The sequence below is a fragment of the Bombina bombina genome, chromosome 6 (genome assembly GCF_027579735.1).
Source record: "Bombina bombina isolate aBomBom1 chromosome 6, aBomBom1.pri, whole genome shotgun sequence".
In the NCBI taxonomy this organism is placed as follows: domain Eukaryota; kingdom Metazoa; phylum Chordata; class Amphibia; order Anura; family Bombinatoridae; genus Bombina; species Bombina bombina.
Window position 1 is genome coordinate 597,676,376 of NC_069504.1, and position 288,358 is coordinate 597,964,733.

The 288,358-nt window shown below is 39.0% G+C and overlaps 1 protein-coding gene across 1 annotated transcript; it reads right to left on the bottom strand.

The window, feature by feature from the left end:
* Window positions 1-13,399: 13,399 nt before the first annotated feature.
* On the bottom strand, window positions 13,400-190,582 carry PLEKHO2 (pleckstrin homology domain containing O2). The gene is made up of 6 exons (XM_053717588.1): window positions 190,399-190,582; window positions 109,866-110,015; window positions 51,930-52,046; window positions 17,139-17,243; window positions 15,990-16,091; window positions 13,400-15,619 (listed from the first exon to the last, which is right to left on the bottom strand). The coding sequence occupies exons 1-6, from the start codon at window positions 190,405-190,407 to the stop codon at window positions 14,381-14,383; spliced, it is 1,722 nt and encodes a 573-aa protein (XP_053573563.1). The 5' UTR covers window positions 190,408-190,582; the 3' UTR covers window positions 13,400-14,380.
* Between the last annotated feature and the right edge of the window lie 97,776 nt (window positions 190,583-288,358).

The window sequence follows — 288,358 nt, forward strand, 5'->3', positions numbered from 1 at the left end:
TGACGCTTGTATCAGAATGTCGTCTAGGTACGGAGCCACCGAAATTCCTCGCGGCCTTAGCACCGCCAGAAGAGAGCCCAGAACCTTTGTGAAGATTCTTGGAGCCGTAGCCAACCCGAATGGAAGAGCTACAAACTGGTAATGCCTGTCTAGGAAGGCAAACCTTAGATACCGGTAATGATCTTTGTGAATCGGTATATGAAGGTAGGCATCCTTTAAATCCACTGTGGTCATGTACCGACCCTTTTGGATCATGGTTAAGATTGTCCGAATAGTTTCCATTTTGAACGATGGAACTCTTAGGAATTTGTTTAGGATCTTTAAATCCAAGATTGGTCTGAAGGTTCCTTCTTTCTTGGGAACCACAAACAGATTTGAGTAAAAACCTTGTCCGTGTTCCGACCGCGGAACCGGATGGATCACTCCCATTAGTAAAAGATCTTGTACACAGCGTAGAAACGCCTCTTTCTTTATCTGGTTTGTTGACAACCTTGAAAGATGAAATCTCCCTTTTGGGGGAGAGGCTTTGAAGTCCAGAAGATATCCCTGAGATATGATCTCTAACGCCCAGGGATCCTGGACATCTCTTGCCCAATCCTGGGTGAAGAGAGAGAGTCTGCCCCCCACTAGATCCGTTCCCGGATCGGGGGCCCTCACTTCATGCTGTCTTAGGGGCAGCAGCAGGCTTTCTGGCCTGTTTGCCCTTGTTCCAGGACTGGTTAGGTTTCCAGCCTTGTCTGTATCGAGCAACAGCTCCTTCCTGTTTTGGTGCAGAGGAAGTTGATGCTGCTCCTGCCTTGAAGTTACGAAAGGCACGAAAATTAGACTGTCTAGCCCTAGGTTTGGCTCTGTCTTGAGGCAGGGCATGGCCTTTACCTCCTGTAATGTCAGCGATAATTTCCTTCAAACCGGGCCCGAATAAGGTCTGCCCTTTGAAGGGTATGTTAAGTAGTTTAGATTTAGAAGTAACATCAGCTGACCAGGATTTTAGCCACAGCGCTCTGCGTGCCTGGATGGCGAATCCGGAATTCTTAGCCGTAAGTTTAGTTAAGTGTACTACGGCATCAGAAATAAACAAATTAGCTAGCTTAAGGGTTTTAAGCTTGTGTGTAATCTCATCTAATGGAGCTGATTCAAGGGTCTCTTCCAGAGACTCAAACCAAAATGCTGCTGCAGCTGTGACAGGCGCAATGCATGCAAGGGGTTGCAATATAAAACCTTGTTGAACAAACATTTTCTTAAGGTAACCCTCTAATTTTTTATCCATTGGATCTGAAAAGGCGCAGCTATCCTCCACCGGGATAGTGGTACGCTTAGCTAAAGTAGAAACTGCTCCCTCCACCTTAGGGACCGTTTGCCATAAGTCCCGTGTGGTGGCGTCTATTGGAAACATCTTTCTGAATATAGGAGGGGGTGAGAAAGGCACACCGGGTCTGTCCCACTCCTTAGTAACAATTTCAGTAAGTCTCTTAGGTATTGGAAAAACGTCAGTACTCGACGGTACCGCAAAATATTTATCCAACCTACACATTTTCTCTGGTATTGCAACTGTGTTACAATCATTCAGAGCCGCTAAGACCTCCCCTAGTAATACACGGAGGTTTTCCAGCTTAAATTTAAAATTTGAAATGTCTGAATCCAGTTTATTTGGATCAGATCCGTCACCCGCAGAATGAAGCTCTCCGTCCTCATGTTCTGCAAATTGTGACGCAGTATCTGACATGGCCCTAATATTATCAGCGCACTCTGTTCTCACCCCAGAGTGATCTCGCTTACCTCTAAGTTCTGGTAATTTAGACAAAACTTCAGTCATAACATTAGCCATGTCCTGTAGTGTGATTTGTAATGGCCGCCCTGAAGTACTCGGCGTTACAATATCACGCACCTCCCGAGCGGGAGATGCAGGTACTGACACGTGAGGCAAGTTAGTCGGCATAACTTCCCCCTCGTTGTTTGGTGAATGATGTTCAATTTGTACAGAATGACTCTTATTCAAAGTAGCATCAATGCAATTAGTACATAAATTTCTATTGGGCTCCACCTTGGCTTTTGCACATATAGCACAGAGATATTCCTCTGAGTCAGACATGTTTAACAAACTAGCAATTAAACTAGCAAGCTTGGAAATACTTTTCACTCAAATTATAAGTAATGTGAAAAACGCACTGTGCCTTTAAGAAGCACAGAAAAAAATTATGCCAGTTTAATAATAAGGAACTGGAAAAATTATAACAATCAGATTTTTCCCAGTAAAGGCATACATTTAGCAAAGGATTGCCCCCATTAGCAATGGATAACTAACCCTTAATGGCAGAAAAAAATGTACAAATATAAACGTTTTTTATCACAGTCAAAGCACAATCTCACAGGTCTGCTGTGAGTGATTACCTCCCTCAAAATAATTTTTGAAGACCCTTGAGCTCTGTAGAGACGATCCGGATCATGCAGGAAGAAAAACAGACTTTTGACTGAATTTTTGATGCGTAGCAAAAGCGCCAAAATAGGCCCCTCCCCCTCACTCACAGCAGTGAGGGAAGTTCAGTAAACTGTCTCAGATTAAAATAAACGATAGCCAAGTGGAAAAACAGTGCCCAAAAACAATTTTTCACCCAGTACCTCAGATATTTAAACAATTTAGCATGCCAGCAAAAACGTTTAAAATCAAATATCAAATATCATGAAATGCCATTAACAGCCTGTTGCTAGACGTTCCCACTGCAAGTAAGGCTAAAGATTATATGCATATAGTATTACCCAGAGAAGTGCCATTCCCCAGAATACAGAAGTGTACACATATATACATAAACAGCCTGATACCAGTTGCTACTACTGCATTTAAGGCTGAACTTACATTATATTGGTATTGGCAGTATTTTCTCAGTCAATTCCATTCCTCAGAAAATAATATACTGCAACATACCTCTTTGCAGGTGAACCTGCCCGCTGTCCCCTGATCTGAAGTTTACCTCACTCCTCAGAATGGCCGAGAACAGCAAAATGAATTTTAGCTACGCCGGCTAAAATCATCCAAAAACACAGGTAGATTCTTCTTCAAATCCTACCTGAGAAGGAACAACACACTCCGGTGCTGTTTTAAAATAACAAACTTTTGATTGAAGATATAAAAACTAAGTATAATCACCACAGTCCTCTCACACATCCTATCTATTAGTTGGGTGCAAGAGAATGACTGGGTGTGACGTAGAGGGGAGGAGCTATATAGCAGCTCTGCTTGGGTGATCCTCTTGCACTTCCTGTTGGGAGGAGTTAATATCCCAGAAGTAATGATGACCCGTGGACTGACCACACTTAACAGGAGAAATATACATAATGTAAACTTAGCTATGGTTATACTAATTATGTACAGTATGTGTGTGTGTGTATATATATATATATGTATTAGAATACAAAAGACCACAAAGGTGAACTCAACAGAATGAGTATCAACACTGTAAGCCAAGGCAGCGCACACTCTCAATGAGATGTTATATATAAGATGCTGTAATGCTAAGACCTATTACTATAAAAAAGAAAAAAACAAGATACAATCAGAAAAAAGAGTTAATAATAATTCACATACTTGTCACACTCTAAAATATCCCAAATGGAAAATAAATAAAAAAGTTGTATCCTTCTGATGATCAGATGTAATAGAGTTTCAAAGATGGTGTTCAATGCTGCTCGTCACAAAACAACTCAAGGTTCAATTTGAGTAAAATGGTACAGCTGCAGGAATCTAAAAAAACAAGCGCACAGATACACCTCTCATAGTGCAAAACAATTTAATACAATAAAACAATGGTATATAAAAATAATGGCAACTTAGAGTAATTCCTACTCACAAGTGTAACCCCAATCTAATGAGGTAAGTTTTGGCAGACGGATCTTAAAGTGTCCCCACTTATAATTGGTAACTGCTCCCAATGTAGTCGGAAGGTCTCCTCACTGATAATGTCTCCAGTGATATCCAAGATAAGTGTTAGTCCATTGGTTACAATTATGGATGTCACTAATATCAGGACAAACTCACTGCTCCAAAGCTGATGAGAAAACGCCGGGAGCAGCTGCAGCATGAACCTCCTATTCAGCGTGCAGTACAGATCTCCTAAACAGCGTGTAGTTCACGAGTGACGTAAGGTGGGCGTGGCCTTACACGTTTCACGAAAAACATCCGCTTCGTCAGAGGCTTGATGTACGCCCACCTTACCAGCTGTACTTTTGAGACAGCGTATAGGTACGCGCCCACCCTACGTCAAACTGATATCAATTCATGTCAATTTCGTATAAATAAATGCAAAGACCGGTCAAAATAATTATTTAAAATCTAATGTCAATATAGCATGATGTGAAATCCTATTTAACAACACACTGCAAAGATAATGCCAAATTTACAATACTAGCTATTGTTTAGTAAAGTTACTTAGTATTTGGGCAAAGTTATCCATATAACAGGATTTGGATTCCTATTTCACAACACTCCGCAATAAATGCTATTAAACACCTCTAATCTACTAGAGTTATGGCGATAAAAAATAAAACTAAAATATAAATAATAAGCAATAACTACAAATAAAATGAAACATTAAAGTTAATAATTGAACCATCCTCCTGGATAGTGAAGAGCCCCTATGAACACTCCCTGATCCGATTTACATATCTAAATTTCAATATATCCCCTAGGATCTTGTATTTAATATTTATTAGAACCTATCATGTTTGTACTCAAAGAGATACTATAATACAAGTTAAACACATATATAGAGACCAATAGTATCTTCTGTCCTAATAGTACCTCCCACTTGGTCGATAAATTAATATATAATGGCACAATAATATAATTAAAGGTGTTTATTTGTTCCCTATATATTTTCCTATTTGATCTTAAGCTCAAATTTCAACTAAACCTCAACTCATGTGCTTTGTGGTTACTTTACTAAACAATAGCTAGTATTGTAAATATGGCATTATCTTTGCAGTGTGTTGTTAAATAGGATTTCACATCATGCTATATTGACATTAGATTTTAAATAATTATTTTGACCAGTCTTTGCATTTATTTATACGAAATTGATATTTCCCCCTTGCAGTGGGTGTTCTAGCTACCTTTTTAACAGAGCTAAACTGAGAGCTTCTAAGTAAGTTTTTAAACAGTTTTATACTGGATTTTTACATCAGTATCTGTGCATATTATTCTTTATAGTAGTGTCTATTACATGCAGGTATATAAAAAGTGGTGTATACTGTCCCTTTAAAGTGATGATAAATTTCAGACTATAAGAATGTTGCAATAAAAAATATATAAGTTTGCAAGTAAAACCACATAATTATTTTTTTAAAGTGTATATATATATATATATATATATATATATATATATATATATATATATATTTTTTATTTTTTTTTATAATAAAAGATTTATAATCCTAATTGGTATTGTCTGTTTCTCCACCCCCCTTCATTTCCTCATTTGGCTGGGTTGTGATGTATGGAGCAGTCCAACCCACTCTCTACATGGGCTTTACAGCAACATGTGACACACATGTTGATTGGATGTTCACTGGAACTGTCATAAAAAAAAAAAAAGAGTTCATTCATGTGGGCCGGCAAATCATTGCAATAGAAGCATTATTATATGCACTAATATAACCCTTTCACAGATGGATTAAAAACAAAAAAGGTACACATATACTTTTTTAATGGAAAAGATTACATTTATGGCATTTGATTATTTAAAGTTTACCATCACTTTAAGAATGAATTGATTTAGAAAAAGAAATAAACATAAACTATAGCTTTATATAATAATGGTAACCTGCAGACTTGTCTATAATTTAAATAATTTGACTAAGTTTGTTATAAATTTATCAGTTAATTATTTATTAGTGCTTTATAATCTTTGTTTTATATTAAAATTTCCTGTCCTCTCATGCCAATAAATAATAATAGCCTAGAACAAAGGATCTATTTTTTTCTATGCATCACCACTGAAGTGCTATAAAAAGTGCCCAACCTGGGAATTAATAAAGATAGACACACACACAATGTAACAGGGTGGCAACATAGTTAAAACCCTCATGCTACAATGTGTAATTAGCAGGTGACCAACCTCAACCCCCACAAAAATGGCTTGTGTGTAATGACACTAGGGGGCCGATTCATGAAGCTCCGTATGGAGCTGGATGCAGCTTCAGGCTCGCCGGAAAACAGAATTTATGTTTACCTGATAAATTACTTTCTCCAACGGTGTGTCCGGTCCACGGCGTCATCCTTACTTGTGGGATATTCTCTTCCCCAACAGGAAATGGCAAAGAGCCCAGCAAAGCTGGTCACATGATCCCTCCTAGGCTCCGCCTACCCCAGTCATTCGACCGACGTTAAGGAGGAATATTTGCATAGGAGAAACCATATGGTACCGTGGTGACTGTAGTTAAAGAAAATAAATTATCAGACCTAATTAAAAAAACCAGGGCGGGCCGTGGACCGGACACACCGTTGGAGAAAGTAATTTATCAGGTAAACATAAATTCTGTTTTCTCCAACATAGGTGTGTCCGGTCCACGGCGTCATCCTTACTTGTGGGAACCAATACCAAAGCTTTAGGACACGGATGAAGGGAGGGAGCAAATCAGGTCACCTAAATGGAAGGCACCACGGCTTGCAAAACCTTTCTCCCAAAAATAGCCTCAGAAGAAGCAAAAGTATCAAACTTGTAAAATTTGGTAAAAGTGTGCAGTGAAGACCAAGTCGCTGCCCTACATATCTGATCAACAGAAGCCTCGTTCTTGAAGGCCCATGTGGAAGCCACAGCCCTAGTGGAATGAGCTGTGATTCTTTCGGGAGGCTGCCGTCCGGCAGTCTCGTAAGCCAATCTGATGATGCTTTTAATCCAAAAAGAGAGAGAGGTAGAAGTTGCTTTTTGACCTCTCCTTTTACCAGAATAAACAACAAACAAGGAAGATGTTTGTCTAAAATCCTTTGTAGCATCTAAATAGAATTTTAGAGCGCGAACAACATCCAAGTTGTGCAACAAACGTTCCTTCTTTGAAACTGGTTTCGGACACAGAGAAGGTACGATAATCTCCTGGTTAATGTTTTTGTTAGAAACAACTTTTGGAAGAAAACCAGGTTTAGTACGTAAAACCACCTTATCTGCATGGAACACCAGATAAGGAGGAGAACACTGCAGAGCAGATAATTCTGAAACTCTTCTAGCAGAAGAAATTGCAACTAAAAACAAAACTTTCCAAGATAATAACTTAATATCAACGGAATGCAAGGGTTCAAACGGAACCCCCTGAAGAACTGAAAGAACTAAATTGAGACTCCAAGGAGGAGTCAAAGGTTTGTAAACAGGCTTAATTCTAACCAGAGCCTGAACAAAGGCTTGAACATCTGGCACAGCAGCCAGTTTTTTGTGAAGTAACACCGACAAGGCAGAAATCTGTCCCTTCAGGGAACTTGCAGATAATCCTTTTTCCAATCCTTCTTGAAGGAAGGATAGAATCCTAGGAATCTTAACCTTGTCCCAAGAGAATCCTTTAGATTCACACCAACAGATATATTTTTTCCAAATTTTGTGGTAAATCTTTCTAGTTACAGGCTTTCTGGCCTGAACAAGAGTATCAATAACAGAATCTGAGAACCCTCGCTTCGATAAAATCAAGCGTTCAATCTCCAAGCAGTCAGCTGGAGTGAAACCAGATTCGGATGTTCGAACGGACCCTGAACAAGAAGGTCTCGTCTCAAAGGTAGCTTCCAAGGTGGAGCCGATGACATATTCACCAGATCTGCATACCAAGTCCTGCGTGGCCACGCAGGAGCTATCAAGATCACCGACGCCCTCTCCTGATTGATCCTGGCTACCAGCCTGGGGATGAGAGGAAACGGCGGGAACACATAAGCTAGTTTGAAGGTCCAAGGTGCTACTAGTGCATCCACTAGAGCCGCCTTGGGATCCCTGGATCTGGACCCGTAGCAAGGAACTCTGAAGTTCTGACGAGAGGCCATCAGATCCATGTCTGGAATGCCCCACAGCTGAGTGACTTGGGCAAAGATTTCCGGATGGAGTTCCCACTCCCCCGGATGCAATGTCTGACGACTCAGAAAATCCGCTTCCCAATTTTCCACTCCTGGGATGTGGATAGCAGACAGGTGGCAGGAGTGAGACTCCGCCCATAGAATGATTTTGGTCACTTCTTCCATCGCTAGGGAACTCCTTGTTCCCCCCTGATGGTTGATGTACGCAACAGTTGTCATGTTGTCTGATTGAAACCGTATGAACTTGGCCCTCGCTAGCTGAGGCCAAGCCTTGAGAGCATTGAATATCGCTCTCAGTTCCAGAATATTTATCGGTAGAAGAGATTCTTCCCGAGACCAAAGACCCTGAGCTTTCAGGGATCCCCAGACCGCGCCCCAGCCCATCAGACTGGCGTCGGTCGTGACAATGACCCACTCTGGTCTGCGGAATGTCATCCCTTGTGACAGGTTGTCCAGGGACAGCCACCAACGGAGTGAGTCTCTGGTCCTCTGATTTACTTGTATCTTCGGAGACAAGTCTGTATAGTCCCCATTCCACTGACTGAGCATGCACAGTTGTAATGGTCTTAGATGAATGCGCGCAAAAGGAACTATGTCCATTGCCGCTACCATCAACCCGATCACTTCCATGCACTGAGCTATGGAAGGAAGAGGAACGGAATGAAGTATCCGACAAGAGTCTAGAAGCTTTGTTTTTCTGGCCTCTGTCAGAAAAATCCTCATTTCTAAGGAGTCTATTATTGTTCCCAAGAAGGGAACCCTTGTTAACGGGGATAGAGAACTCTTTTCCACGTTCACTTTCCATCCGTGAGATCTGAGAAAGGCCAGGACAATGTCCGTGTGAGCCTTTGCTTGAGGAAGGGACGACGCTTGAATCAGAATGTCGTCCAAGTAAGGTACTACAGCAATGCCCCTTGGTCTTAGCACAGCTAGAAGGGACCCTAGTACCTTTGTGGAAATCCTTGGAGCAGTGGCTAATCCGAAAGGAAGCGCCACGAACTGGTAATGTTTGTCCAGGAATGCGAACCTTAGGAACCGATGATGTTCCTTGTGGATAGGAATATGTAGATACGCATCCTTTAAATCCACCGTGGTCATGAATTGACCTTCCTGGATGGAAGGAAGAATAGTTCGAATGGTTTCCATCTTGAACGATGGAACCTTGAGAAACTTGTTTAAGATCTTGAGATCTAAGATTGGTCTGAACGTTCCCTCTTTTTTGGGAACTATGAACAGATTGGAGTAGAACCCCATCCCTTGTTCTCTTAATGGAACAGGATGAATCACTCCCATTTTTAACAGGTCTTCTACACAATGTAAGAATGCCTGTCTTTTTATGTGGTCTGAAGACAACTGAGACCTGTGGAACCTCCCCCTTGGGGGAAGTCCCTTGAATTCCAGAAGATAACCTTGGGAGACTATTTCTAGCGCCCAAGGATCCAGAACATCTCTTGCCCAAGCCTGAGCGAAGAGAGAGAGTCTGCCCCCCACCAGATCCGGTCCCGGATCGGGGGCCAACATTTCATGCTGTCTTGGTAGCAGTGGCAGGTTTCTTGGCCTGCTTTCCCTTGTTCCAGCCTTGCATTGGTCTCCAAGCTGGCTTGGCTTGAGAAGTATTACCCTCTTGCTTAGAGGACGTAGCACCTTGGGCTGGTCCGTTTCTACGAAAGGGACGAAAATTAGGTTTATTTTTTGCTTTGAAAGGCCGATCCTGAGGAAGGGCGTGGCCCTTACCCCCAGTGATATCAGAGATAATCTCTTTCAAGTCAGGGCCAAACAGCGTTTTCCCCTTGAAAGGAATGTTAAGTAGCTTGTTCTTGGAAGACGCATCAGCCGACCAAGATTTCAACCAAAGCGCTCTGCACGCCACAATAGCAAACCCAGAATTCTTAGCCGCTAACCTAGCCAATTGCAAAGTGGCGTCTAGGGTGAAAGAATTAGCCAATTTGAGAGCATTGATTCTGTCCATAATCTCCTCCAAAGGAGGAGAATCACTATCGACCGCTCTTATCAGATCATCGAACCAGAAACATGCGGCTGTAGCGACAGGGACAATGCATGAAATTGGTTGTAGAAGGTAACCTTGCTGAACAAACATTTTTTTAAGCAAACCTTCTAATTTTTTATCCATAGGATCTTTGAAAGCACAACTATCCTCTATGGGTATAGTGGTGCGTTTGTTTAAAGTGGAAACCGCTCCCTCGACCTTGGGGACTGTCTGCCATAAGTCCTTTCTGGGGTCGACCATAGGAAACAATTTTTTAAATATGGGGGGAGGGACGAAAGGAATACCGGGCCTTTCCCATTCTTTATTAACAATGTCCGCCACCCGCTTGGGTATAGGAAAAGCTTCTGGGAGCCCCGGCACCTCTAGGAACTTGTCCATTTTACAAAGTTTCTCTGGGATGACCAACTTGTCACAATCATCCAGAGTGGATAATACCTCCTTAAGCAGAATGCGGAGATGTTCCAACTTAAATTTAAATGCAATCACATCAGGTTCAGCCTGTTGAGAAATGTTCCCTGAATCAGTAATTTCTCCCTCAGACAAAACCTCCCTGGCCCCATCAGACTGGGTTAGGGGCCCTTCAGAAATATTATTATCAGCGTCGTCATGCTCTTCAGTATCTAAAACAGAGCAGCCGCGCTTACGCTGATAAGTGTTCATTTTGGCTAAAATGTTTTTGACAGAATTATCCATTACAGCCGTTAATTGTTGCATAGTAAGGAGTATTGGCGCGCTAGATGTACTAGGGGCCTCCTGAGTGGGCAAGACTCGTGTAGACGAAGGAGGGAATGATGCAGTACCATGCTTACTCCCCTCACTTGAGGAATCATCTTGGGCATCATTGTCATTATCACATAAATCACATTTATTTAAATGAATAGGAATCCTGGCTTCCCCACATTCAGAACACAGTCTATCTGGTAGTTCAGACATGTTAAACAGGCATAAACTTGATAACAAAGTACAAAAAACGTTTTAAAATAAAACCGTTACTGTCACTTTAAATTTTAAACTGAACACACTTTATTACTGCAATTGCGAAAAACATGAAGGAATTGTTCAAAATTCACCAAATTTTCACCACAGTGTCTTAAAGCCTTAAAAGTATTGCACACCAAATTTGGAAGCTTTAACCCTTAAAATAACGGAACCGGAGCCGTTTTTAACTTTAACCCCTTTACAGTCCCTGGTATCTGCTTTGCTGAGACCCAACCAAGCCCAAAGGGGAATACGATACCAAATGACGCCTTCAGAAAGTCTTTTCTAAGTATCAGAGCTCCTCTCACATGCGACTGCATGCCATGCCTCTCAAAAACAAGTGCGCAACACCGGCGCGAAAATGAGGCTCTGCTTATGCTTTGGGAAAGCCCCTAAAGAATAAGGTGTCTAAACCAGTGCCTGCCGATATTATTATATCAAAATACCCAGATAAAATGATTCCTCAAGGCTAAATATGTGTTAATAATGAATCGATTTAGCCCAAAAAAAGTCTACAGTTTTAATAAGCCCTTGTGAAGCCCTTATTTACGATCGTAATAAACATGGCTTACCGGATCCCATAGGGAAAATGACAGCTTCCAGCATTACATCGTCTTGTTAGAATGTGTCATACCTCAAGCAGCAAGAGACTGCACACTGTTCCCCCAACTGAAGTTAATTGCTCTCAACAGTCCTGTGTGGAACAGCCATGGATTTTAGTGACGGTTGCTAAAATCATTTTCCTCATACAAACAGAAATCTTCATCTCTTTTCTGTTTCTGAGTAAATAGTACATACCAGCACTATTTCAAAATAACAAACTCTTGATTGAATAATAAAAACTACAGTTAAACACTAAAAAACTCTAAGCCATCTCCGTGGAGATGTTGCCTGTACAACGGCAAAGAGAATGACTGGGGTAGGCGGAGCCTAGGAGGGATCATGTGACCAGCTTTGCTGGGCTCTTTGCCATTTCCTGTTGGGGAAGAGAATATCCCACAAGTAAGGATGACGCCGTGGACCGGACACACCTATGTTGGAGAAACAGGAGTTAATCGAGCAGCGGTCTCTAGTGAAATGCTTATGCAATGATAAATGCCGACATTGCATGCTATCTGCATTTATTGATGTTCGGCGGACATGATCCGCTGTAGTCCACACATTGATAATTCGGCCCCTAGGGGTGCAACCTTTCTTGACAAAAAAAATTACGGACAATAATAATTAGCAAAAATTTCAATGAACAATTACACAGCATGAATCAGAAACCAAATATGCTAAGACTTTTTTTTAGTTTAACAACACACATCACTGGAGAGGGGGGAGGGGCGGGAACGGGTGAGACCACTACACTTGCGAAAAAATAAATACAGAGAGCGGGAGAGAGGGTAGGAGGGTCCTAGAGTAGATAGGGGGAAATACAGGGTAGGGGAAAAGACCGCTGAGGGGGAGGTGGGGTAATTGAGGGGGTGGGCAGCTACACTACATAAAAAAATGGTTTTTATTTGTTTTTTTTTATTATTCAACAAAAAAGAAAAATCATAGAAAACTGGGTACTGGCAGACTGCTGGAAAATAGTTAGCGGGGGAGGAATAGAGAGCTTTTTGGGAGGGATCACGGAGGTGGGAAGGTAAGGGGGTAATCATGCACTGAAGAAGAAAATAATAATAATGAAAAAAAAACTGACTGTCTGCCAGTACTTAAGATGGGGGTGACCAGTGGGGGTTGTGGGAGGGAAGAGAGCTGTTTGTGAGGGATCAAGTAGGGATCACGGGGTGGGAAGTGTCAGGTGGGAGGGTAATCTCTACACTAAAGCTAAAATTAACCTTACAAGCTACCTGATTAACCCTTTCACTGCTGGGAATAATAAAAGTATGGTGCACAGCTGCAATTATCAGCCTTTTAATTACCAAAAAGCAATAGCAAAGCCATATAAGTCTGCTATTTCTGAAAATAATTTCAGTGAGAAACCTAAAGTTTGTGAAAAAGTTAACATTTTTTTTATTTGATCGCATTTGACAGTGGAATGGTGGAATGAAATATACCAAAATGGGCCTAGATCAATACTTTGGGTTGTCTATTAAAAAAAAAAATATATATATAGTTTTGATAGGTAAATAAAAAAAAACCAAAAAAAACAAGGCTATATTTCTGTTTAAATGGAGTGATGGCAAAAATGCTCTGGTCTTTTGGGGAAGTTTTAGTCTGAAATGCCCGATCCTTAAGGGGTTAACTAAAACAACACTGTAATGTAAATTATCACTCCTTCCAGATCCAACTCTGTTTTTAATTTCAGGTATAATTCACCATGTCCCACTTGTACAGAGACTGTTATACCCCATCTTGCTTCAATACCCTGAATCACAAACACTGACTTTGTCAATTTAAGTCATTTTATTTATTTAAACAAGCTGTAGATTCTATAAAAAGTACAAAAAACAGGTTATACACTGGTCTGCTTGAGATGACTATTTAGAACTGTGCAGTTGTTCATGGTGTTGGTCCATTAGGAGGGAACCATCAGAAGTCATTATATTTATTTGTTCACTAAACAGGAAGAAAGTCTCAGACTTCTTAATCAATATTACATGTGGGAAGAAGCTTGATTTCAGTAGAATATGTTTGGTTAGTGGAAATGAATAGTCATACTCTACACTGATTTACAAGCTGAAGCAATTTAAATTCCAGGACGGTAGTTCTATTGCACAGAATCAAACAGCTGTTGGAGGCATTGTAGGAGGGAGAAGGCTGACAAGGAGTCTGGAAGCAAAGGCATTAAATAATATACATCTCAAAACTGGAGCATTTCAGGGCTCAGACCTATAAGATACTATCTATATTACCTCCCACTCACACCTTTGTTAGAAGAATATAAAAACATGTTTTATAGAATTCTCTGTTCTTGGTTAAAATATAAATATTTTTTTTCTCAAATAATCTTGCATGGGTTTAAAGTATAACATCAAATTACAATATATTATGTTATTAAAGTCTATGATATTTTGCAAAAAAAAAATAATAATATATAGATTTCATGTTTGTTCTTCAAATGCGGTGAATGCCCAACGAATGCAAAGACCTTTAAAAGTTTCTGTGCAAAGTTTGCTCGCTTTTCGTTTTCAACTGTTGCATAAGCAGGGATAACGTATCATCATATGGCTAATGCTATGAAGTGCTTAAGAGGATTGCCATTAACAGAAGCATCAGTTGTAATAACACTGATCCAAATGATGAATATTATCATCGTAGATATGTACAAAGAAAAATAAGGTGCAAAGCTAAAAGGGAAAAATATATCAGGTAAAGTGCTGAAGCAGTTTAATATCTCAGTTTAAGGAGTAAAAAAACAGAGGATGTTATGGCATACTTCTTCTGTACAAAGTCACTAGATCTTTATTATCCTTTCTCTCTGCATTAGAAATATCTGGTGATTTGCTGGACTCCTTTAGCACCTGCAGTGCCTCTGAAGCTTCTCTTAGCTGTTTTACGGCCTCATTCAGAAGGGTTTCTGCATTGACCTCTGGTCCATTCCCTTCAATACTGTCCCCCAATTCCCCCTGCTGAACCCGGTTCAAAAGAGTCTCTGTTTTCTCTCTTCCACGGGCCAGCCTTATCTCTACTTGGTGCAGAGGATCCTTAGTGAGATGTAAGAAGGTGCCTTCCTGTTCTGATCTGATATCACTGTCTTCTGATAGGAGATCTCCCATTGAAGAAGACCTTAGTTTTTTAGCAAGGCAGTTAATTTCTGTTGCTACAGATACAATGGGAGATGGTGTTAGCAGTAATTTTGGCTTTCCCATCTCTGATTCTTTAGGTATGTCTTTGGTGTCCTGTATGTCACCATCTTTTTCTTCTTTCATTATTTGATGCTCTATGAACTCTTCTTTTGAGCTTTCTTTTATATTTCCAGGTACCTTTTCTGCATTTGTTTCCTTGCAGAGCTCATTTGTCTTTTCTCCGTGTTCAAGAATTTTTTCATCTAGATTAGAAGTCTCTTCATGTCTCTCTGGGTCGAGGTTAGAAGTAAGGCTATTCAGGTCATGTGTTTTCATCTCAGTAGTTTTGATTTTTAAGTGAGGACTTGGTAACTTTCTGAGCTTCTCAGAATCAGATTCCATCAAATTATCTTTGCTTCCTTTCTCAGCTGGTTTGATTTCATCTTCTGGTAGATCAGAAGCAGATCCTACCCACTTAATCTTCATTTTGTCTGATAAAATCTTAGGTGGAGGTTTGGGAGGGGTATTTATAACCTCTTCATTATTTTCTCTGCTGCTACTTCCAGGGTTAACTTCATCTTTGTTCTCTTCTACCTCTTGTGATAGCAGCTTCTCCCTTGCATAGACACTTTCCTTGAGACCTTTTGGAGGAGGAGATGGTGGATGAGCATTTTCTGCACCAGTGTCTGTTGTGTCTGTATTTAGTTTATCTTTGGAAGTGGAAGGACATATTTTTGAAGGTGGCATAGGAATTTTTACAGGTTCCTTCTCTTGTTGAGGTTCTTTATCCTCCGGGATGGAAGCCACTGCTCTTGAAACACCACTATCCAAAGCATCTAAGTCTAACCTTGAAGACCCGTCTGAGGCTGCTTGGGCCACCTATAACAGAAGATACAGAATAATGAACTTGCAAGGATCAAGCATGGCATTTATATAATATATCAGTGCTGGAAGTAAATACTAAGGCATATTGCATAATATTTCAGCTGTTTTCATAACTATATTACTGTTAAATGTTCTTGGTAAAAGTAGAAAAAGACGCATCCATTGCCTCTTTAAGAACTATCTATCTATCTATCAAGTATAATTTTGCCCACAATTCAATGTCAAACACAGTTGTAACTTTAGAAAGTCAGTTTTATGGGCACACTCATTGTCTGGATATGCTGAAAATAACACTAAGAATAGTGAACAAGCACACGTGCTTATGGACACAAGCTGCCTCCACTGATGTATACTCATCACTTGCCTCTTTGAGGTGGACTCTGGTTGGTGGTCTTCTCTTCGCCGCTCCCTTGTTTGCTCTGTCTCTGGTCACATGCTCCAGTAAACAACTGTCGTCCACCTTCACCTGCAAGTTAACACCAGGTAAATTATTCCCCCTATATTTTATTTAGCAAAAATCAGTCCAAGATTAAAGAGACATTAAACTGCAGAAAGAAACATCTAAGAATACAAACTACTCAATCTTGTGAATAAATGCTCAAACCAATCTTATGTGGAAACAGGAATAATACATATTAAATAAATATTTTAAAGCAGCACTTTCTAATATGAAACTTTTTGTTTCTAGGGCTGGAAAGGATCTGTCACCCAGGGAGGGAGTAGTTTCACAATATGATGGAAATTTAAACATGCATTATTATTTAGCTCAACACAATGCCCCCATGGTGCCATATTCTCTTAAGAAGGAATATAAATTTATCTTCTCATGATAAGCATAAGCAAAACAATTGTTTACAATAACTATAAAGTTGAGATGTGGATGTTATTGCAGAACACAATAATTCATAGGTAATACGCATTTCAGCACCTATGGATTGTGAGCCTGTAAGGCTATGCATGTATCATATACATTTAATATGATGAATTTGTAAATATAAGTATTATATTTAGTTATAGAGGGTAGATTGGAAATTAATTTAGGAATGGTTATTTAACAGACATGTTTAATAAATCATAATTAATTATTGAATCAGCTAAACCATCTTATGAGTAGAAAAGATGCAAGACCTATTCCCTCGCTTTCTCCTACTGCACATGTTTGAACAACAATGCACATCCATAACATATCTATATATACAGCCGTTTGGTTGGTGGTCAATTATCCTTTTATTTGGGGTGTCAGGGAAATCATTGAAAATTTGACAAAAACAAAACTGTATCATTCATTGCAAAATATTTTCAGACGTGTAGACGCAGTTATATTCAGCTTCCATTTTGTATTTATTTGTGTTTTCTTTTTTTAATGGAAGTTAATTTTTCTATTTCTAAAAAAATGTAAATAAAAAAATTAAACAATACAAACTGCAGATTTTTATTAAATGTCAGTTTAGTATGCATTTTGCTTAGGAAAAAAATGTAAACTGTATAATTTGAAGTTGAATAAATGATTTACCTCATCTAAGATTTTATTTTTGCCTCGGTTGACTCCCTCATTCAATGCTTGGATCCATGCGTCCCTCTCTTCTGCATTTCTGGCTTGAAATTTTACATCTTGCCCCTAAGACATAAAGGTGGACTAAGCTGTCATATTACATATTGTTGGTAAATCAACACACACACACATATTATGAAAGCACTTAACAAAATTTCACATATAACTGACTAACATGGACTAATGCCCTCTAACTGTGGAAAACTGTCAAATGCATTTAGATAAGAGGTGGCCTTCAAGGGCTTCAAAAATAGCATATGAGCCTATCTAGGTTTAGCTTTCAGCTAAGAATACTAAGAGAACAAAGCAAATTTGATGATAAAAGTAAATTGGAAAGTTATTTAAATTTGCATGCCCTATCTGAATCATGAAAGTTGAATTCTGACTAGACTGTCCTTTTAAAGTCCCTTTCAATACTGACAAACTAGCTCATATCAAATCAAACAAAATAAACAGAAAATAATTATAGGCTCATCAATGGAGAATGCCAATGAGTTATATAACATTTCAGCTTTGGCTTAGTACCCTAGGAGGTTTTTATGTGGTAAAGATTATTATTAAAAAAAGCAAATAAAAAAGCAAAACAATCTGTCTATGTCCTTAAAAGGGAATTATCTACACTGTAACCATGACGTTCTACTTTCAGCCTAAGAACTAGTATTCATTATTTCACATAAATAGGCATTTGCACATCTCATCAGCTTTGATCCTGCCAATAAACAAAACAAAATCTATTAATATAGACTCATTTAATATAATGGCAGTCTAAATAATTGCAAATATTTACATTTTTAGTTTGTATAATTCAGCGGTCCACTGATTCATTTTGAGGCCTCTCGCCATTCAACAACACTGCCCTCCCTGCTTGCTTACCTTCGCTAATATTTCCCAGAATTCCTTCATGACACATACTGATAACTTGAGTGGGGCAATGATTTTTTTCTGACATTATCTAAATTTTTACTTTATGGGCTAGATTACGAGTGGAGCGCCCGTGTTCCAGCATTAAAACTGCTAGAAGTATTTTTTTGCGCCCGGAGATTCATGCTCGTATTACAAGTTCAAAGTTAAAAGTTTGCGCTCTCTCATTCATAACTTTGCGGTAACAAATAGACTTCACGTTCCCTTATTGAATGCAATGGAGCCGAAAAAGATGAAAAAAAAACCTACCCACATATCATGCAAATACAATCGCGGTTATTTAATAAGAAGATAATATTGCATATTTCATAATCCAATGTTCTGCACATAGCAGAATATGTTCTATTTATTCTTAAATAGATATTTAAATATAAATCTGATGGATTTTTGCACAAATATATATTTATACCTTTATATATATATATATATATATATATATACATGCAGTGTATATATATATATATATATATATATATATATATATATATAAAACTGTATTTATATAAAAGGTATAGATATATACAGATATATCTAGAAATATCTATTTAAAAAGACATAGAACATATTCTGCCATGTCCAGAAAGTGCGATTATTTTTACAGTAAGTACATAGTTTAACACTTCATTAAATGTGAATATTGCATAAATATGATTTTTCATGTTTTCATCTACTTGACAGCTAAGGGCTCCAATACACTTATATATTTGTCTATATGTGTGTACATATGTATGTATGTGTTTATATATGTATACATGTCTGTAAATGCATATAAACACATATAAATACATGAATACATATGTACACTCATATAAACATGCTTAGCATATTTAGACATATGTATGTATGTGTTTATATATGTATAAATGTCTGTAAATACATATAAACACATATAAATACATGAATACATATGTACACTCATATAAACATGCTTAGCATATTTAGACATATGTATGTATGTGTTTATATATGTATACATGTCTGTAAATGCATATAAACACATATAAATACATGAATACATATGTACACTCATATAAACATGCTTAGCATATTTAAACATATGTATGTATGTATCTCTGTTAAGCCTTTTACAGTTCATTTTTTTCTGTAACATCAGAGACCTCATATCTTTATAATCATTTTTATTAGACTGTGTTACGAGAGTAACTGTACTGTGCAGTGTATTTTTTATGTGTTTTGTGACACTTTTTTGTTGAGCGTTACAGTTAACCAGAGCTCTGAGGTTGCGGCAATCATTTTAGCGTAAATCGTGATTGTGCTCACACGTTCACATTTACTTTCAATTTGTAATACGAGCGAAATTTAACTTGCGCGCAAATGGCTGCAACAACCCTATGCAGTAGTGCATTGCAGCTGCTGAGCCAATAAAGGATACCAAGAGAACAAAGCAAATTTGATGAATTACGTAATTTGAAAAGTTGTTTAAAATTGCAGGCGATCTGAATCATGAAACTTTAGATTTAGCTTTACTGTCCCTTTAACAGTAATCAACAGCATACATCAAATACATGTCCATTCCTCTATATAGGCACCTATCACAATCCATTAGATACTGACATACAACAAGCTTGTTTTTCACTCAGGTGACTTTTGTTTTCCATTCTTTTAAGCTGTATATTCATCAGAAGCATGGCATTCAGGACCACTGAAGACATGAAAAGACTCTCCCAATACTCAGCTACAGTCTAAAACCAACCATATTCTGCAGCCTCAGTTCAGCAGATTGACATTTCTCCCAAGACTTGCTGACACCCAGCTCATAAACCCCATATTAGAGCCATTTTTTGAAAACAAACAGGCCTAGATTACAAGTAGAGCGATACATTTTTATCGCTCATGAGTGCTAACTGCACTCAAGATAAAAAAAAATGGTGCTCCCAGGTTAGGGCTGGTATAACAAGTTGAAAGTAAAAAGGTAGTGAGCAAAAAACGCAGGCACACTAACTTCAGGACTTTGGATATAGCAAACGCACTAACTCCCTCTCCCCATAGACTTCTATGAGACACACTAAAGAAAGCCTTTTCTATCGCTTGTGCCGTGCGCTAACCCAAAACTGAACTAGACCAACATTACTAACGCCGAAGGGGCGTTAGTAATAACCGATCAGTCACTATCGATAAAGCTACAGCGAAACGCGTCTAGTGACGCACTACAGGGGTCAGAGGTATTTATGACAGTACACAGTACTCTAACAAGAAATATGCAGGTCTGCACATTTTATTTCAAGCTTTTAAATAAAAGTTATGTTTTATTGTCTTAATCTGTGCTAATTTTTAAGGGTTAAGCACGGGCAGAGTGTATGACACAGCTGTTATAGAGATTACCTGGACATTGCATTTAACAACTATTATACTAAAATTAAAATAACTATCAATTAAATAAACTAAATTACACATTAAAAAAAAAATAACATTACTAAAAAAAATTATATTAAATTACAAAAAATAACAAACACTAAATTACAAAAAAATAACAAACACTAAATTACGAAAAATACCAAACAAAATTATCCAAAATAAAAACAATTACACCTAATCTAATAGCCCTATAAAAAAAAAACCCTAGCCTACAATAAACTATCAATAGCCCTTAAAAGAGCATTTTGTAGGGCATTGCCCTAAATAAATCAGCTCTTTTCCCTGTAAAAAAAATACAAAGACCCCCCAACAGTAAAATCCCACCACCCAACCAACCCCCCAAAATAAAAAAACCTAAATCTAAAAAAATCCTAAGCTACTCATTGCCCTGAAAAGGGCATTTGTATGGACATTGCCCTTAAAAGGGCATTTAGCTCTTTTAAGAAAGCCCAAACCCTAATCTAAAAAAAAACAAAAACACCCCAAAAAAAGTAAAAAACAAACAAACAACCTAACACTAACCCCCGACGATCCACTTACACTTTTTCCACTTTTTGAAGTGCGGACATCCAGGCGGCGAGAAGTCTTCATCCAGGCGGCGAGGTCTTCATCCATCCAGACGGCGTCTTCTATCCTCATCCAGGTGGCATCCTATTGGCTGTTCAAATCAGCCAAAAGAATTTCAGTAGCTCTCATCCTATTGGATTTCAGTAGCTATCATCCTATTGGCTGATTTGAATTTAAAAAATTAAATCAGCCAATAGGAATGCAAGGGACACCATTTTGAAAAGGATCCCTTGCATTGAAGATTCAGTATACGGTGGTGACCGTATGAAGAGGACGCTCCGTGCCGGATGTCTTGAAGGATGGACCCGCTCCGCGGTGCATGAAGATAGAAGACGCCACCAGGATGAAGATAGAAGATGCCGCCTGGATGAAGATAGAAGACTTAGCTGCCTGGATGTCCAGACTTCAAAAACTGTAAGTGGATAGTCGGGGGTTAGTGATAGTTTTTTTTTTTTAATTTTTTTGGGGTAGTTTTTTTTTAGATTAGGGGTTGGGCTTTCTTAAAAGAGCTAAATGCCCTTTTAAGGGCAATGCAAAAGAGCTAAATGGCCTTTTAAGGGCAATAGCCATACAAATGCCCCTTTCAGGGCAATGGGTATCTTAGGATTTTTTTAGAGTTAGGTTTTTTATTTTGGGGGGTTGGTTGGGTGGTGGGTTTTACTGTTGGGGGGGTCTTTGTATTTTTTTACAGGTAAAAGATCTGATTTCTTTAGGGCAATGCCCTACAAAAGGCCCCTTTAAGGGCTATTGGTAGTTTATTGTAGGCTAGGTTTTTTTATTTTGGGGGGGCTTTTTTATTTTTATAGGGTTATTAGATTAGGTGTAATTGTTTTTATTTTGGATAATTTCGTTTGTTATTTTTTGTAATTTAGTATTTTTTAATTTTTGTAATTTTAGATTTTTTTTTTTTTTAGTAGTGTTAGTTTTTTTAATGTGTAATTTAGTTTATTTAATTTGTAGTTATTTTAATTTTAGTCTAATAGTTATGTTAGGTTGTCAGTTTAAACTTAGGTTTTTTTAATTTCACAGGTAAGTTTTTATTTATTTTAAGATAGGGATATTGTAATTTTAAAGTTAGGGGATTGTGAGGTTTAGGGGTTAATAGTTTAATTTATTTTTTTGCGATGTGGGGGTTTAGGGGTTAATAGGTTTATTTAGTGGTGGTGATGTGGGAGGCTAGAGGTTTAGGGGTTAATAACTTTATTTAGTGGCGGCGATGTCGGGGAGCGGCGGAATAGGAGTTAATATCTTTATTATAGTGGCGGGATGTTGGGGTGCGGGGGAATAGGGGTTAATAACCTTATTATAGTAGTGGCGATGTCGGGGAGTGGCGGGAATAGGGGTTAATAACTTTATTTAGGTAGCAGCGATGTCGGGAGTGGCAGATTAGGGGTTAATAACTTTATTAAGGTGGCGGCGATGTTGGCGGCAGCAGATTAGGGATGTTTAGACGCGGGTTTATGTTAGGGTGTTAGGTATAAATGTAACTTTAGACATCAATAGATATCAATAAGGTTGCGTTATGGCGATTGCCATTCCGTGCTTCAGGTTTTTTTTCTAACACCTTCTCCCCATTTATGTCTATAGGGAAAGCGTGCACAAGCACGTATACTCAGCCCTTGGATTTTGTGCAGTATGGAGCTCATCGCCACCATATCGCACGCACAAGGTGGCTTTTTAAAAAAATGTAATGGCAGTGCTATGGAGGGTGAAATAACGCAACTTTTGTTGCATTCGTTTCGCACCCTCTATAGCGCAAAACTCGTAATCTAGGTGTAAGTGAGTAAACCCTCCCTACAGGTTTTTCATGTGGTAATGTATCCAGGAGGGCTCAGAGTAGAATGCAGTAGCATTTGTGTTGCAGGTATTGTTGCATCTTGCAAAAGCCTGGATTGCATTTCAAAATGGTGTACCTTGCATTCCTATTGGCTGATTTGATTCTTTAAATTCAAATCAGCCAATAGGATGAGAGCTTCTGAAATCCTATTTGCTGTTCAAAACAGCCAATAGGATGAGAGCTACTGAAATCCTATTGGCTGTTCAAACTCATCCTATTGGCTGTTTTGAACAGCCAATAGGATTTCAGAAGCTCTCATCCTATTGGCTGATTTGAATTTAAAGAATCAAATCAGCCAATAGGAATGCAAGGTACGCCATTTTGAAACAGATACCTTGCATTCATCTTCAGGGTACGGCGTTTACCGTATGACGAGGACGTTCCGTGCAGGATGGGATTCACTTACAGGATAGCTCCGCACCGAGATGGATGAATTTGTCGCTGCCTGGATGAAGACTTCTAGCCGCCTGGATGAAGATGGGTGTCCGGACTTCAGGAACCGTGAGTAGATATTCTGGGGTTAGTGTTAGTTTTTTTTAAAACTTTTTGGGGTGTTTTTTTTTTAGATTAGGGATGGGCACTTGGAAAAGAGCTGAATGCCCTTTTAAGGGCAATGCCCATACAAATGCCCCTTTAGGGGCAATGGGTAGTTTAGGATTTTTTAGAGTTAGGTTTTTTATTTTGGGGGGTTGGTTGGGTGGTGGGTTTTACTGTTGGGGGGACTTTGTATTTTTTTCCAGGTAAAAGAGCTGTTTAACTTAGGGCAATGCCCTAAAAAAGGCCCTTTAAAGGGCTATTGGTAGTTTATTGTAGTTTAGGGGGTGTTTTTTTATTTTTATAGGGCTATTAGATTAGGTGTAATTGTTTTTATTTTTGATAATTTCGTTTATTATTTTTTGTAAGCTTAGTGTTTTTTGTTTTTTGTAATGTAGTGTTTATTACTTTTTGTAATTTTAGATTTTTTATTTTTTTTCGTAGTGTTAGGTTTTTTTAAATTTGTAATTTAGGTTTTTAATTGGTAGTATTTTTTTATTTTATTAGAATACTTATATTAGGTTAATTTATAGTTTAATGTTAGGTTTATTTTTATTTCACAGGTAAGTTTTTATTTGCTTTAAGATAGTTATATTGTAATTTTAATTTAAAGTTAGGGGGTGTTAGGTTTAGGGGTTAATAGTTTAATTTAGTGTTTTGCGATGTGGGGGGCTGGCGGTTTAGGGGTTAATAGGTTTATTTAGTGCCGGCAATGTGGGGGGCCGGAGGTTTAGGGGTTAATAGGTTTATATAGTGTTGCCGATGTTGGAAGTGGCGGATTAGGGGTTATTAACTTTCCTTAGTGTTGGCGATGTCAGGGGCGGCGGATTAGGGGTTACTAACTTTATTTAGGTGTTGGCGATGTTGGGGGCGGCGGATTAGGGGTGTTTAGATTAGGGGTTTATGTAAGGGTGTTAGGTTTAAATGTAACTTTTTTTTCCCCATAGACATCAATGGGGTTGCGTTACAGAGATTTTTCATTCCGCACGCCAAATCAGCCCTTGGATTTTGTGCAGTATGGAGCTTAACGCCACCATATCGCATGCACAAGGAGGCTTTTCAATAACTTGTAATGGCAGGGCTATGGACAGTTAAATAACGCAACATTTTTGGTGTTAGTTTCGCACCCTGTTTAGCGCAAAACTCGTAATCTAGGTGATTATGCTTTGGGGTGTTTTTAAGGGGACAGGTCAACTTCACCGCATCAAAGGGACGATGGAAGGGGCCATGTACCATCAAATTTTGGGTGAGAACCTCCTTCCCTCAGCCAGGGCATTGAAAATGGTTCATGGATGGGTATTCCAGCATGACAATGACCCAAAACACATGGCCAAGGCAACAAAGGAGTGGCTCAAGAAGAAGCACATTAGGATCCTGGAGTGGCCTAGCCAGTCTCCAGAACTTAATCCCATAGAAAATCTGTGGAGGAAGCTGAAGGTTAGAGTTGCCAAACGTTAGCCTCGAAACCTTAATGACTTGGAGAGGATCTGCAAAGAGTGGGACGAAATCCCTCCTGAGATGTGTGCAAACCTGCTGGTCAACTACAAGAAATGTTTGACCTCTGTGATTGCTAACAAGGGTTTTGCCACCAAGTACTAAGTCATGTTTTGCAAAGGAGTCAAATACTTATTTCACTCATTGAAATGCAAATCAATTTATAACTTTTTTTAAATGTTTCTCACTGTTCAAATAAACGTACCGTTAAAATTATAGACTGATCATTTCTTTGTCAGTGGGCAAACGTATAACATCAGCAGGGGATCAAATACTTTTTTCCCTCACTGTATATATATATATATATATATATAAAATATATATATATATATATATATATATATATATATATATATATATATATATATATATATATATAAGAAAGCAGGAAATTGCACTCCCAATGACAAAAGTCCTTATGCCCTGGGTGCAGCAAACAAAATAGATAGAAATACAGGACAAGCGCACTCCAAGGGACTTATCAAAAATCACTTTGATCACTGTTTAATCACTGATTAAAGTGATTTTTGATAAGTCCCTTGGAGTGCGCTTGTCCTGTATTTATATATATATATATATATATATATATATATATATATATAAAACATCTGTGAGAATCATCTGTTCTAGCGAAGCTCAGGGCTTGATTGGCTGGGATAGTGTCTATATCTTGGCCTTTTTGAAGGAGGATTCATTTTTAGATATGCCTGGATGTGATTAAAAAAATCTCTTCCTATCTTTTCTCATTTTCTTGCTTTTGCGTATTTTGCTTTTTTTATGCTTTTTTCCTTATTTTTCCACCTTATGTTCGTCTAAGTTGGTAAGTATTTGTCTAGGAAGACCAAGACAATTAGAAATTTCTATATCTTAGCCTATATCCTAGACCAGTGCTTTCCAAACTGTGTGTTGTGACACATTAGTGTGTCGGCGGCAGTGTGTAGGTGTGTCCCTGCTTCAACACAAATGTTTTTGAATTTAAAATTATTTTTACTTTTTTTTTTTGGTTTCCGACTTTCCGCCTGCCTGCTACGCATATCACATGGTTGACACGTGATTGATACCTAGTGGGTCACAGATCATCTTAACCTATTGCCGCAGCTTGGTGCGAACTGAAACTATTCCCATTGGCGGAACATTGGCTCCTGACTGCATGTGTAGACTCCTCAATCAGCTCGTGACTGCACGTGTAGTCTCCTCAATCAGCTCGTGACTGCATGTGTAGTCAGTGAGTGGGACAGCAGTGTGTTTGCAGCACGGGCAGTAGTCAGTCAGACTCGTAGAGCTCTGAGGACAGCAGCTTAAACGCTGAGCTAAATTCAGAAGTCAAAGTGTTGTTTTTTTTGCAGCTAGCTCCTAGTAGTGCATTGCTGCTCCTGCTCTTGATATATGGATAGGAAGTGGAAGCTTAAAAATGCTTGATGATGAAATGCGAGAAGTGTCTTTATCTAATATTCCACTAAATATTCAGAAACTGTGTTCATCCCATCAACCTCATACATACCATTAAATAATAAGTAGCTATTGGTGTTATTAAACTTTTTTAATTCTTGCACATACATACTGTTACTTGTAAATACATTTTGTTATTATATAATTTATGTATTTGTCCGTATCTCTTAAAACAAGTTAGTTTAACCTCCTGTTTGCTAGTACAACTGAATTACTGTCGCAAAATGATGTAGGTCTAAAAAGTGTGTCACAAACATAAAAAGTTTGGAAAGCTCTGTCCTAGACAATACTTACCAAGGTCACATCCCTAATTCTTACATTATATGGTGGACAGACTAAGAATGGGGCAGTCATGTGATCATTTTATAGGTAAGGAGGTGTGGAAGTCTCTGTCCATGCCCCCTCTGGGGAGGGGTTACTCACTTGGTAAGTATTGTCTAGGACAGAGATTTTCAAAGTGGTGGCTCTCCTCTCTGATGAAATTTCCAAGACAGAGCTTCCCCCATGTTAGATGTTACTTTATCTTTTCTCTTTAAAGAAATTTGTAATATCTGTTTTTAGATTTAATTTGAAGGAATTTACATCTGATCCAGTGTTCACACACAGCTCTCAAGAGCTAATTCTAATCAACCAAAAGAGAACGTCACTCATGTTTTAATTTGCACTTTGTTATTACTTCTGTGTTAAATGCAAGTTACAGATGAAGACAACAAACACAAGTACTATATGGGCTTTCGGTCAAGCACAAGTTATAACTTTTAACTTGTAATATCAGCGATATTTAGCGCGGTTGTGATATTCATTGAAAGTATAGAGTGAGCTAGAGCAATGTCAGCTATGCTAAACCTTCTCTGGTAAATCTGATTTACCATGGACTTATAATATCAATTTGCATGCTAATTTTAGTGCTCTCCAGTGATAGTGCTATTGCGTCCCACGCTAGCAGTGTGCCACTTGTAATCTGGGCTACTGTTAGGTGGTCTCACCTGGTTCAATTAAATATAGAGCTGACCCTGGTGGAATTTACAACACTTTAAAAACTATAAGAAACAAACTTTTAGAGGACACACATGTTTTTTTCTGTAGAAAAACACGTAACTACAAGATATTTTTGCAGTATTGTGATACATTAACATACTTGCTGAGTGAGAACATTTTTTAATACATTATCATCTCCTTTGCTAATTTCCAATAGCCAAACTATAGATGCCACTAGCCTTATTTGGAGCAGCCAATCTAGGCTTGTTACTGGAGTAGACAAGGTTTGGCTTTGTTATGTTATTAGTAAATATTAGATTTTAGCAGTATCTTATCGTATTACCTCTGCAGAGGCCAATTAGTGAAAACCCACAATTGTAAACTAAAGGAAAATTGGACAAAATAAATAATGAAAGTAAATTTAAAAGTTGTTTTACTAAGCATAATTGAACATTTTAAATTACAGGTTTCATGTTTATTTAACAACAAGTAAACTGAGCATGTGCTAAAACTTTTTCTTATAAAACCGCCAAAATCAGATTTCATGTACAGTACTGAAATATGTTTATCATATAACAACTCATACAAATTAGAATACTTTTGGTGTAGGTTCTCAGTAGAAAGTTTCACAGTGCAAAAAAAAAAATCCATTAGAAGTCAATAAGAAAACAAGGCTTTTTACGGGTCGGAACCCATTAATTGGTCGCACCACCATATTTACTAGGTCGCGACTTGTGTGTGTTGTAGGAGAGTGAGTGTGGTGGGTTTTGTATTAGAGTGAGTCGTGTGTGTTATATGAGAGTGTGTGTTTGTTGTATGAGAGTCTGTGTGGTGTGTGTATTTGTTGTATAAGAGTATGTGTGTTATATGAGAGTGTATGGTGTGTGTGTGTTGTATGAGAGTGTGTGTGATGTGTGTGGTGTATGTGTGTGTGTGTTGTTATTACCTTTTACAACACTTTCAAGTTTAACTACAATCAGGAATAAAGTATGCACACATTTTAGTCACTTTGGTAAATTTTGCAACTATCTTGTTGTATATTGCTTAAGAAATGTTCAGGCCAAGCATAACAATAGGGTCACAAAAGTATGTGGTATCTTTGCACTGGGAAAAAAGTTTGAAGAACCCTTGATTAGTATAACTTCTAATGTAAAAACCCAGGAACAACCTGTGAAACGCTGTGGTAACTAAAAGAATTAGACATCATTGTGAACTGTGTATCTATTAATAAAAAAATAAATTTATGCTTACCAGATAAATTCCTTTCTTTCCTGACAAAGACATCCCAGCCAAAGGCTATAAATATCCCTGTGACTTCCCACATACTCCCAGCCATTTGGCCAAAGGAACAGGAAAAGCAGGAGAAACATTAAGGGATAAAGGTGCCAGAAGATAAGAAAAGGACTCCGCCAAAGTTTCAGGCAGGGTTGTAGACTCTCCTTGCCAGGAGAGAAAGGAATTTATCTGGTAAGCATACATTTTGTTTTCTTTCCAAAGGCAGGGAGAGTCCACGACCTCATTCATTACTGTTGGAAACCAATACCCAAGCTCTAGAGGACACGGAATGAAACATGGGAGGGCAAAAAGGATGGGCAGACCTCAATCTGAAGGCACCACCGCTTGCAAAACTTTTCTCTCAAAAGCAGCTTCAACTGAAGCAAAAGCATCAAACTTATAGAACTTTAAAAAAGTATGTAAGGAAGACTAGGTAGCTGCTTTACCAATCTGATCCACTGAAGCTTCGTTCTTAAAAGCCCATGTAGAAGATACTGCCCTAGTGGAATGAGTCGTAAGGCTTCAAGGGGGAGCAACAGGTTTAAACACAAGCCTGATTCTAACCAGGGCCTGAACAAAGGACTGCACATCAGGGAGATCCGCTAATCTCTTGTGCAGTAAAACAGACAAGGGAAGATATCTGACCCTTGAGAGAGCTGGCTTAAAAAACCCTTTTCCAACCCAGCCTGTAAAAAGCTAGGATCCTAGCCACCCTCACTTTGTGCTAAGGAAACTTATGTTCCTCACAGCAAAGTAGATAGGTATGCCACACCTTGTGGTAAATGCGGCGAGTGACAGGCTTGCAAGCTTGGATCAGGGTGTCTATGACACTATCTGAAAATGCTCTCTTGGACAGAATTAGGTTTTCAATCTCCACGGAGTTAGTTTTCAGAGAATCAAGGTTTTGATGCAGGAAATGGTCCTGAATTAGCAGGTCTGCCCGCGACGGTAACCTCCACGGAGGGGTGGAAGACATCCTCACCAGGTTCTGCGAGGCCATGAGGGAGCTATTAGAATAACAGAAGCTTGCTCCTGTTTGATGGGGGTGATTCGAGGTAGAAGAGCTAGTGGAGGAAAAAGATATATGAGTCTGAACCTCCATGGAACGCATCTTCCAGTCCTGTCTGAGGATCCCTCGATCACGACCCGTACCTGAGATGAGAAGCCATGAGGTCGATCTCTGGAACCCCCCACCTGAGAGTAATTTCGGAAAATACCTCAGGGTGGAGAGCCCACTCCCTCAGGAGAAAAGACTGTCTGCTGAGGAAGTACGCTTCCAAGTTGTCCACCCCCGGAATGTTAATTGCAGAAAGAAAACAGTTGTGGGATTCTGCCCACTGGAGAATCCAAGACATCTCCTTTATTGCTAGTGGACTCCTTGTTCCATCCTTATAATTGAAGTAAGCAACTGAGGTGATGTTGTCTGATTGAAATCTGATATACCGGTCGGAAGATAGTTGGAGCCACGCTAGGAGAGAATAGAAGATAGCTTGAAGCTCCAAGATATTGATAGGAAGAGCTGACTCCTTCCGAGACCAAGTTCCCGACGCCAGACTGCTCCCCAACCTGAAAGGCTGGCATCTGTGGTAACAATCTGCCAAGATGGTCTCAAGAAACATGTGCCTTGGGACAGGTGATCTTAATAGCGCCACCAAGAGAGAGAATCTCTTGTCAATCTGTCCAGGGCTATCTGTTGAGACAGGTTGGAGTGATTGCCATTCCATTGCTTAAGCATGCATAACTGTAGAGGTCAGAGATGGAAGCGAGCAAAAGGAATAATGTCCATACAGGACACCATGAGACCGATTACCTCCATGCACAGAGCCACAGGAGGACAGTCTAGTCCAAAATAAACTTTCATGATTCAGAAAGAGAATGTCATTTTAAACAATTTTCCAATTTACTTTTATCACTGATTTTGCTTTGTTCTCTTGGTATTCTTAGTTGAAAGCTAAACCTAGGAGGTTAATATGCTAATTTCTAAGCCCTCGAAGGCCGCCTCGTCTCTCAGGGCATTTTGACAGTTTTTCACCACTACAGGGTGTTAGTTTATGTGTGTCATATAGATAACACTGTGCTCACGCACGTGGAGTTCTAGTGAGGCAGCTCTGATTGGCTAAAATGGATGTCTGTCAAAAGAACTGAAATAAGGGACAGTTTGCAAAGGCTTAGATACAAGGTAATCACAGAGGTAAAACGTGTATTTATATAACTGTGTTGGATATGCAAAACTAGGGAATGGGTAATAAAGGGATTATGTATCTTTTTAAACAATAAACATTCTGGTGTAAACTGTGCCTTTAAGGTTGTCTGAAGAGAAAGACAGGCTGAAATTAGCTTTGATCGTCTCTGATCTGTCAGAAAAAAATTCATAGAGACAAAGTATATTTTCACAGAAAGACCACCCTGGTGTTGGGAACCAGAGATCTTCCAACCGTGAGTCTGAAGGAGATACTGAACACTCTCCAAGTCATATCTTGCCAAATAAAAAGATGGAGCTTGAACCAAGATATCGTCCAGGTAAGAAGCAACAGCGATACCCTGGGATCTGGCTACCACAAGAAGAGCTCTTAATACCTTTGTAAAAATTCTGGGAGCAGTAGCTAGGCCGAACGGCAGAGCTATAAAGTGGAAATACTGGTCCAGAAATGCAAACCGCAGGAACTGAACGTGATCCTTGTGGATTGGTACATGCAGGTATGCATCCTTTAGGTTGATTGTATTCATGAACTGACCCTCCTGGATCAGAGGAAGAATGGACCTGATAGTCTCTATCTTGAACGATAGGACTCTGAGAAACTTGTTGAGACACTTTAAGTCCAATATTGGCCGAAAGGTTCCCTCCTTTTTGGGGACCACAAACAGGTTTGAGGAAAAACCTAGTCCTCTCTCTGATGGGGGCACTGGAACAATCACACCCAAGGAGGAAAGTTCCTTTACGCACTCTAGGAAGGCTGTCCTCTTCTCTGGCCTGGAGGACAGTCTTGACAGAAGAAATCTGTCCCTTGGGGGGACGAGATTCGAAACCTATCTTGTATCCCTGAGAGATAACTTCTCACACCCAGGGATCCTGAATGTCCCGAACCCAAGCCTCTGAGAAAAAGGACAGTCTGCCTCCTACACGATCCGGTCCCAGCTCGGGGGCCACCTTTTAATGTAGATTTATTCTCATTAAGCTTTTTGGTCTGCTTGGACTTGTTCCAGGATTGACCGGGCTTTCAAGTACCCTTAGACTGTTCAAGTTTGGACAAGGACTAAGTCCGCTTGGTCTTGGTTGAATGAAAGGAGCGAAAATTAGAGTACTGAGCCCCTTAGCTCTCGCCTTCTTATCCTGTGGAAGGAAGGCTCCCTTCCCTCCTGTAACAGTGGAAATTATGGAGTGCAGACCTGGACCAAACAATATCTTCTCCTTAAAAGGTAACAAAAGAAGTCTAGTTTTTGAAACCATATCCGCAGACCAAAGGGCGAAACCTGAGGATTTAGGGTTCAAGCGGATAATCTGCATGTTAGCATCACAGGTGAATGAATTCGCTATCTTCATAGCCTTGATTCGGTCATGGATCTCCTCTAAAGGAGACTCCACATCAATCAACTTCAATAAGGAGTCACACCAGTACGTCGCAGCACCAGCAACCAAGGCCGTCACTGTGGCTGGTTGAAAAAGAACACCCATATGTTGAAACATTCTTCTCAAATAACCTTCCCATTTCCTGTCCATTGGATCCTTGAAAGAGGTACTATCCTCTAGGGGACTAGAAGTTCTCTTGGCAAGAGTAGAAATGGCACCATCCACCTTCGGGATGGAGCTCCAAAGTTCCAGATTAGAGTCTGGAACTGGAAACATATTTTTAAAAGTTGAAGAAGGAGAAAAGGGGGTACCTATTTTCTCCCATTCCCTTGAAATAATGTCCGACATTCTGGCAGGAACCGGAAAGGACTCAGGGGCCTTCTTGACATCATAGACCCTATCTAATTTAGGTATCTTAGGTACATCAGATGACTTAGAGTCAGGAACATCTAAGGTAGATAATACCTCCTTGAGAAGGAAACAAAGATTTAATCTCTGACTCTGAAAACTCAACCCCAGAGGCTATAGAAGTCAAATCCTCCTCAGAAAGGTGAGATAGTGTAGCCAAATCAGACTGAATAGAACGATTAACCCCTAAATAAGTCAAAGTATGGTTAACCTTTCTCTTGCATTTCTCAGAAATAGGCATAGCATTAAGCACAGCTGATACAGCAGATTGTAGTTGAGAGGTAAAATCTGCCTTTGGCTGGGATCTCTTTGCCTCCTCCTGGTGGCCAGGTGTTGATATTCCTAATAGTAATGAATGAGGTTGTGGACTCTCCCTGCCTTTGGAAAGAAATTGTACTTTCTTATCCTGTATATGAAATATGTTTGATTTGAAAATGATGTGCATCAGTAATGGGAAACTTTAAAAAACACTGGGGCCGCAGATCAAAATTTAAGAAGTCTTAAGGGCTGCATATAAATGTATAGCTATTAAACACACAAATACTAATTTAATTCCTAACAATGCCCAGTGTCACAAGGTCAGATTTAGGTCAGATTTAGGTAAGACTGTAGGCTATTCACTATCTGCTCTTTTCTACTCCACAGGGCTGTTTTGAGCTGTGGCTAACTTGTTTGCCCACCACACATTTTTGTTCTGCTTTTTCGGTCGAACATAACGTGCAGAGGGCTACATGTGGTCGATAGGCCACCATTTGGCAATCTCTCATGTGCATGAATAAGGGCATATTTTATATCCATCACTTGATCAAAATAAAAAAGTGACCAATTCTGAGCACTGAGTTTTCAAGGGCTCACTCACATCAATAAAGTTTCAAACTACAAAAAATATACCACTTCCTGTTACTATTTTCCTCCTGCCACCTTAATTACTTCTACATTCAAGCTATTAAACTGACAAGTTTATAATCACCTAGCATACTTCCTCTTAACAAAGGCTCCACTTAAAGAGAATGTCAAAATTAAACTTTCACGATTCCAATACAGCGTGCAATTTTAAACAACTTACTTCTATTATTTAAGATCTTTTGTTATTTTGGTATCATTTGTTGAAAACCATACCTAGGCTCAGGAGAAGCAATGCACCACCGGAAAAAGCTGCTGATTGGTGGTTGCACGTATATGCCTCATGTCATTGGCTAACCTGATATGTACAGCTAGCTCCCAGTATATCAATAGTGCATTGCTGCGCCTTCAATAAACGAAACAAGGAGAATGAAGCAAATTTGATAACAGAAGTAAACTGGAAAGTTCTTTAAAATTGTATGCTTTATCTGGATCATGAAAGAAGAAATTTTGAGTTTCATGTCCTTTTAACCCTCTCCAGTCCTGCTTCCGCTCTAAACCCTCTACAGATATGCACTCACTAAGGTAACCAACAGTCTGCTAAATGCTAAAGCAAAAGGCACTGCTCCTTTCTTAAAATAAAACAATAAGACTGAATTAAAGGGACATTATACACTAAGGCCTGGATTACAAGTCACGTGGTATAGTTTGTAGTTTTTTTATTGTATTTATTTATGTTAGTTTTTTTTTTTTTGTTTAAGTTTAGGTTTTAATTTTGTTTTTCATGTAAGTTTCTATTTTTTTTAAGGTAGTTAGTTTATTTTTACATTAATTTTGGTGTATTTTAATTGGAATTGAGTTAGGGGGTGTTAGGTTAGGGGGTTTAGATATTAGTTTAATACTTGCAATGTGGGGGAATGGCAGTTTAGGGGTTAATAGTTTTATGTAGTGGTTGCGATATGGGGGGTGGCGGTTTCGGGGTTTATAGTTTTATTTAGTGTTTGCGATGTGGAGGGATGGCGGTTTAGGGGTTAATAGTTTTATTTAGTGTTTGTAATGTGGGGGAGTGGCAGTTTAGGGGTTAAAAGGTTTAGTGTTTGCGATATGGGGGGATGGAGGTTTTACGGGTTATTAGACTAGGTTCTTTTTTCCACATACTTTAATTGAAATGCAAAAATGTGATGGCAAATTCGCAATCGCAGGTGTTATTTTTTTTTTTAACATTTTTTCTCCATTGATCCTTATGGGGAAATACGTGCACGCCAAGTAGGATGCGGTTTCACGCAGCATAACGCTTGTGAAAAGTAAGTTATTTTAAAACTTGGAATGGCAGCGCAATGGAAATTGTGAAAAAGTCACAATGCGGATTTTCCACGTGACTTAATAAGTAGTAATCCTGGCCTAAATAAATAATTACCTGAAATATTTTTTCAGAGCAGAGATTAGCCTGAGAATAATTTGTACATGTATTTTTAAAAATTATACTAGCTGATTAAATATTGAAAAAATAAGGGTAAAGTAAATGACCATAAAGCAATGGGTTCATATTGTAACTTAGGTTATCTTTTCTGCTGAGACCAGTTAGGAATGGTTATACACACTATAAATTAAAAATTCCAAACCTATAAATAGGATCCTGTTAAAATATAATACCTAAAAAAGTTTATGAAAAAAAAGATCTTTTATATTTTAATAAGATCCTGTTTATAGGTTTGAAAATTTTAATTTATTGTGTGTAATAATAAAAAATATTCTTTGTATATATATATATATATATATATATATATATATATATATATATATATATATATATATAATTTTATTATAAATTGGTCTTCTGAATATTCCCTAAAAAGACGGTGAACTTCTTTCATTGCTAGAGTGCTCTGGGTACCACCCTGATTACTGATATAGTCTACCCCCGTAATGTTGTCAGAATAAAAGTGAAAGGGAGGGACAGTCCTGAAAGGAGGCCACATCTGGAAAGTTCTGAAGATTGCACAGTCAGAAGATATTCACTGGTAACCTCACTTCGAGAGGAAACCAAACATCATGACGTTTGAGTTACCCAGACCGTATCCCAACACCAAAGTCTGGTGCCCATGGTAATTATTTTCAATGACAGACAAAGGAAGACTATTCCCTAAGGGACTGGAGTGGGATATGTCTACCAGGAAATAATTTTTTTCTGACTGAAAAATTCATATGGGTCAACTGGGATAGTTGGAGTGGATGCAAATGAAATTTTGCAAACTGAATGGTATCTGATGCTGCTACCATCAGACCCACTACCCCCATGTACTGAGCTACAGAAGCTTAGGATAGGGATAGCAAATTCCGACAAGCAGATTGAAGTTTGATCTAACAAAACAGTCCCATTGACACTGAGGGGCATATTTATCAAGCTCCATATGGAGTTTGATGCCCCGTGTTTCCGGTGAGCCTTAAGGCTCACCGGAAACAGAAGTTATGAGGCAGTGGTCTAAAGACCGCTGCTTCATAACCTGTCCGCCTGCTCTGAGGCGGCAGACAGAAATTAGCCCGATCGAATACGATCAGGTTGATTGACACCCCCTGCTAGCAGCCAATCTGAAGGGGGCAGCATTGCAAGAGGCGGCATTTGAATTTTTCACAAGAACTGCTGGTGCAATGATAAATGCTGACAGCGTATGCTTTTGGCATTTATCGATGTGCAGCGGACATGATCCGCTATATTGGATCATGTCCGCTCGCACCATAATAAATAGGCCCCTAAGTCTATGATCACTACCAGAAAAGAAACCCCTGTACTATGGGTCAGTGAGTTTGTTGCAACATTGACCTTCCAGCCCTGATTGGAAAGAAACTAGAGTAGTTTCTCTGTATGAGTCCTCGCTAGAGGTACAAAGGAGAGTTTAAACCAAAAATGTGTCCAAGTAGGTAGCCACAGCTATTCCCTGAGTGCTGATGATGGACAGTGGAATGCCCAAATCCTTGGAGCTGTAGCAAGACTAAAGGGAATAGCTAAAACTGATAATGTCTGTCCAGGAATGCAAAGCAAAGGAACTGGAGATGTTCCTTGTAGCTAAGACTGTGAAGACAAGCATCCTTCAAGTCTTTAGATGACAGGAACTGACCCTTGATAACTAAAGGAGGAAAGATGTGATGGTTCCCATCTTGAAATAAGCAACCCTCAAGAATTTATCTGAATGTTCCCTCCTTCTTTAAGGCAATAAAACGAGTGGAATAGAATCCCATCCTGCATTCTGACACATGAACAGGAATATTCACCCCCATGTCCTCCAGATCCTACACACACCGAAGGAATGCCACTTGTTTCTCAGGTCTCTTGAAGATATGAGAGACAAGAAACCTCCCTTGAGGAAGCCACACGCGAAAAAACTATTCTGTACCCCTGAGAAACTAATTCCATTACCCAGAGATCCTGAACAGACTGGACCAGGCCTACTGAAAAAGGCATAACCTACCACCTACAAGCAACAAGTCTAGGCCATTCCTTCGTGCAAACTTTAAATTGGAAGGTTACCGCTTGTTTTACCTTGTCTTATTCCAGACTTGGTTGGATTTCCATGTAGTAGTGTAGGAATCTGATTTCTATGAGTGTGAAGATTTCTGATTCTTGGATTGTCGAAAACAGCTAAACCAGTTACTAGATTTACCCTTAGTCCTGGACTTTTTAATCTCAGCAAAAAGAGGCTCCCAGCCGGGACTAAACAAGATCTTATGTTTAAAGGCTAACGTTAAAAGTCTCAACTATGACACAGTGTCAGTGGAACACGATTTTAATCAAAGGCCAGTCTAGCAATAACAGCTAAGGCTGTATATTTAGCATTAATGCAAATAATCTGAATGATCGCATCACAAATAAAGGATTGTGTTAACCTCAAACAGCGAAAGCATTCATGAATCCCCTCTAGGGATGATTCTTGAGAAACTAACTCAGATAAAGCATCACACCAAAGATACAACACAAGCAATACTTTTAGAATCATGGCAAGTGATTGATCCTGGTTCTCTTTCATCTGCTGTCTTGTGGCCTTAATCTCAGAGCCACTGAAGGGCTTTTTCCCACAGCTGGTCAAAACAACAGACCTCCTTGCAGGAAGGCCTTTCGTAGAAAACTCTCCAGCTTCCTATCCATAGACTCTCTGAAAGAAGTACTGTCTTCCAGAGAAAGCTTACGGCTAGATTACGAGTTTTGCGTTATGAGTAAAAAAGCCTCATAACGCTGCTTTTTCACATTCCCGCTGCTATTACGATTTTTGTAAGTATAGCTGTAACGCACACTTTTTTGGCCGTCACGCAACGTAACTACCACACTTTTTAAAAAGTTCACAGCGCCGGTATTACGAGTTTGCCTGTCGGGTCAAAAAGTGAGCGGTACAGCCCATAACTACAAGATCCGTACCGTAAACTGAAAGTCAGTAGTTATGGGTTTTACGTTACAAAGCTGTACCATAAAACTCATAACTAATGTGTTATAAAGTACACTAACACCCATAAACTACATATTAACCCCTAAACCGAGGCCCTCCCGAATAGCAAACACTAAAATAAACTTATTAACCCCTAATATGCCACTCCAGACATCGCCGCCACTATAATAAACATATTAACCCCTAAACCGCCGCACTCCCGCATCGCAAACACTAGTTAAATATTATTAACCCCTAATCTGCTGTCCATAACATTGCTGCAACTTACATTACTGTTATTAACCCCTAATCTGCTGCCCCCAAAATCGCAGCCACCTAACTACACTTATTAACCCCTAATCTGCTGCCCCCAATGTCCCCACCACTATACTAAAGTTATTAACCCCTAAACCTCTGGCCTCCCACATCACTAACACTAAATAAAAATATTAACCCCTAAACCTAACCCTAAGTCTAATGCTAACCCCTTTAACTTTAATTAAAATAAATCTAAATACAAATTACTATAATTACCTAAATAATACCTATTTAAGACTAAATACTTACCTGTAAAATAAACCCTAAGATTGCTATAATATAACTAATAGTTACATTGTAGCTATCTTAGGTTTTATTTTTATTTCAGGGGTAAGTTTGTATTTATTTTAACTAGGTAGACTAGTTAGTAAACAGTTATTAACTATTTACTAGCTACCTAGTTAAAATAAATACAAAGTTACCTGTAAAATAAAACCTAACCTGTCTTACACTAACACCTAACATTACACTTAAATTAAATAAATTACATTAATTAAATACAATTAACTAAATTACAAAAAAATAAACACTAAATTACACAAAATAAAAAATTAATTATCAAATATTTAAACTAATTACACCTAATCTAATAGCCCTATCAAAATACCCCCCCAAATAAAAAAAACCTTGCCTACACTAAACTGCCAATGGCCCTTAAAAGGGCCTTTTGAGGGGCATTGCCCCAAAGAAATCAGCTCTTTTACCTGTAAAATACAAATACAAACAACCCCCAACAGTAAAACCCACCACCCATCCAATCAGCCAATAGGATTGAGCTTGCATTCTATTGGCTGATTGGAAAAGCCAATAGAATGCAAGCTCAATCCTATTGGCTGATTGCATCAGCCAAAAGTATTTTTTCTACCTTAATTCCGATTGGCTGATAGAATTCTATCAGCCAAACGGAATCTAAGGGACGCCATCTTGGATGACGTCATTTAAAGGAACCGTTATTCAGTAAGAAGACTCCGGATGAAGCGGATGTCTTAAAGATGGAGCCGCTCCACGTCGGAAGGATGAAGATAGAAGATGCCGCCTGGGTGAAGACTTCTGCCCGTCTGGAGGAACACTTTGCCCGGCTTGGATGAAGACTTCTCCCAGTTTCGTTGAGGACTTCGGCCCGGTTGGATGAAGACTTCTGCCGCTTCCTTGAGGATGGATGTTGGGTCTTCAGAACAGTAAGTCGATCTTCAGGGGGTTAGTGTTAGGTTTTTTTAAGGGTTTATTGGGTGCGTTTTATTTTTAGATTAGGGTTTGGGTGCAATAGAGCTAACTGCCCTTTTAAGGGCAATGCCCATCCAAATTCCCTTTTCAGGGAAATGGGGAGCTTAGGTTTTTTTAGTTAGTGTTTTATTTGGGGGGTTGGTTGTGTGGGTGGTGGGTTTTACTGTTGGGGGTATTTGTATTTTTTATTTACAAGTAAAAGAGCTGATTTCTTTGGGGCAATGTCCAGCAAAAGGCCCTTTTAAGGGCTATTTGTAGTTGATTGTAGGTTAGGGTTTTTTTTTTATTTTGGGAGGGCTTTTTGATTTTCATAGGGCCCTTAGATTAGGTGTAATTAGTTTAAATCTTTGATAATTTCTTTTTTATTTTGTGTAACTTAGTGTTTATTTTTTTGTGTAACTTAGTTTTTGTTATTTTTTGTAACTAAGTTGTTAGTTTTTTGTAACTTAGTAATTTTTTAGTGTAGATTTAAAATATTTGAGTAGGGTTAGGTGTTTAAATATATAATATAGTTAATTTAATTTGTAGTTTAATGTAGTTTTAGTATAATAGTTATGGTAGATTAATTATTAGTTTAATATATTTGAATGTAATTTTAGTATAACAGTTAGGGTAGATTAATTATTAATTTAATATATTTTAATGTAATTTGAGTATAACAGTTAGGGTAGATTAATAAAAGTTTAATATAGTTTAATTTAATTCTAAAGTTAAGTTTAAATTTATTATAAGATAGGGATGCGTTAATATTTAATATAAAGTTAGTGGGTTGTTAGGTTTAGGGGTTAATAGGTTAATTTAGTATATGGCGAGATGGGGGTCTAGCGGTTTAGTGGTTAATAACTTTATTTAGTTGCGGTGGGTTCCGGGAGCGGCGGGATAGGGGTTAATAAGTATAATGTAGGTGGTGGCGGTGTAGGGGGGCATATTAGGGGTTAATAAGTATAATGTAGGTGGCGGCGGTGTAGGGGGCGGAAGATTAGGGGTTAATAACATAATGTAGGTGGAGGGGGGCTCCGGGAGCGGCAGGATAGGGGTTAATAAATTTATTAGAGTGGCGGTGGGCTCCGGGAGCGGCGGGATAGGGGTTAATAAGTTTATTTAGTTGCGGAAGGGTCCGGAAGCAGCGGGATAGGGGTAAAACAGTGTAGTATTATAGTGTCTGTGTTTAGTGACAGTATACCAATAAAGCTGGGAAAAAGCCAAAGAGCAGCGAGATCAATGACTGTCAGTTAACAACAGTCCGCTGCTCATCGCCCCTTATTTGGTGCGCAGCTTTTTGAAAGCTTTTTTTGGTAACTTTGGAGAACGTATTCAGGTCCGCGGCAGCGAAGTTAGGCGATGTCAGGCGAGCGTATTGGTGCCGTCGAATGCAAGTAAGTTGACGGCTTGATAAGTAGGCCTCCATGAGGGGTGTTGGTTCTTAAATGTAATAAGGAAATATGCTTTTATACCAAGACAATCAAAGATCTTCAAAACTTTCTCCTTAGACCCTGGCTATGTTTTTTTATGCAAGAGTACATCACTGTTCACAACATTTGGACATTCAAGTGTATTACAATTATTTGGGGAACAAACATATAGTCCGATTAACTAATCAAACTTTGTTAATATCAAACCATTATCAAATCAAGCATAGAAGGTTATGCATAAGAGGAGCAAGCATCAGCGGTGATCACAAAAGGATAGGGCAGCACTGTATGACCTTGAGGATTAATCCATGCGAATAGTGGGGGTCCACAGGCAGGGTTATGGCTTACGGGCCATATGCTGGAGAAATCTGACTTAGAATGTTAATTTAATAAAACACAGCTAACTAAATGATAAACAGCTAATTATTAACTAAGTTTTGTAACAACATTTGATTAATCTACCCCCTAGAGTTTGTGGTCAGCATTTTGCACCCCACATTTTATTGTCTAGAATCAATTCTAGTTACTAACATTTATGCAATCACAAGACTACAGTGTTATTTGTTTTTACTTTTTTTTTAAACCCAAAAGATTTCCTTGAATTATTTTACAGTTGAATGCACATTTAGTCAGAAATCTGATTTGTAATAAAAGTACAATAAATGTTTAATTCTGACATCTTACTTTTGATTGGAGACGAAGTGGTTAATTAGGTGACCTGCCTCTTACATGGAGAGCTGTGCTGACTGCTTCCTGACAAGCAGCCTTTTTGAGGAAGTTACCTCTTCACTATGAGTCATTGCTAATTTAACAGATTACTTGCCGGGAAAACAAAACAAAAATAAAAATTAAACTTTAGGAGGTGAATATGGCGGGGGGTCAAATTATGCACCCCCCCCCAATAACTATCGCAAAGTTCCATTCAGAATCTATGATCATCTTTGTATCAATAACTCTAAGCAAATAAAACAACAGCAAATCTATTTAGTGGGTCCTCGCTCAAATGTTAATAAACTTGCAGACTGCACAGGTGCAAATACTTGGGGAGAATGACAGCCACTAATAAGATCTGTATCTGTAGATTTTGTACACATATGAAGCTTTAGGTGTCTGGAGAATTAAAAATATATTAAACATGTTTTGCTTTTGCGTAAATGTTTTTGTTCCATGTTACTTAGAAAGAAGGGCAAGATTACAGGTTTGCGGGCGCGCTATAATTAATCAGACATTACAAGTGGCTGGTTATTGCTACCGTGAGCTCGCGGTAGCAATTAGCGCTTATAAAATTAACCAGAGATCAGATCTGTAGTTAATTTTATAAATGTGCCCCAAATACAGTCTAGTGTATTTTATTAAACAAATAAGATAGCTGCATCTTTATTTTTGTAATAAAATAACTACACTAGGCAGTATTTTGTGGCTTAAGTTGACAGGAGTGGGGTGTTAGAAAAAAAAAACAGCACTGAAAAGTGCCTTTACATTGTGTTGTGGTCTATGGGAACGGTGTGTGCCCAGTAAATATATATGCATATGCTTATATACATATATACATATATATTCATGTGTTAATATGTGTATATACACATATTAATACAAATATATATGTATATAATCATATACATATATATTTAAATTTGCTGCCATAGCTGTTCTACTTACCCCCTTCGCTGTGCTTAGGTTCTGATACCTATGGAAGCGCATTTTGTGAGCGCAATGCTTCCCAACAATGCAAACACAAAGTCATCTTCACACTGCTGACAGCTTGTAATATCAGCTGGCCCCAAAAAAGAAAATTCTGTTACATAGGTTTTCTTCAAAACACTATAAAATGCCTAAACTACCTCTTGGTTTGCAGCATTTTGAAGAAAACCTTGGTTACACAATTGTTTTTGGGTTTTGTGTGTATGGAATAATAATTTTTAACAATAGAAACAGATTTTGCTGGCAGATAAGAACCATAAGCCAAACAAGTCTGCCCATATTTCCTATAAAGTGTAATTTTCATTAGTTCATAGGATAGCAAATAGGTGTATGCTCTCAGGTATTCTTGACATCCCACACAGTGCTTGTCTTTACCACATAAAATGGACGTTTATTCCATGAAACAACCACAATTTCCACAAAGAATAACTTCAGCAAATTACTCCTGAACCTACTAGCTGTTAGATCATAACTCCTTGTTGTTGCTCATTTTTTGAAAAATACTTTCAGCCCCATCTTTGCTAAGCCCCTATATATATATATATATATATATATATATATATATATATATATACATATACATACAGTATATATATTAAAGTATTCTGTTCTTTTACTACGTTTCTAACCCCTGTAAGGGAGGTAAATATTTAAAAAGTCAAAGTTGTGCTCCTGTGCTACTTCAAATAAGCATATAGCTGTTGAACCAATCAGGAGTAGGCATACATGCATATTCTTCAGTCACTAGCAGTATCCTCATCTGGAGCAGAATGCAGGTGTTCTAGGAGTGCAATTGTAACACATGCTTAACCCGTCTGAAGTAGTTAAACATAAATGAAAAGGGAATTTGTTTAAAAATAAAATGCTGTGACAAAATAGAGAATTTTATCTTTACACATAAATATCCTTTAAAAGGCTTTCTTGAACAAGCACTAAAAAAATAAAAATGAACTATTGAAATGTCATATTTTCATTTCTCTCATCAGGAGAATGGTGCTTTTGTTGTTCATTGTAGAGGCCCGTGGTCAGGTTGTTAAATGCTGATATCTTTTTCACACTGTGCAGCATGCAGTGTCCCAGGAGAGAGGGTGGTGCAGAGTTTAAACTTTGAAATTCCATCATGCATGTGCTAAAACCAGGATTTCTCTGCTTTTTCATTTTTGATTCAGAGTAAAAAAAATGCAATTCAATTATTTGAGACCAAACAGGGTTCATTATATTAAGGTGACCAGGGGCGCGATCCGATATCGATCGCAGTTTGCGGCGCAAGCGAGGGAACCGGCGTCGCCCGCAGTTTCAGCTCGCAACTCGAGCCATCCCATATAGGTCGCCGTCAGATGCTAACGTGCCGTAAGTCTCACAAACCAGCGATGTCCAGAAATCTGCGTAAGTACAAATTTCTGGCGTCGCCAGTGACTTGCGCCACGTTAGAATCTGCCGGCGCCTATAAAACCTGACTAAAGTTTAAAACACCCGCACTGTCTAACACGCCTCCCTAACATAGCCCGCACTGTCTAACACGCCTCCCTAACATAGCCCGCACTGTCTAACCCTCTATCCGCTATCCCCCCTCACTATCCTAACAATAAAAAAGCTATTAACCCCTAAACCGCCGCTCCCGTACCCCGCCGCAACCTAATAAAGTTATTAACCCCTAAACCGTCGCTCCCGTACCCCGCCGCCATCTATATTATATCTATAACCCCCTAAATATATTAAAATTATTAACCCCTAATGTAAGCCCCTTACACCGCCGCCATCTCTATTAAAATGATTAACCCCTAATTTAATCTACCTACCCCGCCGCCAGCTATATTATCTATATTAACCCTAAGTATATTATAGTTAATATAGTTATTACATTATATATATTAACTATATTAACCCTAATTATATTAGGGTTAATATAGTTACTATAGTATTTATATTAACTATATCTAACACTAACACCCCTAACTATATTTATATTAAATTAATCTAATTAATTTATAAACTAAAATATTCCTATTTAAATCTAAATACTTACCTATAAAATAATCCCTAAGATAATCCCTAAGATAGCTACAATATAATTAATAATTACATTGTAGCTATGTTAGGGTTAATATTTATTTTACAGGTAAATTGTTAATTATTTTAACTAGGTATAATAGATATTAAATAGTTATTAACTATTTAATATCTACCTAGTTAAAATAATTACCCAATTACCTGTAAAATAAATCCTAACCTAAGTTATAAATACACCTACACTATCAATAAATTAAATAAAGTACAAACATCTATCTAAAAATACAATTAAATTAACTAAACTAAATTACAAAAAAAAACAAACACTAAATTACAAAAAATAAAAAAAAGATTACAAGATTTTTAAGCTAATTACACCTATTCTAAGCCCCCTAATAAAATAATAAACCCCCAAAATAAAAACAATTCCCTGCCCTATTCTAAATTAAACATATTTCAAAGCTCTTTACCTTACCAGCCCTTAAAAGGGCCTTTTGTGGGGCATGCCCCAAAGAATTCAGCTCTTTTGCATTCAACAAATACAATACCCCCCCCCCCCCCATTACAACCCACCACCCACATACCCCTATTCTAAACCCACCCAAACCCCCCTTAAAAAAGCCTAACACTACCCCCCTGAAGATCTCCCTACCTTGTCTTCACCACACCGGGCCGAACTCCTGATCCGATCCGGGCGATGTCGTCCTCCAAGCGGCAAAGAAGAATTCTTCCTCCGGCGATGTCATCCTCCAAGCGGCAAAGAAGAATTCTTCCTCCGGCGACGTCTTCCTCCAAGCGGCAGCAAAGTCTTCATTCTTCCGGCGGCATCTTCAATCTTCTTTCTTCGCTCCGCCGCCGCGGAGCATCCATCCCGGCCGACTGCTAAACTTGGAATGAGGTACCTTTAAATGACGTCATCCAAGATGGCGTCCGCCGAATTCCGATTGGCTGATAGGATTCTATCAGCCAATCGGAATTAAGTTAAAAAAATCTGATTGGCTGATTGAATCAGCCAATCAGATTCAAGTTCAATCCGATTGGCTGATCTAATCAGCCAATCAGATTGAGCTCGCATTCTATTGGCTGATCGGAACAGCCAATAGAATGCGAGCTCAATCTGATTGGCTGATTGGATCAACCAATCGGATTGAACTTGAATCTGATTGGCTGATTCAATCAGCCAATCAGATTTTTTTAACTTAATTCCGATTGGCTGATAGAATCCTATCAGCCAATCGGAATTCGGCGGACGCCATCTTGGATGACGTCATTTAAAGGTACCTCATTCCAAGTTTAGCAGTCGGCCGGGATGGATGCTCCGCGGCGGCGGAGCGAAGAAAGAAGATTGAAGATGCCGCCGGAAGAATGAAGACTTTGCTGCCGCTTGGAGGAAGACGTCGCCGGAGGAAGAATTCTTCTTTGCCGCTTGGAGGATGACATCGCCGGAGGAAGAATTCTTCTTTGCCGCTTGGAGGACGACATCGCCCGGATCGGATCAGGAGTTCGGCCCGGTGTGGTGAAGACAAGGTAGGGAGATCTTCAGGGGGGTAGTGTTAGGCTTTTTTAAGGGGGGTTTGGGTGGGTTTAGAATAGGGGTATGTGGGTGGTGGGTTGTAATGGGGGGGGGGGGGTATTGTATTTGTTGAATGCAAAAGAGCTGAATTCTTTGGGGCATGCCCCACAAAAGGCCCTTTTAAGGGCTGGTAAGGTAAAGAGCTTTGAAATATGTTTAATTTAGAATAGGGCAGGGAATTGTTTTTATTTTGGGGGTTTATTATTTTATTAGGGGGCTTAGAATAGGTGTAATTAGCTTAAAAATCTTTTTTTTATTTTTTGTAATTTAGTGTTTGTTTTTTTTTGTAATTTAGTTTAGTTAATTTAATTGTATTTTTAGATACTTTATTTAATTTATTGATAGTGTAGGTGTATTTATAACTTAGGTTAGGATTTATTTTACAGGTAATTGGGTAATTATTTTAACTAGGTAGATATTAAATAGTTAATAACTATTTAATATCTATTATACCTAGTTAAAATAATTAACAATTTACCTGTAAAATAAATATTAACCCTAACATAGCTACAATGTAATTATTAATTATATTGTAGCTATCTTAGGGATTATTTTATAGGTAAGTATTTAGATTTAAATAGGAATATTTTAGTTTATAAATTAATTAGATTAATTTAATATAAATATAGTTAGGGGTGTTAGTGTTAGATAGAGTTAATATAGTTAATATAAATACTATAGTAACTATATTAACCCTAATATAATTAGGGTTAATATAGTTAATATATATAATGTAATAACTATATTAACTATAATATACTTAGGGTTAATATAGATAATATAGCTGGCGGCGGGGTAGGTAGATTAAATTAGGGGTTAATCATTTTAATAGAGATGGCGGCGGTGTAAGGGGCTTACATTAGGGGTTAATAATATTAATATAGCTGGCGGCGGTATAGGGGGATTAGATTAGGGGTTAATAATTTTTATATAGGTGGCGGCGGTGTAAGGGGTCAGATTAGGGGATAGATAAGGTAGATGGCGGCGGTTTTAGAGGCTCACAGTAGGGGGTTAGTTTATGTAGATGGCGGCGGGGTCCGGGAGCGGCGGTTTAGGGGGTAATAACTTTATTAGGGATTTGGGGGGGGGGATCGCGGTTGACAGGGAGATAGACATTGCGCATGCGTTAGGTGTTAGGTTTATTTTAGAAGATCGCGGTTGACAGGGAGATAGACATTGCGCATGCGTTAGGTGTTAGGTTTATTTTAGCAGTTAGTTTAGGGAGTTACGGGGCTCCAATAGTCAGCGTAAGGCTTCTTACGGCTGCTTTTTGTGGCGAGGTGAAAATGGAGTAAGTTTTCTCCATTTTCGCCACGTAAGTCCTTACGCTGCATATTGGATACCAAACTGCGCGGGTTTGGTATACCTGCCTATGGCCCAAAAAACTGCCGGCGACGGCAGAAATATACGCGCGTAACTTCTAGCTTACGCCGTATATAGGATACCAAATCCGCGCAATTATTGGCGTCGCCGGCTTTTGCGGGCGACGCTTTATATCGGATCGACCCCCAGATATTTAAAATGAAATCCGGGGACATTTTTTTTTATACCCCTTACCATCAATTATATTTTTCCCCTACAATCATCACTTGCAAAACTAACCGGCCAGGTCAAATCCCGCTTATGTGTTTAATCCCTGCTTTGTTCGCCTCAAAAAAAAAAAAGGCCTAGTAAAATTTAGAAATCCAGGTGGTTTCCCACATTGCTTCCCTATCTTCTACCACTAGTCCAATCCATTAATCGAGGTTGAGGATTCCAGGCCTGTATAGGTCCAGCTCAAACACCTACATACAAATAAAGTTATTTCTTGATAACCTTATTTTTTGATAGAGAACTAGAATTCCTTTTTTAACATGCACATGTTACTCAAAGCCAAAGATACACATCTCTAATATACGCTTTAGGAATAATACCTCATGATAGGTCACTACTAAAATCAATCACCAAAAGATACCCCTACTTTTTAGTTGTTGACCAATCAAAATCTTAGAAAGATTACATACTTCTAAACATTCCAATTTAACATACTAGACCTACCTAACAAGGGCTCAGCCTCTCGATTCCTTTGAGCCTGCACATATATAACATGCTTCCGCTATTAACTAAACACTAACAACCAATGAGAGCTTACCTTGCACCTTTGAGCCCTTGAAAGCGGGGCTGGCAATCCCATGCAGCACCTCCCAATCTATACAGAGAGGGGTCCGAAGCGTTTAGCTTCAATTGCGCTGTGAGCACCAGAGGGGAAGTATTCAGGGGAAACACAACTAATCAGTGTCTAAACATGCACAGGGCTTTGACTGTCTTCCCGGGGACAATCCAGGGACTTTCCCTTAAAATCGGGGACATCTGGTCACCCTAATTATATGATTCACAAAAAGTTTTTGTTAGATTTCATTTTTTCTTTTGTTAAATTATCTTTAATCAGTACATTTTTTTTTTTTTAGAAACTCTTTATGTACTTTGAAAACTTAGGGCCAGATTATGAGTGGAGCGCAAAATTGCGCTTATGCAAGTGCAATATTAGTGCTTTGAAAACTTAGGGCTAGATTACTAATGGAGCACAAAATTGATCTTACGCAATCGCGATATTTGCGCTCCACTCACGTTCGCATTGCAGGGAGGCTTTGTCTACAAAGGGAGCCTCGTTCTCCTGCCGTGAGACACGGCAGAATACCTAGCGCAGCAAAGGGGGTAAGTTGCACAGCAATTGGCAGCAAATTTTAAATGTTTATGAATATATACATATATATTTATGTGTTAATATGTGTATATATATGTGTATAAGCATATACATACATATTTTGAGTGATTACACAGTCCCCATAGACCGCAATGTAAAGGCACTCTTTAGTGCGTATTCTTTTTCAACAAGGGATGCTAAGAGAAATAAGCACATTTGAAAACAGAAGTGAATTTAAAAGTGTCTTAAAATGACATGCTCTATATGAATCAGGCAAGTTTAATTTTGACTTTCCTATCCCTTTAAGTTTCGGGACAATTGGGGGACATTTTTAAAATTAACCCCTCCTACGCTAACCTCTTTATGGGGTGGTGGGAGCTGTCCCATGTCTTTGGAGATAGAAATCCATATATAGGGGCCGATTTATCACGGCCCGAATGGCTCGCCAGAAACAGGAGTTAAGACCGCTGCTCCTTAACTCGTCTGCTGCCTCTGAGGCTGCAGACATCAATCCGCCCGATCTCATACGATTGGGTTGATTGACACCCCCTGCTAGCGGCAGATTGGCCGCAAATCTGCAGGGGGCGGCATTGCACAAGCAGTTCACCAGAACTGTTTGTGCAATGTTAAATGCCGACAGCGTATGCTTTCGGCATTCAGCGATATCGTCCGACAAATGATAAATCAGCCCCAAGTCCAGTCTTTTATTGAATATCTCAATCAAAACGAATGTAACCTTAAATTTACATGCACTTGGGATAAGTCAGTTATACCCTACTTAGATCTCCAAATGAGAGGTGACCTCTAGCCTATATAGGAAACCAATATCATCAAATACATTATTACATACAAGGAGTTTGCACCCAAAACACTGTCAATTTGGTATTGCTAAGGGACAATTTGTCCGAATTAAAGCAATTGTTCTCATCCCTCCGACTTTGTTAAAGAAAGTGAAGATTTGAACCTACGCCTGTCTCAAAGAGGTTATCCCCACCATATACTAGAAAAATAATTTAATGCAGTAAAAAACATAAACAGACAGAACCTTTTAAATTCACACAGACAAAAAGAAAGTATGAGGAATAAATATCTACTGTTTGTAACCACTTTCTCTTCCCAGTATAATAAGATTTGTAAAATTATTAAAAAAACATCTGTCCCTATTCTTTTGGGGGTTGAAGTTATTGCACCAATAATTAGGGAAGGGTGTCACTTTGTGAGTAGAATGAACAAAACACTAGGGAACATTTTGGCACCTAGCATGACCTGGCAAAAAAGTGATCTGGAACACCAGACATCATGGTTAACTTGTAAAGGGCACTAAAAATGTGGTGGTAAAACATGTAAAGCATGCAGTCATACCTCGGTATGTAAAACTTTTCAGTCCACTGCCACTCAAAAAGTATATACCTTAGATACTTGTACTAATTGCAGAACAAAGTTTGCTATTTATCTTGGTTGGTGTGAGGTCTGCAAGCTACAGTATGTAGGCCGTACCATCAGGGAGACACGAGAATGCATACGTAAACATCTAAACGATATAGATAACTCTACACATTGTTCTGCCTTAGCATCACATTTATTAATGAGCATCAGAGCTTAACCAATCATTTAAAATGGTGTATAACAGAAATGGTTGAGACCCCCTAGTGGTGGAGATATCCATGCCCTTATAGCAAAAAGGGAAGCCTTTTGAAGTTTTAATCTAAGAATTAGAGTTCCACTAGGTTTTAATATTAAAGGGACAGTCTAGTCAAAATTAAACTTTCATTATTCAGATAGGACATGTAATTTTAATCAACTTTCCAATTTACTTTTATCATCAAATTTGCTTTTTTTCTCTTGGTATTCTTAGTTTAAACTAAACCTAGGTAGGCTCATATGCTAATTTCTAAGCCCTTGAGGGCTGCCTCTTATCACATGCTTTTTAAATTGTTTTTCACAGCAAAAGACTTGATAGTTCATGTGGGCCATATAGATAACACTGTGTTCCGGCACAGGGGGTTATTTAAGATTTAGCACAACACAATGCTAAATTTAAGACAATAGATAATAAACAGACACAGTCATGTGTTCAGGGGGCTGGAAGAAGGTTCCTAGATACAAGGTAATCACAGAGGTAAAAAGTATATTAATATAACTGTGTTGGTTATGCAAAACTGGGGAATGGGTAATAAAGGGATTATCTATCTTTTAAAACATTAACAATTCTATTGTAGAAAGTCCCTTTAAGGCAGACATAATTAACTTTTGGCAATAATGGGAATGGCTATCTAATACTACCGCATGTATATTAGGGCTATATGTGTCCTGTTTCCTTATATTCAGTAAATAAGATCGAAATAAGGGTCTCATATACAAATTGATTTACTTGGTGATGTGTCAATCCTATATTTTAACCCTCCGTGTTACACTGTGTACTTGTTTGCTTAATGCTGGGCATAAAATAGATACTGGCTAGGATGTAGCTATTAAAATTGTGGATTGTAACATAACTATGTACTAAATAAGTTTTCTAGGTAACATAATTATGAGCTTTATTTATGCATCTTGCTTACTATATGAATGCATTACCATGTGTGTATATATTCCATAAAGAGGCTTGTTATGTCACTGAGCCTATCCGGTTGCAGCAATGAGTTTAAATGTTTGCTTGTTGGAAAAGAGTAACACAAGTCTATGAATAAGGTGAGTGACAGCCGAAACGCGTAAGACTCTGTTACCATTCACACTTGTTTTTATCTTTCTCCTGATTCTGCAATAAATTGTTGGACTTTTATATCTTTGTGTCCACCTGTCGTGTTGTTCCTGCATCTCACCTTTGACTTATAATTGTTCCTCTGTAATTGATGTATTATTAATATGTATTTAGGTTTATGAATAAGCTTACAGCAATCAAAATGCACGAGATCAGGTCAGTTGCCGCTATTTTGTATGTATGTGTATGTCATTTTCCATGTCGTTTTTTAATCTTTTTCCATAAATGCATCGATTTTACCAGATTGAGTTCTGACGACCAGTAACTATCATTTTTAAAGTTTCTGGGGAAAAAAACCCTCAGGAAATGTTGACAAAAAGCTGATACTTTAAAACTTGCATAAAATGTGCATTTATGTGATTATAGTGTATAACAAACCCATGCACTAAATATTTACTAGATATTTACCTTGCTTCCCAGAGTTGGTATGAGAGAAAAGTGTCTCTTGCGTTTAAGGAAGGCATTCTGAACCTGACATCGGTCATAGCTGCCAAGCTCCACAGTCTCGATACATTTCTGTTCATCCTGTACAGTGAAACAACAAACTTTTAATGACAAGATCTCTCTTTGGATAATTTGCTGCTAGCAAAATAATGTTACAACTGCTATCCTCATTTACATGAGTAAATTACTCTGGTATGTTTTTTTCCCAAACCTAAAATAATAATGTGATAACCACTGAAATTACAAATAAATTGATTAATTTATTTTGCTATCTATATGGTTTGTTGATGATTATAAAAATGATTTAAGCCTTGATCACCGTTACCATAGTTGACGTTTAAAGGACCACTAAATACAGAAGAATTGAATAATTGACAACTACACAATACATAAACAATGCAATAACGCTTACTTTGAAATGGGCAGTATAATATTTTCTTGCAAAATGTCAAAGTTAATCTAATTTTGCCTCCGCCTGTATCATGTGACATCCATTATCCAATCACAAACTGCATATACGTATATACTGTATACTTTCGCACATGTTCATTAAGAGCTGGAGCCTCAGAAATGTTGCATATAAAAATAATGTGCAGGTTTTGATAATGGTATATTGAAAGTTTTTGTTTTTTTTAATTGCCGACTTTCTCTAAATTAATTTTGACTTAGTGTCCCTTTAAGTGATCATTTTATGTCAAACAATATTTTTTAAATGCTTCTGTCTGGTACTTTAGTTCCCACTGAGGCCCAATGATCTAACACTCTGACGAGATAATCTAAGAAGTCTTGTCAGTACTGCCAGGTCCCACAAAGAAGTTTAGAATTGTTTTAGCTTGAGAGCTATATAAATAGCTACACTGGGTTCTGGATGTGAAGGATAGACACCTATATTACAATATGTCAGAAAGTTTTTGATCCTTAAGCCTTTAGTCTTCCCACAAGTCCTAAAGAAATGAATGTAAATCCGTTCAGTTTTTTCTTTATTACGAAAGGTGTGGATATTTGTTAATTTTCACTAGGGATAAACTAGGATTTTTAGAAAACATTGCAAAAAAAACAAAAAAACAAACAGAAAAAACAACACGTAAATTAGAATTGGGAAGGAGATATAGCTCATGGATATTAGTTTCCAGGTCTTGAGACATACAGCTTTAAATACTTTAAATCTTTAAACTATGAATATTTTGATGTTCCATATAAATCATCAGGAAAGAAAACAGCAAAAATGGTTTTTTTTGGAGTATGTGCACATGTAGTTTTTAAAACCAAAAAATTAAATCAAATTTGTTGTCATTTTCAAATGATTTAATTTTATATTAGCTTAGGAAATGATACCCAGATTTTAAATTCAATTATAGTATAGCTGAAATGTATATCAATGGGTATTGGCCAGTCAGACAGACAAGTCACAAAAGTAAAAAAATAAATAAATAGCCTAGCTATATGGTCCCTCAGACTGGATTTATTTTCACTATATGGAGCCTAAGACATTTTAGCACTAATATAAAACTTTGAATAATGTTGCACAACTCTTAATGCTGTTTAAAATTCTGTTTTGAGACGTGTTTGGTCTATCAGACACTCACTATACAGTTAATTGTGATCTTATAACTTCTGTGGATTTATTTGGATTTCTTTTGTATTCTCTTGTGAGTTAATTTGGATTTCTTTTTTATTAGCATTGCATTTTAAGACTTACAATTGTTCTTATTAGTGGTCATTTGTTTCAGTGGTTAGCCCAGTATTGCTTCTAGCTTTCGGTGTGAGTTTCATATCTAAGTGTTTTGGAACAATGTCTACTCTAGCTCCAGATTCAATATTATTCTTATTGTTTCTGTTTTTCGTATGCATTGCAGAGTATTGGGGTGGGTTTTGTGGTAGATCACATGGTTTTTACAGAGTTAAACAGTTACGTAACTGACGCCCACTTTACTGGTACCCAGCATGTATCATTCTATTCTGACATCTTGGTGTGGGTTTTGGGGTAGATCACATGGTTTTTACAGAGTTAAACAGTTACGTAACTAACACCCACTTTACTGGTACCCAGCATGTGTCATTCTGACATCTCCATGTGTCACCTTCACATGTTTCTCTTTTATGATAATTCAGAATGCAGCTTACTATAGGTAGAGTGAGAAGTTTTAACTCTGTTCAGTGAAGTATATAAACATTACATAATAAACCAGTAACTTCTAACAAACCTGTGCCTGCATTCCTAATCACTCTGATCTTTACTTCTCTAAATGCAACTATTAAAGGGACAAGAAAGAGTTTTTAATCATGTAAATCTGCTGCAAAAGTTATGCACAAAATGTTCTACAAGTGTTAGAAACAGTTTTAAGTAAAATCTGCAGGGACACATGAAAAGTCACTTGAGTGTATATATAGTATTTCCTTTTCTATAGCCAGTTAGGACCATATAAAAATGCAGTGTTCAATGATATCCTATATAATGTAATAGGAATTTAAACTAAAACAATTATATTTTGCCAAATTTATGAAAGCACTCTTGTTTTAACATGTGTATCATTTTATCAGTACTATGATGGTTTAATGTCACTTTAAAGTACTATTAAATACAGTAGAATGGCATAACCAGCAGTGCATAATAAAAAGACAATGCAATATCACTGCATGTTAAATGATTTTTAAAATTCTTTTCTGAGAAATTTCATAATTGAGTTCAATTTGCCAGGCCCCTGAATCATGTGACAGTCATCAGCCAATCAAAGACTCATATGTATACACTGTGATCGCTAGCACATTCTCAGTGTGCATATAAACAGACTGAAAGTGTGCACAATTTGATAATGTAAATTGGAAAGTCTCTTAAAACTACTTGCTCTATCTGTATTATGAAAGTCTGACTTTAGTGTCCATTTCAATATATTAAATGTATGAACTATCTTAAATACTATTTACCTGCGCAGAGCAGATTATCTTAAACAAATATCATTAAAGTATATTTTTCTAAAATAGGGTATTTAAAACTTTATAATAATTGTATGCTTTTGAAACAAACATGTTACTATGTTGGGGGGAGGCATATTTGTTTGTGGGGCATATCCTTCACCTTTAGAGCTGTGGGAGACGTCCTTATCAATAATAATAATAAAAACTTATATAGTGCTTTATCCCTTGGTTGGACATTTTCATAAGAGGGTCTGAAATTACAATTATTCCTGAACGGCTTGAGTAAACAGGTAGGTCTTGAGTCTTTGTTTACAAATGTCCAGATAAGTAGCTTCTTTCACTGTGCTGGGGAGAGTGTTCCATAGATATGTGGTGGCGTGGCTAAAAGCTTGCAAACCACATTTTTGGGGAATTACTGCAACATTTAGCTTCTGGGCATGTGCTGACTGAAAAGTGCTCACCACCTTCCGAAAGAAATATGTAGAAATGAATCCTAGATGACATCTCTCAAGTGATATGCAGCAGATACACCAACTCGATGGCTCAGTCTCTGAAATAAACGGCCATCTTGGTCACCGCTGGAAGCACCCTTCCTTGTATGGGCTATTTTATTGGCAACCAGTGAAAGGAGTGAAGGATTGGTGTCACATACAAACATTTTAACTGTCCAGTTAGCAACCTTGCAGCAGCATTTTATACCAACTGAAAGCAATGGAGTTGTTTTTCTAGGAGACTATAATAATGTGCATTGCAGTAGTTTAATAAATGCAATGTCATCAAAGCATGGATGATGGTGGGAAGATCTTTTGTAAGAATCAGGTGCTTGATTCTGGCTATATTCTTTAAATGAAAGAATGAGGCTTGTACTCTTTTCGAATAAATGGTATTTCAGGGAAACTTTACTGTTAAGCATAACATCAAGATTTCTTGCTAGATTTTAAGTTTTTAGTTTTGATCCTCCACATTCTAACCAATTTGTTGATCTTGTTGCAGCTTAGTTATCATACTATTTCTACCCATCACAAGTACTTCTGTTTTGCCTAAGTTTAGTTTCAACCAATAAATAATCTGTTTCAAGGGACCAGGCATGCACAAATGGGAACTTTCTTTTAACTTCTATATAAATAAAATTAACCTTTTGAAAAAATACATATGAAGATGTTTAATTATTCCTTTCTTTCATGTAAGTGTCAAGAGTCCACAAACTAGTGACGTATGGGATATACATTCCTACCAGGAGGGGGCAAAGTTTCCCACACCTCAAAAAGCCTATAAATACACCTCACTCATACCTTAGTTTTTACAAACTTTGCCTTCGTTGGAGGATGGTGAAGCAAGTCGTGCTTGATTTCTTCTGTTAAAGGCGCTCCTAAGCATTTTGAAGCCCAATTCCTCTCAAAGTACAGTGTTTGTTTGAGGGATGTGAAGGGAGTATTGTCTGGTTATGCCATGTTTTCACCTATGGGAAATCTATTCTAAGGCTCTCTGTAAATTCGGTCGTGGGGATTCATCTGCCACCTCCCTTTACAGATCGACATTATACTCCTCTACCATTACCTCTGCTGATATGTTTGGCTGGTTTGGCTGTCTGCTATATGTGGATGGGTGTCTTCAGGTAAGTATATATCTTTTTTTAAGACACTCTCAGCTATGTTTGGCACTTTATATTGTAAAGTTTTAATATATATTGCATATATTTGCCATGAGTCAGGTCTATGTTTATTTCCCTTTGCTGTCTAACAGTTTCAGTATGGATATTATGTTTTTGGGAGAAATTTAGTAATTTTTTTTTTTACCTGGGGTTCCAGCTAGTTACTTCGGACTTGTTTTTTCAAATTTTTGCAGGCAAATTAGGCCCGCAATGATGCAAAATGCTTTTATTTATTGCGTCATTCTTGGTGCAAATATTTTTTGCGCGGAGGTTGGGTTTGTTGTGACGCGAGTCGCGTCATTTCTTGCGTCTTTGTTGATGCACATTTTTTGGGCGCGAAGGCGCGCCTGTTATGACACAAGTCGTGTCATTTCTTGTTAACTTTGGCACCAAATGTTTTTTCTCTGCATTTGCATTTTTTATATTTTGTCTCTCCCTCTTTTGCTCTCTGCTCTTATTTTTCTCTTACAGAGGGCTATGATGTTTGCTTTTGATTTTATTTTCATTTAAGTATTTTAGCATAAGCATTTTTTCCCATTCCTGAAACTGCTATTTTGAGGAAATTGGATATTTTGTTTAAATGTTATTTTTTCTTTTTTGTTACATTTTGCAAGATGTCTCAAACTGATCCTGCCTCTGATGTTACTGTAGGAACTAAACTGCCTGTACACAATTTCTACCAAAGCTAAGTGTGTATATTGTTAAATTAGTTGATTTTATTTCTTCAGCTCAAATATGTGGCACTTGTTATGTTATATTATTTCATACTGATAATGTTTCTATAGTACAAATACATCTTTTGTTAAACCTTCACAGTCTAATGTACATGATATTCCTGTAAAGGATTATATTGCTACAGACATAGAGAAGGCTATGAATGCAATTACGCCTTCAAATTAACGTAAAAGATTTCTCCTAACTTTTCATAAATCTAATGAAATTTGTATTGATTGACAGCATACTGAAGTATTTCTGCTGATGAGGTTTTCTCTGACTCAGAGGATCCTACTTCAGAGACTGATATTGATTAATCAACCTTTCTATTGAATTTATTCTTTTTTTTTTATTAAGGAAATATTGTTTACTTTGGGTATTGAGGAATCTAGTCCTCTTGATAACAAGAATAGAAAATGTTTGAATTTTGGCATATGTCAATCATCAAGGTGGGACTCGCAGTCGGACGGAGAGTTGGCCTTTAATCTCTGATATGGTGTCTAAATTTAGATTGCTATCTTATTATTTTAGGATAGTAATTTTTTAGGGTTTCTATTGGATTTTATTATCTCCTCTATTACTGGGGGAAAGGGAGTTTTTTTCCCCCAAGATAAGAAATCTAAGGGTAATTTTAAGCTCCCAATTGTTTTTTTTATTCCCCTAAGGCCTTTGGCTCAAATTTGAGATTTACTCAGAATTTGAATAAATCCAAGCATTTTAAATGAACTAATTTCAGCCCCTAAGACTGCATAAAGGTGCGGCCCTTAAACCAGTTCAACTGGTGGGGGGCAGATTGAATTTATTTCAACACATTTGGACAGTTTCTGTTCAAAATCAGTGGATTCAGAATATTGTTTTCTCAGGGTTATCGAATAGATTTTCAGAAATAAATCTCCCATGGGAAGATTCTTTCCAATGTTACAACAAACCCTGTGAAAGCTCAGGTTTTTCAGAAATGTGTTTCAGATTTAGAGTTTTCAGGGGTGATGGTTCCAGTTCCTCTGCAGGAACGAAGTTTGGGTTTCTATTAAAATCTATTCATTGTCCCAAAGAAAGAAGATTCGTTCAGACCATTTCTGGATCTGAAATTTTTAAATCATTTGTAAGAGTCCCAACTTTCAAGATGGTGACTATAGGGGCTATTTTGCCTTTCTATTAAGCAAGGTCACTTCATGTCCTCAATAGAATTACAGGACACTTATTTTCACATTCCAATTCATTCAGACCACTATTGTTTTCTGAGATTCTCTTTTCTGGATAAGCATTACTAATTTGTCACTCGTCCTTTTGGCCTAGCAACAGCTCAGAGATTCTTTTAAAAGATTCTTGGTGCCCTTCTATCTATAATCAGAGAGCAGGGTATTGCAGTGTTTCCTTATTTGGACGATATCTTGGTACTAGCTCTAATCTTTTCATTTAGCAGAATCTCACTTGAAACAACTAGTGTGGTTTCTTCAAGACATGGTTGGAGGATCAATTTACAATAGAGTTTCTTGATACCTTAGACAAGGGTCACCTTTTTAGGTTTCCAGATAAGAATTAGTGTCTATGATTCTTTCTCTGATAGACTAGAGACAAATTAAGTTAATTTTAGTCTAAAACTTCAGTCTCTATTATTTCCTTCAGTGGTTATGTGCAAGGAAGTTTTAGGTCTCATGACTGCAGCATCAGGTGTGATCCTCTTTGCTCGTTTTTGTTTGAGGCCTCTATAGCTTTGCATGTTGCACCAAAGGTGCAGGGATTATTTTCAGATATAACAACTGATATACTTAAATCCCAGCACTCTTTTCTCTCTGATTTGGTGGTTGGACTATCACCTTATTGTTCAGGAGGCCTTATTTGTTCGTCCTACCTCGACTGTATTCTCAACAGATGCAAGTTTTTCAGGTGGGGGAGCTGTCTGAGAGTCTCTGACAGCACTAGGGGTTTGGAAACCTCAATAGGCGAGGTTACCAATCAATATTTTAGAACTCCATGCTGTTTTCAGGGCTCTTCAGGCGTGGTCTCTATTGAAGAGAGAACTTTTACATTTGTTTTCAAACAGACAATATTACAACAGTGGCATATGTCAATCATCAAGGTGGGACTCGCAGTCGGACGGAGAGTTGGACGGAATCCAACTCTTGTCTAATTTCTGCGATTCATATCCAAGGTGTAGACAATTGGGAATGGAATTATCTCAGCCATCAGACTTTATATCCTGGGGAGTGGTCTCTCTATCCAGTTGTGTTTTTTTTTCATTTTGTACAGATGTGGGGTCTTCCAGAAATAGATTTGATGGTCTCTCATCTAAACAAGAAGCTTTCAAGATACCTTTCCAGGTCCAAGGATCCTTAGGATCAACTAAATACGTTATTATAAATTCCTCAGCATACATACGTATTGCTATTCAAACAAACATTTTATATTGATAAGTAGTAAATTAAACCAACTAAATCTGTTGTTTAACAAACAATACTTATATCACTTATTGCTCTAACAAGTAATAATTAAGAAAGTCTATATATAATAGACAATAGGAGATGGTAACTATAGAACTTAAGGATTACAGAAACACAATTTGACTTTCAACAAACGATCATTGAAAGCACTGCTATTTTTAAATAATCAAAAAACAAAATTGCACTTTAACACTGAATGAATGGTCATATACGTATATATACATACATAAGCATCTAAGATTTGAGATATATTTATAAGGTTATAATATTGATCTATTTTTTTGCTGCGATTTCAGATACATAATCTTAGTAGTAGATTACAATTAAATTTAAGTTGTGATCCAATATTTATACTCTCTGTAGAAGCCTGTAATCTAATAATTCAGACATCATGTCACCAAATTATTGCTTGTGTTTTTAAAAATAAGTTTCTTTTTCTGCATATTTTTAGTAGTGTTTTAATATTAAAAGTTAAGTTTTAAGGCAACAATTTGACTCTGATATTTCAGAGATCTGAGGATAATTTTGATAACTATCTAGTCTGATGAATCAGTAAAGTATAGTAACCGAACTCTATAAAGCTCTTGAGTGCTTGAGATGTACTCCTTTCAGTGGTTATTCTCGTAGCCACTAACAACCTGCCAAAGTCTGTAACTAGTACATAGCACCACTAACTCAGATTCTGAATAGATTGTGATCTAGTAATATTAATTGATCACTATATATTGAGTGACTTAGAGCTTTTTCAATCTATACCAGTAGTGCCATTGGTTTCTCTTTTTCTTTCCAATTTACATTTATATGTGTGAAACAGGTTTTCTTACCAATAGAGCACACAACCGAATTAAAAGACTGAAATTATTTTAATCAATATTATACGGAAGCAGATCTCACTGTACAATGTCATCCAGATGGGAAGCAGATAGACTATCGAGACAGCAGAAGAGAGAAGCTGATCTAAACGAGGTATTCAAAAATCCACAGACCTCAACAACAAATACACAAGATAAAATGAACCAAGCATTAAGAAATATCCATAAAGCTATGCACAAACAGGATAAACTCTGGTGGAACCATAATTTTTTTGAAAAGTACCATGAACACAAACTCATACCTAGAGGCTTATGAATACAGCTATTTCCTGCGTTTGAATTCCGAAATCCCAATTTGAGTACCGAATGGGAAGAAGCGCTTACTGAATGTTCGGTTAAACTAATGAAAATACTAATTAGACATGGAATTCAAGGGACGCCATCTTGGATGACGTCATTTAAAGGAACCTTCATTCTTCGTTAGGACATCGTTTGAAGAGGATGGCTCCGCGTCGGCTGGATAGAAGATGGCTCGGCTCCGGAAGGATGAAGATAGCAGATGCCACCTGGATGAAGATTTCTACCGTCTGGAAGACCTCTTCTGCCCCGATCGGATGAAGACTTCTGCCGTATGGAGGACCACTTGTGCCCAGCTGGGTGAAGACGGCTCAAGGTAGGGAGATCTTCAGGGGGTTAGAGTTAGGTTTTTTTAAGGGGGGATTGGGTGGGTTTTAGAGTAGGGGTGTGTGGGTGGTGGGTTTTAATGTTGGGGGGTATTGTATTTTTCTTTTACAGATAAAAGAGCTGATTACTTTGGGGCAATGCCCCGCAAAAGGCCCTTTTAAGAGCTATTTGTAATTTAGTATAGGGTAGGGAAATTTTATTATTTTGGGGGGCTTTTTTATTTTATTAGGGGGATTAGATTAGGTGTAATTAGTTTAAAATTCTTGTAATTCTTTTTTTATTTTCTGTAATTTAGTGTTTTTTTTTCTCGTAATTTAGTTTATTGTATTTAATTGTAATTAATTGTAGGTAGTTTAGGTAATTTATTTAATGATAGTGTAGTGTTAGGTGTAATTATAACTTAGGTTAGGATTTATTTTACAGGTAATTTTGTACTTATTTTAGATAGGTAGTTATTTAATAGTTAATAACTATTTAATAACTATTGTACCTAGTTAAAATAAATACAAAGTTGCCTGTAAAATAAATATAAATCCTAAGCTAGCTACAATGTAACTATTAGTTATATTGTAGCTAGCTTAGGGTTTATTTTATCAGTAAGTATTTAGTTTTATATAGGAATAATTTATTTAATTTTAGTAAATTTATTTAGATGTATTTAAATTATATTTAAGTTAGGGGGGGTTAGGGTTAGGTTTAGACTTAGGTTTAGGGGTTAATACCTTTAATATAGTAGCTGCGACATTGGGGGTGGCAGATTAGGGGTTAATAAATGTAATTAGGTGTCTGCGATATTAGGGACGGCAGATTAGTGGTTAATAAAATGTAACTAGTGTTTGCGAGGCAGGAGTGCGGCAGTTTAGGGGTTAATACATTTATTAAAGTGGCGGCAATGTCCGGTCGGCAGATTAGGGGTTAATAATTGTAGGCAGATGGCGGCGATGTTGGGGGCGGCAGATTAGGGGTTAATAAATATAATGTAGGTGTCGGCGATGTTAGGGGAAGCAGATTAGGGGTTAATAGGTATAATGTAGGTGGCAGCGATGTCCGGTCGGCAGATTAGGGGTTAAAAAAAATTATTATAGTGTTTGTGATGTGGGGGGGCTCTGTTTAGGGGTTAATAGGTAGTTTATGGGTGTTAGTGTACTTTGTAGCACTTTAGTTAAGAGCTTTATGTTCCGACGTTAGCCCATAAAACTCTTAACTACTGACTTTTATATGCGGTAGGAGTCTGGACAGGAGAGGGTCTACCGCTCACTTCTTCCAAGACTCGTAATACCAGCGTTAGGCAAATCCCATAGAAAAGATAGGATACGCAATTGACGTAAGGGGATTTACGGTAGCCTCGAGTCGCGGAAGAAAAGTGAGCGGTACACCTGTACCTGTCAGACTCGTAATACCAGCAGGCGTTAAAAAGCAGCGTTGGGACCTCTCAACGCTGCTTTTTAAGGCTAACGCCAAACTCGTGATCTAGCAGATTGTTTGTTATAATTGCGGCAAAAAGGGACACAATACAAATAAAGGTCAATCACTGTGGTGTAGCTATTGCAACAGCTCAACACACAAAGATGCAAATTGCAGGAGCAAAAAGAGAGACAATGTCAGACAAGCAACAGATGACGCAGACGACAGACACTCATTTGCTTTCAAAATTAAAGATAACCAGCTAGATGGGATAATACCAAAATGACTAATGGTTGATACAGGAGCAACATCCCTTATAATTACTGATATTGAAAAGTTTAAGAACTTTGACAAAATGTTTAAATCGGAGAAACATACAATGGAGCTCGCAGATGGGAAAAAGACAACAGGCGTGGCACTGAGAAGAGGCGATGTGGAGGTTTGTCTACTTGACAGTGAGGGGAACCGAATGATGATGACACTGAAGAATGCGCTGTACATACCTACATACCCTCAAGACATCTTCTCTGTAGAGACAGCAACAAACAGTGGAGCATCAGTTAACTTCCAGCAAGGCAGGAATACACTCTATACTTTACTATCTGAATACTTTTGTTGAAAATGATGACAGTTGTCATGGATGTTATGATATTCAAATGTGGCATGGAATTTTAGGTCACTGTAATTATGATGATATTGCAAAACTACAAAAAGTGGTAGAAGGAATGACAATTAAAGGTAAGATAGATAAGTCTAATCTAAACTGTGAAGTTTGCACTCAGGGAAAATTTGTTCAGAGTAGGAACAGAGAACCTGATACCCGCTACATTAGAACTAGTACATACTGATTTAGCAGGTCCTATAGAACAACAAGCTAGAGAAGGTTTCAGATACACAATATATTTCCCTGATGATTATTCTGGTGCAGTATTTGTATATTTTCTGAAAAACAAGAATGATTCAGTGTTAGCCACTGAAAGGTTTATTGCTGAAACATCCCCATATGGAGTCTTAAAATGTATAAGATCTGACAATGGTACTGAGTTTGTAGCAAATAGTTTTAAGTCACTGCTAAGTAAGTGAGGCATAAGACATGAGACCTCAGCACCTTACTCACCCCATCAGAATGGGACTGCTGAGAGAAATTGGAGAACACTATTTGAAATGGCAAGATGTCTGTTAGTTGAGAGTAAATTACCAAAAGAGTTATGGACATATGCAGTAATGACTGCCGCTCATATTCAAAACAGGTGCTTTAATAACCGGTTAGCACAAACCCCTTATTACTTTTTGACAGGCAAAAAACCTAACCTTTCTAAGATGAATATTTGGGTCAGAATGTTTTGCATACAAATATGACAGAAAGTAACTAGATTCAAAATGTGAGAGAGGGATTTTTATTGGATATGACAAGAACAGCCCCTCTTATCTAGTGTTTTATCCAGACACTGGAAAGGTCCTTAAACACAGGCCTGTGAGGTTTATCACAAAGAAAGTTGTTGAAAGACAGACTCAAACTGATCTGTTACATGATGATGAGGATTGCCATAGGGAGGGCTATGCACCCACTATACTAAAGACTAATCAGACTGAAATTGAGTGTCTAGAGATAGTCCAAATTTCTGAAATAGAAACTTTGAAGAGTGAGAACAATGTACAGGCAGGGAGTGACCATAATACACGTTACCCAAAAAGAGACAGAAAAACTCCTCAATACTTGGAAGACTATGTTTCAGATTTTGAATGTGATGATCCGATAATAACAAACATTGATTATTGTTACAGAGTGTTTGATGTACCACAAACCTTTAAAGATGCTATGAGCCCACCTCAGTCACAGAATTGGTTTAATGCTATGACAGAGGAAATGGATTCACTAAGAGAGAATGACACATTCACTTTGACCATTTTAGTGGGGGGTTGATGGGTATATTCATTAAAAAACAATGTTGATGGATCAGAAACATACAAAGCCAGATATCTTTCTAATGGTTATAGTCAAGTAAAGGGAATTGATTACAAGGACGTTTTTTTCTCCAACTGCAAATATTACATCAGTACATATTTTTATGCAACTGGCAGCACAGTATGATTTACTTCTTCACCAGATGGCATACAACTAGTGACACCAAACTGGAGGGGCGGTGACTATGAGAGACGCTTACTGACTGTAGAATCCAAATGGATCTTTAATACTGATTGTCTTTACCCCAGAGGTTTGAACAATAGAGAGGATCTCTCGCATTTATTAAGTACCAAGAACCACTAATACTTAGACATTAGGTGACCCTTAGCTAGTCTGCATGTATTTTCATACTAGCTTATTTTAGCCAAGCGTTACTATACCTACCATATACCTGTCTAATTGGGGTTTGTTTCTAATACCGTTTTAATTTAGTCATCTTATGAATTGGTACTGATAGGCCCCTCGAGTATAGCACATGTATCCAATTTTAAAGTCCAATTTTATTTCTTTTAAGATGTGTCAATTTTATTTCTTTTAGGTATGTCAACTCTGTTATTATTACTTTTTATCCCAGACATTTCAATATATTGGTATTTTTATGACATCTCAAAATGAGTTGTAAAATGTGTTTTAAGATCTCTTTTTTGCATTTATTGTGATTTTATGTAATCTTGTCATGAATCCTAATATCACACTAAAGGATTATTAATATACATATATATATATATATATATATATATATATATTTTATTTTTTTGGTCTTATTGGTGTATTTTATCAGTTTTAACTATTATTGCCCATCCCATTATCAATATGTTCCAATACAATTTTATGACCAAAGTATACATTTTATTTCTTTTAAAGTATGTCAATTTTGTTATTATTTTATATTTGTATTTTTATTTTTATTTTTATGACATCTCCAAATGAGTTGTAAAATGTGTTTTAAGATCTTTTTGTATTTATTGTGATTTTATGTAATCTTGTAATGAATCCTAAAATCCCACTAAAGGATTATTAATATATATATATTTTTTTATTTTTGGGTCTTATTGAACTATTATTGCTTATCCCATTATCAATATGTTCCAATACAGATTTTATGACCAAAGTATAATCACTGTATAAACCTTATATAAATCTTATACAATTTAGTTATACTCATTTGAATAGATACATTGGCTTATGTATCACCTCTGGATATTTTGTACCATACAATTGCCCTATTGAATTACATATATCGCTATTTACTATAACCGCAATGAAAATACCGAAACCAGAAGTAAACAAACATGACGTCACTTCCGGTCCGACGCTCACGTGTGTAGAAACGGAGCGATCGTTGATACACATTACTAACAGATTGCCCATCAGTGTGATAGAACTCCTTACCTGTTCTAACTAATCGATTAAAATCGGAAACATAGCCCAATTATCACCATAAAGGGCACCAGAAAAAAGTTAAACAATACTGTATGGGAAGATTACTATTTCCAAAACGGAAGTATAATATTAAGAGAACTTCAGGGTCAATTTTTGGCGCCAAAACCATTTTTTGGCGCCAAAATTACGATAATTCATTGGTTTATGATACATACAAATAGAGCCACCAACACTCACCCTTAGATAGTCTTGAGAAAGGCCTGTTAAAGAGGCCGAAACGCATTGACAATTTGGTGAGCAATATTTCATTATTTTTTACACTCTGAGACGTTATTGCACTATGTTACTCTTTTAATTTACAGGGATTACCAAAGTTAATACTGAAAGGAAAAGCAAAGTCATCCAGCCAAAAGAATTTATCATCATCACTCACATGGATACATTCATAAGGAGGAATATTCACTAACATTTAGTAACTGACACTTTTACTTGGATTATCTTTTAATTTACATATACTATTTTTGATTTTCAACTCCTTTTTTCACATTTTTGGTCATCACACTTATTTTTCATTTTTGATACTATTTACAATTTTACAATTTTATATTTTATTTTAACTTTTTTGGGGGCCCCCCGCTTTTATTTTTATTTTTATACACATATATATTTTTTCACATATATATATATCATTTTTCATATAAATTTTTTCACATAGATTTTTTCACTGATTCATCGGTTTATTTTCACTTTTTTTCATCTGATCTTTTCACTGGATTTCTTCACTGGACTTTTTCACTGGACTTTTAATACATTTTTATACCAAGGGAATTATATAACTTATTTATTAGACTCATTTATTATTCTTCTAGAGATCATTTCATGTGACTCATATTTGTTTATCTCCGTAATTGGTGACGTTATTTGTTTTTTAATATTTTTCATTTGCATGTTTTTATATTATCTACAATTGTATTTTTAGTATATATGTTACATGGATCTATGCTATTAATTATATGTTAAATAAATGTCTGATTTTCATTGATTTATTTGTTAGAATCTTCCTTTGCCTCTAGTTGGCGCTCTTGGATTATTTGTTGTTTTTTGGATGTGAAAACAACCTACTCACATGCCCCAATTGATTGTGAGATTTATGTGGAACAACCTGTAGGATTTGAGGTAAAGTGCAAACAAAATTAGAAACTAGTTTTAAAATTAAAGAAGTCATTGTATGGTCTAAAGCAATCAGGTAGAAATTGGAACAAGATGCTGCATGATTATTTCAATGAGAATGGGTTTGAAAAAAATCCAGCAGACCACTGTGCATATGTCAAACAATTTGGACATGATAGAGTAATACTGTTAATATGGGTTGATGATCTAATTATCGGTGCCAATGAAGAAACAGTACTTAATGACGTGAAAAAAATGCTTACAGCAAAATTTAAGATGAAAGATCTTGGAAGGATCAAACATTTCCTAGGTATTGATTTTGAACAAAGTGATGGTTTGGTAAAGATGAATCAAAAGAGATACATATTAAAGATTCTGGAGAAGTTTGGAATGATACATTGTAAACCCAGATCAACACCATGTGAGCAAAAACTAGACCAAAATGATCACAATGATCCAGTAGATGCAAGAAAATATCGAGATATAGTAGGTAGCTTGCTGTATGACCTGTACAAGGCCAGATTTAAGCTAGGTGATCAGTAAACTGTCACAATACTTATCAGAGCCACCAGAACAACATCTAACCACAGCTAAGCATGAGATGAGGTACTTAAAGCGTACTATTGACTATGGCCTCTATTTATCAAGCTGTCTACTTACTTGCATTCGACGGCCCCAATACGCTTGCCTAAGATCGCCTAACATCGCCGCTGCGGACCTGAATACATTTGCCAAATTTATCAAGAAAGCTGTCAAAAAGCCGCACACCAAGTACGGTGCGATGAGAAGCGGACTGTTGATAACTAACAGTCATCGATCTTGCTGCTCTTTGGCTTATTCGCAGCTTTCTTGCTATACTGTCACTAAGCACCCACACTATACTATACTGTTTACCCCCTAAACCGCCGCTCCCGGAGCCCCCCGCAATTAAATAAAGTTATTAACCCCTAAACCGCCGCTCCCGGACCCCGCCGCAACGCTAATAAATATATTAACCCCTAAACTGCCGCCACCTACATTATACCTATTAACTCCTAATCTGCTGCCCCCAATACCGCCGCCACCTACATAAAGTTATTAACCCCTATCCTGCCGATCCCTGACCCCGCCGCAACTAAATAAATTGTTTAACCCCTAAACCGCCGCCCAAGGAGCCCACCGCCACCTACATTATATTTATTAACCCCTAATCTGCCCCCCCTACACCGCCGCCACTATAATAAAGTTATTAACCCCTAAACCTAAGTCTAACCCTAACCCTAAAACCCACTAACTTAAATATAATTTAAATACATCTAAATAAAATAACTATAATTAAATAAATAATTCCTATTTAAAACTAAATACTTACCTATAAAATAAACCCTAAGATAGCTACAATACAACTAATAGTTACATTTGTATCTATCTTAGGGTTTATATTTATTTTACAGGCAACTTTGTATTTATTTTAATACAAATCGGAATTAAGGTAGGAAAAATCCTATTGGCTGATGCAATCAGCCAATCGGATTGAAGTTCAATCCTATTGACTGATCCAATCAGCCAATAGGATTGAGTTCGCATTCTATTGGCTGTTCCAATCAGCCAATAGAATGCGAGCTCAATCCTATTGGCTGATTGCATCAGCCAATAGGATTTTTCCTACCTTAATTCCGATTGGCTGATAGAATCCTATCAGCCAATCGGAATTCAAGGGACGCCATCTTGGATGACGTCATTTAAAGGAACCTTCATTCTTCGTTAGGACGACGATGGAAGAGGATGCTCCGCGTCGGATGGATTGAAGATGGACCCGCTCCGCTCCGGATGGATGAAGATAGAAGATGCCGCCTGGATGAAGTCTTCTGACCGTCTGGAGGTCCTCTTCTGCCCGGATCGGATGAAGACATATGCCCCTCTGGAGGTCCACTTGAGCCCGGCTGGGTGAAGACGGCTCAAGGCAGAGTGATCTTATGGGGGTTACTGTTAGGTTTTTTTAAGGGGGGTTTGGGTGGGTTTTAGAGTAGGGTTGGGTGTGTGGGTGGTGGGTTTTAATTTTGGGGGGGTTGTATTACTTTTTTTACAGGTAAAAGAGCTGATTACTTTGGGGCAATGCCCCGCAAAAAGCCCTTTTAAGGGCTATTTGTAATTTAGTATAGGGTAGGGAATTTTATTATTTTGGTGGGCTTTTTTATTTTATTAGTGGGCTTAGATTAGGTGTAATTAGTTTAAAATTCTTGTAATTTTTTTTATTTTCTGTAATTTAGTGGGGTTTTTTTTGTACTTTAGTTTATTTTATTTAATTGTATTTAATTGTAGGTAATTGTAGTTAATTAATTTTTTTAATTGTAGTGTTAGGTGTAATTGTAACTTAGGTTAGGATTTATTTTACAGGTACTTTTGTATTTATTTTAACTTGGTAGTTATTAAATAGTTAATAACTATTGTACCTAGTTAAAATAAATAAAAAGTTGCCTGTAAAATAAAAATAAATCCTAAAATAGCTACAATGTAATTATTAATTATATTGTAGCTATCTTACGGCTAGATTTGGAGTTTGGCGGTAAAAGGGCTGTTAACGCTCCGCGGGTTTTTTTCTGGCCGCACCATAAATTTAACTCTGGTATCGAGAGTTCAAACAAATGCTGCGTTAGGCTCCAAAAAAGGAGCGTAGAGCATTTTTACCGCAAATACAACTCTCGATACCAGAGTTGCTTACGGACGCGGCCGGCCTCAAAAACGTGCTCGTGCACGATTCTCCCATAGGAAACAATGGGGCTGTTTGAGCTGAAAAAAAACCTAACACCTGCAAAAAAGCAGCGTTCAGCTCCTAACGCAGCCCCATTGTTTCCTATGGGGAAACACTTCCTACGTCTGCACCTAACACTCTAACATGTACCCCGAGTCTAAACACCCCTAGCCTTACACTTATTAACCCCTAATCTGCCGCCCCCGCTATCGCTGACCCCTGCATTACACTTTTAACCCCTAATCTGCCGCTCCGTAAACCGCCGCCACCTACATTATCCCTATGTACCCCTAATCTGCTGCCCTAACATCGCCGACCCCTATGTTATATTTATTAACCCCTAATCTGCCCCCCACAACGTCGCCGACACCTACCTACACTTATTAACCCCTAATCTGCCGAGCGGACCTGAGCGCTACTATAATAAAGTTATTAACCCCTAATCCGCCTCACTAACCCTATCATAAATAGTATTAACCCCTAATCTGCCCTCCCTAACATCGCCGACACCTACCTTCAATTATTAACCCCTAATCTGCCGACCGGAGCTCACCGCTATTCTAATAAATGTATTAACCCCTAAAGCTAAGTCTAACCCTAACACTAACACCCCCCTAAGTTAAATATAATTTTTATCTAACGAAATAAATTAACTCTTATTAAATAAATGATTCCTATTTAAAGCTAAATACTTACCTGTAAAATAAATCCTAATATAGCTACAATATAAATTACATTTATATTATAGCTATTTTAGGATTAATATTTATTTTACAGGTAACTTTGTATTTATTTTAATCAGGTACAATAGCTATTAAATAGTTAAGAACTATTTAATAGTTACCTAGTTAAAATAATTACAAATTTACCTGTAAAATAAATCCTAACCTAAGATATAATTAAACCTAACACTACCCTATCAATAAAATAATTAAATAAACTACCTACAATTACCTACAATTAACCTAACACTACACTATCAATAAATTAATTAAACACAATTGCTACAAATAAATACAATTAAATAAACTATCTAAAGTACAAAAAATAAAAAAGAACTAAGTTACAAAAAATAAAAAAATATTTACAAACATAAGAAAAATATTACAACAATTTTAAACTAATTACACCTACTCTAAGCCCCCTAATAAAATAACAAAGACCCCCAAAATAAAAAATTCCCTACCCTATTCTAAAATACAAAAATTACAAGCTCTTTTACCTTACCAGCCCTGAACAGGGCCCTTTGCGGGGCATGCCCCAAGAATTTCAGCTCTTTTGCCTGTAAAAAAAAACATACAATACCCCCCCCCAACATTACAACCCACCACCCACATACCCCTAATCTAACCCAAACCCCCCTTAAATAAACCTAACACTAAGCCCCTGATGATCTTCCTACCTTGTCTTCACCATGCCAGGTTCACCGATCCGTCCTGGCTCCAAGATCTTCATCCAACCCAAGCGGGGGTTGGCGATCCATAATCCGGTGCTCCAAAGTCTTCCTCCTATCCGGCAAGAAGAGGACATCCGGACCGGCAAACATCTTCTCCAAGCGGCATCTTCTATGTTCTTCCATCCGATGACGACCGGCTCCATCTTGAAGACCTCCAGCGCGGATCCATCCTCTTCTTCCGACGACTAGACGACGAATGACGGTTCCTTTAAGGGACGTCATCCAAGATGGCGTCCCTCGAATTCCGATTGGCTGATAGGATTCTATCAGCCAATCGGAATTAAGGTAGGAATTTTCTGATTGGCTGATGGAATCAGCCAATCAGAATCAAGTTCAATCCGATTGGCTGATCCAATCAGCCAATCAGATTGAGCTCGCATTCTATTGGCTGATCGGAACAGCCAATAGCCAATAGAATTCTATTGGCTGATCGGAACAGCCAATAGAATGCGAGCTCAATCTGATTGGCTGATTGGATCAGCCAATCGGATTGAACTTGATTCTGATTGGCTGATTCCATCAGCCAATCAGAAAATTCCTACCTTAATTCCGATTGGCTGATAGAATCCTATCAGCCAATCGGAATTCGAGGGACGCCATCTTGGATGACGTCCCTTAAAGGAACCGTCATTCGTCGTCTAGTCGTCGGAAGAAGAGGATGGATCCGCGCTGGAGGTCTTCAAGATGGAGCCGGTCGTCATCGGATGGAAGAACATAGAAGATGCCGCTTGGAGAAGATGTTTGCCGGTCCGGATGTCCTCTTCTTGCCGGATAGGAGGAAGACTTTGGAGCACCGGATTATGGATCGCCAACCCCCGCTTGGGTTGGATGAAGATCTTGGAGCCAGGACGGATCGGTGAACCTGGCATGGTGAAGACAAGGTAGGAAGATCATCAGGGGCTTAGTGTTAGGTTTATTTAAGGGGGGTTTGGGTTAGATTAGGGGTATGTGGGTGGTGGGTTGTAATGTTGGGGGGGGGGGTATTGTATGTTTTTTTTACAGGCAAAAGAGCTGAAATTCTTGGGGCATGCCCCGCAAAGGGCCCTGTTCAGGGCTGGTAAGGTAAAAGAGCTTGTAATTTTTGTATTTTAGAATAGGGTAGGGAATTTTTTATTTTGGGGGTCTTTGTTATTTTATTAGGGGGCTTAGAGTAGGTGTAATTAGTTTAAAATTGTTGTAATATTTTTCTTATGTTTGTAAATATTTTTTTATTTTCTGTAACTTAGTTCTTTTTTATTTTTTGTACTTTAGATAGTTTATTTAATTGTATTTATTTGTAGCAATTGTGTTTAATTAATTTATTGATAGTGTAGTGTTAGGTTAATTGTAGGTAATTGTAGGTAGTTTATTTAATTATTTTATTGATAGGGTAGTGTTAGGTTTAATTATATCTTAGGTTAGGATTTATTTTACAGGTAAATTTGTAATTATTTTAACTAGGTAACTATTAAATAGTTCTTAACTATTTAATAGCTATTGTACCTGGTTAAAATAAATACAAAGTTACCTGTAAAATAAATATTAATCCTAAAATAGCTATAATATAAATGTAATTTATATTGTAGCTATATTAGGATTTATTTTACAGGTAAGTATTTAGCTTTAAATAGGAATCATTTATTTAATAAGAGTTAATTTATTTCGTTAGATAAAAATTATATTTAACTTAGGGGGGTGTTAGTGTTAGGGTTAGACTTAGCTTTAGGGGTTAATACATTTATTAGAATAGCGGTGAGCTCCGGTCGGCAGATTAGGGGTTAATAATTGAAGGTAGGTGTCGGCGATGTTAGGGAGGGCAGATTAGGGGTTAATACTATTTATGATAGGGTTAGTGAGGCGGATTAGGGGTTAATAACTTTATTATAGTAGCGCTCAGGTCCGCTCGGCAGATTAGGGGTTAATAAGTGTAGGTAGGTGTCGGCGACGTTGTGGGGGGCAGATTAGGGGTTAATAAATATAACATAGGGGTCGGCGATGTTAGGGGCAGAAGATTAGGGGTACATAGGGATAACGTAGGTGGCGGCGATTTGCGGTCGGAAGATTAGGGGTTAATTATTTTAAGTAGCTTGCGGCGACGTTGTGTGGGGCAAGTTAGGGGTTAATAAATATAATATAGGGGTCGGCGGGGTTAGGGGCAGCAGATTAGGGGTACATAAGTATAACGTAGGTGGCGGTCGGCAGATTAGGGGTTAAAAATTTTAATCGAGTGGCGGCGATGTGGGGGGACCTCGGTTTAGGGGTACATAGGTAGTTTATGGGTGTTAGTGTAGTTTAGGGTACAGTAGTTAAGAGCTTTATGAACCGGCGTTAGCCAGAAAGCTCTTAACTCCTGCTTTTTTCAGGCGGCTGGAATCTTGTCGTTAGAGCTCTAACGCTCACTGCAGAAACGACTCTAAATACCAGCGTTAGAAAGATCCCATTGAAAAGATAGGCTACGCAAATGGCGTAGGGGGATCTGCGGTATGGAAAAGTCGCGGCTGTAAAGTGAGCGTTAGACCCTTTAATCACTGACTCCAAATACCAGCGGGCGCCCAAAACCAGCGTTAGGAGTCTCTAACGCTGGTTTTGACGGCTACCGCCGAACTCTAAATCTAGGCCTTAGGGTTTATTTTATAGGTAAGTATTTAGTTTTAAATAGGAATAATTTAGTTAATAATAGTAAATTTATTTAGATTAATTTAAATAATATTTAAGTTAAGGGGGTGTTAGGGTTAGACTTAGGTTTAGGGGTTAATAAAATTAATATAGTGGCGTTGGTGTAGGGGGGCAGATTAGGAGTTAATAAATATAATGTAGGTGGCGGTGGTGTAGGGGGGCAGATTAGGGGTTTAAAAATATAATGTAGGTGGCGGCGGTGTAGGGGGCAGATTAGGGGTTAATAAGTATAATGTAGGTGGTGGTGGGGTTCGGGAGCGGCGGTTTAGGGGTTAATAACTTTAGTTCGTTGCGGCGGGTTCCGGGAGCGGCGGTTTAGGGGTTAATAAGTTTATTAGCGTGGCGGTGGGCTCCAGGAGGGGCGGTTTAGGGGTTAATAAGTTTATTAGAGTGGCGGTGGGCTCCGGGAGCGGCGGTTTAGGGGTTAATAAGTTTATTAGAGTGGCGGTGGGCTCCGGGAGTGGTGGTTTAGGGGTTAATAAGTATAAAGTAGGTGGCGGCAGTGTAGGGGGGGCAGATTAGGGGTGTTTAGACTCGGGTACATGTTAGGGTGTTAGGTGTAGACATTTCCCATAGGAATCAATGGGATATCGGGCAGCAGCAAACATAAGCTTTCGCTGCTGTCAGACTCCCATTAATTCCTATGGCATCCGCCGCCTCCAGGGAGGCGGATTGAAAACCAGGTACGCTGGGCCAGAAAAGTGGCGAGCGTACCTGGTAGGATCTTGATAACTTCCAAAAGTAGTCAGATTGTGCCAAACTTGCATTCGGAACATCTGGAGTGACGTAACTATCAATCTGTGTCGGACTGAGTTCGGAGGATCGTATGTTACGTCACTATATTCTACTTTTGCCAGTCTCTAGCCTTTGATAACTAAGGCGAATCAGGCTCGCCACAAATACGCTGCGGAATTCCAGTGTATTTGCGGTTGACAGCTTGATAAATAGAGGACTATGAGTTGTGCTACAGAAAATGTAGTGAAAACTTGAAACTCGAGGCGTATAGTGATGCCGATTGGGCCTCTGATGTGAATGATAGGAGGAGTATGACTGGATACTGCTTTAGCCTAACCAAGAATGGTCCACTGATTGCATGGAAATCAAAGAAACAGCCCACAGTAGCTTTATCTACACATGAAGTTGAATACATGGCATTGGCTGCGACTACACAGGAAAGTCTGTACCTTATGCAGTTACTCAAAGGAATGGATAAAGGGTGTCATTATGAACCAATACAAATCTTTGGAGACAATCAGGGTTCAATTGCTCTTTCAAGGAATCCTGTTTGTCGTCAGAGATGTAAACACATTGATATCAAGTACCACTTCATTCGATCAGTGATCAGTGAAGGTAACAAAGTTCTTGAGTATTGTCCAACTGACAAGATGGTAGCAGATGTTATGAAAAAGCCTGCAACAAAATTCAAGTTAGAAAAGTTTTTGAGTTATATGTTTGGAATGTAAGTCATGTAATGTATGAATATGTTTAAAAGGGGAAACATGCAAAATGAAATACTTGGGAGCAAGTGGGGGTGTTGAGATATAAACTGAAAGTGCTCTTACAGTGTTGTAGCCTATATACATTGTATGTTAACAGAAGTGTAAATAAAGTTTATTTTATGTTGTTACCTCCTCCTTCCTCCTGACACAGGAAGCAGAAGCAGTTTAGTAAAATAAAGACATAGAAGCAAGAAGTGCCTGTGTGATTTTTCCTCCATCTTTATATAAAATAATTTATATATTCGGTTATCCTACCCTAATAATAACATAATGGCAACAGGTTATGGGCCCAGGAGGGATGCAGGAAACCGATGGAGCAGACTTTGCTTTGATGGAGATGAAAAGAATGGCAACACTATATAAGCATTGCAGCTCTTAGCAAAACATTGAGTTTCAGGCAATCAAAACCATCAGACGGATGTATCAGCCAATCATTGTCTTTGTCCTGCTAAGGAGCTGCAATACTTGCTGTTTCTTATAGGCACTTTACCTATGTTTTTAAACCCCTTTGCAAGGTAATTTAAAAAAATCTGTATTCTAATGATTTAAAATTAGAACATATAATTTTTGCATTGAATGTTCTTCTAATTTAAAGCTGGTCAATAGGATAGAAGCTCATTGGCTGATAAGCAAAACAACCATAGATCTATTGGTGGACAGAGACATTCTTTTTAGAATAATAAAAATAAATAATTATGGTAATATAATTTGCAATGAGGAAACAGATGAGATAGAAATTACTTTAATATCCGTTTAAATCATGATTAGATTAACGGTTGTGACATTGCTGTATAATTCTTTATCTAGTGTTACCAAGCTGCATGTGCTCAACACAGTGCAAATAAACAATCCCCACGACTGTACAAATATATATAGAGAGATGCCTGCAGGGCCAGAATCTGAGCCAAACAGCTGCCCCACTGCTATAGAAATGACAGGTGTCGGGTCACATAATTTCACATTTCTTTGCGTTATGGTCTGGATTTCTTTCCAGGTTCCTCTGCCAAACTTTTCAGAAAAAAGTCTCACAGACATAGTCAAAGAAACAGGTGTCTGAAGTTTGTGTTAGAAAGAATCCTAACAGCAACACTGTAACACACCCTTTTTTAATGATGTTACTTATAGAAATATACAGGAACCATAGAATATATGATTTTTTATTCTTCTTTAGCTTTAGAAATCTGAAATATCTGTTATTACATTTACAGAAACATTCTAAAGACCACAAGTCTCTGCATTATATGCATAAATATTCTCACAAAAAAACGTTGTTCATAAGCTCATGAGTAGGGATGGGCGAATGTGTTTATATTCGAATTCGAATGTTAGAACAAATGTTATTGTAGAAATTCGATTTACACAATCGAATGTTGATAAGAACAAATATTCTTAAAAATTCTATTATCGAATGTTATTTACAGTTTTCGAATGTCACTTTCAAATTCGAATGTGACATTCTAATTAGAATATTACATTTATAAAACAGTTGTAGAGTAGAAATATATTTCGAATTTGAAAGCTACATTCAAATTTGAATATTACATTTATACAACACAGTTGTAGACTAGAAATACTATTTTGAATTTGAATGTCACATTCAAATTCGAATGTAGCATTCTAATTCAAATATAACATTTATAAAACACAGTTGTAAACTAGAAATACTATTTTGAATTACATTTTTTACATTAGAATTCGAATGTAGCATTCAAATTTGAATTTAGCATTCAAATTCAAATATTACATTTACAAAACACAGTATTAGACTAGAAATACTATTTCGAATTCGAATGTTACATTCAAATGTAGCATTCAAATTCGAATGTAGCATTTAAATTTGAATATTACATTTATAAAACACAGCTCTAGACTAGAAATACTATTTCGAATTTAAATGTCACATTCGAATTCGAATATTATATTTCGAAATTGAATGAATTTTTAGAAACATTCGCCCATACCTTCTCATGAGTTTTCTAAATGAACACAAGTTTCCAAATCTCCCTTTTCTCATTTTCACTTTGAGTTTTCAAAACTCACAGATCTCTTTTTGCATCAAAAGACTTTTAGAAACTGCACTTACATAAAAATAAAAAATAAAAAAAATCATAGTTGTGGAGAAACCCATAGGCCAGATGCAGTATTATTTGCACAATAATAAGTAAGCTTCTATATATGTACCCGATACGATACTAAAACAGGTGTGAAAAGATTCTACAAAGGCTTGTCAAGTTTGTCTGCAGCTTTTAGGAAGTCAATTTTCAATATATCAGCTTCTTTAAATCTCATCTATCTAAAGATTATTCCTTTTATATATATTTGGTCCTAGACAGGGTGGAATCAGCGAAAGTTTCGGAGTCACATCACCACTCTCCCCATCCACCCTGAACATAAGACTGCAATGTATTGTGATTCAGGACTTTTAAGTTCTGCAAATAGTCGTTGTGGGATAAGATAGAAGAGACAGAGGAGAGGCTGCATCTGCCATAGACTTAGTCTGAGTTATCATTATAAGTTAGCAACGGACACTTTTATTATTCACAAGAAGAAAGCCATGGCAAGCTCTCACATTTTCAGTCTGCAGTCCCTGTGTGCAGGTTCACTCACTGACTGCTCGCGCTGAGCTGGTGCTGCAGCCTCAGCAATCTCCACAGAAACACACAGCGCTCACTTGGATCCAGTGCCCAGGAAACAATGGAGACTCCACCAAGTTCCCAAAGAAACAACAAGAAAATCCATATCCTCGCACCCAGAAGCAGGTCTAGGTATAGGGGGATATTTATCAAAGCCTCAACTATGCTGCATTTGCCGGCACCAATACGCTTGCCTAACATCACGGCCACGGACCTAAATACGCTCTCCATATTTATAAAAAAAAGACGGTCAAAAAGACGCGCACCAAGTATGGGGCGATGAGCATCGGACTGTTGTTAACTAACAGTCATCAAACTCGCGTCTATTCGACTTTTTACCAACTTTATGATTACCCTGTCACTAAATGCCGGACCCCGCCGCAACTAAATAAACGTATTAACCCAGTAATAACTGAAAGTGGATCGTCAGGGGTTAGTGTTAGGCTTTTTAAGGTTTTTTTGGGTGGGTTTTATTTAAGGGCAATGCCCATACAAATGCCCTTTTCAGGGCAATGGGGAGCTTAGGTTATTTTAGATAGGGTTTTTATTTGGGGGGTTGGTTGGTTGGGTGGTGGGTTTTACTTTTGGGGGGTGTTTGTATTTTTTTTTTACAGGTAAAAGAGCTGATTTCTTTGGGGCAATGCCCCACAAATGGCTCTTTTAAGGGCCATTGGCAGTTTATTGTAGGCTAAGGTTTTTTTTTTATTTTGGGGGGCTTTTTTATTTTGATAGAGCTGTTAGATTAGGTGTACTTCTTTTTTATTTTTGATAATGTTTTTTTTTTTCTCGTAATTTAGTGTTTTTTATTTTTATAACTTAGCGTTTATTTTTTTGTAATTTAGTAAAAAAAAAAATTTCCAATTTTTTTTATTGAGTAATATAATTTAAGACATACAATGAAATGTAGTTACAATGATTAACAGATAACAATAAGACAACAAGGTTTTGTTATTTTTGTAGGTACAATTCTACTCAGGTTTCTGATTTTTATAAAATAGTTTATGTGACAGCACTTTATAAACTTTGTTAATAGTCCTTAGAGTATGCATATTCCTCCTATATAAATTTAATGGAATAATAATCCTCCATTTTCTTTAGTCTACAGTAGTGATACTTTTCCAATGACAGCATTAAATTAACACATTCGTACCATGCCCTTATTGAAGGGGTAGATTCCCTTTTCCAGAATTTGGGTATTAAGTAATTTAGTCATTTTTATTAAGGTTTAATAGTATATTTAAATAATTTGAGTAGGGTTAGGTTTTTTAATATGTAATTTAGTTAATTTAATTGGTATTTTAATTTAATTGTAGTATAATAGGGTAGGTTCATTAATAGTTTAAAAAAAGTTTATTTTAATTCTACAGCTAAGTTTAAATTTATTTTAAGATAGGGATGTTGTAATTTTAATTTAAAGTTAGGGGGTTGTTAGGTTTAGGGGTTAATAGCTTAATTTAGTTTATGGCGATGTGGGGGGCTGGCGGTTTAGGGGTTAATAGGTTTAGTTGGTGGTAGTGATGTGGGAGGCCAGAGGTTTAGGGGTTAATACTTTTAGTGGCGGTGGGGTCCGGGAGCGGCGGGATAGGGGTTAATACTTTTATTTAGGTTGCGGGGAGGCAGATTAGAGGTGTTTAGACTCAGGGTTTATGTTAGGTGTAAACGTTACATGTTTTCTACCATATAAATCAATGGGATATCTGGCAGCATCGAACATAAGCTTTCGCTGCTTTCAGACTCCCATTGATTCCTATGGCATCAACGGCCTCCAGGGTGGCGGATTGAAAAACAGGTACGCTGGGCTGGAATAGCCACAAGCGTACCTGTTAACTATTTGATAACTTTGAAAAAGTGTGAAAAAGAGCCGAATGTGTATTCGGAACATCTGTAATGATGTAAGCATCGATCTGCGTCAGATTGAGACAAGCGGATCGTATGTTACGTCACAGATTTCAACTTTTGACGGTCTGTAGGCTTTGATAACTAGGTTGGATCGCAACAATTACGCTGCGGAATTCCGGCGTATTTGCGGTTGACGGCTTGATAAATATCCCCCATAGACTGGACGCCAGGTAGTTGCCATCAAAAACAGGCTTTATTTGGTGCTCATAATAAAATTCAGTCAAGACAAACAGGTTTTATTATTTCTTTTGGTGTTCAGACAGTGGACATACAGTATGTTTTTGCTTACTTTAGGCCATTTGACTGCTACATGGAGTCTGTATGAGTAACTATAAGTATAAGTATTGTAGATAAGTATTGTAGTTTATGATATTGATTAATGCAATAGTACTATTACTAATGAGGATCTAGCGATTTGAGGTGAAAAATAGTACTGTTTGGATGAGGAATGTATTATTTAATTTACTGAGTTTTACTATAAAAATTGTAATCTATTCAACATAGAGTATTCCAGACCTATATCAATAGTGACTTTCTTTAAATATTTGGGACTTATAACCATTTGCTGGATCTAAGGGGGCATTTGTTTTGTTTTCATTTGGATGCGTTTTTTTTTTTAATACTCCCACGTATCCTAACTATTTATATATATTCCACTATTATGGTTCATCTTAGAGGTGATATTTCAATGATCACCGCACATGAGTTGCTCCATAGATGAGACTTGGGGGCCGATTTACCAACCCCCAAATGCAGTTGTTTCCGAGCGAGCCTTCAGGCTCGCCGGAAACAGGAATTAAGAAGCTGCGGAAACAGGAGTTAAGAATCAGCAGTCTTAAGACCGCTGCTCCTTAACTCATCCGCCACCTCTGAGGCGGCGGACAGCAATCAGCATGATCGTATATGATCGGGTTGATTGACACCCCCTGCTAGCGGCCGATTTGCCACGAATGTGCAGGGGGCGGCATTGCACAAGTATTTGACGAGAAATGCTTGTGCAATGATAAATGCAGACAGCGTATGCTACAGCGGCTCATGTCCACTCGCACATTGTTAAATCGGCCCCTTGATATGAATAGCTCTGACAATTTAAATGTTTAACAAGAGGTCCGTTTATTCAGAGCATATATTTTTACTGCAAGCCAGTGACTTATGCACCTAGTCGCATTCTATTATAGACTATAGTGTTTAGAATGTATACGAGCCTGGGTCCATGAGTGGCCCTATTTTTATTTTTTTCTACCCCTACTTTATTTTTTTGACATCTTGGTTGGTGGTCAAAGAGAGACCACTTTAGGGAAATTATCTTTTACTTATGATTGTTTCATATTGTTTCAGCTCTCAGGGAGCAGATGTAAAATGAAAAAAAAACTCTTACTCTACTCTTACATTTAATTACAGACAGGGCCGCCATCAGGGGGTGACAGGGGTGATTCCTGTAAGGGGCCCAATGGGCCAGGGGGGGCCCAATGGGCCATGGGGGGCCCATGAGGATGAACTAAAAAAAATTTATTTATTTTTTTAAATTTTGGCAGCCACCAGTGGGTACTACAGCAGAGTGCTAATTGAGCATGGGAAATGTTATTACACGGAGCAAAGTATTAGCATTTGAGAGGATTTCTGTGCACTAAACCACTATGCACAGTGTGAGACAGACTTGGCACTTTGTACAGTGTGTGTCAGACGGCAGATCACTTTCATTTGCAGAGGAGGCAGGACTTACTTAGCAAATGTTTTTTATTTCTTTGTGCAATTTCGGATTGTAACTTCAGTATGGTAGTAGTTGTATGGTGGGGCCAGGGGTCCATAAAAACACATTTTTTTAGCAGCAGTGTTTTTATGATTATTTGACAATGCTGTAGAAATTCTATATTTAAAAACATGCAGAAATGTTTCCTCCTCAATACACAAATGGTAGGTGCCTTAATTACATTCCAGTTTACTGCCCCTTTATGCAAGGACTTTCCAGATGCAAGGAGGCATTTTTACATCTTATTTTTAAGATTTTTACATCTGCATAAAATGTTATACTCTCAGACTAAGATTGCTCAGTGTTTGTAATGAGACAGGTTAATTTAAAACTGTTCAGTTTACACTACGGCTGACTTAATTTTGAAATACATACCAACAAGCCTAAATCCTGCATTTAACCAGATCTAATGGTATGAGTACCACAGCTTATGGTTCCTCCAAGACCATATAGAGTACAGCTGACAGATGGAAACATTTGTACACTATATTTGAAGTGGTGCTCTTGGTTGGGGAAAAAGCAAAAAAAAATATGTCAACCTTTTAAAAGTACTTTTCTTCATCTAGCCATCTACCCAGATCATTAATGTACAATTTTGAATTCACAGAATTATTTTTGTTTACACATTTACAAATATGATTCTTTAAAAAGTGATCTCTTAATTTCTGCAATTTTTTTTATCATGCATGTCACACACTGTTGATTTAAGGGATGCAAGGTGCATAAATGTTTCCTCCTGTGAGTGTTTCTGTGGGTGTCTGTGTTTTTGTCTTTGTGCTTTGGTTTGTGTCTCTATGAGTGTGTATGTATTTTTTTCTGTCGGCCTTTCTGTGAGGGTGGGTGTGTATGTCTTTGTGCATTTTCTGTGGATGTCTGTGAGGGTGTGTGCATATGTCTTTGAGCTTTTTCTATGGGTGTCTCTGCGAGGGTGTGTGTTTTCTGTGTATGTCTCAGTGAGGGTGTGTGTATGTATGTCTTTCTGTGTTTTATGTGGTTGTCTCTCTGTGTGTGTTTATGTCTTTTTGTGTTTTCTGTGGGTGTCTCTGTGTGTGTGTATGTATTTGTGTGTTTTCTGAGGCTGTCTCTTTCAGTGTTCCTTGGGTGTATGTGCGAGTTTGTGTGTGTGTGTGTGTTCATTGTCTGTTCCTTTTTAGGACATTTTGACCTTACTACTGATTATTCACATCTTTCTACAGACTTTGAGACTAATGAGACCTTCACGGAAGTCACCAATCCACCATTTAACCTTTAAATTATTGTTTAGGCAGTTCAGGGCCCTTCCTTTCAACCACTGCATGCTGTTGTCATCATTTAGTTAACATCTTTCTTTACAAAAAGATAATCAGAACTCCATATTTTGTTTTCTAAATCTCCTTTTTTTTACAAAACTGTAGTCTACCTCATTACTTGTCAGGTCAATGTAATCAAGTGCTGAGTGTCTGTTTGGGTGTCTGTGTCTGAGTGTGTTTGTGTGTTTCTTTGCGTGTCTGCTAGAGTGTCTATATGTGAATCCTTATGTGTGAGTGTGTGTGTGTGTTTCAGTGTATGAGTGTGTCTGTGTGTTTGTATGTTACTACCTTTACAACATTTCCAAGTTTAAATAGACACTTAAGAATAAAGTGCATATATGATTTAGTCACTTGGTCAAAAATTGCACATGTCAAAGGGGGGGGCTGATAAATGGTTAAGTCAGGTGCCCCAAAATTTCTAGTGGCGACCCTGATTACAGGTTCCTTGCTGTATGTTATATTAAATACACACAGAGAGAAGTGCACTCATAGGAAAGAACAACCAGCTCAATACCATTGTTAGCTTGTTCTTTGGCGATTTACTACCTGGGTGCAACTTCTTTTAGCCCAGTAATGCTTTTCACAGTGTAGAACTTTCCTGTAGTATATCAGTCTGATCCCGCCTATTACGGTCAGTCCAGTGCCAAAATACCAGGCAATTCCTCTCTGAACAAGGAACACAGCAACCCCAGATGATCGTTTTGGCCTTCATTGGTATCGTCAGTGAGGTGTAGCAGTATTCCTCTAAGCACACTGAGCAAGGAGTCCACGTCTGGTTCACCCCTTTTTTTCCATAAGGAGACTAAATGGACACAGAGAGAAGTGCACTCACAGGAACGAACAACCAGCTCAATACCATTGTTAGATTGTTAGCCTGTTCTATGGCGATTTACCACCTGGGTGCAACTTCTTTTAGCCCTGTAATGCTTTTCACAGAGTAGAACTTTCCTGTAGTATATCAGTCTGATCCCGCCTATTACAGTCAGTCCAGCGCTGAAATATCAGGCAATTCCTCTCTGAACAAGGAACACAGCAACCCCAGACGATCGTTTCGGCCTTCATTGGGCCTTGTCAGTGAGGTGTAGCAGTATTCCTCTAAGCACACTGAGCAAGGAGTCCACATCTGGTTGCACCTAGACCAAGTTTTTTACTGTTGCTTAGCTAAGCCATAATTGCATCTATACATTTGGAAAATATGTTGCATATGTTTTTTGCAGTGTTGATGCTTTTATCTATGAATAATTGTAAATCTCTGATTGTAACATACCTGCAATCATTCATCTTACCTCAATAAAAATAAATAGGCTGCAGGATAACTTTTATGAGGCCAAAGGACCTTGTCCATGAGTCTCTGAAAAGTGGCTGGGGCACCATGCAAGCTGAAATTGGTATAAACCCATGGGTGTGGCAAAGGCAGTTTTACATTTGGACTCCTCCTCTAGGTGTATTTGCTAGTAGCCTTACAATAGGTCCAAGGTAGAAATATACCTTGCCGTGCCGAGGGCGTCAAGCATTTTGCCCACCCTTGGCATTGGGTATGTATCAAACCTGGATACTGCATTCACTTTACGGAGGTCCACACCAAATCTAACATTACCATCTAGTTTAGGAACCAAACTACTGGACTATACCATTCACTGCAGGATTCCTCATTCACTTGTAGTTTTAACATCTCCTGCACCTCTTGTTCTGCCATGCTTTTTTGACATTCAGGCAGCCTATAGGGTCTTGTTGCCATGACCTACAGCTATTTTGCATAAGTGTTTTAACTTTTGATGCAGAATAAAGGAATCCTTCTTTTAACTAACTAGAGGCCTCCCTTTTCTTGTCAAGCCTATAGGGTCTGAAACATATTTTCCCTGGTTCTGTCTCTATGATATGAGAAATCAAACCAATACTTCCTGGTATCTAAGAAAAACATAATTTATGCTTACCTGATAAATTCCTATCTTCTGTAGTGTGATCAGTCCACGGGTCATCATTACTTGTGGGATATTAACTGCTCCCCTACAGGAAGTGCAAGAGGATTCACCCAGCAGAGTTGCTATATAGCTCCTCCCCTCTACGTCACCTCCAGTCATTCGACCAAGGACCAACGAGAAAGGAGAAGCCAAGGGTGTAGTGGTGACTGGAGTATAATTTAAAAAATATTTACCTGCCTTAAAAAACAGGGCGGGCCGTGGACTGATCACACTACAGAAGAAAGGAATTTATCAGGTAAGCATAAATTATGTTTTCTTCTGTTAAGTGTGATCAGTCCACGGGTCATCATTACTTGTGGGATACCAATACCAAAGCAAAAGTACACGGATGACGGGAGGGATAGGCAGGCTCTTTATACAGAAGGAACCACTGCCTGAAGAACCTTTCTCCCAAAAATAGCCTCCGAGGAAGCAAAAGTGTCAAATTTGTAAAATTTGGAAAAAGTATGAAGCGAAGACCAAGTTGCAGCCTTGCAAATCTGTTCAACAGAGGCCTCATTCTTAAAGGCCCAAGTGGAAGCCACAGCTCTAGTGGAATGAGCTGTAATTCTTTCAGGAGGCTGCTGTCCAGCAGTCTCATAAGCTAAACGAATTATGCTACGAAGCCAAAAAGAGAGAGAGGTAGCAGAAGCTTTTTGACCTCTCCTCTGACCAGAGTAAACGACAAACAGGGAAGACGTTTGTCGAAAATCTTTAGTTGCCTGTAAATAAAATTTAAGGGCACGAACTACATCCAGATTGTGCAAAAGACGTTCCTTCCTCGAAGAAGGATTTGGGCACAAGGATGGAACAACAATCTCCTGATTGATATTCCTGTTAGTGACTACCTTAGGTAAGAACCCAGGCTTAGTACGCAGAACTACCTTATCCGAGTGAAAAATCAAATAAGGAGAATCACAATGTAAGGCTGATAACTCAGAGACTCTTCGAGCCGAGGAAATAGCCATTAAAAATAGAACTTTCCAAGATAACAACTTTATATCAATGGAATGAAGGGGTTCAAACGGAACACCCTGTAAAACGTTAAGAACAAGGTTTAAACTCCATGGTGGAGCCACAGCTTTAAACACAGGTTTAATCCTGGCCAAAGCCTGACAAAAAGCCTGAACGTCTGGAACTTCTGACAGACGCTTGTGTAACAGAATGGACAGAGCTGAGATCTGTCCCTTTAAGGAACTAGCGGATAACCCCTTTTCTAAACCTCCTTGTAGAAAAGACAATATCCTAGGAATCCTAACCTTACTCCAAGAGTAACCTTTGGATTCGCACCAATATAGGTATTTACGCCATATTTTATGGTAAATCTTTCTGGTAACAGGCTTCCTAGCCTGTATTAAGGTATCAATAACTGACTCAGAAAAACCACGCTTTGATAAGATCAAGCGTTCAATTTCCAAGCAGTCAGCTTCAGAGAAGTTAGATTTTGATGTTTGAAAGGACCCTGAATCAGAAGGTCCTGTTTCAGAGGTAACGACCAAGGTGGACAGAATGACATGTCCACCAGATCTGTATACCAAGTCCTGCGTGGCCATGCAGGCGCTATTAGAATCACTGATGCTTTCTCCTGTTTGATTCTGGCAATCAATCGAGGAAGCATCGGGAAAGGTGGAAACACATGAGCCATCCTGAAGGTCCATGGTGCTGTCAAGGCATCTATCAGGACCGCTCCCGGATCCCTGGATCTGGACCCGTAGCGCGGAAGCTTGGCGTTCTGTCGAGACGCCATGAGATCTATCTCTGGTTTGCCCCAACGTCGAAGTATTTGGGCAAAGACCTCTGGATGAAGTTCCCACTCCCCCGGATGAAAAGTCTGACGACTTAAGAAATCCGCCTCCCAGTTCTCCACTCCCGGGATGTGGATTGCAGACAGGTGGCAAGAGTGAGACTCTGCCCAGCGAATTATCTTCGATACTTCCATCATTGCTAGGGAGCTTCTTGTCCCTCCCTGATGGTTGATATAAGCTACAGTCGTGATGTTGTCCGACTGGAACCTGATGAACCCCCGAGTTGCTAACTGGGGCCAAGCCAGAAGAGCATTGAGGACTGCTCTCAATTCCAGAATGTTTATTGGAAGAAGACTCTCCTCCTGATTCCATAGTCCCTGAGCCTTCAGAGAATTCCAGACAGCGCCCCAACCTAGTAGGCTGGCGTCTGTTGTTACAATTGACCAGTCTGGCCTGCTGAATGGCATTCCCCTGGACAGATGTGGCCGATAAAGCCACCATAGAAGAGAATTTCTGGTCTCTTGAATGGAATGAAGGACACGGCATGCACTTTGAAGTTTTGTTAACCTGTCCTCTGTCAGGTAAATCTTCATTTCTACAGAATCTATCAGAGTCCCCAGGAAGGGAACTCTTGTGAGTGGAAAGAGAGAACTTTTCTCTTCGTTCACTTTCCATCCATGCGACCTTAGAAATGCCAGTACTATCTCTGTATGAGATTTGGCAGTTTGAAAGCTTGAAGCTTGTATCAGTATGTCGTCTAAGTACGGAGCTACTGAAATTCCTCGCGGTCTTAGTACCGCCAGAAGAGTGCCCAGAACCTTTGTGAAGATTCTTGGAGCCGTAGCCAGTCCGAATGGAAGAGCTACAAACTGGTAATGCCTGTCTAAAAAGGCAAACCTTAGATACCGGTAATGACTTCTGTGAATCGGTATGTGAAGGTAAGCATCCTTTAAATCCACTGTGGTCAAGTACTGACCCTCTTGGATCATGGGCAAAATTGTTCGAATAGTTTCCATCTTGAACGATGGAACTCTTAGGAATTTGTTTAGGATCTTTAAATCCAAGATTGGCCTGAAGGTTCCCTCTTTTTTGGGAACTACAAACAGATTTGAGTAAAACCCTTGTCCTTGTTCCAACCGCGGAACTGGATGGATCACTCCCATTAATAAAAGATCTTGTACGCAGCGTAGAAATGCTTCCTTCTTTGTTAGGTTTGTTGACAACCTTGACAGATGAAATCTCCCTCTTGGGGGAGAGGATTTGAAGTCCAGAAGGTATCCCTGAGATATGATCTCTAACGCCCAGGGATCCTGAACATCTCTTGCCCAAGCCTGGGCGAAGAGGGAAAGTCTGCCCCCCACTAGATCCGGTCCCGGATCGGGGGCCCTCAATTCATGCTGTCTTAGGGGCAGCAGCAGGTTTTCTGGCCTGTTTGCCCCTGTTCCAGGACTGGTTAGGTTTCCAGCCTTGTCTGTAGCGAGCAACAGCTCCTTCCTGTTTTGGTGCAGAGGAAGTTGATGCTGCTCCTGCTTTGAAATTACGAAAGGAACGAAAATTGGACTGTCTAGCCTTGGCTTTGGCCTTGTCCTGAGGCAGGGCATGACCTTTACCTCCTGTAATGTCATCAATAATCTCTTTCAAGCCGGGCCCGAATAAGGTCTGCCCTTTGAAAGGAATATTAAGCAATTTAGATTTAGACGTAACATCAGCTGACCAGGATTTTAGCCACAGAGCTCTGCGTGCCTGAATGGCGAATCCTGAATTTTTAGCCGCAAGTTTAGTTAAATGTACTACGGCATCTGAAATAAATGAATTAGCTAACTTAAGGAATTTAAGTTTGTGTGTGATGTCATCTAGTGTGGATGATTGAAGTGTCTCTTCCAGAGACTCAAACCAAAATGCTGCTGCAGCCGTGACAGGCGCAATACATGCAAGAGGTTGCAATATAAACCCTTGTTGAACAAACATTTTCTTAAGGTAACCCTCTAATTTTTTATCCATTGGATCTGAAAAAGCACAGCTATCCTCCACTGGGATAGTGGTACGCTTAGCTAAAGTAGAAACTGCTCCCTCCACCTTAGGGACCATTTGCCATAAGTCCCGTGTGGCGGCGTCTATTGGAAACATTTTTCTGAATATAGGAGGGGGTGAGAAAGGCACACCGGGTCTATCCCACTCCTTAGTAACAATGTCAGTAAGTCTCTTAGGTATAGGAAAAACGTCAGTACTCGTCGGTACCGCAAAATATTTATCCAACCTACACATTTTTTCTGGGATTGCAACTGTGTTACAATCATTCAGAGCCGCTAATACCTCCCCTAGTAACACACGGAGGTTCTCAAGCTTAAATTTAAAATTTGAAATGTCTGAGTCCAGTTTATTTGGATCAGAACCGTCACCCACAGAATGAAGCTCTCCGTCTTCATGTTCTGCAAACTGTGACGCAGTATCAGACATGGCCCTTGCATTATCAGCGCACTCTGTTCTAATCCCAGAGTGATCACGTTTACCTCTTAGTTCTGGTAGTTTAGCCAAAACTTCAGTCATAACAGTAGCCATATCTTGTAATGTGATTTGTAATGGCCGCCCAGATGCACTCGGCGCTACAATATCACGCACCTCCTGAGCGGGAGATGCAGGTACTGACACGTGAGGCGAGTTAGTCGGCATAACTCTCCCCTCGTTGTTTGGTGAAATATGTTCAATTTGTACAGATTGACTATTTTTTAAAGTAGCATCAATACATTTAGTACATAAATTTCTATTGGGCTCCACTTTGGCATTAACACATATAGCACAGATATCTTCCTCTGAATCAGACATGTTTAACACACTAGCAAATAAACAGCAACTTGGAAATACTTTTCAAAGTAATTTACAAATAATATGAAAACGAACTGTGCCTTTAAGAAGCACAGAAAAATATTATAACAGATAAAATAATTAAGTTATAGCATCAATCTTTGTCAGAATATACAGTTTTAGCAAAGGATTGTTCCCCTCAGCAAATGATAACTAACCCAGGCAGCAGAAAAAAAATACACAAATAAACGTTTTTTTATATCACAGTCAATACAATCAGCACAGCTCTGCTGTATGATTACTTCCCTCAAAAAAGACTCTTGAGATCCCTGAACTCTGTAGAGATGAACCGGATCATGCAGGAAGAAAATGAACCTCTGACTGAGTTTTTCTGATGCATAGTGAAAGCACCAAAATGGCCCCTCCCCCACACACATAACAGTGAGAGGGATCAGTGAACTGCTCTAATTTAAATCAAAACTATTGCCAAGTGGAAAAAAAGTGCCCAAAACATTTTTTCACCCAGTACCTCAGAGAAAAAAACGTTTTTACATGCCAGCAAAAAAACATTTTACCTCAATAATTAATTGTCATTTAAAACCTATTGCAAGTCCCTGCAAAATAGGTTAAGTCTATGTATACAGTTTAAAAGCCAGAGAAGTACCATTTCCCAGAAAACTGAAGTGTAAAATATACATACATGACAGCCTGATATCAGCTACATCTACTGCATTCAAGGCTGAGTTTACATTATAACGGTATGGCAGGATTTTCTCATCAATTCCATGTCAGAAAATAATAAACTGCTACATACCTCTTTGCAGATTAATCTGCCTGCTGTCCCCTGATCTGAAGTTTACCTCACTCCTCAGATGGCCGAGAAACAGCAATATGATCTTAACTACTCCGGCTAAAATCATAGAAAAACTCAGGTAGATTCTTCTTCAAATTCTACCAGAGAAGGAATAACACACTCCGGTGCTATTATAAAATAACAAACTTTTGATTGAAGATATAAAAACTAAATATATCACCATAGTCCTCTCACACATCCTATCTAGTCGTTGGGTGCAAGAGAATGACTGGAGGTGACGTAGAGGGGAGGAGCTATATAGCAACTCTGCTGGGTGAATCCTCTTGCACTTCCTGTAGGGGAGCAGTTAATATCCCACAAGTAATGATGACCCGTGGACTGATCACACTTAACAGAAGAAATACATGATTAAACTGGTTCACTGTAACAATTCTTCTTTTTGTTCAGCGGTCAAATGGGTACCCATGTGAATCTGTGTACTCTCAGTTGTACTACCCTGTAGAATCTCAGGACCCAAATCAGATTCTTGCTCCAATAGGTGTATGAATAGTGAACTCTGTATCTTACAAGGTTTCAGGAGGTTTACATGATATTATTGGTTGCCCTTCCTGGAACCTGGTTGAGAAATCTCATAATTTACCTCCCCTGTGCAACAAAGTACCTCAGATGGTCCCTGACATTTTGCCATCAGCTTACTATGGCTACTAGGAAGAAGCCCATACCATAATGAAAAAGCGGACGGCTGAAATTCAGTGAAATAAAAGTCCTTTATTTGAAGAAATCTTTAAAAACAAGTGGTCAAAAAGCAGAAAGTGCATGTTCAGAGCGCACACATAAGCACCAAGGGATAGGCTTGCTTACGCGTTTCGGCTGTAAGCCGTAATCATAGCATAGGTGAGCCTACTCCAGGTGCAATTTATACACATATTAATTACAGTGACGTCAGTAAAACCAAAGGGAGTTTAAAACAAAGTCACTCCTCTTAAAGTGCTAACTAGATTTAGAAGTGCTTGTTACTGGCCACAGTCCTGTACAAGATATATACTACTACATGTCAATAATATAAATCAGGTTTAAAGAATAGTACAAGGGCAGACCATAGCAAATAGGGGTATATACATATACATAGTACATACATGATGATAAAGAATCGTGAGCCGCTAAGTAATACTACTACATGTGTTCCCATGGATACCTTAATCTCCTACATGTATTCCAATGGATCAAACATCATGATACCTTAATAACGAAAAGTGTATGCTCATATATAAAACACCAAATGTAGTTAGTAATGTAGTATTATAGTTAAATGGAATATCAATGTACATGTATGTATGCTCATACATACAACACCAAATGTTGTTAGTAATGTGGTATTATAGTTAAATGGAATATCAATGTACATGTATGTATGAGCATATTACAGTGTAAACACAGACATCATGGCACATGTTAATATTCGTGGTAGTATCAATCTTATGTTGTGATTTTAGGGTTTAAGGTGCTGTGGGTCCCCTCATCTTGGACAGTGTAAACCCTACTCCCAATAATTGATAAGATCAAATTCGGAGTTAAGTCCATAGGGGACTCTAGTCCCTAATTTGAAGATCCACAGCATCTCCCTTTTCCCCAACATCACATCCCTATCTCCTCCTCTCTTGGGGTATGGGATCATGTCAATGGGTTGCCAGGAGAAGCAGGTAAGGTCTTGATTGTGTACTACTGCAAAATGGTTCACCAAAGGGGTGGTAGCCTTGCCAACACGTATAGTGGAAAGATGTTCCCTCATTCGTGATCTAACATCCCTGGTTGTGAGTCCTACATATTGCTTACCGCATCGAGTGCAAGTGATGCAGTACACAATATATGTAGATGTACAATTGAGACAGAAATTGATGTCATATACCTTCCCTGTAACAGAGGACCTAAAGGTATCCGATATAGTCAAATAGTCACATGCACCACATCTGGAGCTGCCACATCTGTAGGAGCCTTTGCTTGTGAGCCATGAGCTAGCCTGGGATGGTGATTTCTTAAGGACTGTGGGTGACAATATATTGCCTAATGTGCGGTTCCTCCGATAGGAGCATCTCACACCTTCCTGTACACATCCTAATAATCTCTCATCTGCTATAAGCATTTTAAAATGATGTTTCACAATTTTACATACATCTGCATACTGTAAACTGTAATCAGTTACAAAAGTGACACCTTTGTGTGTCTCTACAGTTTTGGATCTATTTTGTAATAGGTCCGATCTATGTATTTTGGAAACATCATTAAAGGCCCTGTTCACAGTTTTACGTTGGTAACCTCTCTGCAAGAGGCGCTTGTGAACTTCCTTCATTTGAGCTCGGCCCTCCATATCATCAGTGCAGTTTCTTTTTGCCCTGATGAGCTGACCTTTGGCAATAGCGTATGGAACATGTTTGGGGTGGCAACTACTTGCATGTAACAAGGAGTTGCCGGAGATTGGTTTCCTATACAGGCTAGAATAGATTCTACCTTCCCTGCTACCCCTTAGGGTTATGTCCAGGAAATTAATCTTGATCTTTTGGATCTCATACGTGAATTTTAGGCCTATCGTGTTGGAGTTAATGTTTAGTATAAAATCTGTCATAGCAGTCTCACTTCCACTCCAGATAAAAATCAAATCGTCGATAAAGCGACGAAAGAATATAATCTGGGACTTGTGGACATTTCTATCTCCAAAGACGTGGGACAGCTCCCACCAACCCATAAACAGGTTGGCATAGGAGGGGGCAAACTTAGCCCCCATAGCTGTCCCACGCCTCTGGAGATAGAACGTGCCCTCAAATTCAAAGAAATTATGGGTCAAAAGGAAGCGGGTAACCCTCAACACAAAGGTCTGAAAATCTTGAGAGAGGTCAGACCATTCCTGTAGGAAAAATGCAATAGCCTCTACTCCTCTATCATGAGGGATAGAGGAGTATAGGGCTGTGACATCAATAGTCACCCAACTATACAAGTCACTGTCCCACTTTACATCATCAACCAAATTGATCAAGTGTTTAGTGTCTCTCAAGAAGCTAGGCAAAGCTTCAACAAAGGGATTGAGTACCATATCCAACCACTGGGAAAGGTGCTCAAAAAGAGACCCAATCCCGCTGACTATAGGGCGGCCCTGGATATTATCAAGGGACTTGTGGACCTTCGGGAGGTGGAGGAACACCGGAATCACCGGGCACTCCACAAAAATGTATGCTGCTGTTTCCTGATCCAAGAAACCTTGTTCCACCCCATCATCCAGAAGGTCCTTCAACTCCCTTTGAAAACGTTTAGTGGGATTACTAGAGAGTGTCATATAAGAATCAGCATCATTTAGTTGTCTTAGAGCTTCATTCATATAATCCATCTTATTTAATATCACCACTGAGCCACCCTTGTCAGCATTACGCACTACAATATCTCTATTGTTAGACAGTTGTTCGAGTGCTGTTTTTTCCACTATACTTAAATTTTGTTCATTTCTCTTCCTAGACCTGGCTAGAGCTGTTAGATCTCTTTCAACTCTTCCAAAGAAGCCCTCCAAGATACCACCCCTACTATGTATGGGGTAAAACTTAGAGGGCCTCTTTAACCCCTTTATATGGGTAACACCTTCTTGATCATTTGACCTAGTGCTTTCTTTCATTAGGCTGTTGAGAGAAATAAGATCACATGATTCCATAAATGGAAGATCAGTGTTAAGATCAGTGTTAACCCATTTCTTAGGGGTGGGGTTCTCTAGTGTGGTAGTGTTAGTGTCTGAAAAGTGACCTTTCAAAGTAATGTTTCGGATAAGCCGGTTTACATCTATGATAGTTTTGAATAAATTGAAATCAGTTGTAGGAACAAATCCCAATCCGAGTCCAAGTACCCGTAATTGGGCTTCAGACAACTCATAGTCTGAAAGATTAATGACACAACTCATTTGTATTTTGTTTGTCTGTTGTCCCTTAATTTGTACCCCTGCCTCCCCGGTCTTGTCTTCCCTCCTCTGTCCGGGTTGGTCTGGGGCAAGGAAAAAACCTGCTCCAACTGTGATTGTTCCCCTTCTAGTCTGGGAGGAAAGCCACTACCATTAGTGGCTATTGGTTCTACTATAGTGGTCGGTACATTGCTAGGACAATATTTACTTGCCACAATTATGTTAGATGTCTGTATGGGTGTAGTAATGGATCTAACAATTTCCCCATGGCTGATTACTTGGGCGACAGGGTGTGTTGTAGGGGTACTCTTAAGTATACTTTTTACCCCACTAGTGGAAGCTGCCTCATCTCCACTGGTACCTGACCCATCATCCCCTGATTCAGCCTCTGTGTCTGAGAATCTAACCTGTTGTTGTCTACCTGATCCCCTTCTATTTCTACGGCCCCTGTTTCCCCTATTTCTATTTTGTGCTCTCCTGTTAAGGGAACGTTTACTTTTATTCCATATGTATACTGAATTGGTGTTATAATCAGTTTGATCACGTATGTACTTAGCATGTTTAATATCAATTACCTGTTTCTTAATACTAATCATCACATCTCTTAGTACAACATCAAATTTGCCATAATCAACCTCATTTCGTCTAGAGTTCAACTCTAATTGTAACAAACCTATCTCTTCTCTAACCAAACTGAGGAGCTTGGTTTTAAAGTCACATAGTAAAGCCATAAGTCTTAAAGAGCAGTCCGATAAAATGTCGTTCCAGGCCTCCATAAAATCTTTATCTTCTGTGTCAAAAGTAGGGAACTTATTAACCCTCAGGCCACGCGGTATGATTTGTATTTCAATGTACTTGCTCAAAGACCAGATATCCCACTGCAATTTAATTTCCTTTATTTTGAGTCTTTCAATGTCATCAAATAGCTCACTCAAGGTAGAGAAGGACTTGTCTGTTGAAAAAATCCTAGATAGTTCAGGACCTGGATCAGTAACAGTCTCTGAAGGTAGTAACGAATAAAACTGTACTAATTGACCACCTTGGTTTCCCTGCATAATGGAATCTCCCCACAGGTGTAGCCTGTGCTTCCTCATTATGGTATGGTTTTCTATAGCCTGATATTAGCGGTACGGCTCCCTGCCAAGTCCCTTCTCCACTGTGATGAATAGGCTCCTGGATTGAGAGGAATGTTGGTAGTTCCCTACAAATCGCTATACGCTATATATGGCACTTGGATTTGCTTCACCTGTGACAATTGGATTATAAGTCCTTGACCATTATAACTTACAGCAATTCATCTGTTCGGGAAGGATACCTTGTGACATCACATTACAGCGAATCAAGCCGTCATCCTTACTGCATACAAGTGACACACCCCTTGCCACCTGGATTGGCCCTCTGATCGGAGCAGCATGAGAAATCGATCCGTGACGTACAGACGTTAGCGTGCAGACAACACGCCTCCCGACCTGGTTTAAGAGCCGATCGAAGTCACTGCTGCTACACAGCCTGGTCCTGTGGATTTCTATAAGACAGAGGTACGGAGTGTCCGGAACTTGTAGTAAGTTTATGCGGACTCTTGCTAGGTGGTGAGACACCTTTTCTGCTGTCAAGAGTTACTACTGTTTACCTTTCTGAGAAATGGGATATTACATATGTATGGTCGGTCCCTATTAATATCCTATCCATTGTAAGGGAAGCAACCCCTCTCTCCAGTGCGCACTATAGGGTATACATATACCCATAGTCCGAGAGCCAGGACTTTACTTACTCATTCATTCATTTTTAGTGTGGAATCCACCCACTCTCTCTTTGTTGGTTTTTTTTTTTTTACTAGGAAGAAGCATCATAGCTTTGTCTCTAGGTTGGAATACTCTTTCCTGGGCATCCTGAGCATGTTTCAAATTTTCCCTTGAAAAATGGCCCAGCAGATCTAGGCAACATCTAAGATCTGCCACATATTGAAGCATATTTTTGGAGGGGGAAGGCTGTTATTCCCTGTGGGGAAAGGCTGTTATCCCCATAACTCGTCAAAAATTCCCCTGAGTTGTCATAAAAGCTCAAATAGAAAAAATTGTGTAGAGGCCTGGGAACTTCACGTAATGCAAATAGCAGAAACAACTTCATCACAGGCTCTTTTCTCTGAGTCTACAGATGATTTAATAAAGATGTTAATGTTCGTTAGTTCTTCCACCAGTCCATCAGTTTGTGGACTGTTGGCATCATTTTTGCCAACACAGAAGCAAGTTTGTTTTGATTCACTTGCTGGGCGCTAGATATAGCCAGTCAGGAGCTGGGTCTGATAAAAAGTGCAATAACAGTTGCCGCATTTGTTGCTTCTGCTGTTGAGCTTGCTGAGCCTTTCTCACACCACTTATAGCAGGACATAAACAGAGGTTTTAATGTAAACAGTTACAGACTTTATTGCATGACAGAACTGGAGAATAAACACAGCTTGTGTTCATCCGAGAAAAACAATCCAAAGTGCTGTACCTTTAAAGCCTACAGACAAGCTTTTTACTTGAATACTCTTGAAGCTGCAATTGAAGAAAATACAATAAAATCCTTTTTCCAGAGTAGCTTTTCATAGATGCACAGAAAGGAAAAAAAACAGCATTCAGCTAGAAAACAAACATACATTTTCTCTTCCTCACTGTTAACCTGAATAGAAGTTCAGCGTTTATAATCACCAGTACAGGTGTGTCTCCTAGATTGCTAGAGAGTTAACTCCTTCAATGCTGACTACTTCATATATGTGTTCATAGAGTAATTATGAGTGACAGGATCACAATGTTACAGTATCCTTTGTTGAAGAGTTAAATTAAGCAGGCTCATAGGAGCTTAAGGCCTCTATTTATCAAGGTCTGTCGGACCTGATCCGACAGTGCGGATCAGGTCCGACAGACCTCGCTGAATACGGCGAGCAATACGCTTGCCGTATTCAGCATTGCCCCAGCAGCTCACAAGAGCTGCTGGTGCAACGCCGCCCCCTGCAGACTCGCGGCCAATAGGCCGCCAGCAGGGGGGTGTCAATCAACCCGATGGTACTCGATCGGGTTGATTTGCGGCGATGTCTGTCCGCCTGCTCAGAGCAGGTGGACAGGTTATGGAGCAGCGGTCTTTGTGGCCGCTGCTTCATAACTGCTGTTTCTGGCGAGCCTGCAGGCTCGCCAGAAACACGGGGCATCAAGCTCCTTTCGGAGCTTGATAAATATGCCCCCAAGAGTGCACACTCTACGGAAGCAGTGTTTGCAACAATGTATAACATGGCTAGAAACATTGTTGCAAATACTGCTAACATAGAGTGATAATGAGACTCTAATGAAGGACAGATGTTCTGCAGGAAATGCATTATATGGTGTTTGTTACATAGCTAGTTTTTCCTTGTCACTATATTGTATGTGTTGCTTTATCAAAGGGGACTTCTCGTATATTATTATTGGTTGTTTATATAAAATTGATGGAAAATTGCTAATTTTATTTCTTTTGGATTTAAACTTTCATAACAAAATGCTAGAGAGCCATCAAAAAATGAAAAATGTAATGATTAAGATGTCTCCATTGTAATAGTATTATTAAAGGGGAGCAAGTAAAAAATACTCTGGGGAAAAAAATGTTGACAGATTTTGTTATTCTTCTATTTATTTCATGGTAGTGAGAGCCCACGATCCATTATGCACGGTATTCACTTCCTAGCCACTTCAATGAGGCAAAGTTTCCCAAAACTCTCAAGAACACTTCATCCCTCCTACGTCACTGGTATGCCAGTTTTATGTATAGCCATGTAAGGAGAAGAAAAGAGAAACATGTAGCAAAGGACAAAGCAGGGAAAATAGAGATGCAAAATAGGAACCGTCACCAAAAAATTATACATAAAAATTGGGTGGGGCCTGTGGACTCTTACTACCATGAAAAAAAATATTTATCAGTTAAGCATACATTTAGTTTTCTTTCATACAGTGGGGAAAGTCCACAATCAATTACACATGGGAACTTATACAAAAGATGTGGAGTCCACAAGTAATGATGGGTGGGATAAAAATAGAAAGAAAAATAAAAAGGGCAGATATCTATTTTCCAGATAATACTGCCTGTAGAACTTTCCTACCAATGGCCACTTCTGAAGAAGATAAAACATCAAAATGGTAAAAATTAGTGAAATAATATAAGGATGTCCATCTTGATGCCTTGCAAATTTGCTCAACCGAAATCTAATTTTTAAAAAGCCCAAGAAGGTGAAACTGATCTGGTAGAATGAGCTGTAATACGTTATTGGAGGATATTTACCTGCCTCCAAGTAAGCCTTGTGAAACAAAAGCTTAAGCCAAGCAGCTAAAGAAACAGCTGAGGTGTTTCGGCCTCTCGTGGAACCGAGAAAAGAATAAACAGACTGGAAGATTGCCTAAAAACTTAGGTAGCTTGAACTTAAAACTTTAAAACCCTTACCCCATCCAAACTATGAAGAATTCTTTCCTTTGAATTTTGAGAACTAGGACAAAGAGAAGGAACTACAATCTCTAGATTTATGTTACCCCCAGAGATGATTTTAGGAAGAAATCAAACGTAGTCCTTAAAAACGCCTTATCCTGTTGAAAAAATAAGATAGGGAGGATCACAAGAAAAAAAACTGACAAGTCAGATACTCTTCTAGCAAATAAAATTGTAATAAAAACAAAACTTTACAAGAAAGATATCTGATATCCAAGGAATGTATTGGTTCAAAAGGAGGAAATCCGAAAAATTGTAAAAACCAAATTCAAAATCCATGGAGACGAAATTGGTTTGATTACAGGACGTACTCTAGCAAAAACCTGAAAAAAATTCTGAAAATCAGGTGGGTTCGCAATATTTTTGTGATACAATGCAGCCAAAGCTGAAATCTGACATTATAGAGAACTGGCAGATAAGCCCTTACCCAAGCCCTTTTATAAAGATTGAAAATCTTAAGATTCTAAATAAATGAATAAAAAGTTATTCTTTTTTATACTAAATTAGAAAACCTTTCCCAAACTTGTAATAATTTTTTCTAGTAACAGGTTTCTGGCTTGGAATAAGGTTTCTATCACCTCAGCAGCACCTTGTTGCTTCAGAATTACGCGTTCAATCTCCAAACCTTCAAGTTGAGAGACTTAAGTTCTTGATGATAGAAAGGACCTTGCGATAGAAGATAATGATTTAAGGAAGAGGCCATAGAGGGCAAATGGACAAGAAAATCAGATCCACATACCAAGTTCTTTGAGGCCAAGGAGGAGCAATCAAGATTACTGATGATCGCTCCTGTTTTATCTGAAATATCACTCTGAACTGAAGAACTATTGGCAGAAAAATGTAAGCCAGATGATAAGACCATGGAGCTGCTAGAGTGTCCACTGACTATGCTTGAGGATCTCTTGATTTTGCAAAATACTGTATGTAGGAAGTTTGTTGTTTAAAGGATAAGCCATTGGGTCTATCTCTGGAAGATCACATCAATCTACTATCTGATTGAACACTACCAGATGCAGAGACCATTCTTCTATGCCCAGCATAGAATACAAGAGACTTCTTTCAACGCTGGAAAACTGCTAGTTTCCCCTTGGACATTAGTATATACCTCTGCTGTGACTTTGGGGCCTATCTATCAAGCTCCGAAAGGAGGTTGACGGCCCGTGTTTCTGGCGAGTCTTCAGACTCGCCAGAAACAGCAGTTATGAAGCAGCGGTCACAAAGACCGCTGCTCCATAACCTGCCCGCCTGCTCTGAGCAGGCGGACAGACATCGCCGGAAATCAACCCGATCTGGTTGATTGACACCCCCCTACTGGTGGCCCATTGGCCGCGAGTCTGCAGGGGGCGGCGTTGCACCAGCAATACTGAATACGGAGAGCATATTGATCTCCGTATTCAGCGAGGTCTGGCGGACCTGATCCGCACTGTCGGATCAGGTCCGCCAGACCTTGTTAAATATAGGCCATTGTCTTATTGGAAAAGAAAAAAAATCTCTACTTTCAGGGGAGGCCAGCTCTGGAGAGCCCCGAAGATAGCACAAAGTTTGAAGATTGGTAACCTCGCCTCCTGAGGAGACTAAACTCTGTGTACTCCTGGACCCCCATACTGCACCCCCAACTTGAGAGACATGCATCTGTTATAATTATATTCCAAATTGGACTAAGGAATGTATTGGTTCTATTTCCACCAAAATAGAGAATTCTTGAAGCCAAATTCAAAAAGATCCCTTGAGAAAAGTACTTACAAGTTGACTGGAACTTTGTTTTTCTGTGATCTGTCAAAAAAAACACCCCTCGTTGTAATGAAATCTATAATGACTCCTAGTTTGTTGGAATGAGATACTGCTAAAGGTAAAGATGGAGCCTGTACCAGAATATTGCCTAGATAAGAAGCCACCAAAATAGATTGAGCTTAAAGTACAAAAATAACATCACAGCTAAAAGAATTTGTTAAAAAAATATGATTCATCTTCAAAATAATTATCTGACACCTGGTCAAATAGATTGTCTCAGTAAAAAGATGAGGCTGTTGCTACGCAAGCAAAACTAATAGTTGATTTAAAAACAGCTTGAGCAAGGGTAGAAATGGCACCATTTACTCTTGGAATTGTTTCCCCAAAGTTCCCTACTAGCCATAGGTAAAGGAAACATCCTTTGAATACAGAAGTTTGGACCACTCTTTGGTTGAGATTTCAGATATCAGAGATGTGCAATCTTAAACATAAATGAGGAGAAATCAATATCTTGATCAGTTACTGCTAATCTTCAGAATGAACTATCCCATCATAAGATATATCTGAAATATTAGAGTCTGAGACTTCAAGTAAGTGTTTAGCTGTTTAGCCTCTTTGATCTTGAAAGACTGGACCTGGAGCAAAATCAAAGGGAGGGCAGATTCATTTAAAGGCAAGCAAAGCATTTGGTATAAAATGAACAAGCTTGCAATACAAACAATTAAATACATGGTCAAAGGAAAACTCTCTAAAGGATCTGGAATTCATATAATGGGGATAGTTCCAGTATGCTCTATTTAAAGTATATGAGAATTTAACAGACAGCAAGTAACACAGATACAGTGCAGTAAATAACATAAATTCAGTACAGTATTGAGCAATGAGGATAAGGAGACTTAAAAATTAAATATTGTCATGGACATAGACAGTGACATAAAACAGGGAAAGCAATAAAGATTAACCCTTTGAGTGCTAAGCTGAATTCTATATTTTTCTGTTTTTTACTATTTTAAAAAAACTTTTTTTTAAACTTTTTTATTTTTCCCCCCAGATCCCCAAGACCTATACCATTGGAAAGGTTAGGCGATGGTAGGTCTTGGGGGTCTGTAGCTGCTTAGATCCCTGAGATACAGGTTTCTAAGCAGCATGCCCCCTTTCCCTATACTTTGTATGGACAATTTTAAATAAAGTTGTGCGGTGACGTCATCACGTCATTGCGCGTGACGTCACCGCATGTAACGGGAAGCCCCGGCGATGCCTGTCACTATGCAGGCCAGATCGCCAGGGTAGGAGCTGGTGGGGGCCCCCAGATTGGAGAAAAGTAATTGAGTGCTAATGACGGCTCTGAGCCGTCATTAGCACTCAAGGGGTTAAGTAAGGATAAGCCTCTTTAAGGCCTAGATTTGGAGTTTGGCGTTAGCCGTGAAAACCAGCGTTAGAGGCTCCTAACGCTGGTTTTAGGCTAACTCTGGTATTTGGAGTCAGTCAAAAAAGGGTCTAACGCTCACTTTTCAGCCGCGACTTTTCCATACCGCAGATCCCCTTACGTAAATTGCGTATCCTATCTTTTCAATGGAATTTTTCTAACTCCGGTATTTAGAGTCGTGGCTGAAGTGAGCATTAGAACTCTAACGACAAAACTCCAGCCGCAGGAAAAAAGTCAGTAGTTAAGAGCTTTCTGGGCTAACGCCGGTTCATAAAGCTCTTAACTACTGTACTCTAAAGTACACTAACACCCATAAACTACCTATGTACCCCTAAACCGAGGTCCCCCCACATCGCCGACACTCGATTAAATTTTTTTAACCCCTAATCTGCCGACCGCCAACTACGTTATCCTTATGTACCCCTAATCTGCTGCCCCTAACACCGCCGACCCCTATATTATATTTAGTAACCCCTAACCTTCCCCCCACAACGTCGCCGCCAGCTACCTACACTTATTAACCCCTAATCTGCCAACCGCAAAGCGCCGCCACCTACGTTATCCTTATGTACCCCTAATCTGCTGCCCCTAACACCGCCGACCCCTATATTATATTTATTAACCCCTAATCTGCCCCCCACAACGTTGCCTCCACCTGCCTACACTTATTAACCCCTAATCTGCCGACCGGACCGCACCACTATTATAATAAAGTTATTAACCCCTAATCCGCCTCACTAACCCTATAATAAATAGTATTAACCCCTAATCTGCCCTCCCTAACATCGCCGAAACCTAACTTCAATTATTAACCCCTAATCTGCCGACCGGAGCTCACCGCTATTCTAATAAATGTATTAACCCCTAAAGCTAAGTCTAACCCTAACCCTAACACCCCCCTAAGTTAAATATAATTTACATCTAACGAAATTAATTAACTCTTATTAAATAAAGGATTCCTATTTAAAGCTAAATACTTACCTGTAAAATAAATCCTAATATAGCTACAATATAAATTCTAATTACATTGTAGCTATTTTAGGATTAATATTTATTTTACAGGCAACTTTGTAATTATTTTAACCAGGTACAATAGCTATTAAATAGTTAAGAACTATTTAATAGTTACCTAGTTAAAATAATTACAAAATTATCTGTAAAATAAATCCTAACCTAAGTTACAATTAAACCTAACACTATACTATCATTAAATTAATTAAATAAAATACCTACAATTACCTACAATTAAACCTAACACTACACTATCAATAAATTAATTAAATACAATACCTACAATTACCTACAATTAAACCTAACACTACACTATCAATACATTAATTAAATACAAAACCTACAAATAACTACAATGAAATAAACTAACTAAAGTACAAAAAATAAAAAAGAACTAAGTTACAAAAAATAAAAAAATATCTACAAACATAAGAAAAATATTACAACAATTTTAAACTAATTACACCTACTCTAAGCCCCCTAATAAAACAACAAAGCCCCCCAAAATAAAAAATGCCCTACCCTATTCTAAATTACTAAAGTTAAAAGCTCTTTTACCTTACCAGCCCTGAACAGGGCCCTTTGCGGGGCATGCCCCAAGAAGTTCAGCTCTTTTGCCTGTAAAAAAAACATACAATACCCCCCCCCCCCCAACATTACAACCCACCACCCACACACCCCTAATCTAACCCAAACCCCCCTTAAATAAACCTAACACTAAGCCCCTGAAGATCTTCCTACCTTGTCTTCACCATACCAGGTTCTCCGATGTCCTGATCCAAGCCCAAGCGGGGGGCTGAAGATGTCCATGATCTGGTAGAAATCTTCATCCAAGCGGGGCAGAAGAGGTCTTCCATCCGATTGAAGTCTTCATCCAGGCGGCATCTTCTATCGACATCCATCTGGAACGGAGCGGCAGCATCCTGAAGACCTCCGACGCGGAACATCCATCCTGGCCGACGACTGAACGACGAATGACGGTTCCTTTAAATGATGTCATCCAAGATGGCGTCCCTCGAATTCCGATTGGCTGATAGGATTCTATCAGCCAATCGGAATTAAAGTAGGAATATTCTGATTGGCTGATGGAATCAGCCAATCAGATTTAGCTCGCATTCTATTGGCTGATCGGAACAGCCAATAGAATGCGAGCTCAATCTGATTGGCTGATTGGATCAGCCAATCGGATTGAACTTGATTCTGATTGGCTGATTCCATCAGCCAATCAGAATATTCCTACCTTAATTCCGATTGGCTGATAGAATCCTATCAGCCAATCGGAATTCGAGGGACGCCATCTTGGATGACGTCATTTAAAGGAACCGTCATTCGTCGTTCAGTCGTCGGCCAGGATGGATGTTCCGCGTCGGAGGTCTTCAGGATGCTGCCGCTCCGTTCCAGATGGATTTTAGAATATTTGGGTGGGGATTATTGGAGTTTTAACAATAACAGATGCTGTTCCCTTTATGTATTACATTCAGTATACCTTAAATTAAAGTATTACATTTATATTAGCTAGGACAGACACCTGATGTGGATTCTAAAGAAACAGAACACACAACTAGTTAAACTAATTGTATAAGGAATACAATAGAGTTTGTAGCATTGAATTCCACAAAAACAATATCAATATTACTCCAAGGAAAATTATTTAGGATGAATACTCTAATTTAAAAAGTTCCATACCATTCATACTTTAAATCTTTATTTATATAAACTAGGAACCCACATTCACACAGTAGCAGAGGATTTTTAAAAACACTTAAACCTAGTTTTCAGGTAAGAATTAGAGGTTCAAATAATTATTCACCATTAGTAAACATGGGCCCACTGATATTGCAATATAGAGTAAGCTAAGCCCTTACAATCCGAGGGCTGGATTACTTTTAATTTTTAACATCTAATACAGTGGGCACCAGGATTAGGTATCTCTTATTGTTGAACCATAGTATCAAGTTAACAACTTAGGTAAGCAATTAAAAAAAGGCAGACAGGAGAGACACGGCTGCTCCTGCTGGACCCCTGACGCGCGTTTCACAGAAACCCCCTCTGAGGAAGCGTTCTGTGAAATATGTTTGTAGATATTTTTTTATTTTTTGTACTTTAGTTAGTTTATTTCATTGTAGTTATTTGTAGATATTGTATTTAATTAATGTATTGATAGTGCAGTGTTAGGTTTAATTGTAGGTAATTGTAGGTATTTTATTTAATTAATTTAATGATAGTATAGTGTTAGGTTTAATTGTAACTTAGGTTAGGATTTATTTTACAGGTAATTTTGTAATTATTTTAACTAGGTAACTATTAAATAGTTCTTAACTATTTAATAGCTATTGTACCTGGTTAAAATAATTACAAAGTTGCCTGTAAAATAAATATTAATCCTAAAATAGCTACAATGTAATTATAATTTATATTGTAGCTATATTAGGATTTATTTTACAGGTAAGTATTTAGCTTTAAATAGGATTAATTTATTTAATAAGAGTTAATTAATTTCGTTAGATGTAAATTATATTTAATTTAGGGGGGTGTTAGTGTTAGGGTTAGACTTAGCTTTAGAGGTTAATACATTTATTAGAATAGCGGTGAGCTCCGGTCGGCAGATTAGGGGTTAATAATTGAAGTTAGGTGTCGGCGATGTTAGGGAGGGCAGATTAGGGGTTAATACTATTTATTATAGGGTTAGTGAGGCGGATTAGGGGTTAATAACTTTATTATAGTAGCGCTCAGGTCCGCTCGGCAGATTAGGGGTTAATAAGTGTAGGCAGGTGGAGGCGACGTTGTGGGGGGCAGATTAGGGGTTAATAAATATAATATAGGGGTCGGCGATATTAGGGCAGCAGATTAGGGGTACATAGGGATAATGTAAGTAGCGGCGGTTTACGGAGCGGCAGATTAGGGGTTAAAAATAATATGCAGGGGTCAGCGATAGCGGGGGCGGAAGAATAGGGGTTAATAAGTGTAAGATTAGGGGTTAATAAATATAATATAGGGGTCGGCGGTGTTAGGGGCAGCAGATTAGGGGTACATAAGGATAATGTAAGTAGCGACGGTGTCCGGAGCGTTAGATTAGGGGTTAATAATAATATGCAGGGGTCAGCGATAGCGGGGGTGGCAGAATAGGGGTTAATAAGTGTAAGGTTAGGGGTGTTTAGACTCGGGGTACATGTTAGGGTGTTAGGGGCAGACGTAGGAAGTGTTTACGCATAGCAAACAATGGGGCTGCGTTAGGAGCTGAACGCGGCTTTTTTGCAGGTGTTAAGTTTTTTTTCAGCTCAAACAGCCCCATTGTTTCCTCTGGGGGAATCGTGCACGAGCACGTTTTTGAGGCTGGCCGCTTGCGTAAGCAACTCTGGTATCGAGAGTTGAAGCTGCGTTAAAAATGCTCTACGCTCCTTTTTTGGAGCCTAACGCAGCCTTTATGTGGACTCTCAATACCAGAGTTATTTTTACGGTGCGGCCAGAAAAAAGCCGGCGTTAGCTACGCGGGTCCTTACCGACAAAACTCTAAATCTAGCCGTAAGAGAATACACACCAAATAAAAATGTATTAAGATCTTAGAAAAATAATATATATTGAATCTCTTGTTTCTTACCCCATTTTGACCAAGCACAACAACAGATTAGCGCAGCAGATTCACCTCAGAAGCGCCATCCGATCATTGCAGGCTTCCGCGTGATGGGAAAAAAGTTAACTAACCTGAGAAATTTTAGCCCCAAAAGAATACAGCATGTACTTAAGTGCGTTACAATAATACTTGTGCTAGGCTTGGCAGCGCGACTTAGCAAATAAAACTGCATAGAGGAACTGGAGTGCACTATGTAGCACATTTAAAAATTACAACCTGGTTTCATAATAGCAGACACAAAAGCGCGCATAAACTAAGTAAAATAAATTACAGAGTGCGTGCTAAGGAGTACTTAAATAATAAAATAAAAATGTAAAATACACCTGTCGAAGAAAGAAAAATTAGTGGGTATTCTAAAGAAAAAGCACCCTTACTGACTCTGAAAGGGACACTAAACCCAAAAGTTTTCTTTCATGATTCAGACAGAGCATACAATTTTAAACAACATTCCAATTTACTTCTATTATCTAATTTACTTAATTATTTAGATATCTTTTGTTGAAGAAATAGCAATGCACATCAGTGAGCCAATCACACGAGGCATCTATGTTCAGCCATCAGCTACTGAGCCTATCTAGATATGCTTTTGAACAAAGGATATCAAGTGATTGAAGCAAATTAGATAATAGAAGTAAATTAGAAAGTTGTTTAAAATTGCATGCTCTTTCTAAATCACGAAAAAAAAATGGGTTTCATGTCCCTTTAAGTCTCCCAACACATATCGACATTAAAACAATCATGTTCTAACGTGACTGTGGTAATGTCTGTAATAAATAAACTCCCCTCACTATGATGTAACATGTCATATGTACCTGCTAATAGCCTGTGGGATATGTGAGTGCTCTTGCTGGAACAATCTTACCAGACACCCAGTCCACAGAACAAACTGTTGTCTGTAGAGAGCTGAGAACATTACAGCAGGATTTAAGTGAGGAGTATACTGACTGCCAAGCAGGAGGAGGCAAGGGACATGTCCCTGCGACACCTGTGGCAGGCTTGTGACTAACTCCTTCACCAGTAGTAATGGTGTCACTGCTTCATACTCCAATCTTCCCTCTGTCTCTCAATAGCAACATTTGCTGTGCTTAAATCCAGGGCAATTTTTTGGATGAGAATATATATATATGAGAATCTTTCAAAATTTGAATTTTTTTCTGAAAGCATCCATGAGGAGTTGATTTGTAAGATTTCTATCTTTTCAAAATAGATCAATTCAGTATGTGGAAACAAATATTTTTTTCTATAACATTTTAACTTTGCTGCACTTTGGATGCAATTACATTTTTTTAACTGAATATGCTAAACCTCTACTATTAAATATTGTATTTTTTTTATTGAGGTAATTAAATCAGGCATATACACAGTATACAAATATAGAAAGAAAATTACAATACAGCAACAAAAATGTAATGTACTCCACAATCTAGTACAATAAAAATAAGGGTATTATACTTTTTGTGCGGCTCAGTAAAAGCATACTTAACAGATATAGTTGACAACATTAGTACAAAGTGCCTATTTATTGAGAAATCTTCCAAAAATAACTCTTGGACCTTAAAAATGTAAACATGAATTTATATAGTAGGTATAATGAAATGAGAAGACCTCTCTTGGGTCTCATTATTAAAATCTCAAGTTTTAAAGTTTTGAGGGGGGGGGGGGGGGAAATTACGTGGCTAAAATCTCTTAATAGTATATTCTATTTTAACATATTGGGGCAGCGCTCCATAACCGGTCCTCCTGCTCTGAGGCCGCAGACAGAAATCAACCTGATCGAATTCGATCGGATTGATTGCTGTCAGCATTTATCGATGTGCAGCGGACATGATACGCTACTTCAGGACAAGCTTAGAGCACTAGGACATGTTGATCCATTCAGTGGGAAAACATCCAGCGCTGTTGTAGTATAGTGCAATGTAATTAACTTAGAAATGGCTGGATGAGAGCAGTAGCTATATTAAGATTATCTACTAATATATTTATTTCACACCTTTCAGAATACTAGTTATATTATACATAACCAGAGTGGGGAACATATCTGCTACTGGATATTTTTTGGATTTAACAGGCTATAAATCTAGAATTTAGAATTATATCCTAGCTTGCTCTAGAAAAGATGTAAATGATTAAGGGCTCCTATTATATATGTTAAAGAGGGAGTCTACTACATGTCTCTGAACAAAATAGTGTGTTGAAGTCTTTTACCTTTGCGTGTTATTAAAATGATATACTAGTCTGACATTACCTCTTAGGTTAGACAGGGAGGCTAACTAACACATCAAAGAGATAGAGGCTTTATTGTAGAAGAGGTAAAAGCCCTATCACAAGTATTCTGCAATTTAACCTCCAATTAAAACAATATAAAAGACTAGCTGAATATGATAGTGAAATATGCTATCAGAACTTTAGAAATAAACAGTCCATTTAACAGCCAGTAGTGCAGTCTAAACTTTGTAGTGATAAACTTTCCTCTCATTAATTAAGGAGAAATAAGTGCCCCTAAGAAAGATTCAGCCAACACCCTGCTTGTGGCCATCTTAAAGGGACATGAAAGCCAATTTTTTTTCTTTCGTGATTTAGAAAGAGCATGTCATTTTAAACAACTTTCTAATTTACTTCTATTATCTAATTTGCTTCATTCTCTTGATATCACTTGATGAAAAGTATATCTAGATATGCTCAGTAGCTGTTGATTAGTTGCTGCACCTAGAGGCCTTGTGTAATTGGCTCACACATGTGCATTGCTATTTTTTCAACAAAGGATATCTAAAGAATTGAGCAAATTAGATAATAGAAGTAAATTGGAAAGTTGTTTAAAATTGCAAGCCCTATCTGAATCATGAAAGTTTAATTTTGACTAGACTGTCCCTTTAAATATTGAATATTTTGATACATTTGTAAATATCTAATGGTGTACAGTTTATAAGATGGAAAGAGCATAAAATAACCGTGTGTTAAGTAGATATGTAAGGGTTAACTTGTTGAAGTAGCATAGAAATGGATGTGGCTTACTTAATTAGTTAAAATGGATTGTTACAGTTTAATGTCTAGTACACTTAACAACGGGAGCTGTTGCCCCCAAAACATCTTGTCACTTGGAATATTGTCACAAAGTGACGAATATTGATTTTTTTAAAGTTATTTATTTATTTAATTATTTTGGTGAATTCCTGAGGTCTCAGTGCCTGTTTCAGTATATAGTTAATGCAGGATGATCTCACCTGGATATAACTTATTTAAGAATTCTGTATATCAAGAGAACAATACTAGTTCCTCAATAAATATATTTACAATATGAACTCCTTACCTCATTCTCACACACCAGCAGCTGGGTTTTATGCAAACAAATGTAGCGATCTTTCCAAGAACCTAGAATACCTCCACTGTTTTTCTTCAGCCAACCAGCCTTGAAAGTTACTTGAGATCCAGGAGGGGCTTCACTGCTCCCATTCACACCCTGCAAAACAACATGCACCATTAGCAAAAGAGAACAAGATATATTAAAATGTAACTATGCTGCTTTGTCTGCATGTTTTTTTGTTTGTTTTTTATAAAAAACAAGCTTTATTGAGAATACACATCTTCAAAACAATATCAACATTGCTTTCATATTAGACATTTTACATTTATATTCCTTTTTTCTGTCTTACAGAGAAATATATCTTAAAGCAAATGTGTATACATCTGGTGGCTCTTAGTCTTCGTGAAGATAGGAAGTTCATCGATCTTTGACCTTGTTATATCTCTTTTGTTTGAACAATGTGTGTCTAAAACATTAAAACATTATCGTTTGATATAGTTATTATGAATACAACAGGTTGTGTTAGTGGGCGATTTTAAGTTCGATTCCCTCACAGCTCGGAATCGAAACGATACTAGAGCCTGTTGCGTAGGCCCAATCGGGCAATGGGGAAGGGGTCAAGGGGAAGGTAACAGAGAGGGGTAAGTGAGGGGGGTAAAGAAAAAAAAATTGGGTGGGGGGGGGGGCGGGAGACAATACAAGGAGGAGGGATAGAGAGTATGATAAGAGAGAGATAGTATTCCTTCTCTCCTATCCCGGCGATCGTGCCTGCATCATTTTGTGAATGTCAATTGTGCCTATTTTTAGGTAGTGGTATCTTTCAAGCCATAGCAGATCTCCTACTCTGACCCTCCACACCTGTACACTTGGTGTTTGTTGTTTTATCCAATACTTTGGGATAAGCCCTTTTGTTCCATTAAGCATCAATAGGAATAGAAGATATCTGGCTTTGCCTATCATTTTGGGCAATTCATGAAAGATTAAAAAGTTTGGTTTGGGAGGGATAATGGTCTTTAGTATCTTCCCCATTTCTGAAAATGTCTCTTCCCAGAAGGTTTGTATATGTGGGCATGCCCACCAGACATAAAGGAGGGTACCTTCCTCTCCACAGCCCCTCCAGCACTCCCCATTTGTGTTTGGATATATTTTTCCAAGCATTTCGGGGGTCAGATACCACCTACTCAAGAGTTTGAAGTGCATCTCCTGCACTCTAGTTGATACTGATGTTTTTTCAGCTTTTTCAAAAAATATGTTAGCCAGTCCTTGGTATCTATGCTACATTCTAAGTCTGCCTGCCATGCTTTTACATAAGAAGGTAATGTAGATTCATCTTCGACTGATAGGAGCTTATATAGGAGTGAAATTAAGTGCGTAGGGTTTGAGGGCGCTGAACAGAGGTTTTCAAAGGGTGTTTTTTGTCTATTCATTGTGTTTTTTCCTTTATGTGTATTATAGAAGTGTGTGAGTTGTGCTACTCTGTACCAGGATGAGAATAATTGGCTGTCCCATTTGGCAAGTTCTGTCTGTTTTATAAATAGGAGTCAGCTATTGGATATGTGCTTCCCTGGACGTGTGATCTATACTCTATTCCAATGTCCGGATTTTCCCGTATCGGTATCAAGGGTGAGTGAGGTGCAGAGATGTTTCTATCTATTCTTAGCAGTTTGTCCCACTGTGTGAGCACCTCATCTATAAGTGGGTATTTTTTATCAACATTGGGCGGCGCGCAGGAGTAACCCAGGACAGGGATCCCACAAGTCTGAAGACTTATGGCTTTACTATATTCCTCTAGGTGCGGGACCCCAATACCCCCCCTGTCCCTGGGAGATAGACGGTTTTCCTATTATTCAAGGCTTTATTCCCTTCCAAATACATGACTCTATGGCTACTTGTATTTGATGCAGTAAATGTGATGCCGATAACATAGGGATTGTCTGTAGTATGTACAGGACTCTGGGCAAAATGTTCATTTTGACCACATTAATATGTCCCATTCAGGAAATACTCTTGTTTTTCCAGCTAGTGAGATCACGTATAACATCATCTCTTAAACGTTTGTAGTTGAGTTCCACTAGGTCCTTCACTACTGGGGTAATTGCAATACCCAAATATTTTATTGTATGAGATGCAATTTTAATAGAGCAGTTCTGTTTGAGGGTGTCCCAAGTTTTTTGGGGCTCCGTGATATTAAGGATTTCTATTTTTGTTGCTACTGCGTCGTACTCTGTGAACTCCCTCAATGCCGCCTGAAGCGAGGTAACAGTGTAGGATAATTTCAAAAGTATATCGTCCGCATATATTGCGAGTTTGTGCTCGGTGCCCCCTACTGTAATACCCCTAATCCTAGAGTTATTTCGTATCCTGCTTGCGAAAAGGAGCAGTGATAAGGGGCATCCCTGCCTCATTCCATTATTAATTTTAAATGTCTTAGATAGTGTTCCATTCACTCTTACCTTGGTGTTAGGCGCGGAATATAATGCAAAAATTCTATTAGTGAAGCTAGGTCCAATGCCCAACTTTGTTAACCCTGTGAGTGCTAACAACAGCTCTGAGCCATCGCAGAATTTCCCCCTCTGGTGCTAACGACGGCTCAGAGCCGTCGCTAGCACTCTCCCACCTTGAGGGTGATCTGGGGGCTCCCACCCGCTCCTACCCCGGCAGTCGTGCCTGTAAAGTGAAAGGCATCGCCGGGGCTTCACGTTTTGCGTGGTTACATCACACACAGTGACGTGATGACGTCACTGCGCAACTTTATTAAAAAATGAGTTAACTATAGGAAAAGGGGGCATGCTGCTTACAAGCCTGTATCTCAGGCATCTAAGTAGCTACAGACCCCCAAGACCCACCATTGGAAAGGTAATCGCTTAACTTTTGTAACAGTGTAAGTCTTGGGGATATGGAAAAAAAAAGAAGTTAAAAAATAAAAATATTTAAAAAAACAAACAAACAAACCTTAAAACAGCTTAGCACCCAGGTGGGAAAGTGCTTAGCACTCAAAGGGTTAAAGTGTGGCGCATAAATAACCAGTTAACCCGGTCAAACACCTTTTCCACGTCAGATGAGACAAGTGCTAGTGGAATTGAGTTGCTATGGGCATGGGTCACTTTCAGGGTGTTGTCTCGGTCCTCACATGCTGGAATACACCCTACTTGATCCAGTGAGATTAGCTGGGGGAGGAATCTATTTAATCGATTGGCCATAATCTTACCTAAGATTTTCACATCGGAATTCAGTAAATATATTGTGTGATAATTTTTGGGTTCACTACTGGGAGTTTGTGTGTGTTGATTACTGCAAGGTACCGCCAACTATTGACTGAACTGGTTCTATTTTTGTCTGAATAGTGTCGATACTGGATTGCTCTGTTATGTGCAAGGAATCAAAGTGCTAATTGTGATACACTAGACACAGCTAGGGAATATTTTCTTTGTCACTTTTTGTTTTCCTTGATCCCTGCTGGTCTTGGTTGTGTCTCTCATCTGGGGACTTATTGTTTCACCATTTATTACTGCAGCCTACTTTGTTTTGTGTGTGCTAATTGCAACACAAATATGGAAACACAGGACATTAATGGATACTATTCTCTTTTACCATTGAATGATTCTGATTTTGAGGGTTTGGAACTGGAAGATTTCTTTCAGACTGAATCACAAGATGTCAAATTGGGAGATATGTTTTATTCCCTGGAAATATTAAGACTCAAAGAAATACGTCTTAAATTAGATACCTGGATTATTGGGAAATACTTGGATCTGGGGATGATCCCGAGAGGACTAAGAGTTAAAAAATTTCCCAATATTGAAGTAACGAATAATGATGATTTTGTTAAAGAATGGAATGGTATACTGTCAGATTGTTCACTCAGGCTTATGGGTATTTTAGCAAGATACAAAGCAGAGCAGTTACAAATAGTCAGAAATGACATTGTTAAGTTACAGACAGAATTAAATAACTACAAGGGGATTAAGGAATATGGGGAATTTGACAAAATGTTGGCAGAAGTTGTGGAGTCCTCTAGGAAGGAATTAATACATACTAAACATACTAAATTCCTAAGGGACCAGAGGGACTACCAGGACAATAAAGTATTTATTTGGTATAGACCCAGAAGACGTAGGAATAGACATAACTTGAACAGGAACATTACAGGTGGGACAAGCTCTTCTAACACACTTGCTATTACTAACGGTGAAACAATTGGAAAATTGACTAATGACAAAATCCCATATAAACACAGGAGGAGACAACAGAAAAAGAAAAAGGTGACCTTTGTTGACATGGATGCCACAGATGATGACCAGTCATCATGGGCGGCATCCACGTCTGGTGAGGATTATTCACCCTCAGAGAGTGAAACAGCACACACAGACCAGGGTCTCAGGGAATTTTTACTTACACATACCCATATGACTACAGGGGTTCCTCCAACAGTACTTGACCAGGTGGTAAGACCCAAAGTAATCACTCATAGACGACCAGAGAGTGCTCCATCTAACAGGGAGAGTGACATTATAGATAACACCAAGCCAAAGGACCAAACGCAGGTTTTTCGGCCGGCCTTGAAGCCACCCACAGGGGGAGGAAAAGAATATCCAAACAAAAAACACAGGTACACACTGAGGGAAAACAAAACAGTAAATCGCCCCCAGTAAATAGTGTGATCAACCTTTCATCATACTCCTTAAGTGATACTGAAATCAAAGTTATAAACTATGGTCTGGGGTTTTGCCCAGACAACAGTTTTAACTTATTTAACACAATTATCGATGTCAACAGATTTTTTAGAAAACTTACCCTACGTAAACACTTTCTAACTAATATCACCACTAATTCAGAACCAGACCCTGTACAGGTGCCCCTGAGAAATACGGTTCCCTCATTCTCAGAAGTATGTGATATAACGGCACTAGAGGAACTTTATGTTGAATCAAATGATCCCAATGCAGCCACCACCTCACCATCATTGCCTAGATTCAAAGAGGCTACTCAATTTTACCCCATACAGAGTAGGGGTCAGACACTAGAATTATTCTATAAACGGGTTGTGGAAGATCTGACAATACTACATCAATCTCACAGAAATAAGTCACATAATTTATCCCTTAAAAAAAAGGAGGCATTAAGCAAGCTTAAGAACAACAAATCAATAGTAATTAAAAATTCTGATAAGGGGGGAAGTGTAGTGGTCTTCAATAAAGATACATACATTGCTAAAGCACTAAGGCAGCTTGAAGACCCTAATACATATACTACACTCACTTTTAACCCTGTTGACAGATTCCAAAGAGAATTATATGACTTGTTGGACGATGGTGTAGGTGGGGGATTTATAGATATAGAGACCTCGAACTATCTATATGTGAATAATCCTGTCACCCCCATCTTTCACCATCTACCAAAAGTCCACAAGGGACTTACAAACATAAAAGGTAGACCTATTGTATCTGGCATAGGTTCCCTCCTGGAGCCTCTGTCAGAGTGGCTAGATGCCATACTGCAGCCTATAGTAGGGACACTACACAGCTATATCAAAGACACCACCCACCTTTTGGGTTTAATAGAGCAAGTACATTGGCTACCTGAATCTAGCTGGCTAACCATAGATGTTGTGGCTCTGTACTCGAGCATCCCAAAAGAAATGGGAATAAAAGCTATTAAATATTTTATAGAACCAATCTATGGTATTGACAGTGACATTACACAATACATTCTCAGAGTCACTGTATATTTGTTGGAACACAATTATTTCTTGTTTGAGGGGGTTTGCTACCTGCAGAGACAGGGGACAGCCATGGGGGCAAAATTTGCCCCCTCATATGCTAACATCTTTATGGGGTGGCTGGAACGTACCTTTGTCTATGCAGATAGCAATCCCCTCAGAAGTCACATCTCTCTATATAAGCGCTTTATAGATGACCTCTTAATTGTATGGTCATCAGACAAGGCTGACGCTGAGAGTTTTGTACAATACTTGAATATTTGTGATAATGGAGTCCAATTTACTTGTGAATGGAACAAAACTGCCATTAACTTTTTGGATGTGACATTAGTGGGTGACCCACAGACTGGTTTGATTACTTCTAAATTGTATAGAAAACCAATATCGGGTAACACACTTTTGCACCACAGAAGTTCACACCCTAAACATGTCTTTAAGGGAATAGCAAGAGGACAGTTGCTACGAACTAGACGTTTATGTAGCCTTGACCAAGACTATACAAAAGAAAGTAATTGTATGGTTGACAAATTAATTGAGAGAGGATACCGACCGGAAATGGTGAGGAACGTGGCTAAGGAGGTGGCTGGTGTCAGTAGACGGGAAGCCCTAGAGCACAAAATTGAGGACAGAACTGATGACAGAACTATGTTCATCACTAAATATTCATCAGAATACTATGATATTTGTGCTATTCTGAGGAAATATTTTCCAATATTGTATGGGGACAAAGCCCTCAAGGAAGTTGTAACAAAGGGCTTTAAATGTATATACTCCAAAAATATGACATTAGGAAACATACTATCCCCGACTTTATTACCATCCACTAAGAAGCCATCTTCATGGTTAAGTGTTCAAGGAACATATAAATGTGGTGATGGGAGATGCAAAGCCTGTGATTATTTGGTAGAGGGCAAGGAATTTTATTCCTGCACCACTAACCAAATTTTTAAAACAAATGGATTGATAAAATGTTCAACACCTTATGTCATTTATTTGATAGAATGTACACAACATCACCACCAATATATAGGCAGAACAAGCCGAGCCGAACCAGAATACGAGAACACTTGGGTTACATTAAAAATGAAGTAACTTGTTCAGCACTTTCCAGGCACTTCATTGAAATACATACAGGCAATGTTAGTGCATTCAAATGGAGAGCTATTGAAGAGGGGGCGATAAGGATAAACTCTTAGCTAAACAAGAGACATATTGGATTTTTAAGCTTAGAACTCAGATACCTGAAGGGTTCAACTCAGAATTTGACTTGATTAATCATTGGCAGTAAGTCCCTGACACTGTGATATCAGTGTTTTCGGGGCCTTATGCTATTTATCTCCTTATATAATTGTGCTCTGGAGCCATTCGTTTTATCCGGCCCACCTGGTGCCCTTTACACGTTCATATCACGTAGTTTGCGCTCGGTATCCCCTTCCTCTCTAAATATCCATATGTTAAATTCGACCATTACCTTAAGTTAGTCCATTTATCCTAATTACAGATACTGACATGCTTTCTAGTTGTACCTTTATCCAGACCAGTCATATACCCAATAATATCTCAAACATTACCTCTCACTAGCACTTGGGCTCTCTTTGTACAAACAAACATCTTTCATACTTTGTGTTCCAAGTATCCTAGAAAATCATGATTTATTGAAATCCTATGCACAACCTCTAATAGGAGTCCTTTTATAGATGTATAAATTTCATATATATATATTTGGATTATTTTGGGGTTGGTTTAGGTGATAAAGTTAGGCTACAGGGACCATTGTTTGTCTAATGGTGCTCATAGAAGCACTTGCACTTTTATTAGGGAATGCAATATTTGGTTCCAGCAGGGGTTAACATGCCCTCTGTGTACCATTCACATGTTTAACTATATAGAAGTGCAATTGTATTTTATATATGTAAGTTCTAGACATGATTACCATAGACCACCCACACCTAAAAGATGAAACATATTAGGGAATTATGAAGCCTACTAGAATCGTTAGACTGACCATCATATGTCAATATCCACCAGCACTAGTAATTCTTTGCAATATGTTGGAAGTGTACAGGGAGTGCAGAATTATTAGGCAAATGAGTATTTTGACCACATCATCCTCTTTATGCATGTTGTCTTACTCCAAGCTGTATAGGCTTGAAAGCCTACTACCAATTAAGCATATTAGGTGATGTGCATCTCTGTAATGAGAAGGGGTGTGGTCTAATGACATCAACACCCTATATCAGGTGTGCATAATTATTTGGCAACTTCCTTTCCTTTGGCAAAATGGGTCAAAAGAAGGACTTGACAGGCTCAGAAAAGTCAAAAATAGTGAGATATCTTGCAGAGGGATGCAGCACTCTTAAAATTGCAAAGCTTCTGAAGCATGATCATCGAACAATCAAGCGTTTCATTCAAAATAGTCAACAGGGTCACAAGAAGCGTGTGGAAAAACCAAGGCGCAAAATAACTGCCCATGAACTGAGAAAAGTCAAGCGTGCAGCTGCCAAGATGCCACTTGCCACCAGTTTGGCCATATTTCAGAGCTGCAACATCACTGGAGTGCCCAAAAGCACAAGGTGTGCAATACTCAGAGACATGGCCAAGGTAAGAAAGGCTGAAAGACGGCCACCACTGAACAAGACACACAAGCTGAAACATCAAGACTGGGCCAAGAAATATCTCAAGACTGATTTTTCTAAGGTTTTATGGACTGATGAAATGAGAGTGAGTCTTGATGGGCCAGATGGATGGGCCCGTGGCTGGATTGGTAAAGGGCAGAGAGCTCCAGTCCGACTCAGACGCCAGCAAGGTGGAGGTGGAGTACTGGTTTGGGCTGGTATCATCAAAGATGAGCTTGTGGGGCCTTTTCGGGTTGAGGATGGAGTCAAGCTCAACTCCCAGTCCTACTGCCAGTTTCTGGAAGACACCTTCTTCAAGCAGTGGTACAGGAAGAAGTCTGCATCCTTCAAGAAAAACATGATTTTCATGCAGGACAATGCTCCATCACACGCGTCCAAGTACTCCACAGTGTGGCTGGCAAGAAAGGGTATAAAAGAAGAAAATCTAATGACATGGCCTCCTTGTTCACCTGATCTGAACCCCATTGAGAACCTGTGGTCCATCATCAAATGTGAGATTTACAAGGAGGGAAAACAGTACACCTCTCTGAACGGTGTCTGGGAGGCTGTGGTTGCTGCTGCACGCAATGTTGATGGTGAACAGATCAAAACACTGACAGAATCCATGGATGGCAGGCTGTTGAGTGTCCTTGCAAAGAAAGGTGGCTATATTGGTCACTGATTTGTTTTTGTTTTGTTTTTGAATGTCAGAAATGTATATTTGTGAATGTTGAGATGTTATATTGGTTTCACTGGTAAAAATAAATAATTGAAATGGGTATATATTTGATTTTTGTTAAGTTGCCTAATAATTATGCACAGTAATAGTCACCTGCACACACAGATATCCCCCTAAAATAGCTATAACTAAAAACAAACTAAAAACTACTTCCAAAACTATTCAGCTTTGATATTAATGAGTTTTTTGGGTTCATTGAGAACATGGTTGTTGTTCAATAATAAAATTAATCCTCAAAAATACAACTTGCCTAATAATTCTGCACTCCCTGTATTATATAGAAAATATGAATGTGCTAACGAGATACTAAATGTGATGTATGGTAGTTTTCTTAAGTATCTGTTCTGGATTTACCCCTGCACTGATTACAAACTATATATTTTAATAATACAGTTTATCTTGATAATGTTATCTTTGCATACTGTGCAGGACCTCTTGTTCACTTATCTGACACTTTTTAACAGCATAGTGCTTTGTAAATAAATATATTGTCAATGTAAATAGCTATCTGGCCCTAGTACTATTCCAGTACTCTATGAGTTAAACTTTACAGCCCCACACCCCATTTCTGTCAACCAATTGGAGAATAGTATACCCTTTTTAATTTACCTCATTTCAAAGGTGTAACAGGTTTACGATTACGGCGGATAGACGAAACTAGTCAGACCTTTCACTGCTGTTCTTGTTTCCTGCTGCTGGAATTTTAAAGTGTGTATAATAAAGATGAACTTTTAAACTGGAGGAGGCTTGCGCTTCTTTTCTAATTGCAATTTTCGGGTTTGTTTTGAGGTTTGTCTGGCTTAAGAATCACTGTTTTGTGGGCCTATAGCATGGTATCTGGCAAGAGACAAGCTTCACTCAGCTGATTAAAGATGTTTACAAGGCGCGGCGCAAGAATATCTGAGAAAGTTTTGCAATACTTTACTCCAAAGCTATCTGGGCCTGGGCTTTTACCTGATGGTAAGTCTTTGATTGCCGCAAGGATTTCCTCTACTGTGAAGGGGGTTTCTAGGTATTCTGAATCCTCTTTTGATAGTTGGGGCATGGAGATACTAGATAAGTATTCCAGTATCGCCAAATCAGTGGGCGGTTGGGAGACCCGCTCCTCTCTCCCCTAACTAGGAATATGTAAATTATATAATGTTTTATAAAAGTCTCCATATATGTTTGCTATCGTGATACCATCTTCCTTGGTCTCCCCATTTTTGTCTACAATCTCATACACATATGATTTTAACTTCCTACGTGCTATAGCCTGGGCTAAGAGCTTACCCACTATGTCGCCCTGCTCAAAAAATTGTTGTCTGAGTATAAGTGCTTTCTTTTGATGTTCTTCTTGTAGGTAATGCATAAGATTAGTTCTGGCTTGGGTCAGGGCAGACCTGAGCACATCGTCAGTCGGGAACTTTTTATGAGCATTCTCTATATGTGCTACCTGATCTAACAGTGTTTTGTATAGTATTTTCCTTTGCCTAGTGATTTTAGCCTTATGCTTTATTAGCACCCCTCTGACAACACTTTTATGAGCTTCCCATACAGTATTGCTATTTGTAGCTTCATCGTCATTAAATGTGAAATACTCTCTAAGTGTGTTTTGTAGCTATTCTCGCTGAATGGGATCATTCAAGAGTGTATCGTCAAGCCTCCAAACCGGTGGCTTTATAGGGGCATTGGGCCAGGTTATCGAACAACACACTGGCACATGGTCTGTCCAGGTGATTGCTTGAATACAACTGTTAGATGTCATTGAAAGGTCTGTTGGGTCCGTGAGTAGATAGTAAATACGGGAATATTTTCTATGCGGGTGGGTATAAAAAGTAAAGTCCTTGGTAGCCGGGTTCCTTACGCGCCAAATGTCGTGTAAGGCCAGCTCTTTCAGGGTGCTCGCCATGCATTTTAATATTTTATGGGGAGCGCTGGAGATACCGTTCGATATGTCAAGATCAGGATTAAGGGGCATGTTAAGGTCGCCTCCAAGTAACAATACACCAGTCCGATTTTCTAATACCTTGTGGGCTATTTCCTGTAGGAAGGGCAGTTGTGCTTGGTTGGGGAAGTAGATATTGACCAAAGTGATTGATTGTCCATGGAGTGAGCCAGTTAGGATCAAGTACCTCCCCCTGGGTCTCTTATCGTTTGTGCAAGCCTAAACGGCAAGTTAGCACTAAAAAGTATACCCACCCCATTTTTTTGGTGGGCCCAGATGCAAAGTATGCCACTGGATAATGGTGATTGTACCATTTAAGGCTCATGCGATGTAGCAAAATGTGTTGCTTGTAATAAAACTATATCCCCTCCCATTCTCTTTATGTTCCTTACGACTATAAAGCGCTTCCCCGGGCTGTTAAGTCCCTTAGCATTAATTGTGATCAACTCCACTGTTAAGTTGTTAATGCGACTGTGTTGAGGAGCCATTTAAACTGGCTTAGGGTAGCTAAGAGAGAGGGAAAAAAAAGGGGGTAAAAGAAGGGAGGGTTAGGAGGAGGGGTAAGAGGAAAAAGTGGTTTAGGGGAGAGGGGAAGATCTGGTTGGTGTTAAGTTAAGAGGGGGGTTTGGGGAAATACAAGTGGTTAGGAATTTAACCTGTGTATTATGCGAGTTATATCAGTGACTGTGGATAGGTCTTGGGTAGGGAAATGGGTCTGAAGGTAGGGAAACGATATATGTTACAAATTTTTGTGAACTACAATCAATCAACCACCAACCAACAATAGGGAACAAAAATAACAAATAAACAAATAACAATTTCGGGGGGAAGTTATCCCTGTGTCTTCACTTATTATTATATAAACATTTTTAAACATATATAAGAAATTCTATGCATCTTAGGTTGTGTAGTATTCCTGTGTAACTATCTAGGTTGAGTGTCTGAGGGCACTCTGTAGGTAGTGCAAAAAATGATGGTGCATATGTAGGACTACAATGTGTACAGATTATTATGATTACCTGGTTTCGCTTCCTTGCTTGTTTGCTTAGTTGGGTCCATTGGAACTGTGTACAGCTGAAGGGTCAGCTTAATAGAAAATAAACCCAATGTAAAGGTTCATAGTCCCACTTCAAGCCACCCATATGTTAATCAGTTAATATAATCACGCATTGCCGAAGTGTATTCCATAGCATTCCGCTTTTCTTAAATGGTGTTTGGCAGAATATATATCATGCAGTTTTCCATCTTGTAAAATGGTGGATTCTAGATATATTGCTACAACTACCATAAAACATTTATGTTCTAAAAGTAATCAGCAACTTGCAAAGGCAACCTTATGTTAAGCTGTCCCTTCTATTCCTTTTTTTGCTTGTTGAATTAGGTCTGGGTGAGTTAGCTGTAGCTAAGTAATCAGCCTGTGACCAAGTAAACCCATTATGGTGATTTTAGTGCACCCCACTAGCCACCCATATGTAATTTGAGTGTTGCCATCGCCTCTTGCCCAGGGTTATTCCACTGTGTTCTGTGTTACCTACACTGCAACTCTATGTTGTGAGGTAGCGGGTTTCTTATCTTATTAAAACAATTACTACTGAACACTTATCAGCTACAAATATTCTACAACTTGAGATAACCACATCATAACAAATAAACAGTTCTTAACAATATCAAGGGACTTATCTGTACCGGTATCTTGAGTTCATGGTGTCCATCTATTAAAATGCCTACAAAGGCCAAGGACCTTTTCAACCCCATTGGGTTAAAGTAATTTAACTAGGAGTGATGTCACATCTGGACTGTTGGTCAGCCCGGTAAGTTCTCGTGCAGGTGGGGTGCATCTCTCAACGATTCTGGTATTTGTGCTGGCATGTTCGATGGAGCTCTGATGTCTGTGCCCAAGGCTTGATTAAATGCTTGTAGATCAGGGATTCTCCTAAAGGTGACCGTTGTGTTGTAGGGAAACCCCGTCTATATGGTATCCCCTGTTCCTTAAAGGGACAGTCTAGGCCAAAATAAACTTTCATGATTCAGATAGGGCATGTCATTTTAAACAATTTTCCAATTTACTTTTATCACCAATTTTGCTTTGTTCTTTTGGTATTCTTAGTTGAAAGCTTAACCTAGGAGGTTCATATGCTAATTTCTTAGACCTTGAAGGCCTCCTCTTTTCAGAATGCATTTTAACAGTTTTTCACCACTAGAGGGTGTTAGTTCATGTGTTTCATATAGATAACACTGTGCTCGTGCACGTGAAGTTATCTGGGAGCAGTCACTGATTGGCTAAACTGCAAGTCTGTCAAAAGAACTGAAATAAAGGGGCAGTTTGTAGAGGCTTAGATACAAGATAATCACAGAGGTTAAAAGTATAATAATATAACTGTGTTAGTTATCCAAAACTGGGGAATGGGTAATAAAGGGATTATCTATCTTTTAAAACAATAAAAATTCTGATGTAGACTTTCCCTTTAAGGACAGTAGTGACGTATCTCAGATCCCTTCTTTTCTGAAGCTGGCTGGGGAAAGATTTGAGAAAAACATAATTTATGCTTACCTGATAAATTCCTTTCTTCTGTAGTGTGATCAGTCCACGGGTCATCATTACTTCTGGGATATTACTCCTCCCCAACAGGAAGTGCAAGAGGATTCACCCAGCAGAGTTGCATATAGCCCCTCCCCTCTACGTCACCCCCAGTCATTCGACCAAGGACCAACGAGAAAGGAGGAACCAAGGGTGTAGTGGTGACTGGAGTATAATTTAAAAATAATTACCTGCCTTAAAAAACAGGGCGGGCCGTGGACTGATCACACTACAGAAGAAAGGAATTTATCAGGTAAGCATAAATTATGTTTTCTTCTGTTAAGTGTGATCAGTCCACGGGTCATCATTACTTCTGGGATACCAATACCAAAGCAAAAGTACACGGATGACGGGAGGGATAGGCAGGCTCTTTTATACAGAAGGAACCACTGCCTGAAGAACCTTTGTCCCAAAAATAGCCTCCGAGGAAGCAAATGTGTCAAATTTGTAAAATTTGGAAAAAGTATGAAGCGAAGACCAAGTTGCAGCCTTGCAAATCTGTTCAACAGAGGCCTCATTCTTAAAGGCCCAAGTGGAAGCCACAGCTCTAGTGGAATGAGCTGTAATTCTTTCAGGAGGTTGCTGTCCAGCAGTCTCATAGGCTAAACGTATTATGCTACGAAGCCAAAAAGAGAGAGAGGTAGCAGAAGCTTTTTGACCTCTCCTCTGACCAGAGTAAACGACAAACAGGGAAGACGTCTGTCGAAATTCTTTAGTTGCCTGTAAGTAAAATTTTAGGGCACGAACTACATCCAGATTGTGCAGAAGACGTTCCTTCTTTGAAGAAGGATTTGGACACAAAGATGGAACAACAATCTCCTGATTGATATTCCTGTTAGTGACTACCTTGGGTAAGAACCCAGGTTTAGTACGCAGAACTACCTTATCCGAATGAAAAATCAAATAAGGAGAATCACAATGTAAGGCTGATAATTCAGAGACTCTTCGAGCCGATGAAATAGCCATTAAAAATAGAACTTTCCAAGATAACAACTTTATATCAATGGAATGGAGGGGTTCAAACGGAACGCCCTGTAAAACGTTAAGAACAAGATTTAAACTCCATGGTGGAGCAACAGTCTTAAACACAGGCTTAATCCTCGCTAAAGCCTGACAAAAAGCCTGAACGTCTGGCACTTCTGACAGACGTTTGTGTAACAGAATAGACAGAGCTGAGATCTGTCCCTTTAATGAACTAGCAGATAAACCCTTTTCTAAACCTTCTTGTAGAAAAGACAATATCCTAGGAATCCTAACCTTACTCCAAGAGTAACCTTTGGATTCACACCAATATAGGTATTTACGCCATATTTTATGGTAAATCTTTCTGGTAACAGGCTTCCTGGCCTGTATTAAGGTGTCAATAACTGACTCAGAAAACCCACGTTTTGATAAAATCAAACGTTCAATTTCCAAGCAGTCAGCTTCAGAGAAGTTAGATTTTGATGTTTGAAAGGACCCTGTATCAGGAGGTCCTGTTTCAGAGGTAGAGACCAAGGTGGACAGGATGACATGTCCACCAGGTCTGCATACCAAGTCCTGCGTGGCCATGCAGGTGCTATCAGAATCACTGATGCTCTCTCCTGTTTGATTCTGGCAATCAATCGAGGAAGCATCGGGAAGGGTGGAAACACATAAGCCATCCTGAAGTCCCAAGGTGCCGTCAGGGCATCTATTAGGACTGCTCCTGGATCCCTGGATCTGGACCCGTACCGAGGAAGCTTGGCGTTCTGTCGAGACGCCATGAGATCTATCTCTGGCTTGCCCCAACGTCGAAGTATTTGGGCAAAGACCTCCGGATGAAGTTCCCATTCCCCCGGATGAAAAGTCTGACGACTTAAGAAATCCGCCTCCCAATTCTCCACTCCCGGGATGTGGATTGCTGACAGGTGGCAAGAGTGAGACTCTGCCCAGCGAATTATCTTTGATACTTCCATCATTGCTAGGGAGCTCCTTGTCCCTCCCTGATGGTTGATGTAAGCTACAGTCGTGATGTTGTCCGACTGAAACCTGATGAACCCCCGAGTTGTCAACTGGGGCCAAGCCAGGAGGGCATTGAGAACTGCTCTCAATTCCAGAATGTTTATTGGCAGGAGACTCTCCTCCTGACTCCATTGTCCCTGAGCCTTCATAGAATTCCAGACGGCACCCCAACCTAGAAGGCTGGCGTCTGTTGTTACAATTGTCCAGTCTGGTCTGCTGAATGGCATCCCCCTGGACAGATGTGGCCGAGAAAGCCACCATAGAAGAGAATTTCTGGTCTCTTGATCCAGATTCAGAGAAGGGGACAAGTCTGAGTAATCCCCATTCCACTGACTTAGCATGCACAATTGCAGTGGTCTGAGGTGTAAGCGAGCAAATGGCACTATGTCCATTGCTGCTACCATTAGGCCGATTACCTCCATGCATTGAGCCACCGATGGGTGTTGAATGGAATGAAGGGTGCGGCAAGCACTTTGAAGTCTTGTTAACCTGTCTTCTGTCAGGTAAATCTTCATTTCTACAGAATCTATAAGAGTCCCCAGGAAGGGAACTCTTGTAAGTGGAACGAGTGAACTTTTCTTTTCGTTCACCTTCCATCCATGTGACCTTAGAAATGCCAGTACTAACTCTGTATGAGACTTGGCAGTTTGAAAGCTTGAAGCTTGTATCAGAATGTCGTCTAGGTAAGGAGCTACCGAAATTCCCCGCGGTCTTAGTACCGCCAGAAGAGCACCTAGAACCTTTGTGAAGATTCTTGGAGCTGTAGCCAATCCGAATGGAAGAGCCACAAACTGGTAATGCCTGTCTAGAAAGGCAAACCTTAGATACCGGTAATGATCTTTGTGAATCGGTATGTGAAGGTAAGCGTCCTTTAAGTCCACTGTGGTCATGTACTGACCTTCTTGGATCATGGGTAAAATTGTCCGGATAGTCTCCATTTTGAATGATGGAACTCTTAGGAATTTGTTTAGGATCTTTAAATCCAGGATTGGTCTGAAAGTTCCCTCTTTTTTGGGAACCACAAACAGATTTGAGTAAAACCCTTGTCCCTGTTCCGACCGTGGAACTGGATGGATTACTCCCATTAACAATAGGTCTTGTATGCAGCGTAGAAACGCTTCTTTCTTTGTTTGGTTTGTCGACAACCTTGACAGATGAAATCTCTCTCTTGGAGGAGAGTGTTTGAAGTCCAGAAGGTATCCCTGAGATATTATCTCTAGCGCCCAGGGATCCTGGACATCTCTTGCCCAAGCCTGGGCGAAGAGAGAAAGTCTGCCCCCCACTAGATCCGATCCCGGATCGGGGGCCCTCAATTCATGCTGTTTTAGTGGCAGCTGCAGGCTTCCTGGCCTGCTTGCCCTTGTTCCAGGACTGGTTAGGTCTCCAGCCTTGTCTGTAGCGAGCACCAGATCCTTCTTGTTTTGGAGTAGTGGAAGATGATGCTGCTCCTGCTTTGAAATTCCGAAAGGAACGAAAATTAGACTGTCTAGCCTTAGGTTTGGCTTTGTCTTGAGGTAGGGCGTGGCCCTTACCTCCTGTAATGTCAGCGATAATTTCTTTCAAACCAGGCCCAAATAAGGTCTGTCCCTTGAAAGGTATATTAAGTAATTTGGACTTAGAAGTTACATCAGCTGACCAGGATTTTAGCCACAGTGCTCTGCGCGCTTGAATGGCGAATCCGGAATTCTTAGCCGTAAGTTTAATTAAATGTACTACGGCTTCCGAAATGAATGAATTAGATAGCTTAAGTACTCTAAGCCTGTCTGAAATGTCGTCCAGCGTAGCTGAACTAAGATTCTCTTCTAGAGACTCAATCCAGAATGCCGCTGCAGCCGTGATCGGCGCAATGCATGCAAGGGGTTGCAATATAAAACCTTGTTGAACAAACATTTTCTTAAGGTAACCCTCTAATTTTTTATCCATTGGATCTGAAAAGGCACAGCTATCCTCTACCGGGATAGTGGTACGTTTAGCTAAAGTAGAAACTGCTCCCTCCACCTTAGGGACCGTTTGCCATAAATCCTGTGTGGTGGTGTCTATTGGAAACATCTTTCTAAATATTGGAGGGGGTGAGAACGGCACACCGGGTCTATCCCACTCCTTAGTAATAATTTCAGTTAGTCTTTTAGGTATAGGAAAAACGTCAGTACTTGTTGGTACAGCAAAATATTTATCCAACCTACACATTTTCTCGGGTATTGCAACTGTGTTACAATCATTCAGGGCCGCTAACACCTCCCCTAGTAAAACACGGAGGTTTTCCAGCTTAAATTTAAAATTTTAAATATCTGAATCCAATCTGTTTGGATCAGAACCGTCAGCCGCAGAATGAAGCTCTCCGTCCTCATGTTCTGCAAGTTGTGACGCAGTATCTGACATGGCCCTAACATTATCAGCGCACTCTGTTCTCACTCCAGAGTGATCACGCTTGCCCCTTAGTTCTGGTAATTTAGCCAAAACCTCAGTCATAACAGAAGCCATATCTTGTAATGTTATTTGTAATGGCCGCCCAGATGTACTTGGCGTCGCCATATCGCGCACGTCCCGAGCGGGAGATGCAGGTACTGTCACGTGAGGCGAGTTAGTCGGCATAACTCTCCCCTCGTTGTTTGGTGAAATTTGTTCAATTTGTACAGATTGACTTTTATTCAATGTAGCATCAATACAGTTAGTACATAAATTTCTATTGGGCTCCACCTTGGCTTTAGTACAAATAGTACAGGTCTCATCTTCTGAATCAGACATGTTTAACAAACTAGCAAATAAACTTGCAATTTGGAAATACTATACAAGTAAAATACAATGAAAAAAACGAACTGTGCTTGAAAAGCACTGAATATATATAACAGATGAAATCAATCAGCTTTATAAAACAAAATGCAACTTAGTAAAGGCTTGTACCCAGTAGCAAGAAATAACTAACCCTGAGGCATAAAAAAGTTAAAGAATAAACGTTTTTTTTTTTTTTTTTTATCACAGTCAACTACAACTCTTACAGCTCTGTTAGATTACTTCCCTCAAATTAGCTTTGAAGATCCCTGGGTTCTGTAGAGATAAACCGGAACATGCAGGAAAAAACAATGAGCTTTTGACTGAAATTTTTGATGCGTAGCAAAAGCGCCAAAAAAGGTCCCACCCCCTCACACACAACAGTGAGAGAGATTAAAAACTGTCATAATTAGATCCAGCAACTGCCAAGTGGAAAAATAGTGCCCAAACATTTTATTCACCCAGTACCTCAGAAAATGAAAACGATTTTACATTCCAGCAAAAACGTTTAACATAATTAAGAATTATTAAAAAGCCTGTTGTATTTCTATTAGGCTAAAATCTTATATACACAGTGTAATTCCAGTGAAGTACCATTCCCCAGAATACTAAAATGTAAATTATACATACATGATATAATGTCGGTATGGCAGGATTTTCTCAGCAATTCCATTGTTAGAAAATAAAAAACTGCTACATACCTTTTTGCAGAATAAACTGCCCGCTGTCCCCTGATCTGAAGTTTACCTCTCCTCAGATGGCCGAGAAACAGCAATATGATCTTAACAACTCCGGCTAAAATCATAGTAAAAACTCTGGTAGATTCTTCTTCAAACTCTACCAGAGAAGGAATAACACACTCCGGTGCTATTAAAAAAATAACAAACTTTTGATTGAAGAAATAAACTAAATAAAATCACCATAGTCCTCTCACACATCCTATCTAGTCGTTGGGTGCAAGAGAATGACTGGGGGTGACGTAGAGGGGAGGGGCTATATGCAACTCTGCTGGGTGAATCCTCTTGCACTTCCTGTTGGGGAGGAGTAATATCCCAGAAGTAATGATGACCCGTGGACTGATCACACTTAACAGAAGAAACCTGTATTTCCACTCCATTATATTCCAGAAAGTTCTTTGATCTGGCATTTTTGAGGATGTCTTCTTTGTTTTCTTCTTTTATTTTATTTTACTTTATCCCATTCCCTGTTTTCTCTCTTCCTTTATTATTTAATAGCCCCTGCAATGTGTGCCTATGATGGGATTAGGACTCACACCCTGCAGCCTCAGCACCTCACCGATGATGTTATTTAGGCCCTGAAAAAGGACCAAGCCATGTGGAGATCCCTGCAGTGGGTAAGAATGTAAAGGAACTTTGGCCCCTTAGATATAAGTCAGTGTTGGCACTCCCCTTGTCACCTGCACTATGGGTTTCTACTATGTGTGACTTCTGTTATAATTCAGAGTGAGACCAGGTACTACGGTCCCTCAGCTACGTGGCTGTGAAATTAAGGCCTCACGGCTTGGAGCTGCCGTTTCCTTCTGTTAGTGTTGCTAACGTACTAAGTGGGATCAGGCCTCATAAGGGTCTCCGCAGGGAGTGGGGGTGTGATGGGGCTTTAACCGCTCATATATGGGCTATGGTCAGTGCAGACTATTCTTTCCACTCCTGTGTGGTGGAATTCCACTGCGTGAAAACCCTGTTTTGGGCTAGGGTTGAGGCAGGATTACTACCACCGATCTTCTTCTCCACTTTAGGCACTGCTTAGAGCTCACAGCATGCGCTGGCATATTTATTTGCCCGCAATGATTTAGGTTAGCCGAGAGATTTCACAGTTGAACAGTGGGCCTCTGTTTTAACTGTCGCGGGTTGCGACTCTGCTTAAGGCCCTAAGAATGGCCATTATAAGGGCATGGGGGTTTCCCTGTTGTCGTGGATGGTGGTGGAGGAACAAGGGTGTAAGATAGTCCCTGCTGTATCTCGGATGCTCGTTTGGACTAATCCTCACTCCCTCACATACCTAGCTCTCCGCATGGAATGCGACCTTTGCTTCTAGGTGTCCACAGTGCCCTGATGTATTGCAGGCTTGGTGTGAAATTTAAGGCTCAGTTGTCAACCCCTTCAAGACAAGTCTCCCACTTCAACTCCGGGTATTATTTAGCTTTTTTGATGCATAGAATTTATTATGAAGACACTAGGGACTACAGAGCTTGTCTAATGTGCAGCCATCTACCAGCTTGGCTAGGCTCCACCCCTGTATGTTTTTATTTTATTTATCAAAATAATTTATGATTAACTGATAAATTCCTTTCTTTCATGGTAGTGAGAGTCCATGAGCCATTACATTTGGGATTCAATTCCTGACCACTAGGAGGAGGCAAAGATACCCAACATTACAAGTGCTTTTAATCCCTCCCACTCCCTGAATATCTCAGTCTAACATATAGCCATGAAAAGGGAATAGCAGGGTAAAAGAGGAGTGAGAATAATAGTCAAGTGAGAAAGACACTGTCAACAGAGATCTGGAGAATATAAGCCTAATATCTGCAACTATGGAGTCTGACGTAATTGAGCTCCTAAAGCTGATATCCTACAAGATGGAGGATCAGTTTGCCTCCCATGCAGGGAGTTTGAGAGAAGACAAAGGCCACACACCAGAAGAGAAAGCGATATACAGGTCAGCCCCGACTTTAGCAAACCCAACAGATACATGTGAAGTGAAGCAAGATGGAGGCCCTGTTAACATCACAAGTGATACCGCTAAAGCTAAATCACTAACAGACTATAGGCAGGCACCATTAAATGATTCCCTTTTAGACTCTCAGCTAAATATCGGGCCTGGTTTCAACACTCCTGCAAGAGAAAAGCTAAATTTGCGTCCCCTGGCGATGCGGCCAGTCGGCGGGGGACTGAGATATGACAAGGAGCTGAAGTCTGTGGAAAGAATGTATCCTGAATATTTACGTTCTTTTTCTTAACATCCCATGGATCCACAGACCCGAACCGGCAGATACCCTGTGTGGGCTATCGATGTTATCAATAGCGATCAGAAGTTAAGCCTCTACTCTTTATCAGAGAAACCTAATCTCTGGCTCCATCAGGTTTTTGCAGTCGTCTGGAGCAGATGGAAGGGCTCTGACGTTTTGTTCTTAAACTGTGGCATAGGCTAGATATACAGCAGTAGCCTAAAATTTCTTGGAGAGCTCAAGTTTCAATATTTCAGACCCAGTTGTTTATATTGTTTGAGATACTGTCGTGTGCTCACTTGTTTGTTTTTGTATGTGCCTTGAGACTTAGACAATATAATGAACCTAAAGTCATATTAGCTATTCACAGTAATCCCTTGTTCTTACCACTGTATAAGAAAATTTATTGTACAAGTCTTTCTGTAAAGGTCTACATATCTGTCCTCCCCTTACCTTCCAAGGATACCTTTGATAATAACCCTCACTATGTCAGAGAAGAAAACTCTAATCCATATCAAGCTAGTTTACATGTTTAGTCCTTCATCTCCTGCAAAAGTTGGCTTTTAGTAGTATTAAAACCATTAGTCACAGATAGCCTGCTAGTAGACCCCAGATGACCTTACTTAGGATCATTTGTTACCCACTGCATATCCTATTTACTGACAGTCTTTTTCTAGTAAAACTAGGATCGCAGTGTATAGGAGCTGTAGCCATATTATCTTTGTTTTAGCATTCCATGTGTGTTACTGTACCCTCTCATACAAAAGCCCACATTTACATTATCAATTACTAATATGTTTGTTAGCTATTAATAATAGATAACTATATGTGAATTATATTCCAGGAGATGCTATTATATACTATGTTTTTGCATATTGCTATGCTATATCACTAAGTAGAATTCAATTTATATTTAGATACTATAATATATTTATGTTAATGTACCATGCCCAAGAGTGGCTTTGTATCATTCTAGTTTACCTCCAGTGTATTAATATATTACTCATAGGTTTAAGAGTAGCCTATTGCGAATCTAGGAGGTTTATAAAATAAAAAAAATGAGGTTTCATTTTTACATGATATGATTGAAGTCCTGATGAATATGTTATCCTTTCCTTTGTTTATGGTGATATCTCATGGGTAGACATCCATTTCTTGTAGCACCAAATGATTGTATCCAAGACTCTATTGATGTGGATGTTGTCATTGTAAAAGGACAAATATTTATTTCTGTTATGCTGTTATTTATAAAACCCTCAATAAAAAAAATGATGATTTCAAAAAGCTTGAATGGCTGTCAATTTATCAATTTTCTTATAGTACAAAACATAAAGTCAGAAATGCGACCCTTCAAAGATCTTGCTGACGAACCCTTATCTAAACCATCTTGTAGAAACTGCAGAATGCTGGGAATTCTAAACAAGTGCCAACGAAACCTCTTTCATCACACCAAGCTTGGATAAAAGCATTTATTACAGTATCCGAACAAACCTCTATGAGACAGAATTAAGCTTTTCATATTCAAGAATGGTCCCTGCAACAAGCAATTCTGATGCATAGGATTATGCCACAGAGGAGAACTAGACATCTTGACCAGGTTTGCATACCAAGTTCTGCATGGCCAAGCTGGAGCAATCACAACTGCTGATGTGTGTTCCTGCTTGAGATGAGCTGCAACCCTTGGAAGGAGGACAATTGGAGGAAATAGGTAAACTAGATGGAACAACCACATGATGATCTCTATTCCTGGGAAGTTTGTAATTCAAATGAGAGGCCATTAGACCTATCTCTAGAAGCCCCCACTTGATCACAAGTTGGTTGAAGATCTCCTGACTGAGAGACCATTAACCCGAATGAAGAGCTTGTGAACTAAGGTAGTCTGTTTTTCAGTTCACACCTGAAATATGGGTAGCACAAATTGTGCAACGATTTTTTTCTGCCCAAGAAAAAATTTGAGACACCACCTTCATCATTAAAGGGACACTGAACCCAATTTTTTTATTCCGTGATTCAGATAGAGCATGAAATTTTAAGCAACTTTCTAATTTACTCCTATTATCAAATTTTCTTCATTCTCTTGGTATCTTTATTTGAAATGCAAGAATGCAAGAGTTTAGATGCCGGCCCATTTTTGGTGAACAACCTGGGTCGTCCTTGCTGATTGGTGGATAAATTCATCCACCAATAAAAATGTGCTGAACCAAAACAAAAGCTTAGATGCCTTCTTTTTCAAATAAAGATAGCAAGAGAACAAAGAAAAATTGATAATTGGAGTAAATTATAAAGTTGCTTAAAATTGCATGCTCTATCTGAATCACAAAAGAAAAAAATTGGGTTCAGCGTCCCATTAAGGAACTGTGAGTTTCCCCATAATGATTGATGTAGGCCTCCTCTGTGATGTTCTCTTATTAAAAAACAGATGTACAGCTCTTACTTGAGAAGAGGCCAGGCCTGGAGAGCTCTGAAAATCTCACAAAGTTCCAGAATATTGATTGGTAACCTCCCTTCTTGAGGAAACCAAATTCCTGCAATATCCCTGGTAATAATTTCACTAGAGGGGCGCAGGAAGAACATTCATAGAGATTGTTCAGTGAGAGGTCTCTCAAGAGAGATATTGTCTGACCGCATGATCTAACTGAATCCTTTGAGAGAGACAAGTGTAATCGCCACAACACTACCTCAAAATACTGAGCTGAAGGGGATGTAAGCAGCCACCATCATTGAGTCTGCACTGATCTGTCAGAAACAAGTGCATACTAGCCGAATCTATAATCACTCCTAGAAAATAAACTCTTGTCTAAGGAACAAATTAGCTTTTCAGAATATTTACTGCCAAAGGTAAAGATGGGACTTGCATCAAAATATCATCCAGGTAAGGAGCTTCTACTATACAACTGACAACTGACAAAAGAGCTCCTAGAACCTTCTTGGGGGTTGTGGCTAAGCCAAAGGGAAGAGCTACAAACTGGTGTTTTTCCAAAGAAAGCAAACCAAAGAAACTGATGGCGATCCCTGTGAATAGGGATATAAGGATATGCACTCTTCAAATCAATTGTGGTCATTAATTGACCCTGTTAAACGAGAGGTAACATGGTTTGTATGGTTTCCATTTTCACAATCAATACTCTTAAAAACCATGCAAGGTATTTTATTCCAAATCTGGATCCGGAACTATCACCCATATGGCTTCTAGTTGACGAACACACTGAAAAAAGCACTTTCCCTGAATATTTTAGAACATGTGACAGAGGAACCCTCCTTCAAGGAGGCCGTGACCAAAAGTCTATTCTGTAAACTTGGGATACTATGTTTAGGTCCCATGGGTCCTGAACTGACTATGACCAGGGCTTCTGAAAAAAGGCTCAATCTTCCCCCTATTCTGGTTCGGGGGCCACCCATTCATGCTGATTTTCATCCGGGGGAAAAAAAACAGTGCTCCTTAGAATACGGTATCAGCTGAATATGGTCGTCACTAGCGCTAAACAGGAAGAGAAGCAGAAGAGGGATGGCGGGAACTCAGTGCTGCACATGCGAGAACAAGTTAACCCCGCCATTGCCAGAGCACTATTGGAGCATTCAGTCATAGCACTGAAAACTTAAATCACTTGTGACCCCAGCGGTATCTTAGCACACTCACTAAAGATACTGAGTCCCCAATGATTAATAACCCCTCCAATGTGCACCAAACATAGCCCATGAGCTATCTGCCTCTGCACTAAAAGCACTTCACAATACACCAGCAGCTCAATAAGAAGTGTGCCTCCAGTCTACAGTGAGTCCTATTACACATGCCCCTATGAGAATAAAAATAAAAATTACAATTTAAATGTATAAATGTAAAAGTTAAAAGAGAGCCACAACTATGTCCCCTTGGTTCCTAATACCTCAGCAATACTGTATGTCATCCTGGGCTGTAGTGAGGAGAAAAACATGCTTACCTAATGAAGGTAGCTGAGTTCAGTAGTAAAGCCTCCATCCTAGTTAGGTGACACCAACTCAGGATCCCTTAAAGGAAATACCCCATTGCAGCTCCAACAGTAGGTGACAAAGGAGCAGTCCCAGTGACCCCTGTGGTTGGCTGGTAAATAACTCCCACAAGAGATTTACATTAACAAGCCCTAGTTCTCCTGTACACCCCTCTATCCTGTTCTCGGTTCTTTGAGGGGGATGATGGAACTCACTGCAGTTTGAGCACCCCTTTCAATAAAATAAATCCAGCCATGCACCATTCACCTGTGAGGGCAAAAATTAACACTGAGGGGAATCTGGAAATAATTAAAGCTCTTGATGTAATTTTTGCCTGACTCCTGGTGGAGGGAGCTTAATCCCAACTGTTATGGATCGTGGACTCTCACCACTTTATGAAAGAAAACTTTTTTACTATCCCTTTCAAATATAATCATAGAAGGATTTTGAAAGCAGATAAGAACCATAGGCCCAACAGCCTATATTTCCTATAAAGCGTAAGCATAAATAGCTCATAGTATACTTGTGTAAGTAATACACAAACATCTATTTCTTTTTAGAACAAGATTTATCAAGCACTATCCGAATTCTTTTTATTCTCCTATGTGTTCGCCTTTGGAAAAGCTCATCTGTGTGCCCAAATTGATAATAAAAAAAAAAAATGGTAGTTATTTTTTACGCTTTTTCAAAGGCAAGCTCAAGTCAAAACAATGCTAAATGTCTCCTGTTGAATTAGAATATGTGTCTAATTTATCATTGGAAATAAGCTAAATCACTAGTTAAGCGTAAATCTTGTTTAGAGAAATACCCATAAAAACAAAGCATGTAAGTTCCTTTTTGTGTGTGTTTATTTGTAGCTTATTATTGCGCCTTTTTATAGAACATATTTTTATAGCTTCTGTCACTAGTGAAAGTGGAAGAAATTCCAGTTCACACATCCACAATATTCTATTTTTGTTGAAAAATTGCTACAGAATTATGACAAGCTTATTTGATACCATGTAAGACAGGTTATTTATGAATCGTTTTTACTGTAATATCCATAATTAAACAAAGCATATTAGTGAAGTGTAATATTATTCCAAAAAATAAATATAGAAATACCGGCTAACATCAGAAAAAAACGGCTATCAGAAAAAAATCAATCTTCACCCAACAAGAGCTCAAAGTGAAATGATTTCTAACGCAGGTCTCCACAGTACTTCTGGAGAACTTCAGTGAACGCATTTCTAGGAAATCTTTATGTTCACTATAGGCACAAAAAAATGATAAATAAGTAACTAGTTAATTTAATAAGGAGTACTATAGAAAATACGACCGCAACAATCTAATTTAACCCTTTTTAATGCTCCTGCGCAAGTAGGTGAACTGAGTAGGAAAATTCCCAATTGTAGATGCATTTTAAATGATAAATAAGGGCATTCATTTTTGTGCGTATTTTTTTGCGTAAATATAGGAGAATATCAGTGATAAATCTTGCTTTTAGTATCAATAAAATTGTAAGAAGTTTTAACTTCATAAAAAATGTAAATGTTTAAAAATCATTTCTTTTTTTTTAAATATATTATATTATATTAGGTTATTATATTAGGCATACAGATAGTCTTCAGATATACAAAGATATACAAAGATAGTCATAATATACAACACTGAAAATGTAATATACACCACGGTCTAATGCAATAATGATATAGGTATGGATACATTTCGTGCAGTACAAACTTGTTCTGTAAATGTAGTTAACAACGTTAAAATAGAATGCCTCTCAGTGTGGGAACCCTCCAAAATAGACTTTAGAGGTCACTCTTGGACTCCACATATCAAAACATAAATACAAATAATAGAAGGAACAATAGGCTAAGGAGACCACTCTTGGATCTCATTAGGAGAACCTCTTTTCCACATTTTATGGAATCATTACTCAATGGGGGGTAGTTATCAAGCCGTCAACCTCAAATACGCTGGAATTCCGCAGCGTATTTGTGGCGAGGCTGATTCTATCAGCCAATCGGAATTAAGGTAGGAAAAATCTGATTGGCTGATGGAATCAGCCAATCAGATTGAGCTCGCATTCTATTGGCTGTTCCGATCAGCCAATAGAATGCGAGCTCAATCTGATTGGCTGATTGGATCAGCCAATCGGATTGAACTTGAATCTGATTGGCTGATTCCATCAGCCAATCAGATTTTCCTACCTTAATTCCGATTGGCTGATAGAATCCTATCAGCCAATCGGAATTGAGGGGACGCCATCTTGGATGACGTCCCTTAGTAGTCCGTCGGTGAAGAAGGTGGTTCCGCGTCGGCGGAAGGAAGATTCAAGACCCGGCTTGGAAGATGACTTCGCCCGGATAGAAGACCTCTTCAGCGCCTCTTTGAAGATGACATCGGCCGGATCGAAGACTTCTTCAGCGCCGCCTGGATGATGACTTCATCGGATGGAAGATTTCTTCAGCGCCGCTTGGAGGATTAACTTCTTCCGCTCCGGATGTCCTCTTCAATTCCATCGGTGGCTCGGCTGAGTGAAGACGACTCAAGGTAGGATGATCTTCAGGGGATTAGTGTTAGGTTTTTGTAAGGGGGGTTTGGGTTAGATTAGGGGTATGTGGGTGGTGGGTTTTAATGTTGGGGGGGGGGTTGTATTTTTCTTTTACAGGCAAAAGAGCTGAACTTTTTGGGGCATGCCCCCACAAATGGCCCTTTTAAGGGCTGGTAAGGTAAAAGAGCTTTGAAATTTATGTAATTTAGAATAGGGTAGGGATTTTTTTTTATTTTGGGGGGTTTGTTATTTTATTAGGGGGCTTAGATTAGGTGTAAGTAGCTTAAAATTGTTGTAATATTTTTAACATGTTTGTAACTTAATTTTTTATTTTTTGTAACTTAGCTTTTTTTATTTTTTGTACTTTAGTTAGTTTATGTAATTGTATTTCATTGTAGTTATTTGTAGGTAGTTTATTTAGTTAATTTAATGATAGTGTAGTATTAGGTTTAATTGTAACTTAAGTTAGGATTTATTTTACAGGTAATTTTGTATTTATTTTAGCTAGGTAGTTATTAAATAGTTAATAACTATTTAATAACTATTCTAACTAGCTAAAATAAATACAAAGTTACCTGTAAACTAAATATAAATCCTAAGATAGCTATAATATAAGTATTAATTACATTGTAGCTATCTTAGGGTTTATTTTACAGGTAAGTATTTATTTTTAAATAGGAATAATTTATTAAAGTATAGTGTAGTGTTAGGTGTAATTGTAACTTAGGTTAGGATTTATTTCACAGGTAAATTTCTCTTTATTTTAGCTAGGTAAGCTATTAAATAGTTAATAACTATTTAATAGTTATTGTACATGGTTAAAATAAATTGAAAGGTACCTGTAAAATAAATATAAATCCTAAGATAGCTAGAATATAATTATTATTTATATTGTAGCTATATTAGGGTTTATTTTATAAGTAAGTATTTAGTTTTAAATAGGATTCATTTAGTTAATAAGAGTTAATTTATTTAGATGTATTTAATTAATATTTAAGTTAGGGGGGCGTTATGGTTAGGGTTAGACTTAGGTTTAGGGGTTAATCATTTTATTACAGTGGCGGCGGCGTAGTGGGGGGCAGGATAGGGGTTAATAAATTTATTATAGGTTGCGGCGGGTTCATGGAGCGGCGGTTTAGGGGTTAAACTATTTATTTAGTTGCGGAGAGGTGCGGGATCAGCAGGATAGTGGTTAATAATTTTATAATAGAGGGCGACGGTATAGGGGGGGCAGGATAGGGGTTACTAGGTATAATGTAGGTGGCAGCGGTGTCCGGGAGCGGCGGTTTAGGGGTTAATACATTTATAAGACTTGCGGCGGGGTCTAGGAGCGGCGGTTTAGGGGTTAATACATTTATAAGACTTGCGGCGGGGTCTAGGAGCGGCGGTTTAGGGGTTAGTAACTTTATTTAGTTGCGGGGGCCTCCGGGGGCGCCGGTATAGGGGGTAGAACAGTGTAGTTTAGTGTGAGTGCTTAGTGACAGGCTAGCAATAAAGCTGGGAAAAAGCCGAAGGGCAGCGAGATCGGATGAGTGATAACTGTCACAGTCCGCTGCTCATCGCCCCGCGGCTTTTTGACAGCTTTATTTGATAACTTAGGCGAACGTATTCAAGGTCCGCGGCGGCGAAGGTAGGCGAGCTTAGGCGGACGTATTGGGCCGGCGAAGCCAGAAAAGTAGACGGCTTGATAACTACCCCCCAGTGTCTCTTCTTATCAACAATGTATATATCTATATGTAGACAGAAGACAATATTCTGATTGGACTAGGAGTATACAGAAACTAATATTCCCTTTAGTCATAACAAATATATTGAGCACATAAACGATCAGAACAGACCATATAAGTTTTCTCCTGGTATCTATAACTCAGGAGTATTCTATACTCTAATGATCTTCCATATGAGGTACACAGGATATAAGATCCGCCATATAAGGTATATTGCACTAGGTAGTGAATAAATTACAGCATTTAGGGGGGCTGCATTTGAGTGTAGTGAATTAACCATCTCAGGTAAGATATGTTGAAGTAACTGCCTCTACTAAAGCTTGTTTTATTCTGCCTGGTAGAAAAAATAGAACTAAAGTGTCTTTTTTATAGGGGATAGAATATATCTACCTCTGATTATGTCTATACTTTAAGGAAAAAGAAGCAATAATTGTATATATATATATATTATGCTGCCTCGGCCGCTGGCAGCTCATAAGTTATATCCAGCTTGACAATCCTAAATATTACAAAAGGAGAAATATACGCTCCAATTAAATAAAATTCTCAAAAATAGAGTATATATTGGCAGAATATGTCTATCTAACAGTACAATAAGAAATACGCAACAATAAAAATGTGATAGCAAATAATATATCAGAGAGAAAGAAAAATGTCCTGATATAACATAAATAAGAAATAGTGGTCTATAGCTGTATTCTATAGCTAGCCCACACCGGACCGAATTAGAAGCTGGGCAGAACAGCCCCTCAGGGTATCTCCATGTTTGAGTCTAGCATCTAATGTCTCTTGTAAAGTTAAAACATTACCGGGTAAGCTTACAAAACGCATCACAGGTGAACCACATATTACTCTTGTTATTAGCCCCCTGGGTCCGCGATGACATTAATAAATTAGTGGTTTGTATGGAAGAATGAGGCATACACTGCATGTTGATCTCTTGGACGGTCATTTTTTATTGTTTGGGTATAACCATTGCCGGTGTAGCAGCAGAGTTAGGTATATGCAGAGGATCTGCTGGGGTAGCGTCAGAAAGGGAACATCCGGTTCCAGTGTACCTTGAATTAAGGAGGTCGTCTGTTTGCTCCGTCCAGATAGGATTTTCCATTTCTAAGCTCTCTAAGCCATTCAGCAGTCAAGCCGCAGTCACTCCACACCGCTGTAGGGTCTCTGGCAGAGCGTAAACAGCCGCATGGGCAGCAAATGTGGGGACGAACATTGCCTCTATCTCTCTGCTGAGGGTTTTGAACTGTGCTGCTACACTGGTGCTCAGAGTAAAAATCATTTTACAGTGTAATGTCTTTTTAGAAAGGGGGAGGGTGCATTAAAAGTTTGCATTTGTTAGTTAAACTATGTACACACTTTTGGATATTGAGAGTTTGGTTTATTCAGCAAAATCTTCTGCTCCTTTGATGATGAATTTCTGACATTTACTTTAAGGTGTTAAATATATTTTTCCTTTCATACAGTAGGTGTGGTATTATGTTCTGTTTTAACAGCATGTTACATCCTCCTATTCAATATTATGTCCTGTGGAACAAAGATAAAGAATAACACTTTTGTAGATTCCCATAAATAATGTCTCTATTTTCTTGTATTTGCACTGCAGGGAAGAAATTTATAAATGTAATATTACATTTGCAGTGGCATATTCCATTCTAAGGGGCCGATTTATTAATGTGCGGGCGGACATAATCCGCGGGCTGCAATAGAGCTTAAATGCCCTTTTAAGGGCAATGCCCATCCAAATGCCCTTTTCAGGGCAATGGGGAGCATAGTTTTTTTTTAGTTTGGCTTTTATTTGGGGGGTTGGTTGTGTGGGTGGTGGGTTTTACTGTTGGGGGGGTTGTTTGTATTTTTTTTACAGGTAAAAGAGCTGATTTCTTTGGGGCAATGCCTAGCAAAAAGACCTTTTAAGGGCTATTGGTAGTTTAGTTTAGGCTAGGTTTTTTTTTTATTTTGGATGGGCTTTTTTTATTTTGATAGGGCTATTAGATTAGGTGTAATTAGTTTAAAGCACTTGTAATTTGTTTTTTATTTTCTGTAATTTAGTGTTTGTTTTTTTTGGTAATTTAGCTAATTTCCTTTAATTTATTTAACTGTATTTAATGTAGGGAATTTATTTAATTGTAGTGTAGTGTTAGGCGTTATTGTAACTTAGGTTAGGTTTTATTTTACAGGTAAATTTGTATTTATTTTAGCTAGGTAGTTATTAAATAGTTAATAACTATTTAGTAACTATTCTACCTAGTTAAAATAAATACAAACTTGCCTGTAAAATAAAAATAAACCATAAGCTAGCTACTGACTTTAAAATGCGTTAGGAATCTTGTCGGTATTGGCTGTACCGCTCACTTTTTGGCCTCCCAGGAAAAACTCGTAATACCGGCGCTATGGAAGTCCCATAGAAAAAAGCCTTTATGAAATTTACGTAAGTTGATTTGTGGTAAGGCCAAAAAAGTGCGCGGTACACCTATATCTGCAAGACTCGTAATACCAGCGGGCATTAAATAGCAGCGTTAGGACCTGTTAACGCTGCTTTTTTACCTTAACACACAACTCGTAATCTAGCCGAGTGTAAAGGGATGGAAAACCATACATTTAAAAGGCCATAATAGCCAAAAAAAATTTCATGCTCTAATTTTTTATAGCATGTAATTTTAAGACTAGCAAGTACCGTTTAGTATGTGAAGAGCAGAACGGCAGGACTCAGCTGTTTAACTAGTGCTTCTACTGTGCATGTAATCCCTTTGCACAGGTTAAACACATAAGACTCCATTTAAAAAGCTGCATACGCAGCATTGGAGATGCCAGGCAGAGAGGGGCGGAGATGTCTGCCCATATCCGCCTGGGGATTGTTAAATGGAGGCCATTGTAGTGCAGGGTCGTTTGTCAATAAAATCACAAGCTCTAATGAATTAGAGGATGTAAGTGTTCATCTATTATGGCTCTTTAAAACTCATCTAAATGATTGGTGAATTATCTGCATGGAAAACAATGTGTTCTTAAAGGACCATAACAGTCATATTAAAGTATATATAGCAGTGTATTTCAAATATAGGGGTATATTTCAGCCAGTTAGGAAGAGCACAATCAGCAGATGTTTTCTTACCATCTGTACTACTATTCAAGTGTCTGAATTAATTTGTTTCCCCTAGTTAAAGTAACATATTTACTCATAATTCTAGAATATCTGCCAGTCCATACACTGGCTCCCCTTACACTTTGGAATATAATTCAAAATATTAACCCTAATCTATAAAGCACTCAAAAACCTCACAGCTATATTTCCTCTTTCATCTCCAAACACTCCCTGACCCGCCTTTTTTATTCAACCTGAGCTGTGGAATCTGTTGGCGCTCTACAAATACCTGATAATAATAATAACCTCTTTCCCTCTCTCGCCTCTAAGACTTCTCCCACGCTGCTCCTGTCCTCTGGAACTCTCTACCCTGCTCCATCACACTGTCTCCAACCTTTTATAGCTTCAGACGCTCTTTGAAATCCCACCTATTTAGAGAGAACTCTCTGCACCCTCATCCTGTAGACTGTAAGCTCTTCAAGGCAGTAAGCTCCGCCTGTACTTTTGTACTTAGCGCTACTGAAATTTGTGGAGCTATACAAGAAAATGATGCTAATAATAATTATTATCTGGGTTTACTACATTTGGACTGTTTAACCACAAGAAAAACTACATGATTTCACAGGCGTTTTGCAGAGCTACACAGAAGCAAAAAATAAGCCACCAATAGGAAATTAGAGCATAATCAATATAAAAAGGTGTGAAAAGTATTTTCTTACAGATTGGAATACTGTTAGCAAGAGGTCCATTTGATAGGTTAATGCACAAAAAAGCTGTATTTCAGTTAGTTTACAACAGAAGCAGTTTCTCACACCACAATAACAAAAATGTTAATTCTAACAGACTGGAATATAAATCACAATTTGATGTATTTTTGCAATTTATCTTCATTTGCTAAAATTCCTATTGTAAAAGTAAAATGCCATTGGCTGATAATAACATAAGGGGTAGTATGTTGTATACATGCATATTTCCCCCCTCCCACTGTGCATGCTTGGAGTTGTTGTTATGAAGAATAATGACATGTTGCTTGAAATTATGAGACCATAGCCAATCACAAGGCCTGTCTTCATCACTTATCTGCTGTATATGCTGAACTATGCAACTTTACCACATGCCCCACAATATACAGAGGGACTTTGATATCCCTTATTTGAAAGAAGCAATCCTCCCCTTTAAAATGAGTGGTCCTGTGTAAGTCTAGCTACCAGGTGACTGTGATAACAATGAAACATACCTCACAACAGTTTTCCTATTTTTAGAGTTTTAGCTAATCTATAGAGGTGCTAATCAATCCTCAATATAGAATTATATCACAAAAGCCAACACTGGCAATAGGGGGAACCCATCATTCAAACAAGGCACTTCATATTGTTATAGCTGTCAAGTGATGGTTTAAGTAATAACAATCAATTAGCAACAGCCATGTGTTTGTGAGGATACCGTAACAGAAAAGTAATAAATTGTTTGTTCAAATCAATGAGTGTAAACAGTTAAAAACTACTCTAGCACAGGTAAGTGAAATGGCTCAGCAGTGAAGGGGTTCAGCACTGATAACTTCTGAAGAAACATTTTTTTCTAGTAAAAAATACATTGCAAATTGTTAATTAATGGATTTGAAATTACTGATCTGCATTTCAAATATTATTTTTCTGTCCTTTTAAGTTTACGAAATGTTCATAGTATTTGTAGCATAATCGTTTCCACACTTATTACACCTCACTTCTCCATTTTAAAAATGTATTTACATTTAAAGTTAAGCAATAAGCAACTACACAAATGCCATATTGAAGTCAGTATATTTCTAGACAAATTGACATACTGTAGAAAACTGTACAGTTAAACTACAGTCAAATCATTCTAACATTGTTGTTACTTGTATGAATATTACAAATATATAACCCTGTTACTTTATGCTGTATACTATCTTAATAGATAGAAAGATAGACAGACAGACAGATAGATAGATAGATAGATAGATAGATAGATAGATGGAGATACAGTATGTAGAAAAATATACGTTGTGTGTCAGATCTGAGTTACCAATGTTTGTGTCTCAGGAACAAAAAGAGGAGACCTATTTTGGGGTATAAATTCCCTGTTTCCCCATAGACTTTCCCTTCAGTATTGCTTGGTCTCTCAAATCATATTATGGGGCCGATTTATCACAGGCTAAATGGCCACTGATGCCCCTGTAGCCTTCAGGTACCCTGCCTCTGAGGCATAACTGGTCCGCTGCCTCTGATGCTGCAATTTGTAATCTGCCCGATCCTATACAATCGGACTGATTAACACCCCCTGCTAGCGGCCAATAGGAGGCAATATGTGAGGAAGCTAGGCATTTCAATATTGTTGCACAGATTGCAATATGTTATTTCCCCCATTTGCTTAGTAGGGGCTTAGACATCAGGCTTTTCATGTGCTGGGACTGGAATTCACAGAACATACAAAAAATACAGGATTTACTGAGGCATTTCTATGTCTATTAACCTACTGCCCACAACACTGCTGCAGCTAAGATAAAACTTACTATATCTTTCAAACACTTTCAATAGTGTTTTAGATAAAGTAAAAAACAAAATGTATGCTTACCTGATAAATGTATTTATTTCTGTATATAGTAAGTCCAATGCTTGAGTAATTGCTGTTGGGAAGGAGAGATATTCCCAACAGTAATTACTCAAGCCGTGGACCATATCTGAGGAAAGAAAATAAAATAAAAAATCCTCAGTATATCTACTTATATTGTTATCCATTCTAGCAGCCTCAACACAGTAGTCAGCAGGTTTAATATTAAGGTAATTTCAGAGTGTGTAACATCTATATAAACCAGGATAATTTGTGGTGTTCTGCTATACAGACGCTAAAGGGTTAATAATTTAACTCTTTCTTGCTTATTTTGGTACTTGCTGTAAAGTTATTCTTCCTATGTCAATCACATGCTTTAGAGTAAGGGAGGTGATGCGGAGTTTGATGATTTAACCTGCATTAAAGGCTATAACAGTGCAAAAAGAAAATCCTCTAATATATAAGAGAATTTATTTTATTGCACTGTTGCTTGCATATAACCCAATCTTTTTAACCCCTACAAATGGATTAAATACATAGTTAAATTCATCCCCAGTGCAGCAATGCACTACTGGGAGCTAGCTGAGCACATCTTGTAAGCCAATGACAAAAGACAAATGTGTGTAGTCACCAATCACCAGTGGTGTATTGCTGTTGTTGAGTATATGTACATATTCTTTTCAGCAAAGGTACCCAAGAGAATAAACTAAATTTCATAGTAGAGAATTAAATGCTCTATTTGAATCTTTAAAGATAGAATTTGACTCTATCACGTTAAGCAATCAATATTGCTAAATAATACTGCTAGTATTTATTGAGCTTTTTTGGGGGGAGTCTTAGTGGGCAGAGCTATGCAAACCATTAAAGTGACATAATACTCATATGCTAAATCACTTGAAACTGATGCAGTATAACTGTAAAATATCACCTGAGCATCTCTGTGTAAAAAAGGAAGATATTTTACCTCACAATCTCCTCAGCTCAGCAGAGTAAGTTCTGTGTAAAAAGTTATACTCAGCGGCTCCCACTGAAGAAATGAACAGCAGCCAATCAGCATCAACAGTGCTGAGGTCATGAACTCTTTTACTGTGATCTCATGAGATTTTACTTAACTCTCATGAGATTTCATTCTAAACTTCCTTACACTGAATAGGGAAATAACATGAGAGTGCACAAGGCTCATCCCTTCGGCTGTCCTGGAACAGACATACTGATATGCTGCTTAGAAGTCCTTTACAATGGGATGTGGCTACTGAGAAACTTTTGAGGTAAAATATCTTTCTTTTTTACATAGAGATGTTCAGGTGATATTTTCTAGTCAGCTTTTTACAGCTATACTGCATCAATTTCAAGTGTTTAAACATTTGGGTATTATGGCCCTTTAATGGGCATGGCTCTGCTGCAAAGTGTTCCAGGATTTTGTTTCAAATGTTGACAACTATGTAAGAGCAGATCTTGTGAGAGGAATGCAATACAGGAAATGAGCAGGTAAAAAGGGTAAAGAGGAAATAAAACTGAGGAAGTTAGAGACAATGCAATACAGCAAGAAATAAAAGTGAAAACAAATGGATGGATCACTAAGAGGAATTACAAAGAAGAGTCATGTGATTAGTTTAGAAGAAGCTGAATAGGACAATAGGATGTTGAATTGTACATAGAAAATAATCTGTCCTGTATCAGTTTGATTTCCTAAATAGCCCTTACACGTGTTTTAGTTAAATGGACAGCTGAATTTACCATAGAAAGTGTAATTTAGATTTCAGAACGCTGACTCTTTTACAAAGTGATTGTTTGATCATTGCATGAAAGCACCATTAAATGCAGAGAACTGCACAGTCAACAATTGCATTATAAATAGACAGTGCAATATCACTAATTTTAAATAAGAAGTAGATATTTTTCTGACAAGTTTAAAAATTTACATAAGTTTGCCACCTCCGTAAAAGCTGGTCCCTCAAAAAGTGTGCATATAAAAAGACTGTGCACAATTTGATAATGGAAGTAAACTGGAAAGTCTCTTAAAACTGCATGCACTTTCAGAGTCATACAAGTTTAATTTTGACCACAGTGTCCTTTTAACTAAAGCAGCACAAAAGCCAAAATGAAATGTGCCTGGATCAGATAGAGCATGCAATATTAAAATACTTTTCAATTTGCTTCTTTCTTGGTATCCTTTGCTAGATAGGCTCAGCAGCAATGCATTGTGCTAGGAGCTAGCTGGTTATTGGAGGCTACACACATGCCTCTTGTCTTTAGTGCATTGGTGCTTTGGAGTGTTTGTAATATGTATATAAAAGAGCAGTAGATACATATGTTTCAAATATTGGCATGAAAAAAAGCTGTTTAAAGCTAAAACGAATAGGAAGTGTGTGATTGTGTATGGGTGAGTCCTGCGACTCCACTGCTCACTGGCTGATGAGACACTTCTTAATAGTGTTTATTGAGCAGAATAACATATATATATAGTAATATATATATTTGTGTGTGTGTTTTTTTCTGCCCTCTTCACAGTGGGCGTAATTGGGAGCAATTTAAAAAAAAAATTTTAATTTTTTTCTTAATTGTTTTAAAACTAAGTGGCAGACAGTGGGCCAGTGAATTCGGTGGTGGCGCGACGGTCAGAAGTCAGAGGGACTCAGACACAGGCAGACGCGGGAGAAAGTAGGTTCCTTTTTTCCCCGCACTTTACAGTGTGTACACACTAGTCTTTCTGTCTCTCAGTGTGAGCAAGCGCGTCATTTAGACTGGTCCCAGTTTTCAGAGTGACGACGAGTCAAGCGGTCCGGACAGGCTGACATCCTCAAAAGTGTGCACCTGGCCGCTGCCTGCACCTCTTGGCTTGCTAAGCCTATTAGGTAGGTAAGTAGTTCCCCTCCCGGCGGACAGCTCCCAGACCCAGTGCCACCCTCTGTCTCACAACACTCTTACTCATAGACTGCCCCGGGCCCCCACTGTCCCAGAGAGCAGCTGTCATTTGAATTTGAGGCTGAGCACCTGACCACTAGCCGGACAGTCCGGTCTAACAAAATACTAAGTGCAGCACAGTGCACACGCTCACCAAGACTCAATTGGTTGGGACACAACAAATACTGTCTAGTACTTGAGAAAGTATCTGATCTGCCTCTGACGCTTTTCCACGCTAATGCTTACACAGTGGTCAAAGATCCATCTAATTATCTAAAAAAAAAACCTACTGATAAGGAAATGGAAGTTCCATTTCCTTATTGGTCGTGACTTGTGAGGTTGTCAGTCAGTAGTACTCAGTCACTAGCAGCAAATATAGTGTTAAGGGACAGTCACACAGGAGGGTACATACACTACAGAAGTGCAGAGTGAGAGATGATGAGGGAGATAATTCTGTCTAAGTTAAAGGGACACCAAACCCAATCTTTTTCTTTCATGATTTAGATAGAGCATGCAATTTTAAGCAACTTTCTAATTGACTCCTATTATCAATGTTTCTTTGTTCTCTTCCTCTCTTTATTTGAAAAATAAGGCATCTAAGCTTTTTTTCTTGGTTCAGAACTCTGGACAGCAGTGTCTGATTGGTGGATGAATTTATCCACCAATCAGCAAGGACAACCTAGGTTGTTCACCAGAAATGGGCCAGCATCTAAACTTACATTCTTGCATTTCAAATAAAGATACCAAGAGAATAAAGAAAATTTGATAATATGAGTAAATTAGAAAGTTGCTCAAAATTTCATGCTCTATCTGAATCACGAAAGAAAAAATTTGGGTTCAGTGTCCCTTTAATATAATATGCATCATACATGTAGAGTACTGCAAAGAGAAGAGAGTGTGTGTGTGTGCAGAAGCCTAGCCTATGTAGTACTAGTGAATGGTTTATACATAATTGGGAACAGTTTTGAATGTACTAACAGGTTTGTAACTTGTTAGATCTGTGTAATGTATTGCTTTAATTTACTGTATAATTCTAAGCAATGCACTGTTTGTTCTCAGTCATCTGAGTTAGTTTTACAGTACCCTGTACATTTCATATGTATATGAAATAAGCAGACTTAAATACTGAGCTTTTCATTTAGTTTCATTCACCTTGGTTGTGTGTTAGTACAGGATAGTTTTGATAGGTTGTGTTTGACCTGTAATTTAACAACAAAAAAATTAACATTACAATAATTGTTATGCTATTTTTAACATTGGCTGGCTTGCTTAGTGAAAGTACATTAAAAGTATTTATGTGGACTTCCGGTGGCAGTGGAGAAGAGCTCCGGCCGAGAAACAACATTAAGGCTCACTGAAGTGCCCGAAAACTGTGTGTCTTGGCGGACAACCAGTGCCTGATGGAGAACAGTAAGGAGTAAAGTATAACTCCCTCCCCGAAGTCCTTTTGAAGTTACGGGAGGATAGAGAAGTGGCAGCAGAAACCGCACGGCCGCCATCTTTAAGGACCGCTACACAGACCCTCAACATAACCGCAAGTCGTTGCGAATAAGCCTATCCTGCAGGACCAGAACACTTCAGGTCAGAAAGGTGGCGAGAGGGTAAGAGAAATTGCTAAAGCTACCTGGGAGCCATTTCCACAGCTGAGCATGTACACCCATGTGGCAGGTGTCTCACAGCAAGTAATAATAATAGCAGGCTGTTCAGCCACGCACTAGACATTTCTGCATAATTAATCCATTTGTTCTGGGGGTCGATTTTGGATGTATAAGTGGACTTTTGGTGTGAAGGCATAGTGTCATGATCCAGCCTAGAATTGAACCTGGGACCTGTCTATATTTCTGCTGCTGTTCTTCCCAGCCTGTTGTTTAGCCACTTTGCCACCAGATGGCTTGATCTCAGGCAAAGAATATTGGGCTTTTCTGTTTGCTGCAACTTTGGCTCTCTGGCTCCACCTGCTTACCAGCTGAAACAAATCAGATAATCAGCAGCCTGCTATTTTTGGGAGGTTTGCTTGCAGTTCTGGGCCTTGACATTGAGTGTCTGAAAGACCCTCTGGTCCTGTTTCCTGAGTGAAATACAGATTTGTTGCAGTCTATGCAAGTTTCCTGTTTGTTACTACAGTGTTCCAGTCTACAGCATATGCAAGTATCCTGTATGTTATTACAAAGCGCTGCATTCCTGCCTGTTATTACACAGTTCCAGTCTACAGCATATGCAAGTATCCTGCCTGTTATTACAAAGCCCTGCATTCCTGCCTGTTATTACACAGTTCCAGTCTACAGCATATGCAAGTATCCTGCCTGTTATTACAAAGCCCTGCATTCCAGCCTGCTATTACACAGTTCCAATCTACAGCATTTGCAAGTATTCTGCCTGTTATTACAAAGATCTGTATTCCTGCCTAATACTACAGCCTATAGACATTTCCTTATCTAATTGCATATATCTGCATTTCTAATTATCCTATAAATAAAGCCATCACCTTTATTTCCTAAAACCTTGTACCTGTTTAATTATGCCAAAAAGGAAAGACACACGCAGACAAAACACAACTTTAACCCCAGAACCTGACACCTCTGCACAACAGCTCCAACCTCCTGAACCTGCTCCCTTGCAGAGTATGATACATAGTTCCATCATGGGCTATTGTTGGTAAAGGAAGAATGGCGTGAGATAGTGTAGGATTTTCTCTCCCCCTTCATAATTGCTACATGAAAACCTGACCCAAGGTGCTACGTTACGTTACACAGAAAAGCTATATGCTGTTGAAAGGGGAAGGCAAGTAGAAGAGGAGAGCTATATATAGAGAATAGCTGTGGAGGTTATAAGTGAAAGGTACACCGATGTCCAGATAAGAGTTGTGACGGAGGTAGAGAGACACTTGATAATGCTACCCATACTGTGTCTGCTCAGTGTCACCCTGCAAGCAGCAATACTACGCCAGCTTTCACAAATCTACCAGCACCATGGAAGCAAAGTCCAAAGCTGACAAGAAGCAAAAGCAGCATATTGAGGTACACCAGGTGCCAGCAGCCCCAGAACTTCAGGAGGGGACCTCAGTCAATATGGACACTCACCCAATAGTCTCACAGCTGTAAAACAGGTTGAGGAGGAATAACCTCAGGGTGGTGACTCTCTGATGCAATTTGCGGAAAAAACACTACCGGAGCTCTTACATTTCGGCAGTATGGAGGTGCCATGTGAGGCAAAGAGAGCTCATCAGGTTGGGCAAGCAAGAACTGCAGACAACAGCCGACGACCCCGAGACATGTGCTTATCAAATACCTTAATTTCAAGGACAAAATTAATCTGCTCAGAGCCTACAGGCAACATGGCCCACCAGTTATTGAGGGAAAGAAGATACTCCTGTTTCAGGACTATTCTTTTGAAGTATCTAAGAGACGTAAAGAATTCTCCCTGTATTGTTAACAATTATTGAGAAAAGAATGTTCTGTGGCAATCTTGTATCCAGCAAGATTGAGGCTACAAACACCCCAGGGACCCAAGTTCTTTGACAACCCTACTCTTCTCTAAAAATTCCTTGAGAGGGAAGACAAGGATGGGGTCCAAGCACGGGAGGGCCATGAGCCAGATACTTGAACTGATTCTGTGTACCCAGATATGGGCAATGGGACTCTAAGTAAACAGGTTGTTCCTAGAAGAGAACCGGATGGCATTGTATTAATGAGATGTCTGCCTTCCTTGTTTGTTTATATGTGGGTTATTGTTGAGTTTGTCCCTTCTACTGTATATCCCTTTTTGATTGTCTGGTCCCCTACTAAGTATCGCTAGTTGATACCTGCAGTTTAGGAGAAACAGGTAGTGATAGTTAAAGTAAGTAGATGGGATGGGATCATGTTAAACCTTTATATTAGGGTTTAAGGAAAGGCAGAATTAAGAGAGTTTGTAGTCACCAAGGGGTATTTCTCACCTGTTGGGGGGGGTCATTAGGTTTAGAAACATTAACTAGAAGTTGGCTTAGGCCTCTTCACAAATGCTGAATGTGTTGATGTTTATTGTGCTTATTATTTTTTTCATTTTTATTCTTTTATTTTTTCTGTTACTTGTCCTCATATGACTAGAGACTCCAGTATTGATGCCTTGGGAGAGCTGGCGGCACCACTTCCACCCCTCACCTTTGCTACAAGAACCGTGCTGAGGAGAAATAAAGCAGAACATAAAAGCAGAATCATCAATAGTAAGATGTATTTTCACACACTCATACACATCACTACACAATGGTTCACACCAGATTGTAGAATGGGGCCTGACCCTTTCTCTCATGAACACTCATGACATGGCTAATCCACTGAACATTGTGACTTGGAATGTGGCAGGGGTCACCTCCCCGATAAAGCACAAGGGCATCCTCAAAAATCTTAGAGTGCAAAATACACATGTAGCTATCCTAGTTGAAACACATTTGAGTGTGGCGGAACATCAAAAACTCAAACAAGGGTTGGTTCAGGAGATGATAGCATCCTCATTTGGGAAAAAGAGAGTGAGAGGAGTTGCAATACTCTTTAGGAAAGGCTTGGACTTTAAGGTACATTATTCAGAGGTGGACACTGTTGGTAGATATGTTATTCTGGACTTGGAAATTGACGGAATCCGCTTCCTGTTGGTAGGGGTATATGGTCCTGTACAGGATAAGGCCCAGTTCTGGCTTATGTTACAGAGAAAACTCCTCCAACACGCCAGTATGCCCTTGATAATAGGGGGAGACTATAACATTGCGCCACAGGTACTGCTAGAAAGGTTTAAAAATCCAAATTACATAAAACCTCACAACCACCACCATACACGCAGCAGGACAAAACAACCATCAATCATTTTCTATATGCCCTTTCGGTGGTTGATGTGTGGAGGGAAATGAATCCTGAAACAAAGGATTATACTTGTATCTCGCCCTCTAAGTGCTCTTTGTCCTGCATCGATTTTTTTCTTGTGTCGGCCTCATACAAATCCAGAGTTAAGGAGGTTGGTAATGGACCGGTCACAATTTCGGATCATGCGCCAATTAAATTAGTGCTAGAAACACATAGTAGACAGAATAGGCAAAATAGGTGGGTCTTTCCTTGGCAGTTATACAGGGACCTTGATTTTCGTAGATATCTGGTAGGTGAGTGGAATGCTTATCATGCTTTGAACATACAACACCTGGATAATCCAATGTTGTTTTGGGAAATGGCCAAGGCAGTCATGAGGGGGGTAATCTCGAACCATGCATCAGGGGTCCATAAAAAGTTTAAAGCTAAAGAGTCACTTCTTTTGAGGCAGCTTCTCAGCAGTCAAAACAAATAACTTAGAAACACCACTGAACGTAACAGGCAGGCATTCAAATTAATTAAAGACCAAAGGGACACTTTCTTATTATATCCGGCACAGAGAGCTGTGGATAGAGTAAGCGCAAAGTTCTACAGATTTGGAAACAAATCGAGTAAATTCCTAGTTGCAGTGACACGACTGAGTAGATGTCAGGAATGGTACCTGTACCTTTAACTCAATTTTATTTATTCTTGCTCCTCCCCCTTCCACCTGCCGATTAATCTGTTTAGACTGCCTGAATCTCATGTGAGAGGACGCTATTCTGAACCTCTTGGCTACTTCCATACTTGTTATTCTTTAACACTGACTTTATTTCACCAACTTGGATAAAGTTTTCCACCTAAGTTACGCTTACTCTGATAAGCAAGTTGTCAATACTTTGAATCCAATCATCTGTGCGGATTAACCGCTAACTAAAGTTTTTCCTACTGTGGCTTGCTCCCTTAACAAAGACTCACCGGCTTTTCGACTCCACTGCAGAGGGATTACAAATACTGTTCGCGGGTCATACCCGCTCACGAATAACTCCGTCTCAACTCTAGTACCGGGCAGCCTGCCAGCAAGCGCCCTCTGTGATAGGTCTCCAGCGACACACCTCCGTTCTGCCTTCCACTTACTGCACGATAGTCCCGGCACACGAAGGGCTTACGCTGACTGCCTGTCAGCTGTTTCTGTGAACTGCACACAGGCTGAACAGAAGCGCTGCAGCTGCAGCACAGACACGTCTCCTATTACTAAGGTACCCATTCTATTTCTATGACAAACTGTATCTTACCAAAACTGGTACAATAGAACTGTAAAGGTATCCAATAAACTCTCACACCTTAAAGTGACAGTCTGCAGTTGAGATCCTACTACATTAAGGGTTACATCACCCTGACATATTAATCGGCCCACTATGGATCCAGCAGACTTGCCTACGGTCGTATACAACTTATCTCAGCAGGTTGAGCAACTCTCTCAAGGAATGAGGGAGCTTCAATTACAAAACGATAGGCTCAGAGCTGCCGTTAGGGATAACATCCCAGAACCCCAGGTCTGTCTACCTGAACGGTTTGCAGGAGACAGAAAGTTATTCAGGCAGTTCAAGAACGCCTGCTATTTATTGTTCCAGATGAAGCCTAGGACATACAGTACAGAAAGACTCAAGGTCATGACTGTTATTTCCTTCCTCTCTGGAGAACCTAGGGTATGGGCAGATACCTTTCTAGAGAATGAAGACCCTATCTTGGGTTCACTCACTGACTTTTTCTCTGCAATGAGCACCCTTTATGAGGATACCCAAAAACAGCTGACAGCTGAGGCAAAGATGCGATCACTCAGACAGGGTAGACGTCCTGTAGAGGAGTATTTATCAGAGTTTAAACTCTATACCAAGGATTCAGAGTGGAGTGAGATCGCTCTTCGTAACCAATACCGCCTAGGACTCTCAGACAGCCTTAAAGATGAACTAGCCCGTACCGAATTACCAAGAGGCCTAGAGGATCTCATGACACTCAGTATTCAGATAGATAGGAGACTCCGCGAGAGAAGATCCGAACGACAGCAGACAGAAGGTACCCAAAGGTACTACCCAGCACCCCAACCCAAGGATACCTCCACACCTATGGAGATTGGGTTTACCAAAGGACCTCTCACGCTCGAAGAAAGGCACAGAAGACAACAGAAGAATCTCTGTATGTACTGTGCATCTCCAATTCATCTCGTAAAAGAATGCCCTTTACTACAGCGTCAGAAAAGAAGTAAGCCAAAAATTGTGTATAACTGCATGACAAATAAGATCCTGAATGCAGCTTACTGTACCATGTCTCTCTCTTTACAGTGGGATCAGCAAGTGCTACAAGCTGAAGCAATTGTCGACTCAGGAGCTTACTCCAATTTTCTTGACTTAACACTTGTAAATAACAATAAAATACCACTGATTCTGAAAGCAAACCCAGTTTCTATTCGTGTTATTGATGGTACATATGTTTCTTCTGGTCCTGTAACCCATCACACCATCCCTCTTAAGGTCACTATGGGTGATGGTCATATCGAATACATCACTTTCGACGTCATTCCCTCACCACTATATTCTGTGGTATTGGGTCTCTCATGGTTACAAAAACACCATCCCACCATATCCTGGCAAACACTTCAAGTTGACTTAAATTCGACATACTGCCGTAACACCTGTTACCCACATCAACAACTCCTCCACATCTCCCAAGGTACCATACCCCATGAATACGCAGAGTATATGGACGTATTCAATAAGAAACAAGCAGAACACCTACCACCCCACCGTATATACGATTGTCCTATCGATCTACTACCCGGATCTACCATACCCTATGGGCACATATACCCACTATCTCAACCTGAATTGGAACACCTTAAGGAATACCTTGATGAGAACCTAAAAAAGGGATTCATCAGACCCTCTACCTCTCCTGCTGGAGCAGGTATGTTCTTTGTGAGGAATAAGGATAAGTCCCTAAGGCCCATAATCGATTATAGAGAATTGAACAGAAGGACCAAGAAGAATAGATATCCACTTCCACTTATACCTGAACTTGTCGAGCGATTAAGTAAAGCAACTGTTTACACGAAACTGGACCTCAGGGGCGCCTACAATCTTGTACGAATCAGGGAGGGCGATGAATGGCTCACCGCATTTAGGACCCGCTATGGGCTTTATGAGTATACGGTGATGCCGTTCGGGCTCTGCAACGCCCCGGCCACGTTCCAATATTTCATTAATGATATTTTCAGGGATTTATTGGACGTGTGCCTTGTCATTTACCTCGATGACATCCTGATCTACTCTGATAACCTGCAAGACCACAAGAAGCATGTAAGGTGGGTCCTAGAACGCCTTAGAACACATCGACTATATGCCAAGCTAGAAAAATGTACTTTTCATACACATGAAATCACCTTTCTAGGCTACAAGATATCCTCATCCGGAGTACAAATGGAGGAGGGGAAAATAGAAGCTGTACAAAACTGGCCTATACCCACTTCCAAAAAAGATGTACAAAGGTTTTTAGGATTCGCCAACTTCTATAGGAAGTTCATTAAAGGGTTCTCCAATATAGCCAGACCACTCAGTGCCCTCACAGGCTCTCACACACCTTTCCGATGGCACCCAGAAGCTCAAACGGCTTTTGACAACCTTAAGAAATCATTCACATCCGCTCCCATTCTACAATTTCCAGACACTGGTCTACAGTTCATCTTGGAGGTGGATGCCTCAGACTATGCCCTAGGTGCCATACTCTCCCAAAGAAAATCCCCCACAGATCCCATACACCCTGTCGCCTTTTATTCAAGACTCATGACTCCCCCTGAACGTAACTATCCCATTGGGGAGAAAGAGCTTCTTGTTATAAAGGCATCCCTGGAACACTGGAGACACCTACTCGAGGGAGCTTCTTTCCCGATTCTTATATATACAGATCACCGTAATCTTGAATACCTCCAATCAAGTAAAGCCCTGTCGGCACGTCAGGTACGTTGGAGTCTGTTCTTCACAAGATTCCAATTCCACATCACGTACCGACCTGGAGCTAAAAACGGTAAGGCTGATTCTTTGTCCAGACAGTTTCCTCGTCCAACCCAACCATCAACTGTCCAACCCATACTGGCACCCCATCAATTCATTGGGGTTGTAAAGAATTCCACCTTAACCTTAAAGTCACATCAAGAAAAAGATACCTCTCTTCCAGCTTTGGACCAACAAATAGACTCCAGGGGTATAGCTCATGTACATGGAAGGATTTACATACCTCCTACTTTAAGAGATGACATACTCCGTGACCATCATGATTCCCCTCTGGCAGGACATCCAGGGATCACTAAGACGACCGAACTTGTCAAGAGGAACTATTGGTGGCCTAACATCCAACAATCTGTTGACCAGTTTATCAAGAGTTGTCATATATGTGCTGTATCGAAAACGGAAAAGGCTAAACCGTATGGCTTGTTAAAACCTTTTCCTATTCCAGACAGACCCTGGCATACAGTAGGAATGGACTTCATAGTCGATTTACCAGCATCCAACCAGTCGACTACGATCATGGTAGTTGTGGACGTACTAACCAAAATGGCACACTTTATCCCTTACAAAAAACTACCAACCGCTGCAGAAACCTCCAAGTTATTTCTTTCACATATAGTCCGAATACATGGCTTGCCGTCAGTTATAATATCCGATAGAGGATCCCAATTCACTTCAAAGTTCTGGAAACAATTGTGTAAGGTTCTCGATATAAACCATCGCTACAGCACCGCGTTCCATCCCCAAACCAACGGACAGACGGAACGCGTCAATCAGTGGATTGAACAATACATTAGATGCTATTGTTCCCATCAACAGGATGAGTGGATGACCAACTTACCTATGGCGGAATTCGCCTATAATAACACACTAAACAGCTCTACTAAGAGTACTCCGTTCTACGCCAACTATGGATATCATCCAACCTTCCATCTTCATCCCCATCTCAACACTACCTCACCTGTAGTAGATGACACGACTAACTCACTTCTTGAAGTATTCACCTTCCTCAAGGAGAACGTTCATGCAGCCCAGCAGCGGCAAAAATTTCACTTTGATAAGAAGAGACGCCCACCACCCAACTATCAAGTGGGTGATCTAGTTTGGTTGTCCACTCGCCACTTGAAGCTTAAAACCCCTACTCGGAAATTTTCCCATCTCTTCATTGGTCCCTACAAAGTCATCAAAGTCGTTAATGAAAACGCTGTGACTCTCATGCTACCAACTGAACTCCCTGTTCATCCCACATTCCATGTTTCTTTGTTGAAACCTTATGTACCGACTCGGCAACAGGCTGTTTCTTCCGATAACCCACCTGTCTCGCAGGAGGAGACTGTTTATGAAGTTTCTGACATACTCGATTCCAGACTCTCCCGAGGGGTATTACAATACCTGGTTCATTGGAAGGGTTACTCACATGATGAGGATTCTTGGGAACCCTCATCCAACATCAACGCCTCACGTTTGATTGGCCGTTTCCATAGACTCCATCCGGATAAACCTGCTGTAACTGCTGCGGTGCAGCACCTTTGATGGGGGGACCTGTCAGGAATGGTACCTGTACCTTTAACTCAATTTTATTTATTCTTGCTCCTCCCCCTTCCACCTGCCGATTAATCTGTTTAGACTGCCTGAATCTCATGTGAGAGGACGCTATTCTGAACCTCTTGGCTACTTCCATACTTGTTATTCTTTAACACTGACTTTATTTCACCAACTTGGATAAAGTTTTCCACCTAAGTTACGCTTACTCTGATAAGCAAGTTGTCAATACTTTGAATCCAATCATCTGTGCGGATTAACCGCTAACTAAAGTTTTTCCTACTGTGGCTTGCTCCCTTAACGAAGACTCACCGGCTTTTCGACTCCACTGCAGAGGGATTACAAATACTGTTCGCGGGTCATACCCGCTCACGAATAACTCCGTCTCAACTCTAGTACCGGGCAGCCTGCCAGCAAGCGCCCTCTGTGATAGGTCTCCAGCGACACACCTCCGTTCTGCCTTCCACTTACTGCACGATAGTCCCGGCACACGAAGGGCTTACGCTGACTGCCTGTCAGCTGTTTCTGTGAACTGCACACAGGCTGAACAGAAGCGCTGCAGCTGCAGCACAGACACGTCTCCTATTACTAAGGTACCCATTCTATTTCTATGACAAACTGTATCTTACCAAAACTGGTACAATAGAACTGTAAAGGTATCCAATAAACTCTCACACCTTAAAGTGACAGTCTGCAGTTGAGATCCTACTACATTAAGGGTTACATCACCCTGACAGTAGACCTCCTAATTGTGTAATGGCCATTCAAGAGGATGCGAAGGTCCACTCGGAACAGCAGAAAATACAGGATAGGTTTTGTAGGTTTTAACAGGAGTTGTATAGTAGTACGTCAGTAAGGGAGGAGAATAGAGAGAAATTATGGGAAATAATAAAATTGCCACAGATGGACAGAGAGCTAGCTGTGCTCAATGCCCCAGTAACGATACAGGATATATCTACGGTAATTAGAAACCTCCCTCTGAATAAAGCCCAGGGTCCGGACAGACTTCCCAGGGAGTTTTACAGGCTTCTGAACCCAGAGGTTTTGGATTCCTTGCTGGTCCTATTTAACGCCATCCTGGGAGGTAAATTCCCCCATCAAATAGATTTGCAGAGGCCCACATTACCATTATACCTAAAACAGATAGGAATCCCTTGCTGCCTGAGTCGTACCGTCTGATCTCCCTCCTCAACCATGATTACAAACTGTTTACCAAAATTCTAGCGAATAGGTTTGGGAGGGTGATACCAAGTGTGATTCACTTGGACCAGATGGGGTTCGTTGCAGGGAGATCCTCTGTGTTAAATACTAGAAAGTTATAATTGGTTATAATTGGTTATTTCGCATTTCTGGAGGGAGGGGCTAGTAAGGGGAGGCCCACGTCGATCGCCGGCGTATTTGCTGTTGGTCTACGCAGAAAAGGCATTTGATAAGATACTTTGGAACCATCTTTATTTTACTTTGGCCAGATTTAGTATGGGAGGGAATTTCTTAGACACAGTTAAATATATTTACACACAACCGAAGGAAGCTTTCATTGTTAATGGAGAATTATCCTCCACTTTTCCCCTGAACAGGGTCACCCCTGTTATGTGACCTTGCTTTAGAGTCCTTGGCATATTTAATTTGTGCAGACACGGAGGGGTTAGCAATTGGAAGGGTGACGCTCCACCTTTCTTTATATGCTGATGACATGATCTTCTTTGTGTCGGACCCGGAGGCTAATCTCCAGAGGTTGATGTCTATTATAACAGAATTTGAGGAGATCTCGGGATACACGGTGAGCATAGATAAGTCGGAGTTGATGTGGCTGACACCATAAAATAAAACACCACTAGCATGGTTCCAATTCAAGATAGTTAAGACTCACTTTAAATATTTAGGGGTCAAAATGATCGCAAACCTTAATTTATAGAATGAAACCAATTATAGGCCATTAATTAAGGAGATTTGTAATCATATGTCCTCATGGAGATCTCTTCCGATATCACTATCGGGTAGGGTAAACCTTATTAAAATGATTGTATTTCCGAAGCTCTTGTATTTATTCCAGATGCTACCGGTGCTAATGGGTAGGAAAGATTTGGGACTGCTTAACTCTAGGATTTTGGATTTTGTCTGGGCGGGGAAAAAACACAGAGTAGGCTATGCTAAACTGACTGGCGGGTTGAGACACGGAGGACTTAGCTTACCAAATTTCCAGTTATATAATTGGGCAGCCTTAGGTAAATTTTCCTTGGATTGGCTTAGCAGAGCACATCACTATACCTAGAAAGAATTAGAACAAGAATTAGCAGGACCATGGTCTCTGGTTATGCTCCCGCATTTGTCAGCTAAACAAGCTAATGCTCAATGGAAGGACCTAATTATTTTTAGGGAACCCTTGAGGGCTTGGAGGAATATCTGCAAGAAACTGAAAACCTCCAATATTTACACTAAGTTTCTGCTTCTCAGATGGAACCCAGACTTCATAGTAGGATTTACTATGGCGCCTTTTAGTCTGTGGGCAGAAAAGGGGTTGATACAGGTACAGCAGTTGTTGGAGGAGAATGGGGAGCGTATTAAGTCCTTTTCAACTCTTAGAAATACGTATGATATACCATACAACCACCATTTTGCTTACTTGCAGGCGAAACATTATGTTACCTCATTGATTATGGGGGGTAATATGTCTGGAGACACGCTTGCAGTGAATAGTTTGGTAACCCTGTTCTCGCAGGGAATATATTCAATCTCCCCCATATATGGAAGGCTGCTAGAGAGTATGAATCAACAGACATTACCACACACACCACAGCTTTCATGAGGAAATGGTCTCCTGTTCCCGCTCAAAAACACAGTTTTTTTTCCTTCAGACACAGTTGAGGGGTGAGTGGCTCCTAGTTCCAGGACATTAGCTAGAACACGTAAAATACATAGTAAGGCCACAGGAGACGTAGAACGGATGGCAATATATGAGAGGACTTAAAGATGGGTGCTGCCGCTCTCCAGGGACTACAGTAATAGTAACAGTAATTTGTTTTGTTTTGGTATGTTTTTCTTTTGTTTTCTTTTTTTTTAATTTAAGTTTGTATATTCTCAACTGCTTCCGAACAGAATGGATTTGGAGGTGATAAGAGTAATTTCAATGATTCCCATCACTCTACAGAGACAGCAATTGTCAAGGTTACCAAAGACCTACTTGCAGCAAAATCCAAAGGCCACGTCTCTCTGCTTTTCCTCCTTGACCTGTCTGCAGCACAAAATGAAAATGAAGTGTAAAGAGGTGGTCTTCAATTAAAAACTCCAATTTTTATTTAGTACAAAAAAAGTAAAAATGTCAACATTCAAAGGTACCAAAAAAATAATTAGCAGAGTAACAACAACTACAACGCTAACATGTTTTGGCACTAAGCCATATTCATAGCTAATGAGTACACCTGTAGCATAACTTATGTACCCCATATTGACCATTTATTGGTTAAAAACAACCAATGCTGCTTGCCACTAATTGACAAATTTTAAAGGCATATTGCCCAAACTCTACATTGACCTGATACAAATACTTAAAGTATCTATTTATAATAGACTGCTGGCTATGCACTAGCAAGTAACTAAATAGTGTGTGAAAACAGATAATGGAATGCAAACAAAAGTTTGTATGGATCTAACACTACATTGAAACTGCATTCATACTAAAAAGAACATATTACAAGATGCTTAGTATTTTTATCAGAAAACAAATAGTTTCTGAAGACTGCATTCAAATCCCATTGTGGTCTGACTCAACATGTTTAATGTCTCCACTCATAATCCGTCTGTACATAATGTATAGTGGGCATTCAATATAAAGTTAAATTATAAAGGTAAATTATAATTTCTCCTACATTGGTGTGTCCGGTCCACGGCTTCATCCTTACTTGTGGGAATATTCTCTTCCCCAACAGGAAATGGCAAAGAGAGCACAGCAAAAGCTGCCCATATAGCCCCCCCTCTGGCTCCGCCCCCCAGTCATTCTCTTTGCCACTCTGAACAAGTAGCATCTCCACGGGGATGGTAAAGAGTATGTGGTGTTAGTTGTAGTTTTTTATTCTTCTATCAAGAGTTTGTTATTTTAAAATAGTGCCGGTTTGTACTATCTACTCTACAACAGAAAGTGATGAAGAGTTCTGTTTAAAGAGGAGTATGATTTTAGCAGCAGTAACTAAAATCCATTGCTGTTCCCACACAGGACTGTTGAGCCCAGAGAACTTCAGTTGGGGGGAACAGTTTGCAGACTTTTCTGCTCAAGGTATCACTAGTCCATTTTCTAACAAGACATAGTAATGCTAGAAGACTGTCATTTTCCCTTTTTGGGATCGGTAAGCCATTTTTCTTAGACTCATAACAGAATGAAGGCTTATTAATGGGCTATATACTGGTTGACACTATTGTGGGCTAAATCGATTGATTTATATAATATTTATATGACTTTTGGAGTGTTTTGGAACTTGAAAACACTTTGGGAACGTTTTTTATTCGCCTGACAGTCGTTTAGACACCTATTCTAGTCAGGAAGGGCCTTTCACTCTGGTATGCAGAGGGAGGAGGCCTCATTTTCGCGCCTTAATTGCGCAGTTACTTCTGGAAGCAGTGCATGCAGCTTCATGTGAGAAGGTCCTGTGGCCATAAAAAACGATTCTGGAAGGCTTATTTCTGTGGCGAATAACCCCCAAGGAAAGGTAAAGCCGCAGCAAAGGCTGTGGCTGGGACTGTAGTGGGTTTAAACTGGTAAATTGAACAAATAGCTCCGGTTTGCTCATTTAAGGGGTTACAAATTTGTTGTGCAATACTTTCAAAGCATTAAGACACTAGGGTGCAAATTTGGTAAGGATCGGATATTTCCTTCATAGTTTTTCACACATTCAGAAATAAAGTGTGCTCTGTTTAACATTTAAAGAGACAGTAACGGTTTTGTTTAAAAACGTTTTTATTGCATTAATAGCCTGTATAAGCCTGTCTAACATGTCTGTACCTTCAGATAGAACATGTTCTGTATGTATGAAGGCCAAGGTGGTCCCCCCTTTAAATGTATGTGAAAATTGTGCCATGGCGTCCAAACAAAGTAGGGACAGTACTGTCACATTTAATAAGGTTGCCCAAGATGATTCTTCAAATGAAGGTAGTGGGGATAGTTCATCATCCTCTCCTTCTGTGTCAACACCAGTTATGCCCGGTCAGGCGACACCTAGTACATCTAGCGCGCCAATGCTTGTTACTATGCAACAATTAACGGCAGTAATGGATAATTCTATAGCTAATATTTTATCCAAAATGCCAGCATTTCAAAGAAAGCGTGATTGCTCAGTTTTAAATACAGATGAGCAAGGGTGCGCTGATGATAATTTATCTGTTATACCCTCACACCAGTCAGAATTGGCAGTGAGGGAGGGTCTGTCGGAGGGGGAAAAGTTTCTCAACAGGCAGAACCTGATATTGTGACGTTTAAATTTAAGTTAGAACATCTCCGCGCCCTGCTTAAGGAGGTGCTAACTACTCTGGACGATTGTGACTCTTTGGTCATTCCAGAAAAATTGTGCAAAATTGACAAATTCCTTGAGGTCCCTGTGCACGCTGATGCCTTTCCGATACCCAAAAGGGTGGCGGACATAGTGACTAAGGAGTGGGAGAAGCCAGGTATACCTTTTGTCCCTCCTCCTATATTTAAGAAAATGTTCCCCATTGTCGACCCCAGGAGGGACGCATGGCAAACAGTTCCTAAGGTTGAGGGGGCAGTTTCTACGTTGGCCAAACGCACGACTATTCCCATTGAGGACAGTTGTGCTTTCAAAGATCCTATGGATAAAAATTGGAAGGATTGCTTAAAAAGATATTTGTTCAGCAAGGTTTCCTCCTCCAACCAATTTCGTGCATTATTCCTGTCACAACGGCGGCGTCCTTTTGGTTCGAAGAACTAGAAAATTCGCTCAATAAGGAGACTCCATATGAGGAAGTCATGGACAGAATTCACGCACTAAAGTTGGCTAATTCCTTTATTTTAGATGCCGCTTTGCAATTGGCGAAATTAGCGACGAAAAATTCAGGTTTTGCAATTGTGGCGCGCAGAGCGCTTTGGCTAAAATCTTGGTCGGCGGATGTGTCATCCAAGACAAAATTGCTTAATATTCCTTTCAAAGGTAAGACCCTTTTTGGGCCAGAATTGAAGGAGATTATTTCAGACATCACTGGGGGAAAGGGCCATGCCCTCCCACAGCATAGGCCTTTCAAGGATAAGAACAAATCTAATTTTCGTTCCTTTTGCAACTTCAGGAACGGACCGTCGCCTAACTCTGCAGCCTCTAGACAAGAGGATAACGCTTCCCAGGCTAAGCCAGCATGGAAACCAATGCAAGGCTGGAACAAGGGTAAACAGGCCAAGAAGCCTGCTGCTGCTACCAAGACAGCATGAAGGGGTAGCCCCCGATCCGGGACCGGATCTAGTAGGGGGCAGACTTTCTCTCTTTGCTCAGGCTTGGGCAAGAGATGTTCAGGATCCCTGGGCACTAGAAATAGTCTCTCAGGGTTATCTTCTAGAGTTCAAGGAACTCCCGCCAAGGGGAAGGTTCCACATGTCTCGCTTATCTTCAAACCAGATAAAGAGACAGGCATTCTTACATTGCGTAGGAGATCTATTAAAGATGGGAGTGATACACCCAGTTCCAACAGTGGAACAAGGTCAGGGGTTTTACTCAAACCTGTTTGTAGTTCCCAAAAAAGAGGGAACTTTCAGACCAATTCTGGATTTAAAAATTCTAAACAAATTCCTCAGAGTTCCATCGTTCAAAATGGAAACCATTCGAACGATTTTACCAACAATCCAGGAGGGTCAATACATGACTACCGTGGACTTAAAGGATGCGTACCTACATATTCCTATCCACAAAGATCATCATCAGTTCCTAAGGTTCACCTTTCTGGACAAACATTACCAGTTCATGGCTCTTCCATTTGGTTTAGCCACTGCTCCCAGAATTTTCACAAAGGTGCTAGGGTCCCTTCTAGCGGTTCTAAGACCGAGGGGCATTGCAGTGGCACCTTACCTAGACGACATCCTAATCCAGGCGTCGTCCCTTTCCAGATCAAGGGCTCATACAGAAATTGTATTAGCTTTTCTCAGGTCTCACGGGTGGAAGGTGAACGTGGAAAAGAGTTCCCTGTCCCCGTCTACAAGGGTTCCCTTTCTGGGAAAAATATTTGATTCTGTAGAAATGAAGATTTTTCTGACAGAGGTTGTCAACGCTTGTCAAGTTCTTCAATCTATTCCTCAGCCTTCCATAGCTCAGTGCATGGAAGTAATAGGTCTAATGGTTGCAGCAATGGACGTGGTTCCTTTTGCTCGAATTCATCTAAGACCATTGCAACTGTGCATGCTCAAACAGTGGAATGGGGATTATGCAGACTTGTCTCCCCAGATTCAAGTAGACCAGTTAACCAGAGACTTACTCCGTTGGTGGTTGACTCAGGATCACCTGTCTCAGGGAATGAGTTTCCGCAGACCAGAGTGGGTCATTGTCACGACCGACGCCAGTCTATTAGGCTGGGGCGCGGTCTGGGACTCCCTGAAAGCTCAGGGTCTATGGTCTCGGGAAGAGTCTCTTCTCCCTATAAACATTCAGGAACTGAGAGCGATATTCAATGCGCTCCGGGCTTGGCCTCAACTAGCGAAGGCCGGATTCATAAGATTTCAGTTGGACAACATGACGACTGTAGCTTACATCAATCATCAGGGGGGGACAAAGAGTTCCTTGGCGATAAGAGAGGTATCCAAGATCATCAAATGGGCGGAGGATCACTCCTGCCATCTATCTGCAATTCACATCCCAGGAGTAGACAACTGGGAGGCGGATTATTTGAGTCGTCAGACTTTCCATCCGGGGGAGTGGGAACTCCACCCGGAGGTTTTTGCCCAGTTACCTCAATTATGGGGCATTCCAGACATGGATCTGATGGCGTCTCGTCAGAACTTCAAGGTTCCTCGCTACGTGTCCAGATCCAGGGATCCCAAGGTGACACTGGTGGATGCATTAGTGGCGCCTTGGTCGTTCAACCTAGCTTATGTGTTTCCACCGTTTCCTCTCCTTCCCAGACTCGTAGCCAGGATCAAACAGGAGAAGGCCTCTGTGATTCTGATAGCTCCTGCGTGGCCACGCAGGACTTGGTATGCAGACCTGGTGAATATGTCATCGGCTCCACCATGGAAGCTACCTTTGAGACAGGATCTTCTAGTACAAGGTCCATTCGAACATCCAAATCTAGTCTCTCTGCAGCTGACTGCTTGGAAATTGAACGCTTGATTTTATCTAAGCGTGGGTTTTCAGATTCAGTTATAGATACTCTGGTCCAAGCCAGAAAACCTGTGACTAGGAAAATTTACCATAAAATATGGAAAAAATATATCTGTTGGTGTGAATCCAAGGGATTTTCTTGGAGTAAAATTAAAATTCCTAAGATTCTTTCCTTTCTCCAAGAGGGTTTGGATAAAGGGTTGTCAGCGAGTTCTCTAAAAGGACAGATATCTGCTTTGTCTGTTTTGTTACACAAACGCCTGGCAGCAGTGCCAGATGTACAAACTTTTGTACAGGCCTTAGTCAGAATCAAGCCTGTTTACAGACCCATGACTCCTCCATGGAGTCTAAATTTAGTTCTTTCAGTTATTCAAGGGGTTCCGTTTGAACCTTTACATTCCATAGATATTAAGTTACTATCTTGGAAAGTTCTGTTTTTGGTTGCTATTTCTTCTGCTAGAAGAGTTTCTGAATTGTCTGCTTTGCAGTGTGATCCACCCTATCTGGTATTCCATGCAGATAAGGTTGTTTTGCGTACCAAACCTGTTTTTCTTCCAAAAGTGGTTTCCAACAGGAATATTAACCAGGAAATAGTTGTTCCTTCTCTGTGTCCGAATCCAGTTTCAATGAAGGAACGTTTGTTACACAATTTAGATGTGGTCCGTGCTTTAAAATTCTATTTAGATGCAACAAAGGATTTCAGACAGACTTCATCTTTGTTTGTCGTTTATTCTGGTAAGAGGAGAGGACAGAAAGCTACTGCTACCTCTTTTTCTTTTTGGCTGAAAAGCATCATCCGATTGGCTTATGAGACTGCCGGACGGCAGCCTCCTGAACGAATTACAGCTCACTCTACTAGAGCTGTGGCTTCCACATGGGCCTTCAAGAATGAGGCTTCTGTTGATCAGATATGTAAGGCAGCGACTTGGTCTTCTCTGCACACTTTTGCTAAATTTTACAAATTCGATACTTATGCTTCTTCGGAGGCTATTTTTGGGAGAAAGGTTTTGCAAGCCGTGGTGCCTTCCGTTTAGGTAACCTGACTTGTTCCCTCCCTTCATCCGTATCCTAAAGCTTTGGTATTGGTTCCCACAAGTAAGGATGAAGCCGTGGACCGGACACACCAATGTAGGAGAAAACAGAATTTATGCTTACCTGATAAATTTCTTTCTCCTATGGTGTGTCCGGTCCACGGCCCGCCCTGGCTTTTTAGTCAGGTTTCAATTTTTTTCTTTCTATACACTACAGTCACCACGGCACCCTATGGTTTCTCCTTTTTCTCCTAACCGTCGGTCGAATGACTGGGTGGCGGAGCCAGAGGGGGGGGCTATATGGGCAGCTTTTGCTGTGCTCTCTTTGCCATTTCCTGTTGGGGAAGAGAATATTCCCACAAGTAAGGATGAAGCCGTGGACCGGACACACCGTAGGAGAAAGAAATTTATCAGGTAAGCATAAATTCTGTTTTTTAAAAGTGGAACCAATGAGAAAAAATGCATAAATAGATACATTACTAAACTTCTGTATGAAATAATGTAATATATGACATACAAACATAAATATATATGTATATGTATAAGGTGAAACAAAAAATGTTCTCAATACACATTATTGATTTTCGGAAAAAAGATGTTATTTCCAATAATTAATCAAATCAAATTTGGAATTCATTCCATGAGGGACCCTAGTGCCAAGTTTGAAAATCCAAAACATCTCCCTCTTGCCCAGCATCTTGTCTCTATCACCTCCTCTGGGGGGAGTAGATACTTTCTCAATGGCCTGCCATTGAAGGGTAGCCAAAGATTTATTATGTTTCCTGGCAAAATGCTGGACAAGAGGGGTAGTGGCCTCTCCCGCACCTATAGTTGACAAATGGTTCCTGATGCGAGAATTGACATAATTTGTTGTTAATCCTACATACTGTATTTTACAGTTAATGCATGTGCTAACATAAACCACATATGAAGCGGTACAGTTGAGACATGATTCTATCCTAAAGGTGTCTCCTGTAGTCATTGAGGAAAAAGTGTCAGAGACGAGGGCATAGTCACATGGTCTGCATCGCCTCCTACCACACTTGAACATTCCTTTATGTTGTAGCCACGAACTTTGGGCCTGTCTTACTGGCTTACTAAGACAAGAAGGAGATGCAAAATTACCCAATGTTTTACTTCTCCTGTAAGAACATTGTAACCTATTGTCAACAATTTTAATTAAAGGGCCATAATACCCAAATGTTTAAACACTTGAAAGTGATGCAGTATAGCTGTAAAAAGCTGATTAGAAAATATCTACTGTGTAACCCTATCTTGTTGCTTTTTGTTTTTGTACTGCACTTATTATCTCAATAAAAGAAATTTGAAAATAAAATAAAAAAATAAAAAAAAGAAAAGAAAATATCTCCTGAACATCTCTATGTAAAAAAGAAAGATATTTTACCTCAAAAGTTCCTCAGTAGCCACCTCCCATTGTAAAGGATTTCTAAGCAGCATTTTATTGTGTATGTCCCGGGACATCTTAGGGGATGAGCCTCGTGCACTCTCATATTATTTCCCTATTCAGCTTACTATGAAATCTCATGAGAGTTAAGTCAAAGTAAAGAGATCACAGTAAAAGAGTTAATGACCTCAGCACTGTTTATGCTGATTAGCTGCTGTTCATTTCTTCATTTTTTATTTTTTTTTACCTGCAGCTGAGCAACAGCTGAGTATAACATTTTACACAGAACTTACTCTGCTGAGCTGAGGAGATTGTGAGGTAAAATATCTTCCTTTTTTACATAGAGATGCTCAGGGGATATTTTCCTATCAGCTTTTTACAGTTATACTGCATCAGTTTAAAGTGATTTAGCATATGAGTATTATGTCCCTTTAAGCCATCATCTGCAGCCAGAAGTTGAAAGTGTTTCTTTACAATTCTACAAATCTCCCTATACTGAGAACTGAAGTTGGTCACAAAGTATACTCCCTCTCTTTTCCTTCTCCTGGTCTTTGCAATTTTATTGGGTGAGATAGTGACAAGCAGCTAGCTCACAGTAGTGCATTGCTTCTGAGCCTACCTATGCAAGCTTTTCAACAATGGATACCAAAAGAACAATGCAAATTAGATAAGAGAAGTCAATTGGAAAATTGTTAAAAGAAAACGTTCTTTCGGAATCATTAATCTTTTATTTTGACTTTACTGTCCCTTTGATGCCATTGCTCCCCTGCAAATCTATGTGAGAGGGGCAAGCATTAACAATGAAAAATGTTATTGTTTTAATTAAATAAAACTATTTAAATTGTTATTATTGATGTAATTATTATGTTTATCTTTTCAATAAAGTACAAGTGAAAGGTTGATCAAATATGAATGATTAACCAATTAAACTGGAGATAGTTCACCTCCAAAATGAAAACCATGATTTAAAGCAGTTAAAATTGGTTTTACTGACTAGTGATTTAAATCAATCCACCCTGCTTTTAACCCCTGACTAGTAAACTATAGTGATATTCTTCTTCCACCCCTGTATATATATATATATATATATATATATATATATATATAATTGTAGGGGCAGGGGGAGGGTGTAGTCCTGGGTTATAATCTATACACAAATGGTTAAGATTATTTACCTTATTCAAATGATTATTGGTGCAGACCCTCAAAATAACAACCTTTAAAAAAAGAGAGATAAATGAAAGAGGTATGATTAAACCTCTTTCCTAAAGTAAGAGAAATCAGCACTCTTTTAGCATTAAGCCATAAGTTCTTTTATTGATCATATACATGCATCTCCCAGACACAAGTGAATTCCCATGTGAAATGGTAATTAATATATCTATACATATAAGTACATTTACGTGCTTATTGAAACAATTTACTTAAACACTTTACACATAAGTACTAAACATGTCCCTTTAAGACCTTATAGCATATTTAAATAGGCAAATATCGTCCATTGCTCATACCGGATTGTTAACTTCAGTTCTTAAGCAAGGTTAGTTCATCATCCAAAAAGATAACATATATAAAGTATATTGGGATTGTCCATCCTGTGTGTTTTAACAAAACATAGCAGTTATATTCAAACTGTATTGAGCCAATTCCACATCTCCTTTAAATGCTTTATCCTTAATCAGAGCTGTTTAACAAACTCTGACATGTTGCTTCCAATGGGCTGTTACAAAGTTTGCTTACAAGCCACAGTCCTTCCGAGAGACAAAACAAAAGTATAGCGTTTTGATAAATCACAACTTTCAAAGAAAAGAAAACCATCTCAACAGTGAAACATGGAGGAGGCTCATTAAAGGGACACTGAACCCAGATTTTTTCTTTTGTGATTCAGATTATCAAATTTTCTTCATTCTCTTGGTATGTTTATTTGAAAAGCCTGAATGTAAGTTTAGATGCCGGCCCATTTTTTGTGAACAACCTGGGTTGTCCTTGCTGATTGGACAGCACCAATAAACAAGTGCTGTCCATGGTACTGAACCAAATTTTTGCTGGCTCCTTAGCTTAGATGCCTTATTTTTCAAATAAAGATAGCAAGAGAACAAAGAAAAATTGATAATAGAAGTAAATTAGAAAGTTGCTTAAAATGGTATGTTCTATCTGAATCATGAAAGAAAAAAGTGAGTTTCAGTGTCCCTTTAACAGACTACAGTATAGTGTAAATATAACTTTTATATGCACTGGGGGAAAAAATTAGTTTGACTCACTTAATTGTTCTGAAACCGATCCCGCAATATCTCCGAGGTACGACTGTACACAGATTTATATAGGAATATCTTTTTCTTAGAACATATTTCCCTATGTGAAGAACACTGGAATGTGAAATATTTACAGTAAATACATATTTAAAACCATTATAAAATATTAGTATTGAATAAAAATGATTTTTCATGTTTTCAGGAATGTAAGCTTAGGAGGTTGCTGAACAAAAATGGGCCAGCTCCTAAGCTTATATTCTTGCTTTTTTAAATAAAGATACCAAGAGAACAAAGAAAAATTGATAATAGAAGTAACTCAAAAAGTTGCTTAAATTTGTATGCTCTATCTGAATCATGAAAGAAAATATTTGGGTTTTCATATCCCTTTAATTTTGACTTTCAAATCCCTTTAAACAGAGTGATAGCAGAAATGCTAACAATTCTCAAATACTTTGAGAAAGTTTTTTCTCTTAAGTTCCCAGTAGTGAAGGAGTTAAACACTTGAAAAACATATTCTATTAATTGCAAATTAAATATAAAAATCCTAATTCCCTAGGAAAACTTGAATGCTGTTTATCAAAAAAATTGCAAAACTTGCAAAATCAAATCCTTCAACAAGCTTATCTTATATTTTTCAGTAGTAAATGATCCCCAAGTCACGCTTAACCCCTTAAGGACCAAGGCCATTTTCAATTTCTTTCCCTTAAGGACCAGGGCTATTTTTACATTTCTGCGGTGTTTGTGTTTAGCTGTAATTTTCCTCTTACTCATTTACTGTACCCACACATATTATATACCATTTTTCTCGCCACTAAATGGACTTCCTAAAGATACCATTATTTTGATCATATCTTATAATTTATAATTAAAAATATTATAAAATATTATAAAAATATTATAAAAATGGAAAAAAACACACTTTTTCTAACTTTGACCCCAGAAATCTGTTACACATCTACACATCTACAATCACCAAAAAACAAAAAAAAAAGTTTCTAAATTTTGTCCTGAGTTTAGAAATACCCAATGTTTACATGTTCTTTGCTTTTTTTGCAAGTTATAGGACAATAAATACAAGTAGCACTTTGCTATTTCCAAACCACTTTTTTTCAAAATGAGCGCTAGTTAATTGGAACCCTGATATCTGTCAGGAATACCTGAATATCCCTTGACATGCATATATATTTTTTTTTAGAAGACATCCCAAAGTATTGATCTGGGCCCATTTTGGTATATTTCATGCCACCATTTCACCGCCAAATGTGATCAAATAAAAAAAAATTGTTCACTTTTTCACAAATTTTTTCACAAACTTTAGGTTTCTCACAGAAATTATTTACAAACAGCTTGTGTAATTATGGCATAAATGGTTGTAAATGCTTCTCTGGGATCCCCTTTGTTCAGAAATAGCAGATTTATATGGCTTTGGCATTGCTTTTTGGTAATTAGAAGGCTGCTAAATGCCACTGCGCACCACACATGTTTTATGCCCAGCAGTGAAGGGGTTAATTAGGGAGCATGTAGGGAGCTTGTACAGTTAATTTTAGCTTTAGTGTAGTGTAGTAGACAACCCAAAGTATTGATCTAGGCCCATTTTGGTATATTTAATGCCACCATTTCACCGACAAGTGCGATCAAATTTAAAAAAAACTAAAAATTTTAGGTTTCTCACTGAAATTATTTACAAACAGCTTGTGCAATTATGGCACAAATGGTTGTAAATGCTTCTCTGGGATCCCCTTTGTTCAGAAATAGCAGACATATATGGCTTTGGCGATGCTTTTTGGTAATTAGAAGGCTGCTAAATGCCGCTGCACATCACACATATATTATGTCTAGCAGTGAAGGGGTTAATTAGGGATCTTGTAGGGAGCTTGCATTGTTAATTTTAGCTTTAGTGTAGAGATCAGCCTCCCACCTGACACATCAGACCCCCTGATCCCTCCCAAACAGCACTCTTCCCTCCCCTACCCCACAATTGTCCCCTCCATCTTAAGTACTGGCAGAAAGTCTGCCAGTACTAAAATAAAAGGTATCTTTTAATTTTTTTTATTATTTTTTTAGCATATTTACATATGCTGCTGTGTAGGATCCCCCTTAGCCCCAAACCTCCCTGATCCACCCTAAACAGCTCTATAACCCTCCCCCTCTACATTATTGGGAGCCATCTTGGGTACTGGCAGCTGTCTGCCAGTACCTAGTTTACAAAAAAATATATATTTTTTTATTTCCCCCCCCACTTTTCTGTAGTGTAGGTTCTTCCACCCAAAGACTAAACCCCCACCCCTCCCAGATCACTTTGATTATTTATAATAAAATTTTTATTCCCCCTCTCTCCCTCTAAATTTACACATACTGTTCCATAGTGTAATGGTTCCCACCCCCTCCCTCCCCGTGCACGCGCCCGCCCGCCTCCCCAGTGCACGCGCGCACGTCCGTGCGCGCCTTCCACCTACCCCGCCCACGATCCCGCCCACCTTTGCACTCAGCAAGCCATCGATGGCCGCCCACCCGCCTCCCACGTCGGCTCCCACCCACCAACAATTGTGACCATCGATGTCTGGTGCAGAGAGGGACACAGAGTGGCTCTCTTTGCATCGAATGGGGAAAAATGTAATAACCGGAAAGCGGCTGGAAGCCGCTTCCAGCCACTTTCAACCCCAACGTCGTACAGGGTACATCGCTGGTCTTTAAAGACCAGTTTGTGCAAGACGTACCCTGTACGACGTATGTCGTTAAGGGGTTAAAAAGGGGACGAGAAACCCACATTTCTTTCATGATTCAGATAGAACAAACAATTTTAAACAACTTTCCATTGTACAATATATTATGTAATTTGCTTCATTCTCTTCGTATGCTTTGTTAAAAGAGAAGCAATGCACTACTGGGAGCTAGCTGAACAATAGGCATATATGTACAGCTACCAATCAGCAGCTATCTCCCAGTAGTGCATTGCTGCTCCTAAACCTAACTAGGTTGCTTTTCATCAGAGGATATTAAAGCAACAGAGCACATTACATAATACAAGTAAATTGGAAAAATGTTAAAAATCGCATGCTGTATCTGAATCATTAAAGTTTAAAAAGAAATTTATGCTTACCTGATAAATTGATTTCTTCTACGATACGACAAGTCCATGGATTCATCCTTACTTGTGGGATATTATCCTCCTGCTAACAGGAAGTGGCAAAGAGCACCACAGCAGAGCTGTATATATAGCTCCTCCCTTCTCTCCACCCCCAGTCATTCGACCGAAGGTATAGGAAGAGAAAAGAAAAGCTAAAAGGTGCAGAGGTGACTGAAGTTTTAAATATAAAAATATAATCTGTCTAATATGACAGGGAGGGCCGTGGACTCATCGTATCGTAGAAGAAATCAATTTATCAGGTAAGCATAAATTTCCTTTTCGTCTACTAGATACGACGAGTCCATGGATTCATCCTTACTTGTGGGATACAATACCAAAGCTACAGGACATGGATGAACGGGAGGGACAAGACACAACTGAAGGCACCACTGCTTGAAGAACTTTTCTCCCAAAAACAGCCTCAGAAGATGCAAAAAATTGGAAAATTTGGAAAAAGTATGAAGGGAGGACCAAGTCGCAGCCTTACAAATTTGTTCAACAGAAGCATTGTTTTTAAAAGCCCATGTGGAAGCCACCGCTCTAGTAGAATGAGCTGTGATCTTTTCAGGAGGCTGCTGTCCAGCAGTCTCGTATGCCAAACGGATGATGCTTTTCAGCCAAAAAGAAAGAGAGGTAGCTGTAGCTTTTTGACCCCTACGCTTTCCAGAATAAACAACAAATAGAGAAAATGTTTGACGGAAATCCTTGGTCGCTTGTAAGTAAAACTTCAAGGCACGAACCACGTCCAGATTATGTAACAGACACTCCTTCTTAGAAGAAGGATTAGGACATAGAGAAGGAACAACAATTTCCTGATTAATATTCTTATTTGAAACAACCTTAGGAAGGAATCCAGGTTTAGTACGCAAAACCACCTTATCAGAATGGAATATAAGATAAGGAGAGTTGCATTGTAATGCAGAAAGCTCAGAAACTCTTTGAGCAGAAGAGATAGCAACTAAAAACAAAACTTTGCAAGATAAAAGCTTAATATCTATGGAATGCATAGGTTGAAACGGAACCCCTTGAAGAACATTTAGAACTAAATTCAAACTCCATGGCGGAGCAACAGGTTTAAATACAGGCTTGATTCTGACTAAAGCCTGACGAAAGGACTGAACGTCTGGGACATCGGCCAGACGCTTGTGTAGTAAAATTGACAAAGCAGAAAATAAGGAACTAGACGATAATCCCTTCTCCAATCCTTCTTGGAGAAATGACAAAATCCTAGGAATCCTAACCCTACTCCATGAGTAGCCTTTGGATTTGCACCAATAAAGATATTTACGCCATATCTTATGGTAAATTTTCCTAGTAACAGGCTTCCGAGCCTGAATCAAGGTATCAATAACTGACTCAGAGAATCCCCGATTATATAAAATCAAGCGTTCAATCTCCAGGCAGTCAGCTGCAGAGAATTTAGATTTGGATGTTGGAACGGACCTTGAATGAGAAGGTCCCATCTCAGTGGCACAAATGAATGTATATCTATCAGCGCCACAATAATACCATACAAGCTATATCTGATATAGGCGGAGTCTCCCAACCAGACTCCAAAAGTTAAGAGTAAAAAGAAATGCCAAGATACAGCGCTACACTACCCTCAGATGAGGGTTGGGTTGCTAAAGATGGTGTCCACGACTAGGAATGTGTATACATAAAGGTTAATATATAATATTGTGTTACACAAAGAATATATATAAAGCCATGTGAAAAAGTACTTAAAAGGTAAAAGATTAAAAACAAAATATATATATATATAGGATGTGATATTAAAATGTATTAAACAAACATTTTATTAACATAAACTGACAGTTAAAAATACAGTTAAAAATAGATTCAACAATCTAATGGATTGCCCCATACAATGTCCAAGAAGTTATGTCCTATGTAACATACAAGTGTTTAAGTCCCATACCAAAATGTCCAAAGCAAATGTTCAAGGTTAATATCCAAAAAAAAAAAAATAATAAAAATGATAATATGTCCAAAGTTGGTGTAAAAATCAAAAAGGTGAAAAAATGTAAAAAATATAAAATATATTAAATATTTTTTGAAAAGATGAAAAAATAAATAAAAATATATAAAAAATATATGAGTTGTGATCAGCAACCCATATGGAAGGAATATAATATATGTGATAGTGAATAATTCTCGTGAGGTGTACACCTAAAAAGTGTGTGTCATAAAAAATGTGTCATAAAAAAGGATTCAAAATCCTGGTGAAATAAATAAAGTCCAAATTGCTCCAAAAAAAATGTGTATATAATTCCAAGTATTCCAAATGTGAGTGTAGAAAGTGCTGGGTTGATGTTCCTCTTCTTAAAAGGTTATCAAATGTAATAGGATATCCTCCTGTACCTAAAAAAGTGTACAGAAAATAGACATAGTGCAATAAAATCACTTTAGAATGACAACAACAGTATTCTACTCACCAGATATATTCTGAGCTGCAATACCAGTGTATAGCCAATGCGTTTCGGTCCTCAGGGACCTTTATCAAGACAATAACTGACTCAGAGAATCCCCGATTATATAAAATCAAGCGTTCAATCTCCAGGCAGTCAGCTGCAGAGAATTTAGATTTGGATGTTGGAACGGACCTTGAATGAGAAGGTCCCATCTCAGTGGCAGTTTCCACGGTGGCAGAGATGACATTTCCACTAGATCTGCATACCAAGTCCTGCGTGGCCACGCAGGCGCTATCAAGATTACCGAAGCCCTCTCCTGTTTGATTCTGGCAATCAGACGAGGCAGGAGAAGAAAGGGAGGAAACACATAAGCCAGGTTGAACGACCAAGGTACTGCTAGAGCATCTATCTGTACTGCTTGATCCCTTCATCTGGATCCGTAACAAGGAAGTTTGGCATTCTGACGAGATGCCATCAGATCCAATTCGGGTGTGCCCCATTGATGAATTAATGTCGCAAACACCTCATCCCACTCCCCCGGATGAAAAGTCTGACGACTTAGAAAATCCGCTTCCCAGTTCTCCACTCCTGGGATGTAGATTGCTGATAGATGGCAAGAGTGTGCCTCTGCTTATCGAATTATCTTGGAAACCTCTATCATCGCTAGAGAACTCTTTGTTCCCCCTTGATGATTGATATATGCTACAGTCGTGATATTGTCCGACTGGAACCTTATGAATTTGGCCAAAGCCAACTGAGGCCACGCTTGAAGTGCGTTGAATATTGCTCTCAGTTCCAGAATATTGATTGGTAGTAGGGAGTCCTCCAGAGTCCAAACACCCTGAGCCTTCAGTGAATTCCAGACTGCACCCCAGCCCAAGAGGCTGACGTCCATCGTCACTATGACCCATGCTGGTCTGCGGAAGCACATTCCCTGGGACAGATGATCCTGTGACAACCACCAAAGAAGAGAGTCTCTGGTCTCTAGATCCAGATTTATCTGAGGAGATAAATCCACATAATCCCTATTCCACTGTCTGAGCATGCACAGCTGCAGTGGTCTGAGATGTAAGCGAGCAAACGGAACGATGTCCATTGCCGCTACCATTAATACAATGACCTCCATACACTGCGCCACTGATGGCCGAGGAGTGGACCGAAGTGCCCGGCAAGTAGTTAAGATCTTTGACTTTCTGACCTCCGTCAGAAATATTTTCATGTCTACCGAGTCTATCAGAGTTCCTAGGAATGGAACTCTTGTCAGTGGAACTAGTGAACACTTTTGTATATTCACCTTCCACCCGTGAGTTCTTAGAAAAGCCAGCACAATGTCGGTGTGAGATTTGGTTAGCTGGTAAGTTGACGCCTGAATCAAAATATCATCCAGATAGGGCGCCACTGCTATGCCCCGCGCCCTTAGAACCGCCAGAATGGACCCTAGCACCTTTGTGAAGATTCTGGGAGCTGTGGCCAACCCGAAAGGAAGGGCCACAAACTGGTAGTGTTTGTCCAGGAAGGCGAACCTGAGAAACTGGTGATGATCTCTGTGGATAGGAATGTGAAGATACGCATCCTTTAAGTCCACGGTAGTCATATATTGACCCTCCTGGATCATTGGTAAAATAGTTTGAATGGTATCCATCTTGAACGATGGGACTCTGAGAAATTTGTTCAGGCATTTGAGATCTAAAATCGGTCTGAAGGTTCCCTCTTTTTTGGGAACCACGAACAGATTTGAGTAAAATCCCTGCCCCTGTTCTAGTTTTGGAACTGGGCAGATTACACCCATGGTATATAGGTCTTTTACACAGCGTAAGAACGCCTCTCTTTTTGTCTGGTCTACAGACAAACGTGAAAGATGAAATCTCCCTCTTGGGAGAAAATCCTTGAATTCTAGTCGATACCCCTGGGTCACGATTTCTAATGCCCAGGGATCCTGAACGTCCCTTGCCCAAGCCTGAGCGAAGAGAGAAAGTCTGCCCCCTACTAGATCCGGTCCCGGATCGGGGGCTGCCCCTTCATGCTGTCTTGGTAGCAGCAGCGGGCTTCTTGGCCTGTTTACCTTTACTCCAGGTCTGGTTAGGTCTCCAGACTGACTTGGATTGTGCAAAATTCCCCTCCCCACCCCCAAATCAGAACACTGTGAGGGTACATCGGAGATGGCCAATAAAGCATCAGAGGGCTCAGCATTTACTCTAATACCTGACCTGCTGCGCTTACCCTGTAAACCTGAAAGCTTTAGATAATACCTCTGTAAGGGTAGTAGACATAACTACAGCCATATCTTGCAGGGTGAAAGCACTAGAAGTACTAGGCGTCGCTTGAGCGGGCGTTAAAGGTTGTGACACTTGGGGAGAATTGGATGGCATAACCTGGTTCTCTACAGACTGAGAATCATCCTGAGACATACTTTTATCACCTAAAATATGTTCTTTGCAATGTAAGGCCCTTTCAGTACATGAGGGACACATTTTTAGTGGGGGTTCCACAATGGCTTCTAAACCCATAGAACATTGACTTTCCTCAATGTCAGATATGTTGAAACAGACTAGTAATGACCAAAAACAGTCTTGAAAACACTTTATTTAGTGAAAAAAAAAACAACAATCTGAAAAACGGTACTGCGCCTTTCAGAGTAAAAAAGCGTACAATTTCTGCAAAACTGCTCTAAAATTGTATAATTATCACAATTTTAGGATATATGTGCCTTATCTTGCCAGCTAAGATTGCACCACAAGTAAGGAATGCTTAACCCTTAATGAAAAAAAAACGTTACTCAAAAACGTTATAAAATTAACAAATTAACCCCCTGCCCTCAGGGGTCTGTTAAATCACTCTATCACTTCGTTTAGGCCAAATCATTCAGTTTAGGCCCACTGGAGCTGGCGCTTGCTGCTTGCATAGGAAATTCAACTGCGCATCTGAGGCGCAAAATTAGGCCCTGCCCATCTATATCGATGTTTCTCTGCCTAGTAAAAACCGCTGTAAAGCGGTCTAGAACCTAGCCATGTGGGTTTTCATATACCCAACCTGTTATTGAAAGCCATGTGAAACCCTCCAGTGCCATCAAAACATTAAAACGTTTGCACACAAAAACGTTAAGTTGCCCTCTAAACACAAAATTGATTTGCTCAAAAAACATTATGTTATCAGTGTCAACCATTTTCAGCCCATAACATAAAGGGCCCAGTAATACCCTTCTATCACATGTAGGATTACTGCTTACCCCTTCCCTTATGGGAATACTGTCAGCCAGTTCTGAAATAACACAGTCTCTCCAGAAAAAAATGACTGAACATACCTCAATGCTTGTAGCATGAAAAAAACGTTCCCCACACTGAAGCTTCTCAAGTACTCCTCAGCCATTCTGTGGGAACTTCTCTGTATCTTAGTGACAATTGCTAAGATCATCAGTCTCCAAGCAGAAATCTTCATCCATCTGCTGCCTGAGAAAAAATAGCACTCACCGGTGCCATTTAAAATAACAAAATCTTGCTTGAAGAAAATAAAAACTATCATTTTAACACCTCTTTCACTTTACCTCTTCCTATTACTTAGTATAAGCAAAGAGAATGGCTGGGGGTGGAGAGAAGGGAGGAGCTATATATACAGCTCTGCTGTGGTGCTCTTTGCAACTTCATGTTAGCAGGAGGATAATATACCACAAGTAAGGATGAATCCGTGGACTCGTTGTATCTAGTAGAAGAAATATGTACACAAACTATAGAAAAACACAATTTTCAGAACAAAATGGCTTTCTTCAGGCAAAAGTCAGTATTTAGTGTGACTTCCCTTGGCACTAAGCACATCTTGAACTCTTTTGGGGAGACTGTCCTGATGTTTTCTGAAGTAATCTTCTGGTACATTATACCAGGCTTCTTTCAGCACTTCCAAGAGTTCTTCTTTATATTTAGGTTTTCTTTTATTTTATTTTTTTCTGTCCAGGTGATTCCATACTGCCTCTATAATATTCAGGTCTGGACTCTGTGGAGGCCAGATAATAACTCTCAGTGTTTTATCAGCTGTTTTTCTCTCCAAATATAATTTCACTACATTAGCAGTGTGCTTGGGATCATTATCATGCTGAAAAATAAAACCATTCCCAATTAGGCGCATTCCAGGAGGAATCTGTCTGTACTTTTCACCATTCTTGATCCCATGAATGATCGATTAGGACAATTTTGCCAACACCACTGGCAGAAATGCAGCTCAAACCAGGACAGACACTCCAACATGTTTCACTGAAGCACTCATTCTTCCATCTCTCTCCAACTCTTCTTCTCACATATTGTCAACGATTGGACCCAAAAATTTCAAACTTGGATTTGTCACTCCATAATACTCTTTTCCACTGATCTTCATTCCAATTTGTGTAAACTTTAGCATATCTTAGCCTTTTCCTTTCTGAAACAGTGGTATCTTGGCTGCTACCCTTTCATAAAGGCCATTCCTGATCAAGCTTCTTCGGACTGTAGAAGGGTCAACGTATTATCCAGATGAAGATGCCAGATGCTGAGCCAGGTCCTTGCTGGATTTCTTCCGGTCTCTCAAAGAGGAAACTCTGAGAAACTTCTCATAAAATATTTAAAAGTTTTCTTGTCCTTTTAGTCATTTTTTGTCCTTGACCTCTCCTGGTTCTTCAAATGTCTTTAGAACAGCTTGAATACCACATCTTGAGTATCCAGTTTGTTTGCTGATGATGAAGTGTAAGGGGAGGTCACACTAAATACTTGCCGCTTTAGCCTATAGAAGCTGTTTTTTTTTTTTTTTTTAATACTGCATACAAATATCCTGCATTTTCTGATTGTATTCTAATAAGAAGATTGAGAAATAATTATATATGTGATTATACCATTGCTAATAAAACAAATATAATGGTGGCCTAAGACTTTTGCACAGTACTATATATGTGTGTATGTATAAATATATATATATATATATATATATATATATATATATATATATATACACACACACACACAGGGCTCAATTTCAAGTCCTAAGCTACTAGCCAGTCCAAAATGTTACTTGCCACTACTGATCCCACCCACACCACACCCACTACCCCACACCCTCTTTACATATGCTTAGCTATTGTGGAACACCTTATTGTGCAGTAATTTTAGGTATACTCTAGTGACAAAGAACATATTACTTTAGTAACTAGAATCTCCGAAAACAACAGTTCTTCAAAAATCCTTACAAATGTTTTTTTTTTATATTATGGTACTGTATAATACATACAAAATCTTTTTCTCACATGGGAACACATCAGAAAAGATCTGTCTGTCAATTCCATATTAAAGGGACATGATTCTTAAATGTTGAAACACTTGAAAGTGATACAGCATAGCCATAAAAAGCTGACTAGAAAATATTACCTGAACATCTCTGTAAAAAAGAAGATATTTTAACTCAACATTTCCTCATTAGCCACATCCCATTGTAAAGGGTCTTTAAACAGCCAATCAGGGAGCTAGCCCTGGGACTTGCATGGAAGAGCGCATCTTACAAGATTTCAGTAAAATCTTATGAGATAAACAGTAAAGCAAAGTGTGAAACTCGGGGTTCATGTTAGGGTGTTAGGTGTAGACATAACTTTTATTTCCCCATAGGAATCAATGGGGCTGCGTTAGGAGCTAAACGCTGCTTTTTTGCAGGTGTTAGTTTTTTTTTTTCAGCCGGCTCTCCCCGTTGATACCTATGGGGAAATCGTGCATGAGCACGTTCAGCCAGCTCACCGCTAACGTAAGCAGCGCTGGTATTGAGGTGAGATGTGGAGCAAAATTTTGCTCTACGATCACTTTTCTGAGGTTAACGCCGGGTTTGTAAAAACCCGTAATACCAGCGCTGTCTGTAAGTGAGCAGTGAGCATAAACTGCTCATTAGCACCGCATAGCCTCTAACGCAAAACTCGTAATCTAGCCGTATCTTATTAACCTGCCTTTGCTAACGTTACTATTGCCAGCTCCATAGTAACCATTGTACTTAAAGGCATACAAACCAAAATTATTCTAGGGCTGCAGTTGTGATCCACAACGTTACAGGACTAACGGAACATTACAATATCTGTTCCTAACTGGCTTTAGCTGATGACAACAGATAAACAACGTACTTTACTAGCAGTATGATGACTGTGGCTATCCTTGTTGTCAAGTCCAATATTGGTTCCACCAAATAAGGCAAGAGGTGGGTGGAGTTTGGCTATTGAAAAACAACTGCAGCAACAGAAATGTCTTTTAATTACAAGGTGTTTACTTCCCTTTAAAGCTGAAGGTTAAGTTATGACTGAAAGTACAAAGCCAGGAAATTCTCTTGTCCTGTATATGCAATGCTGGGAAATCAGCAATGTGCGGTCATTTCATCATGTATGTGTGCAATAAAGCCACATAACAGGGAAATGGCTTAAAACGGACACTTCATCACTGTACTACACTCGAGAGACAAACTATTTTATGAAGTTCCTATCTCATTCAGCTCCCCCACAACTTAGAAAAGAATGTGACCCCTTATGCCTTTTTGTTTCTGCAGGTGATCTTTTTAAATATGGTACCGTTGTACCAGCAAATATGTCATAAGACGCCTTTATAAAAGAGGGATGATTAGTCACATGACCCCTCAGGATGCAGGTCCTCACTATGGGAACAGTAATCACATACAAAACAAATATTTGGGGAAGTGCTTCATTGGCGGTTCTTTCCAATCAGAGATCTGGTAATAGCTTAACATATGCAAGATATAATCATGAAGGGTGGGGTACTCCTATTCTTGTCCCAAAAATATAGAGGGATCAGGCATATATCTTGAAAGAGCAGATTCCTCTATTTCAATTTTCCAATGACAAAAAACATATATGCAGCTACCATCAGCGAGCTCCCTGTAGTGCATTGCTGCTCCTTCAACAAAGGATATCAAGAGAAGAAGCACATTTGATAATAGAAGTAAATAGGAAAGTTGTTTCAAATTCTGACTCATGAAAGTTTATTTTGCCTTTACTTTTCCTTTGAATGCAACGAATGGCTCAGCAGAGTAGGGGTTAATAAATCTCTTCCTGTATTAATTGAATATTCTTATTCACAAATATAGCACAATGTGCAAAATCATGCAAACCACCAACTTGTCTATATTTCATGATTCATTTAATAATTACAGCAAGATGGAGACAGGAAGTGGTGAGGCTAAAAATATGTTAGGTACATGCAATGTAAGTAGATCAACGCCTTGCCTCACTGAGCATAGTTACAACTATTTTAGTGAATACATAAAGTAAAGGTGTGAAATATTACATCAACGTTCCTACAGCAATTTGCATGGAAATAATTACTCTGCTTTGCCAACTATGTACTTATTTTGTAATTGTGTACATAACTAAATGGTCAACTTCAGGAAAGGATGCCATGGCTTCTTAAAAGGTAAAGTGTTGTAAATCTACCACCTGGTGTTAAAGGGACATGATACACAATGTGTTGCTTTCATAATTAAGACTAAAGGGATAGGAAAGTCAAAAATAAACTTGGATGATTCTGACAGAGCATGTAATGTTTAGACACTTTTAATTTCACTTCTATTTTCAAATGTGCTTCGTTCTCTTGGTATCCCTTGTTGAAAAAGAATAACACATATGCTACACTAGAGGGAGCTAGCTGCTGATTGGTGCCTGTACACATTTGTCTTTTCTGATTGGCTAACCAGGTGTGTTTACCTAGCTTCCAGTAGTGCAATGCTGTTCCTTCAGCAAAGGATAACAAGAGAATGAAGCATTTTTTCTAATAGAAGAAATTGCAAAGTTTTTTTTTTTTTTTTAAATTGCATGTTCTATCCAAATCATGAAAGAAAATGATGGGGTTTCCTTTACCTTTAAGCATACAGCTTTACAAATGTCCAAGTTACTTCTATTTTCCAATTGAATCTGTACTCAGGATATTTATTGTTGAAGAGAATATCTAGGTATGAAAGCTTGCAGGTGTCTGGAGCACTATGTGGCAGTCGTTTTGCAAGAATGCCACTGTGCCTACTTTTCAAAAAAGGATACCAAGAGAATAAAGTACATATGATAATAGAAAATAAATAAAAAGTGTGTTTGTTTTTTTAATGATATACTCTATCTTAATCATGATAAGTTTCATGTCCTTTTAACTTCTAGGACAAACATTTGGTTCATATTATGTTGACCATGTTTGCTTTTAAACTACAAGACTGCTCATATGGAAAAACGTGCATTTTATCAGCATCATACATATATATGTAACTAGTTAATAGGAAACTAACAGTGAGTATGCCTTGTTACACAAATCCATTTGTAACTAGTTATATTTGTTTAAATGAAATAGGAAACTAACAGTGAGTATGTCTTGTTACACAAATCCATTTGTAACTAGTTATATATGTTTAAATGAAATAGGAAACTAACAGTGAGTATGTCCTGTTACACAAATCCATTTGTAACTAGTTATATTTGTTTAAATGAAATATGAAACTAACAGTGAGTATGCCTTGTTACACAAATCCATTTGTAACTAGTTATATATGTTTAAATGAAATAGGAAACTAACAGTGAGTATGCCTTGTTACACAAATCCATTTGTAACTAGTTATATATGTTTAAATGAAATATGAAACTAACAGTGAGTATGCCTTGTTACACAAATCCATTTGTAACTAGTTATATTTGTTTAAATGAAATAGGAAACTAACCGTGAGTATGTCTTGTTACACAAATCCATTTGTAACTAGTTATATATGTTTAAATGAAATATGAAACTAACAGTGAGTATGCCTTGTTACACAAATCCATTTGTAACTAGTTATATATGTTTAAATGAAATATGAAACTAACAGTGAGTATGCCTTGTTACACAAATCCATTTGTAACTAGTTATATATGTTTAAATGAAATATGAAACTAACAGTGAGTATGCCTTGTTACACAAATCCATTTGTAACTAGTTATATATGTTTAAATGAAATAGGAAACTAACAGTGAGTATGCCTTGTTACACAAATCCATTTGTAACTAGTTATATATGTTTAAATGAAATAGGAAACTAACAGTGAGTATGTCTTGTTACACAAATCCATTTGTAACTAGTTATATTTGTTTAAATGAAATAGGAAACTAACCGTGAGTATGTCTTGTTACACAAATCCATTTGTAACTAGTTATATATGTTTAAATGAAATATGAAACTAACAGTGAGTATGCCTTGTTACACAAATCCATTTGTAACTAGTTATATTTGTTTAAATGAAATAGGAAACTAACAGTGAGTATGCCTTGTTACACAAATCCATTTGTAACTAGTTATATATGTTTAAATGAAATAGGAAACTAACCGTGAGTATGTCTTGTTACACAAATCCATTTGTAACTAGTTATATTTGTTTAAATGAAATAGGAAACTAACCGTGAGTATGTCTTGTTACACAAATCCATTTGTAACTAGTTATATATGTTTAAATGAAATAGGAAACTAACCGTGAGTATGTCTTGTTACACAAATCCATTTGTAACTAGTTATATATGTTTAAATGAAATATGAAACTAACCGTGAGTATGTCTTGTTACACAAGTCCATTTGTAACTAGTTATATTTGTTTAAATGAAATATGAAACTAACCGTGAGTATGTCTTGTTACACAAATCCATTTGTAACTAGTTATATTTGTTTAAATGAAATAGGAAACTAACCGTGAGTATGTCTTGTTACACAAATCCATTTGTAACTAGTTATATTTGTTTAAATGAAATAGGAAACTAACCGTGAGTATGTCTTGTTACACAAATCCATTTGTAACTAGTTATATATGTTTAAATGAAATAGGAAACTAACCGTGAGTATGTCTTGTTACACAAATCCATTTGTAACTAGTTATATTTGTTTAAATGAAATAAGAAACTAACAGTGAGTATGCCTTGTTACACAAATCCATTTGTAACTAGTTATATTTGTTTAAATGAAATAGGAAACTAACAGTGAGTATGTCTTGTTACACAAATCCATTTGTAACTAGTTATATATGTTTAAATGAAATAGGAAACTAACAGTGAGTATGTCCTGTTACACAAATCCATTTGTAACTAGTTATATTTGTTTAAATGAAATATGAAACTAACAGTGAGTATGCCTTGTTACACAAATCCATTTGTAACTAGTTATATATGTTTAAATGAAATAGGAAACTAACAGTGAGTATGCCTTGTTACACAAATCCATTTGTAACTAGTTATATTTGTTTAAATGAAATAGGAAACTAACCGTGAGTATGTCTTGTTACACAAATCCATTTGTAACTAGTTATATATGTTTAAATGAAATAGGAAACTAACCGTGAGTATGTCTTGTTACACAAATCCATTTGTAACTAGTTATATATGTTTAAATGAAATATGAAACTAACAGTGAGTATGCCTTGTTACACAAATCCATTTGTAACTAGTTATATATGTTTAAATGAAATATGAAACTAACAGTGAGTATGCCTTGTTACACAAATCCATTTGTAACTAGTTATATATGTTTAAATGAAATAGGAAACTAACAGTGAGTATGCCTTGTTACACAAATCCATTTGTAACTAGTTATATATGTTTAAATGAAATAGGAAACTAACAGTGAGTATGCCTTGTTACACAAATCCATTTGTAACTAGTTATATATGTTTAAATGAAATAGGAAACTAACAGTGAGTATGTCTTGTTACACAAATCCATTTGTAACTAGTTATATTTGTTTAAATGAAATAGGAAACTAACCGTGAGTATGTCTTGTTACACAAATCCATTTGTAACTAGTTATATATGTTTAAATGAAATATGAAACTAACAGTGAGTATGCCTTGTTACACAAATCCATTTGTAACTAGTTATATTTGTTTAAATGAAATAGGAAACTAACAGTGAGTATGCCTTGTTACACAAATCCATTTGTAACTAGTTATATATGTTTAAATGAAATAGGAAACTAACCGTGAGTATGTCTTGTTACACAAATCCATTTGTAACTAGTTATATTTGTTTAAATGAAATAGGAAACTAACCGTGAGTATGTCTTGTTACACAAATCCATTTGTAACTAGTTATATATGTTTAAATGAAATAGGAAACTAACCGTGAGTATGTCTTGTTACACAAATCCATTTGTAACTAGTTATATATGTTTAAATGAAATATGAAACTAACCGTGAGTATGTCTTGTTACACAAATCCATTTGTAACTAGTTATATTTGTTTAAATGAAATATGAAACTAACCGTGAGTATGTCTTGTTACACAAATCCATTTGTAACTAGTTATATTTGTTTAAATGAAATAGGAAACTAACCGTGAGTATGTCTTGTTACACAAATCCATTTGTAACTAGTTATATTTGTTTAAATGAAATAGGAAACTAACCGTGAGTATGTCTTGTTACACAAATCCATTTGTAACTAGTTATATATGTTTAAATGAAATAGGAAACTAACCGTGAGTATGTCTTGTTACACAAATCCATTTGTAACTAGTTATATTTGTTTAAATGAAATATGAAACTAACCGTGAGTATGTCTTGTTACACAAATCCATTTGTAACTAGTTATATTTGTTTAAATGAAATATGAAACTAACCGTGAGTATGTCTTGTTACACAAATCCATTTGTAACTAGTTATATATGTTTAAATGAAATATGAAACTAACCGTGAGTATATCTTGTTACACAAATCCATTTGTAACTAGTTATATATGTTTAAATGAAATAGGAAACTAACCGTGAGTATGTCTTGTTACACAAATCCATTTGTAACTAGTTATATTTGTTAAAATGAAATATGAAACTAACAGTGAGTATGTCTTGTTACACAAATCCATTTGTAACTAGTTATATATGTTTAAATGAAATAGGAAACTAACCGTGAGTATGTCTTGTTACACAAATCCATTTGTAACTAGTTATATTTGTTTAAATGAAATATGAAACTAACCGTGAGTATGTCTTGTTACACAAATCCATTTGTAACTAGTTATATATGTTTAAATGAAATAGGAAACTAACCGTGAGTATGCCTTGTTACACAAATCCATTTGTAACTAGTTATATTTGTTTAAATGAAATATGAAACTAACAGTGAGTATGCCTTGTTACACAAATCCATTTGTAACTAGTTATATATGTTTAAATGAAATAGGAAACTAACCGTGAGTATGTCTTGTTACACAAATCCATTTGTAACTAGTTATATATGTTTAAATGAAATAGGAAACTAACCGTGAGTTTGTCTTGTTACACAAATCCATTTGTAACTAGTTATATATGTTTAAATGAAATATGAAACTAACAGTGAGTATGTCTTGTTACACAAATCCATTTGTAACTAGTTATATATGTTTAAATGAAATATGAAACTAACAGTGAGTATGTCTTGTTACACAAATCCATTTGTAACTAGTTATATATGTTTAAATGAAATATGAAACTAACAGTGAGTATGTCTTGTTACACAAATCCATTTGTAACTAGTTATATATGTTTAAATGAAATATGAAACTAACAGTGAGTATGTCTTGTTACACAAATCCATTTGGGAGCTCTAGAAGGTTGATAAGAACAAACTATTTTAGAGACCACAAAATACAAAACACTAATTTCATGGACAGATCTAAAGAGTTAGGGAATATTTCTGATTTCAGAGCATAATCTGGGTAAGGCACCAAAGGGGAAAAAAAAACATTCCACACAGCTGCTGTTGTATTAACTTTACGTTGAAAGAGCTCAGCCTGGGTGCACAGTGCAAACATCAAGCATCATTTCCTATGAGCTCCCTCCCAAGCATCCTATGTGACCATTTCTTTACTAACTTTCCTCACTAGACGGAAAATGCAATAGGGAAGTATTTACCAAACTCTCCTAGGTGAAAAAGGATGCTAAAACAGTGCACACAAACTAGAAACTAAGGGTTAATGTATTCATAAAACTTTAATAAAACATCATTATTGCTTATTTCATGAGAGTTAAAGAAGTTGCTATGACAAAATCTAAATTATGCACATTGGGTCTAAAGATTGCATCAATATTTTTTGTTTAAGAACCAATGAGACTTAAATATGAAGTAAACCAGGGAGAAAAAAAGTGCATCACTTTGTTTACCGCTTATAGTAATAAACCCCTAACGCACCAAGGGAGATATTATCAGTCACACTGTCACACAGCGTCAGCTAAGAGATTAGTCTGAGGGAACACAAATATGTGGTAGTTCAGCTTTTTCATCCACCTGACTGTACACATTACCAAAAAGTACACATTAGATCGTTATCGTGTAAATCCCCAAAAGTTAGCAACTTGTTTATTTTCAGCCCGAAGAGTGTAGTAAACTGTATTTGAGGGAAAGCCCTTAGCTGTCAGGGAGTTGGATGATTTCTGCAATACATTTCAGGCCCCTCTAACAATATCAAGAAGCTTGCTGTCCCATACAGTTAATGGGCGTTGATAGCTGAATGGGACCTGAAAAGCAGCTAGAGAGAATATGATGTGTAACTTACATCTTCCATGGTCAGCCTGTCCCTTGGATCCGCTGCCCCAGCCCTGAGCCTCCACTACAGGAAAGGAAGCCAGATGTCCTTCTCCATGCACCCCCTTCAACACACACCCCACCCACCCAGGCCGGACCCTGGGCCCTGACAGGCTGTGCAAGAGGAACCTTCTTTAGCCCAGTGCTTCGCTCTCCTCCTCCCTCAACTACGCTTGATTCCTCTTTCAGATTCAGTGCAGTTCACAAACCTTTACTGAAAAAGTTTGGCTTCCGGTGGTTTGTCTGGAGTTGTCAGTAAACTGCAAGAGCAGAGCAATATAGTGACTGAGTGTTCTGCTGCTTAGTACACTGAATATTACAATACAGTTGTGCTATAAAGCCTGTACTGCTGCATAACGATGTTCTGACTGCCACAGTGAAGAACGGCATTCTGGCTGCAGTTATGTTCCTTAGCAATGTGATGTATATTCTGCTGCACATCATTGCACTGCATAGCAATGGTCTGTTTTACTGTAAACACTGTCATGAGTGGTGACATGCAGACTGTCACACTGCTGAATAAAGTGTTGTAACGCTACGGAGTAATGTAATACTGCATTTGTATCGACTGTCATACTAATGAACAAAGTACCGACTGTCAAACAGCAGAGCAATGTACTGATTGTCATGCAGAGCTGAGGTGTAATAGTCTGCTGAGCATTGCTCTAACTGCCCTACTGGAGGTCCATGAGCTATTGTTGCAACATTATGAATTTACCGTTTTACTGCTGAACAAAATACACTATGACTGTCAAAGAATAATAATTGAAGTGGCTTATTAAATAATATAATAATCTTAATTTAGAGCAGTTCATAAGGTATTAAGATTACTGAGCAATATCATAATCGTTTTACTCCATTTAGAGCTGACTATAATACTGCAGGAGCATTGCGATACAGGAGGCTCCTTTGCTTTACATTTTCTACTTACATTTCCAGCAGTACAACTAGAAAAAGAAAAATAGCTCGCTGACCACCAATAAGGGTTTAGTAGAACATATATATTGGGCGCTTTAGTGATTGTGTGTGTGTATATATACTGTATATCTATATCCATCTTACATTTGTCTCTTATTGCTGTCTTTGTAGTGTCACTCATTCACTGAGAGTGACCATCTTTCTTTCTTTCTTTCTTTCTTTCCATTTTTCTCTTTTCCTTTTATCTGCATTTCTTTAGTGCTATCTGTAGCCGCTCCGACATTCCCTCTAAACGTGTCCCACGATCATCTTTGTTGAGGGCTCCTGTACTGAGATTGGCCACTGCCATCTTGATGCAAAAACTTTCAGAATCCTGCAGCGCTTTTAATGCTTGGTAAGTCATTTTTCCTTTGCAGCCTATATTTTCTTACCTTAGCGACCCCTTCAGTCTGGGTATCTTCTTTACACAGTTTTATCTTACTAACGTTTATCTTGCTCTCACGTTTATGCTCCTTACAAAACAGATTACTATTCATTTCACAATATATACAGCTCTAGAAAAAAATTTAAGAGACCACTGCAAAATTATCAGTTTCTCTGGTTTTACTATTTATAGGTATGCGTTTGAGTAAAATGAAATATTTTTTTTTATTCTATAAACTACTAACAACATTTATCCCAAATTCCAAATACAAATATTGTCAGTAGTGCTAATAGTACCTCAAAAGTAGTTAGAATAAAAAAATAACTAATGACCATGCCAAATAAGTTGAAAAGAAAAGTTTTGAGTGAGGAAAAGAAGGGTTAAATTCTGCCTTTACTGGCAGAGGGATACTTTAGTGCCATTATTACTGGGCCTCTGACACACATTTTACATTAGGCTGGCCATTCTATCCTTTTTTTCCAAAGCCATAGAACTTTAGCAGATTCAAGAATGGACCCAAAGAGACATTTTGTGAAAAAGGTCTTGAGAAAGGCCTTAAGAAAGGCCCTTTTTTGAGGGCAGAAACGCGTTGACATATTGGTAAGCATTACTTTAATCTTTACTTCATTCTCATATTGGATACACTATGTTGTGAATTTCTTTTTTTTACAGGGACACTTTTTAGGAGCAGCTGACAGGTGCTAGGATCCATTCAGCTACTTCAGCAACCACACTCAGGAATTTGGATCTGTTAAAGTAACTAACATTGGAAGGAATCAATTTCCTCACTTTCACCTTGCTTTTCATCACCCATTTTTTCCATTTTTTAGTTTTGATTGACTTATTTTTGTTCTTCACTAACATTTGTTGATCAACTTTTTGAACACTTTTTTGGATTATATTTTATATTTTATTATTTTTTATTTTTTATGTTATTGCATATTGTGTATTTTATTCAATTATATCTTAACCTCACTGGATTAAGTAGCTAGCATTTTTATATCCATTTGCACTCACTCACTATTTGATTGTATCTATACAATTATTTTGCTACCCCCCTTTTTTTGCACTGCAGTGCATTTTTCTATTTTTTGGAACACTATTTTTGTAACACTAATTTTGAACACTATTGTTTGTATTATTGTTTATTAGTTTTTTGCTTGATGCACTTGCTACAGTTGTACTTAGGCTAATTCTGTTTTATCAGTATACACTCTTATTCTGGTGTACCACTCACACTGATCACCTGTTATTACCTCTGTTTTTATTGTAATTATCAGCTTTGGCCCTTTGAGCCGCTTCTGTAAGATATTCCTGTATTTGTAATTTTATTTATATGTGCTTTTTACATTTTTTATATATAGTCTTTTATTACTGATGCTTTTTAACATGGTTCATTAAATAATCTTCTTTTATCTCTCTGTGAGTATATTTATCCCTTGGCCTCTTGTTGGCGCTGTATTCACTTCTTACTACTTGTCCAAAGAGACATTTTCTTTTTGGCAAATGCCAATGTAGCCCTATATATCAAATGACATAGGGCAGCCATAATGAGGCTTGATCCCAAATTGGCTGAAATAGCTTGCACTGAAGGGGGCACTTCTGCTAAAGGTTTACTATTTGGTGATTCCTTTATTGAAAAGCTAAATAAATATGTTGGCACTTTTACCTCACTGGATAAGGCTCAAACAAGTGGTCACAGATTCTTGTATGCCAACAGAGGGGTTTTTGCCAGGTCTGTGAGGTTCAGAGGATACCTTTCCAGCCAAACTTCATTCAGAAGCTCCTTGCACTGACTCCTTCAAATCCAGACCTATGCTACAAATAAGACTACACTTTTCCCTCAGAGCAAGGTCCTACCAAACAAAAGGTGCCCAACACCAATCCCCACCGCAACCTCGCAAACTCACAGATCTGATCAAGGTGAGTAACTCTACCCCAATTTGTTTTCCATCAAAAACTAGCGGGCAGACTTGCTCTCTATTTACCGACTTGGCATTTGATTATGATAGATGTTTGGGTCTTACAGATGGTGCAGGGCTTCCAAATAGACTTTGTTCAATTCCCTTCTCAACAAGATCCCTGTGACGGACTCTGGCTACCCTGAATGGGTAGCTTCGCTAAAGGATTCTTCCAGCACCTGAAACCTGCCGCTATGTAGTAGAGAAGAGTGATTTTAGCAGTTCCCACCCAAATAACTAGACAGACTAGCATTCAGGTGAAACAAGAAGCATTATATTTTATTGGGAAAAACACACATTTATACAGAAACTGATCTTGATAAGAGTCCTATCGGTCCCCCAAATCTCCCACCTTTCCCGCCCCTCCAGACAGGCTGGCGCCTCCATAATGTCCAATGGCCCTCAGTGTCCAACGGTACAGGGAGGGTGCATTCGGGATGATTCCGGGAGAGTGGCAGCACTTCCAGGATGTTGCTGGAAAGTCCTTAGCCCCTAGTTGCTTCAGTCCAAGAAGCGCCTTGATCCATGACTGGGGGTCGGAGTTAGGGGCTACCCAGCATATACCGGGTAAACCACTGGGAAATGGGTATTGAGGGGAAGTCTGAAACACCCGGTTCCTAAGAGGGTTCACGGCTGGAAGTCACCCCAACTCTAGTCCTCCCTAAGGGGTATCAGTCCCCAAAAGAGAGGAGCCCTAGGACGAGGGGCCACTGGAGTGACCTGGGTTAAATGTGACCAGGAATCCAAGTTGCTGTGGCCGGCCAGCAATTCCATGGGGCCAACCGCCTGCTGAATAGGGCTCGGAAACCTCAATACCTTATGGAGCTCACCTCCAGCAATTGACCCACATCTTACCCTTCCCACGTGGTACCAATCCCCAAAAGAGCGGAGCTCTGGGGCAAGGAGCCTCTGAATGGCTGGAGGTAAAGATCTCCAGAGGATGCGGGAAGCGGCGGCCAGCCAGTAGATCCAGGGGCACGGCCGGCTGGAGAGGGATAGGTCTGTCAGAGACCAGCTCTTTCAAGATCAGTTTCATAGACAAATTCTTACAAGAGGAAAGGTCTGGGGGATCGCAGTTGCTCTGAGGAGCCCCAAACCGCCAAGAACCAGAGGGGGGTGGGTTAGTAGGAGGTAGGGGTTTAACACTTGCAGCCCGGTATCCATGACAGCTCCCCCCTTCCAGTTCGGCAGACCCAACTAGATCCATATACGGGTCAGCCTAGGGCTGTCCGAGGAGCTTATGCCACTTCAGTCTGCCAGGAAAGCCCATCAGCGTTTCCATTGTTTTTTGCCGTCCGGTACTGAATGTCAAAGTTAAAGGGCTGCAGGGCTAAACTCCACCGCAGCAATCTTCCGTTGTCCCCAGAAACTCTGTTGAGCCATACAATGGGGTTGTGGTCAGTGAGGACAGTGAAGGGTTTCCCATACCAGGGAGGCCCAAGGACTGTTGGACAGTTCAACAACACCTAGGTCCAAAATTCCCCTGAGTTTGCAGTGCATTCTGTCCCTGACTGCTTCTGGGACCCTGTAGGCTGCCTGTCGTAGGGGGGCCTGTCCCGGGGTCTCGACTCAGTGTATGGCCACTGTGGTGTACCCAGGGAAAGTAGAGAACATATCTCGTCTGTATTCAAGGAGTCGCCGGACTTGCTCTCTTTGTCCAGTCCCTAACCTCTCATCTAGGAGTATTTTGGCTACTCCTTGGGGGGTCTCACTTTGCCCGGGGAGCTCCGACATGGGAAGACTCTCAGAGTCCTCCACAGCCGGGGCACAGATAGTGGTCCTTTCTAGGTATGCCTTTAACATGTTCACATGAAAGGTCCGGCAGACTTGTGCATCTGAACATTTGGCTACCAGGTAGGTGGTGTCATTCAACTGTTCCACCACCGATAGGGTCCCTGCCAGTCTGTTTTGACAGGCTTTAGAGCTAGGACTTTCTGCCCTACTGTCAAGGTCTGAGTACGAGCATTTCGGTCGTACCATCACTTCTGTTTTCTTTGAGCGACATGAAGGTTCTCTCGCACCCTGTAGGCAAGGTCCTTCAGCCGGTCCCTGAGTTGGAGGATGTACTCCACAATGGATGTTCCTTCCTCTTGCACAGCCTTCTCCCAATGGGCTCTCACTAGGTGTAAGGGACCCCTTATTTTCCGGTCATACACTAATTTGAATGGGGAGAAAACGGTGGATTCCTGGGGCACCTCTCGATATGCAAAGAGGAGGTGCGGCAGGAACCTCTCCCAGTCCTTGTGAATGGACAAGAATGTCCTAAGCAATTGCTTTAAGGTCCCGTTAAACTGCTCACATAGTCCATTAGTCTGGGGGTGATATGGAGCACCGTGCAGAGGTTTGATCCCACATAGCCTCCACAACTGCCGGGTGATCTCCGCAGTGAATTGAGTTCCCTGATAGGAGATAATTTCCTGGGGAAAGCCTACCCTGGTGAATATCCGGAGAATTGCACCTGCCACTGTCTCTGCTTGGATATTGGCCAGGGGATTGCCTTCAGGTATCGGGTGGCATAGTCAACCACTGTAAGTATGTACTTCCCAGTGGGGCTAGGTCGGGTCTAATTATATCCATGGCTACTCTACTGAAGGGCTCATCAATAATGGGAAGGGGATGCAGGGGAGCCTTAGTGTGGTCCCCGTCTACCCTACCTTCTGACACACTGGGCAGGTTTTACAGTAGTCCTTAATGTCTACTGTGATCCCTGGCCAAAAGAATGTCTGGGTCAGGCAGTGGTGGGTCCTGGACTTTCTTATATGTCAAGCAAGGGGGATATAATGACCTATCCACAGTAGGTCGGATTGAAACTTCTTTGGAACAACCAGCTGATGTTTGGGTACCAGCCTTTTTCTCCTATCAAAAATACGGTACAGGACCCCTCTCTCCCACTGGAAACATTCCTCCTCGGGGCCCTGGGGGTCAGTACCTACTCGGTCTTGGTAGGGGGTTAAGGTTGGGTCGCTCAAGGTCTCCGTGGGTTAAGTCAGAGGGTGACACCCAGGTGGGTTCGTCAGGGGATAGGGTTGGAGTGGGAGCAGAAGGTCAGGGCAAAGTATGAGTCAGGTCAGAATGTCTCACCTGGGTCCCCAGATCTTGTGCAATGGTTTGGTGCCTGGCCTGCTGGCGGTGGTCACTGGGCAAATATCCGGGGAATTATTCCCCACAAAGGCTGAGGCAAGGTGGTTGAGGTCATTCCCCAACAAGACCTCGGCAGGTAGCGTTGTCATGATGCCCACCTCCACATCACAGGAGCCGGCTCCTCAGTTCAGGTGTACCCAGTCTGTGGGGATCTCCAATATGGCACCTCCAGCCACCCGAACAGCAAGGGTCCTACCTGTTTGGCTGGAGGCGGGGGCCAGGTGGGTTTGGATCAGGGAGACAGTGGCTTCAGTGTCCCTTAATCCCTGGGTCACCTGCCCATTGACCCAGATGTCCTGGTGATGGTGCTGCCGGTTATCCTGTAGGATACCAACTTCTTCATCCACCCAGTTGGCATAGTTGCCAGGGCCCGCTTATCAGGGTGCCAGGAATCAGACTGAGACGAGAAGTGCAAAAATAATCACACCTTTATTAATAGCAAAAAATAATAAAAAGTCCACAAGTCAAATAACAAGCCAGGAGTCAAAACCAGAGCTGGTAGTCAGACGAGCCGAGTCAGGAGCCAAAGCAAATAGTCAGTCGAGTCAGAATCAGGAACAAGGAAAACAGCAGAGTCAGGAACAAGCCAGGGATCAGGAACCAGGAAGGACGTCAGGCAGCCAGGTAATACACAGGAACTCTCACAAACAGGTCTGAGACAACGCAAAGGCAAAGCATACTGAACAGAGGCCCTTTAAATAATAAGTGATGACATCACAATTCTGAGACTGCATCCTGTCTCACATGGATGATGCACACCAGTCTGGCCATAAAAGGAAGTGTAGGAAATGAGCAGCATCCCCCACTATACACCATAGTCAGGAAGAGAGGTGAGTAAAATGGCTGCCAGCAGCACATGGCAAACAACAGGGAAAAAACCCTGACAGTACCCTCCCCTCAACGACCCCTCCCCCGCGGGAGGACAAAAGGCTTATTGGGGAAACGGGCATGGAAGGCATGGAGGAGGGCGGGAGCATGAACATCGGAGGAGGGAACCCAAGAATGCTCCTCCGGACCGTAGCCCTTTCCAGTGAACCAAATACTGTACACGGCCCCTGGACATACAAGAGTCAATAATGCTGCTGACCTCATACTCCTCATGGTTGTCAACAAAGATAGGATGGGGACGAGGTAAACCGATTACAAACCAATGGTTTCAAGAGGGAGATATGAAAAACATTGGAGATGCGCATAGCAGGAGGAAGGTCAAGAGCATAGGCCACAGGATTAACCCGTCGGAGTATTCGAAAAGGACCAACATAACGGGGAGCCAATTAATTGGAAGGCACACAAAGGTTCAAGTTGCGGGAGGACAGCCAAACTCTCTCACCAACCTGGTAGGAAGGTGCGAGCAGACGCCTACGATCAGCCTGGAACTTTTGGCACTGCATAGAACGATGAAGGCAATCCTGAATCTGCACCCACGTGGAATGGAGTTGCCGAAGATGCTCCTCCAAAGCCGGAATACCCTGAGAGATGAATGAATCGGGCAACAAGGATCGTTGAAACCCATAATTCGCCATGAACGGGGATAACTTGGAGGAAGCATTAATAGCACTATGACGAGCAAACTCTGCCCAAGGTAACAGTTCAGACCAATTATTGTGGTGATCTGAGACATAGCAACGGAGGAACTGTTCCAGAGCTTGATTAGACCGTTCCGCAGCCCCATTGGATTGAGGGTGATATGCCGAGGAGAAGGAAAGCTGGATCCCCATTTGAGCACAAAAGGAACGCCAAAATCTGGAGACAAACTGGCTACCCCGGTCCGACACTATCTCCTTGGGTAACCCATATAAACGGAAGACCTCCCGGGCAAAAATCGAAGCAAGCACCTGAGCGGTAGGCAGCTTCATCAAGGGAATGCAATGTGACATTTTAGAAAAACGGTCAACCACCATAAGGATAACAGTATTGCCATTGGAAACAGGGAGCTCGACAATTAAGTCCATGGAAAGATGTGTCCAAGGACGCTCACCATTAGCAATAGGTTGAAGAAGACCCACAGGAAGACATTGAGGAGTCTTATTCTGTGCACAAACTGAGCAGGAGGCAACATACGCAGCAATATCAGAACGAAGACCTGGCCACCAGAATTGTCGAGTGACAGACCAAATCATTTGGTTCTTGCCTGGGTGACCTGCGGCTTTAGGATAGTGGTAAGTGTGCAAAAGTTTAGTTCGAAGATTCTCAGGAACAAAACACTTACCACTAGGTTTCTCCGGAGGTGCATTGGTTTGTGCAGCCAGGATCTCCTCCCCCAAGGGAGAAGTCAAATTAGTACGTATGGTAGCCAAAATATGGTCAGGAGGTATAACAAGAGTAGGTACAGACTCCTCCTTGGACAGAGGCGAAAATTGTTGAGAGAGGGCATCAGCCCGAACATTCTTACTACCAGGCAGGTAGGAAACCACATAATTAAACCGAGACAAAAATAGCGCCCATCTGGCATGTCGGGGCGACAAACGTTTTGCTTCAGATAGATAAGTTAAATTCTTGTGGTCAGTAAGAATGAGCACTGGCACGCTAGTACCCTTGAGAAGATGCCTCCATTCCTTGAGTGCCAAAATTATGGCCAATTATTCCCTGTCGCCAATTTCATAATTGCACTCCGCTGGAGACAATTTCTTAGAGAAGAAACCACACGGATGCAAGGAACCGTCAGGCATGGATGTTGAGACAAGAGGGCACCGACTCCAGTCTCAGATGCATCGACCTCAAGAACGAAAGGCAGGACAGGGTTAGGATGAGCCAGAACTGGAGCGGCAGCAAAGGCAGTCTTAAGACTATCAAAGGCCTTAATGGCAGTAGGTGACCAATGGAGTGGATCATTCTCTTTACGGGTCATGTCTGTGATAGGTTTGACCAAGGAAGAAAAGTTTTTAATAACATTTCTATAGTAATTGGTGAACCCCAAAAAACTTTGAATAGACCGAAGACCAACTGGGCGAGGCCACTGCAGAACTGCAGATAACTTGTCAGGATCCATGGAGAACCCTGCAACAGAGATAACATAACCTAGGAAGGTTACTTGAGTCTGATGGACTCACATTTCTTGAGTTTACAAAACAGGCCGTTCTCACGTAATCTCTGAAGAACCTGTGTAACATCAGAACGATGAACCTCAAGTGTGGGTGAGTGTATGAGGATGTCGTCTAAGTACACCACAACACACTGTTGCAACATATCTCATAGGACATCATTAATAAATTCCTGAAAAACAGCAGGAGCATTACATAGGCCAAAGGGCATTACAAGATACTCATAATGCCCGCTCCTGGTGTTAAATGCTGTTTTCCATTTGTGACCCTCCTTAATCCTAACGAGATTGTACACTCCTCTCAAATCAAGTTTAGTAAAGACCGTAGCTCCCTTGAGGCGGTCAAAGAGTTCCGTAATGAGCGGAATAGGGTAAGCATTCTTAATGGTAAGATGATTAAGACCCCGATAATCGATAGATGGTCTTAACTCGCCAACCTTTTTCTTCAAAAAGAAGAAGCCAGCACCTGCAGGAGAGCAAGATTTGTGGATGATTCCCCACAACAGAGCATCGGCAACATACTCCTCCATAGCACAATTCTCTGCAACAGACAGAGGGTACACCCGGCCCTGAGGAGGAATGGCTCTGGGTTGCAGGTCTATGGCACAATGGTAAGACCGGTGAGGAGGCAATGTACCGGCACGCACCTTGTCAAACACGTCTAGGAACTCTCGGTACTCCTCTGGCAATTGAGATACTGAAGAAGTGCACAAGACTTTAACTGGCTTCCGAAGACAAGTGGAAAAACATTGCAGGGACCACAACAAAATTTCGGACTTGTGCCAGTCGAGACTGGGATTGTGGTTTTGGAGCCAGGGATAACCCAGAACAACCGGAAAATGCGGAGAGTTAATCACCTGGAACTGGAGGGTTTCAAAATGGAGAGCCCCAACAGCCATGGACAATGGAGCAGTTTTGTGGGTAACGAGTGCGGGCTGAAGGGGCCTGCCATCAATGGCCTCAATAGCAAGCAGAACGGACCGAGGCAAAACAGGAATGGAGTGTTTTGATACAAAAACACTGTCAATGAAGTAGCCCACAGCACCAGAGTCAACAAGAGCCTGAGTGACTATGGAGGAGTCCACCCAGGAAAGGACAACCATGACAAAAGGTTTCTCCTTAAGCGGTTCCGGGGACGAGGATAAACCACCCAAGGTCTGCCCCCGACAGGACCTTAGGTGTGAGCGTTTCCCGGCCGTGTAGGACAAGATTTCAAAAGGTGGCCCTGTAACCCACAATAGAGGCAGAGCCCTTCCCTCCTCCTAAAGGCCCTCTCCGCCACGGAGAGACGCGTAAATCCCAACTGCATTGGCTCAGCAGTACCTGGTGACTCGGGACCAGGAGGCATGGGAGGAGAGGGAGGCATGGGTGGGAATGAACACGTAGGAGACAATGGAACAGGAGGCTTCTGCAAGCGCTCCTTGAAAGGTTCCAACCTACCTCTGCGGCAAGCGTACGGAACTCAATAGCATACGGAGCAACATATCTTGTACCTTGCTGAATGGACATGAATCTTTTAGCAGCAGAGAAGGAGCGAGTCAGAACATCAAATACCCTTCGAAAGGAGGCCACAAATTAAGGGTAATTTGAAATCACAGGTTTATTAGTCTCCCACAAGGGATTAGCCCAGGCAAGAGCTGTGTCAGAGAGTAACGAGAAGAGAAATCCCACCTTAGCTCTGTCAGAGGGAAACGCCTGAGGTAACATCTCAAAGTAAATGCCCACCTGGTTCAAAAACCCTCTGCACTGAATAGGATCGCCTCCATATCGCTAAGGTAGAGGTGCAGAACCGGACATGCTCCTGGTAGGCATAGGTGCAGCAGCGGAAACAGGAGCAGCCATAACTTGCGGAACACTTTGGTCCAAATGTGCAGTGCGAGTCAGCAGGGTTTGCAGGGCTAGTGCAAATTGATCCAACCTGGAAATGATGGCAGGTAAAGGTGGATTATTAGCAACATCAGGATTCATGGCCTTTGCATAATATCAGGGTGCCAGGAATCAGACTGAGACGAGAAGTGCAAAAATAATCACACCTTTATTAATAGCAAAAAATAATAAAAAGTCCACAAATCAAATAACAAACCAGGAGTCAAAACCAGAGCTGGTAGTCAGACGAGCCGAGTCAGGAGCCAAAGCGAATAGTCAGACGAGCCGGAATCAGGAACAAGGAAAACAGCAGAGTCAGGAACAAGCCAGGGATCAGGAACCAGGAAGGACGTCAGGCAGCCAGGTAATACACAGGAACTCTCACAAACAGGTCTGAGACAACGCAAAGGCAAAGCATACTGAACAGAGGCCCTTTAAATAATTAGTGATGACATCACAATTCTGAAACTGCATCCTGTCTCACATGGATTGCGCACACCAGTCTGGCCATAAAAGGAAGTGTAGGAAATGAGCAGCATACCCCACAATGCACCATAGTCAGGAAGAGAGGTGAGTAAAATGGCTGCCAGCAGCACATGGCAAACAACAGGGAAAAACCCTGACACAGCTGCATACAGGCAATGGGCAGCTGCTGGATAAGTCCTGACTGGAGCGTGTACCCACTGGGCCAGTGAGGGGTTCCTCGGCTGCTGTGCTGGGGAGTTTCTTGGCTGTGTCGAACAGTATCGTCGAATGTGGCTGGGTTGCCCACACCTAAAGCACCCCCGAGGATTGCTGTCCCCGGCTGGGGAAACAGGGGCCGGCCGGGCCAGGGGTGCCCACGGAGCCACTGGGAGATGAGCTGGTGGAAGCAGAGCGGGTTATCGGCTGGGGCAGTCTGGCGCCAAGCATCCACGTACTGATCTGCCAGGGTGGTGGCTTGGTCCGCTGTTGTGGGTCTCTTGTCCTTTACCCAGTCCCGTACCTCCGCCGGGGTGCAGTTGTAAAATTGTTCCAGCAAGATGACCTGAATCGCTTCGTCTTGGGTGGTTATGTGGCAGCCGGTGACCCAGGACTCCAAGTGCCGGGCTAACCGGTGGGCTCACTCTGTGTATGGCTGCCCCTCTTGTCTTTGCAGCTGTCGGAACTTTAATCGGTGCGCCTGCACAGTGAGTCCATAGCGGGCAAGGATGCGCTCTTTTACCTGGTCATAGTTGGTTTGATCATCGGAGGGGACAGTGTGGAAAGCCTCGAGGGCCCGACTGGATAGCTTCCCGATCAAGATGGTAACCCTGTCTGCAGTGGGTTTCGAACAGCTGGAGGTAGCAGTCAATATCCTCGCCCTTCACTTCCTTGAAGGCCCGAAAGACCTCATGTGGTAACTTCTTTGGCCGGGGCAATGGGTCCAGGGGATCCGGCAACACTCCCCCCATCGACTTCTGGAGCGCCCTCAGATGGACCCTGGTAGTGTCAGCAACTACCCGAGTAATGATTTCCTCGGGTGGGTTAGGTCCATAGAGGGCCAGCCGCCACTGGACCTGTCTCTCAAGGTCAGACATTGTGGTCCCCTGGGAGGAGGCCCCAATGATCCATTCTCCCTCTTAGCTACCACCGACCTCACTAGTGGGTGCACTAGACCGATCATCCTCCATCAGCTCCTCAATGAGCACTGCCTTAGAGTTGTTCCCAGCAGTTTTCCCTCGGGCCTCCAGTAGGCTCTTTAGTTCTTCCTTCCAGAGCCTCTCATACCACTCCATCTGTGTGTGTCTTCAGGTTGTGGTTTGGACATTCCAGGTAGATGGAAGCATCCCACCACTGCCACCAATGTGATGGACTCTGGCTACCCCGACTGGGTAGCTTCGCCAAAGGATTCTTCCTGGCCCTATGTAGCAGAGAAGAGTGATTTTAGAATTTTCCACCCAAATAAATGGACAGACTAGCATTCAGGTGAAACAAGAAGTATATTTTATTGGGAAAAACACACAACATTTATACAGAAACTGATCTTGATAAGAGTTCTATCAGTCCCCCAAATCTTCCGCCATTGCTGCCCCTCTAGACAGGCTAGAGCCTCCATAATGTCCAATGGCCCTCAGTATCCAGCGGTACAGGGAGGGTGCATTCGGGGTGATCCCGGGGGAGCGTCGGCACTTCCAGGGTGTTGCTGGAAAATCCTTGGCCCCCAGTTGCTTCAGTCCAAGGGGTCAATTTATCAAGCTTCATATGGAGCTTGATGTCCCTTGTTTCTGGAGACCACTGCTCCAGAACGTGTCCACCTGCTCTGAGGCGGCGGACAGAAATCAACCTGATCAATTACGATCGGGTTGTTAGACAGATTGGCCGCAAATCTACAGGGGGCAGTATTGCACCAGCAGTTCACAAGAACTGCTGCTGCAATGATAAATGCCGACAGCGTATGCTGTCAGCATTTATCGATGTGTGGCGGACATGATACACTACATCGTGTCCACCCGTACTATAATAAATATACCCCCAAGAAGTGCCTTGATCTATGACTGGGGGTCGGAGTTAGGGGCTACCCAGCGTACCCCGGGAAGACCACTGGGAAATGGGTATTGAGGGGAGATCCAAAACCCCCAGTTCCTAAGAGGGCTCACACCTGAAGTCACCTCAACTCTAGTCCTCCCTGAGAGGTATCAGTCCCTAAAAGAGCAGAGCCCTAGGACTAGGTGCCACTGGAGCGACCTGGGTTAAAGGTGACTGAGAATCCGAGCTACTGTGGCCGGCTGACAATTCCATGGGGCCAGCCGTCTGCTGAATAGGGCTCAGAAACCCCGGTTCCTTATGGAGCTAACCTCTGTCAATTGGCCCACATCTTACCCTTCCCACGGGGTACCAATCCCCAAAAGAACGGAGCTCTGGGGCAAGGGGCCTCTGAAGTGGCTGGAGGTAAAGATCTCCGGAGGATGCGGGGTGAGGCAGCCGGTCAGTAGATCAAGGGGCCTGGCCGGACAGAGAGGGATGGGTCGGTCAGAGACCAGCTTTTTCAAGATGAGATTCACACACAAATTATTACAAAAGGAAAGGTCTGGGGGATTGCGGTTGCTCTGAGGAGCCCAAAACCGCCAATAACCAGAGGGTTGTGGGGTTGTAGGGGGAAGGGGTTTAACCCTTGCAGCCCGGTATCCATGACAATCCCCCCAGCTAATATCCTTCCCACCTGATATGCAAAACCTTATAGATGTAGAGCTACAACACCTTTTTCACAAATGAGCCATATAGCAGGCCACGTACCTCAGCTTTATTAGCAAGATATTCATAGTCAAAAAGGATGGAGGGTCCTGTCCAGTCATAAACCTCAAGGAACTAAACTATTTCCTTGGGTACCAACATTTCAAAATGGAGGGAATACATCTGTTGAGCGATTCTTATGGAACAGGGAACTTGCCTTCCCTTCAGTCTCAGCTCAGCCCCGTAGTGCTTCACCAACCTCATGAAGCTGGTGGCCCAGGGGATAATTTATTTAGATAGCCTTCTCTTTCTGGCACCGGACAAATCTTTCCTTCTCCAACACCTAGGTATGACAACCTAGGTTTCATTATCAATGCTGAAAAATTCCTTAATGTTCCTTTACAAAAGATAGACTTTTTGGGGTTCACCATACACTCCATCTCAATGTCAGGAACTCTGCTCCCTCTAGGACCCAGTGAATCTAATAGTCAGCAACTTGCAGCTTGCCTTTATAAACCGCCAAAACTCAATATTCCTTGCTTAATAATCTGGAGTAGAAGGCTACCCTGTATCCTGAGCCTATTCCTTTTTGGAAATAACCTTGTTCTCTTTGCTATTTTCTTACAGTGAAGCTTACAGCAACTTTGTATCGCACTGCCAATTGGACATTTGCCAGTCAAAGCCAGACTTTGGTTTCACAGTAACGGAACTCTTAAGACAACTTTTTCAACAAGATTCAAGGAAACCGCAAGTATCAAATATACTAAGATCTGTGTATATGCTGGAAAAACTTTCATTCAGTAATTAAGCTATTGTACATACCGCAATTCTTTCTGTCAGACTCAAGCAAAGCCGTAACTCCTCCCATCCCCTAACCGGAACCTGCTCAGTACGGTCTGTTCATTCCTACGGCTCTGCCACGCTACAAGCTCGCACCCACAGGACAAGGTAAAAATGAACTGATCTTCTTAAGAAATTGGTTGTATTTGATCTGAGATTCATTTGCATTAACCTGATCGCACAGTGCTAACTCCTCAAGTGGTATACCTAAGATGAGTAACGTATTTGTTATTTTAAAGTGGCAGTTGCAAATACTCTCTTTCATATACATATGAAAACAAAATAACTGAGAGCAAATTCATTGTAACATTACTATTGCTTAACCCTTAAATGCACAGTTTGGGGTAAGGCAATTGCAGCTACTAAACCTATCACTATTTGATATGGATTTCACTACTCCATAGTGTCATTCATTTAATATAGTGAAACAAAACAATATTTAGTCCAATTAGATCTGTGAATTGAGTTTAATCACTTGCAGTATTTATTAAGTCCTAACACTCTGCGACACTTTCCCTACCAACGTTCAAATGCAAAACCATATAGAAGGAGCTACATTCCACTTTACAGTAGGAACAGATTCCTCTCCATCAATTTACCAGGATCATAGGTCTTCTGTCCTTATCTATCCAGGCAAAATTCACAGACCCGCTTTACTACCAGGCTATGCAGAGACTCAAGCACCCCTCCCTATACCGCAATCCCTTTTATTCACAAATCATTCCTCTCTCTCCAGAGGTGAGACAGGAGATGTACTGGTGGTTTCACAACATGGAGGCGTGGAATGGCCATGCCATCTTCGGCTCTTTACTAGATTATATAATAGATTTCAACCACAGTCTGTTCGGTTATGGAGCCTCTTCCGATTTCCAACCAACAGGGGGCAGATGAACTGCAGAGGAGTCCACACTTTACATCAATTTTCTAGAGCTGATCACCAGCTTCTTTGCCATCCCCTCATTTGCAGACTCTTTGGTCAATTGTTGTGCCCTTCAATGTATGGACAACATATCAGCGGTTCAATACATGAACAAACTCGGCAGCACTAGATAGTTGACCCTTTTGAATTTGATGAAATCATTTTACCAATTCTGTCTCAAACACAATATATATGACTGGTAGCAAAATACCTACCAGGACAGTCCAATGTCGAGTGTGGAGTGGAGTGTGGAGTGATGCGAGCGACTGGAGATTACACAGGCGAGTATACATTTGCTTTTGCACGCTCAGGAGTCTTCTTGTCCGGGACTTGTTCCCTTATCAAACCAACACTCAACCTCCCCGCTACTTCAGCTGGCTCCCTGACCCAGGAGCGCAAGTGATGGATGCTTTTCTCCAGATTTGGCCTCAGACAGGGGCTTATGCCTTTCCCCCATACTACATGATAGCCAGAGTTCTACTCCTTGTCCCCATTCTGGCCCTCTCACCCATGGTTTCCAGCCATGTTAGAGCTGTCAATCCAATCCCCCATCCCAATTCCGACCTTACCATCTCTCCTACCGGATCCCAACGGGTCTCCCCATTCCTTGCTAATAGCTAATAATCTACAAGGTCCAAGGTCCAAAGGCAGGCAGCAAGTATCCAAACATAGGCAATGTCACCAGCAGGAAGTCCAGCAACAAGGAGGAACAGTATAGACTTCAATGCAAAAGAGTGAAGTCATAGGTTGCTCAATATGTAGTCAGAGAGCACTTCCCTGGGAGGGTGGAGCTGAGAGACACACTTACTGATGATGATATTATTCCTCTATAAACCCCTGCAAATAAACATCCTCCAGTGGTGCAGACAGAGCAAACTGGACTCTGAACCTGGAGTCCCTGGTGGAGCCCAGCAAGGGAGTCATCAGCATTTTAGTATGAACAGAGCTTAAGGGATCCTGACAGTGGGTTTCTAGCAACACAAAATAAGGTATAGGAATTAATAGAGGTGTGTGTGATAGGAGCGCCTAAGGACTAATATTTCCTGCTGCTAATATAGTTTATCCCTCAAAGTAAACTAAATGGTATAACAAGGTAAAAGTAAAATTGGAATTAGCAGCGCTACAAGCACTAAAATAGTTAAATATCAAAATGGGGTACACTTATTCAGTTAAGAAAAATAAATAAACAATCGGCTAGATTACGAGTTTTGCGTTACAGGCTGTGCGGCGCTAACGAGAAGTTTTCCCTCACCGCTCACTGCTCACTTACCTACAGCACTGGTATTACGAGTTTTCAGAAACTCGTCGTTAAAAGACAAGAAGTGAGCATTGAGCAAAATTTTGCTCCAAATCTCACTCCAATACTAGCGCTGCTTAAGTCAGTGGTGAGTTGGTGTGACGTGCTCATGCACGATTTCCCCATAGGAATCAACGGGGAAAGCCGGCTGAAAAAAAGTCTAACACCTGCAAAAAAGCAGCGTAAAACTCCTTAATGCAGCCCCATTGATTCCTATGGGGAAATACATTTTATGTCTACATCTAACACCCTAACATGAACCCGGAGTCTAAACACCCCTAATCTTACACTTATTAACCCCTAATCTGCCGCCCCCAACATCGCCGACACCTGCATTATAATTATTAACCCCTAATCTGCTGCTCCGGACACCGCCGCCACCTACATTATACTTATGAATCCCTAATCTGCTGCCCCCAACATCGCTGAACCCTACATTATATTTATTAACCCCTACTCTGCCGCCCCCAATGTCACCGCCACCTAACTACACTTATTAACCCCTAATCTGCCGCCCTCAACGTCACCACCACTATAATAAACATATTAACCCCTAAACCGCCGCACTCCCGCCTCGCAAACATTAGTTAAATATTATTAACCCCTAATCTGCCGGCCCTAACATCGCCGCCACCTATCTACATTTATTAACCCCTAATCTGCCGCCCCCAACGTCGCCGCCACTATATTAAAGTTATTAACCCCTAAACCTAAGTCTAACCCTAACCCTAACACCCCCTAACTTAAATATAATTAAAAGAAATTGAAATAAATATTACTATCATTAACTAAATAATTCCTATTTAAAACTAAATACTTACCCCTAATCTGCCGGCCCTAACATCTCCGCCACCTATCTACATTTATTAACCCCTAATCTGCCGCCCCCAACGTCGCCGCCACTATATTAAAGTTATTAACCCCTAAACCTAAGTCTAACCCTAACCCTAACACCCCCTAACTTAAATATAATTAAAAGAAATTGAAATAAATATTACTATCATTAACTAAATAATTCCTATTTAAAACTAAATACTTACCTATAAAATAAACCCTAAGCTAGCTATAATATAACTAATAGTTATATTGTAGCTATTTTAGGATTTATTTTTATTTTACAGGCAAGTTTGTATTTATTTTGACTAGGTAGAATAGTTACTAAATAGTTATTAACTATTTAATAGCTACCTAGCTAAAATAAATACAAAAGTACCTGTAAAATAAAACCTAACCTAAGTTACAATTACACCTAACTCTACACTATAATTAAATTAATTCCCTAAATTAAATACAATTAAATACAATTAAATAAAATTAGCTAAAGTACCAAAAAAAACAAACACTAAATTACAGAAAATAATAAACAAATTACAAGATTTTTAAACTAATTACACCTAATCTAATCCCCCTAACAAAATAAAAAAGCCCCCCAAAATAAAAAAGCCCTACCCTACACTAAATTACAAATAGCCCTTAAAAGGGCCTTTTGCGGGGCATTGCCCCAAAGTAATCAGCTCTTTTACCTGTAAAAAAAATTACAAATCTCCCCCCAATATTAAAACCCACCACCCACAATACCAAACATACTCTAAAACCCACCCAATACCCCCTTAAAAAACCTAACACTAACCCCTTGAAGATCACCTTACCGGGAGAAGTCTTCACCCAACCGGGCCTAAGTCCTCAACAAAGCCGGGAGAAGTCTTCATCCAAGACGGGGGAAGTGGTCCTCCAGACGGGCAGAAGTCTTCATCCAGACATCCACAGAAAATGCACAAAGACATACGCACCCACCCTCACAGAGGGACCCACAGAAAAAAAATACATACACACTCAGAGACACAAACCAAAGCAAAAATACATAAACACAGACACCCACAGAAACACTCACAGGAGGAAACATTTATGCACCTTGCATCCCCTAAATCAAAAGTGTGTGACATGCATGGTAACAAAATTGCAGAAATCACTTTTTAAAGAATCATATTTGTAAATGTGCAAACAAAAATAATTCTGTGAATTCAAAATTGTACATTAATGATCTGGGTAGATGGCTAGATGAAGAAAATTACTTTTAGAAGGTTGACATATGTTTGTTTGTTTTTTCCCCAACCAAGAGCACCACTTCTATAGTGTACAAATGTTCCCATCTGTCAGCTGTACATATGGATTTTGAAAATGTTGTACTCTATATGGTCTTGGTGGAACCATAAGCTGTGGTACTCATACCATTAGATCTGGTTAAATGCAGGATTTAGGCTTGTTGGTATGTATTTCAAAATTAAGTCAGCTGTAGTGTAAACTGAACAGTTTTAAGTTAACCTGTCTCATTTCAAACACTGAGCAATCTTAGTCTGAGAGTATAACATTTTATGCAGATGTAAAAATCTTAGATAAAACGCCTCCTTGCATCTGGAAAGTCCTTGCATAAAGGGGCAGTAAACTGGAATGTAATTAATATATATATATATATTAATAAAAAAACTCATATCTGCCAAAAGGGCACCTACCATTTGTGTATTGAGGAGGAAACATTTCTGCATGGTTTTAAATTTCTACAGCGTTGTCAAATAATCATAAATACACTGCTGCTAAAAAATGTGTTTTTATGGACCCCTGGCCCCACCATAAAACTATTACCACACTGAAGTTACAATCCGAAATTGCACAAAGGAATAAAAAACATTTGCTAATTAAGTCCTACCTCCTCTGCAAATGAAAGTGATCTGCCGTCTGACTCAGGCACACACTGTACAAACAAAGTGCCAAGTCTGGAGAAATTGATCAACACAGAGGTTGAAGAACAAAGAATGCATTTGTATAACAATTAACTCTCCCTAGAAATAAGTAAATATAACATCAGTGTCAGGAAGTGTACCAAAGTGATGTATTTAAAATATAACCTTTATTGGTTTTAATTAAAATTCAAAAACACACAAACAACACACAATTAAAATTACAAAAGAATTTAAACCATAGGAACAATATATAATATTATCCAATAGGTAAGGATAATGGGTTAATGGGGAAAATCACTTTCTCCAAGAATGAACTTGCACTGACGTGGGTACAAGTTATTATAATATTGTCATACAGTGATCTGGTATACAGACGATTGTCAAATACTGTGATCTTAGCACAAGAACATCTGCCGCTAATTTATATGTAGATATATGTATTGGCGTATAAACCAAGGTCTCACTAATATATAGGGGTTTAATGAAGAACCACTCAGTCACCTTGGGCGCGATCCGATAAAGATCGTAGTTTGCGGCGCAAGCGAGGGAACCCCCGCCGCCCGCAGTTTCAGCTTGCAACTCAAGCTATCCCATATACGGCGTCGTCAGAGGCTAAAGTGTCGTAAGTCTGACAATCCAGCGATGTCCAGAAATCTGCGTAAGTACAAATTTCTGGAGTCGCCAGTGACTTACGGCACTTTAGAAACTGCCGGCGCCTACAAAACCTGACTAAGTTATAAAATCACCCGTACTGTCTAACACGCCTCCCAAACATAGCCCGACACGTATACCCCTCTATCCGCTATCCCCCCTCACTCTCCTAATAATAAATGCATTAACCCCTAAACCGCCGCTCCCGGACCCCGCCACCACCTAATAAAGTTATTGACCCCTAAACTGCCGCTCCCAGACCCCGCCGCCAGCTATATTAAATCTATAACCCCCTAATGTGAGCCCCTACCCCGCCGCCATCTACCTTACCTACCCCCTAAAGTGAGCCCCTACACCGCCGCCATCTACCTTACCTACCCCCTAAAGTGAGCCCCTACCCTGCCGCCATCCATTTTAAAAATATTAACCCCTAATTTAATCCCCCTACATCGCCGCCGCCTATATTAAACACATTAACCCCTAATCTAATCCCCCTACACCGCCGCCAGCTATATTAACTATATTAACCCTAATTATATTAGGGTTAATATAGTTAATATAGTTATTATATTATATATATTAACTATATTAACCCTAATTATATTAGGGTTAATATAGTTAATATCATTATTATATTATATATATATATATTAAGTATAATAACCCTATCTAACTCTAACATCCCTAACTAAATTCTTATTAAAATAGATCTAATTAATATTAATATTATTAATTAAAATATTCCTATTTAAATCTAAATACTTACCTATAAAATAAACCATAAGATAGCTACAATGTAATTAATAATTATTTTACAGGTAACTTGGCATTTATTTTAACTAGGTACAATAGCTATTAAATAGTTAATAACTATTTAATAGCTACCTAGTTAAAATAATTACCAATTTACCTGTAAAATAAATCCTAACCTAAGTTAAAAATACACCTACACTATCAATAAATTAAATAAACTACAAATATCTAAACTAAAATACAATAAAATAAAATAAACTAAATTACAAAAAAAAACAAACACTAAATTACAAAAAATAAAAAAAATATTACAAGATTTTTAAGCTAATTACACCTATTCTAAGCCCCCTAATAAAATAATAAAGCCCCCCAAAATAAAAACAATTCCCTACACTATTCTAAATTAAAAAAGTTCACAGGTCTTTTACCTTACCAGCCCTTAAAAGGGCCTTTTGCGGGGCATGCCCCAAAGAATTCAGCTCTTTTGCATTTAAATAAACATACAATACCCCCCCAACATTACAACCCACCACCCACATACCCCTATTCTAAACCCACCCAAACCCCCCTTAAAAAAACCTAACACTACCCCCCTGAAGATCTCCCTACCTTGTCTTCACCCAGCCAGGCAGAACTCTTCATCCGATCCGGGCGACGTCCAATCAAGCGGCAGAGAAGTCTTCTTCCATCTGGGCGATGTCTTCAATCAAGCGGCAGAAAAGTCTTCTTCCATCCGGGCGATGTCTTCAATCAAGCGGCAGTGAAGTCTTCTTCCATCCGGCGATGTCTTCAAGCAAAGAGGCATCTTCAATCTTCTTTCTTCGCTCCTCCGCTGCGGAGCATCCATCCTGCACGAAGACTGAATGAGGAATGAGGTACCTTTAAATGACGTCATCCAAGATGGCGTCCGTCGAATTCCGATTGGCTGATAGGATTCTATCAGCCAATCGGAATTAAGGTAGAAAAATCTGATTGGCTGATTGAATCAGCCAATCAGATTCAAGTTCAATCCGATTGGCTGATTGGTTCATTGGGTAATGTTTATATAATGGGAAAATTTTATCCGTCTCCCTTAGGCTTCCAAATGGATGTGTTGGGAAATGTCTTTTTTATCTCTGTCCCAAGTCGTTGTATATCCTCAAAAGCAAATGACACTAGTTGGCTTGTCCCCTTTTTAATTTTGAACTATTTCTTTTAGATTTGGTTCTGCTACAGAGAGTGCTTACTTAGATTTATAAATGGCAGGGGTGAGGTTCATATGGCATTACAACAATTTAAAATTTTTCAAGCCCGCATTATTTGTGATCTTCCTGTTTTTTTCAAGGACTTCTGCTCAGTTATGGCTTATTGACTGAAAAACATACAATAGTTCCATGATGGTCTTCAGTTAAATTTTCCTGGATTTTTATGATGAGAAGGGTTAGGTGTCTGATCCTCAAAAAGAATTTCAGAGGCTTTAGGATTTAGAGGCTTGCTCCTGATTAGGTTAGTTGGAAGTTCATTTGAGATGTAAAGAGAAGAGAAGTTCCAGGAAGTAATTTAATACGTTGGTAGAATTATTGGTGCAGACGGAAAGGAGTTATGGTCATTATGTTTAAATTTAATATTAAGAAAAGGATGCAGATAAATCTCACTTTGCCTTGGTGGAGATTGGTGAGTAGCTGGTGGGAGAGTATCTACCCTACCTGGGGTTCATGTGACATAAATTAACAAGCCTTTGCTTACATCTAGATGGTTTATTACATAAGTCGTCAGACCCCTAGGTGGAGTTACAGCTTAAAGGTAGTTGTGAGTTGGGAAGTGAGAACAAAATATTTGCTATATGATGTTATGTTAACTTAAAGAAATTGCAGCCAATGTGTAACCAACCTTTGGTGTATTGTGTCTTTATAAGATTAGTTTTACAGGGGCTTGGCAAACCTGTAACTGCATCAGCAATCCACAGGTAAAGGATAATCCTGATCTTATTTGGGCAAAATTTTACTCTGACTGAGGAAAAGGCCCTTAGATGCTGTTAAGAAGGGGGCTGTTTATTTTGAAGCTTAGAAATAGTCAGGACTCTGGTGGGGAAAGCAGGCTCAGAATTAAAATAAACAGATGGGAAGCTTCCCCCCCTTTTCAAGGTTAGTGTTATAGTTGTTACAGCTGGATAGATGTGCTTATCCTGCATGGGGTTATATGACTTTAATCAACAAGGCTTTCCTGGTTACATCTTTATACTCTGCAGGCATAACCTTACTCTGTACACATTATTATTAATTTAAATAGCAAGAGTATAACAGTAACTGGTACTAGGTTCATTTGCATAATACAGTAGCGGTTAAAACTTAATGGGACATTTTAGTCAAAATATTATTTGATTTATATGAGAGAGCAATTGTTAAATATATATATAACTAATCACACACACACACATACACACATATATATATATATATACACACTGTATGTATATATATATATTATTATTTTTTTGCATGAAAAAGGACGAGCAAAAGCTTTTTAAATTTAAAGTGAAACCACCATGAAATGCATGATTATATATAACTCGGTATCAGAACTGCTCACTGGCTTATAGCAACATCTATCACAGGAAAACTTGGTTTATTCAGTACATGAACATTCGTCTGAACAAGGCAAGAATTGTTTTTGAGTACCATGTCCCTTTAAGGATTGCAGGTTGTAGTTTTCATATGGCTGCATATTTCCAAGGTTGATCAATCAAGTATATTTAGGGTGGGTAATTATAGCTCATTAATCAGTTACGTCCAGGGCAGTGCACTACAATGTTTAAAGAACCCTTGGGAAGGTAAGCACTATAGAAGAATACAATAAAAAAAAACACACATATTCCAGATCTTGATACATTTATCTTAATAAGGAACCAGACCATAAATACAGCAGTCAGATATATATTTTCTGTTTTCATGGATTCAGTTGAAACCCAATGTAGTTTGCATACAAAGCTATTCTTACTAATGTTAAACGCAGAATAATGAATGCATATTGTGGAGCAAATACACACACATATGTAGAGAATGTTAATTTCCTTCTCTCAACCCCCCCCCCCCACACCTAAAAAAAAACATGAAATCAAATCTTACATGTTGCTGTACAAAAGTAAGGAAGATCTAGAAAAACGATTGGCAATATATATGTTTCCCAAAGTCTCTTAATCACTATAAAATAGTAAGCTTGTATGGGTTTATTCTAATCCATTAGAATAACAGTTTAAGATATTTTGCATACGTTCTCACAGTTTTCAAACTTGAGGCCTTGACAATAAATAAGAACCCCTATTTTTGCAAAGTTTCAAATTATTTTAGTTACTTTGTACCATAAGATACATGACATTGAAAATGATCACAATGGTGTTTCAGTCCATCAGATTCAGATTAGATTTCTCTAATTCACAATGGCCTATTATCAACAGCACATCTTTCAAAGTGCTTGCAGATACATTATTGTACTTGTAAACTGGAGCAATCATTTGTGACCGTAAGTTCCATAATGTAGATGCAGGAACTTTGAAATGCACTCTAGCGAGCAAATTTAGACTTAGCATGCATGGAGATACGTCCCTTATAAAAACCACAAAAGTGCAATCTACTTTAAAGTGAAAGTTAACCCTAGCATTTGTGAAACGCTAGGATTGACTATCGAAACAAATAAAGGGGACTTTCATTCATGAAGTATAAAAAAGCTCCTTTATATGTTTCAAGCAATTGCCGCTCTAAGCTGCTAAGGCAGCCCACAGCAGATGGATGATGTTTTCATGGCCAATAGCCATGTCGTAAATCCGGCTGGGTGCCCTTGGGAGCCGGATTTCATGTGCACTATTTGCTAAGAGGTGGAAACATCACCTTTTAGCAAAACAGCGATCTGCTGTGGGCTGCCTTAGCAGCTCAGAGCGACGATCGCTTGAAACAAATAAAGGAGCTTTCTGCATGAAGTATCATACTTTATGAATGAAAGTCCCCGTTTTCAACTTTGTTAAGATAGAATTACACAAAATGAGATGCAATTGTTAATTGCTCATGTACCAAATTGATATTATTCAGTGAAACAACAGTGTTCAAACAAATAATAGTCAACTTCCATGTTGAATCATGTAGATGCCATGTTTTCTTTTGGAATTGGAATGGCACAGAAAAGGAAGCCTAAGAACCACCCAAGATGAATATAACTTTTCACATGCATGACAAACTATCTGTATTAGGGTGGAATCAGGAGTGGAACTACTATTGGTAGCAACCAGTCTATACATAGGTATGTGCAGAATGTGTACAATCTTAATGCAGGGGAGCCTTTTATTTTGTGCAGGTTACCAATTTGCATATCTATCTGTCTGTCTATCTATCTATCTATCTATCTATCTATCTATCTATCTATCTATCTATGTATCTGTCTGTCTGACAGCCAGTCTGTCTTTTTATGTGTCTATATATCTATCTATCTATCTATCTATCTATCCTTCTGTCACGGATACCAGGCTGCAAGGGTTAAACTCCCACCACCCTACAACCTCACTGTCACGGATACTAGGCTGCAGGGGTTGAACTCTTACCCCCCTTTTTTGGTTGGAGTATAAGGTGACAGCCCAATTCAGTATTGCCTGTCCCAACCCCCTTCCCTAGACTCAGAATGTTCGAGATTATTGCAACCTCCTGCTGTTATGTGTCTGTACATTCAGTCTAGGTATGAGACACAGAGCAGGAGATTACACACAGCACAGACATACCCATACCACCTTACTGGCATCATGCAAATGATACTGTCTCTCTCTCTGCTCCCATAATGCTTACTATGGTGGTGTTTATGTGCCCCTCTGCTGCTAACTTCGTTAATTATCTGGGGGGGTTAAGCAGTATTATAAACTCTAATTATCTGAGGGGGTTGGGCAGCAGTATTACCCCTAATTATCTGGGGGGGCTGAATAGTATTGCAGGAGGAAGAGGGGGGCGGGTGTCCATGAAGGGTATACTGCCTTTTATATGTTCATTTTCTAGGAGAGGGAATGGAGGAGCCATCCTTTTCCTCCATTCCCCTTTCAGCTCATTGACTAAGCGAGGGAACGAAGGCGCAATCATTGTCCTCTGTTCCCTTGCTGACTTGCTCTAAATGTCGGCTCCCCATTGCAACAGGCGAAGCTGATATGTTCGTGCGCTTCCATTTTGGCACTAAGAAGGAGGGGGGTGGGGAGGAGGACGAGAACACCATCTTTGATGTGGTGGGGAGGGCCGAGAAGAACGCCGGGCCAATGGAGACACATGGATAGAGGATCTATGAGGAGGATGTGGCTCTGCAATGTGATAGTGAGAGGGGGAAGCAGGGGCAGACTGTATTAGCAGAAAGGCTCGCCAGGAAGGGGGAGAGCAACCTAACCGAGCAGGACAAACTTGTGATTAGACCTCCTCATATTCAGAAGAGGAATAATAGGCAGAGGAGATATGGGGAAGCAGGAGGGGATGAAGCAGAGGTGGAGAGGGGCGATTTTTGGCTTGCAGGGGGGGAAGTAGCAGGGCTTGAGGGAGGTGGAGGCGATTTTGGTGGATTATACTCACTTAATCTTTTTGTCCATCTAGGTAGCTGTATGTTGACCACGGTGTCCTGCAGTCTTCTAGGTGGGACCTGCTTCCTATTTCTTCGCTCGATTCTGTGGCCTGTAGAGAAAGGACAATCCTGTAGAGCACAAGGACACTCCTGCGACCTGCAGAGAAAGAAGACAACTTGTGAACTGATCCTGCTGCCCTGGTAAGCCCCTAATATCCCTGTCTCATTTTCTAGTCCCTCCCCTAGTCCTATCCCTATCTCTCCCCCTATCCCTGCCTATTTCTTTTGCTTGCCTGCAGCTCCCCCCTCCCTCCCCCCTTTAACTTAGTATGGAGGAAGGAACTGCGGGCTTCTTGGCTTCTCCATTGTCCCACCCACTTACTGTGCTCCCTGCCCATCTGGGCACTTCACACTCATAATTAAAGTTTCATTATTCTGATAGAAAATGCAATTTTAAACAACTTCTATTAAGTAATGTGCTTTGCTCTCTTGGTATCCTTTGTTAAAGAGCAAATATAGATAGTCTCACGAGCAGCAATGCAGTACTGGGATCTAGCTGGTGATTGGTGGCTGCAAATATATGCCTGATATCACTGGTTCACCTGTTGTGATTAGCTAGATCTTAGTACAGGACTGCTATTCCTATGTAGACTCTTTAAGGCAAATCTGATAATAGAAGTACACTCAAAAGTTGTTTAAATTGCATTCTCTGTCTGAATAATTAAAGTTGAATTTTGACTCTCCCTTTAAATGTGTATTTACTCAAAATAAAAAAAATAAAAAATATTTTATAGTGTTTGCATTTTCACTGATCATTCTTGTTCTACTGAAACATTTAATTGCATTTAACCCTGTTGTAGAGCTGACGTACCAGACAGTTTCCCCAAATCCGGAATTCCAAAATCCAAACTTTTTCTGAAATCCAAACTTTTTAATTAACATTTTTTGAAAGTAATATTATCAAATATTACTATTTTTCCCTGCCCGTAAGTCACAATCTTCTCTGTTTCTTTGGTTTTGAGTTCTAAAATGCAAATAATAGTCTATATTTATTTATTTAAAACAACAAATATTACCTTTGTGATTACATTACTGTACTAATGTGCATACAAAAGTATCAAACATCATATAAAACTACCTTTAGGTTACATGTATAAGCTGTATTAGCTGTAGCTTTTCAGGTCTATTACTAGTCTTCTAGGGCCCCCTAGGGGTCATTATTATATTGTTTCAACTTTATAGATTCTTATTTAGGCCTTGATGATTATAATTGCTGCGAGGCGGCGATATATTCAAAAGGGATCTGATGCAATGTCAAGAATGCCAGCAAAATATTAAAAAGTCCAAAAATTACTCTTTAAAGGCAGCATCGCAATCGGGCGTGCTGTGACTAAAGAGCATGCCCGCGAATCGCTTATCGGAAAAAAGACCCGCTCAGTAGAGCGGTGTACAGGAAAATCTAATTTTGGAATAAAATATCTCTGAAATCCCTTGATTTATAAAGTTGGCACTAAGCTAATGTTATATAATTCTCCACTATGTGCAAAATTATAACATTTTTTTTGTAGATTTACTGACCATTTAAGCGTGTATTTACCTTAAATATTTCACATTTCAATGCACTGCACATAGTGGAATATGTTCTAAGTATTTGTAAATAAATATTCCTATATATATCTATCTGTATTTATATATACCTACTATACCTATACTGTATATATATATATATATATATATATATATATAAATATATATATATATATATATAAATATATATATCTATATAGGTATAGATATATATTGTACCAGAATACCATTAGATATTTGTAGAAATATGTATTTATGAATAAATAGAACATATCTTGCTATGTGCAGAACATTTATATTTTCATGTTGGGTTAGCGCAAATGAGAATACGCATTCCGGTTTGTGCGAGAGGGGGGGTGTTAGTTTTTGTCCACTTTTTTTTCTCTATTGACTGCAATAGGGAATACGTGAATGCGCATGCGATATTCTAACTTTGGAGTTTTGCCCATTTTGGGTTAGCGTGAGAGCAAAAACAGTTTACTTTCAACTCGTAATACTCTAGCAACCCAACAAGTGCAAAAATCTTACTTGTAGCGCAATTAATGCTCAAGCGGAAATGTTAATTTGCACTCCACTTGTAATCTGGCCCTGAGTGTGCCAATTTATAGAAATTGGAAACCATAGTTATCAAAGTCTCAAACCTAAGTGTGAGTTACACTCAGTGCCTGTATTTCCTGTTAGTAACGTTTCTAAGGAGATCTAGTATGTGATCCCCACATCTCCAGCATGTGCTCATGAATTTCAATATTGCAGTCGCGTAGGAACTGTAATCTTTCCAACTGTAAAAATTGCTCCACCTGTATCCTCCACTCTTCCACTGAGGGAACAGCTGAAGACCTCCAGTGGGGATTAGAGATTTAGCAAAAAGATAGATAACGCCTTTACCACCCATTCCCCAGCTTTGCACAACCAACATTGTTAGAATAATATACTTTATAACAGTGATTTTTTTTGCTGTGGCACACTTTTTTACATTAAAAAATCCTGCGGCACACCACCATCCCAAAATTTTACAAAATCACACATTGTAGCCTAATACAGCATATATTATACATCATAATGATTGTCTGTGAATGAATATCAATATGTCATGGTTGTAAATGATGCCTGTCTGTCTGCCTGATGAGCCTGTCACATCAAAACAAGCAAAATTTAAAAAATATGTCACACTGTTCTCAGTCTGCCGTGGCACAGCTGAGGATCTCTCACAGCACACTAGTGTGCCATGGCACACTGGTTGAAAAACACTGCTTTAAACAGGAGACTGCTAGTTCATGTGGGACATATAGATAACAATGTGTTCACACCCGGGGAGTTATTTAAGAGTTAGCACAACACAGTACTAAATGCAATTCAATAGATAATAAATCATAAAGTCATGTGATCAGGGGGCTGTCAGAAGAGGCTTAGATACAAGATAATCACAGAGGTAAAAAGTACATTAATATAACTGTGTTGGTTATTCAAAACTGGGGAATGGGTAATAAAGGGATTATCTATCTTTTAAAACAATATGAATTCTATTGTAGACTGTCCCTTTAAGCATTAAAAACAGTAAGTTCTTTTTAACCTTATCTTTCAATTTTAGGAGGCCATGAAACAATCGGGTATGCGGGCTGTTAGAAAGTAATACTCCCATTGTTTTGAAGATCTCATGCCAGAAATTCCCAAGTCTCTCACACCCCCACCAGATGTGTAGTAGAGTTTCCTCCCTACCAAACCGCGTCCAGCATTTCCCATCTGTGCACTTAAATATTTTTTTGAGTTTGTGTGGTGTGTTATACCATTTAGAGATTAATTTATCATTCATTTCTTGTACCTGAGGCTTTGTGCAGTTTACAAAAACTTTCTGCCAGTCTTTCTTGGTCAGTGGTTCTCCAAGATCCGTATACCATTTTTTAATATAGGATGGCAAAGCACCAGCACCCTCCCCTGATGTTAATAAAAGGCGATAGGTCAAGGAGATGAGGTGTCTAGATAGTGGCTGGATCAGGCATATTGTCTTGTATGTTGTGAGAGGCCTGCTGATACAATGTTTTTTCTTGTGTGAATTGAGATAATGTCATATTTGGGCATAATACTTTTTTTTTGTTTTTATATATATAATTTCTTTATTCTGATTAACTTTTTATGACCGTATGGAATTTAGTTACATGACTGTATGGAATTTAGTTACATAACTGTATGGCATTTAGTTACATAACTGTATGGAATTTAGTTACATGACTGTATGGAATTTAGTTACATAACTGTATGGAATTTAGTTACATGACCGTATGGAATTTAGTTACATAACTGTATGGAATTTAGTTACGTGACTGTATGGAATTTAGTTACATGACTGTATGGAATTTAGTTACATGACTGTATGGAATTTAGTTACATGACTGTATGGAATTTAGTTACATAACTGTATGGAATTTAGTTACATGACTGTATGGAATTTAGTTACATAACTGTATGGAATTTAGTTACATGACTGTATGGAATTTAGTTACATGACTGTATGGAATTTAGTTACATAACTGTATGGAATTTAGTTACATGACTGTATGGAATTTAGTTACATGACTGTATGGAATTTAGTTACATGACTGTATGGAATTTAGTTACATGACTGTATGGAATTTAGTTACATGACTGTATGGAATTTAGTTACATGACTGTATGGAATTTAGTTACATAACTCACACACTTACTTAATGCTATCATTTTTTTTAACCTTAGTTCACTGTTTATGTAGATAGAACTTATTTCTGTATCTTGCTTTAGATTTAACTAACTCTTTGGACCCAACCTCTGGCTTTGTTTCTGATCATAATCTTCTTTGCTCTCTTCTGTACTTTGTTTAATTTATATGAGACATCCTGTGGTTCCTTCTACAACTTGGCATCTGGCTACTGAAATCCTTCTACACATTTTACTTCTGCAACTTGATTTGTGAAGATATTCCTACCTCCTATAGGGATCTTCTTATAACACGTACACAAATAAATAAATGTGGGAGGGCTCTGTTAAATTACAATTAAAATGAAAAAATATACAAGCTGCCTTAAAGAGGACTTCAATCTGAGAAGATCAGTTTGGCAACACGATGCTTGAGCTCCTACACATTTTAAACACTCAGCAATTTTTTTTTTTCCATTTTGTAAAGACATCACACAGAGAAGCAGACCCTTGGTCTATAATAAAAAAAAGATACTGCATTAATAAACAAGATATACTGTATATAGGATAGGTGAGGCAACACAAAGAACAAATAATTTTATAGAAAGTACAAACAATGTACTGCCCCTTGAAGAATCACTGTGATATCATTTTAAATGGTGCAGACCTTTTTTAGAATATTATGTGATATTGCCCAAAATTTTATGGAGAGCCATTGGATTTATAATTTCAATACTATGACTCCCAATGGCCTTAATGAAAAATAATTGACTATGCATGTTTTTTGTGATGTCAACAATTGGTGTTGATGACTGCAAGCATAACAACTAATTATAACATCTTTGTGTCCTGTTTACAGAGATGGGGGTTGTTCTAAAATGATCAATATGCTACTCTGGAGATCTGTGGGTTTGCCCTCCTTGTGATCCCTTTTCAATGTATCCTGCTTAGGTACAAGGTAATTACAAAGATAAAAAACTATCGGCTAGATTACGAGTCTTGCGTTAGCCTTAAAAAGCAGTGTTGACGGGTTCCAACGCTGCTTTTTAATGCCCGCTGGTATTACGAGTCTGGCAGGTACAGGTGTACCGCTCACTTTTTTCCGCGATTTTCGGATACCACAATTGCGTATCCTATGAAGAGAAAAGACAGAAGCGCCACATGGCCCAATATTGTTTGATCCAGAATAAATAGATCTTAAGGTGATGAGTAAACTCACGTTTAGTAGAGCACCTCAGTTAGTGCTAGATATACGGTCTGGGATCTATTTGGTCACCCAGAAGACCAACTTCCTGCACAGGAGCTGATGTCTGTATAGGCAGAAGGAAAACACAGGTGCCAATATGGCCTAGTATTGCTGGTGCAAAGGTGTCAATACAAGCAAAGAGATGAATAATACTCACAAAGTGTAAAGCACCTCTCGTGGTGCTATAGAGGCATGAAGGGGTCAATTCAGTCACCCAACAGACTTGTAGCCAGACATCCAAATGGATCCAGAGGTGCAAAAGGATCCCACAATTGATCCAGAAAAGGAATTAATCCTCAGGAAAAGGATAAAAGATATATATCCCAAAGAAAGATGCAGCAAGTGTTCAAAATATTAAAAAGTGACTTTAATAAAATTATAAAAATAACAGGCAACGCGTTTCTCAGCCAATGGCTGTTTCATCAGGCTTCAGATGAAGCCTGATGAAACAGCCATTGGCTGAGAAACGCGTTGCCTGTTATTTTTATAATTTTATTAAAGTCACTTTTTAATATTTTGAACACTTGCTGCATCTTTCTTTGGGATATATATCTTTTATCCTTTTCCTGAGGATTAATTCCTTTTCTGGATCAATTGTGGGATCCTTTTGCACCTCTGGATCCATTTGGATGTCTGGCTACAAGTCTGTTGGGTGACTGAATTGACCCCTTCATGCCTCTATAGCACCACGAGAGGTGCTTTACACTTTGTGAGTATTATTCATCTCTTTGCTTGTATTGACACCTTTGCACCAGCAATACTAGGCCATATTGGCACCTGTGTTTTCCTTCTGCCTATACAGACATCAGCTCCTGTGCAGGAAGTTGGTCTTCTGGATGACCAAATAGATCCCAGACCGTATATCTAGCACTAACTGAGGTGCTCTACTAAACGTGAGTTTACTCATCACCTTAAGATCTATTTATTCTGGATCAAACAATATTGGGCCATGTGGCGCTTCTGTCTTTTCTCTTCATAGATTGCTGCTCCTGGATCCTGGCCTGGATCATCACAGATAGCTGCCTCCCATCCCAATAGAGACTTTCACTTTATTATCACTGTGTTTGTTTTGATTGTTTATTACTTTTACCCTGTATCACATTGCTATCGATTAACACTGTATAACATTGCACATTGTATGATTTATCACTTTAAAACCACATTGACACTGGTTCCCACAGTATATCACCTTGATTTATCACTTTAGTATTTTTTAATATTAATCTAACATCTAGATATATAAGTATAGAATTATTATAGAAGTATAGAATTATTTGGTCACATCTTCTCTCCTACACTTAGGGCGCCCCCTCTTTTTCTTTTTTAATTGCGTATCCTATCTTTTTAATGGGATTTTCCTAACACCAGTATTACGATTGCTTGAAAAAGTGAGCGGTAGACCCTCTCCTGTCCAGACTCCTACCGCATTTAAAAGTCAGTAGTTAAGAGTTTTATGGGCTAACGCCGTAACATAAAACTCTTAACTAAAGTGCTAAAAAGTACACTAACACCCAAAAAACTACCTATTAACCCCTAAACCAAGGCCCCCCCCCCCCCACATCGGAAACACTTAACTAAAATGTTTAACTCCTAATCTGCCGACCGGACATCGCCGCCACTTTAATAAATATATTAACCCCTAAACCGCCGCACTCCCGCCTCACAAACACTAGTTAAATTTTATTAACCCCTAATCTGCCATCCCTAACATCGCCGACACCTACCTACATTTATTAACCCCTAATCTGCCACCCCCAATGTCGCCGCTACTATATTAAATGTATTAACCCCTAAACCTTAGTCTAACCCTAACCCTAACATCCCCCTAACTTAAATATAATTTAAATAACACAAAATAAAATTACTACTATTAAATAAATTGCATCAGCCAATAGGATTTTTCCTACCTTAATTCCGATTGGCTGATAGGATTCTATCAGCCAATCGGAATTGAAGGGACGCCATCTTGGATGACGTCACTTAAAGGAACCTTTATTCTTCAGTCGCCGTCGGATGGAAGAGGATGCTCCGCATCGGATGTATTCAAGATGGACCCGCTCTGCTCCGGATGGAAGAAGATAGAAGATGCCGTCTGGATGAAGACTTCTGCCGGTCTGGATATCCTCTTCTGGCCGGATCGGATGAAGACTTCTGCCCCTCTGGACGTCCACTTGTGCCCGGCTGGGTGAAGATGGCTCAAGTTAGGTTGATCTTCAAGGGGGTAGTGTTAGGTTTTTTAAGGGGGTATTGGGTGGGTTTTAGAGTAGGGTTGGGTGTGTGGGTTTTAATGTTGGGGGGATATTGTATTTTTTTTACAGGTAAAAGAGCTGATTACTTTGGGGCAATGCCCCGCAAAAGGCCCTTTTAAGGACTATTTGTAATTTAGTGTAGGGTAGGGAATTTTATTATTTTGGGGAGCTTTTTTATTTTATTAGGGGGATTAGATTAGGTGTAATTAGTTTAAAAAAATTGTAATTCTTTTTTTATTTTCTGTAATTTAGTGGGTTTTCTTTGTACTTTAGTTTATTTAATTTAATTGTATTTAATTGTATGTAATTTATGTAATTAATTTAATGATAGTGCAGTGTTAGGTGTAATTGTAATTTAGGTTAGGATTTATTTTACAGGTAAATTTTTACTTATTTTAACTAGGAAGTTATTAAATAGTTAATAACTATTTAATAACTATTCTACCTAGTTAAAATAAATACAAAGTTGCCTGTAAAATAAATATAAATCCTAAACTAGCTACAATGTAACTATTAGTTTTATTATAGCTAGCTTAGGGTTTATTTTATAGGTAAGTATTTAGTTTTAAATAGGAATAATTTAATTAATTATAGTAAATTTATTTGGATATATTTAAATTATATTTAAGTTAGGGGGGTGTTAGGGTTAGACTTAGGTTTAGGGGTTAATAAATTTATTATAGTGGCGGCGAAATTGGCGGTGGCAGATTAGGGGTTAATAAATTTAATATAGTTGCGGCAACATGGGGGGGGCAGATTAGGGGTTAATAAATATAATGTAGGGTTCGGCGATGTTTGGGGCAGTAGATAGGGGTTCATAGGGATAATGTAGGTGGCGGCGGTGTCCGGAGCGGCAGATTAGGGGTTAATAATATAATAGGTGGTGACGATGTCGGGGGCGGCAGATTAGGGGTTAATAAGTGTAAGATTAGGGGTGTTTAGGCTCGGGGTTCATGTTAGGGTGTTAGGTGCAGACATAACTTTTCTTTCCCCATAGGAAACAATGGGGCTGTGTTAGGAGCTGAACGCTGCTTTTTTGCAGGTGTTAGTTTTTTTCAGCCAGCTCAGCCCCATTGTTTCCGATGGGGAAATCGTGCATGAGCACGTTTAGCCAGATCACCGCTACCGTAAGCAGCCCATTACAGTGAGATGTGGAGCAAAATTTTGCTCTACGCTCACTTTTCTGAGGCTAACGCCGGCTTGAAGAATATCTGTAATACCAGCGTTGTCTTAAGTGAGCGGTGAGAAAAAAAGGCTCGTTAGCACCACACAGCCTTAACGACAAAAACTCCTAATCTAGCCGTGTAATAATATAACGGTGTGGGTTTTGCAAAACTGGGGAATTGGTAATAAAGGGATTATCTATCTTTTTAACCCCTTAACGACTGAGGACGTGTCAGGTACGTCCTACAAAAAGTGACCATTAAGGACCAAGGATGTGTCTAACACGTCCTCTGAGGTTTCAAGCACTGGAAGTGATCGTGATCGGTTCCAGTCACTTTCAGGGAATTGCAGCCATGCCCCAATATTGAGGCATCATGCAATACCCTTTCCTAAGACACTGATGCAGTGAGGGCCACTATGTTTGTTGGTGGCGTAGGAGGGCTTGGAGGGAGGTGGGTGGGCGACCTTCCGCTGGAGGAGGTGGGAGGAGGGCGGGAAGGGGCGGAACTGCTAACATCCGATCAGTGATGAGTGATCACGGCAGTGAGTGGGATGGAGGGAGGAGGGGGAGGTAGTAGAGGGGGATCCTATGTGGGATCCATGCTAAAGGGATCTGGGAGGGGGGTTGCTAATAAGGGGGGGCAGCTATACTACAGAACTTTTTTTTAACTTATTAAAAAAGGCAACATCTTTACCAAACTGAGTACTGGCAGACAGCTGCATTTAGTGGCCTTCTAATTACCAAAAAGTAATACAAGACATAATGTCTGCTATTTCTGAACAAAGGGGATCCCAGAGAAGCATTTAAAACCATTTGTGCCATAATTGCACAAGCTGTTTGTATATAACTTCAGTGAGAAACAATAAAGTTTGTGAAAAAGTTAACAATTTATTTTAATTTGATCGCATTTGGCTACTAAAAAAATATTTTTATATATATCTATATATATATATACATGTGAAGGCTTATTCAGGGATTCCTGACAGATATCAGTGTTTCAATGTAACTATCATTAATTTTGAAAAAAAATGGTTTGGAAATAGCAAAGTGCTACTTGTACTTATTGCCCTATAACTTGCAAATAAAACAAAGAACATGTAAACATTGGGTATTTCTAAACTCAGGACAACATTTAGAAAATATTTAGCATGGGTGTTTTTTGGTGGTTGTAGATGTGTAACAGATTTTGGGGGTCAAAGTTAAAAAAAAAGTGTGCTTTTTTTCCATTTTTTCATCATATTTTATCATTTTTTTATAGTAAATTATACGATATGATGAAATAATGGTATCTTTAGAAAGTACAGTTAATGGCGAGAAAAACGGTATATAATATGTGTGTGTACAGTAAATGAGTAAGAGGAAAATTACAGCTAAACACAAACACTGCAGAAATCGAAACCGGCTTTCTCCAATCATAGCGTGCACCCCGAAGCGTCCATCTCGTAAGGCCACGCAATGATTGGAGAAAGCCGGTTTTGTCATTGCTGTGGTAAGTACAGAGGAACTGCGGGCGGAGCATCTTCAGTCTGGGTTTCCTAAGGCAAAAGGTAAGTATTTAAAAAAACGCTGCAATGTAAACTTTAATAAATGAAAGTATTTAATAGAATTTTTAAAAAATGGGCACTTTCTCATTAAACTTTACATTCACTTTAATGCTGTGCTAATATTACTATAAATGCTAAATAAATATTCATAATTGCTGTTATTTGCCACTTTGTTTATGTAACAAATGCTTCCCTTTGCTCAGATAAATGTTGTTACTATGTTTCTTTTGGATCTGTAGTTTTATATAGCTGGAAAATAATTTTTCACATCTTCCTGGGGTGGATTCTTCAACTGCTATTTATTTGAGCAGCAGTAATGCCAGAATAGCCCAGAACCAGAAGAAGCCCCGAAGGTCATTGAAGGGGTGAAACGTAGGTCAGCACTGGTGAATTATTTGGGTTCTCCTTTCCTGTGATGTCTTATATGCTACTAAAATTATTTACATTCAAAATGTGCTGCAAAATTAACAAAATCAATGTTCTGCTACCTTAATGGTGTAACAATTAGATGATTCTTAGATAATCCCTCAAATATAAGTGAGATCACAAAAACCCTAAAGTATAAATTCAACTTTCACAAGTTGGCTTAAAAATATCTAATCAACCTTGCAAAATACTTATAAAAGAAAAATATAGCTCAGTTTTTTGTTCCTAACTTGTATGTGTAGGATCCAACTATAACAAAGTTAAAAAATATTTTTTCAATATTTCAAAACTTGTAATTGTATAACTATCAAACACACTCCATACACTAAAAACAGTTCAAATACACCATTCAGTGAAATAAATTCAAAAACAATCATTCAAATATCCATAATCCTTAAAAGTTCCAAAGCAATCTTGCATACGTGTGGGAACGCTTCTTCCTTAGTCAGATCCCCTGCAACAGTACAAATGCTTTGTCAACAGTATATCAAAGTACCAACATGAATGGTGCACTCTCTTACTTACTTTGACATTTGGGTGGTAGCAGAAACTTTAAGTAAGAACCTCCTCCTGGTGGTTAAGTGTACTGACTGAATAGGAATGGAGTAATTTAAGGATTAAACATTGTTGTAATGTGAAGCAGGTTAGGAGGTGGAGCTGTTTAGAATAGGTTATGTGAATAGAGTTGATGTAGCTGCTGAGTGCGGCATAGGTGAGATAAGCAGGTATTGTGTTACAGGCGGGAAGAGTTGGAAAGGTATAAAGCAGGGTGCAAACAGTGTTTTTTTTCCCCCTCCCACTCGCCCTAGGTTTAATTGTTTACCACAGCAAAGAGGTCACATTGAGTTGAGCGATCAAAACAACACAGATAGGGGAAAGAGCTGTGGTTATTCTGCCATACGTATAAGACCACCCATGGTTCACACTAAGTGGAGTGGATACCATGAAGCCCGCAACTGGTTGAGCTGGCAGTAATATATTTGGTGGTTTAATTCTCAATCCTATTTATGTTGTGAAATTTGCGGCCTGGCACGTGGGTAAGGTGCTGCTGAAGGGGGAATTCTGTGGAGTATGGGGTCATTGAGTGGTGGTCTGTCGTCAAACTCGTGTGCCCTCCTTGTTGACAGATTACGAGTTGAGTGGTATTTACCTCTCCCGCTCATGTGCTTATTCTGCTACAAGTAAGTTTTTTACACGCGTCGGGTAGCACTCGTATTACAAGTTAAAAAAAAAGGTTTTCGCTCACACGCTAACCCGATGTGCGTAAAAAGCCAAACTTAGAATATTGTGCACATGTTATCATATTCCCCATTGAAGTCAATGCAGTAAAAACAAAACAAAAAACTAACACCCTACTCGTACACAAACATGATTCCATATTCTTAAGTGCGCTAACCCGACATGTTTTCATCTCCTTGACTGCAAAGGGCTCCAGTGCACTTATATATATGTCTATATAAGTGAACATATGACTTTATGTGTTTATATACATCTGTAAATACATATATACACATATAAATAAATAAGTACATACAGTATGTACACACATATATACATACACAGTATATACTGTATATCAATATATATATATATATATATATATATATATATATATATATGTCTATATAAGTGAACATATGACTTTATGTGTTTATATACATCTGTAAATACATATATACACATATAAATAAATAAGTACATACAGTATGTACACACATATATACATACACAGTATATACTGTATATCAATATATATATATATATATATATATATATATATATATATATATATATATATATAAGTGAACATATGACTTTATGTGTTTATATACATCTGTAAATACATATATACACATATAAATAAATAAGTACATACAGTATGTACACACATATATACATACACAGTATATACTGTATATCAATATATATATATATATATATATATATATGTCTATATAAGTGAACATATGACTTTATGTGTTTATATACATCTGTAAATACATATATACACATATAAATAAATAAGTACATACAGTATGTACACACATATATACATACACAGTATATACTGTATATCAATATATATATATATATATATATATATATATATATATATATATAAGTGAACATATGACTTTATGTGTTTATATACATCTGTAAATACATATATACACATATAAATAAATAAGTACATACAGTATGTACACACATATATACATACACAGTATATACTGTATATCGATATATATATATGTCTATATAAGTGAACATATGACTTTATGTGTTTATATACATCTGTAAATACATATATACACATATAAATAAATAAGTACATACAGTATGTACACACATATATACATACACAGTATATACTGTATATCGATATATATATGTATATATACATATAGATATTTAGACATGTATATGTATAAATCTCTCCCTTTGCATCCTTTTTTTTCTAACACATGATACCTCATATATTGAAGCCCTTGTAACTTTTATGTGCAATTTTTTTAAAAATAATTTTAGTAGATACTGTTATTACGAGTCTAACTGTACTTTTAAATTTACCTTTGATGTGTTTTGTGACTCTTTTTGTTTTGTGAAACAGTGAATCAGAGCTCTGAGGTAACGCTATCCCGACGCATGTTAAATTCAATTGCACTCAAGCAATTGTGTTTACTTTCCACTTGTAGTACACACGCTACACCTGAAGCATGCAAACAGCCGTGATGAACCAGATATCGCTTGCGCATTACTGTTAGCGCACCACTCGTAATCTTGCCCCTAATCTGCAGTATTTTCAACCTTTGCCATTGACACCACTAAGTAGAGCGCGGTCAGGCTACTTGGTCACGTGAGGCCACTTAATTTCTTGTTTATGATTTGGTATTAATTTGGTTATGATTTGGTTTATGATTTGACAGTTTGAGGATCACTCTTAATTCTGCCATAAAAGAAATGAATTTGGCTTAACTTTTAATAAATCAATGACCTTTTAAAACCACCAATACTTGTGTCTGTCTTTATTTTTTTTAATAAGAAGGTTTATGGGGAGGAATAGAGTAATATGGTTTCTATAGTGGAAAATAGAAACTAAGGTAAAACAAACCTTTTGAATCTCACAACATTTAGCATAAGAACCGCTTCCTCATTTTTGTGGTAATGTAGTCCTTGCCTTGGAAACTGCTACACTCTTTGGAGAATCTGCTCCCAGCCTTTGCTAGATCAAATGCTAGTATGAAATCTTGTATGTTACCTACCAGACCTGCTTTTTGGAGGATATTTCATGTGGAGTAATTTTAGTCTGCTCATAACCAGCTCTACGGTAATAGTGCCAGTGTTCTATCTACCAGCCCGGATGCAGCCCCATAAGTCCTGTGTGAGTGGGGGTGAAATTTGCCTAGGCTGCACTCTAAAGTCTATGCAGGAGCGTATGTGGAAACAGGCTGACTGTGAATACAACAGCTGAGCAGCCCTTGACCAACGCTGTATTTTTGCATCAGTGAGACTCCCACGCCATACACGCTCCCGCTGTGATCTTTGTGTGGAAGTGGACAAATGAACTGATCAGCTTGAAGGGAAGCGGTGGTGAGTCTCTCTACAAGTTTATGCCACATAGTTCAGTGGATGGTGCTAAATTGCTTTGTGCCTTGGAAATATTCTTAGCAAGTGACTGCTTTACAGCATAAATATGGCCATATACCCTTATTAAAGGGATACTTTTTGAAATTTGCACATTTTCTTGTTAACCTGAAATAAATGCACAACACCAATATTTGCCAATAAAAAATAGAAAGGTCACTTTAATTTGCTTAGATTTTGCTGTTGCAGCCAAAATCTGTTGAGAGCCGTAAATCAATTTAAAACAATTTCAACACCACAAATGAACATAATGCCCAAACATTTCAATGAACATGGGTCCACGCATCGGGGGAGGACCACAAAACCCCCGTTGCGAGGCCCGAGGAATTACGAGAGAACCCGCTGCATAACCTGCCCAGCAGATAGACCACCAGATCACGGCCCCAAGCTGAATATGCAGCAGGATCCTCCCGAGTCCTCGATGCCCCGCTCGTGTGCCAGGCCCATTTTCACCACCAACAAAGACTGTCTTTCCGCCAACCTAACAGAGTGATCTTTCCTTACCTTAATCAACTCTTCCACCATTGCTCTTATGTCCTCTAGGAACTGATCATTCCTGACCTCATTCAAATGCACTCAGTCCGCACGAAACAACTCCTCTCTCTTAGTTGCGATCAATGGGTGCTCCAGTACCCTACCCCCTGTTTCCCTTACTATCGTTGCAGCCACTTGGTTAATCCTCCTACGCGATCTATATCCTGCGTATCTGTGTTAAGCCAATTTATTCTGGATATAATGTTAGACCATACGACTCGTACCTGCGGCCATGCCACCTTTAACCAACTGATTACCTCCTTTATGTTGTCCTCCAACTCCTTTAAAGGAAATGTGCCTATGGCGTTCCCACCCAAGTGTATTATCAATATATTGGGGCAACCCCATATTCTTCTAGCCTGTTGTATCATCCCGACTAATTCTTCCCATCTCATACCCCTCTTTTCTAACCACCTGATACTCGCATCACTATGTGAAAAACCTAAATGCGTCCCTATACCCGCTGCCGCTGCCCTCATTCGTGCCCAATGTACATACGAATGCCCTACTACCCACACCCTCAATGCTCCATCTGTAAAACAAAAAACACAAAATATATTATGAACCATGCACTCATGGTGTCATTGGCTTTCACCAATTTGCGAGGCCAGTGTCAGGGTGCCAGGAATCAGACTGAGACGAGAAGTGCAAAAATAATCACACCTTTATTAATAGCAAAAAATAATAAAAAGTCCACAAGTCAAATAACAAGCCAGGAGTCAAAACTAGAGCTGGTAGTCAGACAAGCCGAGTCAGGAGCCAAAGCGAGTAGTCAGACGAACAGGAATCAGGAACAAGGAGAACAGCAGAGTCAGGAACAAGCCAGGGATCAGGAACCAGGAGGGACGTCAGACAGCCAGGTAATACACAGGAGCTCTCACAAACAGGTCTGAGACAACGCAAGGGCAAAGCATACTGAACAAAAGCCCTTTAAATAATAAGTGATGACATCACAATTCTGAGACTGCATCCTGTCTCACATGGATGATGTAAACCAGTCTGGCCATAAAAGGAAGTACAGGAAGTGAGCAGCATCTCCCAGAATGCACCAAAGTCAGCAAGAGAGGTGAGTAAAATGGCTGCCAGCAGCACATGGCAAACAAGTCAGGAAAAAACCCTGACAGTACCCTCCCCTCAACGACCCCTCCCCCGCGGGAGGACAAAAGGCTTATTGGGGAAACGGGCATGGAAGGCACGGAGGAGGGAGGGAGTATGAACATCAGAGGAGGGAACCCATGAACGCTCCTCTGGACCGTAGCCCCTTCAATGAACCAAATACTGTACGCGGCCCCTGGACATACGAGTGTCAATAATGCTGCTGACCTCATACTCCTCATGGTTGTCAACAATGATAGGACAGGGACGAGGCAACACAGTGGTAAAACTGATTACAAACCAATGGTTTCAAGAGGGAGACATGAAAAACATTGGAGATGTGCATTGCAGGAGGAAGGTCAAGAGTGTAGGCCACAGGATTGACTCGTCTGAGTATTCGAAAAGGACCAACATAACGGAGAGCCAGTTTATTGGAAGGCACACGAAGGTTCAAGTTGCAGGAGGACAGCCAAACTCTCTCACCAACCTGGTAGGAAGGTGCAGGCAGACGCCTACGATCAGCCTGGAACTTTTGGCGCTGCATAGAACGATGAAGGCAATCCTGAATCTGCACCCACGTGGAACGGAGTTGCCGGAGATGCTCCTCCAAAGCTGGAATACCCTGACACATGAATGAATCGGGCAACAAGGATGGTTGAAACCCATAATTCGCCATGAACGGGGATCACTTGGAGGAAGCATTAATAGCACTATTACGAGCAAACTCTACCCAAGGTAACAGTTCAGACCAATTATTGTGGTGATCTGAGACATAGCAACGGAGGAACTGTTCCAGAGCTTGATTAGACTGTTCCGCAGCCCCATTGGATTGAGGGTGATATGCCGAGGAGAAGGAGAGCTGGATCCCCATTTGAGCACAAAAGGAACGCCAAAATCTGGAGACAAACTGGCTACCCTGGTCCGACACTATCTCCTTGGGTAACCCATGTAAACGGAAGACCTCACAGGCAAAAATTGAAGCAAGCTCCTGAGCGGTAGGCAACTTCTTCAAGGGAATGCAATGTGACATTTTAGAAAAATGGTCAACCACCATAAGGATAACAGTATTGCCATTGGAAACAGGGAGCTCGACAATGAAGTCCATGGAAAGATGTGTCCAAGGACGCTCACCATTAGCAACAGGTTGAAGAAGACCCACAGGAAGACGTCGAGGAGTCTTATGCTGTGCACAAACTGAGCAGGAGGCAACATACGCAGCAACATCAGAACGAAGACCTGGCCACCAGAATTGGCGAGTGACAGACCAAATAATTTGGTTCTTGCCTGGGTGACCTGCGGCTTTAGGATAGTTGTAAGTGTGCAAAGGTTTAGTTTGAAGATTCTCAGGAACAAAACACTTACCACTAGGTTTCTCAGGAGGTACTTTGGTTTGTGCAGCCAGGATCTCCTCCCCCAAGGGAGAAGTCAAATTAGTAAGTATTTTAGCCAAAATATGGTCAGGAGGTATAACTGGAGTAGGTACAGACTCCTCCTTGGACAGAGGTGAAAATTGTTGAGAGAGGGCATCAGCCCTAACATTCTTACTACCAGGCAGGTAGGAAACCCCATAATTAAACCGAGACAAAAATAGCGCCCATCTGGCCTGTCGGGGTGACAAACGTTTTGCTTCAGATAGATAAGTTAAATTCTTGTGGTCAGTAAGAATGAGCACTGGCACGCTAGTACCCTCGAGAAGATGCCTCCATTCCTTGAGTGCCAAAATTATGGCCAGTAATTCCCTGTCGCCAATTTCATAATTGCACTCCGCTGGAGACAATTTCTTAGAGAAGAAACCACATGGATGCAAGGAACCGTCAGGTGTAGGATGTTGAGATAAGAGAGCACCTACTCCAGTCTCAGATGCATCGACCTCAAGAACGAAAGGCAGGACAGGGTTAGGATGAGCCAGAACTGGAGCGGCAGCAAAGGCAGTCTTAAGACTATCAAAGGCCTCAATGGCAGTAGGTGACCAATGGAGTGGATCATTCTCTTTACGGGTCATGTCTGTGATAGGTTTGACCAAGGAAGAAAAGTTTTTAATAAACTTTCTATAGTAATTGGCGAACCCCAAAAAACGTTGAATAGACCGAAGACCAACTGGGTGAGGCCACTGCAGAACTGCAGATAACTTGTCAGGATCCATGGAGAACCCTGCAATGGAGATAACATAACCTAGGAAGGTTACTTGAGTCTGATGGAATTCACATTTCTCAAGTTTACAAAACAGGCCATTCTCACGTAGTCTCTGAAGAACCCATGTAACATCAGAACGATGAGCCTCAAGTGTGGGTGAGTGTATGAGGATGTCGTCTAAGTACACCACAACACACTGTTGCAACATATCTCGTAGGACATCATTAATAAATTTCTGGAAAACAGCGGGAGCATTACATAGGCCAAAGGGCATTACAAGATACTCATAATGCCCGCTCCTGGTGTTAAATGCTGTTTTCCATTCGTGGCCCTCCTTGATCCTAACGAGATTGTACGCTGCTCTCAAATCAAGCTTAGTAAAGACCGTAGCTCCCTTGAGGCGGTCAAAGAGTTCCGTAATGAGTGGAATAGGGTAAGAATTCTTAATGGTAAGACGATTAAGACCCCTATAATCGTTGCATGGTCTTAACTTGCCACCATTTTTCTTCACAAAGAAGAAGCCAGCCCCTGCAGGAGAGCAGGATTTGCGGATGATCCCCCGCGACAGAGCATTATACCCGGCTCCGAGGAGGAATGGCTCTGGGTTGCAGGTCTATGGCACAATCGTAAGACCGGTGAGGAGGTAACGTACCGGCACGCACCTTGTCAAAAATGTCTAGGAACTCTCGGTACTCCTCTGGCAATTGAGATACTGAAGAAGTGCACAAGACTTTAACTGGTTTCTGAAGACAAGTGGAAATACATTGCGGAGACCACGAGAAAATTTTGGACCTGCGCCAGTCGAGACTGGGATTGTGCTTTTGGAGCCAGGGATAACCCAGAACAACAGGAAAATGCGGAGAGTTTATCACCTGGAACTGGAGGGTTTCTAAATGGAGAGCCCCAAGAGCCATGGACAATGGAGTGGTTTCGTGAGTAATGAGTGCGGGCTGAAGGGGCCTGTCATCAATGGCCTCAATAGCAAGCGGAACGGACCGAGGCAAAACAGGAATGGAGTGCTTCGATACAAAAGCACTGTCAATGAAATAGCCCGCAGCACCGGAGTCAACAAGAGCATGGGTGACTATGGACGAGTCCACCCAGGAAAGGACAACCGTGACCAAAGGTTTCTCCTTTAGCGGTTCTGGGGACAAGGATAAACCACCTAAGGTCTGCCCCCGACAGGACCTTAGGTGTGAGCGTTTCCCGGCCGTGTAGGACAAGACTTCAAAAGGTGGCCCTGTAACCCACAATAGAGGCAGAGCCCCTCCCTCCTCCTAAAGGACCTCTCCGCCGCGGAGAGATGTGTGAATCCCAACTGCATCGGCTCAGCAGTACCTGGTCACTCGGGACCAGGAGGCATGGGAGGAGAGGGAGGCATGGGTGGGAATGAACACGTAGGAGACAACGGTACAGGAGGCTTCTGCAAGCGCTCCTTGAAAGAAGGCCTCTCACTTAGTCTGATGTCAATTAGGATCAAAAAAGACACCAATGCCTCAAGATCTTCTGGTAAATCTCTGGCAGCAACTTCGTCTTTAATCGCATCAGAGAGCCCATGAAAGAAGGCGGCAACAAGGGCTTCATTGTTCCAGCCTACCTCTGCTGCAAGCGTACGGAACTCAATGGCATACTGAGCAACAGATCTTGTACCTTGCTGAATGGACATGAGTCGTTTAGCAGCAGAGGACGAGCGAGCTGGAACATCAAATACCCTTTGAAAGGAGGCCACAAATTCAGGGTAATTTGAAATCACAGGTTTATTAGTCTCCCACAAGGGATTAGCCCAGGCAAGAGCTGTGTCAGAGAGTAACAAGATGAGAAATCCCACCTTAGCTCTGTCAGAGGGAAATGCCTGAGTGCCAAAATTATGGCCAGTAATTCCCTGTCGCCAATTTCATAATTGCACTCCGCTGGAGACAATTTCTTAGAGAAGAAACCACATGGATGCAAGGAACCGTCAGGTGTAGGATGTTGAGATAAGAGAGCACCTACTCCAGTCTCAGACGCATCGACCTCAAGAACGAAAGGCAGGACAGGGTTAGGATGAGCCAGAACTGGAGCGGCAGCAAAGGCAGTCTTAAGACTATCAAAGGCCTCAATGGCAGTAGGTGACCAATGGAGTGGATCATTCTCTTTACGGGTCATGTCTGTGATAGGTTTGACCAAGGAAGAAAAGTTTTTAATAAACTTTCTATAGTAATAGCCTCAAGTGTGGGTGAGTGTATGAGGATGTTGTCTAAGTACACCACAACACACTGTTGCAACATATCTCGTAGGACATCATTAATAAATTTCTGGAAAACAGCGGGAGCATTACATAGGCCAAAGGGCATTACAAGATACTCATAATATCAAAGAAATATAAGGAAAGAAAAAGAGGTATCTTATGGCACACTTAAATGGAAAACTTTATTTTCGATCTGATATTATAGAAAAGGCACTAAGGAGAAAATTAAAATATAACTTTTATTATTATCTTTAAAACATTTAAGTGACATGAAGACAAAACATATAAAATAGGGAGATTAGATGTTTTCAAAAAGTGTATCCCAAATGGTACTAAATTGTCATTTGTGAGTCACATAGGAACAGCTAGATAAATGCTGTTAGTAAATAACCTCTATCAATCTATATTTAGTTTCCTATTACCATGGGAATTTACTTATACTCATTAGTGTCAAATTTCCCTAGAGATGATCTAAGTCATCCAACATAACTTGCTTATGGTAAAAATAGGTGTGAAAAAACATTAAAATTGCTGTGTCAGGGATCACACAGGGGGATAGTGTATAACTTATTGGTGTGACTTGCGATCTCGATTTGATGGGGAATCAAATATTAAGTGTAGCAATATATTCCAAACTTGTTGTTAATTACTGGTGGCTGAGTAAGGTGCTTAAACAATTTTGCAGCATTGCCCCAACCCAAAACTAACTGGTTTGGTTTGGACCACAAAATAGCATGAGTAATGCCTAATAAATTCTTAAATATAAGGATTGCCCCCAAAAATATACACAGTGTTAAGTGTAAATACCCCCCTGAGAAGTTAAAGTATTATTGGAGACGTCTTCCAATAATATGATAGTGTTCTGTGACACAGCTAGTTTTTATTAAAATGATATATATATGCGCTTCTCGTTATACATAAGGGGAATAACCCCTAGATTAAAGTATTCTAAATCAATATATTTTAGCTTAGGACCCGTTAATGGGTGATGGACAGAGTGTCACTTGGTTAAAGGTAGTAAATAAGGCTATCGTAAATAAAGCTATCAAAAAATAGGAGCAATGTGGATACTCCACACTCCAATAATGACCATACACTATGATTTTACAATAGTTCAACAGCAAGTTTTTTTTACCCGCTAACTACCCACCAAGTTTAAGCTAAATTGCCGACATACGGCCAACAAAATTAGGAGATTTCTATTTTAAACACAGAGCATAAGGAGAAGCAGAGCGAACGCCTGACGCGCGTTTCGCCTACTGCTTTGTCAAAGGCGCCGAACGTCCTTCGTGCCTCCTCATTTATATTTACGCCAGCCAATCAGAAAAGAGGTGTGTGTAAGACACGTGATAAGGGTAACCAATCCTGAAGCAATGGCAACGTCATTGAAAATAGTTGCATATTACTGGGCTAGGGAAGTAGAGGTGTGTAATATAGCCGGCCAATCAGGTTATAATCTCCGGCAAAAATGTAAACAAACCGTTCGGAATAGGCTTGTCAAAAATCACGTATATATTGCTTTTGTGTTACGCGAAGGCTAGCTATTACGGAATCACTTATGAAGTGTGTCCCATTGACAATCGCCTATGCTAAACGTACACATACATATCTTAGGTGTTGTAATCGGGTGAAAACCGTACTAATACTTGGTATTAACGTAAATTGCCTCTCCTTTTGAAAAGCTTATCCATGTTTACACACCTTAGACAGTATTGACCACTTGTAATAATTCCGTTATTCTGTTATCCTGGTATCTTAAACGGATGTACCTTATTCTAAAAATAGCAATGCTGATTATTTGGGAAAATCGTTTATACATAAGTATCTTTGAGGAGAACATATTTAATATGTGTCAAAAAGAGTTTATTAAGATAGTTGGGTTCTGATCTCGTATCCAACATGTGTATTAACATGTCCACACAGATGTGTAGCTTATACATATATGTTCTTTTTTTAAAAAATAATCTGTTTGACAATATGTTCGTTTCTCTATATTAAATACCTAAATTATTAAACCAATAGATTCTGTTTTGATCTCTTCGTTTTTAATACATCCTTATTCACATGTTTACCCTGTTCACACAGGATTGTTGTTAAGATATAGATGGATGGATCAGTGTTTATTCTTTCTTCTTACTATACATATTCACATGTTTTTTTACATGTTCATAATTGTGTGTTACTTATATCTAGATACCGTTATGTTAGGATATCGTCCAAGGGGTTTACTCCCAATAGTTCTATGACATAACTTGATTGTATAGATCAATGATTATCACTTTCATATGAAGAGATCTTAAATTTGAATATTGACCAGTCACCTATGGAGGTTTAAGGCCATCTATATTTACTCTGTATAGATATCAGGATATCAAGAAAATGTGGTAGAACTCTATTATGGTATAATGACTCAGATATAGCTAACTTATGTAGGTTCCCTTGTGTGACTATACTAATTATTTCTTATCATACCTATTGTATGTTATAGCTACCCATACTCATGTATTTACATGCACCATTTCTTGGTTTTCTGATGTTATCATCCATTGGATCAGAAACAATTATATGTCACTGTATGTGAAATTATCTATAATCTCTGATTCAACATTGTTGTACATATAATTTGTGGCATCTTTCGTGGTTCTCATACATGTATATGGGATGGATCAATGTGGTCTATAAGTATGGTCGTTTCATAAGTATGAACTAAAGGATAATTGTTCATTAAGGCCTTTTGGGGCCATGGTCTGAAGTCTGAAAATCCATTTTGTCTCTTCTCTTAGAAGAGTCGTTTCAATGTTACCGCCTCTAATCCCTGGTCTTATTCTCTGTAATATCCAGCATGTTAGATCAGGTTTTCCTTTATGTTTGTCTAGAAAATGTTTGGCAACTGATGTAATTTTCTTTCCATTTTCCAAATCTTTTTCAGCGTTACGGATATTGCCAATATGTTCCCCAAGTCTTGTTCTTAGTTCTCTAGTTGACATGCCCACATATCTTTTGTTGCAAACACACTGTATGCAATATATGATGTTTCTAGTTCTACAATTGTAGAAGTCATTCATGTATATAGTCCCATTGGGAAAAATCTCCATTTGTTGTACTTTACACATATATGGGCAGAACTTACATGTTCCACAAGGGTATGTGCCCTTGAGGTTATCTTTTCTTTTGTTAACATTTTTGATAAAATGACTCTTAACAATTTTATCTCTGATTGTGGGTGCTCGTCTCCACGAGACTTGTACTCTGTCCCCCACTTTCCTTGCTAGATCTTCATCTGTTTGAAGTATGTGAATATGTTTATTCAAAATTTGTGAAATTTCCTTATGTGAATCATTATAAGTAGCCACAAACCTCACTTTTTGATCGCTGTTCTCTTTTCTTTTAGGTACTAAGAGGTCTGATCTGCATGTATGAAGTGATCTATGATATGCCTTCTTAAGTACTGAGTTTGGATAGCCCCTCTCTTTGAGCCGTATTTTAAGATCTTGGGCCTGTTCCTTAAATTTTGTAATTTCTGAACAGTTACGCCGTAGGCGCAAAAATTCACCATATGGAATTGCTTTTTTAGTGGAGTTATGGTGTGCACTCTCAAATCTCAGTATGGAATTCGTTGCCGTTTCTTTTCTGTGTAAATCCGTTTGGATTATATTGAACATATCTCTGGAAATATTTAAATCCAAAAAAGTCACTGTATCATAGTTAACTTCGAAAGTTAATCTTAGATTCAAATCGTTGGTATTCAGCTCATTAATGAATGTCTTAAAGATGTTGATGTCCCCTTTCCATAAGATGAAGACATCATCAATGTACCTCAGCCACAACAAAATGTGTTCGGCATATTTCTGCATTTGATCTCCAAAAACAGTTTCTCTTTCCCACCATCCTAAGTACAAGTTGGCGTACGTAGGGGCACATGCCGTGCCCATTGCCGTGCCCCTTACTTGGAGGTAGAACTTATCATTAAAAACAAAATAATTGTGGCTGAGGACAAATCTGAGTAGGTTCAGAATGAAATTGTTCTTCTCTATATTTTCTGATCCTTCCATTTTAAGGAAATACTCAATTGCATGACATCCCCATTTGTGATCGATTGACGTATAGAGGGATTCAACGTCACAGGTTGCAAAGAAAGTTTCCTCATCAAGGATTATCCCCTCGATTTTCCTCAAAACATCCATTGTGTCTCTCACATACGATGGTAATGTTAAGACAATTTCTCTAAGTCTGAAATCTATATACCTTGAAGCTTGTTCGCTCATACTCCCTATGCCCGAGACAATTGGTCTCCCAGGTGGTATACTTTTGTTTTTGTGAATCTTGGGGAGGAGATATAAGGTAGCTGTTTTTGGTTTGTTCACAGTTAAGTACTTGTATTATTTGCTGTTAATCAGTTCATCATTTTTAGCCTTTTCAATTATATTCTTGTATTTAGAGAGAAAATCTGTGGTCGGGTCTCCAAAGAGGTGTTTATAACACTTGGTATCCCCCAGTTGCCTAAGTGCTTCGATTATATACATGTCTTTCGGCCATAGTACAATATTCCCGCCCTTGTCCGATGGTTTTATTATAATGTCTTGCCATGATTGGATGTCCCTGAGTGCCCATTGTTCTTGTTTACTTAGATTTGATGTATTCTTGTTATCAAGTTTCAGAATATCCCTGGTTGTTACTTTAAGATAAGTGTCAATTTGTGGGAATTGTGAGACTAGGGGCATGAAAGTAGATTTGTTTCTAATCTTGGTTAACCAATCAGTTGAGGTTGATGTCATATCCTCATTTTCTTCCAAAAGAGACACTAGATTTAATAGTGCTGATTCCTCTAAATCATCATCATCATGTTTGCTGTACATTTTACTCAAAATCAATTTTCTGATAAACAGATGTAGATCTTTTATAATTTCAAAGTGATTCATATTATTTGTTGGGGAGAAAGATAAGCCCCTACTCAAAACATCAATATGGTTAGTCGTGAGAGTTTTATCTGATAGGTTTATAATTTGCATATTATCTTTTTTCACCATCTTGGGCGTTTCCCCCAATCCTCCCTGTTTATTCCCCTGTTCTTGTATCCCCACCTGGTCCTGTTTCTTAGGTTGCGATCTTGGCTGCCCGCCCCTTCTTTGTCTTTTGTTTTTGGTTTTTTGGACTCCTCGTTTTTTGAAAGTATTGCTTGTCTCTCACTTGCGTTTTGGACTAGCAGGGTTCTATTTTGAGGTATTTCCTCATTATCTTCTGCAGCAGAAGATTCGCATTCTGAGGATGTTATATCTTCTCTATTAGTATTAGGGGGCAAAAAGTTTCTCCTACGTCTGGGATTTTTTTCATCCCATGTAAAGACACGACCCTTCTCAAAATCTTTTATGTCCCTAGTCAGTTTGTCACACTTAGTCTGTATTATCTCTTTTTCCTTGTTGTCCAATTCTTCTCTTAAGTTTTTATACGCCGTTTTAAAATAATCTAACGGTTCAAATTTGTGTAATTTGACATTAAGGTCTGAGATTTCTTTGCTTAATTCATCAACAATTTCTGTTTCATAGTCAGATAAAATAGCGACTAGTACTTCCGAGCAAGATATTAGGGCTTGTTCCCATCTCTCCCTATAGCTTTCAATATGAAATGAAAATGATGGAAAAAGTCTGACCCTTAGACCTCTTGGTATAATATGTTTGGCAAGGTACCGATCGTAGGTGCTTTTGTTCCAAACAGATCGGGTATGTTTCCTTAGGAGTTCTCCCAATAATTTTAGACCTGTTTCCCAGTCTGTTATTTCTTTGTTTTGGTTACCCTCTGAATTAAAGTTAGAAAAGGTTTTATCAATATTTGCTTGGCGTTCTTTCTCTCTAGAGAGAAAATCATCCATCAGATTGATGGAAGTCATATTGAATCCCCGGAAAGACTACAGAATAGTCCAATTGTATATATTAGAATTTTGGTAATTCCCCTAAAAAAAGGGGATTTACGTTTGGGGACAGGTCAAAGTTTCCCAAAATATCCCAACAGGGTAGGCCTATGTATCCCTGGAGGGCAGTGCCTGATACCTGGTTAAATATCAAAGAAATATAAGGAAAGAAAAAGAGGTATCTTATGGCACACTTAAATGGAAAACTTTATTTTCGATCTGATATTATAGAAAAGGCACTAAGGAGAAAATTAAAATATAACTTTTATTATTATCTTTAAAACATTTAAGTGACATGAAGACAAAACATATAAAATAGGGAGATTAGATGTTTTCAAAAAGTGTATCCCAAATGGTACTAAATTGTCATTTGTGAGTCACATAGGAACAGCTAGATAAATGCTGTTAGTAAATAACCTCTATCAATCTATATTTAGTTTCCTATTACCATGGGAATTTACTTATACTCATTAGTGTCAAATTTCCCTAGAGATGATCTAAGTCATCCAACATAACTTGCTTATGGTAAAAATAGGTGTGAAAAAACATTAAAATTGCTGTGTCAGGGATCACACAGGGGGATAGTGTATAACTTATTGGTGTGACTTGCGATCTCGATTTGATGGGGAATCAAATATTAAGTGTAGCAATATATTCCAAACTTGTTGTTAATTACTGGTGGCTGAGTAAGGTGCTTAAACAATTTTGCAGCATTGCCCCAACCCAAAACTAACTGGTTTGGTTTGGACCACAAAATAGCATGAGTAATGCCTAATAAATTCTTAAATATAAGGATTGCCCCCAAAAATATACACAGTGTTAAGTGTAAATACCCCCCTGAGAAGTTAAAGTATTATTGGAGACGTCTTCCAATAATATGATAGTGTTCTGTGACACAGCTAGTTTTTATTAAAATGATATATATATGCGCTTCTCGTTATACATAAGGGGAATAACCCCTAGATTAAAGTATTCTAAATCAATATATTTTAGCTTAGGACCCGTTAATGGGTGATGGACAGAGTGTCACTTGGTTAAAGGTAGTAAATAAGGCTATCGTAAATAAAGCTATCAAAAAATAGGAGCAATGTGGATACTCCACACTCCAATAATGACCATACACTATGATTTTACAATAGTTCAACAGCAAGTTTTTTTTACCCGCTAACTACCCACCAAGTTTAAGCTAAATTGCCGACATACGGCCAACAAAATTAGGAGATTTCTATTTTAAACACAGAGCATAAGGAGAAGCAGAGCGAACGCCTGACGCGCGTTTCGCCTACTGCTTTGTCAAAGGCGCCGAACGTCCTTCGTGCCTCCTCATTTATATTTACGCCAGCCAATCAGAAAAGAGGTGTGTGTAAGACACGTGATAAGGGTAACCAATCCTGAAGCAATGGCAACGTCATTGAAAATAGTTGCATATTACTGGGCTAGGGAAGTAGAGGTGTGTAATATAGCCGGCCAATCAGGTTATAATCTCCGGCAAAAATGTAAACAAACCGTTCGGAATAGGCTTGTCAAAAATCACGTATATATTGCTTTTGTGTTACGCGAAGGCTAGCTATTACGGAATCACTTATGAAGTGTGTCCCATTGACAATCGCCTATGCTAAACGTACACATACATATCTTAGGTGTTGTAATCGGGTGAAAACCGTACTAATACTTGGTATTAACGTAAATTGCCTCTCCTTTTGAAAAGCTTATCCATGTTTACACACCTTAGACAGTATTGACCACTTGTAATAATTCCGTTATTCTGTTATCCTGGTATCTTAAACGGATGTACCTTATTCTAAAAATAGCAATGCTGATTATTTGGGAAAATCGTTTATACATAAGTATCTTTGAGGAGAACATATTTAATATGTGTCAAAAAGAGTTTATTAAGATAGTTGGGTTCTGATCTCGTATCCAACATGTGTATTAACATGTCCACACAGATGTGTAGCTTATACATATATGTTCTTTTTTTAAAAAATAATCTGTTTGACAATATGTTCGTTTCTCTATATTAAATACCTAAATTATTAAACCAATAGATTCTGTTTTGATCTCTTCGTTTTTAATACATCCTTATTCACATGTTTACCCTGTTCACACAGGATTGTTGTTAAGATATAGATGGATGGATCAGTGTTTATTCTTTCTTCTTACTATACATATTCACATGTTTTTTTACATGTTCATAATTGTGTGTTACTTATATCTAGATACCGTTATGTTAGGATATCGTCCAAGGGGTTTACTCCCAATAGTTCTATGACATAACTTGATTGTATAGATCAATGATTATCACTTTCATATGAAGAGATCTTAAATTTGAATATTGACCAGTCACCTATGGAGGTTTAAGGCCATCTATATTTACTCTGTATAGATATCAGGATATCAAGAAAATGTGGTAGAACTCTATTATGGTATAATGACTCAGATATAGCTAACTTATGTAGGTTCCCTTGTGTGACTATACTAATTATTTCTTATCATACCTATTGTATGTTATAGCTACCCATACTCATGTATTTACATGCACCATTTCTTGGTTTTCTGATGTTATCATCCATTGGATCAGAAACAATTATATGTCACTGTATGTGAAATTATCTATAATCTCTGATTCAACATTGTTGTACATATAATTTGTGGCATCTTTCGTGGTTCTCATACATGTATATGGGATGGATCAATGTGGTCTATAAGTATGGTCGTTTCATAAGTATGAACTAAAGGATAATTGTTCATTAAGGCCTTTTGGGGCCATGGTCTGAAGTCTGAAAATCCATTTTGTCTCTTCTCTTAGAAGAGTCGTTTCAATGTTACCGCCTCTAATCCCTGGTCTTATTCTCTGTAATATCCAGCATGTTAGATCAGGTTTTCCTTTATGTTTGTCTAGAAAATGTTTGGCAACTGATGTAATTTTCTTTCCATTTTCCAAATCTTTTTCAGCGTTACGGATATTGCCAATATGTTCCCCAAGTCTTGTTCTTAGTTCTCTAGTTGACATGCCCACATATCTTTTGTTGCAAACACACTGTATGCAATATATTTTGTTTCTAGTTCTACAATTGTAGAAGTCATTCATGTATATAGTCCCATTGGGAAAAATCTCCATTTGTTGTACTTTACACATATATGGGCAGAACTTACATGTTCCACAAGGGTATGTGCCCTTGAGGTTATCTTTTCTTTTGTTAACATTTTTGATAAAATGACTCTTAACAATTTTATCTCTGATTGTGGGTGCTCGTCTCCACGAGACTTGTACTCTGTCCCCCACTTTCCTTGCTAGATCTTCATCTGTTTGAAGTATGTGAATATGTTTATTCAAAATTTGTGAAATTTCCTTATGTGAATCATTATAAGTAGCCACAAACCTCACTTTTTGATCGCTGTTCTCTTTTCTTTTAGGTACTAAGAGGTCTGATCTGCATGTATGAAGTGATCTATGATATGCCTTCTTAAGTACTGAGTTTGGATAGCCCCTCTCTTTGAGCCGTATTTTAAGATCTTGGGCCTGTTCCTTAAATTTTGTAATTTCTGAACAGTTACGCCGTAGGCACAAAAATTCACCATATGGAATTGCTTTTTTAGTGGAGTTATGGTGTGCACTCTCAAATCTCAGTATGGAATTCGTTGCCGTTTCTTTTCTGTGTAAATCCGTTTGGATTATATTGAACATATCTCTGGAAATATTTAAATCCAAAAAAGTCACTGTATCATAGTTAACTTCGAAAGTTAATCTTAGATTCAAATCGTTGGTATTCAGCTCATTAATGAATGTCTTAAAGATGTTGATGTCCCCTTTCCATAAGATGAAGACATCATCAATGTACCTCAGCCACAACAAAATGTGTTCGGCATATTTCTGCATTTGATCTCCAAAAACAGTTTCTCTTTCCCACCATCCTAAGTACAAGTTGGCGTACGTAGGGGCACATGCCGTGCCCATTGCCGTGCCCCTTACTTGGAGGTAGAACTTATCATTAAAAACAAAATAATTGTGGCTGAGGACAAATCTGAGTAGGTTCAGAATGAAATTGTTCTTCTCTATATTTTCTGATCCTTCCATTTTAAGGAAATACTCAATTGCATGACATCCCCATTTGTGATCGATTGACGTATAGAGGGATTCAACGTCACAGGTTGCAAAGAAAGTTTCCTCATCAAGGATTATCCCCTCGATTTTCCTCAAAACATCCATTGTGTCTCTCACATACGATGGTAATGTTAAGACAATTTCTCTAAGTCTGAAATCTATATACCTTGAAGCTTGTTCGCTCATACTCCCTATGCCCGAGACAATTGGTCTCCCAGGTGGTATACTTTTGTTTTTGTGAATCTTGGGGAGGAGATATAAGGTAGCTGTTTTTGGTTTGTTCACAGTTAAGTACTTGTATTCTTTGCTGTTAATCAGTTCATCATTTTTAGCCTTTTCAATTATATTCTTGTATTTAGAGAGAAAATCTGTGGTCGGGTCTCCAAAGAGGTGTTTATAACACTTGGTATCCCCCAGTTGCCTAAGTGCTTCGATTATATACATGTCTTTCGGCCATAGTACAATATTCCCGCCCTTGTCCGATGGTTTTATTATAATGTCTTGCCATGATTGGATGTCCCTGAGTGCCCATTGTTCTTGTTTACTTAGATTTGATGTATTCTTGTTATCAAGTTTCAGAATATCCCTGGTTGTTACTTTAAGATAAGTGTCAATTTGTGGGAATTGTGAGACTAGGGGCATGAAAGTAGATTTGTTTCTAATCTTGGTTAACCAATCAGTTGAGGTTGATGTCATATCCTCATTTTCTTCCAAAAGAGACACTAGATTTAATAGTGCTGATTCCTCTAAATCATCATCATCATGTTTGCTGTACATTTTACTCAAAATCAATTTTCTGATAAACAGATGTAGATCTTTTATAATTTCAAAGTGATTCATATTATTTGTTGGGGAGAAAGATAAGCCCCTACTCAAAACATCAATATGGTTAGTCGTGAGAGTTTTATCTGATAGGTTTATAATTTGCATATTATCTTTTTTCACCATCTTGGGCGTTTCCCCCAATCCTCCCTGTTTATTCCCCTGTTCTTGTATCCCCACCTGGTCCTGTTTCTTAGGTTGCGATCTTGGCTGCCCGCCCCTTCTTTGTCTTTTGTTTTTGGTTTTTTGGACTCCTCGTTTTTTGAAAGTATTGCTTGTCTCTCACTTGCGTTTTGGACTAGCAGGGTTCTATTTTGAGGTATTTCCTCATTATCTTCTGCAGCAGAAGATTCGCATTCTGAGGATGTTATATCTTCTCTATTAGTATTAGGGGGCAAAAAGTTTCTCCTACGTCTGGGATTTTTTTCATCCCATGTAAAGACACGACCCTTCTCAAAATCTTTTATGTCCCTAGTCAGTTTGTCACACTTAGTCTGTATTATCTCTTTTTCCTTGTTGTCCAATTCTTCTCTTAAGTTTTTATACGCCGTTTTAAAATTATCTAACGGTTCAAATTTGTGTAATTTGACATTAAGGTCTGAGATTTCTTTGCTTAATTCATCAACAATTTCTGTTTCATAGTCAGATAAAATAGCGACTAGTACTTCCGAGCAAGATATTAGGGCTTGTTCCCATCTCTCCCTATAGCTTTCAATATGAAATGAAAATGATGGAAAAAGTCTGACCCTTAGACCTCTTGGTATAATATGTTTGGCAAGGTACCGATCGTAGGTGCTTTTGTTCCAAACAGATCGGGTATGTTTCCTTAGGAGTTCTCCCAATAATTTTAGACCTGTTTCCCAGTCTGTTATTTCTTTGTTTTGGTTACCCTCTGAATTAAAGTTAGAAAAGGTTTTATCAATATTTGCTTGGCGTTCTTTCTCTCTAGAGAGAAAATCATCCATCAGATTGATGGAAGTCATATTGAATCCCCGGAAAGACTACAGAATAGTCCAATTGTATATATTAGAATTTTGGTAATTCCCCTAAAAAAAGGGGATTTACGTTTGGGGACAGGTCAAAGTTTCCCAAAATATCCCAACAGGGTAGGCCTATGTATCCCTGGAGGGCAGTGCCTGATACCTGGTTAAATATCAAAGAAATATAAGGAAAGAAAAAGAGGTATCTTATGGCACACTTAAATGGAAAACTTTATTTTCGATCTGATATTATAGAAAAGGCACTAAGGAGAAAATTAAAATATAACTTTTATTATTATCTTTAAAACATTTAAGTGACATGAAGACAAAACATATAAAATAGGGAGATTAGATGTTTTCAAAAAGTGTATCCCAAATGGTACTAAATTGTCATTTGTGAGTCACATAGGAACAGCTAGATAAATGCTGTTAGTAAATAACCTCTATCAATCTATATTTAGTTTCCTATTACCATGGGAATTTACTTATACTCATTAGTGTCAAGTTTCCCTAGAGATGATCTAAGTCATCCAACATAACTTGCTTATGGTAAAAATAGGTGTGAAAAAACATTAAAATTGCTGTGTCAGGGATCACACAGGGGGATAGTGTATAACTTATTGGTGTGACTTGCGATCTCGATTTGATGGGGAATCAAATATTAAGTGTAGCAATATATTCCAAACTTGTTGTTAATTACTGGTGGCTGAGTAAGGTGCTTAAACAATTTTGCAGCATTGCCCCAACCCAAAACTAACTGGTTTGGTTTGGACCACAAAATAGCATGAGTAATGCCTAATAAATTCTTAAATATAAGGATTGCCCCCAAAAATATACACAGTGTTAAGTGTAAATACCCCCTGAGAAGTTAAAGTATTATTGGAGACGTCTTCCAATAATATGATAGTGTTCTGTGACACAGCTAGTTTTTATTAAAATGATATATATATGCGCTTCTCGTTATACATAAGGGGAATAACCCCTAGATTAAATATTCTAAATCAATATATTTTAGCTTAGGACCCGTTAATGGGTGATGGACAGAGTGTCACTTGGTTAAAGGTAGTAAATAAGGCTATCGTAAATAAAGCTATCAAAAAATAGGAGCAATGTGGATACTCCACACTCCAATAATGACCATACACTATGATTTTACAATAGTTCAACAGCAAGTTTTTTTTACCCGCTAACTACCCACCAAGTTTAAGCTAAATTGCCGACATACGGCCAACAAAATTAGGAGATTTCTATTTTAAACACAGAGCATAAGGAGAAGCAGAGCGAACGCCTGACGCGCGTTTCGCCTACTGCTTTGTCAAAGGCGCCGAACGTCCTTCGTGCCTCCTCATTTATATTTACGCCAGCCAATCAGAAAAGAGGTGTGTGTAAGACACGTGATAAGGGTAACCAATCCTGAAGCAATGGCAACGTCATTGAAAATAGTTGCATATTACTGGGCTAGGGAAGTAGAGGTGTGTAATATAGCCGGCCAATCAGGTTATAATCTCCGGCAAAAATGTAAACAAACCGTTCGGAATAGGCTTGTCAAAAATCACGTATATATTGCTTTTGTGTTACGCGAAGGCTAGCTATTACGGAATCACTTATGAAGTGTGTCCCATTGACAATCGCCTATGCTAAACGTACACATACATATCTTAGGTGTTGTAATCGGGTGAAAACCGTACTAATACTTGGTATTAACGTAAATTGCCTCTCCTTTTGAAAAGCTTATCCATGTTTACACACCTTAGACAGTATTGACCACTTGTAATAATTCCGTTATTCTGTTATCCTGGTATCTTAAACGGATGTACCTTATTCTAAAAATAGCAATGCTGATTATTTGGGAAAATCGTTTATACATAAGTATCTTTGAGGAGAACATATTTAATATGTGTCAAAAAGAGTTTATTAAGATAGTTGGGTTCTGATCTCGTATCCAACATGTGTATTAACATGTCCACACAGATGTGTAGCTTATACATATATGTTCTTTTTTTAAAAAATAATCTGTTTGACAATATGTTCGTTTCTCTATATTAAATACCTAAATTATTAAACCAATAGATTCTGTTTTGATCTCTTCGTTTTTAATACATCCTTATTCACATGTTTACCCTGTTCACACAGGATTGTTGTTAAGATATAGATGGATGGATCAGTGTTTATTCTTTCTTCTTACTATACATATTCACATGTTTTTTTACATGTTCATAATTGTGTGTTACTTATATCTAGATACCGTTATGTTAGGATATCGTCCAAGGGGTTTACTCCCAATAGTTCTATGACATAACTTGATTGTATAGATCAATGATTATCACTTTCATATGAAGAGATCTTAAATTTGAATATTGACCAGTCACCTATGGAGGTTTAAGGCCATCTATATTTACTCTGTATAGATATCAGGATATCAAGAAAATGTGGTAGAACTCTATTATGGTATAATGACTCAGATATAGCTAACTTATGTAGGTTCCCTTGTGTGACTATACTAATTATTTCTTATCATACCTATTGTATGTTATAGCTACCCATACTCATGTATTTACATGCACCATTTCTTGGTTTTCTGATGTTATCATCCATTGGATCAGAAACAATTATATGTCACTGTATGTGAAATTATCTATAATCTCTGATTCAACATTGTTGTACATATAATTTGTGGCATCTTTCGTGGTTCTCATACATGTATATGGGATGGATCAATGTGGTCTATAAGTATGGTCGTTTCATAAGTATGAACTAAAGGATAATTGTTCATTAAGGCCTTTTGGGGCCATGGTCTGAAGTCTGAAAATCCATTTTGTCTCTTCTCTTAGAAGAGTCGTTTCAATGTTACCGCCTCTAATCCCTGGTCTTATTCTCTGTAATATCCAGCATGTTAGATCAGGTTTTTCTTTATGTTTGTCTAGAAAATGTTTGGCAACTGATGTAATTTTCTTTCCATTTTCCAAATCTTTTTCAGCGTTACGGATATTGCCAATATGTTCCCCAAGTCTTGTTCTTAGTTCTCTAGTTGACATGCCCACATATCTTTTGTTGCAAACACACTGTATGCAATATATGATGTTTCTAGTTCTACAATTGTAGAAGTCATTCATGTATATAGTCCCATTGGGAAAAATCTCCATTTGTTGTACTTTACACATATATGGGCAGAACTTACATGTTCCACAAGGGTATGTGCCCTTGAGGTTATCTTTTCTTTTGTTAACATTTTTGATAAAATGACTCTTAACAATTTTATCTCTGATTGTGGGTGCTCGTCTCCACGAGACTTGTACTCTGTCCCCCACTTTCCTTGCTAGATCTTCATCTGTTTGAAGTATGTGAATATGTTTATTCAAAATTTGTGAAATTTCCTTATGTGAATCATTATAAGTAGCCACAAACCTCACTTTTTGATCGCTGTTCTCTTTTCTTTTAGGTACTAAGAGGTCTGATCTGCATGTATGAAGTGATCTATGATATGCCTTCTTAAGTACTGAGTTTGGATAGCCCCTCTCTTTGAGCCGTATTTTAAGATCTTGGGCCTGTTCCTTAAATTTTGTAATTTCTGAACAGTTACGCCGTAGGCGCAAAAATTCACCATATGGAATTGCTTTTTTAGTGGAGTTATGGTGTGCACTCTCAAATCTCAGTATGGAATTCGTTGCCGTTTCTTTTCTGTGTAAATCCGTTTGGATTATATTGAACATATCTCTGGAAATATTTAAATCCAAAAAAGTCACTGTATCATAGTTAACTTCGAAAGTTAATCTTAGATTCAAATCGTTGGTATTCAGCTCATTAATGAATGTCTTAAAGATGTTGATGTCCCCTTTCCATAAGATGAAGACATCATCAATGTACCTCAGCCACAACAAAATGTGTTCGGCATATTTCTGCATTTGATCTCCAAAAACAGTTTCTCTTTCCCACCATCCTAAGTACAAGTTGGCGTACGTAGGGGCACATGCCGTGCCCATTGCCGTGCCCCTTACTTGGAGGTAGAACTTATCATTAAAAACAAAATAATTGTGGCTGAGGACAAATCTGAGTAGGTTCAGAATGAAATTGTTCTTCTCTATATTTTCTGATCCTTCCATTTTAAGGAAATACTCAATTGCATGACATCCCCATTTGTGATCGATTGACGTATAGAGGGATTCAACGTCACAGGTTGCAAAGAAAGTTTCCTCATCAAGGATTATCCCCTCGATTTTCCTCAAAACATCCATTGTGTCTCTCACATACGATGGTAATGTTAAGACAATTTCTCTAAGTCTGTCAAACAGATTATTTTTTAAAAAAAGAACATATATGTATAAGCTACACATCTGTGTGGACATGTTAATACACATGTTGGATACGAGATCAGAACCCAACTATCTTAATAAACTCTTTTTGACACATATTAAATATGTTCTCCTCAAAGATACTTATGTATAAACGATTTTCCCAAATAATCAGCATTGCTATTTTTAGAATAAGGTACATCCGTTTAAGATACCAGGATAACAGAATAACGGAATTATTACAAGTGGTCAATACTGTCTAAGGTGTGTAAACATGGATAAGCTTTTCAAAAGGAGAGGCAATTTACGTTAATACCAAGTATTAGTACGGTTTTCACCCGATTACAACACCTAAGATATGTATGTGTACGTTTAGCATAGGCGATTGTCAATGGGACACACTTCATAAGTGATTCCGTAATAGCTAGCCTTCGCGTAACACAAAAGCAATATATACGTGATTTTTGACAAGCCTATTCCGAACGGTTTGTTTACATTTTTGCCGGAGATTATAACCTGATTGGCCGGCTATATTACACACCTCTACTTCCCTAGCCCAGTAATATGCAACTATTTTCAATGACGTTGCCATTGCTTCAGGATTGGTTACCCTTATCACGTGTCTTACACACACCTCTTTTCTGATTGGCTGGTGTAAATATAAATGAGGAGGCACGAAGGACGTTCGGCGCCTTTGACAAAGCAGTAGGCGAAACGCGCGTCAGGCGTTCGCTCTGCTTCTCCTTATGCTCTGTGTTTAAAATAGAAATCTCCTAATTTTGTTGGCCGTATGTCGGCAATTTAGCTTAAACTTGGTGGGTAGTTAGCGGGTAAAAAAAACTTGCTGTTGAACTATTGTAAAATCATAGTGTATGGTCATTATTGGAGTGTGGAGTATCCACATTGCTCCTATTTTTTGATAGCTTTATTTACGATAGCCTTATTTACTACCTTTAACCAAGTGACACTCTGTCCATCACCCATTAACGGGTCCTAAGCTAAAATATATTGATTTAGAATACTTTAATCTAGGGGTTATTCCCCTTATGTATAACGAGAAGCGCATATATATATCATTTTAATAAAAACTAGCTGTGTCACAGAACACTATCATATTATTGGAAGACGTCTCCAATAATACTTTAACTTCTCAGGGGGGTATTTACACTTAACACTGTGTATATTTTTGGGGGCAATCCTTATATTTAAGAATTTATTAGGCATTACTCATGCTATTTTGTGGTCCAAACCAAACCAGTTAGTTTTGGGTTGGGGCAATGCTGCAAAATTGTTTAAGCACCTTACTCAGCCACCAGTAATTAACAACAAGTTTGGAATATATTGCTACACTTAATATTTGATTCCCCATCAAATCGAGATCGCAAGTCACACCAATAAGTTATACACTATCCCCCTGTGTGATCCCTGACACAGCAATTTTAATGTTTTTTCACACCTATTTTTACCATAAGCAAGTTATGTTGGATGACTTAGATCATCTCTAGGGAAATTTGACACTAATGAGTATAAGTAAATTCCCATGGTAATAGGAAACTAAATATAGATTGATAGAGGTTATTTACTAACAGCATTTATCTAGCTGTTCCTATGTGACTCACAAATGACAATTTAGTACCATTTGGGATACACTTTTTGAAAACATCTAATCTCCCTATTTTATATGTTTTGTCTTCATGTCACTTAAATGTTTTAAAGATAATAATAAAAGTTATATTTTAATTTTCTCCTTAGTGCCTTTTCTATAATATCAGATCGAAAATAAAGTTTTCCATTTAAGTGTGCCATAAGATACCTCTTTTTCTTTCCTTATATTTCTTTGATATTTAACCAGGTATCAGGCACTGCCCTCCAGGGATACATAGGCCTACCCTGTTGGGATATTTTGGGAAACTTTGACCTGTCCCCAAACGTAAATCCCCTTTTTTTAGGGGAATTACCAAAATTCTAATATATACAATTGGACTATTCTGTAGTCTTTCCGGGGATTCAATATGACTTCCATCAATCTGATGGATGATTTTCTCTCTAGAGAGAAAGAACGCCAAGCAAATATTGATAAAACCTTTTCTAACTTTAATTCAGAGGGTAACCAAAACAAAGAAATAACAGACTGGGAAACAGGTCTAAAATTATTGGGAGAACTCCTAAGGAAACATACCCGATCTGTTTGGAACAAAAGCACCTACGATCGGTACCTTGCCAAACATATTATACCAAGAGGTCTAAGGGTCAGACTTTTTCCATCATTTTCATTTCATATTGAAAGCTATAGGGAGAGATGGGAACAAGCCCTAATATCTTGCTCGGAAGTACTAGTCGCTATTTTATCTGACTATGAAACAGAAATTGTTGATGAATTAAGCAAAGAAATCTCAGACCTTAATGTCAAATTACACAAATTTGAACCGTTAGATAATTTTAAAACGGCGTATAAAAACTTAAGAGAAGAATTGGACAACAAGGAAAAAGAGATAATACAGACTAAGTGTGACAAACTGACTAGGGACATAAAAGATTTTGAGAAGGGTCGTATCTTTACATGGGATGAAAAAAATCCCAGACGTAGGAGAAACTTTTTGCCCCCTAATACTAATAGAGAAGATATAACATCCTCAGAATGCGAATCTTCTGCTGCAGAAGATAATGAGGAAATACCTCAAAATAGAACCCTGCTAGTCCAAAACGCAAGTGAGAGACAAGCAATACTTTCAAAAAACGAGGAGTCCAAAAAACCAAAAACAAAAGACAAAGAAGGGGCGGGCAGCCAAGATCGCAACCTAAGAAACAGGACCAGGTGGGGATACAAGAACAGGGGAATAAACAGGGAGGATTGGGGGAAACGCCCAAGATGGTGAAAAAAGATAATATGCAAATTATAAACCTATCAGATAAAACTCTCACGACTAACCATATTGATGTTTTGAGTAGGGGCTTATCTTTCTCCCCAACAAATAATATGAATCACTTTGAAATTATAAAAGATCTACATCTGTTTATCAGAAAATTGATTTTGAGTAAAATGTACAGCAAACATGATGATGATGATTTAGAGGAATCAGCACTATTAAATCTAGTGTCTCTTTTGGAAGAAAATGAGGATATGACATCAACCTCAACTGATTGGTTAACCAAGATTAGAAACAAATCTACTTTCATGCCCCTAGTCTCACAATTCCCACAAATTGACACTTATCTTAAAGTAACAACCAGGGATATTCTGAAACTTGATAACAAGAATACATCAAATCTAAGTAAACAAGAACAATGGGCACTCAGGGACATCCAATCATGGCAAGACATTACAATAAAACCATCGGACAAGGGCGGGAATATTGTACTATGGCCGAAAGACATGTATATAATCGAAGCACTTAGGCAACTGGGGGATACCAAGTGTTATAAACACCTCTTTGGAGACCCGACCACAGATTTTCTCTCTAAATACAAGAATATAATTGAAAAGGCTAAAAATGATGAACTGATTAACAGCAAAGAATACAAGTACTTAACTGTGAACAAACCAAAAACAGCTACCTTATATCTCCTCCCCAAGATTCACAAAAACAAAAGTATACCACCTGGGAGACCAATTGTCTCGGGCATAGGGAGTATGAGCGAACAAGCTTCAAGGTATATAGATTTCAGACTTAGAGAAATTGTCTTAACATTACCATCGTATGTGAGAGACACAATGGATGTTTTGAGGAAAATCGAGGGGATAATCCTTGATGAGGAAACTTTCTTTGCAACCTGTGACGTTGAATCCCTCTATACGTCAATCGATCACAAATGGGGATGTCATGCAATTGAGTATTTCCTTAAAATGGAAGGATCAGAAAATATAGAGAAGAACAATTTCATTCTGAACCTACTCAGATTTGTCCTCAGCCACAATTATTTTGTTTTTAATGATAAGTTCTACCTCCAAGTAAGGGGCACGGCAATGGGCACGGCATGTGCCCCTACGTACGCCAACTTGTACTTAGGATGGTGGGAAAGAGAAACTGTTTTTGGAGATCAAATGCAGAAATATGCCGAACACATTTTGTTGTGGCTGAGGTACATTGATGATGTCTTCATCTTATGGAAAGGGGACATCAACATCTTTAAGACATTCATTAATGAGCTGAATACCAACGATTTGAATCTAAGATTAACTTTCGAAGTTAACTATGATACAGTGACTTTTTTGGATTTAAATATTTCCAGAGATATGTTCAATATAATCCAAACGGATTTACACAGAAAAGAAACGGCAACGAATTCCATACTGAGATTTGAGAGTGCACACCATAACTCCACTAAAAAAGCAATTCCATATGGTGAATTTTTGCGCCTACGGCGTAACTGTTCAGAAATTACAAAATTTAAGGAACAGGCCCAAGATCTTAAAATACGGCTCAAAGAGAGGGGCTATCCAAACTCAGTACTTAAGAAGGCATATCATAGATCACTTCATACATGCAGATCAGACCTCTTAGTACCTAAAAGAAAAGAGAACAGCGATCAAAAAGTGAGGTTTGTGGCTACTTATAATGATTCACATAAGGAAATTTCACAAATTTTGAATAAACATATTCACATACTTCAAACAGATGAAGATCTAGCAAGGAAAGTGGGGGACAGAGTACAAGTCTCGTGGAGACGAGCACCCACAATCAGAGATAAAATTGTTAAGAGTCATTTTATCAAAAATGTTAACAAAAGAAAAGATAACCTCAAGGGCACATACCCTTGTGGAACATGTAAGTTCTGCCCATATATGTGTAAAGTACAACAAATGGAGATTTTTCCCAATGGGACTATATACATGAATGACTTCTACAATTGTAGAACTAGAAACATCATATATTGCATACAGTGTGTTTGCAACAAAAGATATGTGGGCATGTCAACTAGAGAACTAAGAACAAGACTTGGGGAACATATTGGCAATATCCGTAACGCTGAAAAAGATTTGGAAAATGGAAAGAAAATTACATCAGTTGCCAAACATTTTCTAGACAAACATAAAGGAAAACCTGATCTAACATGCTGGATATTACAGAGAATAAGACCAGGGATTAGAAGCGGTAACATTGAAACGACTCTTCTAAGAGAAGAGACAAAATGGATTTTCAGACTTCAGACCATGGCCCCAAAAGGCCTTAATGAACAATTATCCTTTAGTTCATACTTATGAAACGACCATACTTATAGACCACATTGATCCATCCCATATACATGTATGAGAACCACGAAAGATGCCACAAATTATATGTACAACAATGTTGAATCAGAGATTATAGATAATTTCACATACAGTGACATATAATTGTTTCTGATCCAATGGATGATAACATCAGAAAACCAAGAAATGGTGCATGTAAATACATGAGTATGGGTAGCTATAACATACAATAGGTATGATAAGAAATAATTAGTATAGTCACACAAGGGAACCTACATAAGTTAGCTATATCTGAGTCATTATACCATAATAGAGTTCTACCACATTTTCTTGATATCCTGATATCTATACAGAGTAAATATAGATGGCCTTAAACCTCCATAGGTGACTGGTCAATATTCAAATTTAAGATCTCTTCATATGAAAGTGATAATCATTGATCTATACAATCAAGTTATGTCATAGAACTATTGGGAGTAAACCCCTTGGACGATATCCTAACATAACGGTATCTAGATATAAGTAACACACAATTATGAACATGTAAAAAAACATGTGAATATGTATAGTAAGAAGAAAGAATAAACACTGATCCATCCATCTATATCTTAACAACAATCCTGTGTGAACAGGGTAAACATGTGAATAAGGATGTATTAAAAACGAAGAGATCAAAACAGAATCTATTGGTTTAATAATTTAGGTATTTAATATAGAGAAACGAACATATTGTCAAACAGATTATTTTTTAAAAAAAGAACATATATGTATAAGCTACACATCTGTGTGGACATGTTAATACACATGTTGGATACGAGATCAGAACCCAACTATCTTAATAAACTCTTTTTGACACATATTAAATATGTTCTCCTCAAAGATACTTATGTATAAACGATTTTCCCAAATAATCAGCATTGCTATTTTTAGAATAAGGTACATCCGTTTAAGATACCAGGATAACAGAATAACGGAATTATTACAAGTGGTCAATACTGTCTAAGGTGTGTAAACATGGATAAGCTTTTCAAAAGGAGAGGCAATTTACGTTAATACCAAGTATTAGTACGGTTTTCACCCGATTACAACACCTAAGATATGTATGTGTACGTTTAGCATAGGCGATTGTCAATGGGACACACTTCATAAGTGATTCCGTAATAGCTAGCCTTCGCGTAACACAAAAGCAATATATACGTGATTTTTGACAAGCCTATTCCGAACGGTTTGTTTACATTTTTGCCGGAGATTATAACCTGATTGGCCGGCTATATTACACACCTCTACTTCCCTAGCCCAGTAATATGCAACTATTTTCAATGACGTTGCCATTGCTTCAGGATTGGTTACCCTTATCACGTGTCTTACACACACCTCTTTTCTGATTGGCTGGCGTAAATATAAATGAGGAGGCACGAAGGACGTTCGGCGCCTTTGACAAAGCAGTAGGCGAAACGCGCGTCAGGCGTTCGCTCTGCTTCTCCTTATGCTCTGTGTTTAAAATAGAAATCTCCTAATTTTGTTGGCCGTATGTCGGCAATTTAGCTTAAACTTGGTGGGTAGTTAGCGGGTAAAAAAAACTTGCTGTTGAACTATTGTAAAATCATAGTGTATGGTCATTATTGGAGTGTGGAGTATCCACATTGCTCCTATTTTTTGATAGCTTTATTTACGATAGCCTTATTTACTACCTTTAACCAAGTGACACTCTGTCCATCACCCATTAACGGGTCCTAAGCTAAAATATATTGATTTAGAATACTTTAATCTAGGGGTTATTCCCCTTATGTATAACGAGAAGCGCATATATATATCATTTTAATAAAAACTAGCTGTGTCACAGAACACTATCATATTATTGGAAGACGTCTCCAATAATACTTTAACTTCTCAGGGGGGTATTTACACTTAACACTGTGTATATTTTTGGGGGCAATCCTTATATTTAAGAATTTATTAGGCATTACTCATGCTATTTTGTGGTCCAAACCAAACCAGTTAGTTTTGGGTTGGGGCAATGCTGCAAAATTGTTTAAGCACCTTACTCAGCCACCAGTAATTAACAACAAGTTTGGAATATATTGCTACACTTAATATTTGATTCCCCATCAAATCGAGATCGCAAGTCACACCAATAAGTTATACACTATCCCCCTGTGTGATCCCTGACACAGCAATTTTAATGTTTTTTCACACCTATTTTTACCATAAGCAAGTTATGTTGGATGACTTAGATCATCTCTAGGGAAATTTGACACTAATGAGTATAAGTAAATTCCCATGGTAATAGGAAACTAAATATAGATTGATAGAGGTTATTTACTAACAGCATTTATCTAGCTGTTCCTATGTGACTCACAAATGACAATTTAGTACCATTTGGGATACACTTTTTGAAAACATCTAATCTCCCTATTTTATATGTTTTGTCTTCATGTCACTTAAATGTTTTAAAGATAATAATAAAAGTTATATTTTAATTTTCTCCTTAGTGCCTTTTCTATAATATCAGATCGAAAATAAAGTTTTCCATTTAAGTGTGCCATAAGATACCTCTTTTTCTTTCCTTATATTTCTTTGATATTTAACCAGGTATCAGGCACTGCCCTCCAGGGATACATAGGCCTACCCTGTTGGGATATTTTGGGAAACTTTGACCTGTCCCCAAACGTAAATCCCCTTTTTTTAGGGGAATTACCAAAATTCTAAGATACTCATAATGCCCGCTCCTGGTGTTAAATGCTGTTTTCCATTCGTGGCCCTCCTTGATCCTAACGAGATTGTACGCTGCTCTCAAATCAAGCTTAGTAAAGACCGTAGCTCCCTTGAGGCGGTCAAAGAGTTCCGTAATGAGCGGAATAGGGTAAGAATTCTTAATGGTAAGACGATTAAGACCCCTATAATCGTTGCATGGTCTTAACTTGCCACCATTTTTCTTCACAAAGAAGAAGCCAGCCCCTGCAGGAGAGCAGGATTTGCGGATGATCCCCCGCGACAGAGCATTATACCCGGCTCCGAGGAGGAATGGCTCTGGGTTGTCAATTAGGATCAAAAAAGACACCAATGCCTCAAGATCTTCTGGTAAATCTCTGGCAGCAACTTCGTCTTTAATCGCATCAGAGAGCCCATGAAAGAAGGCGGCAACAAGGGCTTCATTGTTCTGGTAGGACTAGGTGCATCAGTGGAAACCGGAGCAGCCAGAGTTTGCAGGGCTAGTGCAAATTGATCCAAGCAGTGATCCTGTTCATCCATCCTGGAAATTATGGCAGGTAAAGGTGGATTATTAGCACCATCAGGATTCATGGCCCTTGCGTAATGTCAGGGTGCCAGGAATTAGACTGAGACGAGAAGTGCAAAAATAATCACACCTTTGTTAATAGCAAAAAATAATAAAAAGTCCACAAGTCAAATAACAAGCCAGGAGTCAAAACTAGAGCTGGTAGTCAGACAAGCCGAGTCAGGAGCCAAAGCGAGTAGTCAGATGAGCCGGAATCAGGAACAAGGAGAACAGCAGAGTCAGGAACAAGCCAGGGATCAGGAACCAGGAGGGACGTCAGACAGCCAGGTAATACACAGGAGCTCTCACAAACAGGTCTGAGACAACGCAAGGGCAAAGCATACTGAACAAAGGCCTTTTAAATAATAAGTGATGACATCACAATTCTGAGACTGCATCCTGTCTCACATGGATGATGTAAACCAGTCTGGCCATAAAAGGAAGTACAGGAAGTGAGCAGCATCTCCCAGAATGCACCAAAGTCAGCAAGAGAGGTGAGTAAAATGGCTGCCAGCAGCACATGGCAAACAAGTCAGGAAAAAACCCTGACAGCCAGTAAGCACCGCCCTTTCTTATTTACTCCCCTTTTAGCCTAATGTAAGATCTATAGGCTTGGGATTTCCATCTCCCCAGATTCTTTATTTTTTTTACCGAACAACCTTTCCCTGCAGCGCTAGTCGCACCCCCTATCCTGAATGAATGTGGCGCAAAACGTCAGTGTTCCTATCCCAACTTTTTTATCACCGTTTACATCAGTTTTTTAAATTGGAATCTTGTCAAATTGGACAACATCTCTTTTACCCTCTTCACTGGGCATGTCATGCTTCCTGTTTCTTTCATCCACACTAACGCCCCTTTACCCTCTCTGTCTGTTTTTTATTTTCTTATCGGCACCATTATATTATCCTAATATATCCTTATGTCTCATTCTCTTACCCCGTTTCTTTCATCTGCCTTATTCGCTGCGACCAATTCTCCTATCCTCAAAGCTCCCCAAAACACCATTACGAGAAAAGATTTGCTTCGACCATATCCCTGCACACCTCGCACAATACCCCCACCATTTTTTCCAGCCTCTCCTCTGTAATCTGCTCCCTGTTGTCCGTCCTCTTTTCCTCATCCACCTGCCACGCTCTTAATACCTTTCTTACTACAAATTATTTAGTAATGTCCTCTTCACCCATTAATTTTGCAAAAAATGATACCCACACCAGGACTATGCCAAGCTGACATTTTTTCATGCCCCTCATTTTTAGTGTCCATAGCCATTCTAAAAACCTACTTCACTCGCCCCTTGTTTCTGCGCCCCTAAATTGTAGCCACTGTTCCCAATAGTTATTGTATGTCCTCCAGGTTCTTGGAGCCAAAGAATTCTCAATCAGCTTCTTTATTCCTTCTATATGCTCCCAATCTGCCAAAGAGAGAGCAGGCAGATTTCAACTTCTTTTCTGGCGGCTGGTGCAACTTTCCTAAATACATCCTATTTAAACCTTGACAGCGCATCAGCCACTACATTTCTGTAAACCTGAATGTGTCTAGCTTTAAAGTAAATATTCAACTGTAAGCATTTTAACACTAGATATCTCAGGTACTTTATCACTGGCATGGAAGAGGCAGATAAGTTGTTAATCGCGTCCACTACGCCTTGATTATCAGACCAAAATATAGTACTTCTGTTCTCCAATAAGTGCCCCCACAGTTCCACAGCCACCACAATAGGGAACAACTCTAGTAGTGTCAAATTCTTCACCCATCCATCCCTTTCCCATTCTGCCAGCCATTTCCCGGCACACCATTTACCCTGTAAGTATGCACCGAAACCAGCACTCCCTGCCGCATTCCGTGTATAGCTCTAACTCATTCGCTGATGCCACTCTTGGCCATATTCTAACTCCGTTAAATTCCATTAGGAATGTATCCCAAACTCTAATGTCCTACCTCATAGCCTCCGTTAATCTGATCATGTGTTCCGGCTGTTTTATTCCCGCTGTACCCAATTCCAGCATTCTTTTGAAAATCCTCCCTACAGGAATAAACCTGCATGCGAAATTGAGCACCCCCAGCAACTTCTGCATCTCTCTGAGTGTGACCTTTTTCCTTCCCAGCATACACCTTATCAACTGTCGCGCTTTCTCTGTTTTCTCCTCCGGCAATTTGCATTGTTCCTTCACTGTGTCAATTATTATGCCTAAAAATGACAATCTCTCACAAGGCCCTTCAGATTTTTCTGCTGCCACCGGTACTCCTAGCTCTTCGAACATATTGAGTAAAGGTTCCTTTAATTCTGTACATGAGCTAGCCCTGGCTGGGCCCACAACCATAAAATCATCCAAATAATGTATAATTTTATCTGAGCCTGTTCTTACTGCCAGCAACCAATGCAAAAATGTACTGAACTTCTCAAATATGGAGCATGATATTGAGCAGCCCATCGACAAACATTTATCTACGTAAAATTGCCTGTTAAATTTACACCTCATAAGTCTAAAACTCTCCGGATTTAAAGGTAACAATCTAAACGCGGATTCTATGTCAACCTTTGCCATTAATGCGCCCTTCCCAACTTCCTTTACCATCTGTACTGCTGTATCGAATGAGTAGTATTGCCTGAAGCGTCTGCCCTATCAATCGCATCATTTACAGACTTCCTCTTTGGATAAGACAGATGCTGTATCATCCCAATTTATCCCTTCTCCTTTGTAGGCACCACGCCCAGGGGTGATATCACTAAATCCCGAATAGGCATCTCCTTAAATGGCCCTGTCATTCTACCCAATTTTATTTCCTTTTCCAATTTTTCCTGCAGTACCGTCGTGTACTCCATTGCAGATTTTAAGTTCCTACGTTTTCCTGCCCCACAAACCTCCATTTTTACTGGTACCACAGATCCCTCTGTTAAACCTTTTTCCAATAATACCCTGTCGTCCTTTTTGGTGTAGTTTACCAACTCCTACCTTAACCTATCTACTCTCAACGGTGTTCTGGCCATTCCCCATTGTCCCCCCGTTACCGTTTCCCTCTGCGCCATGAAAAAGCTGCTTATTTGCCCCACCGTTACTCCTTCTACAATCTACCCCCGCATGGAAAACACCACAATATCTGCATACATGTCTGAACTCACACCCGTTTCCTCTGTCACACCTCCTGTCGTTGTATGCCCAACATTCCTTTCCTTCTACTTTCGCTACTCTCCCTTTCGTTATCAGTCTCTGCACTGTGCTGTCTGATGGTTTTATCAACCTCGTCCACATATCCAATATCTTAATTCCAAACTCCTTCCTTCCTTTGTCACCCAATTGCAGGTTACCCCTTCTAAATTCGCCGTCATAGTCCTTCCATCCAAATCCCCCATATGTTGTGTAACACTCCGCAATTAAGTGTATATATCTTAGCACACCCTTTACTTTACCTGGATTTTCAGAAATAAATTCTATTCCTTCCGTTTTTTGTTAGCCCCTTTGGTGCATCTTTGTACTGATTTTAGGTATGTATAACTATTTATTGGATTCTTGTATTTTTGTATTTCATGTTTGGTTTTTTTGAGCATATCCTTTGTGTGTCGGGAAGTGTGTTTCCTTTGTTTGAGACGTGAAACAATATTTTTTACCCAATAAAATTTGAGACATTTACGCTCAATTTAAAAACGTGCTGAATTCCCTGTCTTTGCATTGAACACTGATGTACTTTGGTGCTCTAGCTCACAACAGCTGTTTGTGAATCTTGTATATTATACAGAATTTGCTAACTTGTCAGAATCTGCTACCTCTGACTGCGCATGCTCTATATTACGTAATCGCACTCCACATATGTTAAAAGGGAATGTGTGGAATGTGATTATGTAAATCAGCAGCATGCACACTGAGTTAGCAGATTCTGACAATGAAGTTGTCCTGTCGGATTTTGCTGCAGTGAATAAATGCGCACATGCACTGTTGAAACTGAATGTCACGATACTAATAAAACAAATAAAAATTACATATAACAATTATATGTATATATATATATATATATATATATACACACACTTTAATCACTTGTCATAGTGATAAAAGGCGATTTTGAAAGCATTTCATATATATATATATATATATATATATATGTATATATATATATATATATATATATATATATATATAAAACAATCCAAGATGTGAATCCGCCCTCCTGGGGTCAACCACCCGGTCCCTCTGTGTACATACAGCAAGCTTCAACAAAGTCAGAGGCAAACCAGGTTTTCTTCAAAGCAATTAGTTAAATTTATTAATACATTTATTAATTATGAATAAATAAATTTGACTAATTGCTTTGAAGAAAACCTGGTTTGCCTCTGACTTTTTTGAAGCTTGCTATATATATATATATATATATATATATATATATATATATTTATTTAATTTTTCTTTGTTTTTTTAGTATCGTGACATTCAATTTCATTCACTGCAGCAAAATCCAACAGAACGAACTTGCCAGAATCTGCTACCTCTATGAGTGCATGCTGCTGATTTACATAATCGCATTCCCCACAATCACTTCATATCCAATACGACCTGTCAGTTCAAAGGGCTTCAGCGTCCCTAAAGTAATCTTTTTTCTATAGCGTTTCGAAGGTTTAAAAGTTAGTTCCTTCTTCATCTGAGAGTGTCCATGGATATACAAATTACAGTTACAATTTTTTAGACCTTTTATGCTATACAATATCTCATACTAGTTTGAGATTTTTAAATATAAGCGCAATTACTTACATATTCTACATTCTGTGTATAACACTAATAAATATACAAGAGATAAGATAAATTGCGCTAGCGAGTACTTACAATACTCAAGAGCAAGGGTTAAACATCAAACAGTTCTAATACTATAACTCTTATATTATCCTGTGATAAGTATCTGTGCAATAAGTAGTTAAATAAAAGTATCTTGTATAAATATAAAAAATTAATATCTGATAATAAAAAAGAGAAAACTTACATCAATTAGAAAATAAATAAAAACTAAGCAATAAAAGACAATCTGCCTGGTATACAATCTTACTGTATGTCTGACCTTATGTGCAGTCTGATCTGCGGTCAATTTTGGGAACGAGACTGTCTGTATAAAACACGCTGTGGGATCTTGTGTGCGGTTTTTACTGTGGTCCAATTCCCTGTCTGTTCGTTCATATGCAGGAGTCCAGCTGGCTCTATAACTAGTTGATCCAATATATGTTTGCATTTTATATGGCTATTTAGTATTTGACCACATGCAGGCTAGTTACTAGGTATAAATACTGTATATGTACTGTTCCCCTGTATAGATCTATGTATATATATGTTTGTTTGTGATACGCTTGCTCTATGTAGTGCTACAAGGTGTAAATGGGCGATTGGATGTATTTAATAGTTTATTAAACTGATATTTTCACTTATTTTGCGTTCTGTTTTTCCCTTCTGTATTTAGGGTATCATTATATGCCATAATTTTTCTTTCTTGGCTTTTACATAAATCATAAATGAGGACGTCTCTTCTAATGAATATAATCAGTGCTTGAGGTTAAATACCACCATGCAACTATGTATATTTACTACCACTTTACAATTTTTTACTGGATAATCCCTGTTTACAATTACAGGAGACTTCTGTTGTTTAATCATTAATTAGATATGTTGCAACAGTTTGCATGTTGTTACAAAGTTCACTTATATAAGTGTATCGATATTCAACAGTTCTTATGTTGTTACAAAGTTTCCTTGTGTCAATATTCAACAGTTCATATGTTGTTAAAAAGTTCCCTTAAGTGAGATGTCAATTCAACAGTTCAAAAGTGAAATATCCATTCGGCAGATCATATGTTGTTACAAAATTTACTATATGTAAATTGTCAATTCGCTCATACAAAAAAAGGCTTTGCAATATTTTTCATGAAAAGCCTTTAAACAAGTCTTAGTTTACAAGTATAGTGAGCAGATCTGTTGTAATTATACTCCATATGTGTTGTCCGTTATATTTGTATATAACTATAAATTGGATTATGAGCACATTTCTTGAATATAGTGGGGATACTTTACCAGTCCCTCTGTGGTCCCAGCTATAGATTAGTGATGCATATTATTCAATACATTTGCAGTCTATCTCCGGACCGTTAGACTCTTGATCTCACCTTTGACCTCTCTCTATGTCACGTCTGAAGTACTTGGTGTTGCAAATCTTTAGCGAAACTTTGGATTTCCCGTAGGTCTTACATAGGTGGCTGGTTGTTGTAGGGCTACCGGTTCTTTTTCCTCCCACTACGGAATGTGTTCATCCGTTATAGGCAATATCCACTGTAGTCTTTTACTCTGCGTAGAGTGTTAACTTTCACCGGAATAAAACTGCTTATATTCCTTCAATAGTGCTTATCTCTTCTTTAAGACCCTTGGATTAACGTCAACGCGTTTCACCTGTAACTAGGCTTAATCAAGACTGCACTATTTTTGGATATCAATTGCTTCTATTTTTCTGCATGTCTGCACCAACACGGAGTTGAAGGATTCCCATACTCCAAGAAGCAAGTGAAGTGAACTGTGTGCCTCTTTGAGCTCTCCTCATAGGATTGGGGTAAGGAAATGTAAGTAGACACCCTGTAGGGGCACCGTTACAACTATTGGAAATCACCATCTAACATTTAACAAATACTTTGTTGTACTGAGTTCTAGAATATCATCGAATATTGGATGTATTTCGATCTGTCTAAGAAGCAGTTTAGTCTAGTGCAACGTAATATTGTACTATTATATTGTGTGTGCATAGTTTTTAGGAATTTTTCCTTGTATATATATATATTTAAAAAAAAAGAAGAGCTACAGCACTCTAATTCTCTTTTATGAATATTATTTCAAGCAGAGATACATAGGCAACATTTCAGGCTGTGCCCTTTCTCAAGTCAGTGATTACAACAATGTTTAAGTGATACATTTATAGGCAGTGAAATTTGTGAATACAGATGAAAGCATTCCATTCATTAAGATTTAAAGAAACAGTGCCATTAGATATACTTATAGTCAGGGCTCGACAAACCTAGGAGCCTGGGAGCCACTGACTCCTAGAATATTACACAAATACCACTGTCTGGCTCCTAAATATTCTTTCTGGCTCCTAATTTTTAAACAGATTTGTCAAGCACTGCTTATAGTAATCTCATTCCATATATCTTTCTTATTTGTGCAATATTATTTTTTGTGCTTTTGTTTCTTTTCTTTTCTAGGTTTATAAGAAATGTTTTTTTTTAAGTGTTTTAATTGTGTTTTGATAACCATAATGTGAAAATACATTTAAATATTTTTGCAAAGTTTGACATAGGGTTCACACACAAATTATTTGTTTTAAAACAAGAACTTAAACTAACTTTACACTTCACAGATGTGGCAAGGTGTTCCATATATTGTTAAAATATATATACAGGGAGTGCAGAATTATTAGGCAAGTTGTATTTTTGAGGATTAATTTTATTATTGAACAACAACCATGTTCTCAATGAACCCAAAAAACTCATTAATATCAAAGCTGAATAGTTTTGGAAGCAGTTTTTAGTTTGTTTTTAGTTATAGCTATTTTAGGGGGATATCTGTGTGTGCAGGTGACTATTACTGTGCATAATTATTAGGCAACTTAACAAAAAACAAATATATACCCATTTCAATTATTTATTTTTACCAGTGAAACCAATATAACATCTCAACATTCACAAATATACATTTCTGACATTCAAAAACAAAACAAAAACAAATCAGTGACCAATATAGCCACCTTTCTTTGCAAGGACACTCAAAAGCCTGCCATCCATGGATTCTGTCAGTGTTTTGATCTGTTCACCATCAACATTGCGTGCAGCAGCAACCACAGCCTCCAAGACACTGTTCAGGGAGGTGTACTGTTTTCCCTCCTTGTAAATCTCACATTTGATGATGGACCACAGGTTCTCAATGGGGTTCAGATCAGGTGAACAAGGAGGCCATGTCATTAGATTTTCTTCTTTTATACCCTTTCTTGCCAGCCACGCTGTGGAGTACTTGGACGCGTGTGATGGAGCATTGTCCTGCATGAAAATCATGTTTTTCTTGAAGGATGCAGACTTCTTCCTGTACCACTGCTTGAAGAAGGTGTCTTCCAGAAACTGGCAGTAGGACTGGGAGTTGAACTTGACTCCATCCTCAACCCGAAAAGGCCCCACAAGCTCATCTTTGATGATACCAGCCCAAACCAGTACTCCACCTCCACCTTGCTGGCGTCTGAGTCGGACTGGAGCTCTCTGCCCTTTACCAATCCAGCCACGGGCCCATCCATCTGGCCCATCAAGACTCACTCTCATTTCATCAGTCCATAAAACCTTAGAAAAATCAGTCTTGAGATATTTCTTGGCCCAGTCTTGACGTTTCAGCTTGTGTGTCTTGTTCAGTGGTGGTCGTCTTTCAGCCTTTCTTACCTTGGCCATGTCTCTGAGTATTGCACACCTTGTGCTTTTGGGCACTCCAGTGATGTTGCAGCTCTGAAATTTGGCCAAACTGGTGGCAAGTGGCATCTTGGCAGCTGCACGCTTGACTTTTCTCAGTTCATGGGCAGTTATTTTGCGCCTTGGTTTTTCCACACGCTTCTTGTGACCCTGTTGACTATTTTGAATGAAACGCTTGATTGTTCGATGATCACGCTTCAGAAGCTTTGCAATTTTAAGAGTGCTGCATCCCTCTGCAAGATATCTCACTATTTTTGACTTTTCTGAGCCTGTCAAGTCCTTCTTTTGACCCATTTTGCCAAAGGAAAGGAAGTTGCCTAATAATTATGCACACCTGATATAGGGTGTTGATGTCATTAGACCACACCCCTTTTCATTACAGAGATGCACATCCTCTAATATGCTTAATTGGTAGTAGGCTTTTGAGTCTATACAGCTTGGAGTAAGACAACATGCATAAAGAGGATGATGTGGTCAAAATACTCATTTGCCTAATAATTCTGCACTCCCTGTATATATATATGAATATAAATATATATCTCTCCTAATCAGTCCAAAATGATTTTTTCATGCCTATTTTGAGTTTTAATATTTTCATTATTTTGGAATAAGAGAGAGACATAAATAATCATAAAAGGAGGAATTGTTCATCATCAGAATTATTTTTATTCATTTCAATATTTTCTTTAAAGACTTTTTTAATTTTTTAATTCCTCTTTGTTTATAATATTTTTTGACTCTTTCTGTTTATGATATTTTTGACTCTCTTTTCCTTTTCTTTTCTTTCCCTCTTATATATATATATATATATATAAAAGCACGCATATACATACATTAATATACATATTTAGAAATGTGTATGTATGTATCTCTGTTAAAGCCCCTTGCAGGCTTTTTTCTATTAACTGAAACCTCATATCTTTGACCCCTTATATCTTTTTAAAGCATTTTTTTTCATCAATGTTAATATGAGGGTAACTGTACTATTAATTGTATTTTTTATGTGTTTTGTGCAACTTTTTTTTCTTGCGTAACAGTTAACCAGAGCTCCGAAGCCGCGCTAATCAACTGCCCTCAAGCGAATGTGTTTACTTTCAATTTATAATACACACTCTATTTGCGTCTTGCACAAAAGGTGGAGAAATATCCCATATCGCCTGCGTGCTACCGTTAGCGCCACTTGTAATCTAGTTCAAAGTCAGAGCTGCACAGACATATCTGTTAGACTATATAGCTGAATGCCATAGCAGCAGAAAAAGGGACTTGGAATATATATTTTTTTATTTAACACCAAGTTCTTTTTCCGGAATCTTCATATTCTTTTTTAGAGGGGATACATTTACAGGATCAGTTATAATCTTACCCTTAGTGTGTACGGTGCCAGGACTAAAATATATTGCACCTCTCACCACTAGAGGGATCTAGAAACACATAGATGAATAGGTATACGCCTGTACTTGATTAGTTTGGTAGATGTGTCTATTACAAGCAATATACAGTATTCAATAACAATTTTTAAGTGACGGTCATCAATTGCACATAATAGCAGTTGTGCCCTGCTCAAGCAATCTATGTGAGCAGTTTGCACGGTCAGTTATTAAGATCATTCCCTATACAATCCAGCCTTTTTTCACAGTGGAAAAAAACATTACATTTTTAGATGTTAGTAAAAAAGGTGACTTGTGGTGCAGTACCAACCAAACACATGGACACAATAGATATCTTCACACAGAAAGCACCTATCTGGTGCTGTAGGAGCAGGCTTGGTCCTTAAAGGTGCCCAATAAACTGACCACTGGCTCACTCAGGTGCTGGATACTCCTTTAAACTGGTATAGGAAGCATGCTAAAGAAATGGATATGGGGTTTTTTTCTTTCGAAATTTTTTTATTGAAGAAGTTTTTGAATAAGTAATCAGATAATCAAACAGGAATGTATACAAAATGACAATCAATAAACAGATGTTCCTCTAATACAGATGTATACAAAGTGTCAAGTTATTTGAAATATTTGCATAGATACTTTTCATTGTATAAAATCATTTAGTAAACACAAATGGTATGTCACATTATCAACGGGTTTCAGTAATATATCCAATAGGAGCATGCCTATGATTGACCTTAGTGGTATTAAACACAATTACACATTACATTCTCAGTTTGCATAGTCGCAAAACTAGTGTAGAGTCTGTTCACGGATCATAAAAAGAAGGGTATGGGATAGGAGAGAAAGCAGGAGAAAGGGAAGGGAGGAAGCAGCGAGGGAAGAAGGTGGGGGAAAAAACCCTCCCTTCTACTTACAAAAACCTGTGCGGCAGTGAGAACTTGTTATTTGTGGAGCCAGGTATCCCATATTAGACAGTAGGTGTCCATTTGCTCAATCAAATTAAAGAAATATCTTTCCATACTGGCCATGTAGTTGACTACAGCATGTAATTTCTTTGAGACATGGGGGTTCGAGGGATTTTCAGGCTTGTGCGATGCACAACTTTGCTGCCATGAATATATATACCAGTAGTCTTTTATATATACCAGTAGTCTCCTCGACATTTGCTATTATATGTAACAAGGCGTTGGCAGGGGATATCGTAGCAGTGAGTTTCAAGGTCTTGCATAGACTCCCAATCTCCCTCCAAAATGAGGTTAATTTCGGGCACTCCCACCATATATGTAGGTCTGTGCCCACTATTCCGCAACCACTCCAGCACAGGGGCGAAGTCTCGGGGTACATCTTGGCAAGTCTGGCTGGGGTTCTATGCCACTTCAAGAGCACTTTTATATATACTTCCAGCATAGTGACACAATGTACAGTCTTTTTAGTTAATGAAATTGCACTGTCCCATTCAAGATCAGAAAAATTGACACCTATCTCCCGATTCCACGCTTTATATTGCCACGGTACACCTTGGGTAAGATCTGCCAGGATTAGGTTATAATGAATTGTATGGGGTTTGGGGTGTTAAGACCCTTTTCTCCATCTGATCTCCCACGGAGTAGGTCTTCTAACAGAGTTTGTGAGAAATCCCCAGGTTTTCAGAAAGCTAAGGACTCAAAGAGATTCTAATGAGAACCATGGTGGAACTTGTGTAAACCTAGCAGACACCAGGGTAAGATTGAGTATTTGATTTTGGCCAAAAAAAATCTTAGTTAGAGATAGTTGAGAATCCCTTCAGTCGCCAGTCCTTCGAATGGATATTTTTATGATCCCCAAATAAACCCGCCGTATGATGTACTGGCAAAGGGTGTGGGGCAATGAGTAGTCGACTCCTCAGGGATTCCCATATTAAAAGGTTGTGTTGTATCACAATATTATGAATGTGGGGGAAGAGCTTTCTTACATTGGAGACCCAGATTAAATCAGAGAGTCCAAAATCATCTGGGATCTCAGAGGCTTCCAGGAGGTACCAGTCCGGTTCATCCTCTTTGAGGCCCCATGCTGTAACATGGAAGAGCCTTGCTGCCTCATAGTAGGTAAAGATGTTGGGTGCTCCTTCGCCCCAAAGGAAAATGGTTTCTGCAGCGTATTATAGGCTATCCTATGTGGTTTGTTTTGCCATATGTAGTTAGAGAATAGTTTGTGTATATTAAACAAAATGGAATGTGGAACATTGAGCGGAATGCAGCGAAACAAATATAGAACCTTCAGGATCAGGGACATTTTAACTGAGGCAACCCTCCCTAGCCAGGACAGTTCTTTGAAGTCCCACTTCTCCAACAGGTGTTTAAAATTGTGGATTAATGAGTCATAAGTATCATGGATTCGCTGGTCCGATTGGGCACTTAGGAGTATACCCAGGTGTTTAAAGTTTTGTGTTGACCAGGAAAAAGGATACAGAACCTGAAGTCTTAGTAAAGTGGAATGGTCAATCTGTATGGGGTATCCTTCTGTCTTCTTATAGTTAATTTTATAGTAGCTTATTTCACCAAAATCACATTAAAGACTGCAGGCATGGAGGTCATTGGCTCCGTTAGAAGTAGGGTCACATCATCTGTGAAAATAACTATTTTCTCTGGGGGAGTTAAAAGAGGAACCCCAGTGATCAGATCAGATTGTCTAATCTCTTGAGCAAAGGATTCCATCGCGAGCGCGAGGATGAGCAGCGAAAGTGGACATCCCTGCCTAGTCCCGTTGCAGATTGGGAATTCCGAAGAACAGAATCCCATTCCCTTCACTCATGCGTGCAGAGCTGAATATAGGGTTTTAACTGCTAGGATAAAGGGTTCAGGGAACCCAAGGAGCGAAGAACCTCCCAAATATAGTCCCATCTGACCCTGTTGAAGACTTTTTCAGCACCCAACAACAGGGCCACCATAGTGATGTTTAGTTGTTGTGCTTCCGTTAAGATTAAAATCAGTCTTCTGGTGTTATCTGGCCCTTGTCTTCCCAACGTAAATCCAACTTGATCGTGGTGTATTATTGTGGGAAGGAGATGGACAATCCTATTGGCTATAAGCTTCGAATAAAGTTTAGTATCTAGGTTAATAATAGATATGGGATGGTAATTACTACATTCAGTCTGATCTTTACCTGGCTTTGGTATGGGGATGATAGTGGCCTCTAAAAATTCCCTACAAATCCTCCCTGTTTCTCTAATCTCATTAAAAAGGTTTCTCAATATTATAGCCATTTGCGGTTTTAGTTTCTATAAAACGTCCCTGTGAAGCCATCTGGCTTATGGGACCTTGTTATTTTGGATCTGCTTTAGGAGTTCCTCAACCTCTCTTAATGAGAACGGTTGAGTTAGCATACCTCCATCTTCCCCTGACAACTGTGGTAAGTTCAGAGTTTTTAGGAAGTTCAAGATGTCCTGAGGCGGCGCTGTCCCAATATCTGCAGGAGCATATGCAGTCCTTCCCTCATGCGATATGAAGGGGATTCTTGCTGTCGCCGCTCTCTGTCAAAGTTTTTTCGCTAAGAGCGAATCCGCCTTGTTACTTTTAGAATACATGAGCTGTTTAAATCTTGTCGCAGCCTCTTGGATTCTTTCAATTTCTCTGTCCTTAATAAGTGTCTTAAGGCGTAAGATTTCTTCTGAAAGAGTTAGAGTAGGGTTGAGTTTATTCAACCTATCTGCCTGCCTAAGGTCGCATATCAATTTGCCTAGAGGTGCACCTCTGTCTTTTTTGACCTTCGCCATTTTACTAATGCAGAAACCCCAGATATATGCCTTGAAAGCTCCCCATCTAGTTTGTTGGGAGGTTCCCTCTTCTGGATTATTTAAAAAAAAGTTCATTGTTGTCTCCTGCAGAGACCCAAGAAACAGAGGGTCCTCCAGAGGAATTGAGGGAACTTCCATCCTGGTCTGGATGTAAGCGCTGTGTTCTCAGACAAGGTGATGATTACCGCATCGTGGTCTGACCACGGACAAGAGGAGATTTTAGCAGTTCGGATGCCATTTAAAGTCCAAGAATCAGTAAAAAAAATACACCTAGATTTAGAGTTTTGCGTTAGAAGGGGTGCATTAGCTACGCGTATTTTTTTTCCCCCGCACCTTTAAAACAACGCTAGTATTTAGAGTTCTCTGAAGGGCTGCGTTAGGCTCCAAAAAGGGAGCGTAGAGGCATATTTACCTCCACTTCAACTCTCAATACCAGCGTTGCTTACGGATGCGGCCAGCTTCAAAAACGTGCTTGTGCACGATATCCCCATAGGAAACAATGGGGCAGTTTGAGCTGAAAAAAAACCTAACACCTGCAAAAAAGCAGCGTTCAGCTCCTAACGCAGCCCCATTGTTTCCTATGGGGAAACAGTTCCTAAGTCTGCACCTAACACCCTAACATGTACCCGAGTCTAAACACCCCTAACCTTATACTTATTAAGCCCTAATCTGCCGCCCCCGCTATCGCTGACCCCTGCATTTTATTATTAACCCCTAATCTGCCGCTCTGTACACTGCCGCAACCTACATTATCCCTATGTACCCCTAATCTGCTGCCCCTAACATTCGCCGACCCCTATATTATATTTATTACCCCCTAATCTGCCCCCCCCCAACATCGCCGCTACCTACTTAGACTTATTAACCCCTAATCTGCCAACCGGACCTCGCTGCCACTATAATAAATGTATTAACCCTAAACCGCCTCACTCCCGCCTCGCAAACCCTATAATAAATAGTATTAACCCCTAATCTGCCCTCCCTAACATCGCCGACACCTAACTTCAAGTATTAACCCCTAATCTGCCGACCGTACCTCGCCGCTACTCTAATAAATGTATTAACCCCTAAAGCTAAGTCTAACCCTAACACTAACACCCCCCTAAGTTAAATATAATTTAAATCTAACAAAATAAAATAAATCTTATTAAATAAATTAATCCTATTTAAAGCTAAATACTTACCTGTAAAATAAACCCTAATATAGCTACAATATAACAAATAATTATATTGTAGCTATTTTAGCATTTATATTTATTTTACAGGCAACTTTGTATTTATTTTAACTAGGTACAATAGCTATTAAATAGTTAATAACTATTTAATAGCTACCTAGTTAAAATAATTACAAAATTACCTGTAAAATAAATCCTAACCTAAGTTACAATTAAACCTAACACTACACTATCAATAAATTAATTAAATAAACTACCTACAATTATCTACAATTAAATCAACTAAACTAAATTACAAAAAAAAAACAAACACTAAATTACAAAAACAAACAAACACTAAATTACAAAAAAAAAAGATTACAAGAATTTTAAACTAATTAAACCTACTCTAAGCCCCCTAAAAAAATAACAAAAGCCCCCCAGATTGAGCTCGCATTCTATTGGCTGTTCCGATCAGCCAATAGAATGCGAGCTCAATCTGATTGGCTGATTGGATCAGCCAATTGGATTGAACTTGAATCTGATTGGCTGATTCAATCAGCCAATCAGATTTTTCCTACCTTAATTCCGATTGGCTGATAGAATCATATCAGCCAATCGGAATTCGAGGGACGCCATCTTGGATGACGTCCCTTAAAAGAACCTTCATTCATCATCTAGTCGTCGGGAGAAGAGGATGTTCCGTGCCGGAGGCCTTGAAGATGGAGCCGCTCCTCGTCGGATGGATGAAGATAGAAGATGCCGCTTGGATGAAGATGTTTTCCGGTCTGGATCTCCTCTTCTTGCCGGATAGGATGAAGACTTCGGAGCCTCTTCTGGACCTCTTCTTGCCGGATAGGATGAAGACTTCGGACCCTCTTCTGGACGGATTGGTGATACCCGGCGGGGTGAAGATAAGGTAGGAAGATCTTCAGGGGCTTAGTGTTAGGTTTTTTAAGGGGGGTTTGGGTTAGATTAGGGGTATGTGGGTGGTGGGTTGTAATGTGGGGGGGATATTGTATGTTTTTTTACAGGCAAAAGAGCTGTTTTCTTTGGGGCATGCCCCGCAAAAGGCCCTTTTAAGGGCTGGTAAGGTAAAAGAGCTGTAAAATTTTTATTTTAGAATAGGGTAGGGCATTTTTTTTATTTTGGGGGGCTTTGTATTTTTTTTAGGGGGCTTAGAGAAGGTGTAATTAGTTTAAAATTCTTGTAATCTTTTTTTATTTTTTGTAATTTAGTGTTTGTTTTTTTTGTAATTTAGTTTAGTTGATTTAATTGTAGATAATAGTAGGTAGGTTATTTAATTAATTTATTGATAGTGTAGTGTTAAGTTTAATTGTAACTTAGGTTAGGATTTATTTTACAGGTAATTTTGTAATTATTTTAACTAGGTAGCTATTAAATAGTTATTAACTATCTAATAGCTATTGTACCTAGTTAAAATAAATACAAAGTTGCCTGTAAAATAAATATAAATCCTAAAGTAGCTACAATATAATTATTATTTATATTGTAGCTATATAAGGGTTTATTTTACAGGTAAGTATTTAGCTTTAAATAGGATTAATTTATTTAATAAGATTTATTTTATTTCGTTTCGATTTAAATTATATTTAACTTAGTGGGGTGTTAGGGTTAGACTTAGCTTTAGGGGTTAATACATTTATTATAGTCGTGGTAAGGTCCGGTCGGATGATTAGGGGTTAATACTTGAAGTTAGGTGTCGGCGATGTTAGGGAGGGCAGATTAGGGGTTAATACTATTTATTATAGGGTTTTTGAGTCGGGAGTGAGGCGGATTAGGGGTTAATACATTTATTATAGAAGCGGTGAGGTCCGGTCGGCAGATTAGGGGTTAATAAGTGTAAGTAGGTAGCAGCGACGTTGAGGGGGCAGATTAGGGGGTAATAAATATAATATAGGGGTTGGCGATGTTAGGGGCAGCAGATTAGGGGTTGATAGGGATAATGTAGGTGGCGGCGGTGTGCGGTAGGCAGATTAGGGGTGAAAAAAAATAATTAGAGTGGCGCCGATGTGGGGGGGCCTCGGTTTAGGGGTACATAGGTAGTTTATGGGTGTTAGTGTACTTTAGAGCACAGTAGTTAAGAGCTTTATAAACTGGCGTTAGCCCATAAAGCTCTTAACTCCTGACTTTTTCCTGCGTCTGGAGTCTTGTCGTTAGAGTTCTAAGGCTCACTTCAGCCAAGACTCTAAATACCAGCGTTAGAAAGATCCCATTGAAAAGATAGGATACGCAATTGACGTAAGCGGATCTGCGGTATGAAAAAGTCGCGGCTGGATAGTGAGCGTTAGATCCTTACCTACAAGACTCTAAATACCAGCGGTAGGCCAAAACCAGCGTTAGGGCCCCCTAACGCTGGTTTTGACGGCTAACGCAGAACTCTAAATCTAGGCGATATATTGTCTAATGTGCTTCATTCTTTAGATATCATTTGTTGAAGAAATAGCAATGCACATGGATGAGCCAATCACACGAGCCATCTATGTGCAACAACCAATCAGCAGCTACTAAGCCTATCTAGATATGCTTTCCAGCAAAGTATATCAAGAGAATGAAGCGAATTAGATACTAGAAGTAAATTAGAAAGTTGTTAAAAATGTCATGTTCTTTCTAAATTATGAAAGAAAAAAATGGGTTTCATGTCCCTTTAAGTAATACTTAGCTTCAGTAATGAACAGTAAATTAGTATCACCAGTCTGGAGATGCCCATCTACTCTCAACGTCTTGCTTTTAATATCTGTGAGCAATAGGCTAATCACACACAGCCCTTAGTCTCTCACACTAATTGGTGCAATCAGTTACAAGATTTATAGCAGAATAACAAATGTGAATATTAGTCACAAAACATGTTATTTATAGAGAATACCAGTAGCATGAGAATGATACAGTACATGGCTTAGAATAAATGTATGTGAAAGATATATACAAGTATACAGTATAATATATATATATATATATATATATATATATATATATGTAGATTCAAGGGAAGATGCACTCCAAACATACACGTTCAACAGCCCTGGGTGCAGCAGAACAATACATAAAAATAGAAAAAAAATTTTAAAAAATATAGAGCGCACTCCAAAGGGAACTTAATAACAGTGTGTCACTTTTATTAGTGAACGTTTTTGGACCAGCAACAGTCCGTCCTCAGACCTATTTTTTTTCTATTTTTTTCTATTTTTATATAGATATATATACAGTACATAGAAATATACAGTATTCTATGTATTCCAGACTCTTGGATGTAAAGGTCACCCTGGAAAGGTGGTGGACCTAGTCACAGTTTGTGTTACTGAGCAGCATGACTTACTGGTGCTTATTGAAGCTGGGATCAGAAGTTACTTACCATGGTGGTCACTGTAACAAGACTAATAACCAAATAGCTTGCCATCACTAGGTAAAATTGATTTGATCATGATATGCCCACAAAATGGAACATCTATAAAAAATAAATAAAAAAATTGCTGTATACTGTGCTCCCAATCGATGTAACAGAATAATGATGTAGCTTGCCCTTAGGGGTCAGTTCTATAAAATTCACGAGTATAGAAATAATGAGTGCTCTCTGTAAGGTAAAAGTTCACAATACAATTTTTTTACTGAGTATTTTTGTGTAAATGGTTGTATGATGTTTAAATTATGATTTTCATTGTGCACGTTTGTAATGTATGCAACTCCTTCCTATACAAAAACTCAGTATAAGCACCTTAGCAAAAAGTGGTTTTATATAATTCCACCATTGTTAACTAATCTCACCAGCCCAGAGAGCTTTTAAGAATCAGGCTCATAGGGCGGGCTGATACAAATCCACTTGTTTTGTCTCTTGCTGATTCTTACACCCACAAATGGCTGCCGTGGTACTTTATTGAAATATTAAATATTTAAAAATATTAATAATACAGTAATTATGAAAAAATATAGATACTGTAAAAATATATATGTATATATTCTATGGATTACTTACAATTTTTAATAATTATAAATATGTTTTAATATTTAATATTTAATATTTCAATAATGCTTTAATAATTACATTTTCCCGTGCGCTAACCCGACACCACGTTAGGCCTAAATTGTGAAACCCCAAGCACGTTACGCATATTTTACATTACTATGTTCTTCACATAGAAAAAAAAAATAATTTTTATTATTAAATATATATTTCTATATACTGTATATGTGTATATGTGATAATGTTAATGTAAAATATATATTTATATATATTTATACCTATAGCTATAGGAAAAGATATACAGGCATAGGTATATACAGACAGATACATATAGAAATATATATTTATAATAAAAAATTACATATTCCTGTATGTGAAGAACATTGGAATGTGAAATATTTACAGTAAATACACAGTAAACACATTAAATATTATTATGGAATTAATATTTAGACACACACACACACACACACACATATACAATGGCTGATAGGCACTTACTATTAATTATGATTGGTTAATAGATGCTTCCTGCTTATGCTGATTGGACTTGCAATTACTTCCTGCTAATGCCTATATAGCCTATACCTGTAAGTCAGTGAGTAGTAGCAGGAAGTACACAACTGATACTGGCACATTAGATAAAACTTAGAAATACAAATATGTTTAAATGATGTTCTTTAATATGGATAAAAGAACATTTTTGTGTATAAACTTTATTTAATGCAATAAAAGATTGCTTTTTAGCCCTGAAAAATATGAATCTTAGACATTTTAACAGCAGATTTCTTTAAGTATTCTGAGAACATAAACCTTTGTGCTTTTGACAGCTCTGCAGCTCATGTATCAGGTATCTTTTTGTGCATTAGACCAGTATGTAAGATAGAGTGTGCTTTATGTACACGGGGGAGAAATGTTGTTTACATCAACCTGTAGAGGTCCCACTTGTGCAGGCTTCTCAGCAGCCCACGGAAAGCAGAGAAATGAGACACCCAGCTGGAGTACACAAACGCCCTGTTTACAAACGTAACTCTGGACAAGCTGTAACAAATCCACTTGTTTTGTCCCTTGCTGCTTCTTACATCCACAAATAGCTGCCGTGGAGACAGCAAAAGCCACAAAGGCCTCTGCTACGAAATCCTGAAAATACATTTATTCATTGGGACATCCCAGGCTATGCAGCCAGACTGCCCTGTATATCAATAAGTATCCTTATGTGTTGAGTTAAGGCTAGGTTATGTTTTTGATTCCTGGGGCATGCCCTCTCTTTCCCAGACTGGTGCCGAATAGAGTGTGCATATTGCACAGAGCTCTACATAAAACACACTGATCCGTTTATATCCCAGAGTTCTGTATTGCTTTTCATATGACAAACTGACAGATATAGTGCATGATTGTGTTATATACAGGACCATGCATTGGTTTTCTGTTTTATGAAGACCTCTCTTTCACTGAGGCATGTGATCATACAAAATTAGTACAACTATAATAATAGGGACACATAGTAAATAGCACAAATTCATCTTATTTAGAGGTAGGACATTTCCGTGGTCAGTAAGTTATTTTGAGATGAGGTATAGAAATTTTTAAAATATTAGGTATTCCATGCCCTTGTTAATAGTATTTTTCTCTTCACATCCCATCCCAATTAAAATTGCAGCTGCTACCTATTTGCCCCTATATTCTTATTATTACCATACATAGGCCCACTCACTGTGGAAAAGAAATACAGCAGTTAATATATAATATAACAGTTATATTTGTTTACAAATGGGTGACTAATTGAAGGCAAGAAAAGTAAATTGTGTTTGAACTATTTATTATGCTTAGATATAAAGCATGTCCCACCAATGTGTGGTTCCCTCAACACCTCCCCCTGTAAGTCTTGTGAGCCCTTCTATTGCTTTTGAAAAAAACATTTCATGGAGTTGACAGAAATAGATGAATACTATTTATTTATCTATTATTTCTACTAGTACGTAACACTGATTTATTTTAATTCTGAAACTGATCAATAAAAGTATTTTCTCATTTTTTATTATGTAATTGTCATTTTGTAATATGACTCAAGTTCGCGCGGACACAATATTTCTATATCGCCCAAGCTTACGCACCATTTGTAATCTAGCCCTATATTTTTTATATGTTTATTTTAGTTGCCTGACATTTCTTTTTACCTACTTTAGGACCAACCTTACACCTGTGTTCTACTTTAAGTGGAAAAACTTTGGTTCGGGACTGGGGAAGACCATAAGGTGGGTGGGGCATACAGGGATGTGGCTAATGGGGCAAGGGAATAAGGGGGCTGGGCTGTGAGGACCCACTACTTTGTCTTGCCCAAAGCCCCACAAATGCTAAGGGTGGCACTGACACAGGGCTAAGATCATTATATATTTGTACATGATATTGACATTGTCGCTACTTCACAACAACCCTGCATTTATATTTTGCAGTTGACATCCAATCACAATCAAGCTTCTCTGGTGCAGCTCATAGGTAGGAACAGCTATGTCTGTGTAGTTACAGCTGTCCATTTCTATGAAAGTCACTATAGCCATTTAACAATATGTAGGAGAAGGGCTAGGGTGTAACACCTTTTGGTCTATATGATTTTAATGTAATTATTCTAAATAATATAATATTATATCAAATAATTTCCCTTTAGACCAATTACCTTTATTTTTAATATATACATTTGACATTAAATGTTTGCTAAGAATGACCCCTTTATGTTGCTTTCTTTGTTTTGAGGAGTTCATAAGGGGGTTCCTGAGATGATAGGTGGAGGGTGCATAATGGAATGGGGGTAGGTTCTTGGAGTTGGGTCAGATAGTGTCTGTTGCAATGGGTGATGACCAGGACACATAAAAAGAATAGCCAATGTGGGACCGAGTACACAGTAAAGGATACTAGCAGTTGGGGCTATATTACAGTTAACCAGAATAATGTACTGTTACAAGTACAGGTAAAAATCCCCGAATCTGGAATTCCAATATCCAAAGTTAATTAATTTCATTAATATTTTCTTAATTAGAAATCACCATTTTTTTACTAGTAGATCACAATCTTCTCTGCCTGCATATTGGCTGGCTCCTTATCTTAGATGCCTTCTTTTTCAAATAAAGATAGCAAGAGAACGAAGAAAATTCAGGCAAATGATTCACAAAAGAAAAAATTTGGGTTCAGTGTCCTTTTAAGGCTTGATTACAAGTAGTGTGCTAACTGTAAAACAAAAAAGGTAAAAAATGTAAAAAAGGTAAAAAAAAATAGTACGGCGGATTAATTCTGGTATTACAAGTTGAAAGTAAAAAGTTAGTGCGCAAGCGAAAGTCTCAGGCACGCTATCTTTAGGACTTAGGATATTACAACCACACTAATGTCCTTTTCCCATAGACTTCTAAGGGGCGTTAAAGAAAGCCTTTTTCTTTTATTAATCACACGCTAACTTGACACTGCCCTAGATCAACTGCGCTAAAGACGAAGGTGCTTTAGGAATAATTCAATACTTTTTATAAAAGTATCCTTTCTCGATTCCCTCCTCTCTTCAGTCTCACGCTTTACCCTGTCCCTTCTCCATCAGGCCATATCTTCTCTTTACACTCTTTCTTTCCCCTCTCTCATATCTCTTCTCTCTTTTTTTCTCCATGCTCTCTTAACTCTACCTTCTTCTGCATTTTCACTTTTCCTCTGCAATCTCTCTGTCTCTGCCCCTGTTTCCCCTCTCATACATAACAGCCTAAGCACTAATGGGGTCCTTACAGCCCTAGAGGAATAACATATCCTTGCACTTTCATGGCTATATAATATCCCTTTAGATAATAGTTTTAGCACATAACCCAAAATGTGTGTTTGTCAGAGCGGCAATAGGAATGTACGTTCTGCAAATACAATGTGACAACTTTGCTACTTACAACAAGCCACCAGACTTCAGACTCAACATTCACTAAATAACTTTTACTCGCCACCGTTAAGTTTCCACTCGCCAATGGCTAGTGGGCTAGTGGAAGTTTTAAGCCATGGATATATACACATATAAATGCATTAATATATATGTACACATATATAGACATATCTATATACATACAAATACATCATTAGACATGTATATGTACAGTATCTCTATGTTAAAGTACTTTGCTGCCTTTTTCCCTAACACCCGAAAGCTCATATCTTTGAGCCCTTGAACTTTTTTGTGCAATATTTTTAGTTCTAATATTTATTAGACAGTGTTATTATGAGTGTAACTGTACTTTGTAATGTATTTTTGAAGTGTTTTGTGCAAATTTTTTGTTTCGGAAAACAGTTAACCACAGCTCTGATATTGCGGTAAGGATTGAAGTGTAAACATGTAATATCAGCGCAATTAAAAAGGCTTACGAAAAGATGATATCCCTTGCGCAAAACAGGTTGGGCCTCACTTGTAATCTAGCCCTAAAATGGGAATGTTCTTGAGAACAGTGTGTTGAGCTTTCCATGAGCAAAACAGCTTTTTCAAATACAAAAATAAACCTTAAAGGGACACTGAACTCAAATGTTTTCTTTCATGATTCAGATAGAGCATGCAATTTTAAGCAACTTTCTAATTTACTCCTATTATCAATATTTCTTTGTTCTCTTGCTATCTTTATTTGAAAAATAAGGCATCTAAGCTTTTTTTGTGTTTCAGTAGTCTGGACAGCACTTTTTTATTGGTGGATGAATTTATCCACCAATCAGCAAGAACAACCCAGGTTGCTCACCAAAAATGGGCCGGCATCTAAACTTACATTCTTGCATTTCAAATAAAGATACCAAGAGAATGAAGAAAATTTGATAATAGGAGTAAATTAGAAAGTCACTTAAAATGACATGCTCTATCTGAATCACAAAAGAAATTTTTTTGGTTCAGTGTCCCTTTAATGGAATATGAAACCCATTATTTTTCTTTTGTGATTCAGATAGAACATACACTGTTAAACAACTTTCCAATGTATTATCTAATTTGCTTCATTCACTTGGTATCCTTTGTTGAAGAAGCAGAAATACACTTCAAGGACTTAGCTACCAATCAGCAGCTCCTGAGCCTATCTAGGTATAATTTTTAACAAAGAACACCAATAGAACTAAACAAATTAGATAATAGAAGTAAATTGGAAAGTTCTTTAAAACCACATGCTGTATGTGAATCATAAAAGAAAAACAATTGGATTTCATGTCCTTTTAAAGGATCAATATCCCATAAATGTAACACTGCAGCTGGTAGCAAATTAAATGAACTATTTAAAGGGACTGTCTATTCAAAATGACACTTTCATGATTCAGATGGGGCATGCAATTTTAAACAACTTTCCAATTTACTTGTATTATTAAATTTGCTTTGTTCTATTTGTATTCTTTGTTAAAAACTAAACATTGGTAGGCTCATATTCTAATTTCTAAACCCTTGAAGGGACATTTCTGTGCAAAAATAGAATACTCTCATTTTATTTTAAATCTGTTCCTATCTTTTACTATGTGTTTAACCCTTGCTTTAGAGTTAAATATATAGTCAAAAGTGTGCTCCTTTGCCACTTCAAGCTGTTGAACCCACCAGATGTAGGCATACATAAGTATGCTTCATTCGCTTCCTATATCTTCATTTGGACCAAAATAAGGGTGTCCCAGGGGCCCAGTCTTGATTATGAATGCAACTCTTTTGAATAAGTTAAAAACATAGCAAAAGAAGGTATTTTATTTTAAAAATAGAATGATCTCACAAAATAGAGCATTTTATTTTTACACTTAAGCGTTCATTTAGTATTTTTTTTTTCAAATGTATTTGACAGAAAAAAAGGTTACTGTTGTGTAGCAATTTATTAATATGTCCAGGGGCTTTAACTTATATACATTTATAGGATGTAATAATATTACTATAAGTTACCAGTCAGGGTAGAAGTATACTAGTAGAGACTGTACACATGTAACTTTCAGTCACTTTTAATCACTTTCTGCAAATTGAAACGCTTGTACCCGCTCAGTGAGTTAAACAATCTTTCTGAAGTGGTCATCTGACACATATTTCTATCATAGCTATGGTTGCCAGGTGTCCAGTATTTAACTGGACAGTCCAGTATTTTAGTAGGCTGTCCAGTAACATCTTCACAAAAATACTGGACCCTTAAATGTCCCTGTGTGTTAAATGTAAAAGGGTTCCTAAGACTAAATGCATTACAAATGAGGAGCAGAAAGAAGTGAAGGGCAGTCAAGGGGGTCAAATCTCTACTGCTGACAGGTGTTACTGGCAACCAACGAGGTACAATTATTGCTTTCTATGCTACTGAGGGGTAAGATGACTGCTTAGTTGTGAAATATATAGATGTTAGGATTATGAGTGGGGTCAAAGGTAGAGCTTGGGCAGGTGGGCATTGTAAGCCCGGTCACCTACAGATTGGACAGTATTTTTATCTAGGGCAGCTGGAAACCTTAATCACACTACTGGACATGGTAATTTACTTTGTAAATAAACATTAATTAGCCTTGATAAATAAGTCTACACAGTTCTATTTAGAATATGTTTCAAAACCCCCATGATAACATACTGAGCCTACCTAACTCTCACGGGATAAGGACAATAAGAGAAAGAGGAACATTTGATAGTAGAATTAAATTGGATTTTGTTTTTTATTTAATACACCCTATCTGGTTTAAAGGGACACTGAACCCAATTTTTTTTCTTTCGTGATTCAGATAGAGCATGCAATTTTAAACAACTTTCTAATTTACTCCTATTATCACATTTTCTTCATTCTCTTGGTATCTTTATTTGAAATGCAAGAATG

Excerpts from the sequence above, each read along its gene's own strand:
- PLEKHO2 (XM_053717588.1), bottom strand. Across the intron at positions 52,047-109,865 it reads TGCTGGTGTGTGAGAATGAG|GATGAACAGAAATGTATCGA; the intron begins GTAAGGAGTTCA and ends TTCACTGTACAG. Across the intron at positions 16,092-17,138 it reads AAAATAAAATCTTAGATGAG|GTGAAGGTGGACGACAGTTG; the intron begins GTAAATCATTTA and ends GTTAACTTGCAG.